Source organism: Leiobunum rupestre, chromosome 7, assembly GCF_980474605.1.
Source record: "Leiobunum rupestre chromosome 7, qqLeiRupe1.1.hap1, whole genome shotgun sequence".
Classification (NCBI taxonomy): domain Eukaryota; kingdom Metazoa; phylum Arthropoda; class Arachnida; order Opiliones; family Sclerosomatidae; genus Leiobunum; species Leiobunum rupestre.
Genome location: NC_143390.1, coordinates 9,590,041 through 9,878,398, shown reverse-complemented (window position 1 = coordinate 9,878,398; position 288,358 = coordinate 9,590,041). Strand labels below are relative to the sequence as shown.

Below are 288,358 nucleotides of genomic sequence, written 5' to 3'. Positions count from 1 at the left end.
GGAGGTAACTCAGTCAGCTCCCAGGTGTGCCTATCCTCTAAGGATTTTATCTCTTCGTTGGCGGCTTCCATCCACTTAACTTTCTCTCCAACACCTAGCATACTAGCTTCTTCCCACGTGGAGGGCTCTCTGACGTGTCTCAAGGTAGCTCTGTATCCCAGTTTCTTAGGCGGTACGCCTTGGTTTAGCCTTACGGGATATCTACGAATGGCAGGCTCATTTACTTGTGGTTGCACAATTTCCTCGTTTTGAGTTTCTGTGGCCTCGCAATGTGTGGTAACGTCCGATTCTTCCTTCGTTTCCCCTTCTGGTTCTGATGAACAGACTGGGGCCAAGAAGTCTTCGCTGCCGCTGGAACGACCGGCTCCTTCGTCGAATACCACACTTCTACTAAAGTGAACCATGTTGGTTTTCGGATTAAGAATTCTGTAACCTTTAGTTGCTAGGCCATATCCGACGAGAATGCCTTCCACAGCCTTGTCATCCCACTTACTCCGTTTCTCTTTGGGAATGTAGGATAATGTTTTACATCCGAAGACTCGTATATGTCCTACCCGTGGTTTTGACCCGGTCCAAAGTTCATACGGCGTCTTCTCAATGGCTCTACTTGGTAATCGATTTTGAAGGTAGCACGCCGTTAACACTGCCTCTCCCCACCAACGGTCTTCAAGATGTGCGTCTAGTAGCATGGTTTTTGCCATTTCAATTAGCGAACGATTCTTTCTTTCGGCGACGCCGTTTTGTTGGGGAGTGTATGGAACAGTCAATTCGTGTTCAATACCCTCTTTCTTCAAGTAACGATCCAATTCCGTTGACAAGTATTCGCCACCGTTATCCGTTCTGATTTTTGAAGGTTTGCGTTGAAATTTGTTGCTTATCAACGCTATGTATTCTTGAAACACTCTTGGAACGGCGTCCTTAGATTTGACCAGGTATACTTGAGTAAACCTTGAATTATCGTCAATAAAAGTTACTAGATAACGATTTCCACCGGGCGTAGGTTGCTTCATGGGACCGCATACGTCGCTATGAATCATGTCAAGTGGCTGGTTGCTTCTTGTTGTAGATACTGGAAAGGGCACTTGGGTCATCTTGCCTTTAACGCAAAATTCACAAGGTGATGGTGACTGCTTATCTTTCAATTTGATTCCATCTGCGAGAGCTTTAGTATATAGAGTCTTCACTGCTAACGGATCACGATGGCCCATCCGTCTGTGCCAAAGGTGTAAACTGTCTTCGTTAGCGGCACTCTTCACCATGCAGACGCTTTTCATCTTTAGTCTATACAACGACCCATCCATCAGAGCTGTAGCAATTACTTCATTTACTGCGTTGATGCTACAGTTTTCACCGTCAAATATAACGGTGTGACCGGTTCTCGTGAGCTGATGTACGGATAAGAGACTTCCGCCGAGCTTGGGCACATACAGCACATTGTTGACGGGAATATTCCGGGTATCACCCTCAGGTCCAATGCACTGGAGAATCCCATTGCCGATACCTTCCGCCTTGATCTTAGACTCGTCAGCCAGATGGATAGTGTCCTCCCTTGGTGTTAATGTCTTGAAGAATGTTCGATTACACGTCATGTGGCTAGTTGCCCCGGAATCTACGTACCAGGCAAGTTCTGAGGATTTACTTGAGGCCTTAAAGGCAGCATATTCTCTTGGTACCGAGTTTCGTGATGCAGTTTTATTCCTTTGGTCATTCTTCGGTCTTTGTTTACTCTGGTCATACTTGAGTTTTCTGCAATCTCGTTTGAAATGACCCAACTTCTTACAGTAGTGGCAAGTCGGGGGTTCCTTCTTTACAGCGGTTTTGTCGGTAGTGCTCAGAGCTGTTTCTGGTTTCGCTGGTTCGTAATTGCCTGAATTCTCTTGACGTCTATTGAATTCGTCTAGTAATTTCCCCCTGACAAATTCAAAGGTAAGTTCTTCTTCTTGTCTAACCTCCAACGCCGTTATCAGGGTATCGTACGAATCCGGTAAACTGCACAGTAGAATTGCCGCAAGGTTAGAATCAGGAATAAGTTCGCCGATTCCACGTAGTCGTTGCGCTATCTCCATCATGGCTGATACGTGTTGTTGCATACTTTGCCCATCATGTAGACGCATTTTATACAGTTTCCGCAGAAGAAACAATTTGCTTGTAATATTGGCTTGTTCATAGAGCTTTTGAAGTGAGAGCCACATACCCCGAGCGCTTGTTTCGTTCACAATGTGAATCAGCTGATCATCATCTACTGAGAGTGCGATAATGGCTTGCGCTTGTCTGTCCTTTTTGTCCCAATCTGCAGGAATTTCTCTACTAGGCTTCGGCTGATCAATCACTCCCCAGAGTTCGTCTCGAGTGAGAATCATAGTGACTTTGAATTTCCAGAGGTGGTAGTTCGTACTGTCCAGCTTCGTGATAGATAATCTTCCATCTCCACCAGTAGCCATTTTTGTCGTTTAAAACGATATTAAAACAGCAGAGCCTGAGGCGAAACTACTAAACTAGCTAAGCTGATAATAAAAGAAGACTACCTAAACTGAGCGCAGTGTTGAAGCGTAAACTGGACCCATAACCTGATGAAATTCTAGGCCTAAAGCTAAGGAAAAAACATCGTAGTAACAAGTCAAATCTTTAATCAGAACTGAACTTTAAAACCGGTATACAAATGTATATATATGCCTGTTAAGTCAAACACCTCACGATAATAACAATAAAAAATGTAACTATAAACAAACGATCTGTTTCAGGGTATTAGATAAAAAATAAAAGAAAGAAGTAAACGAACATATATTTTAGGAAGCTGGCGCTATTTACTTCAACACCTTTCTGATAATCAAACTGTGCGAAGGAGAGAGCAGTTTGAGAGATAACCTCCTCTCTAATATAATTGTCCACCAACTTTTCCAAAATATTTTAAAGGAAAGATGAATGACTAATTGGCCTAAACGCCTTCGCCTCAAGGAAATTTGACTAACCAGGCTTGGGTATGAATATGACCCGAGACAATTTCCTAGAGCAGTGCAAGCCCTTTAGATCCTTAGCAGCAAAAGGCAGAGAGACTCAATGCCCTCTTGCAACAGAATGGGATAGATCCCATCAGGTCCTGGTGACTTATAGGGCTTAAATGATTTTATAGCCCATATGAGTCTAGAGTCTATTCTCCACTGCCCAATCTTCCCTTTTGGTACGTTTGATCCTTAAAGGTAGCGTATCGGTGTCACAGTTATCTGTGACCCTGGAAAGTGCACATCTAACATATGAGTTAAAGCGTCCTTGCCAGAAGTAGAGAAACTACCATCTTTCAACTGAATAGTGCCAAGATGTTTAGTATTATCGTGTGCCATAATTTTCATTAATTTGGATGAACTGGGAACATCAGATATGTTCCCACAGAAATTCCTCCACGAAGCTTTTTTGGCATCGCGGAGAGCCTTTTGGTAGGTATGGAGGGTCTGCTTATAGGCAGCCAGTCTCCCAACCTCATAGCTTTGTTGAAAAGCCTCCTAGTTTCTTTGCGAAATCTACAAATCTCATATTTCAACGGTGGAACTAGCCTTGGCTGGTTGGTAGTCTTCGCCAGATAGTTGCGGTGATAGGAATCGATAATGGCATGTTGCATTCGATCAACAGCCAAATCTAATTCCAATAATGATGTAAGCTTTCGCATATCATCCTTAAGGAAGAAACTTAGATCTTCCTTATAACTAGACCAATTTGTACGTTTGGGATTGCAAACCTCAGGACAAGCCACTACGGGTTTTACCAAGATATTGAAGCAAGTGTGTCTATTATCCACCAGATATGGTTCATTGGACACATGCCAGTCAGTAATTGCTTCTGCGACCTCACTTCTGTTAATTGTAACAAAAGTTAGTTCATTGTTCCTGTTAAGAATATTAAGCTTAGTTTTAACTAGATATTCCACAAGCTGATTTCCACGCGGATTGTAGTGTGAAATGCCCCAGATGTCGTGGTGAGCTTTAGCATCACAGCCTCTTTCCCGTCCCCTCGCAGTGGTTGACTAGACTGGCCACATCCCACGGGGGTGGGGGAAGAGGATCGTCATATGGGAAGTATAGAGGAGGTGGTAAGTTTGACCGTGGCAATATCCCTAGAGGTATGTAGGGAGAGCGGCAGGGCATCTATACCCTTGCGTATCAACACACAGGCTCTGGGAATAACAGAGTTATAGTCAAATAATATATTACCTGCGCTTTGGAGACCAAGTATCTGGCCACTGACATCCCAAAGCTCCTGAATAAGTGCAACATCGAAGCACTCCTTTGAAAACCTTCTGCAGAGTACTGCAGAGGCTGCCTTGCAGTAATGCAAATTAATTTGCAACAACTTCATCCTCGTCTTAGGTAGGGGGTACTTGGTTTCTAGCCGGGCCTGCCAAGCCGTACCCAGTGGTAGGTAAGAGAATCACACCACTCCCACTGGCCCTGTCGTAACATCCTAAAAAAGAGTATCCTCGTTGGTCTCATCAATGTCTTATAAGCCAATGGATTTTATTTAGAATAATATAAATTAAGTAGTTACAACAGCGAGTTAGACGTACTAAAACAATTCACAATTGAATTTAACCCTATTTACAGAACAAGTTTATCAGTTAAATATAATACGAAGCAAATTTTAATGAAAGCAATATCTACAGAGGGTATTTGTATTTATCTCGCTTACGAAATACTTGCCGCATCTTTAACGCTCATTTTATTTCAACACTCGCCCTTGATGAAGATACCATAGAATAGCTATATTCGACATCTGGTAGTGGACGACTCGTAGACTTCCTGTTGACGTTGTGACACATACCGCATGAAAAGGACCAATACCGTCCAATTTAAAATATCATATAATGAATCGCACACCGAGGATATCAATAGATTTCCCAAGGTTCGTAAAAATGCTAGCCGCACTATAAGGTTGGCTCACGCGGACGCGCTGGGCGCCGGTTGTGGGGGGAAAACCTTTGGGGCGGGAATAAGAGGCACGCCTCGAGCTTTTGACGTCACAAATTCCGAGAGAGAAGAAACAAGATCACCCCGTCCGAATCCACGCGACGGCCGCCGGCAACGCGAAAATCTCCGTTAGGCCTAATATTTTTGCGTCTATGCAAACAAAGCCGCAGCACGATATGAAATAAACTTTTGGAACTCTGGAAGATAAACGGTACGTTAAATAAATAATAAATAGAATATATAGTACAGAAATAAATATTTATTGTTAATTATTCCTCAGTTTAAAATATGTAATTGTTTGAGAACTGTAAAGGTATATTAATCCCAGATAATACTTTTTTTAACAAGTCGAAAACAATTCTTAGCTATATGAATCTTTAGGCTTACCGTTAATGATTTTTATAATTATTTTTCATATCAGGATAAATATGGAATAGTTTGAGCTATTTAAAATTTCAATTATGCCAATAATGAAGTGTTGCGGTTGCGTATTGGGTTGTAACAACACCAACCAAGAAACTAGTGACCAAGATACTACAAATAACAACTTCCATAGAGATATAAATACTAGTAATAAATAGTTAGAACAATGTGGTAAACCAGAAGGCATCAATATTAAAAATGCTAGAGAGTGTTCAAGACATTTCAATAAAGAGAGCGACGCTCAACGAAGGGCGGATAAGAGTAACATACGAGTAATTAAAAATAATAAGGTTGTTTAGAAGTGGCTTTGGCTATGATATCATTTGTAATAGTTTTTAACAAAAAATATATGTTTTTAAACCATTTGAAATAAAATAAGTACAAATTAATTAATAATTTATTTCTTATGAATTTTAAATAAGTCTTACACATTTTATGTAGTTATCTAATGAAATTAAATAGAATGATAAGTAAAAGAATAAAAATAAATATAAATTGTAATAAAACAATTAAATATAAATTTTAATGAAAACAATTAAATATAAATTTTAATGAAAACAATTAAATATAAATTTTAATGAAAACAATTAAATATAAATTTTAATGAAAACAATTAAATATAAATTTTAATGAAAACAATTAAATATAAATTTTAATGAAAACAATTAAATATAAATTGTAATATAATATTAAATATAAATTGTAATATAAAAGTAAATATAAATTGTAATAAAAAAATAATACAGTTAAAAATTTATGTTTGTTTTATCATAGTGGTTCAAAAAAAACCTGCGGCAGACAGACAATGAGACAAACGTAAATATCGTCTTAGCCCTCCCGAATTACTAGCTCCTCAGAGGACTGGGGAATTTGTGACGTAGAACGCTCCTGCGCGCGCAGGGTTTTTCTCTCACGGCCAAAATGAGAGAGACTAACGTCGCGAGCCGGCGAATGCGCCCCCGTTGTAGATTTCCAAATATCCACACCAATAAAAAATGTATTAACAAGAAGCAAAAAACTTACCATTCACAAAGCACAAAAAGACACTTGACTAAACTACAGTTCGAATATCAATAAATGACCGTAGACGGAATAGTTAGGGCTCTTTATAAATAAAAACAAACACACCCAATTGATGAACTGCATTAAACCTCTTAATGAAAACGTTTAAAATAAATTACGAAGTAATGACGACCCCGTTAAAAACCAGACCAAATAAGTGTAAGAGCACGATGTACACAACTCGATATTTCCTTCATAAATGAACTATTACGCTTGAAAAATAATACGCTAAACACACAATAGATAAAAATATACGACTGAAAAAACGAAATAAATTACAAAAAACTAACGGGGGCTACCCTTTAACCATCTTATCTGCTGACTGCGCTAAAACAAGATTTGACCTTTAAATTTTCATACGTAAAAATTTAGACTTTATCAAGTTCACAAAAATTAAAAAACGAAGTTCAATAAAAAAAATCCACAGATATTGTATTCATCCGTGTAGTAAAAAAAACCCGCCTTATCATAATGGTTCCTTTACTTTAAAATTTGCTTTAAGGAATTAGTCAATGGCTCGGCGGTGAACTATCCGCATGGTATCAATGCGACCCGAGTTCAATTCCTGATCACGATCAAATTTTACATTAAAATACTTAAATATTTAATTAAATATAAGATTATATAATTTATAAATATTTAATTAAATATAAGATTAATATAATTTATAAATATTTCATTAAATATAAGATTATATAATTTATAAATATTTAATTAAATATAAGATTAATATAATTTATAAATATTTAATTAAATTTAAGATTAATATAATTAATAAATATTTAATTACATATAAGATTATATAATTTATAAATATTTAATTAAATATAAGATTAATATAATTTATAAGTATTTAATTAAATAAAATATTAATATAATTTTTAAGTATTTAATTAAATAAAAGATTAGTATAATTTATAAATATTTAATTAAATATAAGATTAATTTAATTTATAAATATTTAATTAAATATAAGATTAATTTAATTTATAAATATTTAAAATGATGTAGAATAAATTATATATTAGAGTATATATCTGACCCGCAGCAGACCCGGGTTTGATTCCCGGCCGGCACCAATAAATCGCAAATTGACACTAAGACGAATACCGTGAACAATTGGTGGAAACCCTGCCATTGGACATTGAGAGGTTGCATAACACTCAGCACTCGATTTGTCCCAAAAGTGAATAAGAAGGAGTTGAAGAGAAAACGCCCGTACAATCACAACAAACACCTCAGACTCAACAAACACAAATTCAACACCCACAACCATCATAACCCAAACTCAACATTCACACCCTACACATAAACATTACAATAACGAGATATCCAATCAAACTGAGTTAAAACTGCCGCGGCGGTGAGCGTTAACGAAAAAAAACCATCCAAACCAAGCCCAACCGCAAATTAATCCGTTAACGCTCACCGTCACACGGTGGTCTTGCCAACTTCGACTTCGTTTCCTATTTCCATGCAACTGCGAACGCAAAGAGACCTAGCAACGGCGAACGCAGAGATTTCGAGAAACTGCGTACGCAATGGTTAAACGTTCGTAGGACAGACACAGACAGACACGGTGATTGTATAACCCCTCCTAGAGGACATAGTCCACTCGGAGCGGTTAAAACGTCACCGCCCTTAACCCTCTGTCCGGGTGGAAGGCTAGTTACAACGGGGTGTCGCCCGAGGGGATCGTTATGATACCGTATTTTCGCTTCCAGGGTACCATTTCAGCCGACAGCATGATACCTTACAATTTGGCTTAAGGAAGAAGCAGAGCTTTAGTTGGCCAGCATGAAGGGTTGCCCCTCACCTGTTACTCCCTTCCACCACGTAGAGGTTCAAGGTTGCAGTTTATGAAAGGGGATCATGTACATTAGTAACGCTCAGCGAATCTTCTGGAAAACTTCTAAAATACGCGTGGTAGAAGCAAAGAAAGGATAACCAAAGTTAATGGTAGAAACACGCACTACAGATGATACACTATTTCGAATCTACGATACGACGATTTATTGAAGCGATTACGATATATTAAACGAAAGTCATAGGAATCTTTCAGAAACTCTACTCTTGTTTATTGAGGGAGTTAGAAAGAAGTACTCCGTTTTGATTGAGCTATCCAACGTGTATGCTTGTTGAAAGCTAATTTAAATAAACACCAACATCAGAAGCCGCGAAAAGGCATTCTCTTAGAGTTAACCCCAAATTCAGCAGTTGAAAGCAAATAAGTTAATTGTGATGGAAATGACAAACTATTGGATATTTGTATACCATTCCAACTTTACTTCCACCAGAACCAGATAATCTCTGGACCCTTATAATTTGCGGATGCAAACGAAAGTGGGTTAACAACTGTGAATTCAAAAGCTGGTTTATTTTGTACTACAATGTGTGGCCACTGTATTCGAAATAATTGTGATAGTACCGGAACAGTTTTGGAGGTCGACATATCTGTAGATGACGAAGAAAAGGTTATTTTATTTGAGACAGGGTGGTCTTATATAGTAAAGATTTCGATAAACAACTAACTTTTGAAACATTTTATTTGTGTAGGCATTAATAACCTTTAATTTTTTATAAAAGTATATTTTAAGCTATTATTTTGGCTTTCATTTGAAACTTTTTCCATTTGGGTAGCCGATTGAAAATATTATGAGATTGACCTGAAGGTTCTTCATTGTTGGTAGTGGTCGCCCATTTTTATCATGGTGGAGCTCAATCACCATTTTTATTAATAACTGCTTGATTTAAAATGGTGTTAGTTTTCGCGATTTGAAATTATAAAAATATTTGATACAGGAGACGGCCATTTTCAACATGGAGGAATTGTTGCAACGAATTTTATATCTTAATTTTTATTTAAATCTGTTCTATTGATTATTTTCTTTAAAATTTATATCATAAATATAATTTCTTAAAATGGAAATCTGAGGGCGACACCAGCCGCAGACGTTTATTTTTAATACTACAATTTAGCACATGGAATTTTAATTTTGAATTATATCGATAGCATATTTCTTTACAAAAGCCTTCAATGTTGGACCAGATGGCGGCAAACACAAGCGTCCTAGGATCGAGTACTTTTAATACATATTTTACGACAAAAAACATTTATTTTTAATTTTCAACTTCATGGGAAAATTATTGTAATTCGACCTATTTTTAATTTAAATAACTTGGCTAATGGGGGTTCTCTATAATCGATCGACAGATATATCGGAAGTCTATAATTTCAAGAAGCATGCATTGCTTATAAAACGAAGAAGATATTCCTTAAGAGAGAGTTCTTAGAAATGATTGCCTTTGTAAATAGTATATTTTCTCCCTGTTATGTGCAGTTGACCCAGGATTTGATAATAGTATTTTATACGTGGAAACTGAATAACGTGAAAAATCTTAAAACTGGAATAACGTGGAAAGTGAGTAATGTGGTAAATGTAAAAACTGGAATAACGTGGAAACGGAATAACGTGGAAAATGAATAATGTGGCAAATGTAAAAACTGGAATAACGTGGAAACGGAATAACGTGGAAAATGAATAATGTGGTAAATGTAAAAACTGGAATAACGTGGAAACGGAATAACGTGGAAAGTGAATAATGTGGTAAATGTAAAAACTGGAATAACGTGGAAACGGAATAACGTGGAAAATGAATAATGTGGTAAATGTAAAAACTGGAATAGCTTGGAATCGGAATAACGTGGAAACTGAATTACGTGGAACCGGAATAACGTGGAAACAGAATAACGTTGAAAATTTAATAACTGGAATAACGTGCAATCAGAATAACGTGGAAAATATAAAAACTGAAATAACGTGGAATAGGAATAACGTGTAAAAATTAATTTCTGAAAGAAGCCCGGGAGAAATATACTTCGTTTCTTCAAACACGGGCCCTCTAGGCTGTAAACGTTAGTACAATTAAAATTACAATCTTATAAAATAAACCACTTAAAATTATCTTCGTATAATTTGGAATTGAAACCTTCAACGATATTATTGGCTTGCATCGCGCTTGACGGCCATCCCAATTACGAGATAAATTGTGTTTCCACGGCCTCAAAACACGCTTTGATATAAAGGAACACTTGCCACCATTTTGATTCTTACACAGCAATACAGCGCAAAGTTTTGGGCGCTTTTACTTTCATTTTTATTATTTTTAGCGGGGTAAAATTTTGGGATCTACCGGGTCCACGTATCACAATAGTTTCGTTATTTAAATACTAATTAATCTAAGTAGAGTTATATTTTCCAACTGCTATTAGACTATAGAAGTCGAGTGAAAATATCTAATTTTATTGCTTATTTCGTGTCAAAAAACATTATATTTCTCTTTTGTGTCAAAATATAACTATAAATTTATGTACATGTACGTGTCTTAAATATCAATATGTAACTATAGTTTCGGGTCGAAAATGTTCTAGTTATTTATATTTTCTTGTTCAAAGTGCCATTATTATATTTATATTTTCGTACACAAGAATATACAATAATATTTATATTTCCTCTTCGAAATTATCTAATTATATCACTTATGTGCATGTTAAAAACGCCGTTAACCTGAGCGACATTGCAAATTACAGGGCAGAAGGGAAGTAAAGTAGTTTATAGATTTCGATTCCATTGAATCGTGAAACAGGAAAAGGCCACGGCTTCAGCATATCGTCGCGTTACCATTACTGATCGGTATGTTTGAACAGAAGTATATATTTATCACTAGAGAAGTATGTAAGTGAAATATTTGCCTAAAATTCTACCAGTAGACCGATTTCGCCCTTTTGGTGCTCATCAGTACCGTGCACTGTGAGTTGTCCGTCGAATTTCAAATTTATTCAGGGTGTTATGGAGAAGAATACCAAAACTTTTGTATTGTATTCTATGAGTCTCTACGAGTTTAAAATGTAAAATGAATCATGGTCCTTAAAGCTCCGTTTAAGGGTTACGAGCTCTCAAAAACCAATAAAAAAACATCGAATCAACGCAAATGTGAAATCTTTATTGTTCCTGGACCCCAACTTTCTTCTTTAATATATTGTTTGTTTTTTTTGTTTATAAACTGATAAACATATTGTTGAATATCAAAAGATCATTAAAATATCATTGAGAAGTATGCACCGCCAGATTTTGAACTGGAAAGATGGACTATTTATTAAATCTTTCTAGTTAAAGATAAAATTAGTTAAACCCTAGTAATAAGTGATACGCAAAAACCAAGGATACAATGAAATTGTTATCTTTTTTAATAAATACAAAAAAAAATATTTACAACAACTGATCAAAATGCTCACCTTGGACTTTAATACCCAAACGACAAGGTCGTAAAAATGTTTAAGGAACGTTTTTAAAGATTTCTGGTGTGTTACGAATAGTCTCACATCCATCAATTATGCGCTGCCGTAAGTCGTTGACATCTTAGGTTGTGTAATATTAGTCTTTGAGATGTCACCAAAGATAAAAATCGCATCGGTTCCAATCGGGAGATCGTGCCGGGAATGAAATGGCTCCTCCTCGTCCTACCCACCTCAAAAGAAAGGTCGCAACAAGATGATCTCTTACGGCACGGCTGAAATGTGGTGCCGCTCCATCGTGCAAGAACCACATTCGCTGTCTATTCGCTAACGAAACGTCCTCCAGTAGCTCTGGTAAGGTTCGTCAAATAAATTCTAGATCCGACGCTCCATTTAGCATAGACGGAAGGAAGTAGGGTTCCACTAAATGGTCTCCAACAATCTCTTGGTACGATGCGAAAACAGCTCCGTGAGGTTTGTTTTGGCTGCATGGTTGTTATTGTGCAAATCAAGAATACCACCTCAGGATAAATTAGCCTCATCACATGCTAGGATGATATTTTGGAACTGCGGATCTTCACAAACCACTGACAGAAATTGATACGGTCGTCTTCGTTTTAGGCTTGCACTTTTCGAAGGTGGTAAGGGTGATAACGATGCCCATGTAGAATTCTCAACACCATCACTCACTAGTAGGGCTCAGCTTTTATTTATTTAAAAAGATAACAATTTCAATTTGTGTCCTTGGTTTTTGCGTATAACTCACTACTAGGGTTTAGCTGATGTTATCATTAACTTTAATAATTAGTCAATCTTTCCGGTTTCAATTAAGTAAGTTCAAAATCGGGCGGTGGATACTTCTGAACGTACCATAATGATCTTTTGTATTCGACAATCTGTTTATCACTTAATCGCTAAAAACAACCGATAAATTTTTGAAAACCATTGGGATCCACGAACAATAAAGATCTCTTCTTTCCGCCTTGACAAGGACACAATGTTGTGTCGAAACTAGTCGGCTGTTTATATTTTATTTGTATACAAATAAATTTATACTTGCGCATACGAACGTGTTTTTATTCTCTATTATTTTTGTCAATGAGCGTAAGGTGTTTTCAAAATTAAAATTGTAATAAAGATTTCACATTTGCGTTGATTTCGATATTTTTAGGACCATGGTTCACTTGTCATTTTAAACTCGGAGGGACCCATGCAATACAATACAATGGCTTTGGTACTCGTATCCGTATATTTTAAGTTATAGAAATGTAAACGTTTTACCCAGAACTTTTTACACTAGTATGCGTATTTATATATACCCAAAAAGTTAAGCGTGTAACCCAGTAGGCTCGAAATTGTGTGAAACTGTGAAATCTCAAAAATGTATAAGACTAGGGTGCCTCCTCGCGTTACTTTCTTGGGTCTGAAACAGGGTCGATTTAGTACCAACTTTTTACAGGACGTTTATGAAAAACGTTGAGAGCAGGAACGCAAATTCGTTGACGTATCAGCAAAATCCGGCTTTATTCCCATTAAGAAAAAGCAAATGTGCTGTCTCATTTAATATCAATGATTTTGAGCTTAGAATTTTTAATATAAAGTGGTTATCTTTTATTCGTAATTAGTGTAGGGTATATACTTTTGGATAGTTTGTTTCTTTTTTATATCTATTTGTTGTTGTTTGTGAAGATTGTTAAGGTTTAGGAATTTTTATTATTTTAGTAAAAGGTTATGGAGGGGAAATATTTGGTTTGAGGAATTTATTAAAATGTTAAGGATCTATTTATTTTATTTTTGACACATTTTTAGCCCATTTAGAATACTATTTAATTTTTGCAGGCCTATTTTTATTAACAGTAGTATTAATTTGTATTGATCCTTTAGGGGAGTGAGATTAGTATAATTGTAATTAAAATTAATGTAAGGATTAGGGTGATAGGGTTATTGGAAAATGTAATCATTGGAGGTTATTTTGGAGGATAGTTGCATGAAAAAGTTACCATTTATTAAAGGAACCTCATTTTTATTATTTAAAATTAATAACTTGGTGGTACTTTATTTCGTCATATTATAATTTGATTGTCTTGAAACTGGCTTCCTCTCACTTTGAAAAATATGTTTGAAAAGTAAAATGTTCTTTGGGAAATACATCATAATAAATCTTTCTCAAGCTATAACATCTCTGAAACCTGGTTTAATTAGAGAAAAAATCCCTATTATTTGTAATATTTTCATTTATCACCCGGTAAATATTGAACTAACATCTCAGCTGTACAAAGGTAAAACCGACTAAAGACGAAAACGTTGTTTTAAGATATAAGCATTTTTAGGTTTCTCCATGTTATTCAGCGATGTTTTATTGATCAGACCTAAAATGTCATTTTCCTAAAGTACATTTGTATGCTGAATTCATAACGAGTGTTTAAATTTCGGTATATAGCATAGTTTTTAAGCAATCAACCTAAGTGTGTTTTGCCATGTGAGAAATTCCCTATCGATTTAGTTTAAATTGGTAAAACACACTATAAATTCATTTAGTCTGTTATGTTTTGCAAAATGTATACCGATTTTGGAAAACTTTGGTAAAACCGACTATGTTTTATTGTGATAGAGTTTAATCAGACTCTTTCTACAGCAATTAAAATGGTCAACATGCATTGCATGTGGAAGTATTGTAAAGTTTAATTCAAAAACTTCATTTAATATTTAATTTAATTTGAATTAATCAAAGATTAAAAACAACTATATAATAATACCACCAACCATTAATTTTACTAAAAAGGAACAATTTTACATAATTGAATTCATCTTACATTTATCTCATTAGCACCAAATAATTTAATAATTAGGTAATTACGTACAAATTTGCACGTTTTCTTTTATTACTTGCAGTAAACGAGAATTCGGGTCTTTTTTCTGAGTGTGTTCTTTAGCAATTTAAACTATAAAAGTAGTATATCAGTGTACAAAAATATGATGCTAAGACCTTTCAAACATCCTCCAACAATTAATTTAAAATTTCCTTTCAAAAATAATTTTAAAGTTCCAATAAATGTCTATTATATTTAAGGTTTTATTCCTTTAAATCGAACTATAAAAATTTAATTATAACCAGCAAATGTTTTTCTATGCCTATGATTAGAGAAACAATATATTTTCTGTCCCACAAATAATATTTTTAAATACTATGACTAAAGTATCAACAGAAGAGCAAGTTTATTTATGTAACTGCATGAAATTAAAACTAAAAATGAAACTTATTGTCTACTGATTTCTTTTGCCCGTGTAAAAGCCGCTTCCATCAGTCTTTGTCCTCTTACACCAGACATGGTTTTGAAATAAAGCTACGCTTTTTAATTTATCTAAAGAACGACTTTTACACACGGTTTACCATGGTCAAAAATATTTTAAAAATAAAGCACGCAATGCGACGAAAACACGTCTTACAACCTTACTAGGCAATTAGTAATTCTGAGTCCACCAGCCTGCTGTATTGTGAATCGGTTTGGCAGCGGAAATTACCCCAACGGGAGATAAAACCTCCGGTAAGAAAAGGTGCTTCGAAATTTTAGCAGTGTCAAATGTCAACGTGTTGAAAATCTTGGTCAAACATAATTTTTTGAATTATGGTAGGTTTCCCCGTTGGTACGTATATAGGAATTGGGGAGCCAGGTGTGATCTTCATTTTATTGGTTGGTGAAACCGACTAAAATATAACAATAGTGCGTTTTGACCTAATAAATCCGAAGCAAAAGTGTTTTTACGAAGGACCAAATCGACTAAAATTATTTATAGAGTGTTCTGACTCTTTAGCATAGTATATTTGGGAAGCATTTTCAATTGTAAAACCCATTTTAAATCTTTTACCGCTATATTGTTATTATAATTCCATTGGTAAAACGAATTAAATCTTAATTTAGTCCCTTTTTTACCGTAGTACATTTGGTTCACGAAATGACAAAACCCACTATTTTTAATTTCAGTGGGTTTTGACCAGAAAAATTCGATTTAAAAGTGACTTGATGAAGGACAAACTCTACTAAATGTATTTATAGTTTGTTATTAATATTTGGCAAAATACATTTCAGTTGGGAAAAACACACTATATAAAAACTGGAAAACTCAATTGGCGGGAGAAGCACTCCCAATCCTGCTAAAAAAATGTTTCAAAATAAACTTATGTTAATAAATTTCGGCAAAAAATTCAATTACGAAATTTAAATAAAAAACCGTGATGGTCCCATGCTATTCTACGTAGAAAAAGTTTAAACTTGAGTTGTGGAAATCCTTTTGGTTTGCCATGGCAAAACAAATGGCCATTGAGCCTTTTCCATTTAGGAGCTTTCAAGGTACATAAAAATCTACTTAACCGGGGAAATCGGGGATAAACAATTCGGAATGTTACGTGCATGTTTGAAGAAGTTACCTCTACATCGTTTGAAGAAGTTACCGCCCAAATATTGATCTTGAATAAAGCCGAATAAATCTTGATATAAATCTGTTTGCACAGTCAACACGCATTTCCAAGAAAAAGGAAACAGTCAAATTTTGCGAGCCAAGGGCTTCAGATTTAATCTATAATATAATAATAATAGAGCAATTAAGAAAAGTTTATCAACCCATTTACTGAATGAGTGGTTAATTCGATTAATTAATATTCATAAACTTCGAAATTAAAAGAAGAAATAAATACTCAGTCGCTTGATACTTTTGTTCGCTAGTTTAATATTTAAAATTAAAGCACGCTCAAAATCACGATTAAGATATTCAAAGAACAGGTTTTTGTTTCATGATATTCGACGCGCAGACTGAAGAGAACGGTTATGCAAAGTTAATGGATAGTTTGACACCTTTGTTTGGAAAACATTACAATATGAATGCGTGTTGCTGGGCCTACATTTAAGAGGCAAAGCAATACCTTATACAGCATATGGTTTTAAAAATAATGTTTTACTCGTTACCAGGTTGAGATTCATTATCTGAGGGAAAATGGATTCATCCTGTTTCGGGAAACACTTTCATGTCTCTGTAGTCGAGGTGAGATAATGTTTAATTGAGTGATTAAGCGCTTATACTTAAGAGTTAAATATTTTAAGGTGTTAACTAAAAACCTTTAGAGGCCAATAACTCAAAATATGTTTTAACTAGGAATTGGAAACTTTCAGGACACATAGAACGTGCAGGGGTTCACTTAACAACGGAAATGTAAATGACCTTGAACCATGTCTTCAAGGTAATTTAAAATTTATATCGAGAACCATTAGAGATACAAGGTTGGTTTCAATTAGAAAAGTGTTCCGCGGCACATTTTAGGTTTACATATCTTTGAAAGTACCTAATTTGACCAATAACCTGTCTATGGAATTTAAACAAAAACAGGAAGGTCGTGATAAAAATGATGTACCGGAGACCAGGTTGAAGGGCTATTAACTCGAAAATAACTCATGCTAGAGTATCAAAATTTGCTAGACTTACTCATCTAGTAGGAAGTCTTTAGAATGATTTGTCTAAATTCTTACGAGTTGTTATTGGTCAAATAAGGAAGGATCAAAATTATTTACACCTAAAATGTGAACGGGAACACTTTTCTAATAGAAACCAACTTTGTATCTCTAATGGCTCTCGAGATAAATTTTAAATGACCTTAAAGACATGGTTCAAGGTCTTGGAAATTTCCGTTGTTAAGTGACCCCCTGAGCGTTCTATGGGTCCTTAAAGTTTCAAATTCCTGGCTAAAATACATTTGGAGTTATTGTCATTTTTTCGTTTTTAGTTCCACATCGAGATATATATATATCGAAGTGGAACTATTGCTATGGACGGATTGTCGTTAAGTGTTGTGTGTGTGTGTGTGTTTGTTTGTTTGTTTGGTGTGGAAAGCAACGACACGGCAGATGGCGCTGCGAAAATAATTTGCAGTTTTGGTGAAACCAGGATTCGAACTCACAGTCAAAAACTCCGATTATTGACGCCTTTACGCTCTCGGCCACTGGAAGCTTACCAAATTTTGTTCGGAACTTCTACGGTATTCTCGTCAGTTTAAGCGACGCGGGGGGAGTTGGCTAGTTAAGTTGTCGAAATTCTTGTCCGTTTTTACGCCTTATTATTCGTATATTTTCGGAGTTTAAGGTCAAGTGAACCTCAAACTTCGCGTCGGGTTGTGGGTGGTGGGTGGTGGGCACACTCGCTTAAGATGCCTCGCTCGAAAGTGTGTACTCGAATAAACGAGCTCGAAAATTTAAATGTTCGGGTGGTAAGCAGTGGTAGGTGGGCACACTCGCTTAAGATGCCTCGCTCGAAAGTGAGTACTCGAATAAACGAGCTTGGAAATTTTAAATGTTCGGGTGGTGAGCAGTGGTAGGTGGGCACGCTCGCTTAAGATGCCTCGCTCGAAAGTGAGTACTCGAATAAACGAGCTCGAAAATTTTAAATGCCCATATGTACTTATAAATGCTCTAAAAGCCCCCCAATGAGATACTTATTTTCTTATTTAAATAAATCAACAAGAGACATTAAAAAACTTCATCACTCGTTACACCAAACAAAAGGTTCAAGACAAACTACGAGTTCAATCCACACTGACGAACTTCCTTTTGGGTAATAAAAGCAATAGAACCATAGAGAAACAATTATAAATTGAAGTCACTATCGGGAGAAGGTATTATATTATTAAGAACACACGTACGCTTAAAAAGTTAAAGCATTGAAGACTCTATTTCCCTTCACACACTTACGTACCGCCATTATTAATTATTGGACTCCCATACTCATCCAAAAACTAGGGGCATTCGGGCATATGTAGTTTTATATCTATGAAGGTAAATTTTTATTTCGATAATCATTGCCGTATACCATTCGCAAAACTTAGGTATATTAACTTACAAGTTCACGTAAAGACTACCCGTTTATAGCTCTACCACAAATAGATCGAAATTTAAAATATAGCTTTTTGTCAAATTACCTTGCAAGTTAAGTCAATAAATGACCTCAACAGCTTATGAATTGGTTTGCCCACCCGTGTATCCTGAGGGTGGGCGGTGGCCTCTCTTTAACATAGGATGGTAAATAGTATATCTAACTATAGGAAATCACATGGGCTCAACAGTTTTTATATTAGTTTGCCCACCCGGGTCTCCTGATGGTGGGCGGCATCCACCCTTTCACTTAGGGTGGCAATTTATATATCCAACGATAAGAAATCACAAAGCCTCAAAAGCTTTGTATTAGTTTGCCTACCTGTGTCTACTAAGGGTGTATGGCTTTGCCCATTCGATTACACTGATGTGGAACTAATATTACGGCCTGGGCCGACTTGTTTTTAGTTAACACCCTGTATTTAGTGTTCAAATGAAAATACTAAATATTACAATTTCTCAGCTCAAGAAATTTAGAACGAGCTATATCAGCATGCGTGTTGAAAAGCTTAACTACTGATTTAATTTGAAATGTACTTAAGCCTTGAATAATTAAGGGGAAATTGGTGGAATATTTTATGTTTCGACAATGCAGAACGTCATACAAAATGGGCGTTGAAGTATTGTTCAAACGAATTTTTGCCTTAATGTATCCTGATTAAGAAAAAGGTATCTAATATATGACAATTACGCAATACCGGTAGCCTTACTAATCGCCCTACTTTCTAGGATAGCCTTTCAAACGCGTATACAGTGATTATTGGAAGAAGTAATTGGGGGGGCCAGTGACTAAATTGGCGATTCTCATTTCCTGCTTCGCCAAATCTGCACCCTGGTTTACAATGATAGGAGATTTTACTGCTGAACAATTTTCCACTAAAATTAAAAAAATCATCATGACCAATAAGCTCAGAGTGAGCTCGGGGGGAAGGCGAACGCTTCCTCATTTCGCATAAAACTGTATAGAAGTAGAGGCTTCTACAGACTTTTCATCCTAAAAATCGATCAACAACTTTCCTAGCGTCAAAGGATAAAATTCGTTGATTCACCACCGAATACAAATGTATACGCTTAAAAATAAATTAAACGCTGGGATGGTGAAAAGTGAATGGTCAAAGGGCAAATATTGTGGAAAGTACAATTGTCCCTTAATTTTTGGAAAAAGTAAAATAATTTTAAAGACCAATGGTTCTGATTAATTTTCATATTTTAGAGTTCTTACATCTCTTGGAAGAAACTCGATGATATAAGAGCTGAGGTTAAAAAGGATAAATACGAAGTAGCGGGATTTCTATTCAATGTTTTGAACGTATTGTCACAAACCGCAAATTTTACGTAGGTCACATCTTATATAATAGTTGCTATACGTTTCAACCGATTTCGATTAACGGTAAAATTACATAAAAAATTACAAATAATTAAACAATTTCACGATTTAAATATTATTAATACAAAACTACATCGCAAAAATACGTACGCACTTTTCGATTGAAGCGTGTCAACGCACTCACCATCAACATTGTATAAGCTACTCCTGAGACAGTAAATTGAATTCGAATTTTACCTCTGCCTTGAAATTATCAGGTACACAATACACCCAATTGAAAATCAAGACTACGGAAGACAATTGCCAAACCATTCGTGGACGGGTGCAATCGGAAGTCTAACAACAAATGTAAGAAATGCGTTACAAGTAATGCACTTAAATGGTCTTTAAATGAATTTTACATATTGAAAGATGTTAATGCTTTTTAACATAACTTTGAGCTCCAACTGTGCTGCTTTGTTCAATCTATTGATTATTTTCTAACACAACTTCAATACGAAGAAAAAACCTATAATAAATTACGTTAATCTCTACTTATAAGATTTTCGACTCGGACTTTGTGTTAATTATATCGATGAAATTTGACTAAAGCAGTGGAGGATATTCCAATCGCATCACGCACCTTCAGAAAAATTATTACTTATTAAATTTATTAATTTGGAAATTGGAAATATTAACTTCCCCGGCAAATTGAGCTTATAGGCCTTCAATTGAGATGGTGGACCTGGGGACCCCTAAAGCTTTTATCGGTCGTTGAATGCCACACTTCCGAAATACCTGAGCAGCCTCGAACTGAGAGTTTGTCTTTTTTGGCAGAAGACCGATTTCATACTAACGTCATTGGTTGAATCTCACATAAGGAGGACAGCAATAGATTTTACAATACCAATTATTCTAGATTCAGTTCATTTCTTCATTGGCTATCAAGGATTAATTATAGATAGTGGCAATATTCTGTTCCTCAAGCCTTTCAACACGCAAGTAATATGAACATATTGTTTCAAAATTTACTTAAAAAAACTATCTTAACTTTCCAAACATAGGTATGGATCGCCATACTAGGCATGCTACCCATCCTTGGATTTACCATTTTATTCACCGTTAGAGAGCGTGTAACTTTGAAATCATTGTTTTATTACCTCTTCTTTTCTTTTGGATACATAGTAAATCAAGGTAAAATATTATTCGATTGGTTTTTAATGATGTATCTTGCAAGATTAAACTTATACACCTTAATCTATAAATATGTTCTTTAAGTTGCCAGGTAATTAAAAAAAATAATAACAACCCTAGAAAGTTGTAGAATTGAAGCCATACGCGAAAAATGCGCAAATTAAACACATAGGAGTGAACCTTAGGAGTGATTTCTTAGTTCAACGTCTACCAAAAGACCTGGCTCTCATTCAACATTCGAATGAGAGGGAACTGCAGCACTTAATTGAAACCAAATTAAAATCTTATACGATAAAGCACCGCTGATGTTCAAAGACTCGGAGTTCTCTGAGATCACAATGTGAACTGAGAATGTTCGTAAAAGCTCAAAATGAAAACGCCTATAAGATACTTTTGAATCTAGAATATTACAAAAAGTGACGTCTCGTATAGGGGGATTTGAAGTCTCCATATATAATTATAGTTTCAACTAGTCTCGAGACAGATACACTATATAACTAAAAGTTATATCAAATTCGGTTGCATTTTATTCAAAGAAAGTAAAATGTTAGGAACCACAATTAGAAAAAGTCCATTTTAAGCTTTTATACACTTTCAATTTCTGAGTTCATCAAAAGATTCCACTTCCAACAACCGTTTAAAGCCTAGCTCTTAGATGCTCTGTTGTAATACATTTAAGCCCAGCTCACACTATACAAGTAATTGGGCCACTTAATTGAAACCAACTAATTGTAAGCAAGAAAATTGAATAGTGTGAACAGAAAAATTGTAACCATTGTTCCAACTTTTTCTGATCACACTGTACAGTTTTCTTGCTTACAATTAGTTGGTTTCAATTAAGTGGCCCAATTAATTGTATAGTGTGAACTGGGCTTTAGTTGTAATATATACACGATAATTGATCTATGACAAAAACCACTAGGCTATGTTTCATGTAAAAATTATCTACAAAAATTCGGCATAAAAAGAAACACTGAAAAAGAAATATTTTCCACAGTTTTAGCTTTTTTTACAATTTGAACGTTTGATACTGTTGGTGCCACCTGGTATTTAAAAATCTGGGTTAGCATAGTAAAACAATTTCTTCCTTTTTGCAAAGTGTATCAGTTTTTTGGGATAATTAAAAAAGCCGTACTAGTTTGAATATCTTAATGCCCAAAATATAGATGTCATCTTTTTAACGATTAGGTGGACCAAATCTTAGACGCACAAACCGTTCCACGTCGATAACCTTGGTTATTTTATTCATCGGATCCCAATTTGTCATTACATATTACGGAGTCGCGCTTACTGCAGAGACGAGCGTTTTGTCGAATGAAAATATCAAATCGCTCCGTCAACTTGCCGTCAAATTCCAACACGGATCCCTCAAAATATTTGCTCAAGAAGGCTCCTTTTACGATAGCTTCATTCTTAATCAAGTAGGTTCTTAAAATGGAAACTATTTATTTTACAAACAGAACCGTAGGAATTGTAAATATTGCGATACCACACCGCAAAATATTAATTTCCTACCTCCACATTTGACGAGAAAACTAAATTTGACCATTTTTGATGTATTTTTTATTTGTTTGTACCGGCTTTTATATTATCGAAGATATTAAAAAAGGGATCGAAAATTAGAGTTTTTATGTATAATAGGCATTTCTATAAAGTAACATTGGCTTTCTGGTTTTAATGTTGTTGCTGCGTCACGGGTGACGTATCGATGACGTTTCACTACAAAAAGCACTCTGTTTTTAAGCGTTAACTGAACTGAATTTCTAGGTATTTCGTGACGAATGAGCTACACAAAAACACGTTCAGCAAGTGTAGCTTATTTTATAGAAAGTCCTTTTGACTGAAATACTGAGCGTGTCAGAATTTTCTTGTTTTATTAGATTTTTGCGTGAAATATATAAATAAATAATTCTGATAATAATGGTAATGATCTATTAAATGCAATGTGGTTTTCTTTAGAAATACGAAGGGTTTGAATATATCAGTGGACACTCCTCATTGTTATCATTTTCTAGGATGATTAGGGATATTTGTTAGAATATTGCCTTGCAAATAAAGTGTATCAAGCTATTGAAAAGTGTTATACCTAGAGGTCGGCGGAACGAATAAATTAACCGGCAAAATTTCGATTAACCATAAAAAGTTGGGTTAATTGTTTTTATGAACATTTTATACGAATAAACAACGATTTAACATGCAAAAATAATCGTTTTTTTCGTATATTTTTGGGATAATTTGCGGTTATGAATAAAAATAAATAATTGGATAATTTCTTATTCAAAGGCCGACCTCTAGTTATACCATTCTTACCAGAATGTTTGACAAATGGAATCCTCTTACTCATAAATAAAAAGCTACAATTGAAAAGGTTGTAGGATCAAATGAGCTCCTCGAAAATGAATTTAAAACTCTAAAATGTCAGTAGATTTGAAGAAAGGATGATAAGTGCCATTGGGGTTTCAGGTAGGTGCAACCGGTGCCAAAGCACAAGGCCTCGTGCCTCTAGGGGCCTCGCTCATCTATCATTCTATGGGCTTCTCGCTTCAAAGTTCTAAGAACCTCGAAATAATACAAGCTTTTGTTTTCGATTTTAACAATACTAAATAACTTAAGTTAGAATTAGTTACTAGTTCTATTAAGAATTTAATTTCACCAAATTAATCCGTTTTATGTATATCATTTACGCACAAAACAGTCCGTTTCTTAAATTAACTTAATTGATGAAGAATTATACTACGATGTAAATTATTAGTTCCAAAATTTTTAATGCTAGGTAGTATTAATCTTTACAATGTTTTATTTTTCCTTGTTTCGTGTACCTTAAATTTACCATGATAAGTTAATTGCAAAGACCATCGGTCGTTCACACCAAACGGTTTTGATTAATGACGCGGACAAGTTACTGTCTTATTTAAACAAGTTTAATTTTAGTTTTGAGTTAAGGCCAAACAAATAGCCACAGATAAAAAATAAACCTCTGACTAGCTTTCTTTCATTTAAGCAATTGGAACATAATGTTCCACCCTCAACCGAAAATAGTAATAGTGAAATGCGTCATTCGGCTGTTTTTAAATCGATTCTAAAGAAGTAGGTGATAAAGATGAAGAATTATTTATCGGTCTTTCAAGCTCAGAATCTCCGCGGAACCCCTCTAAAACTTGTACATATAATGTAATCCAGGAATTTCAATTGGATTTGGAACCACCAGTAAGTGTCAATTCAATTTTAGTAGCAGATGACCCTACTACAATTCCAAAAGCATCTGAACAAGAAGAACGAGTTTATTTAATCAACAAAGGACCAATTCAGGTTAAAAATATAAATTTTCCTTCTGATTTATGGAAAGTTAATATATTAGAAGTGTATCAAATGGGGAAAAGGTTTCTGGAAGTCCGCTTGTTTGTTCAATTCAAAATGACTATCTATTGCTTCTGTTGCAAACTATTTTCGGCAAAGGTAATATCACTCTCGTCCGAGAACGGTTTCTCAGATTGTATCCACTTAAGTTAAAAATTGAAATATCACCCAAAGCACGATCGATAGATCTAATCAGCAATTTTTAGATTACGAAAAAAAATGCCTTGGTGAGCGGTCCTTGAAAGACTATTTGCTATAATTGAAAGTTTAGCTAAAAGATAATTAGCATTAAGGTGACATCGTGAAACCCTTTACAACCCTGGAAATGGGAATGTCAGAGCACTTGCGGCGTGTAAATAACCAGGATAGGTTTAGAAGCTATTAAGGAAAGGATATTCAGAATGAGACGATTCGTTTAATATCACTTAAAGTATTGTCGAAAATAATTTTTTCGCTAAGTTGTTAGTCATAAAGAACAGTGCTCTATTTTAATTCGGTGTGTTGAAATACACGACAAAAAAGTTGAAATCAAGAAATACTTTTGTGGATTTTTGCATATTAATGGTAGCACTGGCTCGGGCTTAGTTAGTTTTTTGTACAATTTCTGGATAAAAACAACTTAGATTTAGATAACTGTCAAGATCAAGCATATTACAACGGCGTTAATAAACAAAGGTTTGCAGGCATTACTATTAAAGAAAAACCAGATATCATTTTTGTGCCTTGCTCTAACCATACTCTTGATCTTACAATTAAGATGCAGCTAAATTATCTACAGCAGCTATTACCCTTATAGCCTCTTCCTCTAGTATAGAGTAATGAAAAAAGATTTATAACGGAAACAATCATTAGGTTTTTTCTCACTAAAATTGCAAACATTATTACAAAGTTGTTGGAGTAGCTTAGGTTCGTTTAAATACGGCGAGCTCGCTACGCTCGGTCGGCCGCTGTCTTGAATTTAAACCCTTTAAAGGGGCCTCGCGCTTTGAATTTTGCAGAGGTGGGCAAAAACTGTGAGCGAATTCTGAAATGAACGCTCAGACCTTCTTAATTTGAGTGATCAAGTAAGCTAGTGCTCAATACTGGCGATGCTATTTTCTCTCTTAAACTGAACCAGCTCAGGCCGAGCGCCGTGAAATTATCTCAGTCACTGATCGTTCACGGTGCGTTGAGCGAAATCGGCTGATCGACACGCTAGCCTGCTCAATTTGAAGCGCCACGTCCTCCAGTGTTGGGATAATTCGTTCACTAGAGAGCGCTGACGGCGGGCTGAGTGAGATCGCGCCGAGAGAAGCGGTAGTTTTTAGTTCCACATCGAGATATATATATATATATATATATATATATATAATAATAATAATAATAATAATAATAATAATAATAATAATAATAATAATAATAATAATAATAATAATAATAATAATAATAATAATAATAATAATAATAATCAGCTAGGCTAATACCCAAGGCACCACCCTAGGCCTAAGTCATCGAGCGACTTTTAAAGCCTTTTAATTCAGGTGGCCGGGTTACAATGCGTAGGAGGGTGGTGGCAAGCCCTGCAAGCCACGTGAGCCAACAGCTCCCTACACGTTAAGCGTTTGTTTGTTTGGCGTGGAAAAGCGACGACACGGTAGATGGAGCTGCGAAAAATAATTTTTTTTATAATTTATATACTCGAACACAGATAGCCGCTGGCCGTGTTAACTCGAAAACCAACGTCTCTACCAACCGAGACAGTCTATTCTCTTAGAAACATTCTCGGAACTTTTAGTCGTTTTTAGCGACGCGGGGGATTTGGATAGTTAAGTTGTCGCAATTTTCGTTCCTTTTTCCACGTTATTTTACGTATATTTACGGCGTTTAAGGTTAAGTGAACCTCAAACTTCTCCCCCCCCCCCCTACGAAGGGTGACACGGGTAGAGGTCATCGTTTCAATAAGAAATTATACGATTGTTTATATTTATCCATAAATCCGGAATTCGCTCACAGTGCGGTGAGAAAAAAATTTACAAATAATATTTTATTGTCGATTTTTTTATTCAATGCACTATTTTATGAAATAATTTATAAGAAATGAAACTTTTTTCTCACAGCGCTTTGAGCGAATTCCGGGAAACAGTCAACCCTGTCTTTCAGTGGGATGATAAATTCCAATGTTAAAAACTAGCGCTTCTCTCGGCGCGATCTCACTCAGCCCACTGTCAGCGCTTTCTAGTGAACGAATTATCCCGCCGCTAGGGGAAGCGGCGCTTAAAATTGAGCAGGCTAGCGCGTCGATAGGCCGATCTCGCTCACCGCGCCGTGAAAAATCACTGACTGAGCGAACTAATCGGTGATTACCCTGGGCTGGCTCAATTTCTCATTCTCGCTTAACAAGACCGACCGACCTTCGTATTTGAAGTGCTCACTCGTTTCGAGAGGATTTTCAAAAATTAACGCTCACAATGTTTGCCCACCTCTGGAATTCTGCACCGGGCCTTCAACCATGGAAAATATATGCTGGATCAAAATCAGTCGCTACACTCTCTCTCTCTCTCGCAAAGTGGACTACATGGAATATTCTCCAATAACTACCAAGATTTAAACCTTTTTTTCTATAAAATCAGATACAAAGAATAGGAAATGAATTTATAAACAGAAATAAATATTATAAAAACCATACATTTTAAAAAATGAATACATTTTATCAAATGGAAAATCGTATTTCATTCAGACGAGTTTTTAATTATGATAGCAAATTACATGACGGCAGGGATCACTTCTATTAGTGTGTATAGTACATTCTCGCTCACCCTGGTGCCTTTCTTCGATTTTCCAATTTATTTTCCGAGCTTTTGATTATTCGGGTGACTTCCGCTGCTCAGTTAGGTCCTCAGCACATTCATATTTTCTCGGGTTTTTCAGGATTTTTGTTCTACGGCATCGGATTACTTCTATATCCGTTTAACCCCAAATTTGTCTCATCAGTTTTTCCTTTTTTTCTATAGGGTAGTGCAGCGCACAATCCTAGACTGATAAACCGCGGTTCGTTCTGAATTTACAGGTCAAAGGAATTCTCGCATTCGGCTGTCCTTTTAAAGCAATGCCCTTTCGCTTTCGTTCATTCAAGTGATGTCACCGAATGATTCTATAAACTCGCGGTACTAGGCATACTCCCGCAAACCAAAATAATTTCGAACCACCTAAGAGGTTTTATGGCGATGGAATTTATTTTTATAACTGGTTTATGAAGAGTTGGATGGTTACCAAATGCCGTGGAATTTACGTATCTTCTTCTACTTACGCAATACACAAATAAAGTCTTAATACCAGAAAACATTATAGTTAAAGTACTCTTCTACGAAGTGGGTAATGCAAAACGTAATCTACAATTGGGTTCAACCAAACTTTTCGGACAGTCAGAACGGTTTTTAAAATCTAGATAGGTAGAAAGCCAGTACTTATCTCAATGCCGTCATATCAAGAGTCACGACCCGCGGTCAAGTGGTTGTTATTTCAATCGATCCATCAAAGGTTTTCGACCGGGTTTTCCAGCCCCTCCTACTTCCCAAATTAGGACTATGGACTCGTCGTCGAAGTTTCTTTGTGGCTGAAGGATAACCTTGATAGACGATCAAATGTCATAAGATGCAAAGCCTGCTTTACCAACGTATCGATCCCTACCACCTACGGCGTTCCACAGGCAAATTTTTGGGTCGAATTTTATTAAACAATCGCGAATAAAAAATTCGTTGATGACAATAAAATATAAAGGAAAATCTGTAACATCACCCATTAAAAAGAACTTCAAAGCGACCACGATCGCGTTTCCTTTTTGATAATCTAGTTATCTAAAAACCAAAAGTCAAAAGATCACTTTCACAACCAACTACATATTATATAATTTGGAAATAAATGGCAAAACGGTGCACCACACAGAAACCTTGAAAGAATTGGGAATTATATGGATTATTTTCGAGTGTTAAAGGTGGTCAGTTGAACGCTACTCGGGATCCTACGTTCAGCCAAGGAACTTAACTAAACAGCTTTAAAACGCTTTACCTCAGCTTAGTACGATCTAAGCTTACTTTCAATATGCACTCCGGGGGAGGCTGCGCCAAGAATTTACCATCTTAAATCGAAAATGTGCAAATAATATCATTAAACTCACCCACATTAATTTCCTTTAAAACCTGCCTTACAACCACGACTATCCACTCGACCACTTAGGCTTGGTATCCATAGAACTATTCACTGAAAAACAAGAATTAATGTTTCTGAAAAATAGCTATTCGTCACTCAAACAATTTTTAATCCAACACAATCTCTCAAAGTGCATCTACCCTCTATAAAAAAACGAAGCACAATATTACATTTACCAAGAATAACAATTCATCTCCTTTAACGAGATTCCAAATTGAATTTTCTTTTGTAAATACCAAGATAAAGCTTCAAAAATAATGTTTCAGAATGTAACCGAGTTTTTATTTGTTATTTATATACGTTTAAATATTACTATGTGGTAGCGTATATCAATTTCTAAATATTGCACAATTGCATTGAAGGTATTTCTGTACTGTCTATGTGCTCATAAAACATGGCATTTCATTTCATTTCTATTTTCATTACTTTATACCTTCTAAACATTTATTTGTGTTGGGTGAACCAAAAGCGAGAAATATTAGAATTTAAATGAATAGCGAATAGCCATTTTTTAGCGCCAAGAAATTTATTTGATGATAATTTATCTTCAGATCTTGAAAGTTGCAGCACACATATATCGTTTTAAATTGCAGTTCGCGTGTGTTCTGATTTTATCAGTCAAATTGTTTATCAACACCTTGGAATACATGCGCCCAATATAACGTGTCTCCTTGCAATATATTTTTTACCTTACCTTCACGTGCCATAGGTTCAAAAAACCCACTGGCTGGTCGTTTAATTCCTTTTGCGTTGAAATTCCCAATAAAAGTCGTAGTTTGTAGTTACTTCATCGGTTCACTTCGGAAAAATTGCAACCTGGCAATTTTGTACATGCACCTTTATTTAGTCCCCATCATTTGCTTGTATGCGCAATTTTTAATGGTGAGAAAAAGCGGCAAAACATTTGTTTTCGCTAATAGCTAGGTTCGTACACGCGTATCTTAAAAGGTGGGTAAAAATGTCGGCCCACCCGGCGCATTTACCCTTTTAGCATAATCTGCTTTAAACGAATCAAATTCCACTAAGATAGGAGGGATGTTTGAATTTTTCTTAAGGCGGTAGGAAAACATTCTTCTACCGACTTTTCATCATAAAAGTCAGTCAACAGTGCCCCTGGCAGCAAACGAATTAATTTCGTTGATCCACTTTCAAATGACGTAATTTATACTGCCTTTAATGGGTCTGCCCATATTAGTGTGTATCAGTGTTTAAAAAAGATGAATCTTGTGAAATAATATATGTCTCTTCGTTAGGCCCCTGGATCTGAATATGGAGATTTGTACAGGAAAGTGCTGCATTTAACGAAGCCACTGAAAAGTTTCTCTGATCTTCCGGATTTATCCAGAGGAGATTTCGCTATAATGTACGCGGGCAAATCGTTCGAATATATCGTGCAAACATTCAAGGATTCGTCTTACGCGTATCAGAAAGTCGAAGTGCCTGTGTTTTACATAAAAATTGGCCTCGGCCTAAAAAAGAAATTTGTCTGCAAAAATGCTTTCGATAGAATGTAAGTATACCATAATTAATTATTCACGAACATACTTGCGTGACGATATTGACAGTGTGGGAAAAAAATTATTAATACAATTATGGTAGATCGAATTGGATAAAAATTGGGCAGATACAATTTCAACTTTGCTCCAATTACAATTTATGAGTTCAATCTAGCTCCAATTTGATAAAAATCATTTGATTCAAACAGAGTCAGAGTTAAACTGGAACCGATTTACAGTCAGTTTAATCTGGATTAAGTCATTTTCATAATGGATTTAACAAATCCAAAGCTCTGATTCCTGAAAATACTTTACTAAAATTAAAATAAACTTCTAAATGAGGTTTCACAGAATGCAGAGATTTAATGGTGTATTAAATTTCAAAAACTTTTATTTTATAGTCATGTAATTTGTACAAAACCAAATAATTAAGAGGTCCCTATCTTTCGATAACGATACAAAAGCTACATATCAAAGGTATATGAAACGATGTTGTTGCGCCTTTCGTTTAACTTAACATTTGTTGGAGAGGGTTAACAAAAACCGATTGAAAAATCTTTGCTATCATTTTAAATGGACGAAAGCTTTACATAGGCTGCACTGGAGCTTAACAACTTTAATTTAAAATACACCGTCTATGGCGGCGTCCGATTGAAAACCATACCGCTTATCGCGGTGACCGATTAACCTCTGGCTTAGTTTTAAAAAAAAGAGACGCTTCTGGAACGTTCATCACTGACGGACTATCTCTCACCAGGGATAGAGTTCATTTTTATAAACAAAAGGTTATCTTTTGGGAAATACACAATGTCTCTCAAACAGCTGCTTATCTTAACTTATAGATTTAAGGTTATTATTCATACAATATTAAATACGTTTTTAAATAGTTTTATTGTAATCATGTTATTTTAACTTAAACTTTAAGCTACCACCAAATATTCAACAGATTTAGAATCAAGCGTGAACTTCCGCGTCTGAACCAAACAACAACACAGAAAATGATAGGGAAATAATTATAGCTATGAAAATTGTGAATGTTTTCCAGTATAAGGACACTATGGGAAAATGGATGCTTTACGAAATGGGAATACCAGAGGATGCGACTTTCGGAACTTCGCAAATTGCTGAACATTCCGGTGTTTGAGGCTTCGTTCATCAAACTAAATAACCTGAAAATGACATTTGTTACGCTCCTTTCCATTCTTATTGTACCCATATTTTTTTTATTTGTCACTTATTTCAATTGAAATTAAAATTCTTTAAATTTAAACTTATTTCAATTTCAAATGGCACGTGCATGTGACATCATCTGTGGGTGGAAGCTGGATTAATGTAAAAGCCCGGTCTCTAAAGAAGCCCTAATAATGAACTCACGCATCCGAGGATAAAAAAGAAACGCAGTTGAATAAATTAACTTTCTTTGCGCTGTTAAAATTGAAATACGTTGATGAACTGCAAGGCGGTTTCAAACATGTCCAACACCTAGAATCCTACTAATTTATTTGTATTAAAAATATGCAAGTTTACCGATTTCTTTTGGTCTTATTTCCATTTAAATTAAGTTTTAAGTTTGTTATCTTAAAATAAAATAGTTGGATGATAATTTTAGAGATTTATCTGAACTAAAAACTTCAACGTTCATTGTCGTTTCAAAAACTTTTCTTTTAAAAGTTCAGGGATATATGTTTTACGTTTTCTTAACTAGAAACCTTTAAATATTATCAAGTTTATAAGAACCAACTATGGACTGCAATGCATAGATTGAATAGGTAGAATCGAGGGCTAACCACTGTCAGATGGCCTGTACACTGATTACGCGTACTGAACACTAATAAAGGTACTGATCAAGAGATTACGCGTAATCCAATTAGTACAATCAAAGGGCTTGATTACTCGAAGTGACTAGCCTCTCTGGGAGAATAGTCCATAATGAAGAGGGACAAAAAAGCTAAACCCGAATCAATGTTGAAGAAATTTAAAAACTTCGCTTTTTTTGTCAATTTTTAATAAGGACTATTCTACCTATTCGCGTGTTTAATCAATCTTTGCAATGCAGTGGTTCTTATAAACTCAACATTTCGTATATATTTTTCTCCCCACTATTCCGTATTCTGCTTTCCGTTGTTTCGCAACACGTTTTAAATTTTTTAATGTTAGGCTTAGTTTCTCTATTCGGTGTAACAGTCGCAAGCTAGATTTCCCGCACGGTACTGATGAGTCCCAAATAGGACGAAAACGGTCTACCGTTGGAATTTCTGGCTATTTTATTTAGTGTTATTTAGAATTTTACTCGAAGATCTATTTAGTCCGAGATTCACGTCTTTATGTTTGCTCGAAGACATATTGGTATGAGCTATTTGTAAGTTTTTTAATTTTTTGAAATTTGTTTAGATTTTTTCTCCCTTTTTATTATGGACTTATCTACTTATTCGAGTGTTTTATCGCTCCTTTAAATGCTTTTGACGTGTAACAATTCTACGTTACAACCAAAATACACGTTTATCTAAAAACAATACGCGTGTTTATCTCAAAATAAAAATTCAAACAAATGTGATTCCTTAAAGCGTGACGGTACTCTTTAAAAAGCTTTTGTGAGTTAATCAATTAAAAATTTGCCACGAAATTTCAGAGATGGCTCTTTAAAACAAAGATGACACACTTCGTATAATAATTATGGCACTTAATTATATACTATGTATTTCATTATTTCAGTTCATAGATTATGGTAAACCATTAAATAAATTTAACTTAGTGCGCTTCATTTTTCTTAGCCGCTTCTTTACATTTAAAATAAGGATTTATTTTAAAATATCAAATCAATTCTTCGCAGTTATTTTTGGAAGTGTTAAGTCGGACTTTAATTGATTGTTTTTAAACTTTTGACTACTGACTCAAATCACTGTCGTCACGGATAAATTTATTATTCAAAAAAATTTGCAACTGGATTTAAATACAACTTCGAATGGGCGCACATTACTTATTTAGATCGATGAACCTCTAAGAAACATGCTAAGAAACTCGGTAATCTTATGAATTGGTTTTCTGTTTAGTGCTCCCGTTCCTCCTTCGACTTGGATTGAAGGAACACAATCGATTAATGTCTTTCTGTATACCTTTGCAGTTAGAATGCGTATGACTGTGATATCATCCCATCTACCAACATTTGTTGACCTAGGAAAACTAGGTTCCTTTTCCCTTTCGTGATGCTATCAGACCCAAATAGGATATGGTACTCGAACAGTGTTGATCATAAATTATTTTTTTAAATACCTCCGAATTTCAAAAGATTGGCAATTTAAAACACCATGAAGGTCGGTCTCGCCCTGTAAAGTAGTTATTTAATATATATATATATATATATATATATATATATATATGTATATATATATATATTTTCGACATACACATATCAAGTATTTTAATGGGCACCTTAGCTTTCCATCGGTGAACGTTCTTCAGCCGTGTAAATAGGACCTTTAGATATCTATATTTCAGCCTATTCACTCACGAACACATTGGTAACGGGTGAGACAATTTAGTCTACAGGTTCCAGGGAGATGCGTGAAATTCACGAAAACGGGGAATACTGGGGTCAAGGCACTCGTTTGGGGGTCTTTTTCAAGAAGCACGCCGCATTCGCTGTGATCTTCCAATTTCTTTTTTTTGTGGTTTATAATTCACATTTAACATTGTGTTTTTAGTTGTATCTCATTTAGATAAATGTTCATTAATATTTTTTTGTAAAAATAACATTTCATGGTTTGTAACAATTTTGTACTATATCCCAAGTTGTATAATTGTATATTTTCATGCATCGTGTATTTCGTATTTTCGTGAGAGCTTTAAACTTGGGGTGTTCCATCGCTTGTGTTTCTATTGTTAGGGCCCTGATGTAGTTAAAGTAATCCTTTTTGAATTATAATTGGATTTTACCGTAAGTATATTTCAAAATTTTAATTAGTTTTCTCAAAATTATTTATTTCCACAGTTAGAACAAATTTCGTCGACTCACTTTGCTCTGTCGTTAGTGATGTGACCGGTCTTCGAGGTTTTGAAAGTAAATTTTCTTAAGTACCCAAGTAACCATAGTTAATTTATAGACACAGATAAAAAGTGCAGGATGTCGCTCTAACTCTAAAATTACCTTCTACTAAATTGAGGTAAGGTGCAATCAGACATTCGTCCAACGAAGAGCCTCTCTCTTCATTTGTCTAGGAATTGAAATATGAAACTTGCAATTTTGGTAATTTTGTCGTGATTTGATCCCAAAAGTCTTCTTGTTCATTATTTGAAATAAGATACGTAAAACAGTTTTCATATTCATATATTAAGTTGAATTCAAATATCTCAAGTTGAGACTTTAAGTTTTCATTGTTGCCTTTATCGTTACAAAAATATTTGAACGGCTAGAGTCTAATATCTGACGTTGCTAAAAAAATCTGTATTTAATCAAAAATTAAATATGAAACGGCTTAAATATCATCTTTTATACCATTGATTGTTCAGTTAGATAATTTTTCATATAGTTTTATTCTTGGCCATTCATGTAAGAGCCACGGCCATTTTTATATTTTCCTCCGACGTTTTATCTTGCGGTTTTCGCAGCTGCTTTTTTTTTAAAGAACCACATCTCTTGAAGGAAAGGCTTGGCGCCTCCGTTTCTGATAATAAGGAAAAAATTAGGTCAATCAATAACGATATTACGGTATAAATTTGTGCAATATCACTAACATAATTATGCATAAGGTCGTTATTGAAATGTGTGTACAGTGATTTAAAAATAATAAACTTGTGATTTAAAAAAAATAACTTTTAGAACGTTATTTTTGGGTACTAATGAGTCAAAAGTGTCTTATGAACATGGGTTCTAAAATGCCTTGTTTCAGAGTCTTAGACTCACAAAACCCGGCCCCAAATCAAAGAAATAGCCATTAATGTGAAGTTTGGTATTCTGACTTGGGTAAATTTTTTTTCCATTTATTTTTTATTTTATTTTAACGATTAAGCGATAAACACAATAGCAAATGCCAAAAGAGCATTATGGAACTAGGAAGTGTCCTAAACCCTTAATTAGACTTACCGCTAGTTATGTAGGCGTTATCTAATAGACCTGGAGCTACCACGATTTAAAAAAAATTAGTGCAAAAGGTTTGAGGGGTGATGCTAGTTCAAAAATTGACGCTGAGGTCGAAAAAAATAGTCTTGCAAGTCACAGACTGGGCAGTTAGCCGCCAGAGGGCGTTCAAGGTCAAAATGACCGCAATGGCGGAAATTCATGGAAACTTTGAATGCAACAGATTAATAGAAGGTTTTTTAGGTGAAAAAGTGGTCTTGAGTTCAAATAAAATAGTCTTGCGAGTCACAGACTGGGCCGTTAGCCGCCCGAGGTCGTTCAAGGTCAAAATAGCCGTTACGAACGTTGAACTCGAAATAAAATATGTTGTAAATGACCAAATGTTTTAGTTACAGAAATAGTTAGGAATAGCTAGAACAAATAAATTACATTAGAAACGTTTTTTAATAAACAATAGTTAAAATTACTATGGACAATAGTTTAACTAGGCCCGGTACATTTTGACTAAGTAGAATGTATTTTGACTAGGAACGATTTATTTTGACGTTTTTACTCGCTTTCAGAATCTTCTGTATCCCATTTTATTTGATAGGTGTTACCAGACAAACAATATCCATGTTTTAGAGGGTCCCATAAATCTGGATTCGACTCGTTCGCGGATTTCCATAACTGTGCCACATAGTTGGTTCTTTTAATATGCTCTGTGAGAGATGGTAACGATGGCGGCAGAGCTCCTGGATCAGCTCCTTTAGTGTTTTGAAAAGATTTTTCCAAATTGTTGTTGGAGTACTTATCAATAAACACGTGGAATCTAGCTTTGGCCATCGTTGTTACGTTCGCTTTTCCGTACATTCTACAAACGAACGATTGAATTGATGCGAAAACCTCGTCCGTCACTTGTTCCGATTCTCCCAAAATTCCAAATGTCTTTAGATATGTTTTCGATTTCTCAAGTAAAGAAAACGGCCGGGTCTTTCCTTTACGGAGAAAGGAGGAGGTATAGTCCGACCCCGTAAAGATGTGAAAAGCTGGTAAGGCTTAACACACTTCAGGGCCTAGTTTTTCTTAAGGCCTTAATATCAATATAGCGCCTGTTGTTTCTACTCGATTGACCTAGTTCCATCCAAATATGAGCATTGAATCGGTGCGCGTGAAACAAAAAAATAATTAACACATTAACTACATTTAGTTCGTTTTGTGCTCGATTTTGTCTATCCAGGTCTTTAATGGACAGGTGTGTGTACATGTCACAAACGAAGTGAACTTCGTTGGCCAGTTTTGTCAAGCAGCCTAGTACCATTTTAGCGAGGTTACCGAAAGTGTCTGGAATATCTGTCAAAGACTGTATACGAAACATGGCATCAACTATAACAACGTCTTTTCTAATCGGTGTAGTGAAACACCGTCAACAGATCAATACCTTTTTTGGACACTAAAAATAATAGTTGGCCAAACAAATCTCTTGTACCTTTTAGTTCTAGTAACTTTTTGTCCTTTGAAAGGATCGAGGTCTTAATTTCGTTAACTGTGAAATTACAGAATTTTTTACGAGGAATAGCCTTTTCGAAATTTTTACCATCGCTAAAGCATTTGCCCCTGAAGTCATTATACCATGTTAAACCAATTTGTCGTACTTTTGTAAGTTCCCCGGTAACTTTGAAAGGTAGCGCTTTGCCAATGGTAAGGCATCGAAGATGTTCATCTTGAGAGTCTCGCAAAAATGGATTCAAATTTGACTGGCCACTTTCAATAAGTTTTATATGGTCAGAATTATCATGAGCAATTCTGTACGGCTTGAGTTCTTGATTAGGTGTTTCGTGACTCTTTATTCCAGTCATATTGAGAAGGTGACCAACTATTTGACTTCTGGCAGTTCTTGTGGTCATCCATTGAAAGATTGAGGAAAGGCCGTAATTCCGGTAAAGCGAGACGCAGCGTCAGCATTAACTGTTTGTTCTAACGACATATCAACAGGTACACGGGAAAATGTATTTTCGGATCACTTGACTGAGAGACCTCCATGGTTTAACACCTTTCTGAGACCAGGATGAGTTTCATCAATATTTAGCAAGCATAGATGATAACGAGTAATCCATCTCGCGTAATTAACTCTGCTTGTTGCGAAAACTATTGGACACATTTTCTCAAGACAGTAAATATACAAGTCAAGGTCACTGGTTCTAGTAGCCCTACTGAACATCAGATAAAGCTCTACAAACTCTACGTATTGGATCCAAAACAAAGCCGTTTTTCCGTGTTTTACGGATAACGTTTCGTTTGTGAACGTTTCGTAGTCTAACAGAAAGGACGTTAAATCACCTTATTCTTCTAAAATTTTAAGTGGTTTGCACAACTATTTTCTTTAACACTAGACAGTAATACTTTGAGGTTTAAAATATAGCGGAAAAAGTTTCGTATTTATAATTATTTTTACTGAAATATTTTATTTAGTTAGTCTGTTGCGACCACCAGATGGCAGACTTAACTCGGCGCCACATTTTCACCTAAAAACCACTTAAAAAGCTGTATGTATTTCTGTCATAGCGGTCATTTTGACATTAAATGCCCTCTGGTGGCTAACTACCCAGTCTGTGACTCGCAAGACTATTTTTTCGAAATCAGCACCACTTTTTCACCTAGAAACCCCCTATTAATCTGTTGCATTCAAAGTTTCCATGTATTTCTCTCATAGCGGTCATTTTGACCTTGAACGCCCTCTGGCGGCTAACTGCCCTTTCTGTGACTGGCTAGGCTATTTTTTTCGAACTCAGCACCACTTTTTCACCTAGAAACCCCCTATTAATCTGTTGCATTCAAAGTTTCCATGTATTTCTCTCATAGCGGTCATTTTGACCTTGAACGCCCTCTGGCGGCTAACTGCCCAGTCTGTGACTAGCAAGACTACTTTTTTCGAACTCAGCACCACTTTATCACCTAGAAACCACCCATTAAACTGTTGCATTCAAAGTTTACATGTATTTCTGACATAGCGGTCATTTTGACCTTGAACGTCCTCTGGCGGCTAACTGCCCAGTCTGTGACTCGCAAGATTATTTTTTTCGAACTCAGCACCACTTTTCCACCTAGAAACAACCTATTAAACTGTTGCATTCAAAGATTACATTTATTTCTGACATAGCGGTCATTTTGACCTTGATCGCCCTCAGTGAGTTCCAAGACTATTTTTCCGAATTCAGCGCCACTTTTTCACTAAGAAACAACCCTCAAACGTTTTGCACTAATTTTTTTTTACCGCTGGTAGCTCCCGGTCTCTAACTTCATATCCTCTGAACGTATTAGATCAGCTGGGGATACATTTCAATTTCGGTATCTGAGTCACCGTGGCCCTTTAGGTTTTGTTCTTTACTATTTAATGTAGAGTGCTTTTTAATAGCAAAAAGTGCTCTATGAACAATTCATCATTTGGTATCCATATATAAGATAAGTATGGCGCATACTACCAGAAGTAAATGAACCGCAGTTATCGAAATAGCGCTCAGAATCGGAGGGCGTTTTCCTTATGAACATGATGAGAAAATCGAGTCAAATAAAAGCTAATTTCCATCCCCGTCTTTTGACGCGATAAATTGCACTTGGAAATTGTGTTTTTAGCTTTTTCTATGTATAAAAAATGGTTTCATAAAAAGAGAAACGTTATTTTTTCGGTCTAGAAGCGCGCAAAATTTCCAATTTGAGGTCAAAATGTAACTTCATAAGGAAAACGCCTCCAGCATGGGGAGTATAGCAGTCTGATAACTTCGGTTCATTTACTTATGATACTACTTATTCCGAGTTCGCGGATATGTACCTAATGTACAGGCGGGCTCAGGGAGATAGTGAAGAAGCTCAAAGATTGTATTAAGTACAGTTCCCTCAAAGACCATTACCACAATTGACGCACATTTGACGTGGTTGACCGACGCTTTAGAGAACAAGATTAAATTTAACCAGGACAAACTGGTGCAAAACGAACCAGAAGACTTTAAGGAACAGGTACTTCCACCTGTTGGTTTTTGATTAAAACATGTTATTCGATATGATTCGTCTTACCTTTTAGGTAAGTAAATTACACTACCAACGTGTTTTTATACAATATTTACCATTGCTGCCAACCATCCTGGAAAAAGTACCCGGCGAGTTACTGTAGGAGACATTTGGGTGTAAATCACGCTATGGTTTCGCAAATTCTACATGTGATTAAGCTCATGCGATTTTTTCCTCTGGGGATATCTTAAGTACATTAATAACATTAGTTATGGTCTTTACCATTAAAAAACAGAAGATTGCTAAATGGAAGCAATTGTAAGTATTCGCAAGAACCATTTCGCGTGTTCAACACTAACAAGTGCTATTCCATGTCTTCAACAGTACCATTCCAACTTAAAGGGAGTAGAACCCTTCTGGTTTGGTCGATTGCGCTAACCTTACACCAAAACCCACCAGTGGCGCTACGGTAAAATAGTTGGATGAATTCCCCTGTAGACTTTGTACAACCCTCTGATCGACCCTGTTCTCTCTAATCTTTGTACAGTGCTTTCAAATTAAAATAGAGTCTTCTTTTCGCGAGAAAAAATATGCCTAGTCGTAAACGAATTTTCAAAATACAGATACTGATAAGGACGTTAAAAAGCAAAAGAAACAAGGATTAGAGAAAGTTCGTGCTCAGTATCGATTCTCGAATATATTTAATGACCGCTTATGAAGAATTTGAGTTGCAGGAAAGGGTATGGGTCAAAGAAGAAAGTTCCTTTAAGCCTTGTCGCCTTCCAAATTTGAATTCCAACAACACCCCAGTTAATTCTTTTTTCGTCGAACAGCTTTTGGGGTTCCACAAAGGCTGTTATTTTTGTTTCAAGTCGGAATTGGACACCTTAGATATTACGAGTGTAAGAGACAAAAATGGGAATGAAGTTAGTGAAGTCGGTGATTTTTTACAGCAGGTAACTACCAACAGTGACATAGAAACATTTCGGTCACCGTCCACTTCTAAAATAATGGTTTCGTCTTCAATAGCATCTACACCTAGTACCAGGTTATTATTATTAGTTTTGTAAATCCTAGGATAAATGTATCAATAATATTTTATTGAAATATGAAGAAGGTCACGGTGTGTAGATCTTAGAAATTCTTCATCGCCATTAGAATTGGTGACATCTACACCATTGGTTCCTTCCCCAGCATTAATACCTTGTACTCGGTATGTAGCTAAAATTTATTTCATCTACACGAGTAGCTTTATTATTATTATTATTATTATATGACCTTATTAGTGATGATAGCGTTCAACCTGATACTTCAGATTTCTGTTTAGTTTCCTTGAAAGATATTATTTCACTGTTTTATGAAACCAAATCAGGAATCTGTAAAGAAGAGGGCTGCACGGGTTCTGTTACGGTTAGTTGTAAAAGCAGAGCACTATTTGTCAACGTCAAATGGTCCTGTCAATATATAGGCGCTTCATTGGAAAAGCAACTTGGCAGCTTCTAGACTTGTTGCTGTTGCGAATAGATTTATAGCCTGAGATTACATTGATTTGTAGCATAGTAAACTCAAATGTATTCATTTTCAAAGCATACTTCAATATGAAACTGTGGAAATTTTCTAAAGCACCAATGTGTCTACAATTGCAAATCTATTACTAAATTGAAATTAAAATATTTTTTCCTAAAATTAGAGTAATAATTGAAATCTTTTAGAAAATCTTTCTCTAATATAGCTCTATGTGATTCAAACGGAGGTGATCCTTTCTTCAGCCATTTGGGACTGTTAAATTGTCATGGTGTCTGCAACGGCCAATTGGCCACTCGTGTGGTGCAAGACAGTTATAAATATTAGCTGAAAACAAATATTATAATGATTAGGTGTTCTTTTAGAAAAATTATAATATTTCCCTCACTCTCATTTTATTAGCATCCTTTTCACAGTGTTGGGAACAAAACTTTTACTCACTGTAAGAGTGGCCTTGTTTCTTTTCTTCCTCCTGCCTGAAATGTATTTAAAATACATCCTTGAAATGATTTAAGTAAAAGGAGATGCCACCCAACACTAAGAAATTAAGAGCAACAAAGTTGGATGAGGGAGACTACGAGGCAGAATGTGCTCGAACAGAAATTATCTGGAAATAAATCCCGCCACGGTTTCCCCCTTGCCACTCTTATGGTCGATTAAATAAGCCTTTGCATTTATACACCAAGCAAAAGTAAATAAAACTACAGATAACACACCTTTTTTAGCATTTTGTAAAGGCTTTTTGCAGCATGCCAGATGTCTTGTTGGTGTTTGATATGCGGATGTGTATTTCCTATGTAATTGATAGTGATAATTACTATCTAAACTGAATGACATAGTTTAAAACATTACTTACTCATTCGTGCTGCTAATGTGCTAATGTGCCCGGGACTGTCATTTCGACCATCGATTGCTACTTTGAGAGTTTTCGTATGTTTAGCTAGTATAGAAACCTACAAAAATCCCATTAAAACAGTTAGTTTAAGCTAAGTTAAGTTTACCTGACATCCAAAGCATAGAAAAACTGGTAATTGGACAGAGTACCCCCCTTTTCATTAGATTAGACAAAACCCCCACATGAGCTCTACTGTAATAGGGAACCTACACTAAAATTCAGAATTGAAATTTTCTATGGCTATTTCTGAGCTGGCTTTTGCCTCACCTTCGCCCCTACCTGGAGGAAAGTTCCCATTAAAAAGCCCTTACTGGAAATTTCTGGTTTTGCGGTGGAATTGGTTTCGCTCCTTCATGCAGCTAGAAGGTAAAACGACAAATCGTGTATCATAAACTTTCGTATCTATATATTACGCCTCCTTTCACGAAAATGTTTGGCCAAATTAGCCCCACCGAAATATAAATCCTAGCGATGGCACTGGAAAAGTCTCAAACCATATCCCTTAGAAGAACTTCCTTGTTCATAATCCCAATACCGTACAATTGATGCGATACATTTTTCTCTAACCCATTTCTGAAAGGTTTTCAGAATGAAAAACTTTATTCCCAAAACTTTAAACTGAATTTTAACGAAAACTTTAAAATCAAATTATATTTTCATTTAGTAATTAAAAAACCAAATACCTTAGCGTATGAATTTCCAGAGACAAGTATAGCTGCACTTATAGTGAGATTCCTTTTAGGGTTATTTGACCAAGTTCCTTCGTAGATACGAAAGTTTATGATACACGATTTGTCGTTTTACTTTCTAGCTGCATGAAGGAGCGAAACCAATTCCACCGCAAAACCAGAAATTTCCAGGAAGGGCTTTTTAATGGGACCTTTCCTCCAGGTAGGGGCGAAGGTGAGGCAAAAGCCAGCTCAGAAATAGCCATAGAAAATTTCAATTCTGAATTTTAGTGTAGGTTCCCTATTACAGTAGAGCTCATGTGGGGGTTTTGTCTAATCTAATGAAAATGGGGGTACTCTGTCCAATTATCAGTTTTTCTATGCTTTGGATGTCAGGTAAACTTAACTTAGCTTAAACTAACTGTTTTAATGGGATTTTTGTAGGTTTCTATACTACCTAAACATACGAAACCTCTCAAAGTAGCAATCGATGGTCGAAATGACAGTCCCGGGCACATTAGCACATTAGCAGCACGAATGAGTAAGTAATGTTTTAAACTATGTCATTCAGTTTAGATAGTAATTATCACTATCAATTACATAGGAAATACACATCCGCATATCAAACACCAACAAGACATCTGGCATGCTGCAAAAAGCCTTTACAAAATGCTTAAAAATGTGTGTTATCTGTAGTTTTATTTACTTTTGCTTGGTGTATAAATGCAAAGGCTTATTTAATCGACCATAAGAGTGGCAAGGGGGAAACCGTGGCGGGATTTATTTCCAGATAATTTCTGTTTGAGCACATTCTGCCTCGTATCTCCCCCATCCAACTTTGTTGCTCTTAATTTCTTAGTGTTGGGTGGCATCTCCTTTTACTTAAATCATTTCAAGGATGTATTTTAAATACATTTCAGGCAGGAGGAAGAAAATAAACAAGGCCACTCTTACAGTGAGTAAAAGTTTTGTTCCCAACACTGTGAAAAGGATGCTAATAAAATGAGAGTGAGGGAAATATTATAATTTTTCTAAAAGAACACCTAATCATTATAATATTTGTTTTCAGCTAATATTTATAACTGTCTTGCACCACACGAGTGGCCAATTGGCCGTTGCAGACACCATGACAATTTAACAGTCCCAAATGGCTGAAGAAAGGATCACCTCCGTTTGAATCACATAGAGCTATATTAGAGAAAGATTTTCTAAAAGATTTCAATTATTACTCTAATTTTAGAAAAAAATATTTTAATTTCAATTTAGTAATAGATTTGCAATTGCAGACACATTGGTGCTTTAGAAAATTTCCACAGTTTCATATTGAAGTATGCTTTGAAAATGAATACATTTGGGTTTACTATGCTACAAATCAATGTAATCTCAGGCTATAAATCTATTCGCAACAGAAACAAGTCTAGAAGCTGCCAAGTTGCTTTTCCAATGAAGCGCCTATCTTGTATTGTCTGCTATACCAAAATTAGAAACACTCCGTAGAGCTAACCTTTTCTCAAATATATATATATATTACAGACTATTTGGGCGATGGGGGCCCCCAGGCTTAAACCTACCGAACCTATTGGTTAATCTACCACTGTTAGAACTAAGGCAATTAAACAGTCTTTTAATCTTTTTAGTGATCTCAAGTAAGGGTGTTTTCTAGTATAGCAAGAAATAATTTTGAAATTATATAACTATTTATGTTAATGTGTGATTATTTAACTCTAGATCGGAAGGCTATTTTTGCCATGTGATTCTAGCAGCCCTTGATCACAATGAAAATGTACCGACCTCCCCGTAAAAACAAAGTTATGGGTGAAACAATATAATTTTTTTATTGTAAAAAAATCGTAAGAGTTATTTATAAAACAAAAACATTATTTAGGTATGAACAACGCTACTCCAAAGTTAGTTATCAGTGGTGTGCAAGGAAATTAAAAGAACTAAAGTATCACAGATTCATGACAAAATTCGTTGAACTTATCAGTGAAGAAGAAGGAAAATATTCTTTAACTATCGGTAATAGGATAGAAATTAATCAAACCGAATATTGCACCTACTAAATGCCCCAATAAGTATGAACTTATTGAAAGACATATTAGGGGCTGTTCACAAATTACGTAACGCAGAAAAACCACTTTTTGGACTCCCCCCTCCCCGTCGTAACAAAGAGTAACAAATGGAAAGACCCCCCCCCCTTAAATTACGTAACAAATATCGAACCCCCCCTTAAATTATTACAGTACGTAACAACTAATATTCTGGTAAGAAGTACAATAAGATCAGGTACTAAATTTTATTGTTTGTAATTTACATTTGAAATTACAATTTATTTTTACGCACAATTCATACCCATGAGTATGAAATTCTTTTAAACGTGAGCAAAGATAATTTAAACTCGTACCCTAGATTCGAATACTGAGAGCTTTCCCATTGACGGTTTTGTTACGAAGCGTTTACCCTTTTCTGGCACGTGACCTCAGAGAAATCGGGCTCCATCGGTTGTGGCACGGCCAACGTCGATCACGCGCTGCCGCGCTTTATAGCAAACCACAGAGCGATTTTTTTTTGAGTTCCGGCGGGAAGTGGGTAAACGCTATCGGCAACGCGCGAGAGTGTGATTTCGAATCTAGGGTACGAGTTTAAATTATCTTTGACGTGAGTAAACCAATGAAAATGCTTATGTTTTTAATAATTGCGACTGTTTCTGAAAGTGATGAAAATTTTATTCTACGATATTAAAAATAAGATGTGTTCGTTACATTTTAGTGAACCCTCCCTCCCCCCACGTAACAATTCGTAACGCTTGAGACCCCCCCCTCCCCCTACCACGTTACGTAATTTGTGAACAGCCCCTTAGTAAATTTAACTGCAAAGAAAAGCAATAAAATTGGTTTTTGAAATTCTATTTTTGTATCATTTTAACTATTTTTGACTTATATGATTTATGTAAATTCCATTTGCCGAAGGAAAATGTCTCGTATTGCCCAAACAGCACATGCGGGAATGATAACCCTGTTGCCTTCACCCAATCGACCACAACGCCAGTGAATTAAACTTTTATACGAGGCATGGCGGTAAACTTTGTTGGTAAATCCTTCATCAACTTGTACTTGATCCCGTCTTGCTAGTATTAAGTTTTCTAAGACATCCCTTTCAAGAAGAAGTTGTTGAAACCTGTGATTTTCAGTTATACAACCAGTGTTCCTATTTCGTGTGCAACACTACATTTCTATTGGTTGTTCCTGATCTCTACATTTAGTGCATAGACACCAAACTGGAACTTCATTATTAGGTGGAGAAGGGGGTAGTGAGGGTTGTGGAGGGGGTGTATCACATTTAGCTGCTTCAATAGTCAGCAACGTAGCTTCAGTCATAGAGATGGTGGGTGTTATCGGTTGTTGCAGAGGAATGTATTTGGCTCTGTATAATTTCACAAGTATTTCCACGACTTAATAAAATTTTCCTTAGTACCTGGATATCATCATCACCAGTTAGGAAGTTCATTTTCTGGCAAATGTTTTTATTTTATTATCTTTACAATGGTAAACAATCCATTTTCTACTACCTGGTTGATATTCAAGCCTTGGTTTTGAACATCAAGCTTGACAGTTTCAGATACCATTTTATCAATAACCTTGAAACTTAAACACCCATCATTTTTTCCTTATTTTTGTTTAAATCGTCTAATCTATCCAAAAACGACACATGAGGCCGTTTAGCAGTTGCATCGGCATTGATACGTTTCGGCTTTGCTGTTTCTTCTAAAAATAGGTAACATAGATAATAATATAAAAAAAAACAGTTCTCCGAACTGAAAAACTGTTTAGAGCTCTTACCAGTTAATGCCTTGAAGGTGCAAATATTATTTTTAATCTAATTTTATATCTTCATTTAATTAGTATTGTAGTCAACCATACATTCAGTGTTCCCAATGCAAATAGGGTATTTGTTATTTGCCGCGGACTATAATTAATATTCGCCGCTGCGGAAAACTCAAATTATGTCCAAAATTCAATACATACCCAAATTTCCTTTCAGAACCCTTACAATTTTGCACACTTTTCCACATTTACAATGATCAAAAACAACTTTTTTTTACAATCGCAGCCTGGTTCATTTATTAATTCGGTTTCCATAATTGCCGTAAAATGGTAATAAAATATCAAAACTAGTACAGTTACATACGTACGCTGTTGTATCTCAATACTAAATTTCAGATTTCCATTAGATACTGTTCAAACGTACAGTTGCATACATATGATGTTGTACAATGTATCACAATACTCCCCTTACGAAAAATATCTTAAGAAATCTTAAGAACATTAGTAACGAAAATGTTTGGGAATTTCTTACGAGTTCCCCTTGGGAAACATTGGGAAGTTTGTCACCTTTTTCCCATGACCGCTCTTGAGAATTTCTTAAGAACATTTGAAAGGGAATTCGTAACATTTCTCATTGAAATTTCCCAAAGAAATTCCCTTCGCCTCCCACGGATTGTTCCTTCATTTCCCAAGGATTTCCCATAGTTTCCCAAGAATTGTCCCTTGCCCTCCCAAGGGTATCCCTTTGCTTCCCAAGCATTTTCCCTTCGCTTCCCAAGAATTTTCCCTTCGCTTCTCAAAAATTTTCCTTTCACTTCCCAAGGATTTTCCCTTCACTTCCCAAGAATTTTCCCTTCGCTTCCCAAGGATTTTCCCTTACTGGTTTCCAAAGCAAAATATTAAAAAAATGTGTATTTATTCAAAAAATAAATGTTTAAAATTATGAGGCTTCATTGATTTGATTCTTCGTTGTCTGGAGAAATTTCTTGGTTTGGGGAAATTTCTTCCACCCTATCGTTCTTCTGCTTTAAAACAGCCAAAATTTATTTTATTTTGTCTTGTATTTTCCTTTTTATTTTAACTTCTTGAGCGTCAGGAAATTTTGTACAGGTGTAATCAAAACAATAAATAAATATAAATCCCTGATAATTTTAAAACGGCTTATAATTAAAAACAATTGGATTAAATGAAAAGAAACTCACTAATTGTTGCTCCTACCCTGGCTGGATCTTATTGTTTTTTGGCTAGGATATGCTGATATGCAAGTATATATGTCGGTTCCAAACATGAAAATTTTAACTAATTCGAATGAGTTTAGAGTATTGGAATCGGGGCTATTACAAATTTTACAAAATGTTTCCTTTTTCCCAGGTGCTTGGATATTCCTATAACTTAAGAATTCTTAATACCAAAATTACTTATTTTCCCCCAAGACGGTTATTCTTAAAACTTCCCTTGAATTTCCTTAAGAATTCTTTATACCAAATATTTTTTATTTTTCCCAAGATGGATATTTCCAAAACTTCCGTTTAATTTTCTTAAGAACTCTTGGGAATTTTTTCCCAACGTTCAAACTCCCAAAAGTTCCTACAAACCCCTTGAAATGTCTTAAGATTTCTTAAGACTTTTTGTAAGGGAGTAGTTAACCCCCCTATTCCTGGATACGCGGGGCGTGGCAACCGCGCCCACAGCTGCGTGTCGGGGGGTATGAAGCGAGGAAACGCGTTGCCCTCCCCCCACTCGCGCGTTTTTACGCGTGCGTAAGGGAGGTGTTTTGAATAATTAGTTAGTTGACCTGTCAATCAAGTAGAGTACGTGTTTACGTAAACATGTGTTCAAGGTCAATTAAAAAAAGGGTGAATATTAATTAACGTGGTATTTGGCGGGAAAATTGTTTTCGTGATATTTGTTAGGGGTAAAGTTTGTAAAGTTTATATTGTTCTATTACCGTTATTAAGCGTCGTAGGGCTCATTGACCTGAACAAGTGGTTGCTATAGGGTTGAAGTCTACAAATTATTAGCATTTTTGGCGGGAAAATTCTTTAACATGTGTTTTGAAGAAGCTGTTTTTGATGACGGTTACGAAAGCGCAGAAAAAATGTTAGCGCCGCGTGGATCAATTAACATGTGGTGTCTTGGTTGAACTCTTAAGAAGGAAATATTAATGAGTTTAATAAGCTGTGTTTGGGCTGCCCTCTTCAATGTGTCATATTTACGTTAACAGTGTGTCAGAATTTATAGCCCGGTGTACCTAGTAACAGAGACCATACCACCGGAGGTCTATCATCATAGTGCCCTACGCCAGCGTCCCCATATTTTCGTTAACAGAACATAACGGGGTAAAGTTTGTAGGGTGTTTTGAAAAGGGTAGCCATCTCTGTAATTTTTAGGAAATGTATTTAAGAAGCGCCATATTTACTTTAGACCACGTTCAAGCTGGTTTTTACACAAGTTGTTCCTAACAGATTTTTATATATATTAACCTAAAACGTCGCTAGATGACTTGGGCCTTTGGTATTAGCCTAGCTGATTATTATTATGACATTGTAAATGCATCATGTATTAATTTGATATTACCGAACATATAACCTTTGGTCTACCTCTTTAATAAGGACACGCGGGAAAAAAATTTACACATTACGGTGTAAAGTTTGTATAACCTGTCAAGCGTGGCCATCTTTATAGTGTCCCACCAGGGTGTGAATTGTAATTGGATTAAGGGTTATTTTTGGAGCATATTTCTTCGGGGTAAAGTTTGTAGGGAGTCCGTAAAATTTTAATGTACAAAGGGAGAATTACATATCAACGGACAATAACCCTAAAAATCGTGTGTCAATGGGTTCAAGGTCCCTTTATGGTTCGTTAATAATTAAAGCCGCGTCACGCGTCACGCGACACGCGCCATCTACTTAGCTTTGTTGTTTATAAGGGGTCTTCCATAAAGATTACTGGTGACAGTTTAACATTGTCAATGCTTCACCACTAAGCTGGTCACTATGGATTTGGGTACATGTTCTTCTATAAAAAACTGAACCAGTTTCAAATATAAGTTGCCCCTAATAGGGATCACTTTAAACGGTTGTTATTCGTGTTAATCTAATATTGTCTTCATGAACATAATTCGTTTTGTCTTATATTACACAGTGTATTCAATGTAATTTTTGGGGTAAAGTTTGTGAAGAAATTAACTAGGGAGTTAAATTTTCATCTTTATAATATATATTTCAAGTTTTTTTAACATAGTCAATACGTTAATGACTTCTTACATAAAAGGGGTAAAGATAGTATATCCTGTCATCCGTTAGGAAGCGTCTTTGGGGTCATCTAACTAGAGTTCGTAAACATGTGTTCAAGCTCAATTAAAAGGTTGAATTACATATCAAGCGTGGCTAAAAGACATTTCAATAACTCGCGTTTCGGCGTGTGTAACAAGTTTTCCCTATATGGTTCGATGAAAGCTGCGTCACGTGACACGCGACATCTGATTTACGGTCACTGTTTATTGAAAGGGGTCTTCCATAAAGATTGCTGGTGAAAGTTTATTAGTTTGTCAATTATGCAATGGTGCCATTTATAGGTATAAACGTCGGTATTTACGGATTTGGGTACATGTTCCTAAAACCGATAGTCTAGGGAGAATGATAGGAAATTAAAAAACCATCATTTTTATAATGAACTAAGGTAGTGCCTTTGGGTCCAGTTGCGTTGGAGACATGTCCTACTGTTAGATATTTTTTAAATGTAGAAAAATAATTACTTCTGAGGGGGCCTGCGTTGGCGTTTTCTCCTCTAATTATCAATTACTTGTAAAAGTATATTAAGAAAAGTCTTTGTTATGTTACTTAGACTTAACAGTACATAACGGGGTAAATTACTTGTCAAGCGTGACAATCTTTGTTATTTTTGGGAAATTTGTTCGTTGAGCCATATTTACGTTAATAGATCTATTTTTAGGTTTTTTTGAGGCTTTTAAACAAGTTGTTCCTAATGGGTTTTTATACATATTAACAGTTTTCATGAACCTAAAACATTGTAAATGCATCATGTATTAATTTTATATAACCGTTTGGTATATACCTTTAATAAGGACGCGTGGTAAACATTGTTTACACATAACGGGGTAAAGTTTTTACCTTTCCGAGGGTACTATGTAACCTAGGAGGGGTTATACAATCACCGTGTGTGTGTGTGTGTGTGTCCTGCGAACTCGTTTGCAATTTTTATACAAAGCGTAATGACTGCGTACGCAGTTTATTTGAAATTAATTTGTGGCAAAACTGCCGTGACCGTGAGCATTAACGGATAACATTGCGTTTGGGGTGTTTTGGTATTTTGTTCGTCAACGTTCACTGTCGCGACAGTTGTGACTTAGTAGTTGTAATGTTAATGGATATTGTGCATTTGTGACGTGTTGTGTTTTTGTAGTGTTTGTGTTTCGTATATGTGTGTATTCTACTCTCCATTGTATTAACTTTTCAGACGGACCGTATGCTGAGGGTTACGATAAACGTCCATAAGTTGGGGTGTCCACCAAATATTCACGGTTTGCGTCCTATCGCATCGGACGGGTTTTGAACCCGGACTCTTCTGCATAGCAGATGAGTGCTCTATCAACGAGCCACCGATGCTTATTAATATGCACTGTTTTTAGAAAACTCCCTTGACAAAAGTCCTTGCCGCTGTTATAAAGATATTAACGTCAATTTATCCTATTCATATAATATATGTAAAATTAATTATTTTAAATGGTGGGCAGGATTCGAACCCGAACCCTCCTGCATGACAGGTGTGTGTTCTACCGCAGAACCACCGATACAAGCTACGATTCAAAGAAAATTATAAGATCAGCTTTAGCCGAAGCGTTTATTGCAAATTAACAGAGTATTAAATTTAGGTTTTTAAAATAGAACGAAATTTTGTGTTCCATTTAAATTATTGCATCGAAGATATTCTAATGTAACGTCTTCTCTGTTGATTAAAAAGAACGCGCCGCCCAGGTTTCGAACCCGAGCCCTTCTATATGACAGGCGAATGTTCAACCACAGAACCACCGATACACCAAAGAGTATAAAAACTACGTAACCTAGAGATATAATGACGGTCGAAAGCAGTAAAGGAAGTTGTAGCGACCGGGGGGGAAGGCACTCAGTGAATTTGCACTTCAAATTTCGGTACCGCAGCGCCACTACGGCAGTATTTAGTACAATAAATAATAAAACCGGAGAAAAATGGCAGTTACGGTGTTGCGGAGGTGCTAAATTTGGCATTTTGGATATTTAATTGTCTAATATCTGTCAATTCAAAAAAGTGACAGTAATTGGTTACTGTTTCGTGATTTTTTTAGTTAGAATTTGTGGATTCGTTGTTTCGGTGTTTATTTTCAAAAAGTGAAGAATAAGTCGTTTGTTCTCTAACGTTGCCAAGTCCTAAAGGTAACCAATTCCTCAAGGAATTTTCAAGAATGTTGAACTAAATCAAAATGATTGCCACTTAAAACTGCCGTAGTGGCGCTGCGGTACCGAAATTTGAAGTGCAAATTCACTGAGTGACTTCCCCCCCGGTTGCTACAACTTCCTTTGCTGCTTTCGACCGTCATTATATCTCTAGGTTACGTAGTTTTTATACTCTTTGGATACACGTTGCGTTTGCTTGAAAATTATAAACTCAGCTTAGCGGAATAGTATATTAATGGTTTTTAAAGTCTAAATTTTTTACCTCTCCGAGGGGACAAAGTCCCCTAGGAGGGGTTATACAATCACCGTGTCTGTCTGTGGGTCTGTGGGTCTGTCTGTCAGGCCTGCGAACGCGTTCGCATTTTCGGGGCAAAGGGTTATCACTGCGTACGCAGTTTCTCGAGACCTCTGCGTTCGCAGTTTCTCGAAGGGTTGGCAAAACCACCGTGTGACGGTGAGCGTTAACGGATTCATTTGCGGTTTGGTTTGGATGGTGTTTTTTCGCTCACCGTCGTGACGGTTGGTGTGTTACGTTTTTGTAATGTTTATGCGTAGGCTGTGAGTGTCGAGTTTGTGTTCTGATGGTTGTGCATGTTGAGTCTGTTGTGTTTGTATGGGCGTTTTCTTTCCAACTTCTTCTTCAGTGGCGTAGCTAAGACCCGCGAGGCCCCCCCGCAAAACAATATTCGAAATTTTTTCCGGTATCTAGTATATACTTTGATATGAAATTAGGGGGCCCCTAAAGCTCCGGGGCCCCCGCACTGCTCTGTTCTTCTTAATGACTTTGGGACGGACCGAGTGCTGAGTGTAATGCTACCTCTCAACGTCCAATGGTAGGGTATTCGTCTTAGTATCAATTTGCGATCGCATCGGGCGGGATTTGAACCCGAGACCTCCTGCTTGACAGCCGGACGTTCTACCACAGAACCACCGACACTTGTTACGCTTTATTGAAAATTAGACCTTCAGCTTTATCGGAAGCGTATTTAATATTACGAAATTTTGGTTTAATTGAAATAGAATTGAAATTAAAATTTTTGCATCGAAGAAATTCTAATTTAGCGTTTCTCTATTGATTAAAAACAAATGCGCCACCCAGGTTTCGAACCCAGGCCGTTCGGCTTGGCAGTCGAGCGCTCTACCACAGAACCACCGATAGCTGCTTAGATTCACTGAAATTAAGACACGCATCGTAAGCATAATAGGTAATAAAGTCTTTTTTATTAATGAATTTATGAAGGCCTAATCTGTTTTTTTATGAATGAAATTTTAAAGGTTAAATCTTGTTTTAGCGCAGTCAGCCGAGATAAGAGGGTTAAAGGGTAGACCCTGTGGGTGGTCCACTTTGTTACTTTTTGTTATTTATTTACGGGTATTATTAACGACCTATATATAGATGTGTTAATTCAAAGCGGATAATTTAACGTTTATTGCTTTAAGAGCTGGCGGTTAGTCAAGTGGTTGTCTGTGCTTTGTTGATGGTAAGGTTTTTGCTTCTTGTAAATATATTTGGTGTGATATTGGAAATTGAACGGCATTGGTCTTTTTCATTCGGTATGTGTCACAACGTCAACTGGAAGTCTACATGTACGAGTGTTGAAATAAAATGAGCGTTAAAGATGCTGCAAGTATTTCGTAAGCGAGAAAAATACAAATACCATCTGTAGATATTTCTTTCATTAAAATTTGCTTAGTATTATATTCAACTGATAAACATGTACTGTAAAAAGGGTTAAATTCAATTGTGCATTGTTTTAGTAAGTCTAACTCGCTGTTGTAACTACTTAATTTATAATATTCTGAATAAATTAAACTCGATTGTTTCGTCTCAATTATTTAAATTAAAATTAAAATTTTATACCGGGCAGGGTTTGAACCGAGAATACGTTTTTCGTAAATAACTCTGAATTGCGGAGATATCTTTGGGGGTCGTGTCGAGAAATTAATACCACTAGGGACAATGCTTCCGAGGAGAGGTATATTTTGGCTTGCCAACTTGTTTAAGTATGAAATTTTAAAGGTCAAATCTTGTTTTAGCGCAGTCAGCAGAAATAACAGGGTTAAAGGGTGATCCACTTTGTAAGTTTTTTGTTATTTATTTACGGGTTTTATAATCATTTAAATATAGTTGCAATACAGCGAAGACGTTCATTTAACATTTATTGATATTCGAGGTTGCGTTTAGTCAAGTGGCTCTTTGTGCTTTGTTGATGGTAAGGTTTTTGCTTCTAGTTAATACATTTGGTGTGGATATTTGGATATCTACGAGTCCTAATACAGTTATTGGATTCCTGGGTTTGCGAGTCAATATATGATATTGGAAATTGGACGGCATTGGTCTTTTCATGCGGTATGTGTCACAACGTCAACTGCAAGTCTTCGAGTCGTCCAGTACCAGATGTCGAAAATGGCTTTTCTACGGTATCTTCATCAAGGGCAAGTGTTGAAAAAAATGAGCGTTAAATGTGTGGCTATAGTATTTCGTAAGCGGGAAAATACAAATACCCTCTGTAGATATTTCTTTCATTAAAATTTGTTTCGTATTATATTCAACTGATAAACTTTTACTGTAAAAAGGGTGTAATTCAATTGTGCATTGTTATAGTTCGTCTAACTCACTGTTGTAACTACTTAACTTATGATATTCTGAATAAATTAAAATTGGTCGTTTCGTCTCAATTATTTTAATTAAAATTTAAATTTTATACCGGGTGGGATAGAACTGGGATAACATTTTTAGCAAATAACTCCGAATTGCGGAGATATATCTTTAAGGGTTATGTCAATAAATTGATACCACTAGGGACAATTCTTCCGAGGAGAGGTATATTTTGGCTTGCCAACTTGTTATTACTTGTCAAGCCTGGCCATCGTAAATAATAAGCCTTAGGAAACTAAAATGTACGAATTGTAAATCGGGCGGTTTGGCGAACGGTCGTTTATCATCTAGACTTTCGCTTTTTACACGCCAGGTTATCCCGGTCTTTTTATCAGTGTCTTTTTAAGAGAAACTTATCAGTTTCGAGACTATTCAGCGGCTCCATTTTTCGAAATGAAACAATTTTATAGGTACATTCAAATTTATTGAAAAACAAACAATTTATACAATGAAAACAATTTTTATAGATATATTTAATTTTATTGAAAAACACAAATAATTTATACAATTAAAATATTTTTAATTACATTCAAATTATTGAAAAACACAATGATTATTTTTATAGATACAATTAATTTTAAATTTTAATGACATTTTTGTAGCCGAAAGGGATACTGGTACCGTCGCCTTTAAGGATCCGCTTGGTAGATGTAAATCCAACGAGTTTTTCAGCTGGTTTTTGAAATAGTTGCCCCGTTTTTAAACGTTTCACGTTAAATGAGACTTCGACGCTGTATTTCAAATGTTGATTACGCGTAGCAAGGTCCTTTAGAGCTTCAAAGTTGACAATTGCCTGCTTTTTTTAGTCAACGTAATGGCTTTAAGTTTAGTAACAATCTTTCCAGAATCAAATAAAATAGAATAAGCTTTACATCCCAAGGAAACAAAGGCTTTTATATTTTCATTAGGATACTGGTCAGCTAATATACCTAGGGTTGTCCCTAGCGGAATATTCAAGTCTTTAGTCAAATAAAGAAATGCAGAATCAGTATCTACGTAATTTAAATTAGGACCAATTTTTGCCATTAGTTGGTACAATTTAATACGGCCGTAACTGGCTACAAACGTGCCTATCGTTGGTGATCCTTTCCGATAAGTTAAAACGTAGTCTTCCCGAAAACGGAAAGTCGCTAAAGCTATGTCATTGTCTAGTAGTTTAAAATCCATTAATTCTTTGTTTTTATCGGCCAAAATTTCGAACAATTCCTTGTTAGAATTTATAAAAACACTTTGGCCTCTATTTAAATTAATGGAATTTTTGCCCCACAGACTGTTTAGACTAAGTTTGCTAATGGCTTTTAAAGCAGGATTATCGGTTATATCATCTAAATTTAAATCTAACCCGTCAATTTCATTAAAGTCTCGCAAATCATTAAGTTTTTGTTCCAATGTAATTATATCTTTTGGGTACGACGAATTTTGAACCTTAATTTTATAAAAAAGACAAATATATTCATCGAATAGCGGACAATCTTTATCGAAGGTCTCTTTATAATGGTGCACTTCGTGAATTGTAATAAGTTTGTAACCGTACTCTACCGCTAGATACAACTCGGGGGTCGTCCATACGTCGGTTAAGCTACGCTCTCGATCACTATGGGTACATTCGAAACATTGTTCATCTGCACATTTGTAGCATAAAGTATAATAAATTTTACTATTAATTTTAGCTGAGATAATAGGAAGATTTAAACCGGTAGGTGGCAGCATCGTAGCTTTAATCAGACCAAAATAAGCGTTAACGGCAAAATTAAAGATACAAGTTCTAATTTCGGGGCTAGATTTTGGATATGTATAGGAACTCATCTGGACGGAAGGATACATTCTATTAAAATCAAAGACTTTGATTGGTCGATCGGGAGTGGCTTCGGCGTAAATCACAAAGTTTTCGACCCTCCCCCCCGCGAATGGCGTCTCTCGCTCCTATCGGTTTTGAAAAGGGTAGAGAATCGCAAAAATTAGCAATGTCTGGGTCCCGTACTAAGTCGTCATATTCGTTCTCCCATATTCTAATAAACTGTGCATTATACCTTTCCTTTTTTAAAAAAATTTCGCGGTCTAGGGTTTTGAGATTAATATTTAAATTTGAATCTTTTAACTGTTTATCATTAGCCTGGCGAGGAACAATTACCGTCTAATCGATAGGGATAGATTACGTGTTCTCCGCCTAAAGAACGAGCCTTTTGAAATGTCACGTTAAGTTTTTTCCCCAAATAAATTAAGCTAACCATTTTAGGGCCTTGACACCATGCCGTTTCCTATAACCCGTCCCCGGAACGATCGCGATAGAGTTTGGTTCGACAAATCTACTAAGGAATAAATTTGTTACGGCTCCCGGTAACGTTATGGCGCTTGAACCTAACAAATCAAAGTCATTGGTTTTTAAAAATAAATTTCTAAAACTATCGAAACCTTTCTAAAAGTTTAACGTCATCGATCGCGTATTCGGTTAAAACTTTATTTAAATCAAACACGACGTAACGTTGGGAATCATACCATTTATTAAATTCTACGATTTCTTCGTCCGTAAATTTATCGATACCAAAAAATTCTTTCTCGGGGAGGGCGCCGATATAATCTAAATTGTCTTCCGTAGCAAATGAATAACAAAAATAAATTTTCTTTTGGACCATATTAAACGTTTTTGAGAAATTAGAAGGGCTGTAGCTAGAAACATGTAACTATCGATAAAGGCCATTTTAAATTGAGCGAGAAACATACCCAGGGCTTTGGAACCGTTATAAATTATCTCTGGTTTAATCTTGCGTTTTAATAGACCGTTAAGAATAAGGAGCGTATCGACATTTAAACTCGGGTCCACAGTCGTGACTTTTTTCTCTTTGTTTTTATATAAAAGGACAAGACAATATTTACAATAATATTTTGCGCCAAACATGGCTGAATATGATCGTACTACGTGGGTGTGGTCTTTAATTTTTAAGAGGAAAATTTGTTTTTCTTTGAACGAACCAATAAACACTTTATCGAAATTATCGTCCGCTGAGATTAATATAATTTGGTAGTCGGGTAAAATATTTTGGAATTGGTTAATTTCTATTATTTCTACGGGACCTTCGGGAACCTCAGCTAGGGCGTGTAATTTTTTAGTTTGTAATTCTTGTTCGGGTTTTCGACCGTTTCTAATTGCCTTTAATAGGTATTCGGTAGTCGGGCAAAACTCTTCCCACCGCGAGTGCTCTCGTAAAACATAAATTATCCGTATTCCTAATTGGGATAAACGTATTACCCTGGTTGATATACTGATCTAGACATTCAACACTTCTTGTTCTAACGCTTCTAGGAATCTAGGTAGTCCTCTCATAGGGTTTCTTGAAGAAATATCAGGTCAAATCTGAGGGGTGATTCTAAATAAATAGTTTTTACGGACTGGACTACCTTTTCAATCCTCGTTAAAATTCTCTCAGCGGTTAACTCATTGATATTCATTAATTGGAAATTTATGGGATCGTGTAATTCATCGGAAATCACCACTATCCTGACACGCGTGTAGCCTAAATTATCGGCCGTAATTCTGTCTAATGTTGATTGGAAAATACGGGTCAGTTGATTACTGATATCCGCGTGGTTCAATTGGTCTAAATTTTTAAAATTACACTCGAATAGCATAGATTTACACCTATACTTTCGAGAAGAACTGGAAATGATTTTATCTATTGAGTAAAAGTTTTTTGGATTGAAACGAGTGCTAAGATCGAGGGCCATTGTTTTAACGTCCTGCGTAAATATTCAATACGGTTTTATAGCGACGTCGTAAACTTCACCGGAATTTTTCAAGTTTAATAGTTTTTCGTAGGCACGTCCACGGTTTTTGTAAACGAGTACCTCACCTCGTATACCCGCTTGGATCTCAACTTTCTCAATGAGTAATCACCTTCTTCATAAACTATCTGTTCTAGATATTCTTTTAACTCCGAATCGAGTTTCACGCAAACGCCGTCTTTCGTCGCGGTTGGCTGATCACTATTTTTAACGTAACGCCTTACGTCTAAATACAAATTATTTTTTATACGTGCAATTTTTATCCCGAAATTTTTTAGGCGGGAGAACTCTACGACGATATCCTTCCATCCGTCGTCTACTTGCTTAGACGGGCCTGGTTGAGAGGGACCTGGCTTGGATGGGGTGATTTTGGGTGGCACATCTACTGGTTTGAATGGTGGTTGTTTCGATCAGACTTGTTTAGATGTAGATATGGTGTCGAGAATCCTGTAACATAATAAGTCTTCTTGTAAACAAACTTTTTTATTTTCGCCTTTATATTCGAGACCATGTTTGACCTTATTTTACTAAAATTTAAATTCAATAAAAACAGACTGAATTTATATTCTATTAATTTGCGGTCAAATTCCATCGTGCCAGAATAATTTCCTAACAATAAACCGTCATTATAAAATGTGATTCCCCAAATTTTAAAACTGTACTTACAATTTCTTCAAGTCGAATGCAAGTTGTGAAATAAATGCAAATAAAGCGCGCGCCTCTATTTATATTTACAAATTCCCCTAGCGAGACGCTTAGGAAACTCTTTAACAGAATGCTAATTTTTGTAACGTTTTTATTCATAACGGTTTTGTTATGAATTTTAGGTACTCTACTAACATATGTGTAATTATTTGTAACGGTTTTTATAAATAGGATGTTAACATTAAAAACAAGGGAGATAAACTAACAATTATACTTTAAGATATTTGTAAACTCTAATTATAACAGAAAGTGTAACTGTTATTATTTTCAATAATAGTTATAGCTTTTTGACTTTGGTCATACTTATCGACTTTCCGCAACTTAAATATTTCCTTTCAACCATTTCCATTACCTCTCGGGTAAAAACGACGCTATTTAAAAATTAAAACACTTGCCGGTTATTTATTCCCGCCCACTATTCTATGAAGCATGACGCAATGAAATACCAACGACCATGTCATATTAAAGTTATATATTTGATGTTAAAAAATTTAAATAATAGTAAAGGTGATACCCCGCGGGAGGTAAACAATACTCACAAGGACAAAAATAGTAACAAGTTATAGCTTTTTAACTCTTTGGTCCGAGTTTTATTCTGAAGACCTATAGACTCTTTTTTTGGAATTTTGCTGGGCGCGTTCATGTTGAGCTTACCCCCCTTAACCCCCCTTCTCCATATCCTGGGACCAAAGACCCGAGCGTAGACCCCCACCGGTGGTTCCAGGTAATGGCCGACTAGCGGGGGGCCAAAAAGGGGGGTCGAAAAGACCGCGAAAAAGAGTGTATTGGTCCAAGTATTTCTAAAATTTGTTAGCTTCTTGCCCCTTTTATTACTTTACTGCATTACAGTCCATAGGTGGTTTTAATACCATTATACTAAAAACAGGGACATAAATCTTTGGCTGAAAGGTATTGTCCAGTATTTCAAAAATTATGTTAATGCTATTAAAAGGATTGGCAGTATTGAATTTATATTTGCCTAAGAATTAAGGACTGAAATTACTTCATTCTTTTATAATTGATGGCCACGGAAATCCTTTATTTAAACGAACGGCCTTGACAAGAAAAACGCGTTGATGGCATAGTCCATTTCATCTATGTCAGGGTGGATGGCATAGTCCATTCTATCTATTTCAGGGTGGGTACGCTTCAAAATGTTAATTTATTTATTGACATTTTTACAGTTGGACAGTGGCGAATTAAACCTTTCTAGGATAATATAGGCCCTTAATTTTATTAGTTAAGACAGTGGCGTAACTAAGGACCCGTAGCCCCGGCGACCGCGGGGGGCATAACATTTTCTCAAACTAGGGTGCCCTTTCCTATGAAAAATTACTATTTTACGACACTTTCGAAAATTTTACTACTACTTCATAACAAATAAAAAAGTTTTCTTCATAAAGGACGAGGGGCAGGTCATTTCCTTGATTAACGACGCACCCTACAAAGATTAAATCCAATTTAACCGTGATTATTTTGCTTAAATTCGATTTAATCACGATTATGTTGAATACATCACTTTAAATCATGTTTAGAATGTTTAAATCTGATTTAATCATGTTTAAATGATTAAATCGGATTTAAATGATTAAATCGGATTTAAATGATTAAATCATGATTATAAAGATTAAATCATGATTAAAAAGATTAGATCATAAGTACAAAGATTAGATCATGATTAGAATGCTTAAATCAGGTTTAATCATGGTTCGAATGTTTACATCTGATTTAATCACGATTGAATTATTAAATATGATTGAAATGATAAAATCTAATTAAAATGATTAAATCCTGAATAAAAAGATTATATCGTGATAAGAATAATTAAATCACGTTTAAATTGTGATTAGATTGATTAAATCGCGATTAGATTTTATAATCTCGATTAAATCTTTTAATCTTGATCACCCTGATTTAATCACGATTATCCTGATTAAATCATTTTACTATGATTAAGACGCACCCAAAATGGAAGTGACCTGCCCCTCGATAAAGGACCCTTTTGATATCTTGCGGGAGGGAGGGCCAAGAGATACGTTATGCCTCTGAGTTATGAATATTTTTGGTTAGGTTAGGACTCAGTGGGCCTATATATCTTAGGTTTCATCAGAAAATATTAATTTTAAGGGGTTTTCGGGGTATTTTACGAGACCCCAATTTTCGTGGTTTTTATTTTCGGCTAACGATTCTTAATTGAAGTCCGATTTTCCTTAAAGTTATATTTTTGAATAGCTCCGGTTGTCAAATAATCTAGATTTGCAATAACGGCGCTTAAATTTAATTATAAGTCAGAGTCGGGTTTTTCGGACAGCGTATATAGACCCCCGCGTCTTCCAACGTCGTAAATCGACGTGTTTATTGGTCTTATACGAATATTTACCTCTGGTGTTTTCAAGGTCGTTCCAAATATGACCAGAAGAAACTAATACGTTTGACACTTTTCGGAGTAGTAGGAATGGATTTCCACGTATGACCAGGAGTAACAAATAAGTGTGACACTTATCAGAGCTGTACGCGACGCTTACAAAGTTTGACCAGAAGTAACAAAGAAGTGTGACACTGATCGAAACCGACTGGGTCGCTTTCAACGTGTTACCATAAGTAACAAATAAGTGTGACACTTATCAAAGCCGTCTGACGGTTTGCTATAAACGTATGAGCAGAAGTAACAAATAAGTGGGGCACTTATCCAAACAGTAACGCTTTCAACGTCGATAATTAAAGTAGTCCGTGAGCCAGAGGCCAAATTTAGGTCGATTGGTTTCATCTCGCCGGACCTGGCAAATATGAATGGTAGTTTCTGAAAGCAGTGGCGTAGCCAGGATTTTGTTTCGGGGGGGGGGGGGCACGCCATTGAAAAAAAAGTAAAAAAGTAAAAAAATAAAAATATTTGTACGTACGACCATACGTTTCTAGGGGGCATGTGCCCCCTGTGCCCCCCTGGCTACGCCACTGTCTGATAGGTCTAGCACTGGGGAGTATCGGAAAAATTGGTGAACCGTGAACGAGACGCCCAGCTTCAAAGGGGGAAAAACGAAAATTCGCCTATTTTTGAATGCTTATAACTCTGCAACCGCTCATCTGTGTAATGGCTCATTCGAAAGATTACACTTTCGCTTAAATCCGAAGATATAGCTCGTCGACGTTTGGAAAAGACTCAATAAATTCAATGAGATTTTAAATATAATTTGAAGAAAATAATCGAAATCGAAAATTATATTTTATTTTTTTTTAATTATACTTTAATATAGATTATACTGACTGAAACTGTCAGGGGTCTTCCATAAAGAACGCGGTGAGGTTATATTTCCTTTAAAGGGAATATAACCTGCAAAACAATCTTTCTGGAAGACCCCTTAAATTTTTCAATTTAGCCTGTACAGTGGCGCCAAAGATTTGTAAAGCCAAAGGCAAGAGCGGCCCGAGTTGCAAACGTTGGTGTTCCACACCAAATACCTGAGGTTATATTCCCTTTAAAATGGATTATTATAAATGGCGCCATGAAGAAAGTGCTATCACATTAGGGAAATCTTGGATTTAAGAAGACGATCTTTTCGATAAACTTGAAAGTTTACTGGTCAATTTTATGCAAGGTCAGTAAACGATCTTTGTTATGACTAATTTAGGCTGAAGAAAGGTTTGCACATGACCAACATTCAGTAAATGCAAATTATCAAGCTGCTATTGGGATTTTGGAGTAGAAGTTTGGAAAAACGAACAGCTTCACCTACACTCTGAGCAATTACTGTAAATGAACCCTAATTTCACCGTTAAATTTGCATTTATATGAAGGAACAGATTTTTGATGTAAATGTTTCAGTCAAATTAGTGTTATGCTCCTTAACACTTATTTATTTGTTGTCTTTTTAATAAGGTAAGCATTTAATTACTATTTTTTATGATTTTCAAATTTTCTTAAAAATTTATAATAAACAAATGGGAACCTTAAAAGTCTTTTCAACGTAGTTCCGGGGATTAAACAAATTCACACGTTTCGTCGAAACCGATCTAATTTCAATGAAGGCTCGATGCTAGTTCCAGTTATTCAATCTCAGCTGATCAGTACCCCTAGTACCATTTCAACTACCGTATCAAGCATTGTATCATTCCCAGGTAGCAAAATCACGTGTTTTTCACGAGTTTTGAAATAATTTATTTCACGTGTTACATCCACGTGTGTCCACGATGGATAATGTCCGCCTAAATCACGTGTGTACGCATTTATTATCCACGTGAGTTACACGAGTTTTGAAATAATTTATTTCACGTGTTACATCCACGTGTGTCCACGATGGATCATGTCCGCCTAAATCACGTGTGTACGCATTTATTATCCACGTGAGTTACACGAGTTTTGAAATAATTTATTTCACGTGTTACATCCACGTGTGTCCACGATGGATCATGTCCGCCTAACTCACGTGTGTACGCATTTATTATCCACGTGAGTTACACGAGTAAAAAACTAAAATCACCTCTTCAACACCTTTCAATTACTGACGTTACACTTGTTAACACTAAAAAAACACCATTCGAACACCAACCTTACACTTAAATAACACCGCCGAAATACGTATTACACACTTCCTCAACACCCTTCTTACACTTCTGTAGTGTATTATAAATATGTTAAAAGACGGTCAATTAAATCAAAACATAATATTTAATATTTACTCTAGTTACAAACATTCGCCATGCGGGCGTACCATACTTTTTTCATTAAACAATTAATCGTCTGCTCTCCTCTGGGAACAGATTATCATATCGAAGGATAGGTCATTCAAAGAACAAGATATAAAGTAAAGGACAGAACATAACATCCCTCTTTTCTTTAAGAAAAAATAGAAAAAACTTGGTTAATTAAATCTCCTCTATCAGTCTCTTTGGTTTAATATGTTGAGATCGCAGATTGTAACGAACTGGCGTTTGAACCACTTGAGGCGTTTCCGCTGGTGGAACATCTTGGGTCACGTCTTGAAGTTCTCGTTCTTTAGCAATTGAATTCTGAGCTTGTGCGGTGATCTGAGACTTCGAGGAATCTGGTATTTGAGGAATGCGTTTATAAAATGACGAGTTGCGAGTAACTTCATGTCCATTCCGTTCAGCTGTGACAGCTGATCCATTGATTGAAGTGATACTGTACGGTTGTGGGATAAAATGAGGAGATAGTTTGTGGGTACGTGACATCTTTACCAGTACTTTATCTCCGACATGAAGATCACAATGTTTGACATTTTTATTTTTATCATGGTACTCTCGCATCTTGGCTTTAGCGGCAATGTCTCTCTCTTTCAATGAGGCGGCTGAAGGCGCAGTCAATGGTTCCTTGTTGTTGAACGAACGCAGTTTCCCTCTGATTGGTCGACCAAACAGGAGTTCGGATGGAGGTACACCTGTGGTACTATGAGGTGTGAGGCGATAAGTCGAGAGAAAGATTTGAAGTTGATTTTGCCAACGCGTTCCATTGACTTCGGATATACGAAGCGACTTGTTTATGGACGCCATGAAGCGTTCAGCGTTACCATTGGCTTGAGGCCAAATCGGCGTAGCTTTCCGATGAGTTATGCCTAAAGTTGATAAATATTCCGCAAACCCATGCGAATTGAATGGCGGACCGTTATCAGATTTCAAAACTTTCGGTAGACCAAATAGCGAAAAAACATGGTCAAAAGCTTTGACATTAACGTCGAGCGAGGTTGAGGATACCACTTCGGCTACCGGAAATCTGGAGAACTCATCCATTATGACCAACAGGTAATGACCATTTTTGAATGGGCCCAAATAATCTACCACCAGGTTAGTCCAAGGACCTTCAGGTAGAGGCGTCATTTGGAGTGGTTCCTTAGTGAATTGTGGTGTGACCGCTAAACAAGGAAGACAAGATTGCACAACTTGAGCAACCATGGAGTCCATTTTAGGGATCCAAACTTTGGTGCGGGGCAGTTGTTTGGTTTTAACCAAACCTAAATGACCTTCGTGGGCGATGGAGATAACCCGTTGTTGAAGCGTCTTGGGTACATAAATCCTGTGACCTTTTAGGATTACATTGTCATAAACGGTTAACTCATTTCGAACGTGCTTGAAAAGTTTAATAGTTTCCCAGTCAATTTCTTCGTGTGAAGTGTTTGTGTTCCAGCGGTTTTCGATCAAGCATTTGATTACGTATTGAGTTGTGGGGTCTTCTTTTGACTCTTTCACTACTTCGTCATAGGTGATAGCTCGAGGAATAGCATGGTGAGGAATCATGTTGACTTGGTTTGCAGTCGCTCTTGACAAACATTCACTTCGTTTCGATTTTATCGGATGTCGCGACAGATAGTCAGCAGGATTCTGTTTTCCCGCCTGGTACTCGAGAGTCATGGCATAAGACGCTAGTCTTAGGTTCCAACGTTCAATTCTAGCCGATGTTTTGGCTTTTGGATTACCAAGAAGGGTTAACAGGGGTTGATGATCAGTGATAACCTTGAACGGCGCTCCATATAAGTATAAGTGATAATGTTCGCACGACCATTCAACTGCCAAGGCTTCTCGCTCAGTTTGAGAATACTTAGATTCCACATCGGTAAGGGCTTTACTACCTATGGATATTACTGAATGCTGATCGTTCTTGTCAATTTGAGACAAAATACAGCCAAGTCCCGTTGGGCTGGCATCAACATAAAGCACAGTTTCCTTTTGCGGGTCAAAATATGACAAAACTGTCTCCTGAGCAAGGTGTTTCTTTAGTGAGGCGATTGCGTCGTCTTGAGCCTTAGTCCACAGCCATGATGCGTTCTCTTTGGTCAGAGCCCTCAAAGGCTCTGTGACATCTGAAAAGTGGGGTATAAATCTTGCACAGTACGTGGCGAGACCAATTATGCTTCTTATCTCATCAGGTGTTTACGGTGTTTCAATAGATTGTAAAGCTTCGATCTTTGAGGGATGTACTCTTACACCTGCGCTAGAAAATATATGTCCATAGAATTCTAATTCGGTTTGACTGAATTCACACTTCGAGATGTTTAGGGTTATGTTATTTTCTTCAAGGCGGCGTAACACCTTTTCCAAAGCCACATCATGTTCAGTCTGAGTCTTTCCAAAGACTAGCAAGTCGTCAGATACATTTAAGGACTGATCAATGTCTTGTATCAAACATCGAATACTGTGTTGAAAAATCTCAGCTGCAGAGCTTATACCGAAGCTCAGTCGCTTATACCGGTATAAACCTTTGTGGGTACTAAAGGTTGTGATAGGTCTTGGGGCTTCGTCTAATTCTATTTGATGGTAGCCCTTGTTTAAGTCCAACTTAGAAAATACCGTAGATCCATTTAGTTGGTGAATGATGTCATCTATGGTCGGTGTTACTTGTCGTTCACGTATTATAGCGGTGTTAGGTTGCCGCATGTCGATACAAAGCCGAACCTTTTTCTTGCGGTGGGTTGTTGGTGCGTTGGTGGATCCTTCGTCTTTAACAACAAGAACAACTGGGGAGACCCAAGGTGTGGGACCCGTTACTGGTTCGATGATATCATCTTTAGCCAGCTGATCAAGTTCCTCTTCCAAAGATTCACGTAGATGAAACGGTATTCGCCTGTGTGATTGAGCTACTGGTCGAACTGTTTCGTCAATGGACAACTTAACTGTAACGTTCTTAAGTTTACCGATGCCCTGGAACAACTTTGGGTATTTAGTGATAACATCGTTACGCGTTAGAAGATTAACAGTTGCAGGCGGTCTTGAAATCAGTTTCAGTTCACGTGACGTACTGTAGCCAAGGATAGATGGCGATACTTCCTTCTGGGCCTTGACAATGTAGAAAATGGCAAAGGTTTTGTCGTTATCAGTTGAAATTTCTGTTCGAATTTGACCCATGAGTTGTAAAGGTGAGTTAGAGCCATATGGATAGATTTTCAGGTTCGTTGGTTCCAGTTTCGGTTTCGTGGCAAGCAACTTGTAGGTTGCGTGATTTAGGATGTTTACACTTGCCCCCGTATCCAAAACTAGGGTAACAGGAGTGGTTCCTATTTTGATATTCAGATGAGGCAATGAGCATGGATTAGACACAAGTTCGTCTGAGTCACCTTGGTTCAATAGAGTAAAAATAAATTCGGAATCTTCTGATGGTTTCTTATCTTTCGACTGATTGGTGTTTCGATCTGATTGAAGCGAGTGTACTCTGTTGGAGGGCTTCCTAGATTTGGCCGGTTTTTTGTTATTACCAGATGCGGGAGATGAACGGCATACACTTATGAAATGATTAGCTTTACCACAGTTATGGCAGGTCTTGCCTTTAGCTGGGCACACCTGATTCGAAGGGTGTGGGTAGAAACCTCCACAAAGTCCACATTTGTTACTGTGGTTTTTTGTCTGTTGATTCTGTGCAGTTGGTGAGTGATAAGTGTTAAAATTACGTGACGACTTGTTTGCCTTACGAACGAAGAATGCAGATTCCATAGTCTTAGAGATTGGTGATTTACTAGACTTTTCGATAGAGACGGCTTGAGACTCCGACATTTCCATAAGGCGTGCTTTCTGTAATAGCATTTCAAGGTCAAGTGTAGGATCTTGCAATGCTTTTCTTCTCAAGTGCTTAGATGTACAGGTTTGTACAATATGACGCTTTATTTCGAGATCAACGTCAATAAAATCACAGTAAGTTGACAGAGATCGTAATCGGATGTGATACTCATCAATCGATTCACCCTGATTCTGTGTTGCCTCGCGAAATTTAAAAATTTCATAATCCACATTTTGTTTAGGAGTAAAATAGGTCGAGAGAAGAGTTTTCGCGTCTGCGTAATCCTTGGCTTCGTCGTTTCCTGGTAATGCGTAAAAAATATCTTGTACGGACTCACCAACACAATGAAGTAATAATGCTTTTTGGCGGATTGAGTCTTTAACTCCAGACGAGATGAGATAGTTTTCAAATTTATTGCACCACTTCTTCCAAGCAGCATTCAAATTCTCTGGGTCAGATCGTATATCAAAAGGAACAACGGCAGGCAATGACAGAGCCATTGTAAACAACAAAGCGAAGGTGATGTACAGATTTGCACGGTAAACGTTTAACGAATGAGAAGCCTCGGTCGATTTCCTTGACTAGAGCGACTAGAGATTGATAAATAGAAAACTAAATGCAGTGAATAGTTACGCTGTCTTCCTCCCGTGATCCGAAACCGGTCCGTCGCCATTGTAGTGTATTATAAATATGTTAAAAGACGGTTAATTAAATCAAAACATAATATTTAATATTTACTCTAGTTATAAACATTCGCCATGCGGTTACGGGCGTACCATACTTTTTTCATTAAACAATTAATCGTCTGCTCTCCTCTGGGAACAGATTATCATATCGAAGGATAGGTCATTCAAAGAACAAGATATAAAGTAAAGGACAGAACAGTACAACTTCCTCAACACCCTACTTACACTTCCTCAACACCCTACTTACACTTCCTCAACACCCTACTTTTACTTCCTCAACACCCTACTTACACTTCCTCAACACCCTACTCACACTTCCTCAACACCCTACTTACACGTCCTCAACACCCTACTCACACTTCCTCAACACCCCACTTACACTTCCTCAACACCATACTTACACTTCCTCAACACCATACAACACGAGTAAAAATACCTATTCAACATCTTTCATATACTGACTTTACACTATCTTAACACCTTTTAACCACCAATGTTACACTTGTTAACACTAGAATAACACCCTTCGAACACCAACCTTGCACTTAAATAACATCACACAAACACTTACTATCCCGTTCCTCAACACCCTACTTAAACTACCTCAACACCCCACTTACACTTCCTCAATACCCCACTTACACTTCCTCAACACCCTACTTTCACTTGTCTAATAGTTGCTGACCAATATTTTGCGGTGATTATTTGACATCGAAAATAAACGATACAATTAGCCCTTATTAATATTTTTCCACTGTTTAAGAAACAAGTTCAAACCACCAAATTAATAACGAAAAATCGTAGAATAAAAAATTTATTGTAGTGGGATAGTGGTACAATTATGAACGAATCTGTTTTCCTTTGATTAAAAATTAGCCAAATAAACTTTACAGGCGATTTTGTCAAATGAAATCCAAAATTTTAACAAGATGATTACTTTTCGCAATCCTCATTGTTCCTTGTTGTTTTCTACTTGTTGTTCAGCATTTAAGGTTTTGTTTTGTTCTGTTTTTTACCTTTGCCCTTGCTCGAGCTTTAAATTCTATTGGTCGCTTGTTTCAACCATTCTTTAATGATCTCTTCAATGTCCGTTTCCTCGGCTTTTATGTAGCAAATGTTTACTTGTACAGCACCTTTAAAATTAAATCATTTTGTTCAATTATAATGATTTAATTAATGTAAGCAAATGTAAAAACAAATTAAAGAAGTATTCTTACTAATTACTAAATCTTTGGTCAATAAAATCTTAAATGACATCACGCAAGAGATTTTCCCATTAAAAGTATAAAATACTGAAATTAACAAAAAAATAACTGCTCTATAGACTACACCACCATAACAGACTTTGCTACCATCAACAAACCTTTTTAAGGTTTTCATGCAAGAGATTTTCCCATTAAAAGTATTAAATACTGAAATTAACTCTTAATTTTAATTTCTAATCAACAAAAATATAACTGCTCTCTAGACTACACCACCATAACAGACTTTGCTACCATCAATAAACCTTTTTTAGGTTTTCATGCAAGAGATTTTCCCATTAAAAGTATTAAATACTGAAATTAATACTTAATTTCAATTTCTAATCAACAAAAATATAACTGCTCTCTAGACTACACCACCATAACAGACTTTGCTACCATCAATTACAAACCTTTTTTAGGTTTTCATGCAAGAGATTTTTCCCATTAGAAGTATTAAATACTGAAATTAACTCTTAATTTAAATTTAAAAGCAACAAAAATATAACCACTCTCTAGACTACACCACCATATCTGACTTCTTCGCCATCAACAAACCATAACAAGGTTTTTAAATATACATAAGTAATAATAAAGTTGAACTTTTGCTTTAGTAATTAATCCAACCAATCAATGTCTTATTTCAATTATTAAATAGCATGAAAATGTATTTATCTTAGTGCCATGAAATATGTCCTTTGTATTATTTAGCGAATGTTACCATGCGGTCGGACAGGAAATTACAAAGGCTTAATGGAAATACACCAAAAATTAATTTAACCATAAGAATAAAATAAATAAAAAGGGTCATGCCTACCTTTGTTGAATTTTGCTTGAAGGATTTATCATAAAATTTAGATTTATACTATTAAATAAGCTATTAATTAAACTAATACACCGACCGATTTTTTTTTGCTCGTTATGAGCCATTGTAACGGGTGGGACAATACACTCCGCTCGTCCATTTAATTAATCAGGTGCGAGATATGTGTTACGGCCACGCCAACGGGGGGATACTTGGGGATAGGGTTGGGACACCCGTGGCGGAAGTATGACAGCCACCCCTTGTGGGATTAGTGGTCGTCCTCACACGGCCATCAACAAACTCTGCCTCCCGGACGCCTGGGATTACAGGAGTGAGCCACTACTCCCGGCGATCGAATTTATTCTGTTCTATCGCTTAGCCAAGGCCAACTTAGAAGTTAGATCCACTGCTACTCGCACTAGAAGGCCCCTCAGCTTTATTTTCTTCCAATGTTAACGACCGTATGAGGAAAAGCCGATTTACGCGGGAAAATTCCGCTTGGCACGCTAGGAACCGGGACAACCCTTCTAATGTTATCCTACGGGGAAAATTTTTCGAAACAGTCCCACTTTTAGGAACCTTTTCCGTTATCTTTGCAATTTTCTTCAACGCTGAGATTTTAATATGATTTGAAGTAATGTTTAAGCTTTATTTTAAGCCTATGTTTGTAATTTTCCGATCTTTGGTTCACGTACAATCTTCTTTTAAAATCGACCAAATTTTTCGAAACAGTCCCACGTTTAGGAACCTTTTCCGTTATCTTTGCAATTTTTTTCAACGCTGAGATTTTAATATGATTTGAAGTAAGGTTTAAGCTTTATTTTAAGCCTATGTTTGTAATTTTCCGATCTTTGGTTCACGTACAATCTTCTTTTAAAATCGACCAAAATTTTAAAGCGAGGAATTGACTCCGTATCGAAAATAAGCCTCGGGTCATCTTGCGCGGCGCGAGATTTAAAAATGTAAAACTAAGAACACAAAATAAAATATCTGATAATACAACTTGGGTTCTATTTTGTACTTTAGTTAATATGTTATTACTTACATTTTTACGTTTTATTATTATTAAACTGTTCATAACATTATTTAAAATAGTTAAAGTTTACTATGTAACAATTTGGAAGTCGACGAATAGGAGAAACGTCGCTGGGTTATTGTTCCACGAATTTCCAAGTGATCCTATTTTATGCAATGAATGGTTTAAAGCCATTGCCAGACAAATATGAACCCCAATAGTCTTTTCAACGTAGTTCCGGGGACTTTTTGAACTTCACACATTCCGTTGAAACCGATCTAATTTCAATAATGTTTTTCTTACCTAGAGGTAATTTGTGTGTAAGACATAAACCTGTTTATAAAGGAACTTTTACATTCTTTATCATGTATTAATGGGAACATATACACTCCATTATTGGATATTTGCCAAAATGTTATAGAATTATTGTTTTGTTGGCTTTTTAATTAGTTTAGCATTTAATTACATTTTATGATAAAATTCATCTGAACTAACTTATTTAAAATTTACAAATGGCGACCTTTACAGACTTTTCAACGTGGTTCCGGGGACTTTTAGACATGCACACATTCCGTTGAAACCGATCTAATTTAAATAATGTTTTTCTTACCTAGAGGTCATTTGTGTGTAAGAAATAAACCTGTATATATAGGGTCTTTAACATTCTTTATCATGTGTTAATGGGAACATATACACACAATTATTTGTTTTTTTGCCAAAATGTGAGATAATTATTGTTTTGTTGTCTTTTTAATTAGTTTAGCATTTAATTACATTTTATGATAAAATTCATCTGAACTCACTTATTTATAATTTACAAATGGGGACCCTAAAAGACTTTTCAACATGATTCCGGGGACTTTTAGAAATTCACACATTCCTTAGAAACCGATCTCCACTCCTCAAAGGTTTCTTAGCTAGAGCTCATTTGTGTGTAATAATTTTTTTTAATAAGGGTCTTTTACATTCTTTAAAATGTATAAGTGGTGTTATATACACACCATTTTTGGCTTTTGAATAAAAAAATACTGTAAGTTATGTTTAGTAAATTAATTAGGTTGAAGTTAGATCAGCTTAACTTTATTTCTCTAATTGAAAAACAAAATTTACTTGTCAAGTCGTAAAAAATCAATTTAAAATCCAGTAAAACCCTGTTGCCTCCTGCGACGACCTTTTTTATGACCTCACATCTAAGTGACAAATTAGTCACTTTCTTATTGACATTTTTACCTCTCACCGTGTCTGTGTTGGTGTGTGTGTGTGTGTGTGTGTGTGTGTACGCGTACGCATTTGTGTAGCAAAGTGTAATCACTGCGTACGCAGCTTCTCGGAATTTAAAGGTTGGCAAAACCACCGTGTGACGGTGAGCGTTAACGGATAAATTTGCGTTTGCGTCGGGTTTGGTTTTGTGTTTTTCGCTAACGCTCACCGTCATGACGATTTAAACTCAGTTATATTGTAAGTTTCGTTATTGTAAGGTTTATGTGTAGTGTGGGAATGTTGAGTTTGTGCTATTGCGGTTACGGGTGTTGAGAGTGTGTTCGTTTTCTATGTATGTCCTAGCTCTTACTTCTTCTAATTGACTTTTGGGACTAACCGAGTGCTGAGTGTTATGCAACCTCTCAACTTCCAATGGCAGGGTTTCCACCAATTGTTTACGGCAATCGTCTTAGTATCAATTTGCGATTGCATGGGGCGGGATTCGAACCCGAGCCCTCCTGCATGACAGGCGAGTGTTCTACCACAGAACCACCGATACATGTTACGATTCAAAGAAAATTATAAGCTCAGCTTTATCGGAAGCGTATATTACTAATTAATAGAGTAATAAATATTGATTTATATTTAAATATTATGTTAAACGTAAAATTATTTATTTTATTTAAGTATTAAAGTAATACTCTGCCGTGCCCGGGAATCGAATCCGAGTCTTACGATTTGTTAACGGACATCTTACCGTTGAACCATTGACGCCCGGTTACTTAGTTTTTTGTTATATATTTACGGGTTTTCTAATCGTCTTAAATATAGTTGCAATACAGCGATGGCGTTCAATTAACGTTTATTGCAATTCGAGCTTGCGGTTAGTCAAGTGACTCTCTGTGCTTTGTTGATGGTAAGGCTTTTGCTTCTTGTTAATACATTTGGTGTGGATATTTGGAAATCTACGATTAATAATATTGGTTTCCTGGGGATATTGGAAATTGGACGGCATTGGTCTTTTTCATGCGGTATGTGTCACAATGTCAACTGGAAGTATACGAGTCGTCCACTACCAGATGTCGAAAAAAGCTATTCTACGGTATCTTCATCAAGGGCAAGTGTTGAAATAAAATGAGCGTTAAAGGTGTGGCTTTAGTATTTCGTAAGCGAGAAAAATACAAATACTCTTTGTAGAAATATATCATTCATTAAAATTTGCTTCGCATTATATTCAACTGATAAACTTGTACTGTAAAAAGGGTTTAATTCAATTGTGCATTGTTATAGTACGTCTAACTCACTGTTGTATTTACTTAATTTATAATATTCTGAATAAATTAAATTTAGGATAGAACTGGGATAACATTTTAGCAACTTTACTCTGAATTGCGGAGATATATCTTTAAAGTCCCCTAGGAGGGGTTATACAATCACCGTGTCTGTCTGTCTGTGCGTCTGTGTGTCTGTGTGTCTGTGTGTCTGTGTGTGCGTGCAAAGGCTAATCATTTCGTACGCAGTTTCTCGAAATTTCTGCGTTTGCAGTTTCTCGAAGGGTTGGCAAAACCAGCGTGTGACGGTGAGCGTTAACGGATTGATTTGCGGTTTGGTTTGGATGGTCTTCTTTTCGTCAACGCTCACCATCGCGACAGTTTTAATTCAGTTTGATTGAATTTCGTTATTATAATGTTTATGTGTAGGTTGTGAATGTTGAGTTTGTGTTGTGAATGTAATGGTGGTTGGGGATGTTGCGTCTGTTGTGTTTGTACGGGCGTTTTCTCTCCAACTTCTTCTTAATGACTTGGGACGGACCGAGTGCTGAGTGTTTTGCAACCTCTCAACGTCCAATGGCAGGGTTTCCACCAATTGTACACGGTATTCGTCTTAGTATCAATTTGCGATTTATTGGCGCCGGCCGGGAATCGAACCCGGGTCTGCCTCGTGCAAAATTAACTCTAACCACTCCGCCACCAACGTTTGTTAAGCTGCGGTGTTTTTCTAAAAAACAGGTTTGGCGAATGTCCTTTACAAAGTTATAACGTTAGGTACTATAATTTCTTCTACATCATTTTAAATATTTATAAATTATATTAATCTAATATTTAATTAAATATTTATAAATTATATTAATCTTATATTTAATTAAATTTTAATAAATTATATTAAACTTATATTTAATTAAATTACTATAAATTATATTAATCTTATATTTAATTAAATATTTATAAATTATATTAATCTTATATTTAATTAAATATTTATAAATTATATTAATCTTATATTTAATTAAATATTTATAAATTATATTAATCTTATATTTAATTAAATATTTATAAATTATATTAATCTTATATTTAGTTAAATATTTATAAATTATATTAATCTTATATTTAATTAAATATTTATAAATTATATTAATCTTATATTTAATTAAATATTTATAAATTATATTAATTTTATATTTAGTTAAATATTTATAAATTATATTAATCTTATATTTAATTAAATATTTTAGTATTTTAATGTAAAATTTGATCGTGATCAGGAATTGAATTCGGGTCGCATTGTTCCCATGCGGATAGTTCACCGCCGAGCCATTGACTTCCTTAGGGAAAATATTAAAGTAAAGGAACCATTATGATAAGGCGGGTTTTTTTTTTACTAAACGGATGAATACAATATCTGTGGATATTTTTTATTGAACTTAGTTTTTTAATTTCTGTGAACTTGTTAAAGTCTAAATATTTTACGTATGAAAATTTAAAGGTCAAATCTTGTTTGAGGTTATTTTTTTCCACGAAAACGTTCAGTTTTGGAGTAAACTTTACAGTGTGTACGACGTGTTATTTAGCTTATTCGGTTTCATAATAATAACGTCGAAAATTCCTGTTTGTTAATGGTAAGGTGTCGCACTTCCTGCTATAATTAAATTTTCTATTGTTTGGTTTCTAAATTTTTGAAGGAATTTATTGCTTGATTGCGTTATATTTTCCTTCTGGTTATTTTTTCTTTGAAGCCTGATCGATGGAGTTTATATTATATATTTTCTATTAAGCATTTTTGTTTTAAAGGCTGATCGATTGGGTTAATATTAAATATTTTTATAGGTTACTTTTGCTCTGAAGCCTGATCGATTGAGTTATTTTGTATTTTTCTATTTGTTATTTTTGCTCTGAAGTCTGTTGATTGGGTTATTATTATAAATGTTTCTATGAATTATTTTGTTCTGAAGTCTGATTGGGTTATTATTATTTATTTTTGCTCTGAAGCCTGATTGATTGGGTTGTAATTATATATTTTTCTTTTGGTAATTTTGGCTCCGAAATTTGGTCGATTGGGCTTTTGTATATTAATTTGTTGATTGTGTTGAGCTTTTGGGCGGTATTGTTAGCATTAAATTATTGTTCTTTGTGTGAAATGGTTTAAAGTAGGTTTTTTTTGTTCTTATTAAGGAATTGTTTTATGCCACGAGGTTTGTTTTATTGAATTTGGTGTAGTGCTTTTTAAATAAGAGTTAGTAAATTTGGAATATTAGATGGCAGGAGACCAGGGTTTATCTAAAGAACTAAGAAAGGGTATCGGTTTTACCCAGGTTATCTTCATCATGGGCGAGTGTTGAAATAAAATGAGCGTTAAAGATGCGCCAAGTATTGCGTAAGTGAGAAAACTAATAACAAGTACCCTCTGTAGATATTAATTGATAAACTTGTACTGTTAAGAGGGTTAAACTCAATTGTATATTGTTTTAGTACGTCTAACTCACTGTTGTAACTACTTAGTTTATAATATTCTGAATAAATTAATTTCGGTTGTTTTGTCTCAATTATTTTTATTATAATTAAAATTTTATACCGGGTGGGATCGAACCAGGATTACGTTTTGAGTAAATAACTCTGAATTGCGGAGATATATCATTAAGGGTCATCTCGATAAATTAATACAACTAGGGACAATTCTTCCAAGGAAAGGTATATTTTGGCTTGCCAACTTGTTGTACCCTGAAATATTTAAAACTTTTCTGAAGTTTTGGATTTAAATAGGTACACAGAAAAACAACATTTAGCTTTTAAACACAATTATAGCACCTAAACACATATATTTCCTGAACATATTGTTTAATTCGATTAAAACCTAAATGCATAGATGTTTTTTACATCAACACCAAAATTGTAAACACTTTATTACGTGTTATGATGTGTCGCTAAACGTTTATTTTGGCAACGGATAAGAAAATTAAACGTTTTTCGAAATATGCCGTTTCAAAACTTTTATGTTTAGGGGGAAATGTAGTGCTTAGTCTTGAAATTTTAGAGTTTTTGTCTAGGTAAATTAACTGATATTTTTCTGTTTGAAATAACTCATTCAAGATCAGTTTATTTGGTAATTACTCTGATTTTTAAATCATAATAAATAAATTAGTAATAATGGGTTAAATAACAAATTTTACATGAAAAAGCTTTTGATTTTAACATTTAAAGAAAGTAATTCTGAAATGTATTTCTGATTTTTATGCATGAGCCTTAATGTATAAGGTAAGATTTAAGCCTTGGCCTGCTTTAATGATTACGATGTTAATAAATACAGTTAAAAGTAACCAAATGAAACTTTCTAACTTTGGAAAGATAATATAATATTGGAAATTTAAAGGCTTATTCTTAATCAAATATTAAGCTGTAATTAAGAATCTAATTTTATGATGAATAAGAAATCTTATAAATATTTAGATTTTGTGGAAAGATACTCGTTAAACACACTAACCCAAAAGGAATAGTTATAGTTTGATGGAAAACAATCAATTTATGTAAATTTAATTTGTGACACGCTTATCAAAATAAGATTAGTTATATTTTTGGTTAACATTTGCTAAGTGTATATAATATAATAACACTTTACAGCTTCAAGCCTAAGCATGTTTAAAATCTAATTACGAAAACAATAATCATGTGTATATTCTAAACAAAAAAGGTTATTAAACGTGTTTGAAAAGTCAACATACTGATTTTAATCATATCAAAAACATAAATAGTTTTGGACTTAAACACACTTAGATTTTAAATGTGTTTTAAAATGCGTTGTATTATGACGCGAAAACGTTTAGGTCCTTAACGGTTTTTTTTCTGTGTATATCCAGCAAATTTCAAAACTCTATTTAAAAGGGTTTTTGAGAAAAACGCCTGTTTAGAGCAATTTTGCACACCCTGTATAGCTTTTGCAAGATAATCCACCGGTCATCAGCGCTTACTCTTATACAAGGGTTGTAAACTATCAAGTGAAATAGTAAGATCGTTGCCACGCTGGAGGTCACCGAAAAAAAAACAGTATCTTTGACAATTGTTAAACCACGTCTACATCGTCGTTAGAAGCCTATATCGCGAGCTTTTCTCACTGTTGCGAGGCTTTCTAAATATGAAAATTGGTATAGGTTCTATAAATGCAATAAGTCCTTATGTTGTTCTTAGAAATTATATCGCATAATAACAACCATTACGAAATTAATACTTTATTAACATTACCTTGAGGAACTAGTAAAAGCGTACTTGTTCGCGATAACAATAAAACGGTAACGGTAGATTTCGATTTCTTTTAATGGTGCTTAATTTTACATGTGATAAATGGAGGAAAACCAAACTTCAGTAGTCCATTGTATTTTAAACCCAATACGTTCAGTTGGCGTTGCACGAAATAAAACTATTGACTCGAAAGCAGTTTCAAGGCGATTTTCCGATGTTTTAAGCTTAGTGCTCAACGACGTTCGATGACTCAAACGACGCTTCTTACCGCTTTAAAATATCTCGGATATTTAACAACGGACAAAAAGTAAATACATTTTTTTGATTTATTTATCGTTGTGATTCTTGTAGATGAAGCTGTCAGATTTCACATTGAGAGAGTTTACTTTTTAAAGGGAGTATCTTTAAATTTCAGAAATTGCCCGCTAACAAGCACTACTATTGGTTTTAAACGTAATTAGCGCCATTTGGCCAAAACTGACGTTAATCTGGAAGGCAGAAATATGAAATTAGGTGATTTACTTAAAATATGGAACTTCTTCATCCCGCAAAATTGGTTGCCCAAGTGGAATCGTTAAAAATTGGACAGTTATAAAAATACATAGTTCTTCGTATTTCTATTTAAGATTTTGCTTTCTCTTCTCATAACATTGGCCTTGGTCATGCAAAGACCTTAAAGCGATAATTTAAAAGCTTTGTCCATAGTTGCGGTATATTTTTACCGCTAACAAAATTAAAGGGTCAATGAAGCCGGTTGAAAATTCAGTTAATTTTGCGTTTTGTTTTTGTAATCCGAATGACAATGTCCAGAATTCTGAGGCTTTAAACATTATTATTAAAAATACGCTTTAGAACTGATGTTGGTGCGCAATTTTAGTATTTAAATTTTTAATAGACCCTTAAATAAAACCAGTTCCACGATAGGCTAAAAGAAGAAGTACGGAGAGCCAGGATATACTAATAAAAGAGTTAGATTTTAAAGCGCGCTATCATCTTAAGCCTTATTAATAAAACTAACATAAACACGAGACTATTTTATTAAGGGACACGCGCATGCGCGTAGGGGAAGAAAGAAAAGAGAGCGGTATTTATTGAAGCGCCTATCGCCTTTCTAACTTACGTATCATTTTATTAAGGTGTAATTTTCCTGGAAACACATATTAACTGGAACTTTATCAATTCTTTATCCGTTTACGATTTTGTACGGGTAACACCTGGAAAAAATAAAAATTTGGTATGGTTAATATATACGTTTAATCAAACAGAATTTGGGAACTTATCTAATAATGGAGACCACTCCCATAAGGCTAATAACTGCGTATGTAAGTATTAAAGTATGTGCTGAGAGATATATCACGTTTATGAAACATGTGGGCATAAAAATGAAAGCTAAATAGAAAAATCACCGCTAAAATCTTTTTGTAGTGAAATTATTTTAATTTCGCTGTTTTTCCTAAATTAATTTTACTTCGTCAGTTTTCAAAATTAATTTAATTTCATCGATTTTCGAAATTAATTAAATTGCACCGTTTTTTAAAATTAATGTAATTGCGTAGTTTTTTCGAAATTAATTACATTTCGTCATTTTTTTCGAGAGTTATTTGATTTAACCGTTTTTTGTATAAACATTTAATATTTCTAATAACAAAAATTCTACCACTCAAATATCTTATAACGATAACACAACTCTAATATCTCTCTAGTTACAAATAAGGTAACTTTAAGATATGTCTAATGACAAATACCCCACCTCTAATCCCTAATAACAACACAAACTAAACAGATTAATACATAATCGTGGCACTGACGTCGTGAGTTTCTATTGGCTCTCAACTATTAGTTTGAAGTTAAATATTTTAAATAGACATAAAAATGTGTGGTTTGTTTTGTCTGTCTAGTTGCCGCGTGCGTTCGTCCTACCTTTGTTTGTTCCCCGACGTTGGTCGGCTTGGCTCTCTTTCGAACGTGGATAGTTATTTTGGTCGTCGGGAAGGTCGGGTTTCTTCACAACGTTTCCATTAAATTCCTTATCGAAATTAATGCTATAGCGTCATGCTTTTCTGACAGTTATCTTTGCACATGTTTCTTAGTCTTTGACCGATTCTTGTCACGTTTCTAACAACTTGTGAAAATTAAGTAAAAATGAAAAGCCAATGTCGAAACCTTTTTCGTCTGATCAAGAAAGGTACACGACGACAAAATTAAACACTATGTAGTGAAGTTTTGGGTAGACCTCGATGATTATACTGTGATAACCCCAAATAATGAAACTTATTGGGGGTGTGGCCTATCTGGACGTGAAGAAACAACCCCACGCTAAAACATAAAACAAATCCGGGTACACATCTGGCTTTTACTATTGGGGCCAACGTTAAAATATAAATTAAAAATAAAGCTTTGTCTAGGGGTACGATTTGGAATAAACACTAAAATGGATTTAAAGGTTGCCAACTAAAACATTTAATAATAAAACACTTGAGAAATATAATTCAACACTACCTAAAACTAAAACTACGGTGCACCTAGATATTTAACTAAATAATAAAATAATACTTAAATCTAGAACAATAAACAAACCTTTTAGGCAGGCTGTACTACGCGGATATAAAAGTTACAACGCACACTCGTTAGGCGAGATGTGCTGATTCGAATTGGGATGTTAAACTAACAATGAATCGAAGAGGAGATATAGCTTATAGTTTATAGCATTTCGATACTTAAGTGTTCGAGATGTCGAGGAGGTGGATCATACGCTACTGGTGTAACACGTTGGAGCTTTAGTCCGCTCACTCTCAGGAACACAGCAGTCACACACTTGGCCTGCGGTTGACTGAGCGACGGCGAATACACTGGCGGGTTGACTGTAGATCTCCAATTATGGAACTTCTTCACCAAGAGTTTAGCGGTGCAAATAGATGTAGAAACTTGGGACTGCTATTAATGGCAGTTCTTCAATCCGGGAGAAAGATTAACGAACTCCTTTTCTCCTAATATCAAGAATCTGCTCAACGATTTTTCTCCTTTTTAAAATCTAATTCGGACACGAGCCAAAACTTCAAATCCCCCGCGCGTGTTTTACGTAAACAGAGTCGATTTATATCCATATTAAACCTAGGAGCAACAAACACAACACCCCACACAAGGAGAACGCAACCCGTCAAAAGTCATGGATTTTCTTCTGTACGTTTTTCATTGGCTAGACCCTTTAGCGGCTGCTGCCGTCGGAAGGGGAAAATTCCGAAATTGTCTTCCCCCCTGCCCGTAAAACGTTCAGCGTAAAGGCTCGTGTTGCTCGTCCAATGAAATTTGTACACAACCCTTCGTTAGCGTGTCTAAAGGCTAGCTGCGTTCTCCTTGTGTTTGTTGCTCCTAGCTTAAACTAACGAATTTTGTTGGCACGTGCCGTATATAAATTATTTCAAACTTTTATAATGTTGGCAACCTTTTATTTAGAATAATTGAAAATGAATGGGAGCTAAAGAAAATAATAGTAACGGGAAACGTGAGCGCCAGAAATGGATGGAAACATTCCACGGTCGAGCGCGGGGATCGGAACTCCCTGGCCAGACAAGTCTCGAATACCCAAAATACAATCTCTGAGTGACCAGCGCCCAGAAATATAGGTTTTAAACGACCGTGGAATTCTGGATCATAGAATTAATAATAAAATTAAAATAGTCAATAAAATTTTGAAAACATCAGAATTCCACGTTACAACTATACAGTTTTAAAATGGGATGAAAACCTTTTTGGATTTTGGATTTTCCTAACACAAAGGTTTATCGCTATGTACTCTGCTTTTGCGGAAGAGGTTTCGAGGCGGAAGGTACGAACAACCATTAAGATGAAGTAGAATAAATGCTATATAGTTGGTGGTGCAATTGTGAACTACCGTAAAACGAGGTTGTAAAGATAAAATTTAAAATATAATATATGGTTACACTTGGAATGTGTAAGGAATAATATGGTGAGCCTGATGATAATCATAGAAGTGGGCCTGGCTTAAAGCCCGCAATTGGATTTGACAGCCCGCCCAACGCCTTACATTTGAAGTAGTGTAAGTTACGCCCGTTTCCAAGACGCATTCACAGCGAGGCCCCACTGTATCCTTACAAATTCCAAGTGAATACGTCTATTATTTCCGGTTACAACCTGGAAAAAAATGGAAAACTGTGAAATATTATAGTAAGCTAAATGTAATAGGTAAAATAAGGACATTATTATATATAGGGACAGTTTACTAACCCTGAACCCCACACATTATGTATCTCACCTCTGATACTTCATATAAAGCGACTTAAAATAAATTTACTTAGATGGGAGTGCTAGTTGATGTCTGGCATAAAGTAAACAATGAAGGTGATCTGGAATTGGTTAAAAACAAATTCCCTGGAATTTTCCTGGACTTTTTTCAATGCATTTTCAAACAACTTAATTTCACGTGTGTAATTTTTATTTTTCACTAATTTTGCAAAAGCTAGGAAATGTTTAGACCAAACAATAAAATTCTTTAGGACAGAGCTTATTAACATACCCTTAAGAAATTAGTATCTATCTCCTTATACTGTTAATGATTTTCGATTCAAACACGAACCTTTGCTGGCATTTTGCAAATAGGGAAATACGTTATGGAACTAAAAAGCTAAGACTATTACGTCCGAAAAATTTGTATTTTATATATTTGACATAAATATCAAAGATAAAATATAATTGTTAAATATTGAATATTTTATATAATTATTAAATATTGAATATTAAATATAATTATTTAATATTGAATATTAAATATAATTATTAAATATTTAATATTAAATATAATTTTGAAATATTGAATACGAAATAATATTATTAAATTTTGAAAATTAAGTAAAATTATTAAATAGTGAAAATTAAATATAATCAGCTAGGCTAATATTCAAGGCACCACTTTAGGCCCAAGTCATTTAGCGACTTTTGATGCCAGGTTGCCGGGTTAAAATGCGTAGGAGTGTGGTGGCTAGCCCTTCATGCCATGCGAGCCAACAGCTGCCTAAACTCACTTTTACCGTTATAATTAAATAAAATATTGAATTTATTATGTTATATATATGTAAATTGTACAAAAATTACCATGAAAATTGGACAAATATATATTGCATTGGATTGGGCTCATTCGTTTTTAAAACGCTCTAAAAATTGCCCGATATTAATTTAAATTTTTAGGTTTACTTTGGAGCTGCAAACGGGAGACGGGTCGAAAAGTTGGGAAGAATATATTCACGAAAATCTAATTTCAAATGTAAGCATTTCACTATTCTTGTAAATTTGAGAAGATGAATATTTGATAAGTGTATTTCGGGACCAAGATTTATAATTGTTATTAAGATAAACCTGTAGTGTATCGGACGTTAATAATACAAAGAGACGATGGAATTTTCAGCCACCGTGACTTTCGGAATCAATCTATTTATTTCATTTCAAGGAATTTCTGACTTTGTTTCATTTTCTAGGAGTCTGACGTGAGCATTGCCCCCATGGAGGCTAATCTACGATACTTGGACCACGAAGAACTTTCTTCGACAGTTTTTGTAGCAAAATCTAAAATATTTTCTCGATTTTTGAAAGTGCATTCCACGGATACGTTTTCTTTTATGCGAATATTCAGCTGCGAGGTTGGTATTGAAAACGCTTCTCTCGCTAGCCCAGAGGGACAAAGCTTCAAGTGATAACCTAATAAGCAAATGCTTTCAATAGGATCCTTAAGACATAATTATCTGGTCATATTTAACTACACCACTGAAATTTCCACCCAGATTGGGAATTTTGAACCTGATATAGGGCATCCGGATTCTTAAATTAATTTCAGTATTTTAAATAATTCCTTTTCTCACCAAAACCAATAGGATATTTATTTTATACATATCATATGTAACATAATTACTCATAAGTATGCCACTGTACCTTATTACATTCAAAAATCTTCACTAAAGGTTTGTTTCACCACGAACCAGTAAAATGGTGGACTACGTTAGCTTTTAAAATTTTTATTAATCCTAGTAATTTTGGGAGTTACACTATTAGCTACTAGCACATGTATTTAAGCCAATGGAAAACCTCTCTTAATTGAAATTGATAAACTCACTCGGTTTGTTCGGATGAAGTTAAATAATGAGTAGTTTAGAAAAAGGAAAGGTTGGGGAAAATGACCAATAATGTTCAGTGATCGCTTTCTGAAAATGGAAAAAGTCGTCGAAGTGGGAATGATGTTCCACCCATTGAGTTGAGAATAATATCGAGCCCCAGAGCGTATTTTCTTCATAGGCTTTAAGCTTACCATAAGTGGCAACCGGACTGAAAATTAAGGAACTTTATCAAAGTACACCTGGCGCTTTCTGTTGACAATATTAAACAGCCTTTGACAGAGCATTAATGTCTCGTGGACTTGCATGCGTGCGCAGTCTGGCGCGAGACGAGAATGCATTGTAGAAGGTGAATGATGAAGTTCCTTGATTTTCAGTCCCGTTGCCTCTAATGCTAAGCTTAAAGAATATGGAGAAAATCCATCATTATTAAAACCCATACTAAGCCTAGAAGAGTTAGGCTTGTAGATGGCCCAGAAAAGCTCATCCTGAATTTCAACTATTTTTTCCAATAAACCTGCTTCTTTTATTTCACAATGCAAATTTATTTTAGAACCTGAGTCTCCGATAACTTCATTAATTGCATTAACAGCACTTGGTAGTATATTATTGTTCATTTTAGCTCCTAAGCCTTGGTTGTTCAAACCAGTTTGTTAACTAAAATACTGACCATCAGTTTATTAGACGTAGAGCTAATTGCGCGACGGCCGATTTGAGATTATATGACGTCAAATATTACGTAGGGTACGGATGACGCATTATCTGTGAAATAAACCGTTATTGAAGAAATGGAGCTATTCGCATACTTATGAGCGATTATGTTACATATGATAAAATGAATAGGTGTTTTTATAAAATAAAACAATAAAATATTATAAGTATAAAATGTTTTTATATGAATCATGAGCGCAAGTTATTTAAATGCTTTACTTGCACGCGAGCTTTGCACGCGGGCTTCAGATTCCAAAGGAGCTCGTGACTGCATCGCGTGCTCTCTACTTCCAAGAGATAGAAATAAATAGAGGTCCTGGGAGATCTACAAGAGTGAAACAGAGTGTCAACCTCCCCCGTCCCCCCGCGTCCTATGAATCAGAGGGACAAAAATACGTGGCGCTACCTTCACCCGGAAAAACCTTGTGTTCATTTGTCGTGGTTTGGAGGTGGAAAACGGAATATTGTATGTTTCTCGAAAAAGAATTACCTTTAATAATCATGAGTAAATAATTTTTTTAATATAAATATATATATTTTACGTGTCCATCTTATCATGCCAGCTTTAGTCTAGCTATAAATATACCAATTTCTCGAACCAGTAGCGGATTATATTACTTTAAGGCTCTAGGCGCTATTTTATTGCAAAATATTTAAATTTTGAGGCTACAAAGCCCTAGGCGCGCGCCTATTGTATAATATGCACTATTACTAACATTGTTAAATACTAATAATGGTACTTTGGACCCAGTTTCATCAAATCTTAGGTAAAAATCTGGTTTTCTTTTTCCACAAAAACCGAAGGAATTACGTCTTCTTTGAGTATTTTCATTACTAGATATTTCCCGTTTTTTTTAAAGTGCTAGTTTACTTTCCTATAAGTGTTATTCACAGACTAAATGGTTATTTCCAGGTTTTAGATCATTTACTGGTTTATAGCGTTTAGCCGTTTTGTGTATAAAATTCTGTTACGTTTGGGAAATCTTTTTTATATTAATGGAAGAGTATAAAATCATTATCTGAAACAGTTATAAAAATTAAAATAATAATAATAATTAAATGATTTTGGTCATTTGGTGAACGACTTTTGCAATCAGGAACAATACAAGTTTTAACCATTTTCAGATTTAAGAAGTTTAAATTTACTGTTTTTTTATATAAGTAAACCATAGTTGTTTTGTACATTAGAAAATTAACGTATGGTGGTTTCGGGTTAGTTGGGACACGGCTAAAATTGGACACTTTAAACTAAAAAAAAACCTCCTGCCGGAAGCAGACGATGCAGACGATTTTCAAAAAACATTTCATTTAGCACTAACCTTTGACTTAGTTGGGAAAAAATTTTCTGCTTCTCAGATTTTAAGTTATCAAGATGGATGAACTTGAATCAGGTATAGTGATTATCTAATTTGATATTAGTTAAAAAGTTTAAGGAATGTAGCTCTTACTAGTTAACGAAATAAAGTTTAGTGGGTTTACTTCATGCAAGATTTATTTTAATATATGCTCAATAAATAAAATGAACCCTATTCTATTCAATAATGTAGTAAACATTTTGCTAGGACCTTTAAAATATAATATTTTTAGAAATTTAAATACACCACTCTTGTGGCTAACTTTGGACACTTAAAACGCATTATATAACAATAATTAAAAATGTATAAAGTTATTTTAAGTTTGCAAAGTATGAAATTTTTTAAGAAATATTAGGAGGAGGAAGTTAGTCGGTTTTACAAATTGAAGCCAGAATAGGCATTTATAATCTAAGAGTTTAGTTTTAGGGAAGTTAGGGTTTTCATATTCGATATTGGGAGTAGAGGAGTTGCCCACATTTTGTTTTCATATGTAGGACGGTGATTTGGTCAACAAATATAAATCGAAGAAGGTATATTTGAACCCATACTACTCCATTTGGCCAGAAAACAGGTCTTATGGTTAAATATTTTTACAAGTTGTCCCTTAAAATTGGTGTTTTTAGCATTTTTATGGTTTATTTTGCTATAGGGAAATATTACTCCGTAGCTTTGAGCAATAGGAAAAAGCACGGTTGACGTAGTAGCACGTCATACTGTAAACTCCCCATGGAAATTTAAGAGCAAAACTTGTGATTACTGAATTTGGTCCATTTGGAAAGAATATATTCTATATAACGATCTATTTAAAAATATAATAACTAAAGTGTTTTACTTTCCGAAAATATGGGTAGTATAGTTGATTAGTCAGTAACCAAAAACAAGAGAAATTATCGAAAGTGGTCCGACAAAAATCTGCGCTTAGCCATGGAAGCTGTGAATGCAAAGAAGATGTCTTGGAGAAAGGTGGCCATGGTTACGTATTTAGGCCAGTGTTGGGCATTTTCGTCAAAGAACCGCTCACGCTCACGTCTTTTTGAGATAATAAAAACATTTACAAGTTACTTTACGCCTATAAAGTTTAGGTTTGAAAACTTTAAATTTTAATTTCGAGCGATTCTTAGTTTCCCTACTGTGGACTAATTGATGTCCATCTTATAGATACGTCGGGGGGATTAATTCTCTGGAACGCACTCTCAATATTTTATCTAAGTGACGTAGACAAAACATTATCACATGACCTCCCGTATTTAATAGACACACCTATTGGTGAAATTAAAGTTTCATTTTGAAGGTCAAGCTATTTCATTGCAGATTTGGAGTTGCATTCTCGTCTTTGTATTGATCGTTCCTCTAACCGTGGCAATTCTCGAATGGTTCAATAATATCACTTCAAAATTTATTAAAACTTATGAGAACATTCTACTTCAAACTACGTCCGTTCTTTTCCTCCAGGGTATTTGCATTATTATAATATACATTATTTAATTGATTCTTAGGGCCTCTTCAAACGATGCAAAAGTGAATTGAGAAAAATGACACAACAAGTTGGTGACACCACAGCATTTGTCGGACCAAGGCGCCACTGTACGACTAATTCGTTATAGTATGACGACATACACATCTTTTAATTAAATAAAATCAAAAAATTAATTTGAATTTTTTCTAGTAAAGATATCAAATACTATTTAAAAAAATTGTCAGTAACCTCTGTCGACGGTTATCTCCTACTATTTTCAAACAACTTTTCGTTCGAAATAGTAACGGGTTTTGCAAATTAATCTCGAGTTCTGTGCTCAGAAATAAATTTGGGAAAAAGTGTGCGCTCTTGTTATTATTCTTTAAGTTTTTATAACAGATTAAACAGGCTCTTAGTAATTTTCTGATATTTCCCAAATCTGTGTAGAAATTTAATTTAAAAATTCAAAAATTCAAAACTAGCCTTAACCCTTTTTTCGTCGTCTGACAACGATACATTATTTCTGTAACGGCAAACGGCATTTGAAGAGTAGCTTCGCACGCGCAGCCTCTTAGTATTCGTAGTGAATTGCTGAATCGGTTTGATTGAAGAGTCTATTGCGAAATATTTATTAAAATATGCCCCTTGTTTTTTAACTAAAAAGTATTTATTTACAGGATATCGGAGAAGAACTAGCTTTTCTTCAGTGAGGTTTCTAATTTTTGTGTGGACGTGGTCTTCAATGGTTCTCGCGTCAGTTGTCTCAGGGGTTCTCTTGTCTCTTCTCACTGTTCCATCTGTCCAAGTAGTTGACAATGTGGTTGATCTTCTTCAATTCGCTCCGGAGATTTCGAAAATGTACATCTTCAAAGATTTGGGCACTTACGAGTACATATCGGTAAAAACGAAAAAAAAAATCATAATGGGTTGAATGAACTTTCACGCTTTTGGGGGATTAGCGAATTTCGTATTTCTGACGCTAGTTTTAAAAGGAATGTTTAATGCAAATAAAATTATCCTTAGCGCGTGTTTCTGAAACCTGCGATAGGCCGAGGGGGTAATCACTTAAGCATTAAGGTGTACAAATCGTAGGTTGTCATGAAAAATCACTTCCTAAAAATCACAGAAATTCTTCCGAAATTCACCAATCAGGTGTTCAAACGTGCTACGATTAATTGCCTCCTCGCAAGAGAAAGTTAAAAATAGACCACTTTATAATTTGTCTAACGGTGGTTCCTAGGACTAATCAATACAGGGATGATTCGGTTGCAGCAAATTTCTTTGGTTACGGTGACTAAGAAAATCATAAGGAATAGTCATTTTTAAAAATCAGTAAAATGCCAATGTTAGAGAGAGATGACAAAAGTGTTTTTTTGTTTTAGGGGAGTTTGTATGAATTGGATCAAGGTGCTTTAGATTGACTTTTACCAGCTCCGTTGTTTTTAGTATAAGATCATGGAATTGGGAGCCGATAATTAGCATTTAGTTACTTCTACGTGATGCTGGTAATAAAGTGATACGAATTGTTCTATCTGAGAGCTTAAATTCATATTTCCGTTTAAGCAAAAAACGGCACTCCCAAAGACCAAGGTCTTCATGAAAGTAATTTAAGAAGGATGTACTCTTCAAATGTATTTTGTGGCGGGAAAATGCTAGAAGAAAACATTTAATGAGAAGGTTATAGGTGAAATATACAATTAAGTTAGTTTAATTGAAAAAGACCAATTTGACACGGAAATACGAGGTGATGAAATAAAGCAAGCTCTTTATAGTAGGCAATTGTTTTGGGAGTTTTGTACGTAAATGTCCGAAGTGGCTTATTTGGTTCTTGGTTTTTAAACAAGAAGATATTTTTATTCGTCAAAATACAAAATTACAAGAGAGATTTAATGATTGCTCCGCTAGCCGTGGTACAGGTTCCGATCGGCGTTAGGTCTGGTGACCTCAAAGGCCATTCAATGGCACCGTTGCAACCAGTCCAACGATGAGGGAACTCGTTGTTGAGATGTACCACAACACCTCGAGGTTGATGGGGTCATTCATCGTCTTGCTGGTACTATAGTCGTCTTTCAGTGGCCAGCGGAACGTCGTCCAAGAAATATTTGTCTTTTAATACGATTTGGAAGAAAAAATTGACGGTCAAGTCAGGATAGCGAATACTAAACCAATCACTACTTCTTTGAGCAAAACTATCCTAATTTCCCTAAAACAATTTTACCACAAACGCGCTGTTCACGAAAATAAAGTGGCATAATTGATTAGACTCAAAATCGATAGAGAATGGTTTTTAAACGTAAAGATTTCGCTTTAAATACTAATTAATAAACTGTTCGTGTCCAGTTGGGGAAAAGGGAAACCGCTAATCACCAAAAGGGAACTCAACTGAAAGGGTCATTGTCGGGTCATTCCACGACAGAGTGACCCACCTTGTCCACCCTATTTTCTCCAACTATCGTGAAAACTTGTACATAGGGTTATTTTGGCCATAGAACCCAGATTTGAAGGTTTCGTTGAGATCCGACGAGCGGTTTTGAGATACTGCATAGGGGCATTTCGCGAAAGTGACCTTGACCCCTAAAACAACTCTTGGGTTTTCTCAGCTTCTGGTTGTTGTTAAAAAGCATACAAGGTATCATTTTAAAGGTAACGGGCAGCCAAATACGAAAAAATACTGGTTTGAACTATAAGTAATTTAACCTACAAAAAAAACAGGGTTTAAATAATTGACCCTTGACCCTGAAAATAGCAATTTTTTATTTTTTTTATAATATTTTTTTCGGAATTCTCCACACACAATACAGTTAAAAACAAAAAAAATCGAGGGTAATATTTTTTTGTTTTTAAGAAAAAAAATTATTTATCTAACCCCTCCCGTGTTAAAACGATTAGATTCTTAACCATGAAAATAACATTGGTTATATTTATTTAAATTTAACGATATTATTTATTTACTAGACAAATACACTAAGTAGCATTTTTCTACGTGTAGTTTATCTTCGTCTATTATGATATATTTATTTCTGCATTGTTTGATTTGTGTAGGGCATTGCACTTTGCATAACACATTTTCGGTGGGAACCCAACATTTATCATTTTTCTTTGGCCAATATAAACTACTTGTCACTCCTGCAGGATACATAAATAAAACGAGAATATCGTCAAATTCCGCAGAACTGTCTAATACTTTCCAAATGTAATACTTTCCGTCGTAGACAGAGGCCAAGAACTCCCCTTTTGTAAAATCTAATTTTTCAGATTCGTTTTCGATTTCACAATAATCCAAACTTCGATAAATTTTAATTAATTCCTTCTTTTCAATTTCCGAAAGAAAGGCCGCTTCAAGGTAGTTTTTGTTAACTGGTATAAACGTATGATATCTTTGCGTGCCTCTGATAGTTTTAGCTGAGTCGAATCGCTTTTTTAGTGCAACTGAAGTTTCATTTATTTCATTGTCAGATACGTAGATAAATTCAATGTTAGGGAATGAATTTTTTCAAAATTCAAACATGTCTATTGGGGTTAGTATTTGACCCGAAATCGGTCTTTGGAGACTGGTTTTGGCTGTTTTTCGTTTTACTGTACCGCCTATACCATCGCACGGACATTTACCATCGCACGGACCTTTACCATGTGATGTTGCGAAGAAATGCCACTATTTTATCTACGTATCTGACAATGAAATAAATGAAACTTCATTTGCACTAAAAAAGCGATTCGACTCAGCTAAAACTATCAAAGGCACGTAAAGATATTATACGTTTATACCAGTTAACAAAAACTACCTTGAAGCGGCCTTTCTTTCGGAAATTGAAAAGAAGGAATTAATTAAAATTTCTCGAAGTTTGGATTATTGTGAAATCGAAAACGAATCTGAAAAATTAGATTTTACAAAAGGGGAGTTCTTGGCCTCTGTCTACGACAGAAAGTATTACATTGGGAAAGTATTAGACAGTTCTGCGGAATTTGACGATATTCTCGTTTTATTTATGTATCCTGCAGAGGTGACAAGTAGTTTATATTGGCCAAAGAAAAATGATAAATGTTGGGTTCCCACCGAAAATGTGTTATGCAAAGTACAATGCCCTACACAAATCAAATAATGCAGAAATAAATATATCATAAAAGATGAAGATAAATGACACGTAGAAAAATGCTACTTAGTGTATTTGTCTAGTAAATAAATAATATCGTTAAATTTAAATAAATATGACCAATGTTATTTTCATGGTTAAGAATCTAATCGTTTTAACACGGGAGGGGTTAGATAAATATTTTTTTTCTCAAAAACCAAAAATATTACCCTCGATTTTTTGTTTTTAACTGTATTGTGTGTGGAGAATTCCGAAAAAAATATTTAAAAAAATATAAAAAATAGCTATTTTCAGGGTCAAGGATCAATTATTGAAACCCTGTTTTGTTGTAGGTTAAATTACTTATGGTGTCAAACCGAGTATTGTTTCGTATTCGGCTGCCCGTTACCTTTAAAATGATACCTTGTATGCCTTTTTACAACAACCAGAAGCTGAGAAAACCCAAGAGTTGTTTTAGGGGTCAAGGTCACTTTCACGAAATGCCACTATGCCGTATCTCAAAACCCGCTCGTCGGATCTCAACGAAACTTTCAAATCTGGGTTCTACGGCCAAAATAACTCTATGTACAAGTTTTCACGATAATTGGAGAAAGTAGGGTGGACAAGGTGGGTCACTCTGTCGTGGAATGACCCAGTAGCCAGTGATAACTGATAAGAGACGCTAAAACGATATCTCGTAGTTCGAGAGAGTGAAGGTGTACGAGCAGAATGAATGAGCGAACTGAAACCTTTTATTTAATTACTGCATGTATATATCGTTTCAGTCTATTTTCCGGAACCAAACAAACATTCTCCCGACGTTGATAGATTCCTATCAAATTGAGGAACCGCGGTCTTAATTAATAACATAATTTAGTTATCAGTGGTTTGACTTCCCCCATGCTTGAGCTCAATGTGACGACTCGTGTAAGAAGGTCGAGACCAGGATGTATCTGGATGGCTCGAGCTAGTGGCCAGGTTGCAGAAGACGTAGCATTTGACTTAATGAGAACCATATCGCCGATTTCGAGGTTACGCTGAGGTGACATCCATTTGGGTCGTTGCTGTAACCTTGTGATGTACACTCTGTTAAATAAGTCTTCGGCCGTTGGGATTTTGGCACTTATTTGCGATTATCTCAAAAACTATGAATGATAGCAATTTTGACCACAGAACAATCGGAGTGAGCCAGCCCATCGGATCGAAAATCTTCGATATCTCGGAAAGCAAGATTATTTTTGTTACGGCAAGATGGCTGGCTGGAATCTGCATCTTGAATAGGAAATCTTCCTTCGCCGTATCCCAGTAGAGGCACGGAGTCTTTGTAAGCGTATCTTCCTCCATCGTTAGAACTTTCCCGGTTATTCGCAACTTTATGGGTAGTTCTGATAGGCATTCCGTCGAAATCGAAGCAAATTTACTAAGCGTGAAGCCTGCGCTGACAGTAACCCTACGAAGTTCGGCTTTGGCCCTTCTTGCTTCGTCTATAGATTGCTTGCCTCTCATTACGTCATCCATGTAGAAATTATTTTTCAGGATAACAGCTCCCACCGTATACCGATAGGACTCTTCATCACCCAACGGTTGCAAGACTCGAGTGGCTGGAAATGGAGCAGATGCAGTGCCATGCGTGACGGTGTAGAGCTGATATTCTTGAACAGGCAAGTCCGTTAAAGACCTCCAAAGAATGCAATGGAGGTTGCGCTGCTCTGGGGTCAGAAGAATCTGGCGGTACAACTTTTGATGTCGGCGATGAAGGTGAATTGGTAGACTCGGAATCTCATGCCAATGGCATACAGGGAATCTTGGACCACTGGACCAACCATTTGGGCATCGTTAGGAGAGAAGTTCGACGACTCTGAATTTACTCGTTTGTGTCCAATCCTTGAGGATGCAATGATGCGGGATGAATACCTTCTGCGGAGATTGGTTCTTTGGTTCCATTTTTTTCATATCTCCTAAACTCTCATACCGATCCATGAAGTCCTGGTATAGAGATCTCAACTTTGGCCGTGACGAGATTCGTTCCTCAACTTGGAGAAGCCTCTTCCTGCCTCTTTCTCTTGACGATCCCAGTGGAACGTCTGCTTTCTTCATTGGTATATGGACCCTGAATCGTCATTCTGGCGTTCTGGAATGCGTCTTTTGAAAATCCTCCTCGCAATCCCGTTCCTCCTGAGTCATTGCAGGTTTCTTAGTGACTTGATCGATTGCCCAAAACCGCTCCAGAAACTTAAATTAAAAATAGAGTGGTGAATCTGAATTCTGGGCTGAGCAACGACGCCAGTCGGACCGGAAACGAGCTTTCCTAACTTCGAATTAATGGCCTCTGGGGCCGTTGAGAAGCCCTTTCGCTTTCTTCCAAGTAAAAGTTTGAAGAAGATATCAGCGCTCAGGAGAATATCAACATCTGCTAGTATGTTTTAACTTGGATCATATTTCAGAATCGGTAGCTGACACGTTATGTTCTTGAGGACAAAGGCTTTTATGCAGAATTTAAAATGGGATCCAGTGCCGAAGGAGCAGTTTCCATCCTATCGCGTCGCTCCGGATATGGTATGAAGAAGGACTGGTTTTTTCAGCTGATCCCTTCTAGCACTTTGCTCGTTGAACTCAAAAAGAATGCTGGAGGTCGGGATTCTCGTATCGCTTAGGATCAACTCCCACTGTTCCTTCGAGGCGGAATCCAGCTTTTGTGTCATCAGGAACAGCAAAACGGCATCCCACTTATCGGTTACGCAAAGGGTATCTTATGACCGTGTGCACTCCGTTCCGGCATCCACTATTGATCGCAATGAGATGGCGCTTCTGGTAGGAATGGTGGGCAGAAATATGAACCGTTTCATAATTGTAAAGTATAATTATCTCTTGTTCTTGAACCTCTTCGTAACAGCATCCCAGGCAATGTTATAATTAACATATGTGATGTTGACAGACCAACTTCGCAGCACTTCCCGTGAGACTTGACTTAAGGTAAGTAAATTTTTGGGAATCCCTATTCTTCTGGATGGCAGTGAGCAACATATCTTAGAATGATATCCATTCATGGACTTCTCCAGAAAACGTCGGCAGATTGATTTTCGGTAGCTTGAACGAGAAGCTGACGCTTCAGCAGGTAAGGATGTGAACTTCAAACATGCCGTTATACCCTTGAGGTCAGATTTGGTTGCAATGTAGATACTGAACAGTCGATTCCATTCCTTATCGTGGTCATCCTGGTTATCCGGGTCCAGTGTAATAATCTTAACATGAGCTTATCCTACGCATTGCCAGGAGTTATCCAATTCTTCGATGATGATGTCTGCTTGATACAGATCGAGTGTTATCTTTGTCTGACCCTGGACCATTGCGGAAATGGTGTTTAAGGTCAGCGCTCCCTGGATCCTCTTAGCTACACCTTTGTCCAAGGCTGTCGGGGGCTTCGTCTGGAGGAAATGAAATGCCGGAATGAACGAAGAAAACCGCGAACCGTTGGCGGCCTCCCTCCGATTGGAATCCCATGCAATTTAGCCGGCGCTTAAAGGAATACGACTCTACGGACCAAAATGTTCGTGTCCGGGGGAAAGGGCAACCGCTAATTCCCTAAAGACAACTCAACTGAATGGGTCAATGTAGCCGGTGATAAGAGACGCTAAAGCGATATTTTGTATTCCGAGAAAATGAAGGTGTACGAGCAGAAAGAATGAGCCAACTGAATCTTTTATTTAATTACTGCATATATATATCGTTTTAGAATAAAAGACAAACATTTTATCAATAAGATAACTTAAAAGATTAGGAAAATGTACAGAAACATAAGTGAATAAAAAAGGTTTAATAAGTCTATTTTCCGCAACCAAACATAAACCAACTTTTTTGTACATTATGAATAATTCTCTACGTTTTCTCATTGAAGGTTTTCTTTTAGTATTTTTTCGCCACAGAATAAACTCTTGCAGTTTTTGAGTAAAATGCCCTGTCAGACAAACTCCGAACACCCTGTATAAGAAGAATTTAAATGTCTGAAACGCTCACAAGTACCACATGCTTGTGATTATGCGTGAGACGGAAGTACAAATTCATCTTTGTAACCGAGTCATTTTCTAGAATTCGGCTAAAATGAAGAATAACCAAAAGTGGAATTATATGAAGAAAAACGTCGAAAATGTACTTTTTGTGGAGGATATTAAATTTTTTCCGACTGTGGTGATGATTTCTAAAGATTACAATTTCTTACACGGTGCACCCATGTGGAATTGGATCTCGAAAAAAGCACAAGTTCACATGTCGAAAGAAAATTTGGTCGTTGAAAATCGATTGATCATTGTACGAAAACATTTCGACCAACGAAAGAAACAAGTAATATTGAAAAAGTGAGCGATAACTATAATATATAATCATTTTTGTTTTGTGAAAGGTCGCAATGGGGTCATAGATTACGGGTAGTAATTTTGGCGCAAGAATTTAATTGAAAATTTTGACGTCTCAATTTTCAATTTGACAATTTGGTGTGATATGATTTTATTACTATATGTAAGTTCATTAATAAGACCTTTGGAAACAGATAATTTATAAAAACATTTCACTATAATATTTAAATTTATGACCAACAGATAAAATTAAATACTTATTTAAATTGCACTACTATATCAAAACGATGAATTTAAAATTGAAACTCAACTTTGCGTATTGTCATAAATTCCTCTACGTGTATACAATAATAATAACAGCTTTAAGCCTTTAGTGATTAATATTAATAATATTTAGATATTATGACTAACAGATAAAATTAAATAATTGATACTAAATATTTAAACACTACTACACCCGAACGACGAATTTAAATGCATCTACCTTTTTAAAATAATAATAACAGCTTTAAGGCTTTAGTGATTAATATGAGCACAATTTTAAATTTTCGTGCATTAATGACCTTATAATAGCAAAACATAAATATATATTAGTTTGGTTTGTACTACAACAAAGATTTAAGAAATTTGTTTTCCAATGTGTGTAGATTAAAAAAATTAGTAGCCCGTCATTAACTATATTTGTTTCAAGGATCCATCACTACTTCGAAGGGAATCTGTTTTCCACTGAACGTGCTTATACAATATGGAGATCTAAGAAGCTGCTGATGGAACCGACAGTCGAGATGGAAAACCACATTAGCACGAGCCTCACAGTTTCTTCTTTCCGATTTCCATTCATAATTTTAGCTGTTGGATACGTGCTAGCGTTCATTTCATCATTGATCTCTGCTTTATACGCCAACAAAATAAAAATTAAATATCAACGTAAGGGATTTCACATTAGGTAAATTAAATGAAGGTGAAGCCGAAAGAAGAGATGAAGATTGTAGATTGCCAGAGTTCTGACACAACACCACCAATCACCTCGGCACATGTAATTTTGGAACGTTAAGAAATGTCGTCTAGTGCATCTAAGCTCTAAACTGCATTTATCATCAAGATTTAAGTTACTGTGGAGCCATGACGAAGTATGAGACAACTGTGAAGCTATTTATTTGACCTTTCAACCAAAAGTCGTACGAAATCAGTTCTCTATTGTATTTCATTATATTAAGCGAAATTTTCATTTAAGACAATGTCTTTTGTCAATAATAGTCGTTAGTGAACACCGAGATTATGTAATGTAAAAGTCACATAAAATCAAAAGTTAATTAAGAAACCATAATGTTTTCCAATTTAAGAAAGTTTCAATGCGCACTACGTTTTGCGTACGAGCAATGATTCATGGTTAACATTATTCTCCATAATTAAACGGCAGTGAGGAATTCCAAACAACATAAGACAAATCTTTAACTATATCGGTCATAAGCCTTACTTAGATTGGTTTGGTCTTTAACGGTGCTTGAAATAAAAACATTTTCCTGAAATGTAACCGTGGACCAGAATGTTTTTTTCTTTAAGATTGCAATGAAGTGTAGTGAAATGGCACCGTTGGATACAAATCACGGAGAAAGACGTAAGAGGTCCCCAAATCATCCAAATGGCCAACCTTCAATAAAAGGTGTGTGGAAAATGTCGCTCTGCTCGGATCTCGGTGCACCGGCCCTCTGTCATCTTTCGTGGAATTAGCGTTGATAGCTTTGTGCTTGATAATATATCGCATGTTCGTCTTTACAAAGTATCATTGCCATATGCGTTTAATTTGCTCACAAATTTAAGACCAATTTTGGTACTTTAAACCTTTTGTGATTAGGTGTTACGAACGAACATTACATTTTGAAGATTCTTATCACAGAAATGGTAACGCTGGTCTGGCCAATGTGAAACAATTAACATTGGGATTATTTTTTATATTTACATACATGAACCTCTGCGGGGAGGTATTCCTCGGTTTAAGAAACTTCCATATTTGTGAAAGTTTTAAGTTCTAGGCGTTCTTGGTAATACGAAAAAATTCAAACTTCATTCTTGAGATTGAAGAAAAATAAGCGGATTTTCGAAGTGATTTTAAATTTAAGCGTAATGAACTTACGTTTAGCTTGTCTTCCGATACTTTGAAAGTATTATAATATTTGTAAACAAAAATACGTTATTTAAATAACAGAGATTTTCTCGGATTAATTGACGCTCTCGGGAAATTCGATACCGTTATCCAACACCGTTTGATCCACGTGACCAATTATGGCAACACGAAGTCTCGTTCAACCACTACCCGAGGGGAAATAACTCGGATAAATCTGCACACCAGGTAAAATATTTTAAGAGATTACACAAAAAATATTAATTAAAAATAATCTGTATTTATTATCCGAGAAGAATATTAGTTATTCACTAGGATTTAACTGATTTAACCGATAATGTATTTTTGAGATTTCCTCGTATTACACTTTTTGGTTTTACACTTTTGAACCTGGAATTATTGGTTACCTACCCTTGAATTTATAAAAGCAGTTATCATTTCGAGTTTTTTTTAAAACGATTATAAATTAGTTATAAGAATTATTACGCAAAATGTTCCCAAGGAACAATGTACGTTTAATCGTTCCCCATCGGAAAGTGTACGCGGAAAGTAGAAGTCCTGGAAGTGCGAAACTATTCACAGGGCCGCCGAGAATGGCTCGGGCCCCGTTAATATATAAGTTCAGGGCCCCATGAGAACTCTTACTACTGAAGATAGCTATACTTTGTTTGGATACAAATATCGGAAAAGTAAACCTTGTTATGTCAATCACGGTCCCCAGGCTGCATGGGCCCCGATTAATTCTCTCGGCTTCGAGGTCTGACTATGAATAAATGATTTAAAAAGACCAAACAGTTTTTAGGCCTTTGACAGAAACAATCTCACACCAGACTATGTGTAGCCCATACATTTCTACCTCTCCGAGTGAACTTGTTCACGAAGAGGTATTGCCTTCGCCGTGTCTGTCTGGCGGTGTTCGTAGTGGAAGTCACGGGGCCAAGTGTTGTTATTATGTTCGCAGTTTCCAGATACGTAGAAAAGGCAATTTAAATTAAAGGGCCCATTACTTGATCTCAGATACCAGAAGTGGTTTTGCAGTCGCCTTGGGTGTATTCGTGTGTTGTGTGGGGAGAGTTTGTATTGGTGTGTGTCTGTGGTAGTGATGTACCTTTGATAGTCACTGTTTTTGACGTTAAATACGGACCTAGTGCTGAGGGTTACAAGAAACGTCTCAACATCCACCAGGGATCTAGGTCTATTGTTGACGGTATTCGTCTTATTATCAAGGCCAAAAGCATCGATTGGGATTCAAACCCGAGTCACCTGCAAAGGCGGATCCGTTTCAGCCATTCAACCACCGAAGCTAATTGTTACTCACAAGGAGAGTACCCGAGGTGTTTATTGTCGATTTAGTTCAAAGTTGGCCGTAATGTAGACCTATATGAGATATGAAATTTCCCAAAAGGACACGTTGCACTACCCATTCGATTTGCCATGGCAACCGAAAATGTTTTTGATCACTTACAACCAAAATAAGATTTTTCCTTATTTTACCCAAAATTTGTTACAAATTTACCCTAAAAATGTTTCAATTTACCCAAACTTGATGAAATTTACCTAAATGTGGTCCATATTACACATTTCGTGATTTTAAAAAATTTTCAAAATTTTCGTAGCTAGGACCCTGTGAAACCGAGAAAATCTCATGCTTTTTTAAATGGAGATTTTATAGTTTTAAGTGATCAAAAACATTTTCGGTTGCCATAGCAAATCGAATGGGTAGTGCAACGTCTCCTTTTGGGAAATTTCATATTTCATATAGGTCTACATTATATAATGTAGACCTAAAGTCGGGCGTATACGCCCGACTTTGAACAAAATCGGTAATAAACACCTCCTTGTCAGTAGAGAAATTCAGGAATTCAGTGTAAGCGAAAGATGTACTCTTGTGTGGAAATGAATACATTCGTGGTTGACAGGAATCGAACTCGATTCTATTGCATGAAAGACAACTGTTCTACGATTGAGCCACCGAAGTTTCGCCAATTTGTAATAATTTAAGAAATAGGAGCTTATATTATAGAATCGAAAAATAAATTAAACTTTTCTAGATAAAATCGCTCTGAATTTAAATTGATATGCTAGTGTTTTACAAACTAGCCATCGCACGATACTAAGAACGAAATTAATTTAAGCAAAAAATGTTCTTTATCTTGGGTGAAAAAGAATACATTCGTAACGGACGGGAATCGAACCCGGCTCTATTGGAGATGTTTTCGAAAAAGCTCACATAAATCCGAATGAATTATATAATTGGAATATCTAGTGTAGCCGTGTCTGGCTCTTGTTTTTAGCGGTTGCTAACTGCCAACACTGTACCTCGTGGGTTTCTTTGAGTTGGACCCGGTAGCCGCGCATGCTAGTCAATCAGCGTTGCCAGACGTACTATATTTATGGTACAATTGAATAATTCTTGCTAGGAATTTGGAACGTACCATAATCTCAATAATTCTGATAGGTCTTAATAGGTGTTAATAATTTTCGAACCAACTAACCTTTTGCACTGATGCTCAGTCCAAAAAGGTAATAAATCAGCTTGGTTAAAATCAAATCTCGAAGTTGAAAACGGCAAATTTTGGTAGTTTAATTTTTAAAATTAACTTTAAATTTGTTAAAGAATTCAATAATTTCTGAGTTCATATAGGATAATTTCCTTTTTTACATCTGGCAACACTGTCAATTGTCAGACGGGAGCGAGATTGTACACAGTAGAAGAAGTAGTTGCTAAAGCGTTACATAGTCGTGATCTTAATACTTAGCGTGGGTGGAAATGGCTGCATCCTCGACTGTTGGAAGACATGGCACTTTGTTTATACCTGAAATTAGTTATTGTGTAGCCCACCTTGAAGCTTCTGAAGGTGAAAAACCGCTACATAATTAGTGGCAACGTTTAATATTTTGGTGTTTAGTAAGAGCTTAGTTTTTATTTGACTTACATTTCCTAATTAAATATTATTTCAGATAATTTTCGTTACATTTTTAGCCATGTGTTTTCCCGGCTGATTGCCATATTCTTTTGGATATTTTGGTGCTTTAGACGATGCCCTCTTGCCCCTAAAATTTAATTTTAGGTCTGCTTTTCGTTTTCCTTCTTGAAATTTAAGAATTGAATAGTTAAATACTGCTATACATAATATTTGCGGGCTCAGTATTTCGCAAGTGGTAAGATTGAGGAAAATGAGGAGGGGCAATTGGAAATGCTGATGAAATTAAGATAATCGAGTTGGTAGATCTGGTTCTTATTAAGCGGGGGTTCTGTCAGGGCTTAAGATGACCCGAAGCTATGGAGGTTCCTGAGAAATATATGGCACAAGTGATAGCGTGGAATTTAAAAATAAGCTAGTTAAATTTCCGCTTTGATCGCTCAATATAATTTTTATTATTTCCCTGAGTGACTTCTTGCTAGTTGCGAATGAAAGATTGACTCGTATATTCTCAGTCAACTAAATGACTTCTTGCTAATTGCAGGTCAAAGATAGAGTCATACGTTCTCAGTCACCTAAGTGACTTTTTGCTAATTGCAGGACAAAGATTCGCTAGCGAGAGAGATATATAGGTGGCGCAACAGTCGCTATCACTGCAGCTTTGTTTTCCCGTCTGCAATGGTGACCAAAATTACAAAACAATTAAGATGGCAGTTAGTAAGGAGTGATGGCAGGCATTATGGCTAGAGGTGGAAGAAATAGACGCTTCAATAAAAAATCTGAAAGAAAATTGCTAAGAGGTAATATTTCCGAGAGCTAGGAGCTTATTATGTCAAATAAAGCTACTTGGTTAAAAAAAGGAAATACTTATTGAATCTCGTACAAGTGAAAAAATTCCATTATTTTAACAGGCACTATATAACTAGAAACTTTCAGCTTGGATGAATAATTTCTGGACTCGAAACCAAATGGCGCGCTTGGTGCTTTTACGGCAGCGCCGCCTGTAGCGCCGTAGTGTCAAGTATAGAAAAGATTTCTATCCAAATACTAAACACGTGCCAATTTTTAACGGGCCCTCGTATTAACGTACGAACTGGATCATATTGTGATTAAACGATTATTGATGCACAGTACTTGAGAGATTCACCGCTTCTATGAAACATGTTGGAATTAAAATAGGAGCTAAACAATGAAAAATCAGCATGCATTTCTTTGTGTAGGATATTAGTTTTTCAGTGTTATTATTGGTGTACGCTGTTAAACCCTCCAACAAGAAATACAAAACTTTAACCTCTAATTATCCAACTATTATCTTTTTGATAAGGAATAAGTCAACCTATCTCTTATAACACAAAAATCAACTTTTATCTCTTATAAATATAAGGCAACTACAGTTTTGCTAATAAGGAATAATTCAGCTACATCCTTGCTAATAAGGAATTAACCTAAAAATAACTCTTATCTCTAATATCGAAGAAGTCATCGAACTCTTTTAGAAAATCAGTCAACCCTCAGCTAACTCTATTAGGAAATCAGAAAACTCTAACCTCTCTTATAAAAAGAAGCCAACTAGAACCTTTAAAGAGACATCAAATATTGAAGCAAACAACTTCCCCACTACATAAAACCCTCCAAGTTAGAAAAGGAAGGCTAGCTGAACAATGTCGAACGCCGGAGAAATTAAACAATACAGTAAATGGACGTACGTGGCAACTTTACATGTATTAAGATAGGACCAACGAAACAGTTTCCAAATATTGAAACCAGCTTCACACAAGCTTATGAAGATTTTCCCACCGAACCGCGGATATGGACAACGGTTAGAATTTTCCGCCAGCGTGGTTCAGTTCAAATATAATAATAAACCTCATTTTATCGATTTTATAATTTTAGAAAATCTTTTTTGATGTATTTTGGTCCGCACTGCGTGTTCGAACATTAGTTGTATCCAGAACGTCTTGGTGTAACTAAGTACTATTAAAATATTTATCTAACTCCGAGGGGAATTTCGGTGGAAATTACTGCCACCCTTGAGTGCCTACTTTTTGATACAATAATGGAAATGGCAGTCTATAAATTATTATTTGTTATTATTATTCATTTATTTATATATACAGGGGTTTTTTTTGTTCTAGAAAGTTGAAATTTGTACTGTACATTATACGTGCCGGGGGACACGTTCTACCAAAATTGCATCTAAATCGAACAATACTTTCACGCTTTTTGAAAATATAAATTTTAACCGCTAGGTGCTATACGAAAATTTTCAAAGAGAAAATTGTAAAGCGTCACCAAAAACGCACAAATAGCGTTGGCGCGAAAAAAAAAAGACGTATTTTTCACTGACAAAATACGACTTGAAAAAGTGACAAGTTGGGAAAGCTATAATAACTTTTTTTGAATTTCATTGGGAGAGTAGTGTAACTTAATGAAAGTCAGAAATTTGTTAATCTGGTGTTTAATGCAATAAACACCGCTGAAAAATCGAGGATGGATAGGGAGAAACGGTCCCGTACACGTTGGATTTCTTTCTTTGGGGCTTCGTCGAGGACAAGGTGTACGCCACTCCGATTGAGACCCTTGAAGAGTTGCGTCGATGAATTGTACGCGCTTGCCGGGAAGTAAGAAATGATTCAAGCCGCCTTCGACAATATGATTGTTCGCGCCCAAGCATGCATCGCAGCCGAAGGTAGAATTTTCGAAACGTACTTATAAATTTTGTTTGTAAGTAGATCAAGAAAATGTCTCTTCTTTTTTCAATAAATTCGCATTTTTCATCCTACGAAATTAAATCGTGTTATACCTTCTTCGCCATTGTCTCCTCGATTTTTCAGCAGTGTTTATTGCTTTTAACACCAGATTAATAAGGCGTCGGTTCAGGAGACTACGCGGTCAGAAATCTCGGTTCAAATCCCGGTGAGGCCAATAATATAAATTATTTTTCGCAGCTCCATCTACCGTGTCGTCGCTTTCCACGACAAACAAACAAACAACATCACTTAATGACATTCCATCCATAGCAATAGTGTCACTTAGAATATATATTCAATGTGAAACTAAAAATGAAAAATTAAGAAAATTGCTACACTTTAACACCTATTGTTATCTTCATTTGAGAATAAAAATTAGAATATGTCGATTTCGAAAGTCAGTGGAGACTCACTTTCCCCTCGTCGGGAGAGGGAGGACGGAAGACGACAGACTAGACGTCGTTATGACGCGCAATACATTTTTTCGGTAAAATTAAATAATGGTTAGATGAAACTAAAAATTACATATTTATTTCATTTAAAATGACTGGGCGCGCCACTCTGAAGCTGCATCCCCTAGCGGCAAATTGGGATTTCAAAATTTAAGTTTTTGGACTTGAAAAACTAGTGCTCAGCAGAACCGGCTCCTAAAATATTCGGATAAGGAGCGAAAACCGACTTTTGTACCAGTTTACAACCTTATACGCATTAAGCAGGGCTTCGTTGCAAATCTGCACCTCGATTTCTTTGCTATATTACCCGTTCAAATTTTATAGATCACGGGATTTGCAAATTATAATTGTTTATTGCGCGCTTCTGTAACAGGACTTAATTATCTGGGGCTTCAGTACTTCGATTTAACTATAAAGACCTTCAGTGTAAGTAATTAATTTTGGCGGTTCGGTAATAGTATTTAAGTATCACGGTATTTGGTAATGCGTATTTTATTATCGCGAGCTTCAGCAATAGTATTTTATTATCGCGGATACACACCATGCTTCATTACGAAAGACAGGCGTCAGCCCTCAATATTTTAATTTGATTTGATATACAAAATTATACATGCATGCTCGTACAACCGCCTGCACTTAATAAAATTCCCCATAATTAGCCTGTTGTTTCACTTAAAAAAAACATTTCAAACACAATAACGCCAATCTGCCTGCAAAATGTATTCTTACGGGCGCCATTGGGGGCCTGCATTTGATAAAACACTTTCGTTTCGGGAGGAAGCCCGATATTGTAAACGTGCAAGAGCCCGTAGCCAAATATGACCCGTTTCACGTTTTTCAAAAATCATTAACTGGGATTTTGCCCATATTGACTCTGCCCGCGGGCGTTTGAGCCCGCTAAAAGTGTTGCGCCCGCTCACCTCTATCACCATTGTCGCCCTAAAAAAAATCCCTACTTCCGGTTATTCATATAAAAAGTTGTATCTTAACAAGAATTTGAAAAACAGCATGAATTCGAGATATCGACTTTTGATGGTATACCAGTAGAGAGGGACTAAATATGAACACTTTTTTCCAAGATGGCCGCCAAGATGGCCGCCAAAACAACCCCCCCAAAATATTTTCCAAAAATTTTTGTCCTTGGAAAAAGCGAAAAACATATTTTTGTTTTCAATCTCAAATTTCACCTTGAAGATGATCTTTGACCTCGACGCCTGACACCTGTCCACAACCACTAAGCCTCGGTCTATCAAATCAACAAGTTTGGTCACGATCGGACAAGGTCGGCCCGAGATATCGGCGGTAATATGTGACCCCACCAAATACTTATGTTAATTTACTTTTGGTGTCATTTTTTTCGTTTTTTTCGTTTTTTAGAGGTTTAAAATGCTAATTAGTTATTTGCGAGATGGGGAAACGAATTCGCGACCTTCGCTTTATATCCTTGGCGGTTTTGGCCCCACCCAAAATACTTTAAATAATTAAACTAATATAAATAAGTTTTCATTTTTCGCAAATATTTTATTATTTTAAAAACAATGCTAGTTTAAGTAATCAAAAAACACAATTAGTTATTGTAATATTTAATAACTATGATATTTCAATATATTTTTTTAAACATTTAACAAAATATGAAACACTAACAATAAAACTAAAAGCTAACAAATTAAATTAATAATAAAGAATTAAAGAAGGTTGTATAAATAATTTGAAGGCTGAAAAATATAAAAACACAAATGTTAAAAATATTTTAAGTGTATAATTAAAAATAATTATAATTACATCAATTCGTAGAAGGTATTTTTCCTCTTCGGTACAAAACGAGATGTCGGGTTGGAAATTCAGGCTAGAATTTATAAATATAAATAAATTAACCTATTAAAAATGAATATATCTAAAAAATATTTACCACAAGAATTCTTTTTGTTGCTCTATCATCGCACGAATAAAACACTGGTTTTGGTCTTAATCGCTTCGGAAGTATACAGTTCGAGAATGTCTGAATTAAAACAGATCGAATGTTGTTCTATGCCAACATGTTGAATTTGATCTAACATACGAAGTTCAGACTTTAAATTCTTGTGATTCCATCGCGAAATTTGACGAGTATTACAAAGAATAAACATTCTTACTACTCGAAGAGAAAAATTTTAAAGATCGCGGCAAAAGAAAGTACAGGCTTTAGATGTAATTCACCAGACATCTTGAGTTTAGATTTCTCCTGGTAAAATCCTTTACATTGAGATTTTATAGTTTAAGCCCGACTTTTATTTAAAAATTTAAAAATATTGTCTTTGGGAATAATTATTAATTTTTAATACAACGAAGGTTAACTAATTATCACTATCCTTCTTAAACATGTTTTTATAAATTAATAAAAACAATTATATTCAATTTTTAAAAAAACAACCTAGTACAAAATGTACTTAGACATTTTTCAGTTAATATACTAATCAATTACAAAAACAAACATAAAACATTAAAGTTTAACAGATATTAGTATAAAAAAGTACATAGAATACATGAAAAAGAACCGAAAAAAAAACAGAAAGAATAATAAATAATCAATGGGTCGTTTGATATGTGCGATAGGTTGTATATATGCTCAAGTGTATATAGCGAAAGAGATGAAGAAACAAAAAAGATAGCGCAAGAGATGAAAAAAACAAAAAAGATAATAATAATAATAATAGAAAAACATTAAATCTAATACAAAGCGTACTAATATCATTTCTTGAAAACTTATTGGATAAAAAGATGAAAGCAAAATTTAATATAGAGAAAAAAAGAACTTTACACCAATCCCAACATTAAATTAATAAAGCTAGTTAAAAAAGAAAAAGTAGATTATGAAATATTAAAAACAACCTCCACCGCCTGAATTAAATTAATAAAGCTAGTTGATTTGGAAAACATATTTAAACACTTAAACTTTCTAAAATAAAAACATTTAAAATAAAAAATATAAAACATTTTAAAAATTAAAACCTTTCACCAAAATAAACAAATTAAAAAATAAAAACACAAAAAAGTCTTTAAATAAAAAAATTAAAATTTTATAAGGTTTGAGTCCTATTTCAAAAAATAAATAGTTTTTAGTTTTTTAAAAAAATGAATAAATTATTTTAAATACCTTGAGTCGCAGTTGGAAAAGTTGCCGACGATCGTTTAAATTCGAATTTGGTCGAGATAATTTGCAACTAAATAAAAATTTAATTTTAATTATTGTAATTATTTTTTTAAAATTAGTATTCCTTACTCTAAAGTTGTAACTATTTTAACTTCTTGTCGATCCAAATCATTAATAAAAAATAGAACGATCATGCCTAATTCTAAACGGATGTTATATCTCGTTAGGCGAAAGTCAGTTGTAATAGATAAATGTTTTTTTCGGAAAAAGGAAACTTGTTGTAATTGAAAGAGTAATAAAAGGTCACGTTGAAGGCTCCTACGATTTTTGTGTTGACGGAACCATGGGATCTTATTTAAATTTTTATATAGGCGCATATGTTTTCCAATTAGGCGTAAAATTTCGTAAGAAAACCAGCCTTCAAGAGAGGATTGAGTGTGGAACAATAAGCCGTCAAACTCAAAAGCCTCGTGGGGACAGACAAAATTAACAGAATGAACGTCAAATAGACAAGAATTGTTATTGATTCTTCTAGAAAAAACCGAAGCGAAAACAGCTGGTGATAATTTGAAAGAATTTTTTATAAAGGGACAGGCAAAAACAATTTTTTTAAAGGGTTCTATTAATGCTTTACACTCAAGAAAGACAGTTCTCATACAGTAATTTTCAACTCTAATTGAAATATCGTTAATTTTAAAAAGGTTATAATTCCTAACTTTACGTAAAGCTAAATATTTTAGTGAAAAAGGGTTAATAGCGAGAGGATGAGTAATCTTACCAGAAACAGTCAAAACTTCGCGAGAGCCCATGGTTTATAAAAGGAATACGTTAAAAATCACGCTTTTATAAGAAAGATTTCAGAATATTTAATTTTTACATCCTGATTTTAACCTGTTTTAAAATCAAGTCAAAAGACAATTTTTTATCAAATACACCCTGCAGAAATATAATTTTATCCATTCGTTTAAATTTTATACCTCGCAGAAATATATTTCTTCCCATAGAATTTTAAAACATCTAACCCTGTAATTACCAAAATTCTTACATCCATAATCGATTTTTAAAGCAAAATAATATTAAACTCTTAGGGCGTTGTCTTTTTTGTCACGAAAATTAAATATAAAGTCCTTCAAAAAAATAATTAATAATTTTATATTTTTATACATGTCTACATATTTAAATTGTTATTCACAAACAATTTTAAATACCGTTGAAATACTGATAAATTATAACTAGGTTCTATCCTTGTAGTATTAATCACTTTAATATTCAAGGTTTTATATTTTGAAAAAAATTAATGAAAAATACATTTGGTATAAAAGGGCAAAATTTTCTATTGAATCATAACAGGCTAAAATGGCTTCCACAAGTAATAGTCAAATCTCCGAGAGTCAGGTAGTTTCAGTTTTCGATAGTCCTGAACAGGAGATGTTAATAGAGTCGGACGAATCGGATGGGGACTATATTCAAGAGATTCGTCGCATGTCAAACATCGAACAAGTTGGAATCGAACAATCAGTGAAAGTCAAGAAAGGGGGAGTGTCTTACGAAACTAAAACTCCGAGAAAAAAAGCGAGTGACAAGGGATTATATCTAGATATCCAGATATATTCATATAAAAACATCAAACATCTTCCCCAAGATGAACTCTGGAAGGGTGATTATAAGAGGGTGAAATTCTTAGCTAACACCCTATCCATGGATGTTATTCGAATAATAAACTCAACAAACAGGCTGAAAAAATTAATTGAGCAGACGGAAGGAAAAATTGTTGTTCCACCCACGAAGGCAAGTTAAACTCATTAATTAATTATTCGTAATAGTAATTAGAATAATATTTTAGACCTGGAAACGAAATTAGAACATGGAAGACTCGAGTGATTACGATTCGGACTCTCAATTAGACTTTTCATCGTTAAATAGTTTTAATTATAAAAAGTTTTATAAAATTAAAAAATTAAGCCCTAGAAATTCAAAAAAGTGGAAATGTAAACAACTGGATATTGACCTAGATCTAATAGACTTAAACGAAATCCCCACACATTTATTTTTTACAGTATTTGAAAAGATTCTGTTTAAAATTATCAAATACGTAAGACAAGAAGCACCCGGTTTCGATTTCCTCAGATTTGCAATTCAATCGGAAAATTTAGAACATCCAATTAACATTAAATTTATTAAAATTGATCAGTTAACTGTTTCTCGAATATTTAACCATATAGCTCGCGTTGCTCAATCAAAAAAAGATTTCTTACTAGATGGAGAAATTAAATTTAGTATAATTATTTTGAAATCCCCACAGAAAATGGGAAAAAAATTTTTATCTCTAAAAAATAGAGATATTATCGATCTTGATGCTTTTTTAAAAACTAAAACCAATTTTTACTATATCAATAATATCGATAATTTGTGCGTAGCAAGAGCTCTTGTGGTCGGAATAAAGCTTTGTGAAATTGCCGAGTACAAAAAGAAAAGACTTTCGTTAACAACCGTTCTTAAAGAATATCGAACCTTAACACTCTTTCGTAGTAAATTGCAAACTAAAGCCGCTAAGAAATTACACGATGATGTAGGAATTGCTCGAGGCGCTGTAGAAATTGGTGATATAGCCAAATTTCAATCATATTTAGCCCCAAAGTATCAGATAATAATATTTAACGCCACGGAAAATTTTCAAATTTATTTCAAGGGTTTTCCCCCTGCCGAACACAAAATTCTACTTGTAAAAATTGGCACGCACGTTCATTTAGCTAAAAATCTTCATTCCATTTGGGGCGGTGTAGCTTCATGTTTAAATTGTGAAAAAAATTTTATTCTACCGCTCGTAGAAACAAACACCACTGTTTTGACACTAGAAATATTAAATGTAAAAGGTGTTTAGGTCGAGAATTTCACGAAATTTTAGAAATTCCTTTAATTCGATGTAAACTTTGCAATAGATATTTAAAACAAGGGGAATGTTATAGTTTTCACCTAAAAAATGAAACTTGCAAGCTTTTCCACAGATGCGAAAAATGCTGTGTTCAATTTGAAACTTCAAAAACTCACAAATGTGAAACAGCTTGCGAATCTTGTAAAATCGATCATCCTCCAAACCAACATTATGTTAAACAGTCGACATTTAAAAAGAATCCAAGATCCTATGTATATTTCGATATTGAAACCATAATTGAGAATAATGTGCATAAACCCATTCTCTTAGTGGCCCAAAGTGAAATTTTAAATCAGCCTGTGGAAACCACGGTTTTTGAAGGACAATATTGTGTAAATAACTTTCTCAATTTTTTGTTTCAACATGAAACTGTTTTACTTATGGATGGGAAACGAAAGCGAAAAACTATTAGACCGAAATTTACCAACCTCATCGTAATGGCCCATAATCTAAGATCTTTCGACGGAATGTTTATTATTTCTAAATTAAGTAATCATGTCATTCCCGAGGTTATTTACGATGGAGCCAAGATACTCACTATTTATATTAAAGGGGTAGACATTCGTTTTGTAGATTCTTTGAACTATGTTAGTGCTCCTTTAAGACATTTTCCTAAAATGTTTTCTTTGCCTCAATCTAAAGGATATTTTCCCTATATTTTTTGGACGAAAGACACTTTGAACTATTCAGGTAAAATTCCGGACGAAAAATACTTTGAACCCCATAAAATGAAAGAATTTGAATACCGAGAATTTAGAAAATGGTATTCACACAAACAGCTCGAACCGGTCTATTGTATTAAATCAGAATCCAGAGCGTATTGTCTTTTAGATTGTAATTTATTACGCTTAGCTATGCAGAAATTTCGAATCTTATATAAAGAACTAATTGAAATTGATATCAGTAATTATGGGGGTATTTCTCTTTCTGGGGCACTTAATAATGTATTTATCGACAAGTTTTTAGAACCATATACACTATGTACTATACCGGCTATCGGTTTGGCAAGTAGACAGAATCAAAGCGAGATTGCATTAAAATATTTATCTTGGTATGAAAAGGAAAATAATTTAATTTTGCAAACTGTCAGATCCGCGGCTGGGGAACAGGCTGTAGGTCCGTATTTTGTAGATGGCTACTGTGAAAATCCACCCATAGTAATTGATGTAATGGGTGATTTCTGGCACGGTTGTCCAAAACATTTTTCTGGTTCGAGCTTTAATTCAATTGTCGGAAAATCATTCAAAGAAATTAGAGAAAGAGAATTAGACCGAAAAGAATTTATTGAACAAAATTTACCAAACCATACATATATTCAAATTTTTGAATGTGAAATATTAGAACTGTTGAGAAAGAATGTCGAGGCGAAAGCCTTTTTTAATACAATTAAAATTATTCCTAAAATTAACCCTAGAGATTCGCTAGTAGGTGGCCGTGTAGAAACAATCAAGCTGTATCATGAAGTAGAGCCCTTACTTGGAGAACAAATCCGATATTTTGACTTTTGTAGTCTGTATGCCTATTGTTTACAAAAAATGGAGTACGGTTGTAAAAATGTTAAAGTTATCACACACAATTTTGATTATGCCCCAGACGCGTATTTTGGAATAATTAGTTGTCGAATCCTCCCCCCCAGAGACCTCTACTTACCCGTTCTTCCATACCGATTTAATAAAAAACTTTATTATCCTTTATGCGGAAGTTGTGTAATAAAAAATGACGACAAATGTACCCACAGTATTGACGAACGCGCTATAACGGTAGTCTTACCCTCGGTGGAAATCTACTATTCAATAAAAGAATGTAACTACAAACTGTTAGAAATTTTCGAAGTATACCACTATAGTATTACAACAAATTTTTTCAAATCATATATTGATATTTTTTTTAAAGCAAAAGTTAAAAATTCAGGATTTCCACCCAATATTAAAACATATCAAGAGCAAAAAGAGTATTTAGACGCGATATACGAAGCTGATGGAGTACGGTTAGAGCCTGAGGAAATTGTTGATAACCCATCCTTAAGAACTTCCGCGAAATTGGCGCAAAATTCGTTATATGGCAGAATGGCGTTAAGAATGGACAAATCATCAACTAAAATTATTCATAGATACTCCCAATTAACAGAGATTATAGCAGACACATCGAATAAATTAACAGACTTTCATTTAATCAACAACGATGTTGCCATGGTAAGCTATAAAAAAAAAAGTGAGCTTGCACCAACTTTTCGCAAAGGTAACGTTATTGTGGCTTCCTTTGTCACCAGTTACGGTCGTATTCATCTGCATAAGCTAATTAATAGGCTGGGGAAGCGTGTAATTTATTATGACACGGACGGAATAAAATTTACACATAAACCACACGAGTGGCTACCCCCCCCCTCGGTGGTAATTTAGGTGAACTTACGTGCGAGACTCCGAATTCATATATCACAAAATTCGTATCAACTGGACCAAAAAGCTACAGCTATAAACTTGAAAATAATCGGACAATTATAAAACTTAAAGGAATAACTCTTACCAGGGAAAACTCAGACATCATACATTTCGACGCCTTCAAACAAATGATTTTTGTGCCAAATACCGAGTTTAAGGTGAAAATTCCCTTTAACGTAATAAAAGATAAGTACAAAATGCTTTTACGTGTTGGCAACTTAAGTAAAACTTTCAAAAAGACTTTTTGTAAACGTGTGCTACAAGATAATATTTCCAGTGTCCCCTATGGTTATTTAGAATGTGAAAATGGCGAATTGTAAAATAAAGTTGTCTTTTAATTATAAATCTAAAAAACATGTAACAAAAAAACTTGCAAAACAGGTGTCATTTAACCACATAGTTAAAGTAAATGAAATCTCTTCCGAAAATCGAGTAAATACTTTATTTTTAAATAACCTAAGATTTAAACTTTTAACTTCCAAAATTGAATTTTTACTAAAAAACGGGAATTAATTATTTTTTGGTGAAGGAGATATTATGATTTTATTTTTTATTCAAAATGTTATTTTTGTATGTTATTTTTGAAACTTTATATAACTGGTGAAGGTATGGTTTTGATAAGAAACATTAATCTTTAATAAAATAATTTTTTAAATTTTAAAAATGTGTTTGTTTATTTTTTCATATATTCTATAAAACAGGCAATGTACTAACAAAATACGTAGTATGTTGTTTTTGTTTAAACAGTAATGTCTTATATAAAATTTCTTTCACCGTTTCGAATGATGGTGACAGGCCCTACTATGTCGGGCAAGTCAGCATGGACGAACTCACTAATTAGATGGAGGAATGAATTAATTGATAAACCTCCTATTAAAATTATTTATTGTTATTCGGTTTGGCAATCAGGTTACCACGATTTATCTCAGTTTTTAACCGATATAGAGTTTATTCAAGGACTTCCGCCAATGGACAGCGAGTTCTGGGAATCAAATAGAAATTCTTTACTTATTATTGACGATTTAGCAGACGAACTTTACAAAAATGATCAAATTGCGAAATTAGTTACCGTAGACAGTCATCATTATGAAATTTCAGTTGTATTAATCTCACAAACCCTATTTCCTCGAGGTAAACAATCTCGTTTAATCTCTCTTAATATGTCATATCTAAATCTGTTTAAATCTCCTCGAGATCTAAGTCAAATCCAATATCTGGCCAATCAAATATCTCCAAATAACACAAAAATAATTAAAATGGCCTACGATATGGCTACTGGAGAACCTTACAATTCGCTATTTATAGACACATCTGTAACCACTCCAGATAGCTTACGATTAAGATCGTACACATTTAATCAAAACGGACCACAAATGGTAGTTTTTTCCAATAATAAATAATTTACTATATTATTATCAAGTTCATTAAAGAAAATGACACCAAAAAAGACAGTACGTAAAAAAACTACTCCTATTGCAAATCCCTCTGACAGGTTTAAAACACACTATCCATATTTAAATTTATTGTATAAATCTAAAGGAGGGGTACGTAAAAATTTATTAGTTAACAGTTCTCCAAAGCAATTAAAAGCCTTACAAAGCGTTTGCAAAAACTTGAAAGGTGGTGGAATTATATTATCTAAAGCCAAAAAAAAAACAACTTTCTAAATATAAAAAAACAATACGGTTCTTAGCCAGTCCGAAAATTTCGCAAAAAAAGAAGCGTGCTCTAATAATTCAGAAAGGTACGGGATTCTTCATACCGGCTTTATTAGGCTCTATTGTTCCTTTAATTGCCAATTTATTCAATAAAAGATAAAATGAAAAAAATGCTTTTAGTTCCCGCCTCGAGTGTCGGACAAATATCTCAAGAAAATAAACAGCTTGTTTCTCCCCAGGAAACGTATTATAACTTGTTAGATAATGAGTTGCAAAATATATTAACTTCTAATTTAAACAGCCGCTCTAAATTGCGAGAATTTCTAAAAATACTGAGCGAGGCCCGGGAAATGAGAAAAGCGATACCGGTACCTAAAGTTGAAATTACAAACTTTCAAGCCCCCGGACCTGTTGCTCCATTAAATTCCCCGTTCACCTCGCAAATTTATTCACCTTTCAAAACGCCCGAGGGAGTTAACGCTGGCGACGCTGCGGAGGTGCGTTTAAATACTATGACACGCAAAATGAAAGAATATCTCAGCGAGAGAGAAAACGATCAGAGTAGAAAATTCCCGAGTCTCTTAAAAAATGTAGAATCTTGGAAGAGGAAAGCATCTACGCCGATTGTTAAGCAACAAAAGACAATTACCGATGATAGAATGCGTAAACGATTAAGTCGAGAAAATGAAATATTTGAAGAATACTTAGAAAATACCGATATTGGAAGTCAATTAAGTCAGGAAGATGATAGGGATCGAGAGCTGTCTTTGGAGGAGGAGGGTGCTGTCGGTGGCGTTCCAATATCGCCGCAAAAAAAATTAAAATTACCATCCCCCCCCAAAAAATCGCCGAGGCCTAAAAGACAGACCCGCCCTCCTTCTCGTTGGCAAGAATAATAAAAAATGTGTAAAAAATAATTATGTGTGAAATAAATAAACATTTTTTTATTTTAAACAAATCGATTTATTTTGTTTCCACTCTTTCATCAAATGAATACATATATTCAACAACGCTAAACTATCATTTCTTTTTAAATCGAAATTATACAATTCGTTAATTATTTTACTGTAAGAAATCCCCATACATCTCGAGGTTAGAAAATAAATCACATGTGGTCCGCAGTTTTGGCTTTTATTTGATTGAAATTTATGAGTATTGTGTCGAATACGCTTGCTATATCGCTCTAGCAAAAATCCATAGTCACGATGTGATCTTCCTAGAGAACAAAAAAAGTCCAGAGTGTCGCCCGATTTGTAAACAGCCGTCCAATGAGACCCTGGAAGCGTATCAGGATCGGTGTTGATTACGAAACAATATGATTTTTTTTTAATTGGAACTTTTGGTAATCTATTAGCGGGAAACACTCCGATAAATTTATCTCTCGAACGGGGGTCACACTTAAGTATAGCTTGGATTTGATTAGTATTCATCTTTCACGTCACTGTCAAAATGCATAATTTCTCATATTGATCTTTTGTTAAGTTGATTCCTCTGATAGATGTTTTTAAACTACCGTCTTCTTTTTTAAAATGTCGCACGTCAAAAGTTTCGTTACATTTTACAAGGTACGTGTCTCTTCCTAAATTGAAGGCTTTGTCGCAAATTCCAATATCTAAGCTGTATTCTGGACTTCTTTTTTTAAATTTCATCGCGGAGGAAATGATTGTTGCGCTCACTCCAAATATTACAATCGCGAGACCCAGGAGAATGTGTACTTTACCCATGGATAACAAAATGTTGAATAAAGACTGTAGCGCTCTACACTTGAATTTTAACTATTCCTTGAGCGTAAAAAGCTCCTTTAATTATATTGCCGGTCAAATCTTTCACAATATACATACAGGGATCTCTCGTAATTACTCTATGAATTTCAAATATTTCGGCTGTAAACGTTCCCTTGTATGATTTATCAAATGTTGTTTTTGCAACGGCTAATCGAACTTTATCCCCAATTTTTAAACTTGCCTTTCCAATCATACTAAGATTGCCATAGATTTTTTCCCAAATTGCCGATTCATTGTTTTTATTGACATCTTTAGGGGCGATTCCCGTTGTTGAATGTTTTCGAGCGTTATAAGATTTTGCAATTAATGGTATTTTATTAAGATAGTGTAAATCGCCGGTCTTGGTAATTATTTTAAAAATTTTAGATTTTACCGTGCGAACGAGTCTCTCGACCATAGAAGCTTTTTTCTCGGAGTACGTGAGGTAATGGTGGATGTTATAACGTTTTAAGAGAGCGCGAAATGGGGCGTTTCGAAATTCTGTCCCGGCGTCGGTACATAAATTAAGGGGTACCCGTTTTTTGAAAATCTCTCTAAAAGCCTTCACAATCTCGCTCGAGGTTTTATTTTTAATTGGCAGAATGAAAGCGAATTTGCTTAATATATCCTGAACTAATAACGTATAGCGGTACTTTTTATTAAAAGTTTGTAAAATAGGGAGGTCTAATAAATCGGCCATAAATGTCTCATCAATCGTCGTTACATATAATTTGTTACGTTTAAAATTTAACCTCCTAGCTTTGTGTTGTGTGTAGGTTGGTTGTTTACTGAGAAAATTTTTAATTTCTTTTTCCGAAATTTTGGGAAATTTTTTTCTTAAAGTAACACTGTCAGAATAACTGTATGGGTTTTCATCATCGTAATAAACTTTACTTAATTGTTTGTCTGTTTTTGACAACACCATCTTTAAATGTGTGAATAGAAATAATAAAAACAGATTATAGTAAAAGTTTTTATTTTAATAAATTAAATCGCATTTTAAGTTTGAAACATTTTGTACAATATCAAAATATAATTGACTTTCTACTATTAAGGGGTCAAGACCAAATTCCTTTTGGAATCTTACAACAATATGATCGTAGTTTAATTGGGGGATAGCTATTAATATCATATTTTCCACTCGGTCTTCAAAATTTGTGCTAAATCCTAGTTTACAAGAGACATCGTGAGCAATCGAAGATTTACAATGCGGATTCTCACAATTTTCGGTAATTTCAAACATTTTATCCGTGAGCTCATGTACAATTATGTCACGCATAATATTTTTTGCCGACAAAATTAAATTAATTTCCTGATCGATTGTATGTTTACAATGTTTTAATCTTTTCCACCCTGCTTGGTTGAGATTAAAACCATAATTTGTTGAATAAAAAAGATGATACAAATGGTTTTTTCCTCTGGCACAAGCGCGTACATCCACGAGTTTTTCCTTTTGTCCCTTGAAACAGTCGATTTTTATCTTTGAACCTTCAAGCGGAAGCCAGGTGTGAAAACTAGCAACTTGGTCTTCAAAAAAATCAGTTATTTCCTTTTCGAATGTGAATAGAGATTGCCAGGCTTCTAAATTCAGTTCAAATTCGGCGCAAGTGTCTAGTCGGTAAATTTTGATGGATGGATTTACATATCCTAGCACCGTTACTTCTTGTTTGGGTGAGAGACTGTGAGTTCGAGACATCTTTACCACTACGATTTCGCGAAACAACTAACCAATCTTTGCCCTCGTTGATTGATTTTATTCCGTAATATATGTAACTTGACGCTCTTGGTTAATGACAAATCGGTTTTCGTATTCTCCAATAATAATTATGTTTTGAATATTAGTTAAGGGGGAAGAAAACTTCATTACCATACGTAAACTACCATTTCGTTGAATTGAGAGGTTGTTAGAGTTTGCCGAGGAATCGTAAGTTAAATCAAACGCGAATAATGTATTACCGTTTTTATAATTTTCGTAATCAATACAATTACCAGAGTTATTTCCAATTAAATCCATTGCCGAGAATAGTGAATAATACGACCTAGTGTAAAGGTTTTTATTAAAATCTGGAGTTAGAGCAGTTTCTGGTATATTCTGGTCGTCTAATGAAAGTTGTAAGAACGAGAGATTATTATGGTTAAATTGAAAGGGATTTTCTCGACTAGATCCATTGTAAGCTGAATTGTTTACCATTCCGATTATTACACGATTTGGAATTTTACCTAAAAAAATATTTGACTTCACGAAATCGCTCGCGCCTGCTGAAATTGTCAGAGTTTTAACAACAGTTTGTGTTAGATCGTACAAAGCCCTCTGTTTGTGCAATATCGCATTATGTGCCAGCTGGAGATCTGGATTTACGAGAATATGTTTAGCAGTAAGAACCGCTTCTTCGATAATCAATCTATATTTGATATTAACATCTTCTTGTGATATAAGTATAAATTCATCGGAATTTTTCAAGAGTCGAATTCTTAAATTCACTTTGTTTAAAAGAAATTTGTCTATTTTACAAGAATCTACATGAAGTCTTCCCATATATTCACAAAGTTTCGATCCCGCAATATCTTTACTTCTTTTTAAAATTCCATTATTTTTCATATCTTTATTAGCATCGTTAAACGCTAGCGTTGGGTCGCAAAACCCGTCTTCGTAATAGCCCTCGGCGGTTTTGTAAGATTGTTTGGCGCCTTTATCAAAATTTAAAACTGTTGCTAAATATGCTAAATATGGGTAGCAGTTGTTGCTAGATTGTACTAAAGTCTCATTCATAAACACGTCTATTTGGCTAAAAATAGAATGCAATGGAAGATTGCATAGTGATACTTTTTTTTCGGCTGCAGGTATATCTATTAAAACACCGTTTTGTTCTTTTTTAACCCGAATTCGAATTTTAAGCATCAAGTTTGACATGTCAATATAATAATCTCCCCCGGGGATAGAAAAATCAATCTGTGTAGCATTAGATAAGGGAGCTATAGGGAAATAGTCTACAAATTTATTCCCCTCAATATTACCATTAATCAGGGGTTCGTTAAAAAGCTCCAACTCCGAACACATAGATTCAAATTGAGGCATAATGCTTTAGTCAAGAAAATCGGTTTTTGTTCTCTTGCGTTTTCTTTGCTTATTGCGTAATTTTGATTTGCGCTTCTTTACTCTTCGAGCTCCAGAGCCTTTCTGTGTATTTAATATGGTATCACCGAGACTATTTAAAAGATTTGTTCCAGCAATTTTACTATTTTTTTTTAACGACTCCTTAAAATTTTGACCTGCAGCAACATCGTCCATTATCCTTTTCCCCATAACCAACCCTTGAATACCGAGTGATTTAGCTACGGGTCGAAAAAGAGGTGTTACGAATCTTGCTAAACTTTTAAAAATTGACCCAAATCCACGCCCAGTCTGATATTGACTTCCTCGAAAGATGTTATATCCGCGTCCTGTTTGAACATAATGATGATAATATCTTTCCATGATGAGCTTGTTTTAAGTGTACTTTAGACTAAGCATCCACTCTTTTAAATATTAATTTAATAATAGTCTTGCCTGTTTTATATGGCAGGAGTTCACCGTAATCCGACCTTAAAGAAATTTCTATAGTCTGTATTTGATCGTAGAGAACTGGAAAATGGTCTAAAAAATGAAATCTTTCAACCTGTGCTCGATTTTTATTTTCGTTTAATTTGATAATTCTCAGCAGGGGGGTATTAGTGTGTCCTGTTATTACAGGTTGTATAATATTTGTATAGACATAAATTCCGGATATTCCGTGGTTGAGATCTGCGGGGTACATGCCTATTTCGTTAAAAAGAGGCCTTTCAATTTGATTGTTTGAAAATCCTAACATTCGCCCGAGTTTGGGGTTATCTATTGGAAAGGTTAAAAAACTGTTTCCACCCAAACCTTTAACTGAAACTGTCGAATCTGAATTAAAATTAAACTCGAATTTAGCCCAACTCTGATGTGGCAATGATTGTTTCATTGCTAATAAAATATCATCAATAGTGTGGTACACACCAGTTGGAATTCGACAATGGAATTTGTCTACAATATTTAGTTTATTATTTTTACCATGTTCGTAATTGTGGAAATCAATATCACGTTTTTGTCGTCGACTATTCTCAACTCTGTTTAAATCGTTTCGAAAAATTATAAAATTAGCCGTATTATCTAATTCTAATCTAATTTGAAGAGGGTCTAATGCTTTGCTTTTATAAACTGAGGATATATAATCTACTTTGTACTCAATTTGTAAGAGGTCTGCTAGAGGACCGAATATTTTAATTTCCAACCCACTCATTAATTCAATTTGAAAATAATAATTTCCATTTTCTTTGAAAATAAAAAAACCCGCCTTAAGTGAGATATGAGAATCAAAATATTTTTGAAGTTCATTCAAAATTTTGAAATGAAGAGATAACGGTATAAAATTCCCGCCTAAATCTTTATCAGACTCGTAATAGTTTTGTTCAAACGTATAACTGTCATTTTCCCAGTTAGGGTGTTCGATTGGAATATTTTTATTGTACCTAAAATCTATAACCGATTCTTCATCTGACATAAATTTTTCCTCATACACTTTTAAAGGATTTTTACTGCTAATTACACCATTTTGAAATTCTGGCGCGTTTATATTAAAAATATTTGCTAATCTCCCAGTGAAGGCAATTTGTAGATCTCTAGGAAATGAAATTCTCAAGTAATGACCTCGGTTTATTTCTTCTATTGCGTAACTAATTTCGTACCGATTTAAAGGGGGGAAGTTAGTCGCCTGTTGAATCTCGTTTTTTAATTGCCTATGCAAAGATAATGGGATAATATTTCCAAAATCATCTCTCTGACCTTCAAATAAAAAAGGTTGTATGATTGATACGGAATAGAAAGCCCAATCTTCCTGCTCAAATTGCGGTATTTTTGTTGTCTCAATACGTATGTCGATAAAATTAGTACGCGAATTAAAAGTAATATTATTTAAATTATTTAACGGTCCAAATTTTTGAATACCCGTAAAATAAGTGTCTGGTGGAATTTTAAAAAGATCTGCTAATGGATTTTGAAATTTAATTTCCATTCCTACCGGTATTTCTAAATTAAAATATAAATTATCTTCATCATCGGAAGATATCGCGGTTTTTAATCCATCAAACTGTCTTGGTTTACATCGTTCTAATAAATCACGTATAATTAAGTGTAATGTGAACGGTTGAATTTCATTATTATATTGTCTTTCTCCCTCATATCTGCCCGCTTCAAAAACAATCGCGTAATTATTCCATTGTATTTGTTTAATAACAGGCTGAGATGGTGGATTAATGGGTATTGGGAGAGAACTTGGTAGAATATTTTCTTCGGAAGGATTTAAAACTTCTGGTTGGTTGACGTCTTCATTAATATTTAGAATTAAAGGTTCTGTTGGTAAAATGTTGTTTATATTTTCTTCTAGTTTAAAATTTGGCTTTTCTTCTAAATTTGTTTTTGGTTCAAGTTTTGGTTTTTCCTCTTGTGTCACTTCTGGTTTTAGTTTCGGTTTCTTGTTAATTTTCTGTTTTTTTCTCCTGGGTTGTGATTGTATTTCTTCCACGGGAATTTGTCGTGGTAAATATTTTTGTTGATATTTATTCACAACTAACGCTTTTTTAATTCGTACTTCGATAAAATTTGTTGCGTAAGTTAAAGAAATAGTTTTAGCGTGATTCGAGAGAGGATAATTAGAAAGATAATCACTGTCGACAAAATCATTTTCTCGAAATTCCAGAACAGATGCTAGGGGCGATGCTTGAGGTATTCTTACTTGCACATCTTTTTGTAACTGTATTTTTAATTTTGAACTGTCTTCGTTTTCGTCAACTTTTACCGTATTCATATGTATTTTTCCTTTAAGTGATTGATTGGCCTCAATAGTTTTAGCAAACTCGTTGAGTATATTATTTTGAAGAGATGTTGGAATATTATTCTTATTTCGATCTAGATCACCCTCGTAACGTTTTGGTGGAATTTCAATTTTAATATAATCCCATTGATTTTCTTCGGGTGAAATAACATCTGACACGTGCCCTACTTGGAAATGCGAATACTCATTTGTTATATTCGAATAAGTTTCAGGAAGAATTATTTCTGCTAATGCGCAAGACCATTTTTCATTATTAAAATTTAAAGGTTTTGCTAATTGAACTTTAAAGCTAGAAGGTGTATTTTCCGGGTAAATATCGGGTGATGCGTTCGAAGGTAGAAATACTACGAAACTTGTCATCTTTATAATGACAGTTTCAGTTGGGCGACATCTCGTTTTATACTAATAAAAGATTTAGCGTGATAGATCGAAAGGATTGTGATTTGAACTTGAGACTGTTTGAATAACGTCCTGCAACGCTACCGATCTACCACGCTAAACCTTAACATGAAAGAGTTAAAATTATCTATTTTACGTAGGAAAAATAATCACAATATATTAGAAAATCATCTTTATTTACATATTTTCAATCATTTGACAAGTTTGTTCAAGATTTTCCAAAACCTCAATGGGTGTTTCAACTTGATTAAGAGTTAAAATTTGATTATTTTTACAATATTCTTGAAAAAAAATAATTGCTTCCATCTGCTCATCAGATGGCATGACAAAGTCTGGTGGAAATACAACATTTGATTTTATTGTTGAATTTAAAGTTTCTTCGGACTTAATACCAGTTGTCTTTTTTTTACGTTGAATTTTCTTTGGAGTTCCAGTACCATTAACAAACTCGTTTAACCATTCTTGATGTTTTACGTTAAACTCGTTCAAATAATCAATAATTTGATCGTCTAATATTTCTTCTTTGGTTGTATATTCTGGTTTCTTTGAATGAAGACAATCGCAAACATCAATACGAATTTGATTTTTATAACTACTCGATAAGTGATCCATTAAGTGTTGTTTAAAAATTGTCTTGTCAAGACATTGTTCTTGACAAATCCAGCATTTAACACTAAAGTTTAAATTATCAAAGAAATTAAAAGCGTGTTTGCGACATGGCTCATTATAATAACAAGGATTCTCGGTAGGCGATTTGCATTTAATTTCTGGTTTCCCCATAAATAACTTCATTTTTTTAACCTTTAAAGAGCTCGATTTTTGAGACGTCTTACGCTTACACATATCCTTTGACTTTTAAATGTAAAAACAATTATTATTTATAGAAATAGTTATTATTGCAAGTTTAGACACGTTTATTAGCCGTTTAAAGTATTTTGGGTGGGGCCAAAACCGCCAAGGGTATAAAGCGAAGGTCGCGAATTCGTTTCCCCATCTCGCAAATAACTAATTAGCATTTTAAACGGCGAAAAAACGAAAAAAATAAAAAAGTAACACCAAAAGTAAATTAACATAAGTATTTGGTGGGGTCACATATTACCGCCGATATCTCGGTTCGACCTTGTCCGATCGTGACCAAACTTGTTGATTTGATAGACCGAGGCTTAGTGGTTGTTGACAGGTGTCAGGCGTCGAGGTCAAAGATCATCTTCAAGGTGAAATTGAAAACAAAAATATTTTCAATTTTTCCAAGGACAAAAATTTTTGTTTTTGAAAGTGGGGTCACATATTACCGCCGATATCTCGGGCCGACCTTGTCCGATCGTGACCAAACTTGTTGGGGTGATAGACCGAGGCTTAGTGGTTGTGGACAGGTGTCAGGCGTCGAGGTCAAAGATCATCTTCAAGGTGAAATTTGAGATTGAAAACAAAAATATGTTTTTCGATTTTTCCAAGGACAAAAATTTTTGGAAAATATTTTGGGGGGGTTGTTTTGGCGGCCATCTTGGCGGCCATCTTGGAAAAAAGTGTTCATATTTAGTCCCTCTCTACTTATACCATTATAAATTATATATAATTTAACATTGAACGTACATGAAAACGTACTTTTAATGTTTTGTCAGAATTCTAGTTAAATATTTAATATCATACTTATGTTATTACGTTACTTATGATAAAATGGTAAAATCTCACTAGTTAAGTAGTTTATTGATGACTTCCTTCCTTTTAAACAATCGTTTAATAAAAGTCATTCAATAAATACGTTCTGGAAGTTTATTAATGTCTCTTACGAGACAAGTATCCATCGAGGCCATAAAATGAAACGTGTACCTTTTTCGGGCGGGAACTGGGGAGGAGACAATTTCACAACTATGGCACCATCTCTGGACAGAAGAGGGAGCAGTATCAGTGAAAACGACCTATAGGGGGGTTGGGGATATTTCCGGAATACATTGTTAGATGTCGCCAGGTGAGCATTGCAGGCGCCAAGGTTTTAAGAGGTATAGCCTATTATTTGTATTCCAAAGTGGATCTTCTTTTTAACCTGAACAAATTTTACAGAAGGTAAATACGCCAGCTTGGGGCCCCACTGGAGGATTTGAGGAGGCAATTCTGGGGCCCTTCAAATTCGATAATTAAAATGAAAAGTAGGCTGAGACGTAAAAAACGATTTCAAATTCGGATAATAAAAGTATTTAATTTTTAAATAATATTAGATTGGGAATTTTAAACCGATTTTTACGTGACATTTTTATTTTTTTGTCGTTTCGTGATACTCTTCTCACTGGATCTATACACTCAGGGCCGGACTCAGCAAAGTTTCGCCCAGGGGGAAATACCTCAGTGAAGGGCGAAACGTAACATCCCGTTTATATCCGGAATCAAACCGTTGCTGTTACTGCCTTATTTTATATATTTCAAAAATATTTTCGATTTTATGATTTGATAGGGTTGTAACAAGATAACTTATTCAACCCTCCTATTTAAATTGCGTCAGGGAGAAATTCCCCCCTTTGACCCCCCCCCTAAAACGACCCGGTAGACACTGAAAGATTAGAGGCAACCTTTGGTACGACTCAACGCATACAAATACACGAAGTTCTTTCACACAATTCCAACTTCTTAAATTAAGTTCGTTTTTGTCGAAAATTATATGGCCACAATATTTAGGTTTCCGTAAACAAAGTTTTGTTTTACTAGGGAGAGGGACATTTTTGAACCACCGGAAGTGGGACCAGACTTGAGGCAGCCGCGTAGGCTCAGTTAACTTGGCCCCCCCAAACGCAGTTTTCAAAAACTAACAAGTTGATTGTAAGGCACCCATTATGCACCATTTTGCACCATCGGTAACCCATCACGCACCCATGGTGTTCAGCCCACCCCCCTTCCACTTTTCCCTAAAACTTGTTAACCAATCAAACGCACCCATTACGCACCATTATGCACCACAGTCGAATCATTACGCACCCTTATCCCTATAGCATTACATCAAATATTAATTGGGGGGGGCTAGGTTAACCCCAAAGCCCCCTTTCACCATAAGCATAAAAAATCGTGCCATTCAAACGCACCCATTACGCACCATTATGTACCACAGTCGAATCATTACGCACCATACTAGTTAAGGAAATATCTTAATTTTTTAATTTTGGACTTTCAAATTTTCGAATTAAAAAAATGGGGGCTAGGTTAACTCCAGCCCCCCATTCACCATAGGCATCTAAAATGGTGCCATTAAAACGCACCCATTACACACCATTATGCACCACAGTCGAATCATTACGGACCATACTAGTTAAGGAAATAACTTAATTTTTTAATTTTTAATTTTCAATTTTTCAAATTAAAAAAGGGGGGAGGGGGCTAGGTTTACCTTGGATGTCGTTACTTTAAAATACCGGTTATGTTGATTTTATGTTTATCGGCACGGGGTGCGATTTTAGTCGGGGTCTATGTAGTGGTGTTGCTATGGGTAATTGTAGGAAACTACAGCTTACTTGAAGATTTAGGAGTAAAATATTTATAAAATACCACCACAAATATCGTGTAAACTACATGTCACCAAGGAGGATAATAACAGGAGGCGCCACTCGGCCCGTTTTTAGGAGACTGGCGCAACACTAGCGCCGTCTGAGGAAAGTCCTGTAAAATACGCAATTACGTCATCAATTTTGTCATTATTTAACAATTTAAAATGGCGTCGTCGGAGAAAACAGCTGTAACAACAATTGATCGCCGAAAATATCAAAGTTATCGATATTATGGAGGGAACAGGTGCTCTTTCAAAAATTGCGACAATAAAGAAGCTCAAACTAAAAATATTTCCTTGTTTTCCTATCCAAACGACAGTGCAAGGTAAATTATTCTCTTATTTTGTGTATCAACTATCAAAACTTAGAGGCGAGCCTTTGCAATAACAAAGGTTTGCGTTATGTTTAGATGCAAAATCTGGATAGCCAACAGTGGAAGAGTTGATTTAATTGGACAAGAAACTGAACTATACAAAAGAAAACTCAAGGTCTGCGGTGAACATTTTGAACTTTCTTGCTTTATTAATCCAGACAAGAGGAATCGACTAACTAAAATAGCTACTCCGGGTTTTTATAATTCAACAAATTCAGGTTTGTGTGTGCAGCAGAAACAAACTATAATTGTGTATTAGTTCCTTACAAATTGGAACTAAATAGGGTCCAACGTCATCACACCAATTGTTAATCTTGATGATCGGTTAAATTGTAGTGATGTGTCAGTGGATATAAATGAATCTGTATTTATCGCGACAGAAGACTACTTGATAGGTGTGTAATGTTTTAGAGTGTGGAATATAAATATTATAAATAATATCCATTATAAATAGAACCTAAATGACTAAGAAATTTAAGTGCGAACATTAAACTGTTAGAATTGTTTTTCAGCCCCAAACACTATAGAAAAACCAAGAACTTCTGATTATATTCGCGAGTCAAATGAAGATGAATGATTTATGGATTTATTTAAACCTAATGCTAGTGTTATAAGGCAAGAGAATTCTTTTGAAGTTCAATATAAAGAGATTGGCACTCAAATAGATACCATTAATACTAACATTATAACTAAAACATCGACTGAAAGAATAAAGAAGTTAAAGCTCCTAGTCAGTCAAAAAATTGATAAAAATGTTTTGTTATTGGAAATTGGAAAATATTTGCCAGAAAAGGGAGCACAGTTCTTTCGAATGCAAATTGAAGCCTCACAAAAAAAGAAAAACGGAAGAAGATATACAGACTCGGAAAAACAACTGTGTTTAGCTTTACATTATCATGGTCCAAGGGCTTATAAACTCTTTGAGCAAATGTTTATTTACCTTCATCAAGATCTCTTAGTCGATGGCTTCAAAATATACCATGCCATCCAGGAATAATGCCAACTTTATGCACAATTTTGGAAAAAAAAGGAAAGACTTGCGATTCTGAGGTTTGATGAGATGGCATTAATGGAGGGATTGAAATACAATGAAAGTTAAGATTACATAGAGGGTTTTGCTGATCTAAGGTCTCATCGTGATTCTAATATTGCAAACCACGTTAATGTTTTTATGGTCTCTGGAATTGCAGCCAAATGGAAACAGGTTTTTGCATACTATTTAGTCAAAGATGCTATGCGTTAAGACGTTTTGCATGACATTCTTCTAGAAGTGCTAGAAAAGTTAATCGACATTGGATTTAACATTAAAGCCGTTGTCTGTGACCAGGGTAGCAGCAATCAAAGTGTATTTTCGCGACTAAATATTTCAGAAAAAACACCTTACATATTTCTCAAGGGGAAAAAAGTTTTCTTAATGCACGACCCATCACAAGAAATCAAGGGTATCAGAAACAATCTTAAAAAAATATGATGTAATTTTTGGACCAAAATGTTGCCGTGCAACTTGGAAACATATTGAACAAGCGTATAAATCTGACATTGAGGAAGAGCTTAGGGTTGCTCCAAAATTAACTAGAACTCATATTGAAATACCAGGTTTCACTAAAATGCGGGTAAAACTTGCGGTTCAGGTGTTGAGTTACTCCGTGCCTATTATGATTATCTTCTACATTACAAAGAGAAAACTACCTGACAAGGCTATTGAAACTTCTAATTTTATAAGAGAATTTGATAGTTTATTTGATTGTCTGAATTCAAAGAGTCTCTATGACACGAAACCCTTGCGTCGGGCAATAAAACCATGATCAGATCATATTGCAAAAAAGTTGGAACGGCTTTCAACTATTGAATTTCAAACAAAAACTTTGCGCCAACCCCCTGTTTTGCACGGCTTCAAAGTTACAGTTGCATGCATTATACAATTATCCAAAGATTTGTTCAAAAATGAGGGTTTAGATTATCTTCTAACGGGCCGGCTGAGTCGAGATGTCTTGGAAAACACATTCGCTACAGTCAGGAGGCTTGGAGGATATAATGACAATCCCCCACCTCAGTTATTTCGCTTCCAACTAAGAAAAGTGATGGCCTCTTCATTGTTCAAAGTTTCTGAAACTGCTAACTGCAGTACTGATGTTTCTTCCATGACTGATGAGTATCTTACTAATATCTTCAACTCGGCTGAACAAAGACCAAAAATACAACTATGGAAAATGTTATTATGATGGTAGAGTCTGAAAATATTTTCCAAGATCTAGATGAAATACTTGATGATGCCAACATTCCTCAGCCTGAAGACTCTAAGCGATCAAATGTCATCACATACATTGGTGGCTATCTTGTGAATAAAATACTTCGAAAACATGATTGTTTAGCTTGCTCAAAATTGCTCCTTGAAGAAGACAAACATATAACGGCTACACGAGAAACATTAACTGCCTTAAAAGCCTATACTGTTGAAGAAAACAGTGATGTTGGGAAGTTAAAGTTGCCAAGTGAAAAGTTCTACAACTCTGTTTTACAGCTCGAACTAATTTATGAAAAATAATATCCTAAATTGGTTTCAGAAAAAAAATTGGCTTCTAAGCTGTTTGGAAAATTTTCAAACATTTCAATGCCTTCTTTATGCGACGGTGTTGAAAACATGGTGTTTAAACTTTATTTGAGAATGAGAATCAACCATTCTGTAAAAATGATGAATCAGCGAGTTAAGGATGAAAAAGCAATGAAACGACAAAAGCCAAAACAAAAACGGATAGGAAATGAAGATTTGGACGAAAACCTGAAAACAAAAAACTGCACAAGAGAGAAAGTTGGCTAAATTTCTTCACATTTAGTTAAGGCAAATAGCCAATAAATAGAAATCTGTTTCTGTTTTTAGAGATAAAAAATATTTTTAATATTTGACAATCAAAACTATTAAATACTGTTTTAAAATGTACTGATATATCTTTCATTTTTGATAAACAATTATTAAATACAGTTTTAAAATGTTCTCGTGTATCTTATATATTTTAATTGCCTTTTCCTACCTTTAAACAACTTTTTTTCACCATAATAAAATAGGTAAGCACAAGGAGGGTTATTATCCCATTTGGTAAGCATTAAATTTCATTAAAATTAGCAGACGAAATTTTTTAACATCCCGCAAAAATCGTTAGTTTACCGGCTTTAACTCGGAGGGCAGCACCGCATTTCAGTCTATTAGAAAAATACATTGAGTGTCCCCTCCTGTTCTTATCCTCCTTGATGTCACGGACATTTCCGTACACACAATCCCGCTGATGTGTTAAGAATACCGTCCGAAATAATACATTCACCCTGTCCAAGCATTTTCCTTCGAAAATACTCATCATAGAATATGTCCAGTCCAATTTTTTCTCTTCTTCTGTTTTGCTGGAAATTTTAAAAGTATAAATGACCAGTTTCTAGTTCATCGATTTAGGGTTAAACGTTCTCGATCGATTGACGTATCGTTTGATATTACAATGCTATCGGTTCGAGAGTTAAAGCGCAAAATTCATTCCAATTTGAAAAAAAAACGGCGGTATAAAAAAACTGGGCAAATGACCAACTTCTTGACGTCCTATTTTAAAATAATTAACAATGGCGACGAGGGTTTTCTATTCCTAATCGATTGACGTATCGTTTGATTTTGTGTCGCAAACGGTTCGAGATTAATCAAACGAACGGCGGTGGGCACCTACACTGTACTTGAAACTAATACACTTCAGTACCTTTATACATAGGGATTGTGTGTAAAAATGTTTAAAAGACTACAGTATCTTTTAAATTTACCATGTTCCGCTCTAGTCCTTGGAGAAATTGTAAAATATTCAGCCATATCACTGAAATGGTTTCGATTCTAAACTAGGGCTTACCCACGAAATGCTTCTGGCGTTTTGTTTTATTGTGTTAGTAATGATTTCTTCCTGAGGCGGTAACTAATGAAATTATCTCGGGGTAGGTCACTTAGTATCGAAGTGTTCTAATAAACATGATAAAAATCTAATCATGATTAAATCATTTTAAATCAAAGATACAGGTGTGATTGTAATCTAACAGAATCATGATTTAATCCGCCCACCGGAAATAATAGATCAACGAATTTGAGATTGAAGCCATAAGTATATTTTACTTCATTGGTTGTCGTGATAATACGCAGTGGCGTACCGTCCGGGGGCAGAAGATGCAACTTGAACCGGGCGCCACTTAGAAGGGGGCGCCATAAACTGACTCGCGACCTTTTGTCGATGAAAAAAAAGAGGAAAATGTCTATTTTAGGTGATTTTTCACACAAAAAGGACGCCATTCAAGGGTTTTTCCCCGGGTGCCACACTCTCGGTACGCCACTAATAATAATAACGATACATTCTCACTCGCGCTAATTGCTGTACTCTAGATTAAGCTAATCCTAGTTTAACGTTATTCTAAGGGATATATATTTTAGGAACTGATGGGAGCCCGACGTTTCTAGAAACACCTACTTCAAAATTTACCACACCGATCGGGCGTAAAATCTTACAGTAGATATAACGAGAATAGACTACAGCCGTATACGGTAATGTTATTTGCACAGTGGTGTAGCCGGGCCAGGGTGGTCCACGGTTCGGTGAATTGACTATGTTGACGTAAGAGGCTCGAGTATATCGACGCGACCGTCTTGACTATGTTGGCGCTAGCTTGAGTCTAGTAACAACCAATTGAGAGTTTTGTCCATTTCTCTGAACTTTCAAGAACTGACTTTTCTTCTAGACAAAATACTTTACCTATAGGACTCTTAAAAAATGCTAACTGCCAAACACTGCAGCCGATAAAAATTGAAAATTTTAAATATTCACTTTCAAATACATGCGCGTTTGACTCTGTCATACAATGTCTTTGCATAGGGTATTGCGATTCGGGGAAAATAAAAACGTACTAGATAAATTTACCGACATATCTCTCTACACATTCGTTAAGGCAGTAATGCGAGTTGGGATCAACGCCAGTACGTACAAACAAAGAGCTAAAAATTTAATAGATTTTTTTCCAAATGAATCCCTACCTTACAATCTAATAAAGGTGAAGTGTGATTCATCGGCAGCTGAGCTTTTAAAAAAAAATTAAATTAACAAGCTTCAAAGAGAGTAGCAATTGCAACTCCAATAAGTGCAAGAATAAAGATCGGGTAACGGATAAACCATACGCCACAATTGAATGCTCATCATCATCAGTGGCTCAAATGGGAGAAAAAATTGAATCTTATTTTTCGACGGAGCAATTTGTGCCTTGTCTATTTTGTGGTGATTTTACAAAATACACAATATCGTTACCCGAATACCAGTTCTACGTAGAACCTACTAATACATCGGAAAAATTTAATTGCGAAACAAGCTTAGTAGTGAAACTTTGTCAATTACCAAAAATCATTACCCTAAACAACTTGAGATTTTTTGCACGTGCCGTCGTATCATTTCAGGGAGTTAATTCCCCCGGGGGGCATTATGTCTGTTTCGGGCTGCGTCCTAATGACCAGTGGGAAATGTACGACGATTTGGCCAAGAAAAAACAGAAGTATCAGAAAACATAACTGTTTGTCCTCACTTAATATATTTTTCAAATTAAAATGAAAATAAATCTTGAGATATTCAAAGACTTCTCATTATATGCTTTTCCGACGAAGTCAATAAAACTGCGCTAAGAATGCGATAAGAGCTAACCAAACTGGTTTTAAGCGTATATCTCACTGATATTTTATGAATGTAACAATAAAACAAAAGTTTTTTTTTCCAATAATTCTCTTGAGTGTTATATGAAAAAATATTTGGCTCATACTTACGAAAAATCCATTATGAATGGGGAAAAAAGATAAACCCTTAGCGAAATTAAAAACATTTAAAATCACAACGCGATACTCGGACCGACAGGTCTTCGAGATAAAGATAACAAGCTACTAGCGATCTCTTTTCTGGTAGTAACGCTTTAGCATAATTTTTCTTGGAATTAGGATGGCACCCGAAAATTGACAGATTGACGATAAATCTAAAATTTAAAATTTTCAAGACCATTTTGTGTAATGCAAAATAATAGTTCAATAAAAATATGCCACAATACTAGTTTTGGAAAGCGTTCAGTCCATCCTTTATACCAATGTTTTGATGCACTTGTTTGAAATCCTCAAATCAACATATCTCGTAAAGTTAAAGTATTATCCAATTTTAAACTAACCCTCAGATTAGATAATATGAACTAGAAAATACCATGGTTAAACAAATTTTGATATTCCCTTAACTAGTATTCATGTAGTGCCTAATATACAAAAGGTATAATGGTGCATATGAATGGCATCATCCTTGATGCTGAGGTTAACCTAGATCCCCCCCCCCAATTATTATTTTGCTAGTTTAGTCAACCTGAAATAATAAAAGAGTTTAAAATGGTAATGCTAGGCTAGGCTAATACCCAAGGCACCACCCTAGGCCTAAAAAATAATTTCTTTTTGAATTCCATTGGGAGAGTAGTGTAACTTTATGAAAGTCAGAAATTTATTAATCTGGTGTTAAATGCAATAAACACCGCTGAAAAATCGAGGAGACAATGGCGAAGAAATTCAATTAATTAATTAAACTATTAATGACGATTTAAAATTAACTGTCTGCTAAATTCCGTGCACGACGACCCACAATTCCTTCGCAACATGCTATTCTCGGATGAATCCTCGTTTGCAAGAGACGGCCCCAATCACCAAAATTATCATGTTTGGGAAGACACAAATCCACACTGGGGATATGAACACCGTCACCAATATCTATTTGGGCGCTTGAATGTTTGGATTGGTCTTGTTGGAAACCGGTTAATTGGTCCAGTATTCTTACCGAAAAATCTAAATGGCCAGAGTTATTTAGATTTCTTGAGAAATGAGCTAGAACAACAACTTGACGAACTGCCGTTGACGCAACGAGCAAGACTGTGGTTTCAGCAAGACGGTGCCCCGACTCATTTTCACAGAGCCGTGAGAGATAATCTAAACAACGAATTTCCACAACGATGGATAGGGAGAAACGGTCCCGTACACTGGCCAGCAAGGTCGCCCGATCTGACTCCGTTGGATTTCTTTCTTTTGGGCTTCGTCAAGGACAAGGTGTACGCCACTCCGGTTGAAACCCTTGAAGAGCTGCGTCAACGAATTGTAACCGCTTGCCGGGAAGTAACCCCGGAAATGATTCAAGCCACCTTCGACAATATGATTGTTCTCGCCCAAGCCTGCATCGCAGCCGAAGGTGGTTTTTTCGAAACGTACTTATAAATATTGTTTGTAAGTAGATAATTAAAATGTTTCTTTGTTTTTTCCAAAAATTCGCATTTTTCATCCTACGAAATTAAATCGTGTAATACCTTCTTCGCCATTGTCTCGTCGATTTTTCAGCGGTGTTTATTGCATTTAACACCAGATTAATAAATTTCTGAGTTTCATAAAGTTACACTACTCTCCCAATGGAATCTTTTTCAAGTCGTATTTTTTCAGTGAAAAAGACGTATATTTTTTTCGCGCTAACGATATTTGTACGTTTTCGGTGACGCTCTACAATTTTCTCATTTACAATTGTCTTATAGCACCGCAATTTTGGTAGAAAGTGTCCCCCGGCACGTATAATGTACAGTAGAAATTTCAACTTTCTAGAAAGCATAGTTTTTGAAAAAAAAACTTTTTCGAGAAAAACAAACACCCTGTATAACAATAAGCCTCTAACAGCGTTTCCCCTATTAATGGATCTTCTTTTATCTCTGACGTACACTTATATCCGGAAACACGAATGACTAATCAACATCGGACAAACGTTATTCGTTATCAAGTCTTGCATATCCAGTGCGTTAAACAGATGTTTAATTACTTCCGGGAAATGCTCTGAATTCATTGAGCACTGACCATGGTATTGACTATTGTAATACTCGGCACCACGAAGAATAATGACCTGGTCATAATTTACACTTGGAGAACTTCCGATTGAACTGGTTAAAACCAGAATTTCACTCAGAACTATATAAAAATAGAGGTGGTCTTCCTTTACTGCAAATATTTACAGATATTTTAAACTCTTAGATATTACACACATTTTAAACTATGAATGTGCAAAATATTTAGCTACACCAAAAAATTTCATAAAATAGCAAATTGAACCAACCTTCAAAATGTTTCGTCATTATTTATTCGTTTTTGCCTATCAATTATAGTGAGAGCGCATAAATTGTTCGAAATTGGTATACAGCTCTGAAAATTAATATACACGTGCCTTGAACTATACTCTCGACTAACTAAATTTTATTTTTCAAAAAAACCGACTGGAAAAACTTTTATAAGCAAAAAACGCTTTTGTTGCCGAGATGGCGCGCATCTTAGTGTAGATGAGTTTTTAAAATTAAACGTTCTAAGTTGCACCACATCTCCGCACTTTAGGAATAAAAAATGGTAAATCGCGTGTATCTCGTGTGGTAAAGGTGGAAAAGTTATGAACTTTTTTTATGGTGATACGTGTCATAGTACTACTTAAAACCTGATATGCCATTTTTCCCTATGGAGAAAAACGAAAAATCGTTAAAAACGGTAAGTAAAAAAATATTTCGATGTGGTGCCATATCAGGTTTTAAGAAGTACTGTGACACGAAAAAAATCATAACTTTACCACCTTTACCACGTGAGCTACACGCGATTTACCATTTTTTATTCCTAAAGTTGCGGAGATGTGGTGCAACGTGGAAAATAATTTTAAAAACACAATTTAAACTAAGATACACGCGTCCTCGGCAACAAGGGCATTGTTTGCTTATAAAAGTTTTTCCAGTCGGTTGTTTTGAAAAATAAAATTTAGGTAGTCGAGAGTATAGTTCAAGGCACGTGTATATAAATTTTCAGAGCTGTATACCAATTTCGAACAATTCGGGTATATTTTGTAACCATGCGCTCTCACTATTAGGCGAATATTCGAAAAGGGGACATAAAATATTGATATTTCAAATAGTTTGACTGACAGTCCATCAAAAGAAAACACTGTGAAAAAATAATTTCAACTTAAACATTTTACTTGTCTATAGTAACTGTGGTACATTCATCGTGGCTAGAAAATAATATTAGATATTCAATTAAGTCATTAAAATATGGTTCTGCCAAACCCTTTTTAAAATGTTCCTGTACGTTTTTATTCCTGTTTTTCTTCAATAAGGCGAAATGACACTGCGAAAAGAATCTAAAGAGCATCAAGAAAACTCTTTTTAATCAAATAGGGTTTAAACAAAATATTATTTTAGTTTAGAAATTTCATTCGAAAACATGCTTGAAATAACGATCGAAAAAAGATAAAAAGAAGTAAATTCTATGAGTCATCAAATTTCACATTTTTTAGCTACTGAAGGGGCGCTATTAATTGCCTAATAACCAACACATAATTCCGTCTCTGTAAAGTGTTACTTTACCTCAATTAAGCAACCACATAACGCAATGATGAGACCAAAAAATAGCAGCTGAAATGGTGGAAGTATGTTATCTAATAAAATGTCTTCATAAGCGGTTTTAGGTGGCTGCTTCCAAGAAATGTAATCCAAGTTGTAATAGGCTTTGTGGTCGGTGTAGTACAAGGGTCTCGTGTCGAAAAAGAACCTATTGAAATAATCAAATTAAATTTTTTTACATTTTTTTTTGCTAGTGCAAAATCCATCCAACTCACACGAAAGAAAAAAATGCCTCGCGCGTAAAAACCATGTAATAAATATTATCAATTTTGGTTTTGATTTTTCTTAATTCGCTTTCTAGAAAAACTTCCAGTTTTAAAGGTAAAACCTTGAATAATGAAAAATATTGCGAATGTTGCTCAAGAACTTATGCCAGCACCATTCAGTTAGAGAAGGTTTATCAGCATACTTTTGGCTGGAAGAACCTACATACATATTTCTTTTTATTTGAGGCATAAGAAAATTCATTCAGTGGTTGGTTTCAGCTAGGCTAGGCTATTACCAAGGCACCAACTTAGGCCTAAGTCATCAAGCGACTTTTAAAGCCATTAATACAGGAAAGGTATACAGTGACTATCAAAATAAATTTCAATTAAAACTATCCCTGTTAAAGCACACACATGATTAATTAGATTATTACGGTTAAAACGGTAATAAAAAGTTACGAAACTGGTTAAACATGAAAGCACCAAATTAAAAACCATCAATTTCTTTGAGTGCTAACGAAAATCCTAAACAAAGATTAGACTAAAATACCTACGCTCTTGCTGCAAATTCAGAACTTCTCGGTGTATTTTCAATCCACGATTTATTTACGGGCATAACGTGGTATTCCGATTTTATGGAATGCTTGGCGAAATAAAAACCATTCCATGGTTGGTTTGACAAAATTGAATATTTTAGATTTGGATCAGATTGAAGAATGCCGCCAAGAACTAGTTTTAAATACATCGTGTTTATAATCAAGGCTTTCTTTCCTTCTAAAACATCTTCAAAACCTTCTATGAATAACAAGTCATAAAATGTGCAGTAGTTCTCTTCGTTCAATGTAGATATCCATTCTTTGATCTTCGAATTGCCTTTCGCCTGCGCAGAAAAAAACAGCCTTTGGAATCTGAACTTTTTCTAGACACCAGCCTATAACACTTTTTAAACACGTTTAGAACCTTTATTCTTATAAGCAGAAGTGTATAATATTGTAACATAGCTGTGGCAATTTCTATTCTTTACATTCAAAAAATTTACTGAGAGATATTCACAAGACAGACTTGCTAACATGTCACACGTAGCTTTTAACAGCGCCTCGCTAGGGGGAAATTTTATTCTTGTGATGACGTCACTCTGTTACTAGCTCTAAGGAAAATATTCCCCATAGTGACAAACTTATGGAAAAATATTATAGACTTAGGGTATAAGCCATTTGTTTGTAGCAACAATTCGCATTTACGCGCCAAACGTTTAATTTATAAACACGTTTATGCGTCCACCGTTTAATTAAGCTTATCCAAAATACGAGTTCTTCGTGTCGGGCCGTTTTCGTTCGTTTCATACTGGTTGAAGCCGTGTATGCAAAGACTACTTTCTTAATCTATGGTGTATGCTAGCTGAAAGCCCGCCAGAAGTAGAACCACGTAAGTCACAATAAGTATGCCACTTATTGAAGCCGTGTATGCAAAGACTACTAAGGGGGTGAAAACCCCCATTGCGTAACACCAGCGGCTCACCACCGGTATATTTAGAAAAAGGGCACCTATATGTACTCAACACCTTCGATGGAAAAAATATCATTTAAATTAAACTATTTTCAGACCAATTTCACGGCGTCGCTTAAGTTTATTCGTTGGTGGAGCGCTTCAATAATGGCGACTCGGAACCACTTTCGTCGGGGCCGAAATAGCTCAGTTGGGAGAGCGTTAGACTGAAGATCTAAAGGTCCCTGGTTCGATCCCGGGTTTCGGCAAGGGTAGTTGATGGCGCGCCCCCATCGGTTCATCTATTCTGTATGGTATATGAGGATAGGTGTATTACATATAGCGCGGAGGAGTTAGGGCGATTTTGCAGTATGGAGTCCAAAAGGCATTTCGATAGAAAGAATTCCCGCGGACGAAACTCAGTATTGCACCACATGACCACACACTTTTGACCAACGCATCTTGAATATTCCACTACAACATCACCACCTACGTCACGGTTTTCCCTGACCCACGGAGTCATCTTGAAGATTTGACAAATGCATACAAAATTACTTTACTCAAACGATATCCTCTCGTTCTATTGTTGAATCTGGGACGGGGCTTTCCGAGTTAAAGAACCTCGCTGTCCAAGAGCGGATGTACACTTATCCTCATATGCCATAGAGATAAGTCTAACTACAGGCGAGCTCTATATAGTTTAAAATATTAATTTTTATATTTGGTGCTAGATGACGCGGGGATATGTGATCAATCGTGATTTTATGGAAAAGTTGGTATTGTTTGTAGGTCGTAAACCTTGGTGTTTTCCGAAGTTTTCCGTTAGTGAAAGATAATTTAAGAGTTAAATATAAAATCAACTTCTTTAAGCATAATTTTTAGTAAAATAAGTAGTAGGAATAATAGTGAGGTTTCATCTCAAATCTCATAAATGTGTACGACTTGTGCCTGAGAATCATCGACGCTTGCCGTATCGTGGCTCCAGATATGATCAGCTATAGGATTTAACCAAGGCACTACCTAAGTCATCTAGCGACTTTTGATTCAGAAGTGACTTCGCAATATGGTTACTTGGGCTGAAATATGCATCGCAGTAGAAGGAATTATTAAACCATACCTGTAATTAATTATTTTGACCTTCTAAGACTTTAGAACTTCATTTCCTTATCTTTTGTTAATATCAATAAATACCACTATGCTTTGTTCATGGCCTCCTACTTTTGATATCATGGACAAATAGCCTGTACTTATGTATCTAGTAGTTCTTAAATGTCTAATTGTTTTTTTTGAATAAAAAACTTACACATAAGTATGTTATACTTATAACTTAAAATATAAATGGCTCTGCAATAAATTTTTTAGGAAGTATCAACTTGTTTAGTCTATGACGTATTATCTAAGGAAAAATTTACCTTTTCCAATGGTATTTGAAGGTTCGAGAGTATACTTTAAACCATTATCATTGAAACATTTTGTCTGACGCCTATCCGTGAAAACAATGTTTTAGAAAAACTACGATATTTTTTCCGAACTTAACCAATTAAAACGTTCACTTGCCAATATAAACAGGGTGTAACGGATAAGAGTACCGACACTTTTTTATCGTATTCTATAGGTCCCTACGAGTTTAAATTGTCATATGAAACATGGCCCTAAAAAGCCCCGTTTCAGAGTTACGAGCTCTCAAAAATCGGCCTAAAAATCATCGAAATATTTACTATTCTCTACCCCAATTGTTTTCATAAATGTCTTGGTTGTTTTTTAGCGATAAAATGATCAACAGATTGTCAAATATCAAAACATAAATTTATGATAACATCAGCTAAGCCCTAGTAGTGAGAAATACTCAAAAACCAAGGACACTTAATGAACTTGTTATCTTTTTTAATAAGTAAAAAAATTACAACATTTGTTCAAAATGCCCACCTTGCGCTCTAATGCACAAACGACGACAGCATCGTAAAATTGATTGACAAACGTTTTCAAAGATTTCTTGTGCATTACGAATAGTGTCACATCCATCAATTATGCGCTGAAGTAAATGGTCGAACTCTTGTACTTCTGGTTTGTAAACTAAGTCTTTGAGATCTCCCCAAAGATAAAAATCGCATGGGTTCAAATCGGGAGATCGTGCCGGCCATGGAATGGCTCCTCCTCATCCTACCCACCTCAAAGGAAAGGTCGCATCAAGATGATCTCTTATGGCACGGCTGTCTAGTTCAGTGGCGTAAAAACGCCAATGCAGCCAATGCGGTGAATTGGGGCCCTACCCAGTAATGGGGTCCATAAACTTTTACTTAGTTGACTGTCCGAACGGCTGTCTCACGAAACAACGCCGTATACATGTATATTTTTAAAGATAATATTACCGTGATGTTATTATCACGATATTGGAAGCAAGTGACGGAAATAGGCCAATCGCGTACATTGGTACGCACAAAAATTGACATGTCACAGGGGTCTATTTCCTTATCTTGCATTAGGGCCGAATTTTCCTAGCTACGCCACTGGTCTAGTCGCTAACGGAACGTCCTCCAGTAGCTCTAGTAAAGCTCGTTTAAAAACTCTAGCTCAGTGACGGTTGTTTTGGCTCCACTGCTGGTTATTGTTCAAATTGAGAATATTATCTCGGGAGAAATAGGCCTCATCGCATGCTAGGATGATATTTGGGAACTGCGGATCGTCCTGTGCACTGTCCACAAATCACTGGAAGAAGTTGATACGGTGAGGATAGTCGGCTTCGCTTATGGCTTGGACCTTTCGTAAGTGGTAAGGGTGATAACGATGCCCATGGAGAATTCTCCACAGCATATCAAGGAAGGATAAAGAATTCAAATTTTTTAGGCCGATATTTGAGAACTCGTAACTCTGAAACGGGGCTTATTAGAACCATGGTTCATATGAAATTTTAAACTTGCAGGGACCCATAGCATACAATATAAAACTTTTGGTACTCTTATCTCTATCCCCCTGAATACGCTGAAATAGTTTTTTAGAAAAATGCCCTGACCGGCCGCCTTGATACACCGTGTATGGGCGAATGATTCGTTCTTTTCTAAAATGCTGATATCGGCGATATGTTCCAGATGTATTTTACTATTGATTTATGCATAATTTAACTTAAAACAAGATGTCACAGACATTTAAGTACACACAATCACCCGATGTTAAATAATCAATTTATATTTGAACTAATTTTCACTCTTCTTGTACATTAACTTAATAAACCCTAGAGGAATTTGATCCAAAGTGAATATATAGAATAACCTGGTTTTCGAAATAAGGTAGCGAAACATGAAAACGTTCATTTAAATTAATTGTAAAACAAAACTAATTTTAGAGTTACCTGCTTTTGGAATAAAAGGTAACGAGTCACGAAAACGTGTATTTAATTTAAGGCAAGCTGAATTTTTCTAGTTACCTGGTCATTGTTGATATCATAAATAACAGTTTTTTGTGTTACAAAAGGTAACGGTAAAAATCAACACTAGTTGGGTCGATACTAACGACTACTGGATGTAAATTTTTCAAGATTAAAGAATCGGAAATATGCCCCGAAATTAATATCTTTAAATAAACTTTTGTTTAAACACAAGAGCGTTATTACTGACACAAATTACAAAAGTGTTTCAATATTTTGTAAGTTTAATTCGCGATTGGGCTGTTCAAAATGTGCTTATTGACTATTATCGAGAATGAAAATGGCAAGCTAAACAGCTTACTTGATTACGGAAATTCCTTATTTCGAAACTGCCTTCGAGCATCAGCGCTGGGAGGTTTTTTCTCTTCATTAAATCATCCATCGTTTCAATATAATCGTAGCTTTCAACTGTAAATTCGAGTTTCAAGTAGCAAGCCATTATGTTCAAAACGAACGTAGCTCCGAGTAACCACGCGCCAGTTGCGATCCTGGCTGATAATAGATTCGAGATGGTCGGGTATGCTAAAAGATAATACATACACCAGGGCTTTCAAAAGGTTATGCAAAATTTTTAAGGAGTTGTAGGGTATGAGTTGAGAAGTATGCCTGTTTTTCCCAATTTCCTACGATGAGTTAATAGAGTGCCAGAGAGCTTCAAAGTGTGGCCTACTAGCCCCTGGAAGTAGGCTGCAACAAGCGCTAAACCAAGCAGCAGGGACTTTAAATACTGTTTAAGTTTCCTTTTTTACGCTGGTTACCTCGATTTGTTTAGAAAGTCCTTTCTACCTATCACACGAACCCAAACCTTAATATTCGCATTTATCTGCTGCTTGGTTTGGTGCTTGTTGCAGCCTACTTCCAGGGGCTAGTAGGCCACACTTTCTGGTGCTCTTTTAACTCATCGTCGGAAAATGGGGGGAAACAGGCATACCTCTCAACTCACCCCTACAACTCCTTAAAATATTTGCATAACCTTTTGAAACAACCTGTATATTCTAGTAATACTTTTATCAGGGGTGCTTTAGTTAAAATTGCATTAAAGGTCGGGATGGGTCTAATAATCTATTTTTAATTAATTTATCGTATGCGTAATAGCATTTTAATAAAAACTATTAATACACTGTATCAGAAAAAACTATTCCGACATTTATGGTTATTCATATGGTAGGCATTATTTCGCGCAGAGATAGAATAAATACAATTTTTGGTTTTGGATCAATGACGCGGAAACCGATAGGGAAAGCAATTGTCTTACTCCGACTATGGTTTTGTAGAATCTGATGTTCTATCGGTTATATATAAACTTTGACATGACATGCTCATATAGAACGCCACTCGCGCACCACAGTAAATGTTACCCAAATGTCAATTTACGCTTATAGTATCGTATAAATAGGTTTTGAAAAGTAACAAAATGAAACATAGCTGAATATTTATAGTTTTTTGGACTTGTGGAGTGGCCTAAAACGTGTTTCCTTTTTGGATATTTCCACCTTCTTTAAAGATGACCAGTTTCTCTGGTTCTTCTTCCCCGATTGCCAGGTAATAGAGCTTAAAATTTAGGTTAGGTCACCTTTGAAAAATAGTACAGGCATTTCAGGTTTGAACGGAACCACCTTAGGCAAAATCATCGAGCGAATACTTATGCCTTAAATTACCACGCGCATGAGGGTGGTGGCAAACCCTTCATGCCACACGAGTCAACAGCTCCCTACACTCACTATTAACGTTAACCAAAAAAGAACTTAGGGCCAAACGTTTTTTTAAGCCATATTGTAAAATGGCCGCCAAAAATTCTTTAAATTGTAAATAGCAATTGATTAAGTGAACATACTTTCTTCTTCTTAGTTCTTTTTTGTAAGTATCCAAAGGAGTCTACAATGGTGGTCAACATAGGAATGCACCGATAGCATTTCGAGAAGTTATACTGACATTATTCGCGCCAGTTAGCTGTGACACGTCTCGAATGACTTTTTCAATTTTCTTAAGGGTAAATTTATGCTCCTTCAAATGTGTAATTTCGATTGAGTAACTTTATTTTTTTCCAAATCGATTAGAGGTTAACGGTAATAGTAAGTGTATTGAGCTGTTGGCTCGCGTGCGCGTGGCATTGTAACCCGGCCACCTGTTTAAAGACAATTCAAATCGCTAGATGACTAGTCTAGCTGATTATTTATTATTATTATTTTTATTACGATTCTTGTATTCGTTAATGTAATTGCAATAAGTGCGTATAGTGTTAATCGTTTGTAATAAGTGAAGAGCAGAGCTGCTTTGCTAGCTTAATACTGGCAAAGGATTCCGTGTTGGAATTCAAAACATATAAATCAACCTTAGGACATGTCGTATTATACTGAAAGGTAGCTTCAAAATTGCCATAAAATTCCAAGATCACCTCAGAACCATGAGTGAAAACCTTCTTAGATATAATCTTAAGTTTAGGTATTGATTCTTTATTTCAGGGAACGTTCCTTGGGTATCAGGTTTATATCAGGCACCGTTTTCATATAGGAGGTGTTCTACGACAGAGGACGTATATTGCCCTATGACGGAAACCATTTTAAAAGTGGTGTTAAGGAACTAGCAGCATTTTTATCTAAAATTGAAACATTTTTCAATTCCTGTTTATTTTAGATTTTAAACATCGTTTTTTTATCATTTTTTATTGTATCGTTTTTATTGTGCCGCCTACAATTGTTTAAAAGGTATGGCCATCATTAAAATCGTCCTTAAAGCTGGAACTGTCAGCAAACAGTTACTACACTATGATCTTCGCCTAAAGGCCGAGAAGCTTCGAGTCGCTGTTGGACTATATATATTTTCCAAAGAGACTGATTCAACGAATGTTATTTTAACTAAGAAAAACTAATTTTTTTTGGTATTTACAGCCCAACCGGACATTAAACAAACACTAGCAGCGCAGCTGGATGGTAAACAAGGTAATGTTAAATTTACCTGCCAGAAATAACCCTTTTTCTAGGAAAAAGGATTAATAGTGAATATTTAAGTCATAAAAATCCCCGCAAATGGGAAAACCGTTCAAATAACAAATCTGCGCAACAGGAAAATCGCGCAAACGGGAAACTGCGCAAACGGGGAAACTGCGCAAGCGGGAAACTGCGCAATCGGGAAAAAGCGCGCAAATGGTAAATTGCGCAAATGACAAACTGCGCAAATGACAAACTGCGCAAATGGGGAGCTGCGCAAATAGCAATTCCGCAAATGGGAAACGCGCAATTGGGAACGTGCGCAAACGAAAACTGTGGGAAGTGCGCAAATGGAAACTGCGAAAATGAAAACTGCGCAAGTGGACCCAAACCGCGGTTACTATTTCTCGCGTTCACTGTGCTTGTAAATATTTTCTTTTAATATTTTTAAAAATAAATCATGTTTCTAAGATTGTATCCTCATTTACTGGCGTGACAATATAGCTTAATGCTATGGATTTTAAACTACCGCCATACTTACGTTCCAAGCACAAGATTGACGAAGAATCCCAAACGTTGTAGATGTATCTCTCTAATAAATGTATTCTAGCCCCCTTTTCAATACTTTTAGAAATGGTCGAAATGAGTGATAAAATTGCAACTACCACAAGAATTGCAATTGTTACCTTAGAGAAAAAGAAAATTACTTTTAACTGATTCCACTTATTATTTCTTAAATATTCAAGATTTGATTTTTTAAATTATGATTATTAGGCTTGTTCTGAAATTATTCAACTAATCAAAGTACAAACCACCACAGGGGGAAGGGACCATTATGTAACGGTTTTACCAAATTACAACATTCAGTTATTTATCTTAATAAATTAATAAAAATAGTGAGCAATGGATTTTGAATAAATTACTATTTAAGAAATTAATAATCCGGCAGGTTGGAATGAGGTTACGACTTTTCATAAGAATTCTTAAAATTCTGGCTCTAATTTTAACACGTTCATTCTAGAACCCAGAATTCATTTTAAGAAATAATGACGTACCTCAGTATCCATTGCTAAAAATGAGATTGTTGATGAAACTCTTTTCATGGGTGGGCTAGTTATTATTATGGTGTCCGAGGTACCCTCGACTCCCGTTGGCGACCAATAAGTGAATAATTCATCATGTTTGGAAAATTTATAAAACGCTGAGAGCTCCACAGGAATCATTATGAGATGTTTGTCCTGTTAATTTGTGTTGAAATAAGTGGTTATGTTTTCAATCTTATTCCCAGAAATGTAAAGCTAAGTCATATAGACTTTGTTCACGTCAAAACGTGGCCCTTGCCACTGCCACCTTTATCTCGCATTGTGTTCGCCATTTTCCCTTCTATTTACTGCGGAAATTCATACCATGTTCCTACAGTCATCCGACCGGCGACTTCAAAAGTGTTAATGAAGTGGCAAAGGTTTGGACAGATTTTAAGTAAAGAAATATGACGGAGAAACCTTACTCATTTATCGGTGCATTTTAAACCAACACATGTATACAGTGAAATAACGGTATCTCACTGATTGTGTAGAACAATCAATTTATAATATAGATATTTTTACAAAAAAACGTTTCACTATTTCAATCTATTGTCTGGTGATTTAGTAAATATCGGAAATGAAGCAAATTATTTTTGGCCGTTACTAGGTGAAATGGGAATATGTTGCTAATTAACAAACCACCATGAAATTAGTGTTACAATGTACCAACCAAGGATTGTTCAAAATAGCGCGGCCAATGTTTTTTCGTGAAATAAAGCTTAAATTGTAAACTTACACTTACCATGTTTTAAAAATAAATTTTAAACAATACCATCTTAAGTAATGTCATCAAGTTTGGAGTCTACAATAAGAAATTTTTCGGAGATGTGACTTAATGATCAACGGCATCACGACTAATTGCAGAAATGGGTCTTTATGGTAATCGCTTCAATTTTGTTTAAAAAATTATTATTAGACGATTTTTATTACTGTCATGGTTTAAATAAATATTTTAAATAGTCAATGATAAACTTTCTACAATCTACTCAAACGTTTAAATTCAAAATTTCTTAATCAAATTGTAATCATGAGAAAATATATAATGGTATTCCTTATCGAAATGTATAATTTTATTAAATGTCAAAATGTATAATGATTTTTAGCCTTTTACCTTAAATAAAATTTGAATACAATTTGAAAGCCAAAATGGTTTAATAAAAATTGAATCTCGTGGAATCAATTTTGATATTGCAGTAGATAAAATCAAATTTCCCCAATTTCAGATGCAAATGTTAATAAAAGTTTTCGTAAGGCTTATAGTAAAACAAAAATTAAAACTTTTAGCATATGATGAAACAACGGAATGATTGTTTTATTATGTATTTAGTTGAAAATAGAGATTTGAGAGGATATTATGCTGAAAGCATTCAAATTTATTTAGTTACCTATGTTACTAGGAACTGCCAAACAAACGATTCGAAAAACCGTATTGAAAAATAAATTTATATTTCTGGTATGAGTAGTTTTTGAACTTACTGCAAACTTCATGGCTTGAATTTCAAAATCTGTCACAACTGCGTATGGCATTTTGTGATCCTGGTAATTTGGTCTAAACGAAACAATAAATTAAATAATTCAAGGCTGTTTACTCTACAATATTAAGATGTGTACTCTCTAGGAAATATCATTTTTTTACGTGTATTTGAATTTAATATTAGACAAATCTATTACGTTTAATATTTTTTTTCATATTTGATAAAATAATATTACGAAATGTTGAAAGCTGTCTTGTGATATTCACTAACAAAATTGTATTTAGAGGGAGTTTTATCCATATTCCATGATTCCTGTTAATGAAAAAGATTAAAATAGCGCAGTTTTCATGATAAATGCAAATTTAAAAATCGGTTTATGATCAGCACAAATTCCCAAATGTCATAGATATGCTTTGTTTTACAAAACGGTTAATTTTAAACGATGCCTCAATGTCAACTAAATTACTTCAATTATACTTTAACAAGTAAAACATTTTCAATAAACCAAGCAGCCATAAAAGTAGGTATCCAACTTTCATTTCTTGCAGAGTGCTATCATATTTTATTCCATATAATCCAAATTAAATATTTCATCGTGTTTTATTTCATCAAAATCTCTTTTTGACTATGATATATAAACCATATATTTCAGACAATTTAGACAACTATCGGAAATCTCTGGAATTCCTTCTGCTCATTGTTAATGTAATAAGGGGTATGGTGTTCTTACTTGTCGTAAAATACAATGTATTTGGCTGCCAAAGGTTGTCACTATTGTCTTAAATTCGGCATACAGGGAGAATAGAACCTGCCGTTACTACGCGAATGAATAAGTAAATTTACCTCTACCGTTGCATAATTTGCTCGAAGTTCGGTAGGAAACCTGTTTAAAAAGAAAATCAGTTTCAATAAATTCCGACTAACTATAAGTAAAAAGAGGTTTAAATTTAAATGCACCACCAGGGTTATCCAACTTCAGCAGGTTGGATAGAGAATTCAGACAAACTTTCCGCAATCTATCATTATAGCACAGGAACGTCATTTAGTTATTAATCTTGAGTAAAGATCCCTTAATTTTAAATATTTTTTAAAAATTTTAATTTTGTAAGGTATAATTATTTTCATAATTAATCGACACCATCTTTGCTTTTTATTTGTTTTCACGAGTTTAAATTTATCGGCAAATACGCTGTTGACAAATCGACATTCAGCGTCGAGGCTAAACTCGGGCACTAAAGATGTCCTAGGGCGTTGTTCATTGTACCTCTTTCCGGGTTGAATCTGATCTTTTGAGATCGTATAAAGTCAATGAGTTCCAGAACGTCGCTACGGTATCCGCCTGCATTAGCTTCGTAACCAACGAGGATACTCTTTTAGCTTTTTTAGGAAATTTCTTGATCTTGATTTTTGGGATCAAACACTTTTCAGTTTTCCAGTCCACAATCCATATGCCGTCTTTCCTGCAACGCGTGTCGGAGCAGTTCGGTTGAGTATGTACGTCATCGTGTTCAGGGCTATGCCCAAAATTTCTACCGTAGATCTGGCTTGGAATGCAGCATAGTTTGAATTGATTCCATGATCAACCGATTTTCCCTCTCTACTACTCCATCCTGCTTCGGATTGTACGGCTTTGAGGTTCGATGATTTAAGCCAACTTCTTGCGAAGTTATACGGCAGAATTCGTCGCTTACGTGCTGTGTAACATTATCAGCTCTCAAAGGGTACACTCGTTATTTTTACAGAGTGCGAGTAAATCCTTGAGGCGGTTAACAACCTCAAACTTCTTGGCTAGAAAATATGCTATACGGATGCTGGAGTACATGTCTTGGAAGAGAAGATAATAACGCTTCCCGCTCATAGAAGCCGTCGGAATTAAGCCTCAGAGGTAAGAAAGGAATCTTTCTTCTAGTTTCGTAGCTTTCTCGATTCTAGTGCCACAGCTATGACAATTCATGTTTCCAGAGACGCAACCCTCCCAGAATCTTTCTAATCGGTAGATTCGTAGCCCAGTTTCTTCAGCTTAGATGCTACGAGGCAATTGTCTTGATGCCATACTTGTAGGTTTGCTCTTTTATCATTCCCCGAATCTGCGATAAGGTACACTGGACCAGACGGGTGTTCCACCTTATTATCCAAACGGAATAGAGACTCCACTTTCCCAGGAAGACGTAGACGAGGCTAGACTTAATTATTTTTGTACAAACCACAGGACGTTGAAATCGATATACCAGAGAGCTTCGGTTGATAAACGAGCATTCAGACAGTTTGCACCGAAGTGACCTACGCCGTCGGTGGGTTTGGTGTTGTTACTGCTTCTGTTTCCATCGGTTCCGTTGCCTCCTGTCGACTTCTTCGGCTTTATTCAATTATTGTTGGCCTCAATTAAAGCATTTCGGACGGTATCTACTTGGATTCTGACTTGAAGAATGTCTGGTGCTACTGCTGTACTCTCTAAGAGCTATGAACCTGGATGAGTATGAATATCCGTCTAGTGTAGCACGGCCGATCAGAAGTACTAATTATCCGCTTAGCTAATACCTAAGGCACCACCTTAGGCCTCGGTCATCAAGCTACTTTTTAATCCATTAATTCAGGTAGCCGAGTTACGATGCGTAGGAGGGTGGTGGCAAGCCCTTCATGCCACGCGAGCCAACAACTAGTTTTTATGGAAGGGAAACCGAAGAGCTTGGGGGAAACCCCTAAACTTGCAATCTCAACGCGGAAGGAAGTGTTCCGAGATTTCACCCAGTGCCGCAAGCTGGGATCAAACCTTGGTCCTCTTGATACGAGGCGAAAGTGCTAACCATTCCGCCACCCCACCCTAGTCTTTCAAGCTAAGCGACGCGTGCGACGTTTTGTTTTGAGCGATGAGGATACGGTTATCAAAAAATATATTCTTATCCCTCTTCACAATCGTCAAAATATCAGCCGACAGAAAACGTAATTGAGCGCGGTGGGTTACCATGTCGACATGGGAAGATTTTTAGGCTCGCATAAGCTGTGCGAGAAGATTTCTAAGCCGGCTTAACGACTTTTAATCAAAAATCTCCCACATCTCTTCCAGTGTCGCTCAATCTGCAATCATGTTCTGTACCTTGTGGTATGGCTGACCTCATTGCGCTGGTGGTGCTGAATGCTACTTGAAACTTCCTAGGGAAAACTGCTATGTCTCTTCCGTGGCTGTGGTCCTTACAGGTTCCGTCTTATCTACCGTGACAACGTCGTTTACATATCATATTGTAAAGACATAGCTGACTTCTATCTCGCAGCTTCGCCAATTCTCGGGACCTGACAGTACGAAGGCTGTCCATCGTAAGTGAAGTCAGGATACAGTTGAGACCAAGAAACTCAGATAAATATCTTAACAGCGTTGGCGTGGTGAAAGCGTGCTGGGCCCATAACCTCTTGAAGTTTACAACCCACCATACAGAGCGCAATGGGAAAAAATTATCAAAACCCCGGTTAAAAAGATAGCTAGTTTAATAGAGTTACATAGTTAAACCCAATATAAAAGACTTAAGCTTGTCTGAGAATAATAATATGGTCGATTCACGAAGCTCTCATTAAACACGAATTCTAAAAAATCATTATTTAACTTAAGTTTAGGTTTTTTGGTTACTTTCAACAAATTATTTATCAAGTGAATGAGATATATTTGGAAACTCCATGGTAGGTTACTTCAGTATAACTTTATAGTGCCGCTATCGCTCATATTTTTTTAAATGTACAAACCTGAATTTAAAATAAGCGTTATCTTTGTAGAACTCCATGATTAAAATTTCAACGGTCCTGAAAGTAGATAATTTCTGTTCGTTCGGCAGTTCTTAAGAACACACCAAATTCACAATTTTCTTAATCTCTTTGTACCGGTGTAATGACTGTTTCCACTATTTAAATGAAAATTAAAATTTTTCAAACTTAACGTCTTTTTATCAGTTGCATCGCAAGTATCATGACTAATCACCTATACTATTCATGTTATTTAGTTGGAAAAATATACCTTTGCAGGCTGCAGCCGATTTTTTAAAATACGTTTCGGAATCAAAATAGTGCGGGGCTAACGAAGTAAACACATGTATATCAATTACTTATTATCAAAAATATTACAGAGGAAAAATATGGTTTTTATACAATTAAAGGTACCCAGGTTCTCTCTATTTTACAATTAACATGGTTAAGCGGAGTTATACGCGCGGTACATTTGGTACCGTAATGAGGTGCACTTAATCTCGATTTGAGGGAAATTCGCTACCATTAAAAGTTGCCCTTAGCTAGGCATACATCTCGTTTTAACGGCTTAGGCAGATACGCCTGTCGTGAGATTCATACAATGCACGTCTAGTACAAGTGATAAACTTAGAAGACCAGGAAAATCTTCGCCAAATTCGTCGATGTATTATTGCTCGAAAACATAATTCTAAGCGTGACTTGTACTTTTCAAACGTGTTTTATGTTATGACTATTTGTACGGCCTCTGGAGATGCCGATAACTTATCAGTGTAGCTCTTATTATAATAACCCAAAGTACAATAGGCGTAAAACACAGCATATGATTTTCATGAATTCAAAAAAGCCTTCAGAACTGTTTTGTTTTGACACTTTCTACAAGATTGTAATAAGGTTTTTCGATATGGTTTCGTAAAATGACAATGGTATTGCTGACACAACATTTATCCTCCAGAGGGCCATGTGTGATTAAAACCTAGACGTATAATTTATAAACTTATGACATTGTTTAGTCGAAACCCTTCAAACACACACGGTGACGCTATCAAATATTTAAATTAGCGGCCGTTTTATCTAGACAAGTAAACAAAGGTTTAAATAATAGCGAAAGATGTTGCGTGTTATCTTTTTAGAGTGACATCCTACTGATAAAGTAAAGTTTCATTTCTGTAAATTTTAATTAACGCGTGAATTGTATAAACCAAATATCTGGTTTGTGTCAATACATTTTTCTATTTGACGGATATTCTTAATCTAAAGGCGTTCTTAAGTGTCAGCAATCATGTGTAAAAATTAAAGTTTAGTTTAAAGAAGCTTAAAGGGGCACTTTGTCCTCGATTGTTTGGACAATCTCGAATTGAATTAAAATCCAAAACAACAAGGGTATGATTGATTTGTCTAAATCTGGTGGAGATCCGTCTTGGTCTAGTGGGGGTCCGTTTTTGTCTCTTGGGAGTCCATCTTAGTATTGTGGAGTTCCGTCTTAGTATTGTGGAGATCCATCTTAGTCTCATGAGTTTCCGTCTTTTTCTGGTTGTATCCGTCTTTGTTTCGTAGATTTCCGTCTTTGCCTCTTGGAGATCCATCTTAGTCTCGTGGGGATCCGTCTTTGTGGTGTGGAGAGATGTGCTCAAAACCATCAGAAAGCGATGCCATCATATTGAGGAATTTGAAACTAACAATTTTTTTAAATTATTTAACATTGACCACTAGATGTCGTTAAATTTGTACATCAGACTGAAAAAACTACTCTCCTCGGGAACCTTCCACCCCCTTCCTGTCCCGAGCTTACAGCCTGTGCTAGAGGTATCTTGATTTACCCTACAGAACCACCTCCTCTTCTCCAAGGTTTCCTAAGAAACTGCATAGCTTACTAGATGGCTGAGTACTATGTACAGTCTCTTTGGTCTATGGCTGGGCTAGATACCGAACAATTTCTCCAACCCTTGCTTATTGGTTTCCCTGTAGCACAGGACAATTAGGTCTTACATGCCCCAATATACCACTATGATGACACGTTAAATTACTATGCACTATAGGCCTATTCTCTTGTACTGCTAGGGTAGAGCATTTCTAGCCCTAGGTAAATTTTAATAGCGATTTATATTTTAAAGGTTTTAATTGAATTTAACCCGGTATTTAGTGTTATTTCGAAGTAATCTCTGTATCGAGGTCTAGGCCTTGGTGGTACCGTGGTAGTTAATAACTGGTTGAAACTAGTTGTAAGTTATCATGTAAATTATGTCATAATTAATTCTGCACTGCAACCTGTGTGATTTAAAATGCCAGGAAAAAAAATCCAGCACAATTTATGTTGCTTCCAAAAACCCAAATATACGCAGTGTGATTTTTATCTAAAACCTACATCAACAAAAAAATTCAACATTATAAATCTAATATTATGTTTAATGCATCCACTGAAACTGAAAAAATAAAGAATATTAAGGATACAGTTAACACTAAAGATGTTTATATGGAAACATAAAATTCTTCACCACTCCCGGTTGAAAGTACTGTATCGAAAGTTATAACTAAAATACTTTTGGAAGTTGCGGTTAATGTTTACTCGTAAGCCATAGATACACACAGTGTGATTTCTTTAAAAAACCTCAGTGCTCTTGATAATCTAAAACTGAAAATGTGGAGGGACTCCCTTTGATTGAAAAACTTGTGTTTGAAAAACATAAACGAAAACATCACGGTTAGAGTTAGGTTAGAATTTCAGAGTTGTCCAGAAAAGGTCAAAATAATGAAAAAAAGTGATTATTAGTTATCACTAGTAGATCCACTCGGTAAATTTTTACTACTGCACTTGATTTAAAAATTCTAAAAAATAATTCACCTATTATTGTTTGTAAATTTTAGTTGTTACAAATGTTCAAAATTTAACGGAGACCCTAATTCCTAGTAAATCACATTAAAAGGCTCTATTGGGTATCAACTAGAAGTCAAAAGAGACGATACTCTAAGACTTAGCGCCAATTACTTCGCATCAGCTGTGAAACTAATATTTTCCACCAACGGTACTGTAACAACATGGACCGTATTCTAATTCTGAAACTAGAGATGTAAATTGGAACATTGTTCAAGAAGTCCGTTTAGGGTTAGGAGATTGTTGGGTGTTTTGCATTTATGATGTTATTGTATTAAATATTTTAAAATGGTTGACAAAATAAGATAAAATAAAGTAGATTTATTTATATAAGCATGGTAGAGAACTGAAGGATTTTTATACTAAAAATCTGAAAAGAATTAAATATCCTTTTAAAAGACTACAATCAAATGATTGTCTGGTTTGGCATGTTCTCTCAACTAATGTGTATAAAGATAACTACAAAGATGGAATGTATCAGTGTGGAAAATTTCGCTACTTGAATCTCCATTTAAAACATTGTTGCAACAGTACCGGGAAAACCTGGAAAAGCCAGGGAATTTGAAACCAAATTCTTTAAGTCAGGGAATTAAAAAAACTAGTAAAAAAGTCAGGGGATTTAGTTTTATAGCCGTTCGTTATAGTTGATATTAGTCATTTTATTATTTATATAATTTAGTTTTCTTTCGGCCCTTATGATACACTCCAATGCTAAGTTAAGTTAGAAGAAACCACCTATAGACGCTGCGAAGGATGATAAAATACGCGAAAAAGTAGATTAGTCCATAATTAAAAGGGATAATATAGCTAAATCCTAAACAAATTTGAAGCAATTAAAAAACTTACTAATAACTCGTACCAATAGGTCTTCGAGCAACAAAAAACGCGAATCTCGGATCAAATAGCCTTTCTTTGGAATTTCTGGCTATTTTATTTTATTTTTTTGTAGTTTATTACTCGAAGATCTATTTGATCCAAGTTTCGCGTCTTTTGATTTGCTCGAAGACCTGTTGGTACGAGTTATTAGTAAGTTTTTTAATTGCTTCAAATTTGTTTAGGATTTAGCTATATTATCCCTTTTAATTATGGACTAATCTACTATTTCGGATATTATCACACCAATGGTACCCAAGCTATCTCTAAAACTAGAAAAAAAACATTTTTTAATTCTAACATTTTGACATATAGGCCTAAATTTATACATATTTCTGCTATTATAAGTGGAGAATTGGTCACAAAAAATTACGTTAGATGTTCCGGGAAAACCTGGAAAGTTTGTGGCAACCCAGTAAAAATTGTAAGAGATCCAACGGTGGCTTGTTGGATTTACATGATTACTAAACTTATGCAAAGGTGTGTGCACCTGTCAGAATAAACGGTCAAGCCGTAGAAACTGTTTTTAGTCAGCTAAAATATATCGCTGGAGGGAAAATATCGAGTTTTAACTATTCACCGGATATAATGGCTTTGCTAATAAAACATCGCAGAATGCAGAACAAGTTTACCGTAAAGTAAATTTGAATTTGTTTGAAGAATATTGAAATTTTTCTACAACTATTAATATGATTTGTTAAAACCAGAAGTATATAAATTCATATATATACTTTCACCTAGCAGATTGTTTAAGTTTTCTAACTTTTTTACAGTTTTTAACTTATCTATTAAACCACGACGAAGACCATCGACATCAGTTGAAAAAAATCCATCATCATACACACAATTTGGGCCTAAAAATTTTATTATAAAATAAATATCTTGACTAATAAATATAAATAAGAAAAAATAACCTTTACATACCTTTTCCCAAGTTCTAACATATATCCAAGGCCTACTATGACTTTTCTAAATTCCGGCTGTCCGTTATAAAAAAACGATCCATCGATCAATCGCCTTTCGTCAGAGGAATTTTATTTTTAGCTCCTCGCCACTTCTTTTCTTATGTACCTTATAAAGTGGCCGATAAAGTCACGTGATCGTTGTTGCCACGTTAACAAACTATTTCCATCCGAGCGAAAGGAGGTAGGCAAACGAAATTACACGGCGCACGAAAATTTTAAGTACATGTAGTACACTTCATGTTTCATTTATCTACCTCTGGTATTGGTAAGACATGTGCCCTACATGTATGCTCTGAACATTCACAGGCGAAACCGTTACGGTTGCTACAGGATATCAACTACTTGACCCCAAAGATACAAATGTTTGATTCGAAGCAATGGAATTTAAAGTATTGACTAATATCTGAGGATAAGAAGTGTGGTTTGTAGGGGTAATATTAACATTAGAGGTATTGGTATTTATAAAAGTTTTATTCAACCTAGGAGTTTGGTTAAAAGTTGACCCTACTACAAAGTTAAACCACTAGGAGTAGCTAAGATAAGTAATAGCTAACTTTCTATGTTTTTATCGCATTGATAGTGTTTATTTACAGGGTGTATTTTGTTCTCGAAAAAGTGAATTTTTTCCAAAACTATGTTTTCTAGAAAGTTGAAATTCTTACTGTGTATTAAATGTGCCGGGGGACACTTTCTACCAAAATTGCATTTAAATCGAAAAATATTTTCACGTTTTTTTGAAAATTTAAATTTTAACCGCTAGGTGCTATAAGAAAATTGAAGAGCGTCACCGAAAACGTACAAATAGCGTTGGCGCGGAAAAAAAATAGACGTCTTTTTCACGGACAAAATAAGACTTGAAAAAGTGACAAGTTGGGCAAGCTAAAATAACTTTTTTTGAATTCCATTGGGAGAGTAGTGTAACGTTATGAAAGTCAGAAATGTGTTAATGCAATAAACACCGCTGAAAAATCGAGTAGACAATGGCGAAGAAATTAAATTAATTAATTAAATTATTAATGGAGATTTAAATTATGTAAGATCTGGCGACCTTGCTGGCCAATGTGCCGAACCGTTTCACCCTATTCATTGTTTTGAAATACAGTATTTCTCATTTCCGGGGTCATGAGGCGTGGCACTCTTTTTGAAACCACAATCTGGCTCATTTATAGCAATTGACTTTTCCTATTAGTTTTTTAATCTAATAGGCCTGTGTTTGCATCTAGTCGTATTCGAAACCTATTTTAACCCTGATAGGCGAGAAGATAAATAGACCACAGGTTTAAAGGTTAGTAAAAACCTTAAATTTATTAAGTATTTAAATAACTGTAATGCATACTGTGTAACATTATTGTCGTAATCAATCTTAACAATCATGCCTCAATATTCCAGTACGGAACTAGTGGCCATTTACTACGCGGAAGGTGGAAGAAATCTACGACGAGTGAGTGAGATCTTTGAGCAACGACATCCAGATAGAAGACCATCCATAACTACTGTAAGGTGAGCTGTAAATGACTTTCACCAGTATGGTAACGTACAACCTCGATTTCAGGGGCCTGGTCAGCGGGATTTGGACTTTGAAAACACCGTTTCAGCCTATTTTGCCGCATACCCACGTAGTAGTTGTGCCGCAGCGAGTAAGCATTTGGCTTGCCGTAAAACTCGCATTTGGGAAATTTTACATAGGCATAAGTACAGAGCAACGCTTCCCCACGGCTGAATTTTTGCAACTGGCTGCTAAATTCCGTGCACGACGACCCACAATTCCTCCACAACATGATATTCTCGGATGAATCCTCGTTTGCAAGAGACGGCCCTTTCAATCACCAAAATAATCATGTTTGGGAAGACAAAAATCCACACTGGGGATATGAACACCGTCACCAATTTCAATTTGGGCGCTTGAATGTTTGAATTGGTCTTGTTGGAAACTGGTTAATTGGTCCAGTATTCTTATGGCAAAATCTCAATGGCCAGAGTTTTCTTGAGAAATGAGCTAGAACAACAACTTGACGAACTGACATTGCCCCGCCTCATTTTCACAGAACTTTGAGAGATTACCTAAAGAACGAATTTCCAAAACGATGGATAGGCTCCCCCCACAAAAATCTCTATGAGGCCCCCTTTTTAATTTTTTTTCCGAAGCCTCCTGAAGCTCGAGGGCCCCCCCCCCCCGCTGACCATCAGCTACGCCACTGCCCGTACACTGTCCAGCAAGGTCGCCCGATTTGACTCAGTGGTATTTTCGAAAAGTATTTAAAAAATTTGTTTGTAAGTAGATAAATACAATGCCCTTTTATTTTTCATAAAATTCGCATTTTTCATCCTACGAAATTAAATTGTGTAATTCCTTCTTCGCCATTGTCTCCTTGATTCTTCAGCGGTGTTTATTGCATTTAACACCAGATTAATAAATTTCTGACTTTCATAAAGTTACACTACTATCCCAATGGACTTCAAAAAAAGTTATTTTAGCCCTTAATAAATTTGGTTTCTGTATTGAAAATTACGTTTTAAGCACTTCTAAAAACGCCACCATTTTTTTTACTCAATTAATTACTTTACGATAAGTTGTGAAAAGAAGGTAAAACACCAATTTCTTTATTACCAACCAACAAAATGTGCAATGTCATAATCAATATTATGCTTCAAAATTGTTGCAATCCCTTATTGGGAATATTGAGTAACGATATGGCCCACGGGCACAAAGAAATGCAAAAACTCGTTAAAGATCAGTTGGAGAAACTCCAAAGTAATATCTCTGAGAGCTGGCTTGGAATCTAGACTTTTACTTTGCATTTGATCAATCTCAATGAGCAAAAGGGGTTTGTTAATGGAGCAATGGGTACCGTGAAAGGGTTTCAGAAGAACGCTGACGGAATTATTTCAAAACTATCAGTTTTATTTGATTAAAATGTATATGCGAACCGATTTTTACTTATAGTATTTTAAATTCAGAAGTGATGATTCCCTTATAATAAATTTGAAAATTTTCCCCAGCATCAAACACTATAATTTGGTATTTTGTCGCTAAATAATTTTGAAATTTTTCTATATCTGATACACCAACTGCCCATTTAGGTACTTCAAAAAAAGTTTTAAGTGCGATACACCTCTAAAATTTTTGTTAACGGTAATTTAAGATTTTAAGCATGAACAATATCAGCCATTTTTTACCTATAACAATTGACCTGGCTACACATAGATAATCTTTGTTATCCACATAGTAAAAGTTTGTTTTTGTTTTCAGAAATGCATCTATATCGATAATGTTTGTTTCTTAACGAGAAACAGTTTCATCCGATTTTTTGGGGCTACTTTAGAAGAATCAAATCAAATTTTGAAATCACCATCCGCTAAATTTTTTTTTGACTTGACAATTCTAGCGATATGGGCCATTACACGCGAAACAGTCAATTTGTCAATTTTTATAAATTTTATATTAATGGGATTATCAAAAAGTTCCGATTGTATAGCGAACCGCAAATATTAATAATCGCTGGTTTAACTTTTAACCTCCTTTAAAATTCTTTCAAAAACCGTAAAAACTATATGGGCTGGAATTTGTTTTAAATTAAATAAGACTAGTTGTACATCTAAATGAGAGCTATTCCACTTTTGAGATTTTTGGAGTTAATTTTTTAATATGATAAAATTTTTGTAATTAAAATTGTTCAATGAAGTGAAATCTAATTCACTATCACTTCCGTAGTTAGATTCGTCGTCTGATGACATTGTTATCTCGCAAACACAAACACACTATAAGGGTGTCTTCATTTTAAGTATGTACTCTCTCGTTAGAGATCGTAGTTATTTGTGAATTTCAGAAAAATCGTGAAATTTTTCACGGTTTAAGAATTGTAGTTTTTGAACGCTAGGTGGTAGACGAAAAGTTTCAATGAGTACGTTGTAGAGCATACTCTAAAACCTTTAATGGAGTTGGTATGGTCAAAATCGTACATTTTGTCATTGAAATAATAGGTCATGAAAAATAACAACTTGGTACTACCTAAATGTTTTTAAGGTTTTAAGTAATATAAAAAGTGTGTCAAGGTGAAAAAATTTTCATACTATCGCATATTTAAAATAACTAGAAATGATTAATCAAATAATAATGTCTCAAAAATAATCTATATCTTATAATTATAATCAACCTTGTAACTAAATATCAAACTTTAATTATAATACAATATTCTCGTAACTACGTATCGTTTTTACATATAAAAAGGGTGTTTTCAAATTGAAAACAAGATTAACTATTCTCATTTATAAATTATAAGCGTAACCTTGTATATATTATACGTTAATTATCTTATATTTTTGTATATACCTACTCTTTTGCGTGAAAAATAGGGCGTTCTCAGATTAAAAAATTATAATTAAGGTTAATAGTATTATACATGCATTCACAAGCGGTATAAAAGCAAAAGATTTTCAATGTAAAATCACCAAACGGACAAAATGTCCTCATTTATTAATGTTGACGAACCATCTGTCTCTAACCCGAATAAAGAAGAATTAAATCAAGAGCTTGACGATGGCATTAGCTTTATGGAGAGGTACAGCGAATGTCAAAAAGCTCCAATATTGGACTTGAACAATCTGTAAAGGTTAAGAAAGACAGTTTCGTACGAAACCAGAACACCACGCAAAAGAGTTGGAAATCGGGCTGTCTACCTCGATGTTCAAATATACTCATACAACGCTATTAAAGAACAAACCCAGGACGAAGAGTGGCGAGCTGATCATAAAAGAATTATATACTTGTTGGACAGCAATCTCTCCCTGGACGTCATCCGAATTTTAAACTCGGTCAATCGACTTAAGAGAGTCATTGAAGAAACCGAGGGAAAGTTTGTTTTGCCACCATCCAAAGTAAGTGCATTTCTTTTAAACAAAAATCTGAGTATAATATTCAGGTTCTAAACTTAGGCTATTATTTTAGAAATGTAAGAACAGCAATAAGAGAAAAAAGAATCCATGTTATAAATCAAGAAAAAAAATTTTGTTGTCATTTGATCGGCCCAGGCATTTTTCTCAAATACTATACCTTCTAGAAATGTGAAATTTTCAGTATGTACTCTCTCGTTGGAGATCGTTGTTATTTGTGAACTTCAGAAAAATCAAGAAATTTTTCACGGTTTTAGAATTTGTAGTTTTTGAACGCTAGGTGGTAGACGAAAAGTTTCAATGAGTAAGTTGTATAGCATACTCGAAAACCTGTAATGGAGTTGTTATGATCCAAATCGTAAATTTTGTCACTGAAATAATAGGTCATGAAAATTAACAACTTGGTACTACCCAAATGTTTTTACGCCTCATGTTATTGTAATGATTGTCTGTGAAAAATGAACATGTTTTGAGCCAAATCATTGTTTTACCTTTACAAATTAAGTGTTAGAACAAGTGCAATTATTATAATAAGGAATTACAGTAGGACCCCCCACACGTTTTCTAGGGACAAAAAGTTGGTGTGTTTTATTAAACAAGAAAAAGTAGGTTTTAGGGTCTACAAAATGTCTAATTTATGCCAATTGAATTTCCGAAAGCTTTTTTTGCACTTCTGATTCGTTTAAAATGTGGGTCCAATTTAGTATTTAAATTGACACCGCTTTGTTTGAAAAACATTATCTCTACCTAATCCAGTAAAAAAAGTATGAATCGTTACTCGTGAACAGCGGTCCAGGATGGTTGAGTCATCGGTGATGGTCATCGAAACGCACGTTTAACAAGTCGGTTGTTTCAAATGAACTATCTTGACAGTCAACCAAATCACCACACTATCCTCCGAGCTGTTGCTGACTTCGAAGGGGACGGCAATGTGAATCCCAGATTCCGCGGACCTGGACGTCATAACACTAATATGGAAGACACAGGCATCGCCTACTTTGTCGCTTACCCTCGAGCAAGTATAAGAATTGCATGCTCCTATTTGGACTTGTCGAAATATTATGTCTGGAGTGTCCTTAACCACCATAAATTTCCCCCATTTCGTGCCACGCTCCACCAAGCACTTCACGATGGTATTCAGCGCCTTAGGTTGGATTTCGGTAACTGGTTCAGTACGTTGGAAGGGACGGTCCAATTACCTGCCAAAATAACCATATGTGGAGTGATGTAAGTCCGCACTGGGTATAACCACATCACAATCAAGTACAATTCAGTTTAAACGTCTGAGCAGGTCTACTAGGAGATCGCATCATGGGCCATTTTTCTTCCGAATCGGCTTAATGGGTTGGGCTACTTGGCTTTTCTACGAAATTAAGTAGCGGAAGCATTGGAAGATGTCCCTTTAGTCGATCTGCCACACCTTTGGTTATTGCATGATGGTACACCTCCTCACCAGGAACGACATGTGGTGCAATAACTCAACACCGAGTTCCCGGAGCGTTGGATTGGGAATAATGGTACAGTGCGATGGCCTCCTAGGTCCCCAGATTTGACACCGCTGTAATTTACTTGTAGGGATTCGCAAGGAGGAAGTATACATGACGCCAGTCACTAGCGAAGACGACTTGCGCCAGAAAATCCTTGCAGCTTTCCAACTCGTTACTCCAGATATGGTACGTGGTTCGTTTATCGCGGACGGTGGCATTATTGAACCGTATTTTTAAAACAACTTTATCTAATTCCTTATTATAATAATTGCACTTGTTCTAACACTTAATTTGTAAAGGTAAAACAATGATTTGGCTCAAAACATGTTCATTTTTCACAGACAATCATTACAATAACATGAGGCGTAAAAACATTTGGGTAGTACCAAGTTGTTAATTTTCATGACCTATTATTTCAGTGACAAAATTTACGATTTGGATCATAACAACTCCATTACAAGTTTTCGAATATGCTATACAACTTACTCATTGAAACTTTTCGTCTACCACCTAGCGTTCAAAAACTACAAATTCTAAAACCGTGAAAAATTTCTCGATTTTTCTGAAGTTCACAAATAACAACGATCTCCAACGAGAGAGTACATACTGAAAATTTCACATTTCTAGAAGGTATAGTATTTGAGAAAAATGCCTGGGCCGATCAAATGACAACAAAATTTTTTTTCTTGATTTATAACATGGATTCTTTTTTCTCTTATTGCTGTTCTTACATTTCTAAAATAATAGCCTAATTTTAGAACCTGAATATTATACTCAGATTTTTGTTTAAAAGAAATGCACTTACTTTGGATGGTGGCAAAACAAACTTTCCCTCGGTTTCTTCAATGACTCTCTTAAGTCGATTGACCGAGTTTAAAATTCGGATGACGTCCAGGGAGAGATTGCTGTCCAACAAGTATATAATTATTTTATGATCAGCTCGCCACTCTTCGTCCTGGGTTTGTTCTTTAATAGCGTTGTATGAGTATATTTGAACATCGAGGTAGACAGCCCGATTTCCAACTCTTTTGCGTGGTGTTCTGGTTTCGTACGAAACTGTCTTTCTTAACCTTTACAGATTGTTCAAGTCCAATATTGGAGCTTTTTGACATTCGCTGTACCTCTCCATAAAGCTAATGCCATCGTCAAGCTCTTGATTTAATTCTTCTTTATTCGGGTTAGAGACAGATGGTTCGTCAACATTAATAAATGAGGACATTTTGTCCGTTTGGTGATTTTACATTGAAAATCTTTTGCTTTTATACCGCTTGTGAATGCATGTATAATACTATTAACCTTAATTATAATTTTTTAATCTGAGAACGCCCTATTTTTCACGCAAAAGAGTAGGTATATACAAAAATATAAGATAATTAACGTATAATATATACAAGGTTACGCTTATAATTTATAAATGAGAATAGTTAATCTTGTTTTCAATTTGAAAACACCCTTTTTATATGTAAAAACGATACGTAGTTACGATAATATTGTATTATAATTAACGTTTGATATTTAGTTACAAGGTTGATTATAATTATAAGATATAGATTATTTTTAGACATTATTATTTGATTAATCATTTCTAGTTATTTTAAATATGCGATAGTATGAGAAATTTTTCACCTTGACACATTTTTTATATTACTTAAAACCTTCAGCGTTCTTATTTAAAATTTATGATATTTTGACATCTCACATTTGTATAAAATCGTGAGAATTTTACCTTTAAACAGTCATTAGAAATATATTCGCAGTGTAAACGAGCGAGTTGATTATTAAAAAAGTATGTTATTTAGTAATTTTATTTGCTTTAATTATATCTTCTAATTTTTATTTCTTTTTATATAGTGGGTGAAACGTCTTGCAAAATGATGAAGTTTAAAAAGACGGCTTTATTTGTGGTACCTAAGACCATTTACACCTGGACTGCAATGAAGGTAGGCGTTGTTGTTAGGCTAGTATCGCCGCTGCACCAACGCCACCATCGTTATTTAGAGGCAACTATCGTCCACAAGGGAATTCAGGCTGAAAAAACGCGTTCACTTCGCGCTCCTTTCCCGACATTTTACTCGGTCGCCCCGCGAGTCGTGACCAATTTTCGCCCGTTATTTACGGCATCAAGGCTTAAGTGGAAACCACATGGCAAAGTTTATTGAAATTCCACCTAAAACGTTTTGGGAACTTGTTGAAGGTATGTTTAATTATTAATTATTAATGCGACAAGCACACGTAAAATCGTTTAGGCTGGTTGTTCGAGTATCGACTCTCCAAATCTTTCTTTGTAAGGTCTAACCTACCACAAGCCTTGACCCACTTATCACATTTGGCACGTTCCAGTTTTACACTGGGAAACTTAATTAACTTAAGGGGGAAGAGTACTCAAAAATATAGTTTTTATTTCCAGTCTTACAGCTATAGTTTTATTTTTACATCTTTAATCTTACTTTTTTTCTGAAAGAGCAACCGTTTACCTAGAACCTAAAATATTTTTCATTAATTTTTACTTAATATTTATTTAGTTTTAATTTTAATTAGTAGACGACGCGACGTTTAGTTCCAGTATAGCTCAAAATTGACCAAAAGCATGAAGTTACTTTTTTGTAACACATAAAGCGTAAACAAATCTAGGACCTAAAATATTTTTCATTTCGAAATTTAATTTGTGAATGGTAAACAATCAACTTTATAAGCAATTACTCCAAATCCCACAGAGGGCGCTTGAGAGACGATTCAGCAAAACGAGGGCATTTCTCAAGTGCAGTAGTTTTATGGTAGGCCGTTTTCCTACCGTGGGATGGAAAGTGAGAAAAAGGGGAAAGGTCCGACACGAATCTATTGACCCCTGGGGCGTAAATGCTTCGATAGATTCAATAGAATTTACTTTTATTTTAGGCAAGCCTTACCCACGAAACGATCGTCGGTATACACTCTTTTTCGCGCCTTTATTTTACCGCTCTTACTTGCCTCCCGCTCTTTGGCCATTGCCTCTGCCCTCAGCGGGGAGTCTAGCATACACTCTTTGGGTATCCATAATGGAGGATGGGGCTGAAAGGGGGAAAACCAAACATGGAGGCGCCCAGGAAACACAGCGAAAAAGAGTGTGGATGACTACGTAAATTGTAAATAGGAAAGTCAGTACAGTTACCTGAAAGTGCTAGTTTAGGCCGGCGATAAGGCTGATTGACGGTCTTTCTCAAGTAACTAGTGAAATGTGTTTGCATAGATCAACCAAAAAATTGACTTACTATAAATTTACTATGAATTCATGTTTTTTGTCTATAAACCTAAATATATTTTAGAGCAATTATGTTTTCAAAGTAAATATAAAGCTAGCTATTTCTATCGAATCATTACTAACCATACGACATCTTGGAAGTTAGTTCCACGAATCTAATATTATTATAAATGGTTGATTTTGTTAAAAAACGACATAAATTGAACGAATAAATTTTTATTTACTGGAAAAATGACCCCAGCTCACTCCGTTTTAAGAAATTTAAACCAAATGTGAAATTTTTAATATATTCATCAAATATTTCCATAAAAATTAACAGATTACTGGTAATAAAAACTAACTTTTTACATTTTTAAATGGGAATAACCTTAATTCGCTTGACTTTATTTATTGGGATTGTTTCGGTTTTTCTAGTGTCATCGGTCAATTTTCGTTTCTTAGTATTTGCCAATTTTCGCGTTTGTTTGATTTTATTTACTGACACGGTTACCAATAAATGGGGCGTTTTCTCTATATTTTTCGATTTCTTACTTTCTTTTACAGGGACAGTTGATCCCGAGGTTGATTCATTATTTTTCGTTCCTTTGATTGAGTTCCCCTTTCTAACTCCCTTTATTCCATGTTTATCGTTTGACGAGGGTCAATGATTTCCGGTAGAAGGCATTCGATATAAAACCTTCTTAGCAATGGCAACATCTTATCTTCCTAAAACGTATCATTTCTGTTTATTCTTTTAATCGACATTCCATTTGGGCTCCAAACGATAAAGTCGCAATATTTTTTTTCGTTATGTGTAATTGTCCAAGAACTTGGTAATAATAAATATGGGTTCTTTTAAGCTTTAATTCATGGTTTACTTTCGTGCACATAAAATTTCTAGTGAAATCTGGCGCCGAGGGGCTAGTCACTCGCGAAATCTGGTGTACACATTTTACGAAGTCGTTAAAAAAATCTTAATTTTACAAGCAAAGTCTTTAAAAAAATTACGAAGTCTTTTGAAGTCTCTAAATGTTTTAGCGAAGTCTAAAAAAATTATCTATCCCCCGAAATCTGGCGAAGTCCAGCGAAGTCATTGCAAAGTTCAGCGAAGTCATTGCAAAGTCTTATAGAATCTTCGGAAAATCTCAGCGAAGTCTCTGAAAGTCCTCAAAATTTTAAACTAATAATTTTTAATCTCGCATATTCTTATATCGAAATCTCAGAAATATTCATCTTCGAACGTTTTTTTAAATCCTTATCTCTCTGTCCTGCTGCTGTCCGTACGGACCGATTTGAGAACGAGCTTAGTTGCTGAGTCGTAGTATCGAGCGTGTAGTGGGACTATGTACAAATTCCTCGCCTAGTTACGTATAAATAGTTAGTACGAAGTTATTTTATTCGTTTTTTTAATACTGGAATTAATCTCATATCGAGTTAAACATGGAAGTAAAGGTGGATAAAGCCTCTGATAAAAAACTCGAGGAAACACCATCGAAGGAAATCTCGAACCAAAGTAAAAGCAATGTAAGTACACCTATTATTATATATTTTTATTTTAAGGGTAATTATATTAGACGTAATAAAAATAGCGACGGCACTTATACATATAAATACGGATAAAACAAAATAAGTGGTCCACATAATGTATAATATGAAAGAGGAATTGACCGCATTACCAATAGAAATTTAATAGAAAAAATACTCTAATCAAAAGAGATTTCAAAAGAAAAATGTTTACAGTTTTACCATATATTAATAATATTTCGAACGATATTGGTAATGCATTCAGTAGTTGTGATGTCACCCCGATATATAAACCAATTAATAATTATAAATATCGGTAGTCCTGGGGCCTATGGCCCTTAAAAAATCAAGGGGCCCTTAAAATAAATCATTCGAACGGGGTTGCGGCCGACCGGGGCCTTCAAAATAAAAATATTTATTAACATTTCACGGAAATTCCTTTAAAATATTTTTTTTCGCCGTTTCTGAAACGCTGTTTTCGAGAGCGAGCGTTTTAAAGTCAATAAATGTTTACGTAAGTAACGTAACCAATTTTTATTCTTCTATTTTCCCTCCCAATTTTTTTACCTTTCTCGCTATTCACCCCCGCCCCCCTGGCCAATGGCCCTCAATTACAATAAATTTAAGGGGGTCGGGAGCCCGAAGGGCCTCCGTTAAAAAATCACTATTTCCAAGTCTGGTGCAAAGAATTGTTTAACGGTCAAACCTCTTATATAAACACTGTGCATAGTTTAAATTTATGGTTACACTGTAATAAGAGGATTGGTTTCCGTTTGCTTCAGTGACGTATTCGAGGGGGAAGTGGGCACAAAGCTAGGTATCTGTCTGTCTGTAATATTAATGAGTTACTTAAAAATATTAATTTATCAAATAAACTTAAAATTAACCCAATATAAGTACTAATATCAATATAATTAAAATAACAATAATTATTTATTGTAAAGTTATGGACTTTCAACTTTTGCGTCGACTTTTGCTGACTCTGAGGATTCGAGTTTTTGGAAAGTGATAAAAGCCGATTAAGGAGTTACCGTTCCTTTGCATTTAAAAAACATTTTAAAGATGGTTTGTCTGGATAACCCATTATCACTTCGCTCATTAAATTCAGATGACATATTGGCACTTGAAAAATTCGTCAAAGAAGAAATGAAAGATGCTTTAGGACCAAATGACAGAAAAGAAGAATTTTATGGAATATACTGTAACAACCCGGAAAAGTTTAAACTACAAATTGGCGAGAAAAAGCTTTTGGAAGGATTAAGAGACTACGTGAAGGATAAGTCGGTTGGTTATTTTGCTAAATTTGCTGAGCTCAAAAATTCTGCACCTGGAAAAGGTACCAAGAAATCGTCTATACATAGTTCCAAAAGCGTGACTAAAGTTATTGAAGAAAGTAGTAACGTAAGTGAGTCAAAAGGTCAAGTTGATTTTGAAGAAAAAAAACTACGTACAGTTCTATTAAGCGCTATTAAGACCAGTTGGGGATCGGATCATGAAATATGCGGGAAATTTTCCAATTTTACAATATCGCTAGCATATTTCAACAACGGACGACCCATCGACTGTGCAAATGTCACTTGCTCTATTTGTGATAAAATCATAAAACTAACTACAACGAATAACAAGAATGGTACTAGACGGTGGATCACCTCAAACTATACCAGGCACATAAAAGACTCGCACATAACAACAACTCACTCACTGAATGGAAACGATAAATCAGTTCACAAAAGGCGGATAAACACTCTAATTTCCCATTTTCCAAAAAATTATGGCACACCAAGTAGTTTATCTATTACAACCAAGGAGAAAACTTGTTTCGAAATTCAAGACGATGGTGACAGTGAAACAACTGAAGAGCCGAAAACTAAAGATTCAAGACTCGAAAATTCGGGGGAAGTACAGAATGGCATGTTGTAAGGACCCCACATGCCATTCACACGAAAAATTTACCATCAAACGTGGTCCTACCTAGTAAATGGAAAGAGAGTAAATACAGTAGACGTGAACGTAAGAAACGTGCAAACCAAACTTTAATAACTCGGTTTTTTCCGGTTTTAAACAAAGTTCAACTACTGATAAAAAGTAATAAAGAACTTCACCAACGGATTTCGCTTTTCTTGAATAGAAATTCAAGAATTTACGAATCTTCTTTGGAAAAGGAGAAACATTTGGACTCGTTTCTATCAGGTCTAATGAAATCTGCGTTCCTTTCAATTAGATATATTAAAAAAAATTCTTAATATTTTCCCTCTAAAAGAGTTACTCTATTTCGAGTGCTCTGTTGAATGTGTTGATCATCATTTAAATCATTTATTTAGCGTCCACCTCAAGTTTAAAAATAACATTTCAAACGAAATCTAGCGAAGTCTATCTTTTAAACGAAGTCTCGCGAAGTCTTAAATTTTTGAAATGAAATCTCGCGAAGTCTTAAATTTTTTAAATGAAATCTCGCGAAGTCTTAAATTTTTGAAATGAAATCTCGCGACGTCTTACATTTTTGAAATGAAATCTCGCGAAGTCTTCAACTTCATTAACGAAATCTCGCGAAATCTTAATTTTTTTTAAAGAAATCTCGCGAAGTCTTTTACTAATAACGAAATCTTACGAAATCCCGGAAAGTCTCGCAAAGTCTCATTTATAAAAAAAAATCTTGCGAAGTCTGAAATTTTTAAAACAAAGTCATTTGAAGTCCGAAATCTGGTGTACACATTTTCGCAGTGTAGTTAGCCCCTCGTCTGGCGCATCCAATGGCTGCATTTTGTCAATGGTTTTTGGGAATTAATTAATTAATCCGTCATCTTCAGTAATTCCGTCTGGAGAAGCAGCCAAGAATCTAGTCTGTAAATCCATGAATAGTCCACATTTCTTTAACACTTTTCCCCGAGGGGTCGGACATTTGGCAAAATCCCGTACAAAATTTGGAAAAAAATCCACAAATCCAAAATCCAAGAATTTTGCTCCCATAGACTTTGTATGACAAATCCACAATAAAAAATCCTGGATTTTTACAAAATCCAAAATCCCGTACACAAAACAGGCAAATGCCCGACCCCTCGCTTTTCCCCGTTTCAACTTCGTATTGCGCAATTGCAATTACTTTGTTGGCTTTGCCATATTCCATGGCGTCTGTAATAACCATCGGAGAATAAAGCAGACGTTTTACCATGTTTTGGCTAAGAGTTGTAACCCGTCTTTTACATATAGAACCGAAATTGGATGCTGTAAGACGGTGTCTCCGTTCCTCCATCCAAAATTCGTTTGATGATTGTACCCTTGTTTTCTCTTCTATTTCTTCTTGTTTAGACTCAACCACTCTTAAACTACTAAGTAGTTCCTGTTTTCTTCTTTCAAACTCCTCTTCTGGTACATCTGGCTGTTCGCAGTTTGGTCCGTAATCGGCCAGACCCGTCGAGACTTCGAGAGCTTTATCGAGCTGCTTCTGCTTTCGCTTGCCTTCCTTGTTGAATTCGTTTTCTAGGCATTTTTTTTAAGTTTGATGTCGTGTGCTTCTCTCAAAATGTGTTTTTTAAGGTGCACATTAGGACTTTTGGTCGTAATTTTTTCCTATGCGTGTCTCAACCAAAACCTGCCGTAATGTTGGCTCGAAGCAGCTCCGTAACACCTACCACGAAAGCCGTTTTTCTTACCGTGGCCAATTGGCTTCCCACCGTTGAATTTTGCTAGCAGTGACATATAATTTTCTGCCCGATTGCTCGTGTGGTCGGAAATAAAACGGTCAGATTTTGCAGCCAAGGTACTTGTTGAAGAAATGACCTTCAAATAAAGATTTCGTGGTACTTTCTGCAAAACGTCTTTATCTTGATTGTCGTTGCCTTTGCAGAAATAACTTCGACACTGAGTATGGTTCCCAAAACAGTGTTTAGGGATATTGAGGATATCAGCTTTTAAGTCTATGGGTGACTCCTTATTCTTGGCCGCGTGGAAAATAGCCCCATTGGCAGCTCTGGTCATTCTTCTTATCCTTACTGGATTCAACCACCTTTTGAAATCTGCAGATAAAGCTGAGTGTTTGTAGAGGTTTTTCGTAAAACACTTTACTGCATGATTGGAACATTCAATCTTGGAAACCGAAGTACCATACGAAACGCCCTCCATAATCTTTTTGTATACCGAGGAGTCACCGTCACCTACAAATTTTCTATATTGCAATCCATGCATTGCTTCACTTTGTCGGAATCCTTCGACAAGAATGTCCGCCTCCATACTTGCTAACGGACCACTCCAATTTTTGTAGCAAACATGCTTAGAGGTGTCCTTATTCTGTATTTATTTCTGACGCCAATGTCAAGAAGTTTGCCAGTTGTTTTGCCAATAATTACTGCTACGCCAGAGTTGGCCGTAAACCTGTGACCGTGGCTCCTATGTGACCATCCACCGTAAACTATAACCGTAATATACGGTTTTCCATTGATATATATGTCTCCCGTTTCTAATGCTAGTCTTAAGTTCTTTCCTTCGAGCAGCTAGCATCTCTTCATAGAACACCTGTTCCCATTTCTAGAAAAACCGAAAATACAAAAAAGATTAATAAATACGGATGATCGAGCAAGCTGTACGGAATTTAAATTAGTTACCTGTGCAAGCTTTCCTGCTGTTTTCATAAAGGCTTTTTTGGATAAAACTGGAAGTCCACTAATGGAAAAGGATTCGTCCACTTTTTAATGTCCTCCGCCGGTACTCATGGCACCCCAAACGATAGTCATTTATCGTCAAGTTCTTGACTTCACCTTTTTGTTTTAATTTTATTGGATCAGATGTTACCAATTTAATTTCAGGACAAAATGGGCATTGATATATGAAGGTGGAATAAAAGCCATGCTGCCTTTCTTCAAGTAGTTTGAATGAGCCTCTGGTGTCTTTGACGCCATGATGCCTTTCTAGAGCCCTCATTTGGTTCATAAAATGCTTTATGCCGACAATTCTTCTTGCTTCTAGCTCTGGCGACTTTACATCCTTAGTAGGATCAGGAGGAGTCAACTCGACCGGCAAATTTGGAAGCAAATCTGTTGACGAGAATTCCTTATCGATGGTTTGAAAATCCAATTTACTAAGCGGAGTAGAGACTTGATTGTAGAATTTCTAATTAGACGGTGTCATACAGTTAGTTGTTGATGGTACAACATTATTGGAAGATGTTGGGGTACTAGTAAACCCAGACGGATTCCTAGTGTATTTTTTTGTTGATTGAACTACCATTGATGTTGAATACGTTCCTTTGGAAATAGTTCGTGCGAGTAAATGCCTGAAGTTGAGGCACCACCCACAATATCGGAAACACTAGTTTTGGCCCTAAATAATGACGATTCGGTCCCATTATAAGTGAATGCGTCTCTATCCGGTGAATTCAGCATGGTTTCGGAGGAAACGGTTATAGAATTTGGAAAAGATTCAGTCATATTGGCGCTTGCATCCTTATCGTGTAAGTCCAGTGTGGCTTCCGAGGCAGAAGACACACATAATGATTTAGTGACATCACAATTCATTATGACATTTGAGTACAACGTAATATCAGCATCACTAGCGGTGAGAGTCCTACAATTATACATAAATCATTTCCATTTTCTTTCTTAATAAACATTCTTTATTATACTAGCAAAATAAATATATAATTATCCAGCGGTAGTTTAACTGGCCCATGATTAAGTTAGTAAAAGTAAGAATGATAATTAACCCTATTCCTAATAACTAATCCAATATTAATTTTAACAATTTAAACAGAAATTAAAAGGGAATCAGTTTTATTTGTAGAAAATAAAAACCAAGTAAGGCAACCCACCCAATGATTATTTGGTATAACAATAACTAAAGCACTCGTTCATTATACGTCAAAATATTTTAAATTAGATTAATCGAAAAATTATGCTTACTTCTTATCCAAATTGTTCTTCCTAATATTTTGGTAACACCTTTTCCTTGAATGCGTTTTACTTGGAGGACGCGGTTTCGCTAATCTACCCATATTGTTAATAACGTTTGATTATGCAAATTCAGATTTTATTTGATGAAATTAAGTTAAAACGCGATATATATTTCTAACTCGGAAAGTCAATTATAGAAAATATATGCGAGAGTGAAAAACTGGACAAACGTTAGCTAGCTGAGAACACTATGAGAAGGACTATGCTTATTTGTAGGTGCGTATAGCCTCATGGTCTCCCACTTCTAGCTGGACATATATTACTTAGAAAAGGATTATCTCTCCAGGGGTCCCCCTTCCCTTGGATTCGAGCGCCTTTTGAAAACTTCCACGGACCCATCTTAGTTCCGACCCTCCCTCGATAAAATATTTAGGCTTCAACCTCTGAATAGACTTTACTTTATTTTCGCCTTTGGTGATTATACCAGCTTGCTTCTTGAATTTATCTCATCTTGGAAAAAAAATTTAAAAAGGTGTATTTAGAAGAATTCCCCTAAAAAAATCTCCTTACACGTTTTCGAGAAAGAGGGGAAAAGAAGTTGATACTAACGCCATCTAGCTTCAGAGAATCGAAACACATCATAATACTCTTCCCCCTTGTTGTGGGTGTTGAGTTTGTTTTATGATTGTTGTGGATGTTGTGTTCGTGTTATGACGGTTGTGAGTGTTCAGCTTGTGTTATGATGAGTGTGGATGTTGAATCTGTTTTGTTTGTACGGGCGTTTTATCTCCAACTTCTTCTTAATGGCTTTGGGACAGACCGAGTACTGAGTGTAATGCTACCTCTCAACGTCCAATGGCAGGGTTTCCACCAATTGTACACGGTATTCGTCTTGGTATCAATTTGCGATTTATTAGCGCCGGCCGGGAATCGAACCCGGGTCTGCCTTGTGCAAGAGATTTACTCTAACCACTCAGCCACCAACGCTTGTTAAGTTACGGTGTTTTTCTAAAAAACAGCTTTGGCGAATGTCATTTACAAAGTTATAACGTTAGATACTATAATTTATTCTACATCATTTTAAATATTTATAAATTATATTAATCTTATATTTAATGAAATATTTATAAATTATATTAATCTTATATTTAATGAAATATTTATAAATTATATTAATCTTATATTTAATGAAATATTTATAAATTATATTAATCTTATATTTAATGAAATATTTATAAATTATATTAATCTTATATTTAATGAAATATTTATAAATTATATTAATCTTATATTTAATGAAATATTTATAAATTATATTAATCTTATATTTAATTAAATATTTATAAATTATATTAATCTTATATTTAATTAAATATTTGTAAATTATATTAATCTTATATTTAATTAAATATTTATAAATTATATTAATCTTATATTTAATTAAATATTTATAAATTATATTAATATTATATTTATAAATTATATTAATATTATATTTATAAATTATATTAATATTATATTTATAAATTATATTAATATTATATTTATAAATTATATTAATATTATATTTATAAATTATATTAATATTATATTTATAAATTATATTAATATTATATTTATAAATTATATTAATATTATATTTATAAATTATATTTATAAATTATATTAATATTATATTTATAAATTATATTAATATTATATTTATAAATTATATTAATATTATATTTATAAATTATATTAATATTATATTTACAAATTATATTAATATTATATTTAATTAAATATCCGAGTATTTTACTTTATTTGATCGTGTTCAGGAATTGAACTCGGGTCGCATCGTTACAATGCAGATAGTTTACCGCCGAGCCATTGACTTCCTTTAGGAATATATAAAGTAAAGAAACCATTATGATTAGGCGGGTTTTTTACCTTTTAATAACGCTTAGAAATAGGATAATTATTCAAAACTCCCGCGGAAACTATATAAAAGTAATAATATAGCTCCACCGTGTGGAGAACTATCAATCAAACCGGGTAAAAAATATAATCTCTTCAATTTTTCGAACTTTAGTCAAATCTGGACGGGACCAAAAAACATCAAATAAACGTATATAAAGCCGTTGCCGTCAATAAGGAAGATTAGTCTTTCTTAGTTCTTGGCGGTCAGACGAACTACTACAGGACGGGGACCTGGTGTCGGTCAAAAGATATGAGGTAACTTTGCGGTTTTAATTAGTATGTTCGGTCTTCGGTCAAGGAAAGTGTTAAATTGTGTTTCGCGTTTGGAACGTGAGCGAATGGACTTAAGTGTATGAACAGTGCGTGTTTAAGACTGAAAGGGTTAAAGTATTTGTGAACTAACTCAAGTCAGCTGTAAGATAAAATTGATTGTTTTTTTTTTTTGAATTGGAATAACCTAATTCTACCCTTGAAATTATCAACTCAACCTGTGAGGCTAATTAAGTAGATTGGAAGACATTAGTAGCGAACAGCTCTCAGCTGTTAATTAAGACAAGAGTTTATAGTAAGGTAGTTTGAATTTATTTAAATTACTCAGTATAATTTATGATATTTACTTAAGTGTAAGTGGACACTTGAGTACCAGTTCTGCACAATTACGTAGGAGGGATATATATTGTTGGGTTATTGATGAAAGTTAAATCTAGAACGTTACATAGACTGTTCTGAACAAAACTAAACATTTATAATTTTGCATAATTCTGGTTGCCATTTTATTTCTAATCACTCGCCCACAACATTAAAGTTCTGGCAATCCCGAATCAACTAAATTTGTGATATAACGGCGACGGGAAATTATTCTCGTAAATTAATCGCGCGGCCTTAGGGAATATTCTTTTAACAAAATTTCGATAAACTATCGTTTAATTAAAATCGGCCCGATTCCGTTAAAATTATAAACCAAAAAGCGAACGGTCGTTATAATACCCTCTGTAGCTATTTCTTTCATTAAAATTTGCTTTGTATTATATTCAACTGAAAACTTGTACTGTAAAAAGGGTGTAATTCAATTGTGCATTGTTATAGTACGTCTAACTCACTGTTGTAAATACTTAACTTATGATATTCTAAATAAATTAAAATTGGTCGTTTCGTCTCAATTATTCTAATTATAATTAAATTTTATACCGGGCGGGATAGAACTGGGATAACATTTTTAACAAATAACTCTAAATTGCGGAGATATATCTTTAAGGGTTATCTCGAGAAATTAATACCACTAGGGACAATTCTTCCGAGGAGAGGTATATTTTGGCTTGCCAACTTGTTTATTAGTGCGTGCACTCATAGTTTTGGTTTTCGCTTTAACTTTTGTTTTTCCATATAAATTTTAATTGTTTAAGACCAATAATACAATGAGTTGGTTTTGGTTTATTAAATAATTTATCGCATGTATATTTTACGTTTCGTGAGCGTTCTAATAATTTTAAATTTTGTATTTTCTATTTCTCATTTTGTTGCTTTGGTAATTTAATAACGTTTTGAGTCCAAAGTTGGTTTTTTATTCTATTGATATTGGAAATTTGTTTAAGGCAATAATAATTGTAATATTTATTATAATAATAATAATAATAAATATTCTACTGGTTGGGATAGAACCGGGTCTACGTTTTTAGGCAGATGCTTTGAATATGGCGAAATATCGTTGAGTGCCGTGTCCAGTTAAATCTTGCCGGGAAATGTGTTAGTGAGAAAAACTAGATAGAGTAGGATCAATGATACCAGATCTTAGTAAAATTTAATGCGTTTGTTAGTTGTTAAAAGCACAATACCAACTTGTTTTACAAGGTTTTAATGTGTTGGATAAATTCTACTCGTGATGATAATTAAAAGGTGGAGCCATCTACACTACTATTGGTGTAGTATTGAAGGGGTGTGGTCAATCGATCAGAGTTAATCGACCAATCAAGGTGAACATTCCAAACAAGGGTGTAACCAAACAAGTGTGTAACCACTAGGGCACTCCAAACCAGTAAGGGGGGGAAGCACTGTTCAAAGCTAGCATGTGGTTCTACAGGTCGCCATTTGGGATTTGTGACCTTTGAACTTGTTTAAAAGTATTTCATATCTACTGATATATTTCTACGTTAATTTTTGGAAAAAAAACAGGACTCATCAACTATTGCTACAACCCAACCTTTTGGCATAGTTTTACCCGCAAGAGTCTTGTTGACGTAATCAGTATATGCTATTTTCAGTGGCTCTTTACTTTCTGACACCAAATTAAATGGAACGGGAACACATGTGGCGCTATTTTCTTCAAACTTGATGTGCTTCGCTGAAGGGAAATCGTCTTCGTTTTCTACGACTGTAAGAGCTTCTACCATGTCATCACTTTGAGAACTTTTTTCTGATATTGAAAAGTTGTCGTCTTTTTTCTCTTTTGTTGGGGTACTGCACTTCGGTATCGAATTATTAGTTTCAAAATTTAAAGATAAATCATGATCCTGATGTGACAGATCCCTATTTTGGTACTAACAAAATTGTAAAAAATATTAAATTTATATAACATTTACAAAATTATATACAATAATTGTGCTTACCATGATTTGTAATGTATCAAGTGTTTCCTCAAAAGGAACTGGATCAGGATGTTCGGCAGTGGGTCCAGCTTTACCGACAAAGTGTTCCGAACACATGTACAGGGTAGATTTATGGAACTTTTTAAATCTAAACCATTATCAAATCTACAACATACAGAAATCCAACGTCTACATTTTGCTAGATCTTTGTTTGAATGAGGGTTAGGGATAAAACTAATTTTGCTATTGGGTGCTTAACTATTTTCCCAATTACAGCATATAGAAACCATACATCGTTTTTAAACCATATTGAACATAAAAATGAATACAAATTCATCCACAACAAACTAATAAAATTATCGAGAGGAGACACGCCGTTTTACTTCTGCCCTTCGGCCTTGAGATTCTTAAAACTCCTCCCCCCCACACCCCCGAAAGCGCGCCGTTGTAAAAGCTACACCTGTAACCTGTCTCCTTTATAATACAGTCCGTGGTAACACTGTTGAAAAACAACGAGTCATACGCTGCTGCTGCAACTGGTAGCAGAAGTAATACGTTAGTTTTTAAAGATTCTGTCTCATCACTACAGTATAATTCGCTTCCGGAAAAACTGTTACATGCACATCCCACTAATATACCCCTGCAAAAGTGGAAGTCAAGGGTTTTCTGATTGCAAAAACAATGCCTTCGGAGGCTTCAAGGTGGGCTACACAAGAACTCAACATAGGCTTAGAAAACTACAAATAATAGTTCAGGTATAAAGTAAGTGCCATCTCTTCCAACAATCGAGGATGCAGCCATTTCCACCCACGCTAAGTATTAATCACGACCACGTAACGCTTAAGCAACGACTTCTTCTACTGTGTACAATTTGTTTCCCGTCTGACGTTTGAGTGACTTGACTAGCATGCGCGGCTACCAACACCAATTAGAAACCCACCAGGTGCGGTGTTGCCAATCAGCAAACCGCGATACACAAGGGCCGGACACTGCTACAATTGATGTTCCAATTAGTTTATAATCTCCAAAAATCCTAACTTGAGGTTCAGATTTACGCCGTATTCTATTTATAAATCTCTCTGTCAATCCACGCTTTGGCTTCTATACACTTAAGGCATGCGTGACGTTCTTCAAAGGAAAATCGATTGGACTTAATCTGCATCTAAAAGATTATCAGATCTTCTGTTTAGTGACAAAATGAGCACTACACAATCAAGAGTTTTTGGTTACATTCCAAAGCCGATTATCAATGCAATATAAGTTTAAAAAGTTTGAAAACCAAAATAGTACCGATCTTCGTTCAAATGCAAGTGCATCCAATGAAAATTCTCTCGAGCTCTATTTAAGTACATGCATCGCTTACTAAATTTTGTTTTATGTGAGCTTTTTCAAAAATATTTGCAAAAGAACCGGGTTCAATCCCCGTCCAACACGAATGTTATCTTTTTCAACCAAGATAAAGATGATTTTTTCTTATATATAATTCGTTCTCATGCCTATGAATTTAATAGTACCGCGAGAGTTGGAGGTGGCTCGGTTGTAAACAGGGCCGGACTTAGAGATCCTGGGCCCATAGGCAGATAAGGAGTCTGTTCCCCCTTTTCACGCGCTGCATTTACTCTTATCCTTGGAACTAGGCTGTGCTTGAATTTCCCTGATTCAGCGTAGAAGTCTGAGCTCTACGGTTATATTACTAAATAAGAGCTCTTAACAATCATCGACTAAATATGCGATAATTACGCAACATTGCGATTTAAGGCTGCACCCGTAAACTGCCAGGCAGAAATTTTGGTAATTTTAAAACAAAATCTTCTACCTAGGAATTTCTCTAATATAAATTACGATTGATATTATAGATTTATGCCTTCGAATACCGTAATTACGGTCACTGGGGGGCCCGTTCCAAGGATGGGCCCCTAGGCCACGGCCTAGGTTGGCCTAGGCGGAAATACGGCACTGGTTGTAAAACACTAGCCTATAGATGTAAAAATCTCGGGTTCAATTCAGGGCCAATCCATTGCGATCTCATCTTGAAAATGTTCTTTGTTGACTATATTACATGCGCTCTTATTCCTGAAATTATTATATATCGGAAAAGCGTCGGTGGTTCAGTCGTAAAACAGTTGCCTATCATGAAATAGAATCGAGTTCCACCTGAGATAACATTGATTTTTCGCTTACATTCAATTCCTAAATTTATCTACTGAGTAACAAGCTTCGGTGGTTGAATAATTGAATCGCACGTGCGGTTCGGTGACCAGGAGTCGATTCTTCCCAATCGATGCTATTGGCCTTGACAATAAGTCAAATACCGTAAATAATTGGTGGCTCCTTGATGGATGTTGACAAGTTTTTCGTAATCCTTAGCACTTGGTCCGTCTTTAACGTCAAAAACAGTGCCTATCAACGGCACATCAGTACCACAAATACACACCAATACCAACTCTCCTCACACAACACACAAATACACCCCAGGTGACTGCAATACCGCTATTGGTATCACAGATCACGTAATGGGAGCGGTGATTGAAATTGCCTTTTCAACGTCTCTGGAAACTGCGAACACAATGACAACCCTTTTTCCCCGGGTTGCCAACTGTGAACACCATTCTAACATTTGACCCCGTGACGTCAACTACGAACACAGTCAGGCACACAAACAGACAGACAAGGCGAAGGGATTATCTCTCCGTTGACAAGTTCACTCGGAGAGGTAGAAATGTATAGGCTAGCCATAGACTGGTGTGAGATTGTTAAAACTGTCAAAGGCTTAAAAACGTAACTTTGTGGTATTCTTAAAGCATTTATTCATAGTCTGGCCTGACAACAGAGGGGGAGACGAGAGAAATAACCAACTTCGTGCAGCCTAGGGTCCCGTGTTTGATCAAACCAGGGATACTTTTCCGATGTTTTACTTTAAAATAAAAAAATTTACTTACACAATAATTTTCGTGTTTCGATGCTTAAGTTTATAAGAAAACTAAAATTAAATGATTAGAAGATGGGTACAAATGCCGAAAGAGTGAACGTTTTAAAACATAATATTTCTAGCGACATACGCTTTGAAGAGATAGCTATAAGTGTACCATTTACACGCCTATATAAAGGGTGTTACGGATAAGCATAACAAAAATAAAGTGACTTGTTCTTTGGGTCATATTGAGTCGAAAATGTCTGATGACCATGCGTCCCAAAATGCATTGCTTTCCAAGTAATTGGCCCTCAAAAGTATCACCGTTGTTTTAATGAAGTGTCTAATTTAATTGGGATCATTTTATTCTTCAATTGTCATGAAACACGTGCACATTTAAATTAATTACAAAAATTGTTCAAAATGACCACCTTGGGCTTCTAAATACGCATGGACCCGTCGTACAAAGGATTCTTGAACCTATTGGAAGATTCCAGGTATGTTACGGATTGTTTCACAAGCATCAATTATTCGTTGCCGTAGGTCTTCAATGTCGTGACTTTCAGTCTTGAAATGTGGTGTTGTCCTAAAAAAGAACCGGGGCGCTTCCTGCGTACGGCCAACTTCGAATTCTCCTCGTGATCGATTCTGGCTTTACCGGGCGCTACAAATGTACGTCCAACTTCGATGTTTTTCTTGATTGAAGTTGGCCATACCTAAGTAATGATTTGAAATTATTGTGACCCACCCTGGCCCGACTATACCACTGGTCCCCAGAGATAAAAGTCGGGAGGGGTTAAATCGGTAGATCGAGTGCCTCAACGTTTCTAAATGTACGTCTTCCAGTAATTCTAGCAAAGGATCTCGTAGTAACCATAAATACTCCTCAGCATTTAGACTGGGTGGAAGAAAGACAGGTCGAAGAAAAGTGTTACCAACAATTCCACACCAGGCAATAAGGCTAAATTGCTGTTGCTGTGATCTAACCGTTGTCGCGTGATGGGTTCTTTGACTCAACTGATGGTTATTGTGCAGATTGATAATGCCGTTAGGATTATATCCGGAAACTGAGGATTTTCAGCGACTCTGTCCACAAACCACTGGCAAAACTCAACTCGACTAGGATAGTCTGCTTCATTCAGATACTGGACCTTTTGCAGATGGTATGGGTGATACTGGTGACCATATAGTATTTGTCACACTTTGACGTGATTCACCCCCAATTGCTTTCCCACTGGCTGGGTACTTCTTGTGGGATCATTGTCGAAAATGGTAAGTACCTACGTTATTTTAATTATCAACTCTTTATTTATTTATCAATAAATGGAAGTAAATTGTATTTTCGGTATATTAAAAAATTCTAGTTTTAAAGACAAGGTGTAATTATTTGTTCATCGACGTCTTCTAGAACAACTTCCGTCCTTTCGCAATAACATGTTGATTGAATATGATCACGCACTCGTAAACGTCTATCGACGGCTTTAAACGTGCGTCTAATTGGTAATCATCTATCGGGAAATTGCTCCAGATATAACCACCTCGCTTCTAAACTATTACCAAGGGGCCATCCGTACATCAATTGCATATCCACGTACTCAGAGTTAGTGAAATTCACCATAGCTGGTATTATTTAGACGCAAAGTATTAGTTTGTCGAAGCAGCTGGTTATTTTGTACTTGAAAATCAACCAATATGTTTGTGAAAGTTCGAAGTCTAAATGAATGACGGGCATTTGGAAAATGTCCCCTTGGTTTGTTGTAGCCTATCCAAATACTTTTTTACAACTAGATTTAAAATCCTCTCCTCTGTCACTTATTTATGAACTTAAATGAACGTGAAACGCCAATAATTAAGTAATTACAATTTTCAAAGGTGAACTCAGAACAAATACCCGACAATTTTGGGGGGTAAGTGCCGGCCAATAACCTTAAGTTGTGACGAATAATACGTGGCCAACATACCGTGATTCTTTACTGAATGTTCACAAAAAGTAAACTACCAGTGGAGTCATGGAAACGCCACACGAGTCGTGATAATTGTTAAGTCACACCAACAGCAATGTAGTCGTATTGTTATTAACCATTTATTTGGAACCTATTTACTCACACTTAGGCTAAATGGTGAGGTGTATGTATGGTTAATACAAGATACTTTGCCTGAATTACTGGAAGACTACATTAGCAACGAGGAGGCGCATGTGGTTAATGGAACGACGGAGCCCCACCACGTCTTAGCCTAGATGAGCTCACCTTGATGCGACGTTTTCGATGAGATGGATTGGTCGAAGGGTCATTGTTTGCATGGTCCGCGCGATATCCCGACTTTTATCTCAGTGGACAAGAATCATTTGAAGGTGGTCATTTTGAACAATTTTTGTAAATTAATTAAATTTGTTTGTGTTTCATGACATTTGAAGAATAAAAAGATCCCAATTCAATAAAACAACTTTCATTAAAAAAACGGCGACACTTTGAAACACCTTCGATTTACGTAACATGTAATTTACACATTTATCCTACTTATTCTAATTAAGTATCGCACTTTCGATACTAGTGATCGTTTTTTTCTTTTTAGAAAAACCAAACAAATTAAAGATATAAATTGGGTTCAAAGAATAATAGAAACTGCACATTTGCCCGTTTTTCGACGTATTGTAGGCCGATTTTTGAGGGTCAATTACTCAGAAGCAATGTATTCTGGGTTCCATGTTCATCAGAAATGTTCGACTCCATATGACCCAAAGAACCCGTCACTTAATTTTTATGTGCTCATCCATAACACCCTGTTTAGAATTTTTTAAATAATTCATAATAAATCATTAAGGACATAAATTGAAATTGTAATCCCTCTTTAACTCAGTCTAAAATTTATTTAGAAAATTGAACGAAATCAAACCAGTCTTCGTAAACAATGAAATGAGGTGTCTTGCCCTCTATGGTAACTAGCCAGAGAGCGAGCTTTACACGTTTTGTTCGAAAATTTCAAAACTTTCCTTAGAGAAAAAGTAAACTTATCAAAAGTCAAAATTTAGGCCAGAGATTCCAACAGTAGACCGGTTTCGCCCTTTTGGGGCTCATCAGTACTGCGTAGGAACTCTGTCTATCCTCGGAAATCTGCCGATATCAGTAAAACTAATAAACCTTCATATAGGGCACTCTTGAATGTTTATAAGAGTAAACTTGGTTTATCTCTTATAAAGGAAGCCCGATAACGTCATTTAAACTCTAAATTTAATTTATCAGTTTTCTTTTGCTTAAAAAGTGAATTCTTGGTAAATCTCTTCTTCATAACAAGGGTTTACGGAATTCTGTAAAAACAAAGAATTACAGCTTAAAAAGAGTAATACCAAAAAGAGGAAATCTGAAAAATGCATTATCCGTTAAATCAGTCTGATCCTAGTAAATCTCACCGAAAGCAGTGTAATCACATTAGATCTAGTCCAGAATAATACCTTAATATCTTCTTGGATAATCCCACATGTTATTTGTTATCCCTTTTTTGTGTAATCTATTTAAAAATTTAAACTGGTGTGCAGATCTGTGGTAAGTTATTTCGCGAGAAACTAGATTATTCCGTTAAAATCTCTGTTTTTAACAACGGGTTTTTATTTATAATAATTCTAATACTTTCAAAGTATCGAAAGATAAGCTAAACGTCAAATTTATTTCGCTTGAAAATAAAATAATTTCGACATTCCGCTTAGTTGTTTACCATCTCAAGTTTTACTGATATCGGCAGATTTCCGAGGATAGCCAGAGTTCCTACACAGTACTGATGAGCCCCAAAAGGGCGAAACCGGTCTACTGTTGGAATCTCTGGCTGAAATTTTGACTTTTGATACCATCTCAAGAATTAAGTTTGACTTGGTTTTCATAGTACCAAGAACGCGTAGAAGAAACTACGAACAATGCCCGATTACTCCGTCTCCGGCTGTCATGACATTTTAGGTCTCAAAAGGTAGATGCTATAAAAATCTGTTTGTAGTGCCATCTAGAAAATGTTAAATTAGGATATTTTCCCTTTCTGATTAAAGATACAAAATGTAGAAATGTTAGGACTAACGATTCCTAATTTGAATTTATCCCCTAATTTCATCGAATTTATTACCAAAACATTAATTGCGCTCGAACCAGGCAGTTTGTTTATCGTAACTACACGAAAAAACCATGTTTATTTCCCTCGAATGCAATTTTTAGTGCAAAAACTCACGGGAAATTATTCTTTGCATTCGCTGACTTAAAATTTAAAATTCAAAAATATTATGAAAAGGTGTGCCCTCCGATAATTTGCCGAAATAGGTAATTGACACGCCAACGGCTTCTCGGATAACTTAAAGGCCTAGGTTATCTTCTGCCTGTCCCCCTTAAATTAACTTGCCTGAAAAGCAAATACTCTGGTGGTGGGCCAACATGTTCAGCGGTTGGCATACCACCAGGGTATTTGTTTTTCAGGCAAGTTATTTTAAAGGGGGGCGGGCAGAAGCAAACCTAGGCCTTTAAGAAAAACTTTAGGAAAAGAGTGATAATTTTTTTATTTTAAATCCAATTATAATTGTTATCCCAGGCTCCGCAAGAATTTTCTCTAGGAAAAGAGTGGAATTGATTGGATGTTGGATGAGTTAGCAATGTCTGGAAAACTACTTCCACTATTATTAAATCTATCAGCATAAGATAATTTCCAGGTTTGGGAAGCCTTATTACAAGAGTCAAAACTTTTCATTGGTAATGTAAAGAAAGGTTAATAGTTAACCAAATATAAACGCTTCGTTAACCGAGGAATAAATCCATGCGAGGTATTCTTTTGGTAAAAGAAACTTGTATAATTGCATTCATTCCCGCGCATTACAACAATATATACATGTGTAAAGATATATAATAATCTCATTGGCCAGAAGAACGACACCATTTCTGCGATATGAATCTTCAAATGTAATGATCAGTCGTAACACCTAATCTCGCAAGTTTTTAAGTACCGAAGTTTGTCTTAAATTTGTGAGGAAATTAAACGCATATGACAATTCAATTTAATGCAAATCTAAAGCTTTTTTATCACCATAAAAACAACATGATTTTCAGCACTTCTTATAGGTTAACAGGGATTTGTTTTTTCGTCATTGGAAAGTACATTTATTTCACCAGTTTGTTTTGTTAACTTATATCATACAATTTCTTATCTCTTTTTTTTAAAAAAATCCTTAATTTGAAACAAACATTTCCATAATTAAGATAACTGAAGCATTATACATGTATATTCGCAATATAAATACTTGAAGTTTGCTCAAGTTCTTTTGTCATGTCTCGAAATTAATATTTTATCAATCTTTATCAAAAAACATTATATACAGTGCTTCTCGATCGAGACTTGTCACTAGAATTACGTTAAGGTTAGAGGTGTTTTCCAGTTTTTATTTTAAAGCATACAGGAGACTTTATTAAACTTGTTTATGTTTGGCTCAAAAATATCAAGATTTAAATTATCTTTGTTTATTAAAAAATGTTGTTAGTTTTTTAACCCTTTTAATTGGATTTGGGTTTTACAGATCACCTACATAAAAGGTGCGAGTGTGAAGGTTTGGTACTCTTATGTTAATAATTTCCAATAATTCGCTGCAGTCTTAACCTTTATTTTATAATTTGCACAAGAACATTATTTCGTGAAGTCTAACTCTGTTATATACGTAGAGATGGTGATATAAATTTTTCGATTATTTTTTATCTTTAATTATTTCCAGGTTGAAAGTTTAATGAATATAGCTTTGCGAATTTTTTCTGTATACCTTCAATAATATACTATAAACTTGAGAACAATATTCAACTTTTGATCTGACTAGGGATTTATATAGAATTGTAAATATTCTGGGAGATCCTAAATTTTTTGCTATTTTTAATATAGCGTACAGTTTGCGAGTCCTAAATCATATATGAGTATTGAATTTTTCGTGGTTTTCCTGGTAAATGACACTACATTGGTTTTTATATTGTTCAGTGGCATGTCGTTTGACTAACCCCATTCGTAAATCTCAATAACATTATCGTTAAGCGTTTTACGGTCTTCAACACTTTTGATAATCGTATAGTTTTTATTATCGTCGGCAAGTCTTTTTTTGTTCTGACCGTTTTTTTGACAGGAATATCGTTGAGGAATGTATTCAAAAATAAAGGGCTTAAACAGGACCTTTAAGGTATAGTTAACATTTGTAACGGTTCCATTTTTTTTTTAAATATTGACACGGTTTTCTAGGTATGAAAAGATTATATTATTTATAATTTATTATAATTTATTTATTATTTCCACTGACATCATAATTTTCCAGCTTCCCCCGGAACATTTTGTGATTCATTCTATCGAACGTTTTACTAAAGTCTAAGTAGATAACATCTACTTGCCCTTGACTCTCGACAGAGGGCATTACGTCGTTAAGAAAACTGATTAAATTGGCACCCTTTTACAATGATAGATGGGATACAGTCAGGACCCGCCGACTTGTTCGGTTGCTGTTGCTTGAATTCTTGTCGCTGTTTCAGCTAATGGTTGTGTCGCTTGAAGTACTCGCACGTTTGGGTTCTCCTATGCTAGAAAATTAGTCTCGAAATTTTACGGCTATGTCGTCGGTGTCTGAGACGAAGTTTCCATTTTCTTCGAGGACAATATCTTTGCTTTGACACTTGATTCTTTCGTTTACGTAAGAGTACAGTTTACTTGTATTTGATTGTAGATCGTTAACGATAGAATTCTCATGAATACGCCGATCTATTTTCAGTAAATTTTGAGAATCTTTTCTTGCCCAGTTTCAGTAACTCGGACACGTTCGTAGAGAAAGAGATAAAGTTGCTTTTCGTTAATACAAGGTCGAGTATATATTACCACAAATATTCCTTCATTTAACTGCGACAGGTTAAGAGTAACGGCCAAGTCTAAAAGTGCCTCCGCCCGGCGTTTAACTGCAGAATGGCAGTTGCTGGTGTCAAGGATTTTCCAGTATATCTTGGGCAGTCTGATGTCGCCAATTATTAGAATATCGTGGGTATATAATTCAAGTAATACTTTAAGATATGCTATAGTTGCCTACTTTGTGCAAAATAATGGTTTCCAATTAATAGCCTCTGTCCTTTTGTAAATTCTATTTCTAGTGCAAAATTAGTGCGCATTGAAACTTGCTTAAATTGGAAAACTCAATAATTTCTGAATTTACATAATTTCGGTGTTCACTAACGACTATTATTGACAAAAGACAGTGTCTTAAATAAAAATGTTGCTTTACAATAGAGAACTTATTTCGTACGACTTTTGGTTGAAAGGTCAAATAAGTAGCTTCACAGTTGTCTCAGACTTCGTCATGGTTCCACAGTAACTTGAATCTTGTTTATAAATGAAGTTTAGAGCATAGATGCACTACATGACATTTTTTCAACTTTCCGAAACTGCATCTACTTATTTGTTGGTGGTATTGTGTCAGAACTTTGGTAATCTACGCTCTTCGTCTTTTCTTTCGACTTAACCTTTATTTAATTTACCTTATGTAAAATCCCTTATGTTAATATTTAATTTTTATTTTGAAGGCGTAAAAATCGAGATCAATGATGAAATTAACGTTAGCCCGTATCCGACAGCTAAAATTAAAAATGGAAATCGGAAAGACGAAACTGTGAGGCTCGTGGTTATGTGGTGTTCCATCTCGACTGTCGGTTCCATGAGCAGCTTCTTAGTTCTCCATATTGTATAAGCGCGTTCAGTGGAAAACAGATTCCCTTCGAAGTAGTGATGGATCCTTTGAAAAAAATATCGTTAATTACGGGCTTTTAATTTTTTTAATCTGCATACATTGGCAAGCCAATTTATTAAAAATTTGTTGTAATACAAACCAAACAAACAATTTCTATTTTGCTTTAAGGTCATTAATTCTAGAAAATTTAAAATTTTGCTCATATTAATCACTAAAGGCTTAAAGCTGTTATTATTATTGTATACACGTAGAGGAATTTATGACAATACGCAAAGTTGAGTTTCAATTTTAAATTCATCGTTTTGATATAGTAGTGCAATTTAAATAAGTATTTAATTTTATCTGTTGGTCATAAATTTAAATATTATAGTGAAATGTTTTTATAAATTATCTGTTTCCAAAGGTCTTATTAATGAACTTACAAATGGTATTAAAATCATATCACACCAAATTGTCAAATTGAAAATCGAGACGTCAAAATTTTCAATTAAATTCTTGCGCCAAAAGTACTACATGTAATCTATGACCCCATTGCGACCTTTCGCAAACCAAAAATGATTATGTATTATAGTTATCGCTCACTTTTTCAATATTTCTTGTTTCTTTCTTTGGTTGAAATGTTTTCGTAAAATGATCAATCGATTTTCAACGACCAAATTCTCTTTCGACATGTGAACCGCTGCTTTTTTCGAGATCCAACTCCACATGGGTGCACCGTGTAAGAAATTGTAATCTTTAGAAATCATCACCACGGTCGGGAAAAATTTAAATTCATCCACAAAAAGTACATTTTCGACATTTTTCTTCATATAAATCCACTTTTGGTTATTCTTCATTTTAGCCGAATTCTATAAAATGACTCTGTTACAAAGATGAATTTGTACTTCCGTCTCACGTATAAGCATGTGGTACTTGTGAGCATTTCAAACATTTCAATTCCACTTATACAGGGTGTCCGGGGTTTGTCTGACAGGGCAATTTTCTCAAAAACTACAAGAGTATTATTATAATTTTCTTTAGTGAATTGTGAGTACGTTTGGGACGGACTGAGTGCTGAGGGTTACGTTAACTTGTCCAGGTCCCAACGGCAGGGTTTCCACCAACGGTTCACGGTATACATTATAGTATCATTTTGCAATTGCTTCGGGCGGGTTTCTACCACAGAACCACCGATACATGTTACGGTTCATTGAAAATTAAAAGCTCAGCTTAAGCGGAAGAGTATATTTATAGTTTTTAAAGTCTACATTTTTTACGTATGCAATTTTTTAAGGTCAAATCTTGTTTTAGCGCAGTCAGCAGAGATAAGAGGGTTAAAGGGTAGAACCCGTGGGTGGTCCACTTAGTTAGTGTTTTGTCTATTGGTACTTTTGAACCGTTAAGGGCCATTTATTAATACAATTTCAAGTGGCATACAACGCACTTTTTTCGTTTTGCTTACTTTACTCGTAACTTCGTAATTTATTTTACGTGTTTTCTTATCGGCTTTAAATGTGTGATACATTTTTATTAATGTGGTTACGTTGGTTTTATATTTTGAGATATGCGCTATTGTATAGCCTTCACTATTCAGTTAAGGTTTTTTGTTTGCGTTATAAGCCGGGAATTGTTAACGGTAAGGTGTTTTTGGTTTTTTCTATTAAAATTTTTATATGGATTGACATTTTCTGGATTTCTAAGTATTTGAATTACCTTGTTGTTTGATTGGGTTATTATTAATATATTTTTAATTCATATTTCTGTTAATACAATGTTTATTACCGTGGGTATTTAGATTGACTTTTTTTTGATTCCTAAGTATTTAAATTAACTTGTTACTTAGTTGGGTTATTATTATATATTTTTCTATTGGTTATTTTTCTTGTTTGTTGATAACGTGGGGGATTATTCATGTCTACGATTTTTTATTCGCATTGATTTTTATCGGCTTTATGGGTTGTTGTCGTGAGCCCACTCAGTTTTTCATAGTGCTTTCACTTATAGTTTTGGTTTTCGAGTTAACTTTTTTTGTTTTTCCATATAAATTTGATTGTTTAAGACCTATAATACAATGTGTTGGTTTTTCTCTAAAAAAATAGTTCCTTGCACGTATATTTTACGTTTCGTGAGCGTTCTAATAATTTCAAATTTAGTATTTCTATAAGGCGAAATATCGTTGAGTGCCGGGTCCAAGGGCCAATTCTTCCGAGGAGAGGTATATTTTGGCAAGCTTGCCAACTTGTATAATAAGTATTTAAAGTGAAATCATTCCGTATAAAAACCATTCTCAATCGATTTTGAGTCTAATCAATTATGCAACTGATTTTTGTGAACAGCGTACTTTTATGGTAGAGTTGTATTACGGAGATTCCGATCGTAATGCTCATAGAGTTAGTGATTTGTTTTAGTATTCGCTATCCTGATAGGAGACCAAGCCGTTTGAGACTTCAATGACAACGGAGACGTCAATTCCAGGTTCCGTGGAGCAGATTTACAAAACCTCAACATGCACGATACCGTTCTAGCTTACTTTACTGAGTATCCTCGAGCAAACGTTAGAGGCGCATGTGAGGATCTTGATTTGGCAAGGTACGACGAGTGAAACCCTCTTCGCAATCACCACTTCCATCCATTTCGAGCAACCCTCCACCAAGCTTTGCACGAAGGAGATACGGAACGTTGATATGATATCTGTAGTTGGCTAATGATCATGTCATGAGAACCAAAATTTCCTCAAACAACTTTTGGTGACCGGCGAGTGTTCCTTTGCGAGAGATGAGTCTTTCAACAAACCAAATAACAGCATTTGGAGTTATGCCAATTCTTACTGGAGTTTTCCTTACCATCACCAACAAGAATTAGACTAAATGTTTGGGAAGGTTTGCTCGGGTATCGAGTTATCGGCCAATGTTATCTTCTAAATGGTCTTAAAGGCCGACTACATAGATCTTCGGTTTACTCTGTCTCAATAGCTATCTCGCCTATTTTTGTAAGAGGGAAGGGGTTCAAAGTATTTTTGGCGAAAAATTCTCGAAACGGCTAGAATTTAGCCGTGTCGTCCCCCTCACATCATTTCTGATTTTCGGGAGCCGCGACCAGTGGGTAACCTTTCAACCAGGTGGTGAATCTCTCGTGACTGGACCTTGCGCTGAAAACTATTTGAGCGCTGGGTCTCCTTAGCGGCATTGTTTTCTTCTACCTACAACACTTTTTCAGTCGGTGGAAGGCTGTTAAGCCTCGTTAACGTGTATAAATTTGACGAGTTTTAATCAACCGGGTACCCATCATTCCCGCGTTTATTTGGCTGCTAATGATCAAATCTCTCTAAAAATCTACGTATTATTTAACACTTTCATAACGGATATACAAATAATAAATAAATTAATAAGACTTCCTGTGAGCTATTGATATGTTCGATTATTTGGCTTATACAGTTATTATCCACCAACGCTCAAATATTACAAATAAACATCAAAAGGTGAACCAAAGACCGTTTTTATTAGAAAAAGCAAGATACTTTCATAAGATAACACTTCTATTCACCTTGAAATACCTTACTTTACTAATAAAACAGGGTATTAATTCCCCTTTTTGTTGTTTACTTGTAACTTTTGCCGAACGAAGAAGCAAGCACGTAAGACGACGTTCCGCTGGCTACTATGATACCATCATGACGGTGTGTTACCCCATTAACCTCGAGGTGTTGTGGAACATCTGAACAACGAGCTCCCTCAGCGTTGGATTGGTCGAATCTAGACCTAACGCCTTATCATAATGCTTACTTTACTTTAATATTTTCCATAAGGAAGTCAACGGCTTGGCGGTGAACTATCAGCATGGTTACAATGCGACCCGAGTTCAATTCCTGATCACGATCAAATTTTACATTAAAATACTTAAATATTTAATTAAATATAAGATTAATATAATTTATAAATATTTAATTAATATAACTTATAAATATTTAATTAAATATAAGATTAATATAATTTATAAATATTTAATTAAGTAAAAGATTAATATAATTTATAAATATTTAATTAAACTTATAAATATTTAATTAAATATAAGATTAATATAATTTATAAATATTTAATTAAGTAAAAGATTAATATAATTTATAAATATATAATTAATATAACTTATAAATATTTAATTAAATATAAGATTTATATAATTTAGAAATATTTAATTAAATATAAGATTTATATAATTTAGAAATATTTAATTAATATAAATTATAAATATTTAATTAAATAGAAGATTAATATAATTTATAAATATTTAATTAAATATAAGATTAATATAATTTATAAATATTTAAATAAATATAAGATTAATATAATTTATAAATATTTAAATAAATATAAGATTAATATAATTAAATAAATATTCAATTAAATATAAGATTAATATAATTAAATAAATATTCAATTAAATATAAGATTAAAATAATTTATAAATATTTAAAATGATGTAACGTTATAACTTTGTAAAGGACATTCGCCAAAGCTGTTTTTTAGAAAAACACCGTAAATTTAAAAGCGTTGGTGGCTGAGTGGTTAGAGTAAATCTCTTGCACGAGGCAAATCCGGGTTCGATTCCCGGCCGGCGCTAATAAATCGCAAATTGATACTAAGACGAATACCGTGTACAATTGGTGGAAACCCTGACGTTGAGAGGTTGCATAACACTCAGCACTCGGTCCGTCCCAAAGTCATTAAGAAGAAATTGAAGAGGAAACGCCCGTACAAACCAACAAACACAACGCAACAAACGCAAACACAACAGACTCACCATAACAAACTCAACAGATTCAACACCCACAACCATCATAACATAAACACAACAAACTCAACACCCACAACCGTCATAACATTCACACCATGCACATAAACATTACAATAATGAAATATCCAGTCAAACTGAGTTAAAACCGTCACGACGGTGAGCGTTAACGAAAAAACACCATCCAAACCAAACCTAACCAAAAACGGTGGTTTTGCCAACCCTTCGACAATCCTAGCAACTGCGAACGCACAAATTTCGAGAAACTGCGTACGCAATGATTAACTTTTGCACGGAAAATTCGAACGCGTTCGCAGGGCAGACACACACACAGACAGACAGACAGACATGGTGATTGTATAACCCCTCCTAGGGGACTTTGTCCCCTCGGAGAGGTAAAAATATCTTTTAGTTAAAATGGTTTAAAATGGAAATATTTCGTTTTAAATGCTAATTAAAAAACCGACTATTGTAAAAAAGCGAAAGGAAATGTTTTATAAGTAGGCCCCAATTAATTTTTGGATGAATAAAAATATTCTTTTGTTTAAAAAAAAGAACCATTAAGCCATTTCTGACATTAACGTACAAAACTCTAAAAACTATTGCCTCCTATGACGAGTTTGTTTTGCTCATCACCTGTGAAAAATTGGTCTATTTCGATAATTCTCTACAATTTTCTCTAGGATTATCCCGCCACAAAATGAATTTTTTGTTGTATTGTTTCCTTAAAACGGAAATATGTAACTAAGATCTCAGATAGAACAATCCAACTTAACTACCAGGATCGCGAAGAAGTAACTCAAATCGCAAAAACACTTCTTTTCATCTCTCTCTAATATTTGTATTATACTGAGATTGAAACATGGATGTTCCTAATGACTTTCGTAGTCGCCGTAAACAAAGAAATTGGGTGCCACCGAATCATCCCTGTATTGATTAGTCAAAGGAACCACCTTTAGACAAAAGATAAAGTAGTCTGTTGCGAGGAGGCAAATACTCGTAACACGTTTGTACACCTGATTGGTAATTTCGAAAGACGTTCTGTGATTTTCACGAAGTGATTTTTCGAGATAACCTACGATTTTTCACCTTAATGGGTATAATATTTTTTTGAAAATTAGCAGTCGCTGATCATAAAATTTATAAATAATAAATGAATTATTACCAATTGAAATTTATGAACTCCATTTTACACGTTTGTATAAAAATGTAGGCACAAGAGACTAACAGCTAACTCCCCCAAAAATTGCTTCTGAGGATTTGATAAATATCACTTCATATTCAATGTTTTCATAGTTCTTAGTTACATAAATGCGTTAAGACTGTTTATTCATTGTATATATAACAAGGGTATATTAAATACTTTCTTTAAAATGTTTGAAAGAAAATACATTAAAAATAAAGTGGGGCGAAATAAACAGAAGTGCATTTTCAACAATTTTATACGTGTATGAGCTGAGTCCTGCTGTTGGTTAAGTTGAGCTGTGACGCGTTGTGGTGAGGAAATCGCGCCCATTAGAAATCTTGGCTTGTACGCGTTAAGACGTATTTCATTTACATTCCTGTTAAAACTGACGTCAACCCCACTTGAAAATATTTTTGGTTTTTACCGATAGGTAGTCGTAACCTTTCACATCTTGGAAGATGTAAATTTTCGATATCTCAGGAGCGAATTGAAGAAGATCAATCACATTGTCCACTACTTGGACAGATGGAACAGTGAGAATAGACAAGAGAACCCCTGAGACAACTGACGCCAGAACCATTGAAGTCCACGTCCACACGAAAATGAGAAACCTTATTGAAGAAAAACTGGTTCTTCTCTGATATCCTGGAAGTAAATACCTTTTAGTCAACGATTAAAAAATCGGACATAATTGATTGAGAATTATTTCGAAATAGACACTTCAATAAATCTGATTCAGCAATTCGTTAGTAATACAAAGAGCATGCCAAGCTACTATTTAAATGCCGCTTGCCTTTAAAGTTATAATGTCTGGTTTTCAGTCGGCGAAAAAACGATTAAGGCTAGCTTTGATTATTTGAGTTTTCTAATACCATTTCTACACAAATTTGGGAAATATCAGATAATTACTAAAAGTTTGTTTAATCTGTAATAAAAACTTTTGGAATAATCACACAAGAGCCCAAACTTTTGCCCAAATTAGTTGTTGAGCACAGTTTTTAATTGTTAAATTTGCCAAACCCGTTACTATTTTGAACGATAAGTTTCTTAGATTGTAGGAGATAGCCGTCGACAAAGGCTACAGAAAATTTTTAAATAGTATTTGATATCTTTGCTACTAGCAAAAGTTAAAATTATTTATTTATCTATGTTTGTAATAAATATTGTTTATTTGATTTTAATTAATTAAAAGATGTATATGATGATACTATAACGAATTAGCCTTACAATGGTGCCATGGTTCAACAAATGCTGTTGTGTCATAAACTCTTACTGTCATTTTTCTAAATTCCCTTTTGCATCTCTCGAAGAGGCCTTAAGAATCAATTAAATAATGTTTAGTATAATAATGAAAATACTGTTACCCTGGAGAAAAAGAACGGACGTAGTTTGGAGTAAAATGTTCTCATAAGTTTCAATATATTTTGGATTGATATTATTGAAGCGTTCGAGAATTGTCATGATTAGAGGAACGATCAATACAAACACCAGAATACAACTCCAAATCTGCAATGAAATAGCTCGTTCTTCAAAATATAACTTTAAATTAACCAATATGTGTTACAATAAAATGCGGGAGGTCACTTAGCGGTAGCTCTTGAAGGCATATAGCACCCAGTGCAGTCGCAACCCCTTTTTAATCTTAAATCTGCGTGCAAAGCTCGCGTCCAAGTAAAGAACTTAAATAACTTACGCTCGTTACACAGATAAAAACAATTTATACTTCAAATTTTATATTGTTTTATTTTTTAAAAACACCTTTCCACATTATGTACAATTTGATTCTCAAAATAATAAAGGTAAAAAGCTAGGCAGAGCTGGTGACCTGAGTGGTATCGAGGTTTGAGTTTGTGAGTTCAATTAATAATCATATGTAAGCTCGACTTGTCTTAGAAAAATATCCTAGTTGTTTTGGTGAGAAAGGGAATTGGTTAAAATACTGAAAATAATTTAAGAATCCGAAAATCGGATATCAGGTTCAAAATTTCCCAGCTGGGTAGAAAGTTCAGTCGGTTAGTCCTAGTTCGTGACCAGGACGGGAATGTGGAGCGACTGCTCTCAGGACATGGAATAATATTACTTTAAATATGGATATTTAATTATAATGTCTAGAGCTTTGTCCCTTTGGGTAAGCGAGAGAAGCGGTTTCAATACCAACCTTGCAGCTGAATATTCGCATAAAAGAAAACGTGTCCGTGGAATGCACTTTCAAAAATCGAGAAAATATTTTAGATTTTGCTACAAAAACTGTCGAAGAAAGTTCTTCGTGGTCCAAGTATCGTTGATCAGCCTCCATGGGGGCAATGCTCACGTCAGACTCCTAGAAAATGAAACAAAGTCAGAAATTCCCTGAAATGAAATAAATAGATCGATTCCAAAAGTCACGGTGGCTGAAAATTCCATCGTCTCTTTGTATTATTAACGTCCGATAAACCGCAGGTTTATCTTTAAAAAATGTCTGTAACCGAAATAAACTTCTCAAATATTCGTCAACTCAAATTTACAAGAAAAGTTAAATGCTTACATTTGAAATAAGGCTTTCGTGAATGTTATCTTCCCAACTTTTCAACTCGTCTCCCGATTGGAACTCCAAAGTAAACCTAAAAATTGAAACATCATTGGCTACTATCGGTCAATAATTAAAGCGTTTTAATAACGGATGAACCCAATCCTGCTTGTACAACTGCCACATCGTAGCGAGGCAAAATATGTATGTTCCATTTTCATGGCAATGTTTGTACAATTTATACCTATATAACATAATATATTCAATGCTTTATTTAATGTTAACGGTAATAGTAAGTGTAGGGAGCTGTTAGCTAGCGTGGCACGAAGGGCTTGGCACCACCCTCCGACGCATTGTAAGGCATTAAAAGTCGCTAGATGACTTGCGCCTAAGGTGGTGCCTTTGGTATTAGCCTAGATGATTATATTTAATATTAAATAATGTTATTTAATATTCCATATTTATTAACTTAATTTAATACTCAATATTTATAAACTTTATTTAATATTCAATATTTATTAACTTAATTTAATACTCAATATTTATAAACTTTATTTAATATTCATTATTTAATAATTATATATATATATTATATAATTATTCAATATTTTATAATCATATTTCATATTCCATATTTTATAATCATATTTCATATTCAATATTTTATAATCATATTTAATATTCAATATTTTATAATCATATTTCATATTCAATATTTTATAATTCAATTTAATATTCAATATTTTATAATTATATTTAATATTAAATATTTCATAATTATATTTAATATTCAATATTTTATAATTATTTTTAATATTCAATATTATATAATTATATTTAATATTCAATATTTTATAATTATATTTAATATTATATGTATAAAGTTGCTCTAGTCAAAAGTATAAAATATAGCTCTTAGAGATAAGTAACTATCTTAACTATAAAAATGAAACATGTTTCTTCGGAGGCTTGATTAGTTTTCAATGGGAGCTACTTTCTTGAGAAATCGTGGAAGCGCCCCCCACCTCACGGAACAGTTGTTCTTGTCTATTTCTTCGGCTACCAATGTCAAACCTAAAAAATACACATCTTTCGGGCGTAATAGTCTGAGCATTTTAGTTTCATAACGTTTCTCCATATTTGGAAAATGCCCGCAAAGTTACGTGTTTTAATCGAATTATATTAACAGTTTAATGACATAGATATACTTAATTCTAAGATGTACGTTATTTAGCTCGGTCCTAATTAATTTTATAGTTTGGTCTAATCAATGCTTTCGTTATTTATAGAGACCGCTGCTTGCTAATTGTTTTATATTTTTTTCGGGTATTTCGAGTTTGCCAAAATCAAAAAATTGCGATTTTCTAACAACGCCATCTAGTATAACAAAATGACAGTTAAGAGGGGGATGTGTCACTTACTCCCGAGATAAATAACGAAGGCATTGGTCTAAGCACTTCTTAGCCTTGCAAAATTAGTGGAAAATAAAAATTGCGTACGTGAAATTAAGTTGTTTCAAAATGCATTGAAAAAAGTCCAAGAAAATTCCAGGGTATTTGTTTTTAACCAACTCCAGATCGCCTTCGTCGGTTAATTTCAGCCAGACATCAACTAGCACTCCCATCTAAGTAAGTTTATTTTAAGTCGCTCGATATTAAGTATCAGAGGTGAGATAAATCATGTCAGGGGGATCAGATTTCTTAAACTTTCCCTATATAAATTTCGTTACTTCACCTAATACCTTTAGTTTCCTATAAAATTTCACTGTTTTCCATTTTATTTCAGGTTGTAATATACGTATTCACTTGGAATGTGTAAAGTGGTGCTTCGCTGTGAATCGGCCGTAACGTACACTACTTCAAATGTAAGGCGTTGCGCGTGCTTTCAAAATCAATCGCTGGCTCTTAGCCAGGCACATTTCTGTGGTGATCATCAGGCTCACCATATTATTCCTTACACATTCCAAGTGTAACCATATATTCTATTTTAAATTTTGATCTATACAACCTCGTTTACGACGGGTCACAAATGCACCACCAACCCTTATAGCCTTTCTTCTATTTCATCTTAATGTCTGTTCGGCCCTTCCGCCTTTCCGAAAAAGCAAAGTACACCACGATAAACTTTTGTGTTAAGAAAATCCAAAATCCAAATAGGTTTTCATCACATATTAAAACATTATAGTGTTTTATTTCGTCGTCGTGTACCCTGCTTGATCAGACAAAAAAGGTTTCGAAATTGGCTTTTCATTTTTACTATATTTTCACAAGACGTTAGAAACGCGACAACAATCTGTCAAAAAACTAAGAAACCACTAAACACTCACGAAGGCAGTGCCACGATTATACAGGGTGTTTTTTATTGCTCGAAAAAGTGATTTTTTTCAAACACTATGTTTTCTAGAAAGTTGAAATTTGTACTTTACATTAAACGTGCTGGGGGACACTTTTTACCAAAATTGCATCTAAATTGAAAAATATTCTCACGTTTTTTGCAAATTTAAATTTTAACCGCTAGGTGCTATAAGAAAATTGTCAATGAGAAAATTGTACAGCGTCACCGAAAACGTACAAATAGCGTTGGCCGCGAAAAAAAAGACATATTTTTTCACTGACAAAATACGACTTGAAAAAGTGACAAGTTGGGCAAGATAAAATAACTTTTTTGAATTCCATTGGGAGAGTAGTGTAACTCTTTGAAAGTCAGAAATTTGTTAATCTGGTGTTTAATTCAATAAACCCCACTGAAAAATCGAGGAAACAATGGCGAAGAAATTAAATTAATTAATTAAATATTAATGGTGATTTAAATTAAGTAAGATCTGGCGACCTTGCTGGCCAATGTGCCGAACCGTTTCACCCTATTCATTGTTTTGAAATACAGTATTTCACATTTCGGGGGTCATGAGGCGTGGCACTCTTTTTGAAACCACAATCTGGCTCATTTATAGCAATTGACTTTTCCTATTAGTTTTTTAATCTAATAAGCCTGTGTTTGCATCTAGTCGTATTCGAAACCTATTTTAACCCTGATAGGCGAGAAGATAAATAGACCACAGGTTTAAAGGTCAGTAAAAACCCTAAATATATTTAGTATTTAAATAACTGTAACATTATTGTCGTAATCAATCTTAACAATCACGCCTCAATATTCCAGAGCTGATCGGACGGAACTAGTGGCCATTTACTACGCGGAGGGTGGAAGAAATCTACGACGAGTGAGAGAGATCTTTTAGCAACGACATCCAGATAGAAGACCATCCATAACTACTGTAAGGCGAGCTGTAAATGACTCTCACCAGTTGAAAACACCGTTTTAGCCTATTCTTCCGCATTCCCACGTAGTAGTTGTGCCGCGGCGAGTAAAACTCGCATTTGGGAAATTTTACATAGGGATAAGTACCATCCTTACAGAGCAACGCTTCACCATGGTTTACGAGATGGAGACGCTCAACAACGGCTGGATTTTTGCAAATGGATGCTAAATTCCGTGCACGATGACCCACAATTCCTCCACAACATGATATTCTCGGATGAATCCTCGTTTGCAAGAGACGGCCCTTTCAATCACCAAAATAATCATGTTTGGGAAGACAGAAATCCTTACTGGGGATATGAACACCGTCACCAATTCCAATTTGGGCGCTTGAATGTTTGGATTGGTCTTGTTGGAAACCGGTTAATTGGTCCAGTATTCTTACCGCAAAATCTAAATGGCCAGAGTTATTTAGATTTCTTGAGAAATGAGCTAGAACAACAACTTGAGGAACTGCCGTTGGCGCAACGAGCAGGACTGGTTTCAGCAAGGCGGTGCCCCGTCTCATTACCACAGAGCCGTGAGAGATTACCTGCATATCTTAGAGTTACCTTATTTGTAACTAGATATATTAGAGTTGTGTCCTTCATTATGATATATTTTAGAGGTAGCTTTCTTTATTAGAAAGATTAATTAATTAAACCAAAAACGGGAAAATTAAATTACTTTCGGAAAAAAGACGAAATTCAATTAATTTCGAAAAAACGATGATATTAAATTTATTTCGAAAAACTACGAATTTCAAACTATTTCACTACACAAAGGTTGGCACGGTGATTTTTTTATTAAGCTTTCATTTTTAAACCATCTCGTTTTATAGACTTAATTAAACTCTCAGCACACACTTTAATACTTACATACGAAGTTATTAGCCTTATGGGAGTGGTATCCATTATAAGATAAGTTCCAAACTTCGGTTTCATTAAACGTACAGATTTACCATACCAAATTATTAAGTTTCTCAGGTGTTACACGTAGATAATCGTCAAACTGATAAAGAATTAAGATACAGTTTCAGTTAATATGTGTTTTCTGGAAAATAAGGCAATAGGTGCTTCAATACATGTCGCTCTCTTTCTCGTCCCTGCCTTATGTGTTTGCGCGGGTCTCGTGTTTATGTTAGATTTATCATATTTAACATTATTACTCATAAGTATGCCACTGTAGCTTTATTTCATTCAAAAATCGTCACTAACGGTTTGTTTCACCACGAACCAGTGAAAAAGTGAACTACGGTAGATTTTAACCTTTTTATTCATCCTAGTAATTTTGGGAATCACACTATCGGCTACTAACATATGTATTTAAGCCAATGGAAAACCTCTAAATTGAGAAGGAATTTTTCGTGTTGGAATTTTAGTCAGCCCAATGTAGCTTTATTGAAATTTATAAAATCGTTCGGTTTGTGCGGATGAAGTTAAATATTGAGTAGTTTAGAAAAAGAAAAGGTTGGGGAAAATTACCAATACGGTTCGGTTCAGAGATCACTTTCCGAAAATGGAACAAGTCGTCGAAGTGGGATATTCCACCAGCGTTATTAAAAAAACATACCAAGTCTAGAAGAGTTATGCCTAGGCTCAAAAGAATCTGTAAAGACTCCAAACATGTAGATGCCCCAGAAAAGCTCAGGGATCGTCCATAAATTACGTGAGGCGTTTAGGGGAGGGAGGGGCTCGGGCGGAATCTCACCCAATCTCACGTGGAGGAGAGGGGGGGTTTCGGCAAATATCACGTAATTTGTTTTTCCGCAAGAAACAGTGTAAAATTGCAATAAAACTGGGTGAAATTTTAGTAGTTCGTTAATATTGAAAATTTTAGTATTTATAGTTCGATTTTCTCACAGTGATTCTAGACTACTAAAATACTAGTCTTAACTAGTCTCATATATAAATATTTAAGCAAATTATTTTTTTAAATAAATCCAACGCAATCAAACAGAGATTAACGTATTTACACTAAAAATACACATTTTATAAAATCTCACGCGTTATTAGGGGGGTCCTGAATAACTCAAACCGAAAGATGGGGTGATATTACATTTACTAGCCGCCTCGCTGGCTTCGCTCACTCAACAGCTAGTTCGTTGGGAGAGATCCACATTTGCTCGCTCGCTCAAGCGCTAGTTCATTCGTTCGTTCGCTTAGCGGTTAGTTCTAAGGGCATTCGTTTGTTCGTTCGTTAGCCAAACAGAGACAGACAGACAAAACGACTCTGATTTTAATATTATTTTTTTCGTGATAATCTGAAGTGAACGTTATGTGGCAGAAACAGCGTCGCTCTTTATAGCCTCATTTCCAATGGGAAATGCCAAATGGGGTTCTTATTTCCAGTTCCGATATTTCTGTTGGTGGTGCGTCAAATGGAGGCTGTTATGCCGGACTCTCGCGGAAGTCGAATTGCTCTTAATGTCATTGATACGTAGTTGGTTAGTTATTGTTCTCGGCTAACAAACTATACCATTGTCGCCCCGTTGGCGATGGAAAAAAGAGATATTTTTAGGCCCCATATGAATATAACGCGTACGTGAAATTGCACAGTTATGTATCCCTGTATCTAGCTACACAAGTGTCGTCCTGCTGGTCATGGTGAAAAGGGGGAGTTGGGAGCCCAAAATGAAAAAGAAATACGAAAGGAGAATGAGACTACTATTAAAGCCTGTGCCATCTTGTTTTTATGATTTTTCAGTTTGAGTTTATTTCCAATGGGTACGAGTTCATCTCGTAAACGGGTTTATTTTTATATCTGTTATAATTTTTTTAAATTAATTCATCTTGAAAAACCAAAACCATGTTCTTGCCAATAGGTCCGAGATAATCGACATGAACTCGTTCCATCGCTATTTCTGTCCTCGGCCAATGGATCATCTGATGGTCGCTATTGATGATCGTTGTTTACACTCTGAGCAATATATTACTAGATTTGCGATGTCTGCGTCAAGTTTCGCCCACCAGATTATAGCTCTTGCAAGTCGCTTCATCTTGGTAATACCGAGATGACCATCTTGTAGCTCATTGAGAATGATTATATTTGGAACTGCTCGGGAATAGAAATATGGATCCAGATTATGACGTTGAAGGCCATCCGTCTTTAATGAATTTTGGTACATGCGCCAAGATTGGGTGAGGTTGCTTATTATAATTTGAACGATGTCTTTGCAATGAAGTGGATATTTTTGTAATTCTTCGATCATCAGGATGTATTCTGTTGCTATTGGCGGAATGGTATCGGTAAAGGTATACGGCTCATGGCGTCTGTGATGCCATTATTGGATCCTGGTCGGTTATTGATCTCATAATCGTATGCAGATTGAGTGACAGCCCATTCATCTCGGAATTATCGATGCAGTTGCGATTGATATTTGCTTCTCAGGAGAAAGTAGTGTAGCTGTGAGTAATATGAATTTTCATCCCATGATATACTCACCAAACTTCGTAACAACCAAAATTAAAGCAAGGGCTTCTTTCTCAAACTGGCTGTAGTTTTGTTCTGTTTTGCTAAGTGTGCGTGAAAAGAAAGATATCGAGCGATCTTGACATTCGTTTTAAGGTGAGATAGTTCGCATGCAAGAGTGATCGGTTTTACTGAATGTGAAGACAGCATTTATTTCACTCGATGGAAGGAATTAACTGCGTCCAAGTCCCATCACTGTCAGACCTAACTGTAAATTCGACTCTATTGATAGTGGTTGAAAAACAGTAACAAGTTGTTTTCGTTGTTTATCAGCAATATGCCGTATAATTTACATGTATTTACTGGTTTTTAGAAATAGCAGTACGGTATTGTAATTTCAACATTACACAGATATAATAGAACCTGTGTTGTAACGTTTTCAATAAAAATCAGTAACTAAATAGAAATTCAACGGCAATGTTGCTGTTTTAATAGCAGCAACCCGCGGTTTATGCTTCGTAAGGTCAATTTGCCGTATTATTGACATGTCATTACTGTTTCTGTACATGTAAAAATCATGGGTTAATAAAATACAGTTTAAGGCAAGGAATTGTATTTTAGTATTAAGGGGGTACGTAGGTAAGGTGGGGAAGTACCGGCAGTGGCTCGGTCAGGGGGTTTGGGCCCCTTCCAGGGAGAAGAAGCCTTCATAAAACCTTTTTTTGATTATCATCACAACTAAAGCAGTCAAAACATTTTGTAACTCTTCGGGCACGTCCCAGAAAAACAAAATCCTGGGATCTTTTTGAAATTTCGACGTTTGCGAAAAGAGTGGTTTGACGTTTGTCGACCGCCATGTACTTACGTGAAAGATTTCACTATAAATTGCATAGAACCGCTCAACTTTAGGGCAAACTGGTTGTAGGTTAGTTGTGTTAATCCGAGGATAGTCTAGTATATTATACAATACTTGTGAGCCTCAAAAAGGGATACCGGTCTGCTGTTGAAATCCAGGTGAAAATAGGCTTCGGTAGAGTAGGAAAGTTGCCTGTCACGTAATAGACGTGATAGATTTAATTATAAATTGCATTGCATTGCTCTAATAAAAATATGTTAATAACTAGTAACCCAAAAGCAGTAAGGTGCGACCCAAAACCAGTAAGGCGCAACCTAAAACCAGTAAGCGGTAAACGAAAACCAGTGAGATGTAGCCTGATAAAATGTAAGGAATTGTAAAAAAACCAGTATTTAATTGTCAGCCAAACGGTAGGGAAATATCGAAAAACCAGAGTGTAGTAATTGGTATAACAGTAAGGTATACTAAATAACCCTTTTACCAATAATAAAGAAACTAGTAAGAAGTAGTCGAAAAAACCAGTAGTAGCCTTGTAAAATTTACATTGCCCCCCCCCCTGGAATTTTGCATTGGGGGCAACCCAAGCAAATGCCCCCCCCCCCCCTGGAAATTACTTTTATTCATACCATAGTCCATCAGGCGGGGACGTCGTACCTTGGTCAAAATCCAAAAATATACATAATATCATTTAGTATTTTATTAGCCTACTAAGTCTACTTACTTTTCGTAAAATTATTTCAAAACACAACTTAGACAATGTGGGAGTTTTAAGTCTTTTTTCTAAAGTAGTATTAGATTAGTTTCGTGATATACTTTTTCATATGTGTCGGGTACCCGGTTTTACTACTAATATCAACACTATCATGTAAAAAAACGGTTTTATGTATATGTTTTGCTATTTGTGCGATAATGTTTCCCGCTTCAATGAGGCGGCAAAATTATCGCACAAATAACCTCACCTTCGCGTAGCAATACAGGTTGCCAACCCCTTTAAAACGGCCAGTTTTAATTAATTGGAGTCGTGAATAGGGTATAGCGTCGGTACACCAGCGCCACCGCAACATCGCACTGTTCTCGTAATATTGTTAAATAAAACAGGCGCTCGCGAGTCCTGTCTCTCCATAGACAGTATAAATCCCTTAGGGATTTATACTGTCTATGGTCTCTCCTCTGCACCTTTGGAAATACCAAAATTGTGTGTTTTGCACGACCTTTATCTTGCAACCTACGATTTCTTCAGTTGGTTTCGCGCCACGGCTTTGCCCAGGTAGTTAATAGTAAATATGTTTTGAATTATTTGACAGTGTTTGTAGGCCTATTAATTTTATTTGGAATTAAAGTTTACGCAATCAGGTAAGATGTTAAAGAATAATCTAAGATCGTTTAAAAATTTATCACTGAGGCTTCTGACTTTCTATGATTCCTTTATTTAATAGACTTATTTTTAAAATGTTGATATCTAAATGATCACTCAATTAGGTCTGATGTTGAAAATTTATATCTTACAAAGTTATCACTACTGAGCCTTCTAATTTTTTATGCATACACGTTATTTTTGTTACACTAGGCTTAACAAAAAATATATCTGATTATCTTAAGATCAGATGTTTAAAATTTATTAAACATAAAACAGTTATGACTGAGGTTTCTAGCTTTCTACGACTACATGTTTTGTAATACGAAACTTAATAAAATATATTTTACACAAAAGTGAACTTAAATATTTAAACAATAAGTGAAAGATTTTGTAAATTTAAAGTTAAAATCTTAGGTACTGTTAATAGGTTAGAGACTAGAGTACGGGAAAATTCATCATTCATAATTGTTAAGATAACGTAGGACTCGAGTTCGCGTTGAAAGAGAAGTTTAGACTAAGGCAAACAAGGGAATATGTATTGTTTTTGAATTTTAAATTTTTTACGTTTTTAGTTAGTGTCTGTAAGCGAGTCTGTAAGGGATTTGATTTTGCTTTACAGGATGGAAAGAGGTTTGGGCTAGCGGGAGAGGGATCGAATATAAATGAGGGGTAATCGGGCGGAAGAAAAAATTACTTACCAAGTGTCAGAAAAATTGAACTCTACAACCGGAAAATTTTAATTTAGCGAAAATATTATCGAATTTTCCACGGTTTTAACGCATTTGACCATAATTATCCACATCTGATTTGAGTTAAGTTCGTACCGCTTTTTTCTAGTCCTGAATAAAACAAATTAGTTTTATCTAGAATCCAAATATTGCGATTCGGTATAGCATTTATGCTCTGATTTTGAATAAAAACGTTTTATTTAATTATCATGTATTAGGATTCAATGGAATCTTTTTTTCAGTGAGAAACTGAGAATAGTTAAGTAAAATTTTATTTCTTTGAATTACCTAAAATTTACAAAACTTTGATCCCCCGTGGGAATTCTCACCCAAAAAGAGAAACAATAACAAAAAAAATTATATCTGGAGGGTTCTTGTCTTTGAAAAAAAATAGGCTTTTTTTCAACACTGGGGGAAGACTTGGAGTTTTATCGGTTCCCCCCCCCCCTGAAATAAAGACCTTCCTACGCCCCTGTGTGTTTGTATTGATATTTAAACAGTATCGTAATGGCGTCAGCTGCTGCCAGCTTCTTGCTGGTTTTTGACAGCATTTTTTGATGTGTGTATAGACTTCGATTTGATAATCTGTTGCAGCCGAGGACTTGTCATTAAGGCTCGAGAGTTTCTTAGCTGTTTCCTCCGCGCTGATTAGAACGTCGATGGCTTTCTGCAGTGTAAAGGTTGCCGTTGATTCCAGAAGATAGCGTCCTTGTATAGCTTCGTTCTCAATTCCAGCTACGAAATGGTCTCGTAACATGTTGTCTGGGTTAGTTCCGAAGTTACAAAACCGGGCCAGACATCAAAGTTCGGCTACGAAAATTGATCCGCTCGATTATTTCAGAAGGTTATTGTTAAGAATAGTGACAAGAACATCATACGTTTTGTCCGTAGGTTTGGCAGGACTCACCAGACTTCTCAAACAGCCATAGGTTTTTATTCTAAGTAGCTTTAGGAATGTCCAAAGATTCATGTCATCGTCTGTGATTTTCTTAGCAATCAAATTTAGTTCCATTCCTTCCGCATATAATGTCCATGGATCACTTGATGTATCGAACTGTTTAAAATTCCTTGTAGACGAGACAACAAGTTGAGGGTTTTCAGTAAGAGCCATGATTACTAGTTGTAGTAATGGTAGGAGCCTTCAACTGAAACAGGAACAGTCGAATTAAACTAGTCATCTCGTACGAGAACAGTAACAGGAACAGTGTTGTTGTTGTGATCTTCTTTTAAATGGAGTAGTTGAACTCGCAATCGTTTTTCGTCGCCATTGTTGTGTCTTTTAGTTGCATTGTAGAGCGGGTAATGAAACTAGACCCAAGCACTGAACCTAGACTCAAGCGCTGATAAAAAATAGTTTAATAAATATACTCAGCTAATTGTTTACAGAATATAAGCTCAACTGAAAGACTGAGTGGGGAACGTGTTTTATAATCTCGTACAACCCTTCTATATACAAATTATTTAGGCATAAAACAACGTGTGGAAAAATAATTCGCGTATATAAAAAATAAAAAGTAGATGCAGCGTTAGGAAACAATAATTTTCAAACGACGCATCAACGACGAGCCGTGCAATAGCAAATTGACGTCTTATATTCGTTTGGGGGCTTGCAAATAACCCTTTCCACCATCGCCAACGGGAAGATAATGATATAATACAGACGCCATGAGCCGTATACCTTTACAAATACCCTTCCACCAATACCAACAGAATACATCCTGATGATCGAAGAATTACAAAAATATCCACTTCATTGCAAAGACATCGTTCAAGTTGGGCAACCTCACCCAATCTTGGCGCATGTACCGAAATTCATTAAAGACGGATGGCCTTCAACGTCATAATCTGGATCCATATTTCTATTCCCGAGCAATTCCATATAGAATCATTCTCAATGAGCTACAAGATGGTCATCTCGGTATTACCAAGACGAAGCGACTTGCAAGAGCTATAATCTGGTGGGCGAACCTTGACGCAGACATCGCAAATCTAGTATCATGTTGCTCAGTGTGTAAACAACGATCATCAATAGCGACCGTCAGATGATTCATTGGCCGAGGACAGAAATAGCGATGGAACGAGTTCATGTCGAATAACTCGGATCTATTGGCAAGTACATGGTTTTGGTTTTCCAAGATGAATTAATTTAAAAAAATTTATAACAGATATAAAAATAAACACGTTTACGAGATGAACTCGTACCAATCGGAAATAAACTCAAATTGAAAAATCATATAACCAAGATGGCAAAGTTTTTAATAGTAGTCTCATTCTCCTTTCGTATTTCTTTTTCATTCGGGGCTCCCAACTCCCCCTTTTCACCATGACCAGCAGGACGACACTTGTGTAGCTAGATACAGGGATACAAAACGGTGCAATAGCAATTTCACGTACGCGTTATATTCATATGGGGGCCTGGAAATATATCTTTTCACTCTCGCCAACGGGGCGACAATGGTATAGTTCGTAAGCCGAGAACAATAACCAACCAGCTGCGTATCAATGACATTAAGAGCAATCCGACTTCCGCGAGAGTCCGGCATAGCAGCCTCCATTTGACGCACCACCAACAGAAATATCGGAACCAGAAATAAAAACCCCATCTTTCTGTTCACGTTATTCAGATACATCATAAGTTAAAGAATAAAAATCCATAAAATCAAAAGCAGTTGACATTCAAATATTAAATATATCTTACAATAAAATCTGTGATCCACGTTAAACTACTACGATTCGCTTCAAAAATAACAGATTTATCCACCGGCAGATTAGTTGGACACTATCGGTTATATATTGTTACTTCACGATCAGAGGTAGCAGACGTTGTCCGAAAAACGTCTTTTCCGGTTGTGAATCGGTAGGTTGTTAAAAACCGCCTGAAATCTAATCTAAAAATGTATTAATTTTTAAATAGACTATACTAAATTGAAGTAAAACTTTTGGGGCCCTCTACAGGTCGAGCCGTACATTTTAGGATTTTTCGTTCCATTGAAACCTTCATCAGCAGATCGAGATTTCCCTAAAATCCAATTTTCATCCAAATTAGCGGAGAGCACATATCCATGTTAAATGTGCGTGGTCCTTTTTGAACGCAGGGAGTACAAATTTACGAAATAAATATACGCTGTTCGTCTCATCTCAAAAACAAAATTGGCCCAAATAGATATCCCAAGTTGGCATTGCTAAATGGGCCGACATTTCAGATTTCCCAAAATGTTGGCCCAATAACAAAATTTCAAAAGAGTGCTATTTGGGCCAAAATGTGGAAATTTTAAAATTGTAGGCCAAATTAGCTTACAATAGTCGTGAAGCTGAATGGGCCGAAAGTTTTATAAGTCGGTCCTATAGCTGGCTCTCCGTACTTTTTCTTATAGTCCAATCGCTGAACTGGTTTTATTAAGGGCCTATTAAAAATTTAAATACAAAAACTGCACAGAAACATCAGTTTGAAAGCGTATTTTTAAAAATAATATTTAAAGGCCTCACAATTCTCTAAATTGTCATTCGGTTACTAGTACTTCTGATAACATGAAAAATCGCAAAATTAACTGAACTTTCAAACTGTTTCATTGGCCCTTTAATTTTGTTGGCGGTAAAAATATACCACAGCTATGGACAAAGCTTTTAAATTATCGCTTTAAGGTCTTTGCATGACCGTGGCCAGCGCAATGAGTAGGAAAAAAATAGGATTTTCTATAGAAATACGAAGAACAATGTTTTTTTTTGTAACACTGTCCAATTTTGAGCGAGGCCACGGGGGCAACCAATTTTGCGGGATGGTGGAGTTCCATATTTAAAGTAGATCGCCTAATTTCATATTTCTGCCTTCCAGTTTAACATCAGCTGGGGCCAAATGGCACTAATAACGATTAAAACAAATAGTAGCGCTTGTGAGCGGGCAATTTCTGAAATTAAAAGATAATCCCTTTAAAAACTGAACTCTTTCAATATGTAATCTGACAGCTTCATCTACAAGTATCACCACGATAAATAAATTAATAATAAATAAATATATATAATTTTTTTAATTTACCTTTTTTCCATTATTAAATATCCGAGACATTTTTAAGCGGTAGAAAACGTCGTTTGAGTCATCGAATATCGTTGAGCACTAAGCTTAAAACATAGGAATATCACCTTATCATTTGCATTTTGAAACTGCTTTCGGGTCAATAGTTTGATTTCATGCAACGAAAACTGGACGTGTAGGGTTCAAAATATAAAGGACTACTTAAATTTTGTTTTCCTCCATTTATCACATGAAAATACCATTAAAAGAAATCGAAATCTACCGTTTTATTGTTATCGTGAACAAGTACGCTTTTACTAGTTCCTCAAGGTAATGTTAATAAAGTATTAATTTCGTAATGGTTGTTATTATACGATATAATTTCTATGAACAACATTAGGTCTATTTGCATTTCTAGAAACTATACCAATGTTAATACTTAGAAATCCTCACTTACAACAGTGAAAAAAAATTTCTTTAGTTAAAAACCTACTTTTCCCTACAGAAAAGTCACCTCGGGTCGTCTCCTTGTTAGTTATGAGGTCATGAAAAAACAAGCTCGGCGTTGGAGGCAACAAGGATTTACTGGAGCTTCGATTGTTTCTTAGGACTAACGCATATCAAGGTATCACAATTTAATTTTGTATTTTCAATTATTGTGATAAAGCTATGGTGGTCTGACTTCAACCTACACCATATTTCTTTAGTTTTATTTGTTAATTTTTGACTTAATATTTAATTCGACTTTTTCCAAATTCCAAATCGCTCCCTCGCTTTTTTGGTAGAATTATTTTTTGGTGAAGCCAATCAAAACGCCTGTTTGAGATTTCTAGAACCGTGGGAATGTCATTACATTTTTGCAAACAGCTGGTATCCAAAACAACAACGAAGAAGACGATGTCCTAACCTACTTCGTTGCATATCCTCAAACAAGTATTAGAAGTGCAAGCGCAGACCTAGGTTTGTTAAGGAGCCACGTCTGGAAGATCCTTCACAGACATAACTTCCATCCCTATGGAACAACACTACATCAAGCTCTTCATGACGGAGATATGGATAGTAGATTTGATTTTTGTATCTGGATAAACACATGTCAATAGAAACCCCGACTTTTTTGGATCTTCTTCTATAGTGACCGATGAGTGTTCGTTTGCAAAGGATGGCCTTTTTACCAGCAAAACCTGCACATGTGGAGTTATTAAAGTGCAATTTCGATTGAATTTGTGGGCGGAGATCGAGTCATTAGCCCTTTGTTTCTGTCAAAACGTCTAAATGGACATAACGAAAATGTGTATCCTTCGGAAGACATTCCTTTGGCTAACTATGGACGTCTTTTGTTTTAACATGACGGTACGCCCCCACATCAAAAATGAGCTGCTGTGGAGCATATTAATGTTAAGTTCCAACAAAGATGGATTGGAACGAATGATCCAGTTCATTCGCCTCCAAGAACTCTAGACCTCTCTCCGATGAACTTTTTCCTGTGGTGCTTCATATAGCTCATGTGTATGCGACGCGTGTTACGACCCTGGAAAATTTACAACCATGTACTATTGATGCTTTCAACTTGGTAACTCCCGATATGATCCAGTGTTTATTTCAAGATATGGTACATCGTGCTAAAACATGTATCGCAGTAAACGGAGGTATAATCAAACCTTTACTCTAATTTCAAATTATTTCTGGATGTTTGAATCGAAAGTTCACGTTTTTACAAATTAATCTAACGCTGTAAGTAACATGTTTTGTAAATCTAGTTGGTCGAAGTTACACCAACTTAGTTGTATCTCACTAGTTAAATTAACCAATTTAACTAGTGATACCGTGATATGCATTAGCCTTAAAAACACTTTAAGCTCCAGTTACACCCTGTTGCCCCCAAATTCGAACTTGTTTTTACATGATTTCATAACTAAGTGAAAATTTTGATTTTCGATCAAACACACTTCATTTGTACGTTTTCAAGTATACTATACAACTTTTTTAATGATATTTTGCTTCCATCACTTACCAACCAAAAATATTTTCAAATATTTTGAAATGAAAGATTTTTTTCGCCGTGTTAGAGTACTTTTCATTGGGAGTGCTTCTCCCGCCAATCGCAGATGTAAGTTCAATATTTACCGGCTGCCAAATGAAAATATTACAAATAATAGGGATTGTTTATGTAACTAAACTATGTTCCAGAGATGTTACCTTTCAAACATATTTTTTAAAGTGTGAGGAAGCCAGTTAAGGTACATGTTTCAAGGCGAAAAATTACAGAGAAAATAATAATAGTACGGCGCAATAATTTACCATCAATTTTTTAATTTTAAATAATATAAATGAGAACACATTTAAATACTTGCAGTAATCAACCCAAACACTTCAATTTCGACCATGACCGACTTAAAAGTAATCTTAAAAACTATCAAATAAACTTGAATCTTGACCCTTCAGCTAATTCCGAAAAATTTTAGCATGACTACAATCCCCAAAATTGATATTATAATTAAACTATATTCTGCCTTAAAGTAGCCTACTAATTACGTTTACGTTAATAATGATTACATTTTCAAATCACCCTATCAATCTAATCTTTCCATTAATTTTAATTATTATTATATCATCCTCATTCCCCTAAAGGATAAACACAAATTAATAATAATAATAATAATAATATGGTCTTTATTAAGGGATACCCCCTTCAGCAAAGCTGATTTTCAAGGGGGTCCTGGTTAAAATATACAAAGTATGTAGGTAACAAGACAAATAATTAAAAACAATAAATTAGTTAGGTCCTACATTGTATGCGGATTAAAAATTAAATTAATCAGTTAACACCGTTTTCGTGGATGGCATTCTTGAATTCACGAGTATTAGTAATAGTGCGTATAGAAAAGGGAAGATTGTTCCACAGTTTTATGCCTCTGCATTTGATCAATAGTGTACGTAGGTTAGTCTCTAGACTTTCAACATGGAAGGTGTTCTGACATCCTCTTGTGTAGTGGGTATGAAGTGAAGCAGGTATTCGAAAGAGTTCGGTAATATAATCAGGAGTTCGAGCAATTGTAACGAGGTGCATAAAGATTGCCATGTGGTTGTCTCGTCGCAGCTTGAGAGGGAGAACCGATATACTGTTACAAGCAGTGGTAGCAGAGGAACGCCTTGGTTGACTAAGAATGGACTTACAGATAGCATTTTGTTGAGTTTGAAGTTTGTCAAGTTTTGTAGCAGTTGCCGCACCGTAGAGAATATCCCCGTAGTCGAGTAGGGGCTGTATAATTGAGGTGTAAAGCATCGTGAGTGTAAGAGTATCAAGATTTTATCGAAGAGATCTGATGATCCTGGATCGTTTATTAACTTTTTTATACGTATTGATGATGTGCTGACCCCATGTCAGATTTTCATCAAGTTCCAGTCCAAGATATTTAAATGATTTCACACGCTGGATTTTTGAGTTAGGAAGAGTGTCATAATTTTCTAAGCCTTTGGTTGTTTTTTTTTTGTGAATTAGCATGCATGAAAAAGGTTTTTGAATGATTAAAGGCCTGCTTCCGCTGGAGTAGATGGTTTTGCAGGTTGAGGGTATTTTCGTCAAGAATAGCGATAAGATCCTGTGCGTTGGGGCTGGAGGAGAGCATTGCCTGGTCATCAGCATATAACATGAGGAGACCCTCCTCGGTGATTGCAAGATGGGCTTCGTTGATATAAATTGAGAAAAGAAGGGGGCCCAGGATACTTCCCTGAGGTACTCCATACCTGGTAGGTAGGCTTGCATATGAGTGGTTGCCGATATCAACCTTTTGGGTTCTGCCTCTGAGATACGTATTGAACCACGAGAGAGCGTCATCAGAGAAGTCCAATAGTTTAAGGTCTTTTAATAGGATTGAATGATCGACAGTTTCGAACGCTTTCCGGAGGTCTATGAATACCACACCAACTATGTGTCGGTAGGATAGCCTAGAGATTATGGTTTCTAGTAGAAAGACCGCACAAGTGATTGTGGAGTGGCCAGGTCGAAAGCCGGATTGGTATTTGTACAGGTATTTGTTTGTAGTTAGGTACGGTATTAGCTGGTCATGCGCAGCCCATTCCAGGGTCTTAGAAGCACAAGGTGGTATTGCAATTGGTCGGTAGTTGTCTGGATTAGTGGGGTCCCCGCTCTTGTAGATAGGGATAACACATTTCTATTCTTCAGGGTAAGTAGAGGTAGAGAAAGAGTGATTTATAATGGTTTGTAAGTATGGTGCAAGGACAGGGCCGTTTGCCTTTATGATTTTAGGTGGAATCAGGTCAGGGCCAGGGGCCTTCTTTGAGCAAATACGTTTTAATAGCTTTACCATTGAAGGCAGGTCTATTTCAGAAAAAGAGAATCTTTCTGTCAAGAGATTACGCTTAGTAGTCGATCTGATAGAGACGCGATTAAAATTAGCTGGTAGATGTTCATTTAGACATTTTTCGGCAGCTTCAGTAAAATGGGTGTTAAAGGCATTGGCAATATTCACGGCGTCATGATAAGAGGTTCCATTTTGATCAGTGATTACAGTAGGGAGGGTATTTCGTTTGTTTTTAACATACTGCCGCAAACAATTCCAGGTTCCAGAGATATTACCTTTATATTCCGTGAGTTTTTGCTTAAAGAAAGACTTCTTTGAGTTACGTAAGTGTGTAGTCACTGCATTTCGAAGGTTTTTGTACATTTGAATATAAGTTTTGTCGCTATTTGGTTTAATCCTATGACTGTGATGGTTACGTAGGTACATAAGTTGTTTGGCTGTGTCATCAATCCATGGAGGAAGCCCTATATGCATGCGGATAGATCTAATAGGTGCATGTTTATCAAGAGTGTTGCTTATAGCCGCTTGAAAGTTCCAGCATAGGGATTTCGAGTTGTTAATTGCCCTGAGATTTTGTTGTAGAGTAGTAAGAAAATTAGTAGGTTCTATGGAAGAGAGATGGCGAGTCTTGATGAAAGTAGTTGGCTGTTTATGCAAGTGTATTTTCCTGACACAGTAGATAAGGTGGTGATCAGAAGCTCCGTGGGCAATGACACAACTATCGATAATTCGTAGGGGGTGACTGACATAGATGTGGTCAATCAAAGTACCAGAGGATGGCCGAGTAATATCCACAATTAATTGCTTTAGAGTAGTCATGGTAGAGCAGAGGGCTTTGGTATTACTTGTTTTGCGATGTGCAAGGAGATTACAATTAAAGTCTCCCATAATTATAATTTCATTATTTACGGAGTCAGTAATTGAAGTAAGGTGCAAGTTCAGTTTTTGAAAGGATAGAATGTTGAGATCTGGAGGACAGTAACAGACGCCAATGAGAATAGGGCTTGCTTTAGGATAAGTAAGTTGGCACCAGAGCACTTCAATATGCGAGGTGTCGGGTAGAGATGTAATCAGTGTTGAGCTCCAGGGCTGTAGGTTTAAGAGTTGTTTTACATAAATGCAGAGGCCACCCCAGCGATTTCTTTGTCGATCCTTACGAAGAAGGGAATATCCGCTAATTTCAAGAATATTATTCGGATGGGATGGGGTAAGCCAAGATTCAGAGATACTCATTATGTCGAAGTCATAGTCGTGTATTATACATGTTACTTCATCCAGGTGGGGTAGCAAGCTTTTAATATTAATGTGACCGATCTTTAGTCCTCGAAGTTGTTTTTTATTAGACTATTTCCTTGTATTGATTCCGGTACAATATTCACATTTTGGGTGTTAGTAAATTTGTTTGATCTAGTGCGTCATACCTCATTTATATCCAAGAAAGTCCTTTTTAGTTCCTTATTACGCTGAATTTTATATGGATGTGGCCAGTTTTCTCGATTTAGGATTTCATCACCTTGGTTAATTGACGATTCAATGATAAAAGATGCCTTCCAATTATTTTTTTGTTCTGACTTTTCCAACGTAATAAAATAGTTATCTACTTCTATATCTAATAAGTGATCCATTACCTCCTGGATTTGTGTGTTTTTGGGACAGTTTGAGAGATAGTATTTGTATGTGGGAGCGAGAGATAACTCCAGCCCTTCCTTAGCATGGTCTGAGCCCCAAGTTTTTTTTATTTTTGCTGAATGTATTCTACCATAGAATCTTCATTTGATTTAGCTGAGCAGTTACCGATGAAAAATTCTAGTCCGTCTTATTTGCCGGCATTTGGCCCTGGTTTCGACCAACTACCCTGTTGGACTTTAGGTTTGCAGGACTCGATTCCTTAGAATATAATGCCAGTCTACCCCTCTGTGGTTTCTTATATGCATTTTGGAATCCTGGTTTCCCTTTTCTTGCTGTATTTAGGGGATTTCCTGAGGTCTTTGTAGGTTCCTGGAGTAATGGAGTTTGTAGTTGTGTGTCCGGCTGCATGTTGCTATTGTTGGTCACTTTACGGCTAGTACTACTGGTTGTACTTTTAGTGCTCTCCAGGTGGCCTTTTGATTTGGTACTTGCGTTTGTATTTACATTTATGATACTATCAACTTTATGCTCCAGTATGTTTAAGCTATTTGTGTGAGCAAGATTTATATTTCTAAGTTTTTCTACTAGTATTTCCTCGGTTGTTGTTTTACCTTTTTCAATATCTTTCATTATCGTTTTCAACTGGGCCTTATAATCTAACTTCATCGAGGCTATTTGTCTTTTAATTTCAGTCAATTCATTTTTAACTGATTTCATATGATTTGGGCCTTTGCAAAGGCAAGGGTTAGGTAGGCGTTCTCTACAAATTTCACAACAGTAGGAACGATTTGATTGATTTATGGAAACTTTTACGCAGGTAATATGAAAGTGGTTTAAACATATATCACAGATTATCATGTTATCATTTCCTTGCCTTTGAAGTGTGCAGTCTGGTAAACAAAGCAACACATTCACTTTTCCACTTGTCTCTTCATCCATGATTTTGGTAGTATAATAAGACGTTTGTAAATCGAAGCTCACGGCTTAAATTGTCAATAAAATTTAATCATTCTAATAAAATTCAGAAATCGTAAAGTAAAATTTCAAAAACTAGTTAGGCCTAGGTTAAAAAGCAGGAGCTAAAAAAAAAGCGTCTGTTCTCCAGCAGGTTTGCCAGACTACTACTACTGTTAATAAAAATAAGCCTGCAAAAAATTAAATAGTATTCTAAAGGGCTAAAAATGTGTCATAAATAAACTAAATAGACAGATCCCTAACATTGTAATAAATTCCTCAAACCAAATATTTCTCCTCCTTAACCTTTTACTAAAATAATAAAAATTCCTAAATCTCAATAATCTTCATAAACAACAACAAATAGATATAAGAAAAGAAACAAACTATCCAAAAGTATACCTACACTATTAACGACTAAAATATAACCACTTCATATTAAAAATTCTAAGCTCAAAGTCATGGATAATAAATGAGTCACCACATTTGGTTTTTCTTAATTCGGATATAACCGGATTTGGCGTATTCATCAAGGATTTTGACGTTTTTGCTGTCAACGTTTAACATAAACTTCCTGTAAAAAGTTGGCATAAAATCAACCCTGTTTCAGACCCAACAAAGTAACGTGCGGACGCACCATAGTTTTTTAAATTATTGAGATTTCACAGTTTCACACAATTTCGCGCCTACTGGGGTACACGCTTCACTTTTTAGTCATATATAAATAAATACACATACTAATGTAAAATGTTCTGGGTAAAACTTTTACATTTCTATAATTTTAAATATACGGATAAGAGTAATGAAACATTGATATAGTATTCTATGAGTCTCTCCGAGTTAAAAATGTCAATTGCAAAGGCCCGTTTCATAGTTACGAGCTCTCAAAATCGGCCTAAAAATCATTGAAATCAACGCCAATGTGAAATCTTTATTCTTCCTTGACCCCAATTGTTTTCATAAATTTATCTGTTTTTCTTCAACAAAAAAGTGATAAACAGATTGTCGAATATCAAAAGATCATTGAGAGATCGATCAGAAATATGCACCGCCAGATTTTGATATTTACAAAATTTAACATCAGCTAAGCCCTAATAGTGAAATATACGCAAAAACCACGGACACATAATAAAATTGTTATCTTTTTAATAAATAAAAGCGCTAGTAGGGAGTGATGGTGTGGAGAATTCTACATGGGGATCGTTATCACCCTTACTACCTTCGAAAAGTCCAAGCCTGAAACGAAGACGACTACCCTCACCGTATCAACTTCTGGCAGTGGTTTGTGGACAGTGCACAGGACGATCCGCAGATCCCAAGTATCTTCCTAATTAGTGATGAGGGGGATTTCTCCCAAGGTAGAATTCTTAATTTGCACAATAACCACCAGTGTAGCTAAAACAACTCTCACGGAGCTGCGGTTGTCACATCGCACCAAGAGAAATTCAGTCTCAACACCTGGCGGGGGCATTGTTGGAGACCATTAAGTGGGACCCTACTTCCTTTCGCCTATGCTAAATTTAGCGTCGGACGTAGAATTTCTTCAACGAGCCGTACAAGAGCTACTGGAGGACGTTCCGTTAGTGAATAGACAGCGAATGTGGTTCTTGCATGATGGAGCAGAACCATATTTCATCCGTGCCGTAAGAGATCATCTTGTTGCGACCATTCTTTTGAGGTGGGTAGGACGAGGAGGAGCCATTCCATGGCCGGCATGATCTCTCCAATTGATGCGATTTTTATCTTTTTTGACATCTCAAAGTCTTAATTTACAAAACCGAAGATGTCGACGACTTATGGCAGCGAATAATTGATGGATGTGAGTCTATTCTTATCACACCAGAAAACGTTCGTTAAACATTTTCACGACGATGTCGTTTGTGTATTAAAGCTCGAGATGGCCATTTTCATCAGTTTATGTAAATCATTTTTTTATTTTTTAAAAAAGAAAACAATTTCATTATGTGTCCTTGGTTTTACGTATCTCTCACTAATATGGTTTAGCTAATTTTATCTTTAACTAGAAAGATTTAATAAAAAGTCAATCTTTCCAGCTTAAATTTAGTAAGTTCAAAATCTGGCGATGCATACTTCTCAATAAAATCTTAATGATCTTTTAATATTCGACAATCTGTTTATCACTTTATCGCTTAAGACAATCGGATAAATTCATGAAAACAATTGGGGTCAAGGAAGAATAAAGATTTTATATTTGCGTTGATTTCGATGGTTTTTAGTCCGGTTTTTGAGAGCTCATAGCCTTGAAACGGGGCTTTTATGGACCATGATTCTAATGCCATTTTAAACTCGTAGGGACCCATAGAATACAATACAAAAGTCTCGGTTCTCTTATCCGTAAAACCCTATATAAATTCGACGGACAGCTCACAGATATCCAAACTTAGCCACAGTGGACAATATCGATAAGGTAAGATCGGTCTACTGTTAGAATTTTGAGCAAATATTTTAATTACATACTTCTCTAGTGAGCAATATATACTTCTGTTCAAACATACCGATCAGTAATGGTAACGTGACGACAGGCTGAAGCCGTGGCCCTTTCTTGTTTCACGTTTCAATTGAATCGACTTCTATAAACTACTTTACTTCCAATCTCCCCTGTAATTTAGAATTCCACTCAGGTTAACGGCGTTTATAACATGCACATAAATGAGATAATAAGAAAATATTGAAGTAAAATTATAAATATTATGGTATATTTTTGTGCACGAAAATATAACTATAGTAATGACACTTTGAACACGAAAATATAAATAACTAGAACATTTTCGAACCGAAACTATAATTACATTTTGATATTTAAGACACGTACATAAAAATATATTTATATATATTTTGACACAAAAGAGTAATAAAGAGGTTTTTTGACTATATATTATAAATATAATTAGATATTTTCGATTGACTTCTGTAGTCTAATAGCAGTTGGAAAATATAACTCTACTTAGATTAATTAGTATTTAAATATCGAAATTATTGTGATACGTGGACCAGGTAGATCCAAAAAAATAAATAACCCCGCTAAAAATAATTTAATGAAAGTAAAAGCTCCCAAAACTTGTTCCTTTATATCAAAGCGTGTTTTGAGGCCGTGGAAACACAATTTATCTCGTAATTGGCATGGCCGTCAAGCGCGATGCAAGGCAATAATCTCGTTGAAGGTTTCAATTCCAAATTATACGAAGATAATTTTAAGTGGTTCATTTTGTAATATTGTAATTTTAATTGTACTATTTTTTCCAGACTAGGGTAGCCACTCTGAAAACAGGCGGTTTCAAATTACCGGGCACGTGCAGTCTAGCAAATGAACTACATGTTAGCTAACGGACATAATTTAGAGCATATGGCGAAAGACATTTTGAAGCACAGGTATAAATTAGATGAAGTGGATTTGTTGATTATTCGTCGATTTGAAATTCGGGTTTTGGGGGACTGGTCCTGACGTTTTGCAAATACTTCCATCTCCTGTTAAACCTTCCCATGTTGACGAAAATTGCAAAAACGTTTTATTTCTGCAACAACGAAGAAAGGAATTGTTTACGATTGCTAAAATACTATCATGAAATTAAATGATTAAATCGGATTAAAATGATTAAATCCTGATTAAAAAGATTATCATGATTAGAATGCTTAAATCACGTTTAATCATAGTTAGAATGTTTACATCTGATATAATCATGATTGAAATGATTAAATATGATTGAAATGAAAAAATCCTGATTAAAAAGATTAGATCATGATTCGAATAATTAAATCACGTTTAAATTATGATTAGATTGATTAAATTGTGATTAGATTTTATAATCTTGATTACCCTGATTTAATCACGATTACCCTGATTTAATCAATTTACTATGATTAAGACGCACCCAAAATGGAAGTGACTTGCCCTTCGACCACCGCAAATTTCACTACTGTCGGTTCACTGAACGCCTATTGTGTTCGGGTTAGTAAGTGGTATTAGCTACAAAATGTATTAAGGCGAATATAGAAAAATTTATAAACAAATTTCTCCCACAAAATTATTTTGCCCATTAGATGACCAATGCGTCTTCTAGTGCTTTTTTCTGCGTCTATTAAAGTATTTAACTTTAAATACTTTTTCAGTATTTTGTATTTTATTTCAAATACTTTAAAAAATTTATTAAGTATTATACATGTATTTCAAATACATTTTTTGTATTTGGAACAAAACCCTGATTTTTATTAGCAAAAATACTTCATCCATCAAATAGTCTCCATACAGCACCATCAAGGGGAAGAAATACGCCTAATTTATACTCATGCACAAACTCGTGAAAAATTCCGCTTATCGCACGTGGTGGCGTTGGAGTAGCGAAGACTTGAGACTAACGAGACAATCTGCCTTTTAGATCGCGCAAATAAGTGAAATATTTTCAATCTTTAGAACAGTCTTTAATTTTTTCCGCTTTTCAAGAAATCACAGTATTTTGAGCATTTTAGTATTTTATAATACTAAAATAAAGTATTTTATTTATTATAAATACTTTATGTCGTGGGTATTTATTATTATATTTCAAATTCTTTACCGTCGCAGTATTTAGCATTATATTATTATAAAAACTTTATCGTTTGATAATTCAGTATTTTTTTAAATACCGAAATTAAAGTATTTTACCCAACACTGCGTAACCAGAAATTCGACAAAGGGGTCTAATTATGTGAATGTTAAGAAGGGGCTGAAAATGTAGTACAGTCAAAGTTAGGCCCAAGGAGGAGGAGTCTGAACCTCTAAAACCCCCTTGTCTACGCCACTGAATAATAATAATAATAATAATCGAAATAATATGATTCCGTCTTGTATAGATTAATTCAACAGGATATAAATTAATATGTATTATCAAATTAAAATCTTAAATATAAACATTTTTATTCCCTTTTTACGAGATTCGAACTAGTCTTTCCCACATCCGCATTCAGCGCAGATTTCTCCCATTTAACCATTCGACGTCGGGCTCCATTAAGTTAGCCCCCCCCCCCCCCCCAAGAAAGCAATTACACACAGGGTCGAAATGTCCTAGGGGTAAAAGGGTCGGCCGCCTACAAAACGTCAACTCTTTACCGCCTTCTAATAGACTCCGAATTTCCGAAACGACGTCGGGCCGACTTCATATTAATGCGTATCTCCGACCCAAAACTGATCTAATTATTAGATGCCGAGTTTTTCGAATACAAATAAGTTTGAAGAAAAAATAAAAGTGAATAAAAATTATCTCAGAAAATCCTCAACTAGTCAGAAAATAATTAAAATATCCCCTTTTCCTAAATACATATGGTCTGTTTCATAAAGACTAAATAATACGTTGGCAACCGTACGATAACTGTCGTATTTGTACGATATTTAGGGCTCAAATACGATGTACGATAGTGGTCGACTATCGTACGCAAAACCTACGATAATTTGAAATTTTCAAATAATCGTACGCAAAACGTACGATAGTTTGAAATTTTCAAATAAAATAATTCATTCGTTAAAAAACCTGATACTATTGAAATCTAGATTCCGCCAAAACCAATTGGAAAGGTGATTTATACCATATAAATTAGCTTTCTAATTATTAATATAAATTATTCGCTAGATTTTCCCCTACCTTTCCTCTATCCTCACTACTGTTTCATATCCGAAACATATTTTTGGCCTAAAATATGCAGTCAAGGTCAAACCCAAACGCGGGCGAGGTTTTTTAACTACATTTTTATGATCTTTTAAAATTCTTACTCGTCGATCGGGTGGATGCATGTTCAGAAAACACTTAGAAATGACTAAGAAATCTGGAAAAAGTTCGCGTCGGCCGAGCCTTTTAAAGCGTACGATATTTTAGCGAAAATACGATAATTTCAATCCCCTGGTACGATAAACACTTCTTTAAAGGTTGGCAACGCTGCATTAAGTTAATGTCGAATCCATTTATTAAATGTTAGGTCTATTTTAAGTCGGATAATGGTCGGCATACCGACTATAAGTAGTCTCAAAAAAGGATTTACGGTTTTACTTTTGAAAAACGTTCGGACATTTTTAGGTCGGCATTTTTTCGTCGACCATAAAGCGACCTTTCAACCCTACACCGACCATAAAATGACTTAATGTGCTACAGGGGATACGGCTATCACGATTCTCTTAAGGCAAAATTCAAGTGAAAGTGGCTCATTAAGTAGCTTCGTAAAGTCGACGACCAATCGTGTGAGCGAGAGCCAAAACGTCACGAGCGAAAGAACCAAGAGTTTCTATGCCGATCGCTTTAAACACGTCCCGATTATCTAGACCGGAGTATTTGGCAATCTTCCTTAATTCAGATGGCGTGGCGGCAAAGAGACGAGCTGAAGAGGAAGAAGCTAAAAGCTTTATCCCGATCACCAGAATCCTGGCCAGTAGAGATATAGACGGGTTGCTCGATGAGCGGACGATCTCACAGTGAAGCTTCAGCCAGACTTTCCCATAAGTCAAGGCTCTCGTGAAAATAATGCTCGGGTGAGACCGCTAGGAAGATACGAAGGATCTCGTGATCGAGGCTACCTACTCTGGAGACGGAAGAGAGAAAAGCCGGAAGAGAAAGCTCCGAAGCGTGGCGAATTACGGGTCCACCCTTGGTGACAGGAAGTGATGACTGCTCCCAAGAGATATCATCCATTAACGTATTGGGGACGGTGTCATCGAATAATTTGATGCCCTCGACACATCGCGACACTGGCCGCTCCAAAGGAAGTGTAATTGCTTGTAAATGGCTATTGAATGTTTCAAGAGGAAGAAGACGTGACGTGTTGATACCTTCCGAAGGTTATCCGACATTGTTTTAAGGTTTGAAATTTAATGGCTAGGCATGCAGATATGGCTTCTTCCGAGAGCGGTGCTACTAGAAAGACAGAATTTGAACGTGGAACAATTTTATTTCCAGGGGTGGCCGAGTTGAACGAAAATTTTAAATGTTCGTCACTTAAATCCTGGGAATTAAACTTCTTTAGAGAAGCTAAAAATGTAAAGTCCATCCCAAATTTGATATAATGCACCAGTTTTTCCTTTGAAACGTACATATTTTGTGTGTATTGTCTCTTGGAAGTTCAAATCTTGCCGTTTCCTAGGCAAACGGTCCAAAAACGAAAGAATTTAGTGGCCAAATTGATCTTGCACGGGCCTTTATAATAACGTAGGGAACGTTTTATAAAACCTTATTTATTCATCAAGCAAGCTATCAAGTAATTTCTTGTGGCACATTTCCCCCGCCACATATAATTCCCTTTACCAGAGTGTCTCGGTATATCTAGGTTACCTTTTTCTATGTCTATTTGGCCATTTGACTCGATAAACCCTAACGAGATGGGACAGCAGCTGACATGTAATAAGAAAGATCTATAAGAATAAATTTTAAGTGGAAAATATTTACCCCGCTGAAGATTTCATTTTCAAAATTTAAATGTTTATCTTTTGAACATTACTAGACGTTGAGGGTGCATAAATTATCTGACCTCACCATTACCTTGTACTTAATCAAATTCCCATAAATTAAATAAATACAATTGAAGTTAAATTTCTCTTCGGCACGTGAAGCAGTCTGAAGTAGACGTTAAACGGATAAATCGTGTTTCCTCTAATTGCATGCATTAAAGATTTTTAAAGTTTTTGTTTATTTGGTCGTAATGTGTTTCTGTCGCAATTATGCCTAATATTTGCGTATAGAATAAAGTGGCAAAGCCCACCCACTTGGAACCGTGAACGGGGAACCTTGTAGGAATGTGTCGACGTAGCTTTACTGTGTACAATTTCCACACCTACAAGTTCAACGTACACGTTTTACACGGGTCTTTTACCTGCATGTGTAGTATGTTCCATAACTACTAAGAAACTAGTAAAGGGAAAATGTATTCAACATAAGACTAAAAATAATTGATTTTATGTTCAATAGACCTCGAAAGCAGTATATAGTAACCTAAATAGGACGATCGATAAGGATTGAACGAGTCCTCCGTTTTGATCGATAAGAGCGCTGTTCGTGGACTTTTATAGTTATGTGTCAATAGAAGCCTATGTTGCAACCTTTTTCTACAAAAATCGGTGAAGACCTGCGCTCTAGCTAAGGTTACGATGGGCGTAGTGAAAGGCTATTTTTAATCATCTATACTCTTAAAATAAATTATGTAATGAGTAAAGCGACTGTGTGTTTTAATAATTGAGTCCATAAGTCAGCTAGGAGGAAAGATCGGTACCAAAGGTACTATACGTTCCGGATTAATAGCCCAAACGACGTGGAGATAGCTTTTCAAGATCGTAGCCACGCGACTTAATACATGTATAGTTTCTGCGGTACACTTTTTCGGAATAAGTAATTCTATAGGTTAAAAGAACGTTCTTTCAATACACTATATCTATTACGATATTACGTAATTCTATTACATGATATTGTAAAAAGTTAAGAAAGACATAAAACTTGCGTTTTTTTATCCTAATTCACAGCTCCAAAAAAAACCCACCTCGAACCGACGAAAACCAGCTCAGCTGTTTGAGCTTTTTAGCGGAGGCAGTGTTGCTTTATCTAATTTATTGACCAAATGGAAATGATCGTAATTTGTATGGATTCATGGGTTATAATCTGTCATAGGGAACAGCTAATCAAAATAATAATAAAATATCTATAGAATGATTTAGAATAGTTTCAAAATTTCCATGGCACCCAGCTGTTACATTGCAGCAAGTCGCACATTAAGGAAATAAACGTATATGAATTTAATATTGCCAATTATCGTCTTTGTAAACGGTAGGAAAAACCTTTGAACGTATAATTATTTTCGTTTAACATAAGCTGGTCGGTTATTATTACGATAAGACGTCCAAGGCTTAACATAGGTGGAGTAATGAAAATTGCGTCAATACCTTGGCGTCACGTTCTGGTCAGTGTTTGACAATGAATTAGGGTAAATGTATTTCACCCTATGCATTTGGGTCAATATGGAAAGAACATCTCTAGCCCAGATTTGGTAAGTATTACAGCTTCTTCCACTTCAAATTCTGTAACATCAATTGATAATATCTCCTGCTCAAACTTCTAAGGGATTGACTATTTTGCTGAAATTCTGAACTGTCTGAAGTGCTGAATTTAGAAATAAACCTTCTGTTCATCATATTGTCTGAACTTTTTGACTATTTTGCTGAATGCTGAATTTCTGAACTCAAAATTTCAACAACGCATTTATAGCCGTCAGAACGTTTTTGTCTGAACTTTTTGACTATTTTGCTGAATGCTGAATTTCTGAACCGTCTGAACTTTTTGACTATTTTGCTGAATGCTGAATTTCTGAACTCAAAATTTCAACAACGCTTTTATAGCCGTCAGAACGGTTGTGTCTGAACTTTTTGACTATTTTGCTGAATGCTGAATTTCTGAACTATCGGAACTTTTTGACTATTTTGCTGAATGCTGTATTTCTGAACTCAAAATTTCAACAACGCATTTATAGCCGTCAGAACGGTTCTGTCTCAACTTTTTGACTATTTTGCTGAATGCTGAATTTCTGAACTCAAAATTTCAACAACGCATTTATAGCCGTCAGAACGGTTTTGTCTGAACTTTTTGACTGTTTTGCTGAATGCTGAATTTCTGAACTGTCTGAACTTTTTGACTATTTTGCTGAATGCTGAATTTCTGAACTCAAAATTTCAATAACGCATTTATAGCCGTCAAAACGGTTTTGTCTGAACTTTTGGACTATTTTGCTGAATTTCTGAAAATTTTTGACTATTTTGCTGAATTTCTGAACTTTTTGACTATTTTGCTGAATTTCTGAATTTTTTTACTATTTTGCTGAATTTCTGAACTTTTTGACTATTTTGCTGAATTTCATTTTATAATTCATTTAATAAACTTTTGAATTAAGGTAGATTCGTTTTGTTTTCTGAAACATGAAATAGTTTAAATCGATTTTTCATTGCTATCTCAAAAAAAGGGCGCAGCGCTCGAATACGGCATTTTTGTCCATTAAGATAGAAGGCTACAGTCGCTTTTATCACGGTGCATACAAACATGGGAATCATTGAAAACCTGGAAATATCAGTGAAATTTATTTAAAGCTTAAAAGTCAGGGAAAATGAAACATTTCCTGAAAATCAAGGAAAAGCAGGGAAAATAATTATGAGAGACCAAAGTTCGTAACTATCAACGCCCTTGCACTCTATGTTTAATAGTTATTTCAATACAATATATTTTGTACTGAATTCATACGTTCAATCTTGACTATTTTATATTTAGAAAGTGTAACAGTAATGCTTTTAACATTTGAAAAACCCCAATTGTTTTAAAAAATACACCTGAAAAATATTTAAAACGACTTGTGAAAACTGACAGTCTTTACAATAAATTAGAGAAATAGAAATCCAGAGTATCAAGACTATATTTGTAAATTAGTCTTGTAATTTTTTTAAATACGTCGTATATCCTACTTTACCATTAAAAATCAACATGTACTAAATGCAACCAAAGATGGGCACTTTTCGCTCACCGAGGATCGAAATCCGTATGAGTTAGCCAAATATCTGATATCCAGACACAATATTATCTCTCACCAAAATCATAGCTAGAATATACTGAAACGAATGACGTCAGACTTGAGCTTAATGAAAAGCTTTCGAATATTAATTCATCACTCGATATTAAGTTTAAATCTGCCTACGAATATACGAGTTCTAAGAACAAAATAAGTGATCGAATAGTATTAGATTAATAATCGCGATCAAAGTACAAATTAATGCCGAGAATCAATTTTGATTAAATTATGGACTTGATTATCGCGTGAACAATTGAAACAAAATCAAAAACGACAAATACCGTTGTTATCTTATAAAATAATATTGTTTGGTCATATAAATTTTTTTATCAAATATATACACCTTTGCGGATTATAATTAAAATGTCAACAAATGGGTTTTGAATTTCGAAAAAATGCACGCGAACAATATCCCTACTACATATTACGTCAAAATATATTTATAACTGTAGTGTTTTCAGGCTGGTAAATTATTTTCTACTATTTATAAAATTAACAAGTCTTCTGCGGCTCATGATTTATATATTTATAACTTACGTATTTAAAGTCGCCGTATAATTTTGTTAGTTTTCATTAGCCGCCATCACAAAGTCTTCTTCTTCAACAAAAATTAATGTTTTCTGATAGTTTGATTAAATGTCCAGATTTCATTTCAAAGTTCGAATCTGGTACTTTCGGACAGTACAATCTCAACGCGTATTTTGTTTACAATGGATCCATTCCTATTGTAGCCCGGGGAAATTAACTTTAAAAGTGAAACAAAATAGGAACAAGCTAATTCCAACGGATATTGTAAGTTCTAGTGGTGCTTATTATGGGAATTTTTTTTCTCCTAACTTCCGGTGGGGGCAACACCCCCAAAAATGGCCGCCATCATGGAAATTTTGTTTTTTTTCGGGTAACTTCCAAACATTTGGTCGCACATATATCTTTCCATTTGACAAAATTACGCGACGACAATTACATATCTAACGATATTTGAACCATGGCAGTGCGCCTTACGGTTCAAAAGTTACCGGTATTTTTCGAATGGCCGCCATCTTGGAAATTTTGGTAGTTTTATTTTTACTCTACAACCGTTTGTTGCAGTTACAATATCTTAAGGTGCTTAATTTAGAACAGACGATTATCTACTCAACGGTATTTGAACCATCGCAGTACACTACCTGGTTCAAAAGTTATGGGTATTTGTTGAACAACCGTCATCTTGGAAAATTATTCCTGATACTTCCAAATGGTTCGTCGGACTTAAAATCAGTTACGGGAAGTAATTAAGAACAGACGATTACCTACCTACCTACCTAAAAGTATTTGAATCACCTCCGTGCACTGTATGGTTCAAACGTTACCGGTATTTCCTCCACTGAATATGTTCAAAACATGGATTTTGCTGTGAAAACCAAAATCAATTAAACGAGGTACCATTGCTTTAAAACTTTATTTAGCTGGTTAATCATCAAAAATATATCTTAATTCTTCTTCACATACATCTTAATTTAATTATTTAAACAAGAAATCCCGTTACATTCAACGCACATAGCACTATATTTCAAACCACATTTTCGACATGAGCATGCCGCAATTTGTAGCCTTACAACTACAAATATATTTTGGGGAGCTGGTGGAATGTCACAAAAAACTGGTAGCAAGTTTGATTTTTCAATTTCCCAACCCCATTTTTCAGGCTTCAAGTTGTTTCCCAAATATGTTCTTAGTATATGTTGTCGCGCGGCTGAAAGAGTGGGTGGTAGAGCTCCTAGGTCGAAATCGCTTCTTAAAATTTGTATTGACACTATTTTATTGTACTGTAGGAATTTGTGTTTGTGTAAGGTTTCGGTCGCGCTACCTGCTTTGTACAGTTTGAAAAAAACCTCTTAGCCAATTTTTAAGAGATCTTCCTTATTGGCGTTTTTGGACGTGAACACAAGACACTTTGTAACCAAATCTGGATGCTTCTTAAAGAGTTTCAGGACGGCAAGTTTCCTTTTTTGTAAATGGCGGAAGTTGTGTCGCAACCAGAAAAGGCATGCACAAATAGTATAACGTCAGCTAAATTTCCTAATTCCTCTCTTAGTTTATATGAGTCTGTTAATTTATCGGCTTTGGATGACTTCCCTTAGCTCAACATGAATATGTTCGTATTCGACGAGTGGTAGATAAGCACTACCATTACATCGGTATTGTCTGCTACTACGACGACGCAACGGTTTTTAGTACTGTAGTTCTGAGCAGTTGATACAATCACAGCGTTTGCGTCACCTTTCGCTTGAACTACTAAAATTTTAGAGAGTTTTAATTTATCTGATAACTTCAAAATAAAAGATTTTTTATGAAAAACGTTGTTAAAGAAGTCGGCTTTGTTGACTGTATTAACTGAAGAATAATATCTGGAGTATATTTCGAAATTTTTAAGCTTCTTCTTGTTTGCTCTTGGTACTTAGTTGAATATACATGTTCATCATAGCCGTCAAAAACCACAACGCAGTTAGCTCCGTAGTGATATTTGATATAGTTGACATATTGGTCGTAAGTAGAGGGCCGCTGCCATACTACTTTATGTAGTAAATGCCCGCCGTCAATGACGTATACTTTATCTCTTTCTGGAAGTTTTGAGTTCGCCGGACAACTGAAATTGGGGGAACTGTTGTGATGTTTTCGAAAAAGTATAAAGAGGGCGACCTTTAGTCGATGCGGTAAAATACCTAATGAGATCTTGCTTCACCAAAGAGCACAAAAAAAGCTACAAACCCAATATTTACTACCCTCTCTTCCCTGGGTTAGAGTGTGCAATAACTGGTGGCTTTACCGGGGAGTCGGGGTCCGGCTCTTGTAACCCATAAGGGCGGTGGCGCACTGGGAGATGTTAGCTCTGATCAAATGGTCCTATCTCCACCTCCAACTTCGGTCAGGTTTGGGCTGGATACTGAACTTCGGTTCAGGCTAACGGAGAGGGTCCAGGCAAACTGGTTGCCTCGGCGGATTGGGTAGCCTGCTGTGGGGCGGCGAGCCTCCGTATGAGGGCATGGCGGACCCATCTCCCAGCCTTTTGGACTCCCACCGGGATCTCCGGTGCCAGCTGTGCCGGGTTATGCGGGCTGCTGTGTGCTCGTCGTTCCCCTTTAGGAGCTCTCTCCAAAGGGTTTGACTCTTTACCTTCATAGGTAGGGTGTCGACTGGAGTTGCTATAGCATCCACTCTTAATCCCACTGCTGTGTGTGAAGTGGGGATTGGTCCACCCGTTGCTGCACCTTCTGCTGGGTTGAGTGGCTTGCGTCAAAGGTGCGACCATCAGTAGTAGGGATCTGCTACCCATGCTGGATTTGTCACCTGTCCGGGCTTGGGGACGCTGGCGTAGGGCACTATGATGATAGGCCTCCGGTGGTATGGTCTCTGTTACTAGGTACACCGGGCTATAAATTCTGATAAACTACCCTCTCTTCCCTTACGGCTATGGCGAGTAGAGAAAATATCGAGTTTGGAACAACGAGAGAAGGTACGTTCTGAAACAATACACGCGGTGACGCTGGAATGAGGAAGAGCTTTATTTATGTAATTTATCTTTCTGACACACAATTGGGTCTTATAAGTTTAGACTAATTCCGCGCACGGAGATGTTCTAAAACCATTCTGGTAGAAGAATCGCTTTTTCTAATTTACACTTTGACGGATTTTTCTCGTAATCTATAGTAGATACGACGGGGGAAGCATTGACTTGTTTTATTTAAAAAAGATTTTCTCTCATAATCTTTTTTATTTTTCGCAAAACATGGAAAATCAGGGGTGAAACGCAAAATGTCGTTTTCGACAACTTTTTAAATATTATGGCTACGAACCTGAAATATGCATTTTTGGAATCAGAAAGGGTCGATTCATATTTAGAAAGTGTAATGTTTTGCTCACTGAGACCAACGGTTGAAAAGATATGGTGTTTGGAAGATTTTGGCAATATTCGAAAAATACGAAACTGCTTACATAGTCCCAATTGTCCACATTTACTAAAAACCACCGAGTTTCGACAACGTTTTACAAAAATAACAAAATCGTATATTAAGTGTAAAAAACGCTATGATTTCGTAGCACCCTAAGATTTGCATAGGGATTATTTTAAACTGGGTTGCGATTTAGACGATAGAATGTCTTGTTATCAAAGCTTTTCCTTAAAAGGAAATCTTCCGTTTTAATGGATATGGTATTTACGCTTTTAGCAGTGGTGGACTGACCATAGACTGAGCCTTCCCGATGGCAGGTGGGCCCCATGATAGGTTTGGTCAGTGGGCCCCCTTAAACCTTACACAATATTCCAACCAAACTTTCAATATTAAATTATAATATCACTCAATAAAACTAAAACTGAACCTAACCCTATATTTCGGGGTAGGTTATGTCCCCCCCCCCCCCCTGGATACGCCTGTGGTATTGGATGGGCCCCCTTTGTCTCTTGGCAGTTCACATTTGTAGACCCAGTCCGCCACTGGCTATAAGGAATTATTTTTTTTTAAATTTATTGATGCTATTAGTTGTCCAAAAAGAAAAAAGACTTTCAGTGATACATCTCCCCCGATCCACAGAAGCAAAAGCTTGATCGTGGTGGGGGTAACTAATAAATGTACAGTTTTAGCTTTGAGATGAACGGTAAGGATATATATACAAGGTTAATTCGCGGTAACAATTCGAAATTAGAATACACATACTATTAATATATTATTAGTTCAAATTTAAAGTTAGCCTTTGTTTTCACATTAATCGAAAAAATTTAAGAAAAAATGATATCCATAGCCTTTTATCCAATTACATATTTTTTTTTAAATTTTTTATAGTCGTACATTTTTTAATATCTGGTTCTAAAGTGTTGTATAATTTTGGACTTAAGTATGTGGAGTTTCTTTGACCTATAGATTTTAACATTTTATCGACAACCAAATTTTTATCAGAGACAAAGCGAGTATTATATATATTTTCGGAAAATAATTTTTCCTTATTTTTAAATGTATAAATCAGAATATGCTTTATTATCTAACTGAAAATACGTCGAATTCTCTATACAAATCTAAATTACGTTCATAACGACTTTTTTTTAAACAAATACGGATAATTTTTCTTTGCATTATGTCTAAAGGTTCAATCAATTTTTTATAAGTCCCTCCCCAGCCAATGACGCCGTAAGACAACATTGACTGGACTAGGGCAAAATAAACTGTTTTTAACCATGGTAAAGGGAGGAAGTTTCGTAGCTCGTAAAATTTATATAGGCATAAGCGTAATTTTTTTATAATAGTGTCAATATGAATGTTCCATTTTAAATTGTCATCTATAATTACACCTAAATATTTTATTTTATCTACTCTCTCTATTTCTACACAGTAATCACTGCATATAGAATCATTGTTGTTATGTCTATGTATTTTAATTTTTAAATTATTTATATTATGTATAGCTCTATTTGAAAATCGAAGGTATTTAGTTTTTTCAGTATTGAGAGAGAGAAGATTCGCGTCTAAGTTTTTATGGAATTGATTGAGTGCCCTTTGGGCAGTATGGTAAACTTCCTCCCAGGTGTTACCATTGCACAAAATCAGCGTATCATCCGCGAAAGATAATATACGGCCTTCAACCTGAAGGTTACATAGTTCATTTACATAAATGAGAAATAATATTGGGCCTAAAATAGTTCCTTGGGGAATACCAAAACTTAGGGGATATAAGTCACTATAAATATTATTTAGTTTGACTACGGTAAAACGATTGTTTAAGTAACTTTTGAACCAGCTTAAGGCTACACCTCTAACACCAACCTTTTCTAGTTTATTTATTAAGATTGAGGGAGACACTGTGTCAAACGCCCTTCTCAAATCTAAAAAAATTGCTATAGTTTTGTTGTTTTTATCTAGTGAATTATAGAGTTCCTTGGTTACTTCGTGAATTATGTCATTTGTACTCAATTCATTCCGGAAACCAAATTGATTTTTGGATAAAATGTTATTATATTCTACAAAACTTGTTAAATGATGCTTTATGTATTTCTCAAAGATTTTTGATACTTTACTTATTAACGATATGGGTCTATAATTCACCAAGGCGTCTTTTTTCCCAGCTTTATACACAGGGACTATTATGGTGTTTTTGAATATATCGGGAAAAATTCCATTTAACATAGATAATTTCAAAATGTGTGAAAGAGGTGGCGCTATTAAATCTTTACACAATTTTAATGTTTTAACGCTAATATTATCTATACCATTTGAATGGGTATTCTTAAGCATAGTAATTATATTTACAATATCTTCCGGAATGCAAGGTTTAAAAAATAGACTTTGGGGATTTATAATAGTGGAATTATTATTTACATTTCCATTCACATTAGTAGTTTGTCTCTTGTCTAGTATTTTCTTTGCGAGTGATGGGCCAACCGATGAAAAATATTCATTAAATAGATTCGCTGCCTCCTTAGGGCTATCTTTTATTACTTTTACGTTATCATTAGTTTTAAGTTTAACTATTGTTTCTTGTTTTATTTACCGTAGCATCGTTTATCGTTCTCCAAATTAGCTTAGGATCACCATTATTTATTTCAATTTTATTTTTAAAATAGTTAAATTTTACTGTTTTTATCAGTGATGTAACTTTATTTCTATATATTTTATAGTTGTTTCTTAACTCTACATTAAATGGTTCAATTTTTAATTTTTTTAGCCATGTTATCTCTTTTTCTTATAGCGGTAATTAAACCCAGAGTTATCTATACCATTTGAATGGGTATTCTTAAGCATAGTAATTATATTTACAATATCTTCCGGAATGCAAGGTTTAAAAAATAGACTTTGGGGATTTATAATAGTGGAATTATTATTTACATTTCCATTCACATTAGTAGTTTGTCTCTTGTCTAGTATTTTCTTTGCGAGTGATGGGCCAACCGATGAAAAATATTCATTAAATAGATTCGCTGCCTCCTTAGGGCTATCTTTTATTACTTTTACGTTATCATTAGTTTTAAGTTTAACTTTTGTTTCTTGTTTTATTTACCGTAGCATCGTTTATCGTTCTCCAAATTAGCTTAGGATCACCATTATTTATTTCAATTTTATTTTTAAAATAGTTAAATTTTACTGTTTTTATCAGTGATGTAATTTTATTTCTATATATTTTATAGTTGTTTCTTAACTCTACATTAAATGGTTCAATTTTTAATTTTTTTAGCCATGTTATCTCTTTTTCTTATAGCGGTAATTAAACCCAGAGTAATCCACGGTTTTAATTTTAACTTTTTATGAGCAATTTTGGTTTTTAATTTTTTAGTACATATCTCAATATATTTCCTAAAGAGGGATATAAATTTCTCAGCTGCTACATGAACATCATTTTCCTGAAAAATCGTACACCAATTTTCTTTTTTTACATCGTCGAATAATTTTTCGTAGTTAACACGGGTAGTTTCCCAATACTTAGTCAATTTTATTTCAGGCTTTCCCACGAGTGGTATATTTGCTAGAATAGGGTAGTGGTCGGTAATTTTAGTTTCGTAAACCACCGTTTGAATTTCTATATGGTCACTTTTTTCACAAATAAATGGTCTATACACGAACTAGTGGTTTCAGTAACTCTAGTAGGTTTATTTATACATAACTGCAGGCCCCGTTCATGTAATGATGTCATTTTATCTAGAGCATTTCTATCATCAGAGAGAATGTCAATATTTATATCGCCTACCCATATTAGATTACTATTTGCCAATAATGGTAATTTCAGGCTAATGTCATTAATAAAATTTTCAATATTACTGTTAGGTGATCTGTATACTCCAACTAATTTGTACAATTGATTGTTCGGTAAAGTGATATTTACACACAAAGCTGTTGCACACGAGAATTGGATATCGATTTTTTTCAAATTTAAGTTCATCTCTTACATAAATGACAACCCCGTCATTCCTATTCAAATATGTATCTGAGCATAAAACACAATAACCATTCAAATTAAATTTATTAATATTTTCTATCTTGAAAGTTTCAGTTAGTATAATAACATCAGGACCGAATTGTAGACCTTCTAGTAGAACAATTAATTCTTCAAAATTTTTATTCAAACTACGTATGTTCATATGTAATAACGTAAAACTATTAGTATTTTTTTCTTTTATGTCTTCTAGATTACAAGAAGAGACATTGAAGTTTGGCACAAAAAACAACTCATTATCTTGCATATCTGTTTTAGAAATATATCCTATAAAAAAACTATCTTCTAAATAAGTCTATTTGATTGTTTTTAAGTCTTCAAATGTACGGATCCTTATTGCGTTTGCATTGTCTTGTTTCCGAATAAATATTTTGCCATCGTTAGTCCAAATATATTTGAAATTATTACTTCTAGCTAGTTGTTTTGCTTCATATAGCAGTTTCTTGTTAGCCGGGTTTATAATTTTAACAGAATCGCGCCGATTTTAATTAAAGGATAGTTTATCGAAATTTTGTTAAAAGAATATTCCCTAAGGCTGCGCGATAAATTTACGAGAATAATTTCCCGTCGCCGTTATATCGAAAATTTATTGATTCGGGATTGCCAGAACTGTAATGTTGTGGGCGAGTGACTAGAAAATAAAATGGCAACCAGAATTATGCAATATTATAAATGTTTATTTTTATTCAGAACAGTCTATGGAACGTTCTAGATTTAACTTTCATCTATAACACAACAATATATATCCCTCCTACGTAATTGTACAGAACTGGTACTCAAGTGTCTAAGACTAGATGTGTCTTAGTTCATCGTGATTGAAAAATAAACCAAAACACACTTACACTTAAGTAAATATCATAAATTATACTGAGTAATTTTAACTAAATTCAAACTACCTTACTATAAACTCTTGTCTTAATTAACAGCTGAGAGCTGTTCGCTACTAATTACTTCCAATCTACTTAATTAGCCTCACAGGTGGAGTTGACAATTTCAAGGGTATAATTAGGTTATTCCAAATAAAAAAAACAATCAATTTTATCTTACAGCTGACTTAAACACGCACTGTTCATACACTTAAGTCCATTCACTAACGTTCCAAACGCGAAACACAATTTCACTCTTTTCTTGACCGAAAATCGAACATACTAATTAAAACCGCAAAGTAACCTTATAACTTTTGACCGACACCAGGACCCCGTCCTGTAGTAGTTCGTCTGACCGCCAAGAACTAAGAAAGACTAATCTTCCATACTGACGACAACGGCTTTATATACGTTTATTGGATGTTTTTTAGTCCCGTCAAGATTTGACTAAAGTTCGAAAAATTGAAGAGATTATATTTTTTACCCGGTTTGATTGATAGTTATCCACACGGTGGTGCTATATTATTACTTTTATATAGTTTATGCGGGAGTTTTGAATAATTATCCTTTTTCTAAGCGTTATTAAAAGGTAAAAAACCCGCCTTATCATAATGGTTTCTTTACTTTTTACATTCCTAAAGGAAGTCAACGGCTCGGCGGTAAACTATCTGCATTGTAACGATGCGACCCGAGTTCAAATCCTGAACACGATCAAATAAAGTAAAATACTCAGATATTTAATTAAATATAATATTAATATAGTTTATTAATATAATTTTTAAATATAATATTAATATAGTTTATTAATATAATTTATAAATATAATATTAATATAGTTTATTAATATAATTTATAAATATAATATTAATATAATTTATAAATATAATATTAATATAATTTATAAATATAATATTAATATAATTTATAAATATTTAATTAAATATAAGATTAATATAATTTATTAATATTTAATTAAATATAAGATTAATATAATTTATAAATATTTCATTAAATATAAGATTAATATAATTATAAATATTTCATTAAATATAAGATTAATATAATTTATAAATATTTCATTAAATATAAGATTAATATAATTTATAAATATTTCATTAAATATAAGATTAATATAATTTATAAATATTTCATTAAATATAAGATTAATATAATTTGTAAATATTTAAAATGATGTAGAATATATTATAGTACCTAACGTTATAACTTTGTAAATGACATTCGCCAAAGCTGTTTTTTAGAAAAACACCGTAAGTTAACAAGCGTTGGTGGCTGAGTGGTTAGAGTAAATCTCTTGCACAAGGCAGACCCGGGTTCGATTCCCGGCCGGCGCTAATTAATCGCATATTGATACTAAGATGAATACCGTGTACAATTGGTGGAAACCCTGCCATTGGACGTTGAGAGGTAGCATTACACTCAGCACTCAGTCCGTCCCAAAGTCATTAAGAAGAACTTGGAGATAAAACGCCCGTTCAAACACAACAGACTCAACATATACAACCATCAAAACACAAACTCAACACTCACAACCGTCATAACACGAACTCAACATTCACCACCTACGCATAAACATTACAAAAACGTTATACACCAAACCGTCACGACGGTGAGCGAAGAAATACCATCCAAACCAATCCGTAAAATAATCCGTTAACGCACACCGTCACACCAACCCTTCGAGAAACTGCGTACGCAATGATTATTAACCTTTGCACGGAAAATGCGAACGCGTTCGCAGGACAGACAGACAGACCCACAGACGGATACGGTGATTGTAATATCCCTCCAGGGTACAATGAAGCCACCATTACAACATTAGAGAAATCGAGGAATTTGGGAGGAAGCTACAAAATTAGCAAATAAAATATTACTTAACTCGCCAGATCCAAATAGTGCGCCAAAATCCTGTAGAAAATCAATAGGAGTTGCTTCCAAATCAAAGAGAAAAATTTTTCCAAATCAAAAACTGACAAATAGTTTGGTTTTCGAAACAACCGGGACTAGAGAAACCGATGCGTATCTAAGGGGGGGGGGTTTGCTGATGACTGGGGGGGGGTGCCTAATAACAATCAGTGAAACTTCCGTCAGCACCCCCCCCCCTTGAAATTTTCCCTCAAAACCCCCCCTGAAATAAAATCCTGGATACGCCCTTGGCGGTTACCATTAACCAAAAATTAAGAGCCGAATACTTCGAAGTTATAGATAAATTCATTTTGGAAATGAAGAAAAGATTGACTAACAATTCGAGTCTTTTAGAAGGATTGTCAGCATCTGATCCTAAAGACACTTATTTTTTAAATCAAGAAACCATAATTTTCTTTTGTCAATCATACTCCAGATTTGATTTTAATTTCAGCTCCTTAAAATGCCAAATTAAAGTAGCCAAAAATTTATTTAAGTTCGAAGCTATTGAGTCGGCTTACGACTGTTATAAGTATCTGGTAAAAATTGAAGATGGTTTTAAAGATCTTCTAAAATATTTTAAAATTGTTTTAAGCATTCCGGTATCCAGTGACACAAGTGAAAGGAGTTTTAGTGCTCAAAATAGAATTAAAACATTTTTAAGAACGTCTATGCTTGAAAACAGATTATGCAATTTAGCCCTAATTTCTATTAATAGAGATTTAAGCATTAGTCTCAAAGACAATAAGATGCTAGTGGTTGACGAGTTTGCAAAAAGCAATCGCAGGCTTAAATTTAAGCTGTAAAATAAATAGCGCCTATATATTTTTTAATTTTTTCTCGCCGAATTATAACTTCTAAAATAATTTTTTTTTATTCTATGTTTCAATTAATTTCATCTGGGGCGTGATTCTACTCTTATCGTTAAAATTTTAACGAAAATAAAAATTCGTCACAAAGACAATAGTTCTTTTTATAAAATGGCCTTGGCCAACTTGTTGAAATGTTTCCTCTCTGTTTCTGCTGTGTATGTGTTTTCTCTCCTACTAAGGAGCTTATGAACTAGTGCTCTGCATGTCTCCGGCAACGACTTAAACGGTATCAGCTCCAGTCGGCTCCGGCCCCAGTTCCAGTGAAGGCCGGAGCTGGATCTGGAGCCGCGGCTCCGGCTCCAAGTGTTTGAAAGCGGTTTCAGGAGCCGGCTCCAATACATTTTATAGTAATTTTAGCGAACACTCTTTAAGCACCAACACTCACAAACTAATTACTAATGAAGCAGAAAATATATATATATTTTAAAAAATATTTGAAATTATTTATAGCGCACACTTCAAAGTCGTTAATAATCAGCTAGGCTAATACCCAAGGCACCACCTTAGGCCAAAGTCATCAAGCGACTTTTGAAGCCATTAATTCAGGTGGCCGGGTTACAATGCGTAGGAGGGTGGTTGCCACGTGTTCGAGCCAACAGCTCCCTACACTAACTATTACCGTTAACCTTAACAGGTTTTTATGGAAGGGGAAACCGAAGATCTCGGGGGAAAACCCCTTAAACCAGTGGGGAGAGAACTTGCAAACTCTACGCAGAAGGAGTTGTTCCGAGTTTTCACCAAGTGCCACAAGCTGGGATCGAACCCGGATCCTCTTGCTGCGAGGCGAAAGTGCTAACCACCCCGCCACCCCACCACCCCACCACCCCACCACCCCACCTGATTTCTAGGTCTGTAGGTCATAGCAGTCGTAATTTATTCTTTTCAGAAATATTTGATCTTTACTTCTTTGTTTCTTTCTTTCAACTCACGAGTCCTACTTTTTCGATTTGCACTTAGGCTTTGATTATTTGACAAATGACTCGATCTCGAGCGCACCGCGTACCCACGTGCCTGGACTTTGTTCTTTTGGTTTCGTTTTAAATTCTTCAATAGAATAAGTGAAGTTTAATTATGGAGAGAAACCAAGTACTGGTAGTAGTGTTGATAAAAATGTCGTTGATGTGACAATGAGTTAAACGATGAGGATCAAGTAAATAAAAAGTCAGGTCAATGGGAAAATTTATTTTAACGAACTGTTAGAACAGAAAGATGCATACGAATGTGGGTAAGCCTTAGTTTTGGATTTTAGGTCTTCTATTTTACGTCTAAGCATTTTTTGTTATGAACTTACGGGTCCTAGCAGTAGCAGTGGTACACTCCACTGGTAAATTGTTAAGGACTATCTATTTAAGTCCTAACAGTAGCAGTGGTACACTCCACTGGTTAATTGTTAAGGACTATCTATTTAAGTCCTAACAGTAGCAGTGGTACACTCCACTGGTAAATTGTTAAGGACTATCTATTTAAGTCCTAACAGTAGCAGTGGTACACTCCACTGGTAACTTTATAAAGAGTAAGGATTATCTGTTTAAGAAAAATTACAATATTTGGATAAAGCAGGGTACATGAAGACAAATTATTTGTGTGTAGATTTAACTCGGGTAATGTTACTTGTCTATAAAATAATTTAATTTTAACTTAGTTTTAATTTAAATATTTTTTTAGTATTAATGAATGATGTTGTTGTGAAGTCATTCACTAAGTTTATTTAACGCTTTGATTTGCTTTTTAAGGCACAATAGTATATTCTTTCACAGAAGGTGGGGTGGCGGAGTGGTTAGCGCTTTCGCCTCGCAGCAAGAGGAGCCGGGTTCGATCCCAGCTTTTGGCACTGGGTGAAAACTCGGAACAACTCCTTCTGCGTTGAGTTTGCAAGTTCTCTCAGCACTGTTTTAAGGGGTTTTCCCCCGAGCTCTTCGGTTTCCCCTTCCATTAAAACTTGTCGAGGTTAACGGTAATAGTTAGTGTAGGGAGCTGTTGGCTCGATCGTGTGGCATGCAGGGCTTGCCACCACCCTCCTACGCATTGTAACCCGGCCACCTGAATTAAAGGCTTCAAAAGTCGCTTGATGACTTAGGCATAAGGTGGTGCCTTGGGTATTAGCCTAGCTGATTATTATTATTATTATTACATTAGTGCTATCTAAGTATATACGTGCGCTTAAAAAATAATAAGTGCAATCGGAGCCGGCTCCTGGCTCCGCGTCCAACTCATCTTTGGAGCCGGATCTGCGGAGCACTATTATGAACTCAACCGTAGGCATTGGCTGAACTATCCCGAGCAACATTTCAACAAGTTGGGCAATCCTAAAAACATTTTATAAAATAACCTATTTCAATGTGACTAACGAAAAAAAATCATAATTAATGGAATAACGATTAGTGTAGAATCACTTGCCCCTGACCTATATGTGGGGGGCCCCAAAACCTGCTATAGCCTACCCTGAATTAAGCCTTAGCGCCGCCACTGCTGGCGATGCCACTGTTTGACCAACAATGTTTCGCCAAAATATTGGCTCATGTGAGTAGGCCTTAAAAGGGCGTATTTTTACATTTCCCATCTGTCAAAACCAAATCAGGAAAATTTCACTACAAAAATGATTTTATCCATTTAGATAAATTAGGCATTGTCTACACGTTCTGCCTCCAACTTTAATCTTACGGGCTCAATCTCTGTATTATTGAAATATTTCATCTACTAATTTAAATTTACACTTTATATAAAAATAATTATTGTAATAAAATATTTCTTCGAATTGGGCTATTTAACATGGGAGGGTCATTTCTCAATTGAAGGTTGATTTACGCTGTTATCCAAAATTGCGAATAAATTTACAAATACTTTAGTAGGTGGAGTTTAAACAATTTAATAAAAAAAGTTCTAAAACCCTTAATGAATACTGAGAAAACTTAAGACAAACGAGAAATATATTCCATACAGAATGTGAAAATCCGTCCTAGAAACAAACCCTAAATTTGATTTAAAATCGGAAAAATGTCTAACACTGTAAAAATTAATTGAAAATAAATATTAAAGCCGAGATTTATGACGTGGTATATTTTCATGATTGAAAAAAATATTTAAAAAAATACTATTACCTTAACGATAGAAATAATAACCTTGGTTATAAATAAGCGTCTACTTTGGAATCGGACCAGACCCCTGATGAGGGATGAAAAGGGTTTGTCTCGAGGCAAAACGAGGCCGCCGCCATTCTCCTTCACCCAGCAGTGATTGTGGATGCTGATTTTGGAAAACTCCCATTTGTTTCTACAGTTACCCTAAAGGCATCTCGTTGAGAGATTTTTCAGTTTTTACCTCCATGTTCACTCAATTCGATTACGAATTTGTGTTTTAAACTAACGAGTTCAAAGTTATAGCTAAAATAGATTGATGAGCTTGTTGAATCAATATTTTAAGTTTATTTACATGGTTAGATGGAGCCACATGCTATAATAAGGATCGTGATTTAGGTCTACCATAGATTTTCCTTTCTCACCGACAGCCGAAAAAACCGTCTCTGCGCACACTCAAATATCAACCCATCCGGCCTTCCCTGCCCCCTAGTGTCCTGCTTTGAAAAATCAGCGACGGTTAAAAATTCCACCCCATTCATTTTACCCTTTGTTGGCTTTCGTTATTTTGGTTTTCAATTAATTCTTCTTGGGCACTTTGTACTTTAAATTCGGTAATTTTTCGTCTATTATGGGTTATGATTATGATAGTTTATTCGGATATTCCCGCGTCATAGCGGCCACCAAAGCAGTCATCTCACCTTGACGTCAAGTGCCTATGTTTGACAAACCTTTTATTTAGAATATATATAAATCGGTTAATTAAGGAAATGTTAAAAAAGGAGCTGCGGTACTTAAAATTTAAGTCCTATCATGAATCTATTTAAGCCATGAATATCCAACTCTACCATTGGCCACGGTATACTCTGAGATAACGTGGGGCGGAGCCTATTTTCGCGCCATACGAGTGATTTACTTTTTTAAGCCAATAAGAACGAATTCGGAAATTATGTCATTTTAGCGCCAGATAGTTTACGAGAGCTCGGAGAGCAGAATAGCCGCGAAATGACTTCTCAGGTACGGTTCACGTTATTTTGTTCAAAATAAGCTTTACAGTTATAATTCTTTCTAGAATAAAAATATAAATTAAAAAAGGAATGTTACTCCGATATTTTTAAAGTAATGCTATCGAGTGTCTGTGAGATTTATAACAAATTCAACATACAAATTATCTCTGAAAAGCTAAGCCTCGGTGAAACTTTGGAAGAAAACCTGAGTCAATGTTTGCCATATTATTATTAAATTATAAATGCTCGGTTACTAGGGCGTCGCAAAAACCGAAAACGGCTCTTTCAACAAAGATCTGAGCGGAGCGAGTTGGAAATTCACTGGTTAATTAGGCTTAAGTTAATGATACCCTCACCCCAACAGAAAAGGAAAAGCGGTGGAAAAAAACTTCCGAAATAAATTTCATTTAAAAAAATATGTTAACTTCCGAAATAAATTTCATTTAAAAAAATATGATAACTTCCGAAATAAATTTCATTTAAAAAAAATATGTTAACTTCCGGAATAAATTTCATTTAAAAAAATATGTTAACTTCCGAAATAAATTTCATTTAAAAAAATATGTGAACTTCCGAAATAAATTTCATTTTAAAAAAATATGTTAACTTCCGGAATAAATTTCATTTAAAAAAATATGTTAACTTCCGAAATAAATTTCATTTAAAAAAAATATGTTAACTTCCGGAATAAATTTCATTTTAAAAAAATATGTTAACTTCCGAAATAAATTTAATTTAAAAAAAATATGTTAACTTCCGGAATAAATTTCATTTAAAAAAATATGTTAACTTCCGAAATAAATTTCATTTAAAAAATATGTTAACTTCCGGAATAAATTTCATTTAAAAAAATATGTTAACTTCCGAAATAAATTTCATTTAAAAAAAATATGTTAACTTCCGGAATAAATTTCATTTTAAAAAAATATGTTAACTTCCGAAATAAATTTCATTTAAAAAAATATGTTAACTTCCGGAATAAATTTCATTTAAAAAAATATCTTAACTTCCGAAATAAATTTCATTTAAAAAAATATGTTAACTTGCGGAATAAATTTCATTTTAAAAAATATGTTAACTTCCGAAATAAATTTCATTTAAAAAAATATGTGAACTTCCGAAATAAATTTCATTTTAAAAAAATATGTTAACTTCCGGAATAAATTTCATTTAAAAAAATATGTTAACTTCCGAAATAAATTTCATTTAAAAAAAATATGTTAACTTCCGGAATAAATTTAATTTTAAAAAAATATGTTAACTTCCGAAATAAATTTAATTTAAAAAAAATATGTTAACTTCCGGAATAAATTTCATTTAAAAAAATATGTTAACTTCCGAAATAAATTTCATTTAAAAAATATGTTAACTTCCGGAATAAATTTCATTTAAAAAAATATGTTAACTTCCGAAATAAATTTCATTTAAAAAAAATATATTAACTTCCGGAATAAATTTCATTTTAAAAAAATATGTTAACTTCCGAAATAAATTTCATTTAAAAAAATATGTTAACTTGCGGAATAAATTTCATTTTAAAAAAATATGTTAACTTCCGGAATAAATTTCATTTAAAAAAATATCTTAACTTCCGAAATAAATTTCATTTAAAAAAATATGTTAACTTGCGGAATAAATTTCATTTTAAAAAAATATGTTAACTTCCGAAATAAATTTCATTTAAAAAAAATATGTTAACTTCCGGAATAAATTTCATTTAAAAAATATGTTAACTTCCGAAATAAATTTCATTTAAAAAATATGTTAACTTCCGGAATAAATTTAATTTTAAAAAAATATGTTAACTTCCGAAATAAATTTCATTTAAAAAAAATATGTTAACTTCCGGAATAAATTTCATTTAAAAAAATATCTTAACTTCCGAAATAAATTTCATTTAAAAAAAATATGTTAACTTCCGGAATAAATTTCATTTTAAAAAAATATGTTAACTTCCGAAATAAATTTCATTTAAAAAAAATATGTTAACTTCCGGAATAAATTTCATTTAAAAAAATATGTTAACTTCCGAAATAAATTTCATTTAAAAAAATATGTTAACTTCCGGAATAAATTTCATTTAAAAAAATATGTTAACTTCCGGAATAAATTTCATTTAAAAAATATGTTAACTTCCGAAATAAATTTCATTTAAAAAAAATATGTTAACTTTCGAAATAAATTTCATTTAAAAAAAATATGTTAACTTCCGAAATAAATATGTTAACTTCCGAAATAAATTTCATTTTAAAAAAATTACAAAATAAAAAGAATTGTTAGACTCTTAGTCTCTTTCCCACTCCCGTTCACGACTGGCGCTTAGTGCTTACCCCTCTCCCCCCCCCACCAATCCACGACGATTTTTCTCCAGCCGCTTATCGAGGCTCCCCTTCTTTTTCTCCCCCCCCCCCGCACCTTGCGTCTGACAGCAATATTTTCGGCGACGGACAGCAAGATTCCCTATCAACTTTCCACAGTGAGAGCTTCGCTCGCTCGCTCGCTTCGCTCAATAATTTTATTAAAATAAAAACTATTCTAATAATAATATTAAATAGATCTATTTATTGAAATAGATTAATGATAAATACTGCAAAAAGGAAACATAACCATAACGCGTCATTTTAGGAACTAACGATTCGACTGCTGATAAATAACAGCTGACTCAGCTGAGTTCTACTTCGACTCCGTCACTATAAATTGGCTCCGCCCCACGCGTCGCCAGAGGTGACCTAGGGTATTCCAGTTGAATATTCATGGGTTAAATAGATTCATGGTCCTATTAAATTTGTTCAAAATGAAAAGACATTTTAAGAACACCAATATGAAAATATTTTATTAGTGAAGCACAAATAAAAGAAGGAATTACAATGGCGATCTGATAAAAAATGTTTACAGAAAATTTTTTAATTAAAACTTGTCGTTCTCCATCAGGTAGATTTTGTTCTTGACAATTAATTAACCAATTCAAGAAAATTCAGGCAGTTAATGATTAATTATTTGTTAGACTATACGCTTAGATTAAATTGAAATCCTGCAGTGTAATCGAATTAAATATTTATATAATTACTTTGAAATCTGATTCGAAACATATTTCACTGAGTTTAATTATTTATTTTTATATAAGAAACGATAGCATCAGCGGAAAGAGAAGTCATATTAATAGAGTACTCTCCTTTCAGTCTTTTGCGTTTAACAAGCCAACCAATGATAATCAAGAAGACAATTAGCAAAACAGTAGCCGCAATCAAACCAATAAACAAATCTTCGAGCTCTTTCCACAATTTCTTGTGAATCGGAATAATAAATTGCCTTTGGATTTCGGGTAGATCTTCCAGCAACGTCTCCTCAGTTCTCTCGATAAGCTCATCAAAGTTCGCCACTTCAATATTTTTCGTAACTTGACTATCGCTGAAGTTCATTTCCACCACCAGTTCGCCGACTCTTATTTTCAAATCTTGTAAGGCGTCAAACGATTGAGGTTCGTCATCGTTAAAGAAGTCGAAGAACATTAACGAACTGACCCCGCTCATATTGGTGCTGATTCCCAAATTGGTCAAAATCAGTTCGTTGTCCTTGCGGACAAACTGAAAACTATTCGTGTCTAAGGTCACCGAATCGTTTCCTTGAGACACAACTATTTCCTGGCCGTATTCGAAGTCGTCTGGTGAAATGACGGAAAGAGTGTCTTCGGAAATGACAATCGGAGTAGGCTTTAAACTCCAAGGACTATCGCCGCCAACGACTGACCTTTCACCTCTTTCTGGCTTTTCCAATTGCATCACCACAGCGTTGAACAAGAATTTCAGTTGATGGCTGTTCCTTACTCCGCCAATAATAAGTATTTTGCCGGGGTAAACGGATTTGAAATCGTCGACGGAAATCTCCAGATGTCCTTCAGCCGTTTCGAAGAGTCTAGGAACGTACTTGGTTCTAGTTACGTTTCTAATTTTCCAAATGACTTCGGTCAAGTCGACCATTTGAGTGTGGCTACTAGTGTCATCTAATCCGGTGTAAATGTAGACGTCGGCTTTCAAGTCAACAATAAGGTAGTTGGCGTTCGATCCTCCACCACCCACAAGATGGCTTCGAATGTCCGTGTTGGTCAGTACGTTTGTGCTGACATCGCCTCGGCTGCCGATGTACACAAAGTCCGATTTTGTACGAGCCATTATGGTGACGTTAAGATCGTTCGCTACTTTGCCGTACGTGGGTACCAAGTCTTTTTGAATCTCATTCAAAGATATATCCGTGTCGGGGTTAGCCAATGTTAGGAATATACTTCCAAATCGCGTGACTTGAATATGAAATCCGTCAGCGCTCATAAACTGCGGTTGAGCGTAGAACTGCTGATCGAGCTCCAAGTATTTATCAACCGAGTGATCGTATGTTTTTCCGGATATAACGTATTGCACTTTCGAGGCGCTTTCAGAGTACCAAATCGCTTCGAGATCTGAAATTTGGAATTTTAAATAATAAACTTGAAGAGTGTTGCGAATGGTAAACCAAAAGTCGAAATTCGGATCGAAGGATCTCAACGTTTCGAATTTATAATAGAAATTTCCTCCGGCGTAAACTCTTTCGAAAATCCCGGAATCACCACTGAAACTGACATTCGTGTCCGCTCCGACATCGAGGACGACATCGTAATCCGGGCAGTTGTAATCCGCGAACCAAATTTCATCCGCGGATGTGACGTACTTTGTCCTACAAGACGCCACGACAAATTCGTAAGAATTTGGTCTCCCTCGAAATATTTCGATATGTTGGATGTTTTTAATCAGCCAGGTTTCGTTATTTAGTCTAATTTCGCCGCTCTCCTCTCGAAGGTCCACGAATAAGTTTTTGTTTGGGTGCAGCTGAGGCAGCAGAGCGAGTGTGTTGGTACCAGTTGACCCGTCCAGCTTTTCGATGAAACTCGCCGATTCAATCCAGAATTTGTCGTCCTCATTACCCCCGAAAACGGTACTTTCCAAACGTTCACTGTCTCCGATGTTGATGGAAAATTCATTGACTACACTCGCAATGCCGTAGATCGTTTGAGCCACGGCTTTTTTGATTGCAATCGACGAATAGATCAATCCAGACTCTTTAACTCTAATTTCGGTGACTACCGCGTCCGTCTCTAGAATCTGCACGACGGGATTCGTATATTCTTTATTTTCGTCATCTATATTCGTCAACGCAAGATTTAGTATTTTATTCGAAGCAAATATTAAACTTAGAGATTGGTTGAAGTCATTAAATGTTAAATTGCGTATTCGACTGGTATTAAATTTAAATTGATACAAATGATAACTGTCCGTGGAATGATTGGCGGAAATATCAAAGTAATTGTCATCTAATATTGCGTACGTGGAATTCCCCTTGTCTCTAAAATTGAATACCGAAGTCCTCTTTGGTACGGTAATGGATAGAGTTGTCTTTTCTGGGCAATAGGGTATCGTGATTTCGTCCGAATTATGTTGATCACCGCTTTGACCGTTGACAAGATTGGTGTCGCAGGAACATACAATTTGATCAAATTTGTCAGCTCGCCCTTGGACATTGTGAATGTGGTTAATGTAAATATTTTCGGGCAGTCCTTGGACGACTTTATTTAGCAAGTCAATTTTAACGTAGTCCGCCGTAATGTTTTCAGTAATTATTAGCGTGTTGGAGCCGTTGTTGCCGTTAATGTAGCCGGAGAAGCCCGTACCTTCGATAACGAACGTATCGTCTCTAAGTCCACCAGTGGGAGCCCACGATCCAGATATCAAATAGAAAAGGTTTGGTAGAAATGTCGCGCCTTGCCGTTTGACATTAGTTGTTTGTGAGTCAAGAATGTGCAGGACGATTCCCGCCCCATCCGAACTGCTCAGTAGCAAGGTTCCTTGCATTTCGTTGTTGGTCCCTATGACTTTTATTTGAGGAGACGTCAAGAAGGATGAGGTCGTTTGCTTTTCATCGGCCGAAAATTCCAGTGAAACGACATTTTCACTCGTGCCAGCTATCTTTAAATTAGCCGAATAATGTTTCGTTCGACCGACCAGCCTCGTAGAGCTGTCCAAGTACAGTAAATCACTTATGTCAACGTGGATGACAAATATTCTTTTTTTTGAAGTGTCGAAGTTCGCTTTGAAGTTGATCTCGCCGTTTTCTCCTTGAAGAATATGAGCTTCGAAATTCACGGCATTAAGCTGACTCGTTAGTTTGGTGTGTCCGGTGGATATTATTTGAACACTTATATTGCAATTAGCGAGTTCGGTTAAATGGATAATGTCTGGCGTATCCGGTGACCCTCCGTTGAGAGAAACAAAAGTTGTTTCACAACCGCTGACGAACTCGTCACTCTGATTGGTTCTTCCGTATATTTTCTGCACATTGCTGAAAGTGAGTTTTTCCGAATCTCCAAAGCTGACTTCCCCGAGTGAGCCGTCAATGGCCACGACATCAGAGTCAATTCCACCATCGAAGAAGAGAGAGTTAGTGCCGTTTCCGGCTAGAATACTGCCATTCAGTGGCTCGAAAACTTGAAAGACGTCGTCCTCATTTCCGCCTTCTACCCGCCAATCTCCGCTACGAAGTTGGAAATAGTTTGGAAAGAGAGAGCAGCCAGTTCGCTCTAGATTGGTGCCGTTTTCTAAGTCCAATTGGTGAAAAGCCAGTGGAGAGCCAGTGACTTTATTGACGAGAATTCTGCTCGGGGGACCGACTGATTCTTCAAACAGTATAATAGGTTGCAGCCAATTATCTTCGTCTTTCTCTAACACTTTGTTAGCTACGTCAATGTTGACACGTTGGCTTCCGTCAAAATCCACTTCTATTTGGCAGCTTTCTAATGTACTATTGGAGGTAAACGATTGAATAGAGTTTATTGCGGACTTGAAATAAAAAGTTGTTGAGCCGTTTGAAATTGATAAAATAGTTGACAATGTAGAATTTGGCTGTCGCGGTATGAGTAAAACCAGCTGACCTTGTGTCATGTTACTACTTACTTGGGTAAATCCTGTAGCAACGACTGTTAACGGATTATCTTTTATGGCGCATTCGTCCAATACAGTTACAATATCAGGTTCATTTGGCGAATAGCCACCTCCCCCCGCCACGTAGGTTGTGGCGCATCCGCATAAAATATGATCCGTCATAGTGGTCCGTCCAATTATTCTGTTTATGTTTCGTATCGAAATATTCGTACCAGTCTCTCCAGTGGTCGCAAATCCTCGTAACATATTCACGACTGTATCGTCCAGGTTTCTATCCAGATACAAACTATCTACTCCTTTTCCGCCATCTATGAGACCCGTGAAAAGGTTAGTCGTCAACAAAAAATCGTCGTTGTTCTTACCGCCGTACAAAGTCCAATTTCCTTCCGAGCAAATGAAGTAATTTGAAATGGCGTTGGTTCCGTTTCGAAGTCTCTGTTTTTGGTCTTTCGATTCCAGCCTGTGAACCATTCTCGGCGTCCATTCCTCTTCAAAGTTCACTGATGAAAATAACCCGTCCGGGTCTTGTTCGAGAAGAATGGTCGGAGTAATGTCGGAGTCGCTGGGAAGAGAAAACGTCGCTAATTGACCAGTTTCGAACGAAAGTCCCAATTGAACAGTTTCATTTGAATCACTACTGACTGATACGTTGATCAATAGATGACAAGGCGTTTTGAACGTATAACTAGTTAAGTTCGTTGCGGAGTTGTTCAAGTGAAAGAACTTCAAACACTTTTCCGTTCTTGGAATCACAATGCCAACATTTCCTGTGGAATGAGCCAGATTAGCCGTTGTGTAGTTAATAGCCATAATAGATAATTTTAAATCGCAATTCAAATCAGGTACGTTGATAATATCGGGAAACTGGATAGATTTGCCACCACGGCCATCTATGAATTTCGTCTGGCAACCGGCTTTTATTTCGTCGCACTCCCCGGTTCGACCGTAAATCATTTGCAAATTTATAATCCCCATGTTTACTTCGTATCCTGATTTCATAATTGATTGTTCAAGGTCGATAGTCAGGTTTTTCCCAGCAACGCATGAGTTGTGAAGAGAGAGAACGTTGTTTTCCCCGGAAGCCCCACCGTCAATGTTCCCTTTCAGCTTAAAGCAATTCCCAACGACAGAGAACGTGTCCAAGCCGGCGCTTCCGTAGAACATTTTCTGTCCTTCATCGACTACAAATTGGTTGTTGGTCTTATCGGAAGGATTCAGGTACACTTGGTCGTCACCCTTTCCGAGGTTGTAAAGTAAGTATTTACCGGATTTAGGCTTTCTTTGAACGGCCATTGCGTTTTCGCAGTTGTAACCGATAGTTTGGCTCCGTTCCGATATAGCGTCACCTCTAAAGTTGATGGATGATGGTAAGCACAGATATTCGTAATTGTAGTTTACAGGAGGGTTTGGGATTGATCTTTCCAAATAAATATTCTGCTTCTGGCGAAAGTCCACCATGCTGTTAAGATGTTCAGCACCAATTGTGGTCACCACGTCTCCGGAACATTCACACTTAAACTCGTCCTGGGACCACGGAGCCCAAACTACCTTATTGTAGGTACACTTCCCCGAGTAATCTTCGCAGTTTCCACCGTCACTCCAGCAGCTGTTCGCTATAATTTCTCTAGATGTCATATGCCACGCAAAAAGATACCACAACCATTTGTATTTAAAGTATTTACATGCACCTTTTACAGAAAAGGTTCGACTGGGAATGACGTTTCCTATTACATCGGGATTTTTATCCAAGAAATCCATAGTCGCATTTACGACCATGTAATTGGCATTCTTAACTTTTATCAAGTCCTTTAAATAGGTCGACGTATCTTTACCATCATAATAGCGATTGAGCTCTCTGCCCCATTCGTAACCTAATAATTTTATTTCGGAATCCAAGCCTTTGACGTGATTGTGCGCTTTGTAGATAGATACGGCGAATGAAACGATCCAGTTTATAAGAAACGTGACTACCGTGAGTATCGGAGCCAAAGGTGGAAATATGATCGAGGCAACTATCAGTGTCGAGGTGACGGCAATGTGCACGCTTTCCTGCACAATGTCGGCGATGGCTTCGTTTTGTTGGAATTTCATGGCATTATGGTCGTTTGGTCTCTTAACAGCGTTACTTAACCCCCACGCGCTTAATCCTATATCTGGTAAATTTCCCAAAGATCCGGCCGCTTTACCCAAGAAGGTCAATCCTTTACTGGCGACGTTGGCTGCGTCCTGAATCCCAAGTTTAGTCCCCATCTTAGTAATCGCTTTCGCTCCAAAATGTCCAAGCGCTCTCAGAGCTATTTCGCCTCCAACTCGGCCACTGATAATTTCCAAGCTGGTGGTGTCGCCTCGATTTATTGATTTGATAATATTTTTTGCTAGCATAAAAGTTCCTACTGCGCCAGTAACCTTGGCGATTTTTGTAGAAATTTTTACGGTTTTACTATTTAGCGCTTTCACGGTTTTTGTGTGACTTAGCTTCGTGTTGGCGAGCAGTTCTTCCGAGCTGTATTGGCTTTTGGTTTGGCTTTCGAAGAAATCTCCTGTTTTGAGGATTTCCGAAGAATGGTCCATACTAGCTTTCACTTTTTGCATCTTTTCGTAGTCAATAATTTTCTTAATTTTGTTCATGTTATCCCTGGAGCCTACCAACTTATTTTTGTTAGCTACAACCGTCTCAGTTATGACTTTTCTAGTGTTAATATCGGCGTTCACGTATTTCTTGAGAAACTCTTCGCTTTGAATTTCTTCGATTTTAGTTCGACCAATGGCGGAATTTTCTTTGGTAACGACAAATATGCATCCTTTTGACGGTTTCAAACACGATCCAATCAGATCTGATGAATCTTAATTGAAAAAGTTATTAAGATGTGTGACGGTTTAAACTTACATGTGATATGTATTTGTTTATATTGTTAGCTTTGCGGTTAAACTCAGTGTCTAAAACGTGTGTTACCCTTTTTTGCTGGGTACAATTTTGTAGACTGCTATGAGTATCTACTTCGTGGTATTTATTATTCATTATTATTGCTCGCTTTTATTGTTTACCTAAAATTTAAATGCATCACTTTTAAATTTGATTGTTTGCCTTAATAAGTGGAATTCTTACATTTATTTAATTTTAATTTTATTTTATTAATTCGCCATTATTTTATTGTTAAAAACACGAATAAACTACGAAATACTTCTGTTTTTAAAAATTATCATTTTGAATCAGACGATAGTTCTTCTACTAAAACGAGACAAAATTTACTTCTGCGCAGTTGAAATGTTTGCCCCGTCTCTCACTTCGACGAGAGCAGACGATGACGTCCAAAAGGGGGGGGGGGGGGTTGGAAGACGCCTGCCTCAATCGTTAACTCGTTTCTATAACATTATCTCCTGGGGATAGTTCGTCCATGATAATACTGTATAAGACTTTTCCATTTCAATGAGACCGCTGTGACCAACTATGGCATTATTAAACCAACGTACCTTGTATTTTCAAGCCTTCAAGAACTGGTATCGCGTCGACCTCGAACTTCCTCTGCCATTTCTTGGGATCTGGGTTGGACTTCTTGTAACCGAAAAACTCTTCGCCTTTGGTTAAATGGACCGACTTATCCGAAGACAATAAGTCATCGCAATTTTTACAGGCCGGTTTTGATGGAGATATGACAATATCCGAGTCTTTTCCAAGATTAAACTAAAAATAAGATAAACGATAACTTAATCAATGTCAGAAAATAAAAAAATCCGTATTTGTAGCCTACTCATTATTATTTCATTGTCCTGGGGAGGGGGCAATGACATTTTGAGAGACTGACATTCCTGGCGACACAGGGGCCGCCACCGACGTCGCTCGCAATCGTCGGAACGAAATCAGTGACGGAGAGGGGATAGCCCAGCTAATGGAAAGCAAGGACAGCATAACATTTAAGAAACGATCCGTATTTGTGTACATATAACCTCCTCTACGACATTTGAGCGGAGGTCGAATCATTCGACCTTGGGCGGCCACCATGAAACCGCGAGAGAGAGAAATGGAGGGGGAAACGAAGATGAGTACGCTTTTTAATTTGCATAGGTAAAGAAATTTTTAGGATAGGGCCATTCCAGCGCCGCCGCTGCGTTCGCAGCTAGCTCGGATAATAGTTGACAAGCTAGCTCAGATAATAGCGGAAACTACCTAGGTTTGCTGACAGATGGAAGCAGCGCTCCGTTCATTTTTTCCGAGGCGGGGGTGGTAAGCGGAGAGGGTGGTTGAGTTCATCTTGCTTGTCTTTCTTCGACCTTTCATTTTCAATTTGCCAGATAATCTCATTTCGCGGTATTTCGCACTTTGGACGGGGTCCCCCCAGACTTTTTGGGTTTTTTCCTCACAATTTCACAAATCATTTTGGCCACGAAATAAGTAAATTGTTTTTTGGCGTTAACCCTTAGGACCTCAGCTTCAGTTTTATTCCTTTGGTTGGATAATTTAAGTGCGTGGTATGTTTTGATATAACGTATTTCATTGTTAATAGTGGTATTTCCCTAATCATAGCGCCTTTACCCAAACAGTGTGATTTTTTAGTTACGTTGGGAAATTAAGTTTTATGACGTCTTTATTGTCGAGTAGCTTTCTTCTTTCGGCACCGTTGCTTCATAAAAACATGGCGAATAATTTTATATTTTTTTCCAAGAAGAAAGGACCGATATTTACCGGTCGGGGATTACCGAGTTGGCGGGATACTTTTGGTAATAAGGGAGAAAGGAAGAGGGTCGCTTAACAAAGAATATAATTATCATTGTAAATTTGATCAAATAGATACTCTTTACTGAAGTACATAAACCTTAAATATAAAACACTATGTAGCGGGCAAGGGTTATTTCGAAGAATATTATATAATTGTGACATGACCAAGCGATCCCACGCTACAACCTAATATAGATCCGGGCTCACGTCTGGCTTTCACTATTGGGGCCACAGTTAAACTAAATATTAAAACTAAAACTTTGTCTAGGGGTATGATTTGGATTAAATACTAGAAGGGATTAAAAGGTTGCCAACTAAAACATTTAATACTAACACACTTACAAAATATAACACAACACTAACTAAAACTACAATGCACCTAGATAATTAACTAAACTAATAAAAAATAAAACTTATAACTAACACAACGAACAAACCCGTGAAGCGGGTTGTATTTCAAAATACAAGCGATGTATGTTGATTCTAATTGGGATGTTAAAAATATTAAGCGGGGAGGGGATTTAGTTACGATACTCAATCGGTCGTGGTGTCGAAGAGGCAGATGTAGTTGAGAGCCGCAGTTGCTTCAAAATTGGCGGATCTGATCCGAGCTCAGAGCCAGGGACGGAATTCCGCCACGCCGAGATTGCCGTATGGTGGTTCGGTTTCCAAAATTCACTCATTTCGGCGGTATGGACCCAGAGTTTGGTTGAAGTCTTGTTGAATTCGGTGACTCTCGAGAGTTGTCTGTAGTTATCTGGATCGCTTCACCTCATTTTCCATCAATTCGCTCTTGTCATTGTCGCGAGCTTTCCGTATTGAAGTTCTTCTCCGAAGTAGTCGTAGATAAACAGAATCTGTTGCTCAAAATATTGTACACTTCAACGACAATCCGGGAGTGAAAACCAAAACGACTTTTTCAAAATAACCGTCGTTCTAGACCGACTTTAAAAACGATATCAATATATATTTTAATTAGAAACACGAGATGCTTCAAATTCTCCGCGCGCGTTTTATCGAATGAGCCAATCGATTTAAATTAACAAATTGGCTAACGAATTTTGTTGGCACGTGCCAAATAGAATATAGTCCGAAACTTTTATAATGCTGGCAACGTTTTATTTACAATGATTTGAAATTTCGAAAGGGGGCTAAAAGGAGTAACGGGAAACGTGAACGCCAGAATTGAATGGAATTATACGCAGACAAGCACCAAATACCCCAACCGCAACCTCTGAGCGACCAGCGCCCAGAAATATAGGTTTCAACGACAGCGGAATTCTGGATGGCAGATATTATTAAATAAAAAAAACTAAAATAATTACGAAAATTTTGAAATAAACCAGAATTTCACGTTACAACTAGAATATATAAAACTGGGAACACTTATTCTGGTATCTAGATTGGCTCTTGGTTTGTTAATGGTCAAATATACGCTTTAATCCAAAAGGGGCTAGAAATAATATTACTTGTTAAAAAACTTAAAAATTATTGGCAATGATGAGTGCAAAATATAAATTTCGATACGTAATGTTTCGTATTATTTGGGGGTTTCCTTTTGGTGTTTTGAATTTCGGTGATCTTCGGGTTTCTCCGCTTTTTGGGGCTCTTAACATAAGGCCGTCATTAAAACAATCAAGAGTGGTGAATTCTTTTAACCATGTCAATATGGCAGAGACTTAATATGCATTTGGTTTAATTTAGCTACGGCTAGTTTTGATCCAGGCGAGGGAGGGTTAGTGTTGACTTTCTCTTTATTTCGCTGGCGTCAGGGTGGCCGGGGCGTAATGTGATAGTGGTTAGACTATAATAGGAAGGACCTTTAAACTAGGCCTTAACTGGAGAATTACTTAATTTGGAATTTTAAAAGTTAAACTTAAGGTTTACTTTATACCTATTTCTTTTTAGAGCTTGTTTTAAAAGGAGATTAGGGATACCAAACGTTACTTGTTAAACAGATGAGAGGGGGGCTATCTACCTAGTCAGGACTATGGTTTTATTATCACCCACACTCAAAGGTCGAAAGGCAAGTTTTGGTTTAACAAGTACTAATCGTTCCTTAATTGTAATTACTGTCAGTAAAAATAAATATTAGAACATGTGTTGTAGACTAAATCTGTATACTAATTTTTTTGTGGGTGACTATTTATTGACACTATTAATTACACAAGCCAACTACATTCAGTGTTCTAGCATTAGAAAAAAAACACGGAGATGAGCTAGATACGTTCCAAAACACCTCAGTATGTGTTAATTTTAAACTTACCTATGGCAGTAGAAGAATATAAAAAAGGAATTTCAAAATTTCCCTTTTTTTTAATAGGCGTAGTCACTTAGAAACGTAGCTTACTTCTTTCATTTTAATAACGCACTTTTGATACTAGTTTTGTTTTTTTATCGAAAAGGATAAGACACCAATGCTTAGTGAAAGGAAACAATTGGGTCCAAGAAATAATAGAAACTGCACATTTGCGCGTTTTTCGACATTTGGAAGCCGATTTTGAAACGGCCAATTATTCGGATACGGTTCAATTTAGGAAAATATTTCTTGGATCTTTTTCACTCCTTGTTACCCAAAGAACACGCCTCATGATTTGTGCGAGACGTCGCTTAAATAATCTGTATATTACACTTAATATAGGTTTATTTTTAATTACTTCTGATTTTAGAGTTTTAGCGGTTTTATGAACTAATTTAACCTTATATTTCTTTGTCTATATCACTGAGAGAAAAATCTGTAGTTTTTACAGAAAATGTTTACAGTTTCTAACTGTGCTGAGTTTTCACAGAATATTTCTGTAAATTAGTAAAAACAGAAAAGCGGTTAGGCAGAAATGCAACTTACGTTTGTAAATTTTACAAAGGGGTTTGTTTTTTTTTACTCTTAATAGCTAAAATTATTGAAGTTCTGTAGTTTCTACAGAGGATTTCTACAGTATCTGACAATGCTGAAATTTTACAGAGTATTCCTGTAAATAAGTAATAACTGAAAAGTTGGTTAGGCAGAAATGCAACATACATTTGTAAATTTTACCAAGGGTTTCATTTGTATTAATCTTAATAATTTTTCTAGAAGGCGTTTTAGCTTATGTATAATAACGGTGAAAATATTTGAAATCGACTTTTTCACAATAAAATATATTTTATTGTATAACAGTCGATTTCAAATATTTTCACCGTTAATTTTAATAGTTATAAATTATAGAATTATTTTCATCATATGTGATACACGACTTTCTTTGGAAAATATCATAGATAATTAATTTTGGAACTGTTAACAGTATATTTCCAGGCCCGTAGCCAGAAAGATTTCGTTAAGGGGGCAGTGGCGTCGCCAGGGTTGTCATTTGGGGGGCATTCTGGGCCAAATATTTCTTGTATTATTTACAAGTTAGATATGATGAAATGGCGAATATATATTTTCCTTTTAGTTATGACCAATATACATGTCCTACACTGCAAATATTTATGACATCTAAAGGGCGCCTAAAAACAACGGTTGAACACATAAAATGCCTTCATATGTCTTATGTTCCTAATGTATGACTTCAGTGCCGTAACTAGGCAGGTGCGACACGTGCGGCCGCACAGGGCCCAGAAGCCAAGGGGGGCCCATAAACGAGGTTAAAAATAAATATGTAATTTTTTTGTTCGAAGCTGAGGTGGCGCCGAGATTATTTGGAAATAAGTAGGTCCCTCATTTTTATTATTCTTAGAAATAAAATGCTAGTTGAATTTCATTGGCTGCCTTTCAAATGACAAATTAAGCCGTCACTGAAAATAAACTCGACCACTTAGCTAAATGTTTTTAGACCAAATTGAAAATTCAAACATTGTCAAATATTTGAAAGGGAATGTAACCTCAACGCGTTATTTATGGAAGACCCCTTACAATTTTAGCAAGAATACACGAGGTCGCGCCAAATTTCTAGACCCATAAGAGAAAGCGAGCAATGTTCGAAACGTTGTTGGAAATTAAGCCCTTGATTATTTCCTTCGATTCCATTAAACTTCCCTTGATCGTCGTATGTTTTATTGTTTTGTTAACTACCGGTGCCCGGATATCCAATTGATTTGTTAGGACAGGGCCTAGGCAGTGGTATATCGACTGCACAGCGCTGCCGTGCAAAGCACAAAAGCATTAACGACCAAATTTTCGATTTACAGATTTTGGTTTTATTTCACCTTATTTTATACGTTAAATTCAATTTTGAACTAATTTTCAAATTTAAAATTTTTGTTCTTAGAGAAATGACTTGTTGCAAAACGCATTATTTTAGGTTTTTGCATTATTTTCAAACAAAAAAACGCATTAATGTGTTTATTTTCTTTAAAAGTTAAATTAAGACATAGTCCAACATATACGTGGTAAAAAGCATTTTTTTAAAGATATTTCTGAAATATAGTTTGGCCTGTAAATTGTTAAGTACCAGAATATAATTGGAGTTGAAAAATCCAAGTGTACTATATAAACTTGAAAGAAGTAAGTTGGGGTATCTTAAGGTTTGTATTTCGCGGGTTTTCTCCATATTTTGATTTTGGTCGTTAATGCTTTTGTGCTTTGCACGGCCCTTGAAGATAGGGGACCCTTATCATTTCAGGTATAAAAAAGGTGAGGAGAGAGTGCCCAAAAACTGTAGGTACGATACTATGCCTAGGCCCCGATTTCCGAGAATAAAATTATATTTGATCTAGTGAAATAATTGAAAATTTGCCTAGAACCCTTAACGCATTCATAACTAAAACTGTGAAATTCAATTTCTACGTGGGTGATGGCCATCTTAGATATTTCATATGCTAAAATTTTCAATGAATTTTAAGCAAACTAAATTAACCGAACTGACTTCGGCTATTAAAGTTTAACGCTGTCGTTTGAATTTTAGAGGTTTCCGGAGATGCAGGTCTTTCTGTTGCAGGGTGTTCTAATAATCATGATTTAAAATTTAATAATGTATTAATAATTTTTATTTTTTGTACAGTCTAAGTTAAATATTTGATTTTAGCTATATTTAATCATGATTTAGTCATGTGAGGGTGTCCTAATAATCAAGGAAGTGATCTGCTCCTCGGGTTTCCCTTTGGAAGTAGTTCTGAAAAAGTGCGAAAATACTCAAGAGGAATTACTGAATTTTTACACAGATTTTCGTAAACATCGGTGTGGCCCAATGAGGTAGAATAAATAGAGATCCAAATCCGCTTTCCAGGACCTGCCGTTTCGCGGGAGAGTATTTGTTGAGTTGGAGAGTTAGGCCTAGTAAATGAACTTAATCAAATCGTGTTGGTGCCATCTATCGTCTTATTGGAAAACTTACCCTTAATATATTTTGCAAAAATGTCTGCTTACAGAAACCGATGGCGCCAACACGATTAGATGAAGTTGAAACTTAAGCCTAATTCGCCTACTCAAATAGAACGTGTCCCGCGAATCCCAGATTTGATTGTACCTCTAGTTCATATTCTACCTCATTGGTGTGACCCTTGAAAATAAATTATTCGTATTATTTAAGCAAAACACCTCGCTCGCTTCGCGTCAATTACTTACTAAATATCCAAAGAGGGCAATGAAATTAGTAAATATAAATATTACCGTCTATAATTTGAATTTAGAGACGCCAAATGACCTGGAGCTCAGTTAAAATTTACATTACAATTTAAAATGTGTATGCATAGAATCACCATTATTCTCACCGTCAAACATCACGCCCACAAACTTGTACTATAAAACCTCAGATCTCAATTTTTTTCGCTGAACAATTCGTTCTGTGATTGTCTAAGTAATTTATTCAAAAATAAGGGGCCTAAACTTGAACTTTGCACAGGGCCCAAGAAAAGCTAGTTACGGCACTGTATGACTTAATGCTATTTACATATTTACAAATGCAATACAGATGTTCAACGTGTACTATAAATGGTCTAATCCGTACTCTATATGTCCATAGGACATCTGTTGAACATGGAACATCTATGTTGCATCTAAAGGGTCGTTTAAGGAGCGCCTGTGTTATTTATTAATACCAAATAACCTATGTCTTGCCCTCTTGTTGAGATAGCTGACAGCGGCATAGAGATAGAAAAGAAATAGAGGCACTATTGTATCTGGCGAAGTTGACCGCGAGTGCCGACCCCCTTTTCTCCAATGTAGGAAGCCATGAGATGGGCAGATTTCGTGGCGCCATCGACGCGCGGTGAAATGAAATATATTACGCCTTTTGGAAAATCAACTGTCATTTGATGTAAACAAAGGAAGGATAGATGGCGTTGCAAATTCTGCCCATCTCCGTTTTCATACATGCGTGGGGGTGGGGGGATGAATTTTCCCGGTCAAAAACAGGGGTGCCTTAACGCTTCAATCTTCCCTCTATTTCTTTTCTATCTCTATGGACAGCGGTTTTCAAAAAGTAACGGTTAGGTCCAACGGGGGCGCATCTCTGGAACTCGTTTTTTGAGAGAAAGTCGAAACGAATAGAGAGAGGTATATTTCTCTCTGACCAGTGACGTCACTGGTCAGATTTTCAAAAGAGCTATTTTCGGGGTGGCTACGTCTGTTCTTATTAGAGTCTGTCCTTCAATATAAGCGGTTCTTATAGGAAAAGCACTAAATGGCAATGACACTATTATTTTTGCCGTTTTCATCAAGATAGGTTTAATAATAATAGTATAAAACTGTATAATTAATAAAATAAAATAACTTTATTATTTATAAAGTATTTTTATTTCCATAAATGCGATTGTCAATTAAGAAATTTTATTTGTATTTTTAAATATTAAAATAGAAAACAAATACCAAAATGAGGCAAAACTTTCGATTTTAATGTCAGATTTAAACAAAAAACAAAAGCTAAAGCATAATTTTAAAAACATTTAGTATATATTGTAAAATATTAAATTTGAGGTTCTTTTTGATTTTTGTTTTGGATGTATTTTGTTATTTTTTTCGCTTGCCTTCTGTTTTGAGCGTCGGTATTAAATTTGGAATTTAAATAATTCATTCTTATAATAGTTCTCATTTTGACGTAAGTATATGTAATGTCTCGCGGGAAATTTAAAAGTTGGTCAGAAATTACATTTGTTAAAATATTTGTAACTCCCCTTTCTTTGCTTAGAGCAATATCTTTAGAAGTTTTTCCTTTATGGTATTTTGAAAACTCTAATTCTATAAATTTCGTATCCTTTAAAAATTCCTCGGAAGGAACTATTATACCATGATAACTGAGGTATTCAACCCATGTAGGTACAATATAATCATGGTCGTTGCGATTTGATTTCAAATGTAAATCGGGGTATTTTTCGTGGGATTTTTTAGCTACCCATCCCACTAGATATTATAATATTAATATTATATTAAATATAAATCATTGTCGGCTCGGCCATGTGGTTAGTAAAGAAAACTAATTTATAGGCCTCAATCGCCCCGCATTACTAATAAATACCGCCCAATAAAGTAAATAAAAATTGTAGTTTCATTATTTCATTATATTTTAATATCACTTTTCAAGATTAGCATGTTAAATAAAATCTTAATACCATAAAATTAATTCTTAAAATAGCGACATTAATATAAAACACAATGTATGTTAATTAAAATTCACTGTTTTACTAGAATATAGCCAACTTGGGCTGATATAACTATAATCTGGAAGCTCAGCAAAAGGAATTTCTTTTTATACCTTTACGCCTGCGCAGTTGCTATAGTTGCTCTAATTTCACGCGGCGTCTTGTTTAGATTTTCCCTCCAGTTAAAAGGGGAATACAGGACTATCTTTCCCCTTTCCGCACAGCTGTAGATATCTCCCTTCCCGCCACTTTTACAAGAGCCAACCTTATAGTGCCTTTTTCTTTTACGAACCTTGGGTTAGGTCGTGGTTCACTCATAATATCGGACTTTGCCAGAAATTGCCATGCAGATAAAATTATCTTCACAACCAATAAGTAAGTAGAATTTCATAATTAAGTAAGTAATACTTAAGTAAATAATGAAGTCATTAAAGTTGAGTAAATATATGCATTGTATTTTTCATATAAACAAATGGCCTAGGCTTAACTAAATACGGGAAAAGTTTAAAAAAATAGCACACCTAAAGGCTGGTTTTCATTAGGGCAAAAACGCCACGACGGTGAACGTCGACGCGAAAAATTCCCGTTAGGCCTAATGCAATATTTTTGCGTCGACTCTCACCGTTGTGGCGTTTTTGCCCTAGTGAAAACCAACCTTAATAGTATTTTCACCCTCACTTACAAACAACCTTACCCAATACTGACTAACTATAATTAGAGCAATAATAAGGGTGGTTAAATAATTTTGGATTAAATAGTTTTATTTCTGAGTGAAAAATTTGCATGAATTAAAGTAATCGTGTTGAACAGAGGTTCAGTGTTTTCAAGTTGCTTTTAAATATAGTTGAAAATAGGCATTGTTGATCTGTATTCACTCCTTGATTATGGTAGGGGATGAAAAATTTTCATTTAGGTAGTTTTTTCAAATTTTAATTTGATATTTTGATACCCTGCAACCTATACCATTTATTTAAAAGCTCAAGCCTCATTAAAACAACTTTCCCCAAGTCTGACAGGCTCTGTAGGTTAAAAATAAAGTGTTAAAAAATTTTTGGTTTAATAATTGTATTACTGGATGAAAAATTTTCATTGATTAAAGGTATCCTGGTGAGCTTCAGTGTTTTCAGAATTATATCAAGAATGTATTTATTTATATTTAGGAAGAATGATTATGTTGCGACAATCGCCGGGCACGTTGAACGCCTTTCTAAATGAAATTTTTCCATTTTTTACCATAACCAATTGTTGAACACAGTCTAACAATGCCTATTTTCAACTATATTTAAAAGCAACTTCCCTTACATTTAATTCTCAAAACACTGATGCTCCGTTCAACACGATACCTTTTAATAAATGCAAATTTTTACCCAGAAATATAACTATTGAAGCCAAAAATATTTAGCCACTTCATTTTTAACCTACACGGCCTGTCAGACTTGGGGACAGTTGTTTTTAGTGAGGGTTCAATCACATTTGAAAAAAAAATTCTTGAGCTTTTAAATAAATGGTATAGGGTATCAAAATTTCAAACTCAAATTTAAAAAAACTACCTAAATGAAAATTTCCCATCTCCTACCATAATCAATAAGTGAACACAGACTGATAATGATTATTTTTAAATATATTTAAAGGGAATATAACCTCAGGTATTTGGTGTGGAACACCAACGTTTGCAGCTCTGGCCGCTCTTGCCTTTGGCTTTAAAAATGTTTGGCGCCACTGTACAAGGAAATTTTAAATATTGAAGAGGTCTTCCATAAAGATTACTTTGCAGGTTATATTCCCTTTAAAGGCAATTTCCATTACGTTTAATTCTGAAAACACTAAAGATTGTTCATCGCATAACCGTTAATTTATGCAAATTTTTCACACCGAAGCAGGATTATTGAACTCAAAAACAATTTCACCATTTTCATTTTAAACTACGCAGCGATTCAGACTTGGGGAAGGTTGTTTTTAGTGAGGGTTCAATCACATTTGAAAAAACAAAATTGTTTGAGCTTTTAAATAAGTGATATAGGGTGCAGAGTATTAAAATCTCAACAAAGCTCAAGCTTAGGGGTTCACCACTTTTTAAATCAGGTGTACAAATCAGCAGTGAAATCACTTCAAATCAGTAGCTTTCATAACTTTAAATCAAAAGTGAAATCACGTGAAATCTGAAATCAGGTGTACAAAATTTTGCAACAGTGAATAACCCCTCGATTGAACCCTCATTAAAAACAACCTTCTCCAAGTCTGACTAGTTGTGTATGTTAAAAAATAAAGTGGTAACATATTTTTCGTGAAAGGTTTGCATTAAAGTTATTGTGTTGAACGTGCGGATTCATTGTTTCCAGAATTAAATGAAAAGGAAGTTGTTATTAAATATATTTGAAATTAAGCACTTTTAATCTGTGTTCACCCATTGATTATGGTAGGAGATGGAAAGGTTTCATTTAGACAACTTTTTGAAATTTGAGATTAAAATTTGATACTCTGCACCATATATTATCATTTATTTAAAACTCAAATTTGAAAAAGTGGTCTAAATGGAAATTTTTCATTTCTTACCATAGTCAATGGGTGAGCACAGACTAACAATGCCTATTTTCAACTCTATTTAATGGCAACTTCCCTTACATTGAATTCTGAAAACGTTAAAAGGAGATGGAAAATTTTCATTGAAGCTTTCTTCTATGTGATAACCTTGATATATGCAAATTTTAACCCAGAATCCCAATATTGAAACCACAACATATTTAACCACTTTTTTTAACCAACGCAACTATAAGCTTCAGTGTTTATAGCCTGCAATTTAAGGGAAGTTGCCTTTAAATATAGTTCTTTATTAGTCTGTGATCACCTATTGTGTAAGGCAGTGAGGCACCATTTACAAAAAAATAATTAGGATTTTTTTTATTTGGCAATTTAATAGTCATTTAAATCTTTTCTCTATTTTTTGCAATTGCATTTATTCATAGCTGTTGGAAGACAAAAAAACCCGCCTTAAACCCTAGTGTTTAAAGGGAATATAACCTCTGGTATTTCTGTCGCCCTCCGAGGGTTCCAATATTGTCCGCTGCCTCCCGTGGCTTTTCATACATGCGGCGCTGATAATCGCTGATTGTGAAGGGAATAAAGGAAATTGATGGGGTCTTCCATAAAGAACGCGTTGGAGGTTCTATTCCCAGGGCTCCCACCAGGTCCCTAAAATGCCTAAAAGCCCCTACTTTTTTTCGAGGTCCCTAAACCACCATAAAATGGGGTTTTGGTCACTAAATCACCCTATTTCTAGTACATTTGGTGAAAAGTACCATCGGCTTAAAATATTTCGTAGAAAAGCGAAAAAAAAAACCCGATTTAAGGTGATAGAATTATTACAAAAAATTTATTGTCATTTTTGGGATTGATAAAAGTTTTTTTAGAAATTAAAACTAAGTACTTAATTTTTGTGATAAAACATTTTTTTAAATTAAAACTAAGTCAGTTTTAAAAATTTGCTGCTTTTAAAAGTTTAAATAAAGATCTTATTTTTGTTTATTAAAATGGTCCCTATTTGGTTCCTACTTTAAAATATTTGGTTCCCATTTCACCCTATTTCTAGCCAGAAAAATCCCCTATTTCCCAATTTTTTTTTTAAATTTTGGTGGGAGCCCTGTATTCCCTTTAAGGTTCATTTATTAAAATTATTTTATTGTTTAGCTGCAGTACACTCAAAGAAGACATTGAAGAGTTTCAATTATAAAACATTTTGGCAGTATTTATTAAAATCAAGATTGAAGACTATTAAACTGGTAGAATTTGAGTAATGTTATATGAACTACTAAATTTTAAATGGCCAGAAAAGTTACATTTTGTTGAAATGTGGGCAGCATTGTAATTTAACCACAGTAAAAATTGTGAATTATTTTTAGTAAATTTTGTTAACTTAAGCGGTTTTAATTCTATATAGCTGTACCATGTCTGTGAAATAAATTAGTTTACTTTTATATATTTAAATACTGTACAATTAACAACTTGTTTACTGTAATTAACACAGATTCAGTGTTTACAATAAAAAAAGTTTTGTAACATTTACAATTTCTATGTTATTTATACTGTTGCATTTCTTCAACCTTTACACCTTTTCTGTAAATTTTATAGAAGCAAAGCTTTTGGACAAAGTTGTTGTAATATTTACCATTTTTTTTGTAATTTTTACCTTAGTTAATTTTTACCTCTCCCCTAGGAGGGGTTATACAACCACCGTGTCTGTCTGTGGGTCTGTGGGTTTGTGGGTCTGTCTGTCAGGCCTGCGAACGCGTTCGCATTTTCGGTGCAAAGTGTAATCACTGCGTACGCAGTTTCTCGAAGGATTGGCAAAACCACCGTGTGACGGTGAGCGTTAACGGATTGATTTGGGTTTGGTTGGTCTTTTTTCGTCAACGCTCACCGGATATTTCGTTGTTGTTATGTTGTAGGTCGTGAATGTTGAGTTTGTGTTGTGACTGTTGTGGGTGTTGAGTTTGTGTTATGACGGTTGTGAGTGTTGAGTTTGTGTTATGATGGTTGTGGATGTTGAGTCTGTTGTGTTTGTATGGGCGTTTTCTCTCCAACTTCTTCTTAAAGACTTTGGAACGGACCGAGTGCTGAGTGTAATGCTACCTCTCAACGTCCAATGGCAGGGTTTCCACCAGTTGTACACGGTATTCGTCTTAGTATCATTTTGTGATTGTTTTTATTTTTTGAATTGGAATAACCTAATTATACCCTTGAAATTATCAACTCAACCTGTGAGGCTAATTAAGTAGATTGGAAGACATTAGTAGCGAACAGCTCTCAGCTGTTAATTAAGACAAGAGTTTATAGTAAGGTAGTTTGAATTTAGTTAAAATTACTCAGTATAATTTATGATATTTACTTAAGTGTAAGTATGTTTTGGTTTATTTTTCAATCACGATGAACGAAGACAAATCTAGTCTTAGACACTTGAGTACCAGTTCTGTACATTTACGTAGGAGGGATATATATTGTTGGGTTATTGATGAAAGTTAAATCTAGAACGTTCCATAAACTGTTCTGAATAAAAATAAACATTTATAATTTTGCATAATTCTGGTTGCCATTTGATTTTCTAATCACTCGCCCACAACATTAAATTTTTGGCAATCCCGAATCAACTAAATTGTCGATATAACGGCGACGGGAAATAATTCTCGTAAATTTATCGCGCGGCCCTAGGGAATATTCTTTTAACAAAATTTCGATAAACTATCGTTTAATTAAAATCAGCCCGATTCCGTTAAAATTATAAACCAAAAAGCGAACGGTCGTTATAATACCCTCTGTAGATATATCTTTCATTAAAATTTGCTTTGTATTATATTCAACTGACAAACTTGTACCGTAAATAGGGTTAAATTCAATTGTGCATTGTTATAGTACGTCTAACTCACTGTTGTAACTACTTAACTTATGATATTCTGAATAAATTAAAATTGGTTGTTTCGTCTCAATTATTTTAATTATAATTAAAATTTTATACCGGGCGGGATAGAACTGGGATAACATTTTTAACAAGTAACTCTAAATTGCGGAGATATATCTTTAAGGGTTATCTCAAGAAATTAATAGCACTAGGGACAATTCTTCTGAGGAGAGGTATATTTTGGCTTGCCAACTTGTTTAGATAAACAAAGGTGTGGTAATATTTACATCTTTTTTCTGTAATTTTTACAGAATCAAATCTGTACAATAAACGAAGTTGTTGTAAAAGTTACAACTTCGCATTGGTAATTTTAACAGATGTTGCTCTGCAGAAAAAACAAAACGTTTGTAAAATTTACTACACATGTTCTGTGAAAAGAAATTTTCTGTAATTTTAACAAAACGTTTTTCTCTCACAATTGTCAGTGTACTCGTATTTTCACTTATGTCCTCTTTGTATGGTAACGCTATGACATTTTCAATTTTAGGTTTTTGTTTTTCATTTATAACTATATTTGTAACCTATTAGATTTTTCTGATACCCACTGTTTAAAAATTGTTTCGTTAATTTAATTTTAATCTCTACCGGTTTGTCTGGAATTGTTTCTACTTCATTTTTAAACGATTTTCCAATTCTTGTTTTTATTTTGTGGTTATGGAAAGATAGAAATGTTTTTGCATCGGTAGGTTTTTGATACCAACTAAATTTAAAGGAATTATTATCATGGCCTACTAACATGTCTAAAAATTTAAATTTAGAACATCAAAATCCAAGGATACTGCTGCTTTCCATTTTACCGACTAGGTTATGGTTTTCTATTGCTTAATTACATTATATTTTAATCGAAACTAATCAATTGTAATTTGCATATTTAGACTCTCAAAGAGCACTATGTCTTTAAGACAAAGGATCGAGTTTGGGGCAATTCTATTAACTCTTTGAGTAGTGATGTGTACTCGAGCGCATTTAAAAACTGTCAACCGCATAAATATTCAATTTTTTAGTCGATGATTTACAGGGCTCTAATTTCAATTTGAGCTTTATAATTTCAATGAATTTTGCGATTAAAATAAAAGAAATGCCTAGGGCCCTTAACAAATTACGTAACGCAAAACATGACACTTCGCTTCGCCCTCCACTTGTAAGAAATGGACAGACCCCACCTCTAAATAACGTCACCAATAATCTTCACAATTATAATGTGTCGCTAACTTCAAAGTAAAATTATTAATTTCCATTCAAATATTAAGGAAATTTTGGTCTATTACATCTCTAGAAAACTAACCGCTATATAATACCATTTTCACTGCAATATTTATTAACGCTTGTAAGAATATTTTTCCAACCGTTAATGTGTTACGTAATTTGTGATAGGCCGTTATTTAAGATAGTTGTAAATTTACAGAAATGCCTTAGCGTTAGGGCAACTCAGGATGAAATGAAACTAGGCTTACCACGCTCTTTTGATCTTTCAAATTGTGCAGCTGCATTTCGGCGTGGGTCAATCTATTCAGATTGGATCTTGCCCGGTTTAACTCGTACTCCCATTTATCAATATGCTTCTGATGGTTGTCCAGCTGGTTCATTTCTTTCGGGCTCAGTCCACCGGCACTAGTTGATTTTTTCGTCAATCTGACCACTTCGTTTTCAGCATTTATAATTTTTTCGGGAAGAGAATTGATAATATTACTATCTTCGAGGCTCACAATATATGGATCAATCTTGGGGATTGCGATAAAAACACTTCTGTCACTGAGATCTAAATTCTGTAAAATAAAATACCAAAAACGGGTTTAAGTTTTCAAACAAATTGATGGATACAAGATTTTTCTCAAAAACTATAATAGGTAGAGTTTTGAAAGGGTATACGTACGACGTAAGAAACATTATAATATTTAATTTCAGAAAAATCGATAAAGAATTTTCAGGTTTGTCAAAAATTTATATTTTGACCTTTAGGTAATAGACGAAAACCAATTATAAGAAAGTAATACAAATAAAGTTGGTTCCGTCGCAAAAGATAGAATTTTCATAAAGAAAATGAACAAGGTGGTCATAGGAGGCTTAACTTTTTCGGGCACTGTAAGAAAACACATTATAAGCATAACGCAAATGTACCAAATATTGAACTTTACATTCAATCAAAACAAAAAAACAAACATCAACTAAAACCGGCGGGGTTTTATTTTCGTTTCAGATCTACTAGATCAAAACCCACTCGATACTATTGCAAATTTTAATATTCCCAATATTTAATAGAAATATTACGAGAGCAATTAACTTTATTATGCTTCGAAAACGCGTTACGTATTATTCACGTTTGTTAAAACTAAATAAGTAAATAACTGCACAATGAAGTAAGCGTCGGTGGTTCTGTGGTAGAACGCTCGCCTGTCATGCGGAAGGGCTCGAGATTGTAACCCGGCCACCTGTTTAAAGGCATTATAAGTCGCTAGATGACTTGGGACTAAGGTGGTGCCTTGGGTATTAGCCTACCGGATTATTATTATTATAGAAACCCCCTCGATACTATTGCAAATTTTAATATTCAAAATATTTAATAATAACGCGTTACGTAACATTCACGTTCGTTACAGTTAAATAACTTATTAACTGAGTACTGTAGTAAGCGTCGGTGGTTTTGTGGTATAGAACACTCACCGGCTACGCAGGTGGGCTCGGGTTCCAATCCCGCCTGGTACTACCGCAAATTGATTAAAAGACGTATACCGTGAACATTTGGTAGAAACCTTGCAATTTCGACGTTGAGACGTTAACCGTAACCCTCAGCACTCGGAAATTAAATATTTAATACAATTGCCGGGTTCACAAGTCACAAAGAAGACTTAGCCCAACCAGCACTTCTAATTTATAACTCATGTTGCTACCAATAAACTTTGATTTGATTTGTGTTGTCTTACATTGCTCGAAAACCGGGCCGATAACTATACAATCCGGATTATAAGAATAAAGCCACTTAAAAGAATTCAACTAAAAATCCAGATTTTTTCAAATCTCAAAAGCGTAGACTGTTTTCGCCCTTTTCAGGCTCATCAGTCTGTTGAAGGATTTCTGCGTTTACTCGGATTTGGAGAACATGAGATGCTATAAGCAAGCTAGGTTGCCATTTATTATAAACCCTAGTAAAACCGAAAATTGTTCCTAGGACTGATGAGCAAAAAAAGGGTGAAGTCCGTCTACCTCCGGATTTTTATTGCTGACTTTTATAAACAAATCGTCCATCGGGAAATGAAAACAGTAGTCCGTGATGTGATATCAAAGAGACTGTTTTGGTCGCTAATATATAAAGAGCAAGAGTTTAGATATTTCAATAATATTTAAGCGGAATCTCAAAACTGGCCTAATATTAAAAAATACGGATAAAACCGACATTAGCCGGATATAACCAAATTAATCCACTGGTCTGAACATTTAAAAAAAAAATCGGGATTTTTTCCAACCCTGCCGAAAACACCATTGCATTCCCTCATATCATTATGAAAAATCAGTCTTTTGCAACCTAACAAACTTTATTTGTACTTTTTTAAGTATGCTCCACAACTTTCTCATTGATGATTGAAGTCTATTACCTACAGCTCAAAAAATTCATTTTAAAAAAACATGAAGATATGTTCCTGAAAATTATAAATTAGAATGTTCCCTGCGTCATACGTACACCCTGAAAATTTTAAAACTCTACCTATTATAGTTTTTGCAGAAAAAGCATGTATCGATTAATTTGAAAGAACCTGTATAATAAATATGATAATGCTGTTCGCTTCAAACGGGTACATTCACGGATTTCCACTGCTTTTTTCGAAAAACGTTTTTGAATAATAGGGCTAGTCGAAAATATTACTATTAATATAATTTATAAGTAAATATCCTCGGACTGTGGATAATTAGACATTTTTTTGCGTTTACGCGAAGTAATACACACAATAATGCACTTTTCCTCGAATAGCGAGCAACAATTACTTTTAAGTATAAAATATATATAATTATATTTATAAATATTTTCGTTTACAGCACGTGCAATGAAAGAAAACCACTCCACGTAGCGTCTCGTAGCGGACGAAATTCAACCGAGAAAAAGATAATTACCTTGTTATTCTTTATGGCTCTTGAAATGGGGTCAAAATCCGAACTACGCAATCCGAAGTCCTTGTACTTCGCTTTGTACTGAAAATCATGCTTTCCATAGTCCTCGTGAAAAAAGCCATCAGCCCACAAGTTTCGATTCTCCAAATCCGGAACGTCAAGCGTCTGAATATTACCGGCCACGACCACAAAGCCCCCTTTCTTGGAGTGCATGACCGCAATGGTGTCCAGGTCTCTCAAGTTCCCGGTGACGTACTTCCACAGAGCGTCTTTCATTTCCGCGGTGGTCATCCGCTTAAGAGCATCCACTTTCCCTCGCACCTTCGCCACACCACCGTATTTGTCGATCAGCTCCATTTGTATCTTTTTTAGAGAACTGTCCGGCATCGCGTCAATTTGGCCTTTCAAACTGCCATGCCTGTCCGCGTTCAGCTCGATCAATATTGATTCAGAAAGTTTCTGAGTTTCAAATTTTAATTTTAAATTATCTTCGATCTGAAATGAAATACAATAGAAATATTAATACTAAGGTTAATAAGCGTCACATTTTCTATAAAATGTTTTGTTTATATAGCGATCAGCGCCATATAAGAGTAGCCTCACGTAAATAAGTTAGTGATTTGATATGACGTCTGAAAACATTATTGGTACTACAGAAGTAGAAACGCCTTAATCAATATCTGCCTGGAACCCGGTTTGAAACTGGAGACGACCTTTTAGTCTAAACAATTTGCTCCAGACCAAACGTTTTTCTAACTTGGTAAACGTTGATTTGCAAGATCCGATTTCAATGGGCAGACAAAAAATGTAAGCCGAGAATTGGCAGTGACGTTTCAAATCATTGTATTTTTTTAAATTAGCGAAGTATGCCAGAAATTCGATAATAAATAAAACGACGTACCGGTGTTAAGACATCTGGGATAATTGGATCTAGGCTAACGACGGATGCTATATACAAAGCATTTAATGCCAAAAACAAGCAAATAGGTAGCTTCATTTTTGATGTTATTTGGTCCAGTTTCATATTAGAAATATCATTAAACGTAATTCACCTGAAAAACAACAGAAACGTATTAATTAAGATCAGTAGAAAATATATCGGTTGTTTCTTTAAAGTTTTTGCTTAAAAACCATAATCACTAGAAACTTAATTTTTTTGCGTTTAATTTCAACCCAAAACATCAGAATCGGCTAAACATTACTGTGGTAATACCGCCACTCACTAAGAGACAAAGCATTTTTCAAGATCATAGTTGACTTGTATGCTTCGCTCACTCGTCCAATTAACCCAAGCAGTACTGCATTTTTTGACACCCAAAATGATTATCACTAGGATTTAGTTGAATCAGAAATGCAACTATATTTACGATAGAGTGTTTTGCAATTGTTGAAACATTTTTTTTTTTAAATATTGGGCGATTTTGAGCAGATTTTCAAATTCTGCCCATATTTGGCGGTTTTTCTGGGCATTTCTAAATCTTTTGATTACATATTTTGCGGGTTTAGCAATGATTTAAATTTTTACGGTTTAATCGAAAGAAATTTCATAAGTTTAAGGAGTGACGCGGAATAAAAACATTTCAAAAGAACATTACATTCTGGTTTGTAATGCCCAAAGCCGATGTGGGTTTTACCATCAAAATACCGATTAATTTTCACTGATTGGCACCGAAATCCTCTTTAAAGTACAAATTATTCGTACAAAAATTAAGTAAGTTATCGTATCACGCCGATTTATATAAGCAAATATTAAAAGTAAACTCGATTGCTGTAGACAAAAGGTTTTCTCAGAGACCTACTTTACCATGTATTTTAGAAATAATTCTTTGTACTGGATGTAAAATTATCTCGAACACGCTCAAACAATTAGGAATTTTAAATTTTCTCGAAAGTCTTAAATCTCTTCGAGTACTAATTTTCAGTTACATTTTGGTAAAATGTAAAAGAAAAATTATCAATAAGCTAGATGGATCACTCACCCAAATGGCACCCCAAAAGCCGACAATTTCGTTCGTCTCTCCTTACGTGAAACACCTCTGATTGTGCTAAAGGAAATACGAGGGACAATCTATCAACAGTGAATTTATAGTTTCGTATAATAAAGTCCGGTGGTGCCGTTAAAAGCTGATAAAGAGAGAGAACGTTTTAGAGCTATGAAAAAATATTTCCTCTACAGACACGAGTGAACGTATATCTACGGATGTAACGAGTTATACAAACACATTGTTTACTCGGATAAATAATGTATAACCCTATAACTCACCATTGGCTGTTAAAATTCTTCGCGGTTAATATTTGATACCACTCTTATTATTTATAACCTCCAAATAAAATAAATATTTAATTATAAATTAACACTATTTCTTCAGGTTTAACATGGGTTGACAATTTGGTGTATAAACTTTCAGTATAAAATAAATTTTGCAAATATCCAGCGATTAAAAACAAATGAATTAGACCACGTGTATGAGTGCACGATAAATGATTTTATGGTGCACTCAAAAACGTTGTAAAATTCATTTAATTGTGATCTTGTTACCCGGCCACCTGAATTAAGGCTTCAAAAGTCGCTTGATGACTTAGGCCTAGGGTGGTGCCTTGGGTATTAGCCTAGATGATTATTATTATTATTATTATTATTATTAATGGTCTTTTTTTAATTTAATATCCAGCGTTGAATTTTTATATAAAAATTATTTACGTTCCAGAAAAATCGCACTCATGCGAGACCAATTTGGCACGCACTTGGAAATCACTTAATGCCAAATAAAGTCTCAAATACAAATTTGTGGAAAGTAATGAAATGAATAAAATTGTTAAAAATAGATTTTGTTCATGTAGTTTAATGATAATATTTTTAGAACTACTTCTGATAAAGGTGTTAACTTTGAGTTAATTGGAAGAAATTTAGCTCATAGTTATAAATTTCAAAATTTTAAATTTTATTATTCTTAAGAAATTTAATATTTATAATATACGTTTTTGCCCAATGATCAAAATTTTTCATTAAAAAATATTCATTTTTGGAGCTTTCTAGACTTGTTAGGAATAAAATTAGATAGCAATTCTATATGCGTTGTTAAAATTGGTTGACAATAAAAAAAACTTCGTTAAATTTGCATATATGAAATTTTTAATTAAAAAGGCATTAAGCCTTGTCTTACTCGGTTTCGATCTGCTTAGCAGATCATCTTCTGAAGTTTTTTTATTCTCAACCAATTTTTCTAGACTTGGTTATATATTATTTTGTGTATTTAAATTTTTATGATAGAGTAGAAATTAGGGTTGGTCGATATCGTAATTTAACCGATTGCGTACCGATACCGATTTCATGTTTCAACCGATACCGATACCGATTTTTTTACCGATATGGCAAATCGGTGCCGATACCGATTTTCCCGATTTTTTACCGATTTTCACCGATACCGATTTTTTGCCGATTTTCACCGATACCGATTTTTTTGCCGAAGTCCACTAATACCGATTTTTCACCGATACCGATTTTACAATTCATTATCAATGGTCCAATACTAATGTTACCGATTTAAAAAAATCTCGATCTACGAAAACGGCGTCTCTTCCTCTCCACCGCCATTTCTCCATGCCGCAACTGAAGTTTGAACTTCAAATGGTCAAGGTTAGTGGCGCCATTTACCAGGACTTTAAGAAAATTGGTTTTAAATAATCGGAAAAAAATCGGGTAAAATCGGTATCGGAAGGTTTTTTTTTATAATCGGGTAAAATCGGTATTTTAGACGCGAACCGATTAATCGGGAAAATCGCGATATCGGTGACCGATACCGATTTCATATCGGTTTGGGCCCAACACTAGAAATACAGAACCCCCACTCAACTAGCGAAAATAAAATATTTGAATTGGGTGTGGCTGATATAGTTATGCTCTAACATGGGGCAAAATTAATTAAACACGAAAATATTTTTAAGTCTAGAAAAATGTATTTAAAGTTAAAAATAAAAATTTCTAAAAAACCAATAAATTTTATAACATTTAAACTTATGGTAGATAGTTCTACTTATAATAAGTTTATTAACAGGTTCTTGTGGGCTCCGTTAAGTTGGCCCGCGTGCAAACAGATCAGATTGAAAATTATCTTAAAATTTTGCCCCCGTTTTGCTTCGTCACATATATATTTTGCACCAATTGCTTTAAAGTTTAAGACTTAAATTAAATAATCTGGGCCAACTTAACGTTAAAACGCAAAACTGTATAAATCGTGAGTATGAATGTACCATAATTTTCTTCCCATTTTGCTCCATATAATTACAATTTTGCTCCATAACGGAACACCCTCAAATTAATTTATGGAAATGGAGTTTCATCTAATTAAAAAATAAATAAAATTAAAAAATTCGAAAAACTAATATATCATTATAATGCTCACATATTGCACCATTTTGCTCCGTACAAATATTTTTTTTTAAATAACGGAAATCAATTGAATTAAAAAATTTAAATTGTTCGTGTCAAACTAATAAAAATAAAATTTCGAAATTTTAAAAAATCGATTACGACATAATATTGCTAACATTTTGTACGATTTTCCACAGAAAAATTCGAATGTTTAAAAACTAATACAAAATATGATTTAAATAAATATTAATTAGGCCTATACAGGGAGTGCGAAATAAATTAAACATAAAGAATCAAAATTTCAAAATTTCATCTATGACGAAATATTACTGCTATTTTACACCTTTTTTCTCCGTAGAAATAGAATTAATTTAAGTAACGAAAACTAGAAAACAAATAAAGCTTACCAAACTAAAAATTTTAAATTTTTTAAAAAATTACGATGTCGTATTAATGCTCCACTTTTGCTCCGTGGAAATGAAATTTTTATAAATAATTCAACTAAGTGTTAAAATTACTTAAAAATTAAACTTTATAAAAAATGACAATGCCATATATTGGCTCCCATTTTACATCATTTTGCTCCATAGAACTAAAATTACTGTAAGTAACGAAAACCAAATTAATAAATAAATAATAAAAATTAAGCGTGCCAACCTAATAAAAATAAAATTTCACACTTTTTGAAAATCGGGCAAATGCTTAATATAACCCCAAAGTTGCACCATTTTGCTCTGTGGACATCCAATTTATCTTCATAACGAAAGACTAAAATATAGATAATAATAATTAAGAGTGCCAACCTAATAAATATAAAAATAAAAAAATTTAAAAAAATGAAAATGCATAATTTTGCACCATTATGCTCCATGGAATTCGAATTTTTCATTTTAATGGAAATCAAAAATAAATAAATAATTCAACAAATAATTTTAAGTGTTATAATAATTTAAAAATTAAAAATCAAAATTTAGGAAAAACGACAATGCCATAATTTTGTTCCCATTTTTCTCCGTTGAATTTAAATTTTGCACCAATTGCTTTAAAGTATAAAACTTCGCCAACTTAACTTTTAAACACAAAACTATATATATATCGTAAATTTGAATGTGCCATAATATTGCTCCCTTATTGCCTCACTTTCTCCGTTTAATAAAAATTTGGCTCCGCAACCGAACACCCTCAAATTAATTTATGAAAATGGGGGTTTCATCTTAATAAAAAAAATAAAATTCGAAAAACGAAAATGCCTTGTTATTGCTCACACACGTTTCGGAACGGTATACGCAAAAAAAACCTTTCATTACCAGTTAAAAAATAATAATAATAATAATAATAATAATCAGCTAGGCTAATACCCAAGGCACCACCTTAGGCCTAAGTCATCAAGCGACTTTTGAAGCCATTAATTCAGGTGGCCGGGTTACAATGCGTAGGAGGGTGGTGGCAAGCCCTGCATGACACGAGATCGAGCCAACAGCTCCCTACACTAACTATTACCGTTAACCTCGACAAGTTTTTATGGAAGGGGAAACCGAAGAACTCGGGGGAAAACCCCTTAAACCAGTGGGGAGAGAACTTGCAAACTCAACGCAGAAGGAGTTGTTCCGAGTTTTCACCCAGTGCCACAAGCTGGGGTAGAACCCGGCTCCTCTTGCTGCGAGGCGAAAGTGCTAACCACTCCGCCACCCCACTTATCACTTAAGTTGAAATTCGCGTACTAACTCATAGAAAAGCAATATCGAATTTTGACATATATCTCTAAATGAGAAGTTTTGGTCGTTGAGCCCAGCAACACTTTGGGTCACGTTGTTTGGAAGTACAAAATATTCAAATTTCAGAAAAATGGGCTAAAGGCCATTTTCCATAGAGCCGTGTCACCGTGTGCGGGGTCTTTTCACAGCCCCGTAGATATTTGAATGGGACTCTAAAAAGTTACCAACAACGTCACTGAATTCATTATTTTAGAGCTTTTCACTTCGCTTTGCAATCACCCTTCCTTTATGTACAAGAACACCAGCGACAAATTACATGACCGGAGGTAATGATAAAAAACAAGTTCGCCAAGAAAGCGATAATATTATTTCATTGCACGGCTCTCAATTAAACCGTTATATATCAAGCAGAGATCGGCATTCTAATATACAACAGAGAGCGACTGCGCTCGCGAGCCCCAGCCTAACCTAAGGCATTGGCGATCTTTGAAGCCCAGCCCCCACCCCCCCCCCCCCGACTTATGATATCAAGTTTAACCGTGTTAAATTGGTTTCTTTAAAATTTAATTTAACAACACTCTATAGTACAAACGTTTTTACTATAGAGTGTTTTTAAAATTAAAGCCCGCAACCTTCTGAACGCCAGAAGCCCACGCTGTGTATTCCCAACGGCCAAACCGCGAAGAAAAATTTCGTATACTTTTGGCAAGTTATACACGATGATTTTATTAAATTAAAAGTTGGTTTTAATCAATAAAATAATATCTACATTTCCATAGAGAGTAGGTTATTTAATTATTTGATTATGTCTTTAAAGGAGAGAATGGGGGAGGGGAAGGGTGTAGTCTAAGGCCTGCTCTTGTATCGAGTATAAATCCTCCTAGATCGCGTTGAAAAAGGTTCCGAAATGACGGACAAATCTAAGTTTAAAATTAGTTAAGCCTAAAGAAGAGAATCAACGAAACTTATATTGTGTGAATGATACTTTACAAGATAAAATTAAGAATTGAAACAATCAAATAGGTCATATTGTATAGAATCACAATTATACTCATAACACAAAGAATACTTCAGAGCTTGAATTTGAACTAACGAATTTCCAATCGGCAAAAGGGATGATGCGCGTTATATTTGTTACTTCAGGTCATACGTTGTAAGCATTGCGTATTACTCCGATAAGTGTCACACTTATTTGATGCTTCAGGTCATACGTGGTAAGCATCGCGTATTACTCCGATAAGTGTCACACTTATTTGTGACTTCAGGTCATACGTTGTAAGCATCGCGTATTACTCTGATAAGTGTCACACGTATTTGTTACTTTTGATCATTTTAGAATGGGTCACACTTATTTGTTACTTCAGGTCATACGTTGTAGGCATCGCCTATTACTTCGATAAGTTTCACACTTATTTTTTGATTCAGGTCATACGTGGTAAGCATCGCGTATTACTCCGATAAGTGTCCCACTTATTTGTTACTTCAGGTCATACGTTGTAAGCATCGCGTATTACTCCGATAAGTGTCACACTTATTTGTTACATTTGGTCAAATTAGAACGGTCTCCGATAAGTGTCACACTTATTTGTTACATTTGGTCAAATTAGAACGGTCTCCGATAAGTGTCACACTTATTTGTTACTTCAGGTCATACGTTGTAAGTATCGCGTATTACTCCGATAAGTGTCACATTTATTTGTTACTTTTGGTCATATTAGAATGGCCTCCGATAAGTGTCACCCTTATTTGTTACTTCAGCTCATACGTTGTAAGCATCGCCTATTACTCCGATAAGTGTCACACTTATTTGTTACTTCAGCTCATACGTTGTAAGCATCGCCTATTACTCCGATAAGTGTCACACTTATTTGTTTCTTTCGGTCATATTAAAACTGCCTCCGATAAGTGACACACTTATTTGTTACTTCAGCTCATACGTTGTAAGCATCGCCTATTACTCCGATAAGTGTCACACTTATTTGTTACTTTCGGTCATATTAGAACGGCCTCCGATAAGTGTCACTTTCGGTCATATTAGAACCGACTACGATAAGTGACACACTTATTTGTTACTTCAGCTCATACGTTGTAAGCATCGCCTATTACTCCGATAAGTGTCACACTGAATTGTTACTTTCGGTCATATTAGAACGGCCTCCGATAAGTGCACACTTATTTGTTACTTCAGGTCATACGTTGTACGCATCGCTTTTTAACTGTTTGGTCCAAATTTCTACTGGCAATGTTTATAGCTTTAGCTTTATCGCACTTCTTTCGGCTAAAATTACCAACATCACGCGTGGTTATTGAAAACGTTTTATGTGTATAAAGATTTATAAAAGGGTTAACTTACTTCGAAATTGTCGAGTTCATTATCACAATACCAAGGATAATAAAAAATTGTTAGCACACAGCTCCAGTACTCTTGTAGACTAGATTAATACTATTATAAACTGCATTTGTTTTGACCTAGGCTTAGCCAACAAGGTCAAAATATGGGCATTAAATTATCTTCATCGTGCTATAAGAGAGGGATTTCTACAAAAAATATATTATTAATTATTATGTAATAATAGAAAAGTAAAATAATCGACTGACTTACTTTTAATTAATATTTGGTAATCAGATACGATCATACGATGTGAAGCTCTCTAACTCGAACATTGCCCTAGGTTTAAAAAAATATCCCTAACTCACCCAGTAAATGACGTTTTCGTGACGTGACGCGACCCATCTCTAACAAGTTGGGCCAGCATAAAAGATTTATAGAAAGAACTATTAGGTCTTCCAATCTATAACAATTTTACACTAGAAGTTTTAAAGCGAGTTGTACGAGCTAGAGGATGGCGTAGATTCTAAAGGCGTCAGTTTTGGAAGCGGAGGACCGTGAGTTCGAATCTCGGTTTTTTAAAAATTGGCTCTTCTGGTAAAATCCGGTAGGGGATCCTCCCTCATGGTCCTCCTTTTCCCTTCCTGCCCCAAAATCCGCTCTACAGCTGGGAGCGACGGCGGCGGCGGCGGCGTTACCCTCTCTAATATTTCATTGCCATATATGTGAGGCAATGAAATAAAAACGATAGACTGGATATTTTCAGTGGCGTTTTTAAAAGAACAGTTTTCTGTTAAATTATCTTTTTGGAATCACGGATTCCATGTTATACAACAAATCCTTAATATTAAAGAAACCTCTGTTGTATTAACAGTTCGTTCGTATTAGTCTCATTGATTTTCGTGCTGGTGTTTGTCGTTTTTATTAGTTTTGAATAAAGTTATTATTTAAAGATACAGTACTTGTCGAAAATTATGGTTGGAAGACCAAAGAGAAGTAGGTTAGGAAACGGAATTTATAGCTTTAGAGCTTTTTAAACATAAACCTTGCCAGAAAATTACTGGCAAGGTTTTTACCATTTGGAGACCAATTAGTCAGATTTTGGACGCGGATGGTACCGAAATATCTGCCAATGGTTTATATGCAATTGTAAGAAAGAATTACAATGCAATTTGGAAAGATTTGGATATAAGGAAAGAGAGGTACACCAATAAAATAAAGAATGAAAATAAGATTCATTACTATTATAAGCCAACATTTTCCGAAAAGAATTCTGTTAGAAAATGAGCCGTATCATTTGGTTTTTGGGAAAATATTTATTTCAAAACTTAGCTCATAGCAATTAAAATAAATCTAGTTATAACATACGTCAATAAATAAAAAACAGCAATTTCAAGAGTGTACAAAAATTGGTAATTGTCTAAAGCAATTTCTAGCGAAATATCCTATATTGATCACACGTAAAACAATGGTCCTGCTTTTTGATATAAGTTGTTATTTAATTATCTGGCATTTACATAGCCTAGTCCAGGTATAAATTGTAACAAATGATATAAGCGTGTAGAATTAACTGACAAACACTTTTAAGGTAATACCGAGGGGTCGGACATTTACCAAAATCCCGTACTTTGTCTAAAATCGCAAAATCTTTTAACTCTCTCTATGGTAAAATAACATTGAAATCCCAAAATCACTTCAAAATGTAATGATAAAATTGCCAAAAGCTCTACAAAATCCCGTACAAAATAATGGCAAGTGTCTGACCCCTCGGGTAATACATCAAATTGGCCCGGTAAGCTCTTGATGCATGCCAAATAAACTTGAATATTCCAATACATCTTTTATCGCAACTCCTAGTCTACCTGAGGAAAGGTTTCTTCTCGGTAGATGAATTGGTATAAACGCTGGTTGATAGCTAAAGATCTTTGATACACTGAACCAATTCAATATGCCATTACTAACTCATTAGTTAAAACCCACTGCATACACTACCAGCAAATAAGGATCTATAAATAAACCAAGCATTAGAATTACACCCTAAGAAGTGATGTATAAGATTCCCTATTATAATTTATTCTTACCTGTAAAGTTGCTGCTAAGAGTGGCTGGCTTATTTTAGTGTTTCGTAAATCGTGATTGTGGTTAGGCCTTGGCTCTGACAATAATAATATGCCAAAAAAAAATTCGGGAAAGCGATTATGAGCTAGAAACTCAAATTTTAATAATTTAAAAGATTCTGTTGTATTATTCATCTTATTAAAGTAGGTAAAAAGCGTGTACTTCTCAATTTATTTAACGAGCTCTTTGCATATCACAATACGCCATTGTTTTTGCGAGCTTGTAGGCGGCTAGCGACTGCTCTAGAGATCTCGCAAAATAAACAGACGCTTCCCTGTTATTTTTGCGATCGAGATGTCTCTGCACACCAATTTGGCGCGAAGTTCGCGATTTTCCGAAACCACGCCCCCTTCCTGTTAATTTAGCGAGGAATCGCTATTTTGCTATTCTTAAAAACGTTTCTGCACTGGGCTCTAAGATCGCAATTGACGATACTGGCAATATCGTACGGCGTCTAAACAGACCTTGGGGATTAATAGCCAAGAGCGGCCACATATTTCTTTATGAAATTACTATTAAAGATACTTGGACTAATTCTCAGTATTCTCTATCGAATATGCTCTCAGAGAGTCACGACGCTATATCAATCAACTATTGGCTTTGTCGTTGGATTAAATCAGGTGCCTGTTCCCCAAAAGAAGTTCTAATGGACATGTCACTGGCTTTATTAACCGCGTTTGCGGAATTCGTTTCGCTTAGCGACTACTTGAAGCGTTTCTCACAAAAAAAACCCCAACGTCAGAGCTCCAAATTGCTATCTGATATGTGATGTGACTCACGAAATTAAAAATATTTCGAACTTTCCTAGTTAACACAAACAGAAACCTAAGATTCGAACTTTTTTGCGATGCTTTGGTCAGTTATTGCAAAGTATAGATATTCAAGAATCTAAGATGTTTTGGAAATCCATTTTCACTGTTGCGCTCAGCGAGAGTGAAGGCCAGAGTAGAATAACCCAAGGTGATACGCTATGTGAAACGAGAAAGAATTGGCTTATGCAACGAACTGCTAATGTAACCACATTTAACGAGGCATTGAGATATTTATCGCGGAAATCTTCGAAAACGAAAACGCAAATCAAGAATTACACAACGAAAAATAAATATTTAATTTTCAAGTATGAGTTAACGAAATATTAGAAGAGTGCAAATTAGAAATGACTTTTCCCGAACCAGACGGACTAACTCGTAAGAGATACTGCGCAATATCATGAAATGATGAAACGTTTTCCTCTTTGGAATGCGTGCATGGTGCCCATATTTAAATCTGATAGCCTCGTCGGAAGTTCTACTAACGTGGAAAATAGCTTTATGCAACTAAAGGGCCGAATACTTACTTTCTGATAATAAGCCATTGCTTCGGGCTGACGAACTTTTAAAGAAACACATTAAATCAATTGATGGAAAAATGAAGCTAGAGCTCTGCCTCGAAAATAAGTCTCTACGTAAATTAAGCAGTCAAACAAACTACCTTACGCACTTCAATTATTAACCCCTTATTATTTTTCAAATATCTTTGGGACTAAATAGTAGAAAGTGTTTTAGCACCAAATATTTCTAGTGCAAATAATCATCATCAAGTCAACCTAAAGGAATGCCATCATAGCAAGGTATTTGCAATTTTGTATTTTTATTATTTAGTTAAATAAGAATTTAAAAAATTTTACGCTCATTATTATAGATAAATATCGAAGCTCCGACGAGATTTCCGGAAGGAAACGATTTTCTTTGTGAGAACAGCAAAATGCAAGTCATAGGTTTGTAATGGTTTTCAAGGTAAATAAATATAGAAAAGAGATGGTTTTCATAATCATCATATGGCCTTGGGCCACTAGGTGGCTTGTTTGTGCTAAAGGATTTGTTAAGCGAAGAAAATCAGAACGTGCGTTGTCTTTTTAATAATATTGATAAGCTTTCGAAATCTCGTATCACAAACACGCCACGTAGTGTTGAAAATTTTTAAGATCCTCGTTTTTGACTCAACTCTTTTTTGCATAGAATTTAATATTTTTATTTCATTTTTAGTGGCGCTGTCGAATGATAATCTAAACGGCTCTGAAAATGAAATCACACCTTCGAAATTTGATCATAGTCGACCTGATGTTAAGAAAAACCAATCTAAAGAAAAACTTTCCTTACGAGAGTCAATACAGTTTTAAAATCATCGTATTACCATCTTGTGTCATTTGCGATAGTGGAAATTAACCACCAGTAGACGGAACCCACAAATAGAAGATAATTTTTAAACGTGTTGATAACAATTTTTAAATTTTATTTTAATTGTAATTTTTTTTTAAATTAGGCTTCTGTTCATGCCATAGAACCGTGCTCTTACTTGATTGGCGCGGAAAAAGGCTTCGGTGAAAAACGGCTTTGTACGACTTGTGCACAACAATCCAAACCGACTAGAGAAATAAGTGGGGGAACTGGAAAACTGGAGGGGTCAAGCTATTCCGAAAAGACCAGGCAAATAACTTTTATCTGGTCACTCTGAAATGGCTACGATAGAATGGAATGCTAACGGAGTAGCTCTTTCTGTAGGTTTATTAAGAAACGCCAACCTTTCAAACGTCGTCAAATTGAAAAATTAAACTCATTCAATTATGGGCAGCTGCCATTTCTATAGCATTTCGTAAGTTCTATGCGTGGGATATTGCGATAGTGAGAATGTTAGGAATTTCACTAAGCCATCTAATCTACCTTTGTGGAATTTTGTTAAGTCAGTAGTAGCGAAAGGGGTTAATAGTAAGCCTAACAGGGACAGAGCGAGAATTCTTAGCAAAGCTGTTACTTTTTCACACTAGAGAAAATAATTAAAAGTTCTGGAGAATTTTCCGGTGCCGTTGTAGTGGACTCACTTCTCAAAGATGACGATAACTCTTGCCAATCCAAACATTGTCCTATCTGTGAAAAAAAAATTCGAAGATCCGTTGTGTCCGTTAGTTGTTCAGAAAATATAATCGCCAATCTAGAAGATTCACTTCAGAAAAGCTATCATCTTCTTCGGAAATCGTGTGCATAAATTGCTCGAGCGTTAGATCGCTTCCAATTGAACTTTCAAAATATCAATTATACGTTGAAATGACAAATTTGTCACTGAATTCGTATTTCAAAACATCAATTCAAATGGAGTTAGGGACAATTTCTAAATCATATCAGTTGGGCGAACATCTTTTCCAACTCCGAGGTGTAATTGGATGTAATGGCACTAACACCCAAGGTGCAGATGGTCATTATGTGTTCTATGCTCACAGATCAAATAATAAATGGGAGAACAACGACGATCTTCTTACTAAGCCGGTAGACTATACCAGAGAAATGGTTTATATACACATTCTTTACCTTACAACAGGAAAAGGTTTAAATGGAATTGCACCCAAAGGTGTTCAGTGTGACTTAGCAGCAAACGATGTGCCTACTTCGAAGATTTTTCAGTCTACTAATGTATTTTTAAAATCAGAGTTGATATACAAGATTAACTTTTTATTATAAATTTATTTGTTCATTCTTTTAGAGAAATGGCACTGTCTCGACGACCCTTCCGATAACATTTGAATTAGTTTGCGGCGACTGCCAATGGGTGATACAAAGAAAGAAATTTTTACGAAGACGAAAGAGACGAGTAAAGTTGATTGTATGAAGAGGAAGAAAACTATGAGCCTCATTGGGGACCAAACAATTTCCCTCGGGATGAAAATCATTTCTTTTTATCAAATCTGAGAATTTCAATTATTTATTAAATCAACTCGCCCAGTATTTCGTTACTTAGAAATTTTTTTATTCCGAAAGATTGTAAAGAGAAATATCGTACGCGAGTATTTTTCTTTCGATTGATTTTTGCAATAATGTATTAAATAATTTAGCTAATTAAATTAAGTTAATTAACTTCACTTATAAAGCTAGGATAGTTTATATAAAGATACTGCATCTCAATATGTATTATGTTTATGTTACATTTTATTTTTATTAGGTTGGCACTCACAATTTTTATTATCTATATTTTTGTTTTTCGTTAAGAAGAAAAATTTTAATTCTCGGAGCAAAATGGTGCAAAATTGAAGCAAGAATACAGCATGGCAAATTTTTTAAAAATATAAAATTTTAATTTTTTTAAGGTTGGTAAGCTTTTTTTTATTGTTTAATTGAATTGGTTTTCGTTACTTAAATTAATTTTAGTACTACTGAGCCAAATAGTGCAAAATAGGAGTAATATTACGTCATAGTCGAATTTTCAAAATTTCGACTCTTTATATTTAATTAATTTCGCACTCCCAGTATACGTAAGTAATTACTTAATTTATGTTTTTGTGTTAGTTTTTAAACATTCGAATTTAACTGAAAAATGGTTCAAAATGTGAGCAAAATTATGTCGTTATCAATTTTTTGAAATTTCGAAATTTTAATTTTTTAATTTAATTGATTTACGTTATTTAGAAACAAATAAATTGTACGGCGCAAAATGGTGCAGTATGTGAGCAATATAATGGCCTATTCATTTTTCAAATTTTTGAATTTTATTTTTATTATTAAGATGAAACCCCCATTTTCATAAATTAAATTGAGGGTGTTCCGTTACGGAGCAAAAATTTTAATTATATGGAGCAAAATGGTGAAAAATTGGAGCAATATTATGGCACATTAAAATTTACGATTTATATAGTTTTGCGTTTTTCGTTAAGTTGGCCAGGGTTATTTAATTGAAGTTTTCAATTTTAAAGAAATTGGTACAAAATTTAAATTTAACGAAGCAAAAATGGTGCAAAATGGGGACAACATTTAAGAGAATTTTCAAAATGATCTAATGTGCACGCGGGCCAACTTAATGGAGGGCTTGTGCACTAAATAACAACGGAAACAAAACATCCAAAATGTGAGATATGACCACGGATTTCATTATACCTAAAATCCAATTAAACTACGAAGAGTAAGATTCCGGCCATTTTGGCGGTGTTAAAAGATGGCCTTGAAGCTCGTTCATCTCCCCTATTTCTGAGATCCCCCCGGAATACCATCGTACAAACTGGGCGAATGATATTGGACAAGCTACAGGTATAATCCGTCCCTTTAGGTACAATAAAGTCGGTGATACAACGGGGAATATCCGTTAATTAAAATTCACGTAAACAAGTTCACCAAGAGCGATAATATTATTTCGTTGCTGTTGTTTAAAAATCATAATAAGTGATCAATAGCTTTCCATAACGTGTGAGAAAATAATGCACAGCGTCCAAAGTAAGAGTTCGAATCAAGTTAGCTCTAGAGCGAGGTTCCAGCCGTTCCACCCAATTTCACCCTTGAAAGGTTTTTTTTATTAAACTGAATTAATTCTACGTCAACAAAACTGAATAATTTACTAATTTACTTATCATCAAAACTGAATTGACTTGACGTTAATGTAATACACTACTCCGATTTTATTGCAGTATTTTTTTAAAGCAAATAGAACAAAACGAAACACTGTAAAGATTATTTTAAAACGTCAAGCCATGTAAAACACATTTGAAACGGCAAAAGAAATCCAAACTTTCACTCTCGCAATCCCGAATAAACCGATAAAAGAGGACGCGAAGGAAGTGACCCTTTCTCAAAACTCCTCCTCAGCCCACAAAGAGAGAGATAATGATATACAAATGTACGCGTGATAGCAGGTTGCTCGGTCACTTTTCAGAATGTCAGCCAAACTATATTTCAAAGTAGCCCAATTATTCGCCCCAAAATAAAACCTTAAGAAATTGAGTTAAAAATACTTGTCTTAAAGATCGACACCAATGATTCATCAATTAGTCAAATAATCCACTACTTCCGTTATCTTTGAGAAGAGCTCGTTAAAAATAGGGAGCAATAACATTTTCAATAAGCGCTGCGCATTTAGTACGTTGCATTTGATATTTATCGTCTCCTAGATCATCACTGATAATTTATCCTAAATCATTGGTCAGTAAAATAGATGTATTAGCAGCAATAAATGCTGCGATTCTCAATTTCATTATCTTTTATACTGTCCGAATATTGAACTCTATTATTAGTTCTACATGGAAAGCATAGAGTGTTTTCACTAATTTCAGTTCCGAAAAAACTATAGGCCTGTAATTTTGTTTTTAAAATTAGTAAATTCGTTCGTAACTTTTAAAATATATTTAGCTTTTATTTTCCACTAATTTATGTAGAATGTTTTTAAATGTCGCCCATTGCAAATCACGAAAATTAAAAAAAAATAAAAGTAGCCCTAATTTCGCTCAATTAGCCTAACTTTTTTACTTGTTTGGGCCAAAATTGTTCCATTGGTTGCCACCTGAAATCAAAAACGAACGTAATTGTTTTCGATTTATAAATAAAGTTATATCTTGGGTAACAGTTAATGATATAATTATAAAAAATTACTTGATGTAGATCTTTGTTTGTCTGTTCTTTTTTCGTTTCTTTTTTGTTCTTAATTCGAACAATTTGTGCGTGAAGTCGTGAATTATGTATAAAAAAATTGTTGATCCCTACCTACAAGCTTTTGCTTATGTGGGGTTCTACTTTATTTTGTAAATCGATTTGAAATTGTATTAGAATTATTGGTAAATAAATAAATAAATGCATAAATAAAAAAAATATATAGCAGTGACCTCTATAGGCACATCGCGAGTAAGATGTGCCATGGAGCCCAAATTTACATAATTGCGGTAATAAACTTGGATATCTTTGTCATTTAAATCTTTTCAATGAACCTAGAAACATGGCATGGTGTCACGAAGTTAAAACCAATCGTCCGCAAATATTTTGCCAATTTTTAGTCATCTAAATAAATTGTATTGTATGTAGACTAAATATTTAAAACAGAAGGAGTCGTGGATCACGTCCAATAGTCTTCCTGAAAGAACAATGACAGGCAGAGTGTCGGCTCTACCACCCTCAATTTTTCAAGCATGTTCACCAGAGCCATGTAATTTC

General features: G+C 35.1%; 1 long non-coding RNA gene and 1 other non-coding gene across 3 annotated transcripts; one reads left to right on the top strand and one right to left on the bottom strand.

The window, feature by feature from the left end:
• The first annotated feature begins 137,500 nt into the window (after positions 1 to 137,500).
• Positions 137,501 to 137,573, top strand: TRNAF-GAA (transfer RNA phenylalanine (anticodon GAA)). The gene has a single exon. It is a non-coding gene; the product is annotated as a tRNA-Phe (tRNA).
• Positions 137,574 to 146,438: 8,865 nt separating this feature from the next.
• Positions 146,439 to 271,114, bottom strand: LOC149934381 (uncharacterized). 2 transcript variants are annotated; one of them, XR_016472389.1, is made up of 4 exons: positions 270,893 to 271,114; positions 149,945 to 150,001; positions 147,056 to 147,095; positions 146,439 to 146,524 (listed from the first exon to the last, which is right to left on the bottom strand). It is a non-coding gene; the product is annotated as an uncharacterized LOC149934381 (long non-coding RNA). The 2 variants fall into 2 exon arrangements; XR_016472388.1 differs by lacking the exons at positions 146,439 to 146,524; positions 147,056 to 147,095; positions 149,945 to 150,001 and adding an exon at positions 270,274 to 270,378.
• Between the last annotated feature and the right edge of the window lie 17,244 nt (positions 271,115 to 288,358).